Raw genomic sequence first — 288,358 nt, forward strand, 5'->3', positions numbered from 1 at the left:
AACTTTGTTTCCATTACAAAGTTTGCTTCTGAATTGAGCAGCTAGAGACTCCGATGAACATTGGTGCAGCTTTGTCAATGTCAAGGGAAGATCTAACCTTCTGCTTCAGTAGGCTGGAGAGTGGGACATGAGAAGATTCCTGACTGAAAAATGTGGCTTCACTAGAAGGCTGGTAAACAAAACCTGTTTGTTCAGATGTTATTATAGAACAGCACAGCCACATGAAAGATACAACACATCTTTGCTTCTGCATTGATCTGTCAGTTGAGAAAGGGTTCAGATGTGGCCAGGAGAAAGAGCACATTTGTGTTTTCTTTCAAAGTGCACTCTTGCTTTTGTTGTCCCAGTTCACTATTCTTAGAGCCACTGGGGGTCCAGCGCCTTTTCAAGTCACTTTTCTTATTTACTATCATTTGCCGATCATCCCAGCTTCTTCACTCTCATTCACTCTCAGGTACTCCCTGCTGCTGTTGCTATTGTTGTCAGCTATTGGCAAAAACAACAAAAAAAAGCAAATTGCCTGTCCTCCCAGACCTGTTATCCTCCATATTTCACATATAGAAGCTGCCTTTCACATCATTAAATTGCTTCACCCCCTGCTGTTAGTATGCCTGCAGAGCTTTTGGTAGGTCCCTGTCTCTCCTGTTGAATGAGGTACCCCTTTCCAAATAGTTGTGATTCTTACCTGGGACAATAACCCTTTGTCTCTTTCATCCCTGTCATCTCAAGGCTTTCAATAACAACCTTCCCAATAGTTATTTATTGCTGCTAACAACACACTAGTCACTAGTCAGGTTTATCCTGAAAATGCAGAAGGGCACATTTTGGGAGCAGCTATTAGGGTAGCAGTGCAATTTTTCTTCAGTTAATGTGAGTCATGGGGCTTAACTGTGTCTCACACACATGGATGCACCCCCCGCACTGGAATTTAAGAAGCATCAATCTCCAGAAGCATGGATCCTCTTCACAGTCACCTTACAGCTCAATTTTACTTTTTTTTTTATCTGACTAGTATTTTTGCAAACAACTAAGAAAGGTTTCATATTTTACAACTATCATGTAACATATCAATAGCTGAAATAATTACCTACACCTTCTCAAGCACAAAGAACTGTATCACTTTTCTTTAGTGTCCAGAATATTTCTTTAACATGTTTCTAACTTACCTGAGTAAATTAGTATTTTTCCTTGAAGGTAGGTGATTATAGACTGGACATGAGGACAAGGGGCCATGACAGAGTGAAACGTACTGGCTTGGAGCAATCCTGTCAGAATTAGCTGTCTGCAGGCAGGCTGAGAGTGGGCTACATGGATTCCTCTCCCTCCCTCATGTACTATTTCTTCACATTGTCTTTCTTTTTACCTTTTGTTGTAATAATGACTCACTGTGCTTAAAAGCTGTAATTCTGAATTCTGCAAAGGCTCCCAAATCAAAAAAATCGCTCCTTGATGGAAGGAGAGAGAGAATAAACAAAAGTAGATTAAAAACAGAGAGGTTTTAGAAATAGAAAGAAGTAGTGAATCAAGCATTTAATGGAGAGGCATGAACTTAAAACTACAAGAAAGGTGACATTTTCCAGAAATGTATCAGACAAGGGGAAAAAGTTCAAGTGACCATTATGTTTTCTGGGAAGACAACAGGAAAGAAAGATGGCCCTGAAGTGGGTATTTTTTTTATATATTGCTAAGAGACAGGCACTAGATTTTCATCTATTCAGGTTAGCATAGGGAAGTGCCGAAGTTGGAGCCACTGATCAGGCAGCACAAAAGATACTGAAGGGGTATATCACTTCTAGGATACAGAAAGTACTCTTGAAAGGTATCAGCTTTACAAAAGAAACTAATCAGAGGGAAAAAATTTCTGAGCCAGGCATAGCAGATTTGTAACTTCTCTTAACTCAGAATGCATCATATACTGTTATTATAATCACTGTGTCAGAACAAATTGTAATGGGCATCAGATACCAAAATCAAGGGGGAAAATCCAATCAACAGTCCTGATTTAACCTGTGAAAACACAGGGATTATTTAGCATTGGCAAAAGAGAACCAGATCTGATTGCAAGAGTTAGAAGGAACAAAAGATGGTATTACAGAACAGAGAGTAACCAAACCAGAAGTCAGTGGAGGTCAGAGGAAAATAAAAGAACTGGATTTCTGTAGGCCAAAGACTGAAAATCATAGTCACAGGCAATGTAACATGCAGCCCTCTGAAAGACCATGCAAGATTTGTGTGTTTTAAGCATCCAGACTTTGGCCAGAATTGTTATATTTGTAGGGGGAAATATTTTGTGAGAGCTTGCAGAGTGGGATTTAATGTACCTATTAGGAAACAAGGACTCATTCACAGTCTGTACAGTAAAATCATTTCTCTAAAGGGAATGATGTGAGCAGAACATCACTCTGTTTAAGTTTTTATCAGCTTGATACTGGCTTTTGAACTAATCTGAGATCTCAAAAAGAAAATCTCATACTGCTGAGTACAGGACATGCTGTGCACAGACAGAATGGCTGCCATAGTGGGTGTTCAAGAGCTCCATGTAAAAGGGCAATAACATCTTGAACATTCATTTTTAGGGTATAGACTACTGCATCTGTTCTAAGGGGGAAAACAGGTCAAATATGCTGGATCATTAAACGGTAAAAGGAAAGAGTCCATAAAGACAAAAAGTAAAAGCACAGGTAAAAAGAATGATGGATACAATAAGGTCTAGAAAGGGCAAACAAAAAGTTTAATTCTGAGCAAGCAGACAAAAGACAAAAATAAAGTAACAAAAAATACCACTACCATTAAAAATGTAAAGAAAAGAGTCTTGTGTTTTATGGACAGTGTTCAATATAGCATGAAACAAACTGATTATGTTAACTATATATATATATATATATATATATATATATATATATATAAAAAACACATCCGGATTATTATTCCCACTCTTTAGAAATAGCACTGTGACAATGCAAGATGTGTAATCTCATACTTCTCAATTGGCCTCCACATGGCAGATATGCTAATAAATAATACACTACCACATGATAACAATAATTTCTGATACTTTTCAAAATAGAATAAGCCACAGCCTAAAGCCTTTCTAGAAAACCATACTAAAATTGCCAGAAGGACACTTGAAAAGACTGGTGGGTAAAGCCCTACTGGCTTACAGGCAGACACTACCTCCTTGCCTAACAACCAGGCTTAAAAGCAGGGCACTAAAAATCCTTAAAATACGAGAAAACAACAGATCAAACAGAAAATGTACATCACAAAAGTGTTTGTCCTTGTCATCTTCATGGGAAGATGAATTTATATACAGGTTTAACAGCGAAGCTGTTTCTTACCCCAGCATGGTAATTGGAATGGGGGAAAGGGATAAAATCAGGCTCACTAGACATAAGCACCAATGTTTGAGGGATGGTGTGCTAGTGAGGTCCTTCAGTCTGCAGTCTCAGTGGAGGCAGAGGATAGAGATCCATGCAACAAAAAAGACCCACACATTAGAAGCCACAGAAGCGCCTGAGACTGGTCACATAGGAGTTAGGGCTTCTGCCTGCCAAAAAGTGGCCAGATCAATGCTATTACAGAAACATGGTAGGATGGCTCACACAACTGGAGGGCTGCAGTGGATGGCTGTAAACTTTTCCGATGGGACAGGCAAGAAAGGAGAGGCAGTGGAGAAACACTGTGTGTTAGGGAGTGTTTTAGTTTTCTGGAGCTTACTAATGGTGATGATAGGGTTGTTTATGATTTAGACTCAGGGGAAAGGCCAACAGGACAGATATCCTGCTACAGACCTCCCAACCAGGATGAAGACGCAGATGAAATATTCTATAAGCATCTGGGAGACATCTTACAATTGCTGGTACTTGTTCTCATGGGGGACTTCAACTTACCAGGTGTCTGCTGGAAATACAATACAGTGGAGAGGAGGTTCTAGTAGTCTAAGAGGTTCTTGGAGTGCGTGGAAGATAAACTCCTGACACGGTGAGTGAGCCAACTAGGAAAGGTTGGACCTGTTGTTGGTGAAAAGACAGGACTTGTGGGTGATGTGATGGTTGGAGACTGTCTTGGGCACAGTGATCATTAAATGTTAGAGTTTTCATTTCTCAGAGAAGTAAGGAGGGAGCCAGCAGAACTGCCACCTTGGACTTCTGGAGGGCAAACTTAGGTCTGTTTAGGAGCCTGGTTGACAGAGTCCAGGCAGTTCTGAAGAAAGGAGTCCAGGCAGGCTGGGCATTCCTCAAGGAAATCTTAAACGTACAGGAGCAGGCTTTAACAGTAAAGAGGAGTTGTTCTCCAGGTACTCAGCCCCACTGAGCTAGAAGACAGAGAATGGGAGAAGAATGAAGCCCCCATAATCCAAGGGGGGCTTCATTCTTCTCCCAAAGGTCAATGATACTATACCACTTAGATATGCACAAGTCTATGTGGCTGGATGGGATCCACCCAACGGGACTGAGGGAGATGGGACATTTTAGCCTGGAGAAAAGGAAAAGTAAAGTCATCATCCCTGAAGGTATTTCAAAGACATGTGGATGTGGCAGTTAGGGACATGGTTTAGCAGTGGACTTGGCAGTGCTGGGTTAATGGTTGTACTCATTGATCTTAAAGGACTTTTCCAATCTTAATGATTCCATGATTTTATGATTTCTGTATAACGAAAACTCTACAGCCAGAAAAGGGAACCAGATTAGTTCCTTTCAGAGATAAAGAAGGAAAAAGGTATGCCCAAATCACAGTCTCAAGCAGAAGGGCCAAGAAGTCAGTCAATAGGACAGGCAGAGAGTTACGACTGAGCAGAGCAGGGCAGGGAACAAAGGGAGCACGTCAGGAACCAGTGCCCACGAGATGCTCTGAAAACCCAAGACTTACTCAAAGACTGAGGAGGTTTAAGGTATTAGACATGATAGAGACATGCACATGCTGATTTTAAGCAGTTGTTCAGGTTGGTTATAAGCTTGACAAGTGGATGTTTCAGCCTGGATGTTGATCCTCTTCCACACTGAATTTGTGTAGTGTGTTTTGCAGAATTTCCACTGTTGAGCTTTCCCTAGTTCTGTGATAAATTGCTCAGAGGAACCTCCTTTCTATACCTTTTTCTCTCATTAAGATGTTTAAGTAGACTCATTAATATAACATTTAGACAATACCCAGGCAGTAGAGATGATCTCTTCTCTGTTAGCTGAACAGAATTGCTGATAGAATACAATTTTCTTTACACTTTTAAGTGTTTCAGGGGGTTGCTAAGAGGATTTCATGTCAGAAAATTGGGGATTGCAAAAAATTATGCAGCAAGTGAAGGCAAGTCAATAGTTTGCTCCAGTTTCTGAACAGTATATATATTTTATGCTCTCAAATTCTCCTGGTTCTCCTTTGACCTCTAGAAGTAAACAGTATTTACAATGTTACAAGTGATTAGGAATGACATGTGCAGGTCAGTCTTAGCCTGTATTCCTATGGATTTTTATCTACCTAGCATTTCACCACAGACACAGCTATTTCCTATTGCCTTTCTGTCTCAGCAACCTGAGATTCTGCTCTTATATTCCTGAAATCCTTGCTTTCTATTGCATCCACTAGGTACTAGCTAGAGAGTGAGAAACAGCAGGGTGCAGTGGCTCGTCCAGAGCCTGTTGGTGCTGGTAGGACAGCCAGTGTGTGCACCCAGGTTTAGCCAGCAGCAAGTCAATGACCAGCTGATGGTGCTGCCTTTTGTTCATGGTAACATTCATTTGGTGCTTTCTTCTCTATTCAAGCACAAATTTTCTGAAAAAAAAAATTAATTAGGAATACAATGTCCTTGAAACATTATTGTCTCTTTTTCCTGTGGCTGAAATTCACAACTGGGTTGAAAAGCCATTGAAGAGAGGGCACGGACAAGCATGAACTGTAAGCACAGTCACATACACGTCACTCCTTAGGAAGCCTCTAAGAGATGTAGGACTTCTAAATTTCTCATAGACAAGACCCCGAAAAATACGGGACTGATTTCCCCCTTTAGAGATAATCTGCAATATTTTCCTTCATTTGCTTCAATTGGGGCTTACAAGCCCTGGAGAATGATCAGTTTTGGAGAGTTTCTCAAGTGAAAGCTGTTACGCATCAGGGGATACAACCAGTCTACTCATGATGTGACAGCCTATGAACAGTGTGGAGGCCTTTATCAGTGTATCTCTAGGAATACTGTTTGCAGAGCCAAGTACAGTGTGGTATTTATAGCCAAAGAGGCTAGAGTGCGATTCACCTCAATTAAAATTCAATGTCTACAAAAGCTAAATGAACCACCCATTTCTCTCTCCTGATTCTCGGGGTAAGCTTGTATACCTGCCCCGGCTGCAAACATCTGCAGCATAAAAATCTAAGGATAGGTGAAAGGAATCTCACCTTAATATCCAGCCAACAAGTTCCCTTTTATTTTACTTTCATGTAGCAATATTCTCAAACAGAAAAATACAGGTAAATATAAAGCAACATGGCAAGATATTTCTGAAGTACAATCTTGCTATAAAATGCATGGGTGCCAAATAAATCTGTCCCCTTGGTGACAAAGTTGTCAGCATTATCTTGACAGGATGCTGTCATTCAGCTTGCAAATGCTGAAGATCTGGTGGAGCGAGTGGACTACACTTCGTCAAAATCCATTTCTCAGTACAACCACTGCCAACACCATGAGCTCTCACTGCAATTAAGAAAATGTAAAATGATCCCCCGCAGAGAAGAGTACAGTAGCAATGAAGGGAACAGAGTCAAGTCCAAGCCTAAGCCAGCAAATAATTTTCTTTTTACAGCTTCCCAGAAAGGACTTGGCAGAGGACATGAACAGACAACGGAGAACAGTAAATTGATGAAGGGTTTGTCATGATCCTACTTCTCTGTCATGCTGAAATGCATTTCACTGAACTGTACTCCAAAAAAAAAATAATCTTATATTTATATATGGATGTATGTACATATATATGAATAGGACTATGTATGAATGCATGTATTTCCCTCAAAAATTGTACTTTGTAACTAACTTGAAGCTTGCAGCAGTCACTGCTGTCAAGACTGACCACTTCTGCCTTTTTGCCTTGTAGAAGGAGCATGACCAGCTAGTCACTGACATCACTCGCTCTGAGAAGCTCTCAAATTCAGTTCCACAATGTGTTTTTCTGCTAGATTCTCATTATAACACATTCTGATCTGCCTGAGGCAGCTATTAAACCCCTTGTCAAGTCACAGCTTACATCTTGACTGTGAATCATATCTTCTTTTAGCTCAAATTACCTCTGTATTTCAATAGTCTGAAATAGATACTGTGCAATTAAAGCATTTTAAAAGCATTAATTGACACTTACAGCAATAACTCATTTTGTTGTTTTGTGTCAGAAAAGCTATTTGTCCGCAGATACTGTATTATTGTAATTGCTTTTAGTGTCCCCTTTAGTTTTATGTCCAATAAACAGCATCAATCCTTTGTGAAAACAATATAATGTTCTCAGTGGCAGAAGGGAACTCACATACAACGGCAAAGAAAAATTGTGTTTGCCATAGCCTTAAACCAAGTAAGACGAAGCACAGTGAAATGAGTCGCTGATTTCTTTCAGCTTTCAAAGGAACGATCTAGAGAGATGCAGCTTAGAAAACTTAAAGCAACATAGAAAAGAGAAATACACAATGTGGCTCATGGACACAAAGGGCCACGTATCAGTTGGTGTAAACCAGCAATGTAACTTTCCTGACACTACACTAATTCCCATCAAATGACTGTCTGGTCCACTTCAAGTGTCAGAAAAAAAGTCTGGGTAATATGGAAACCTTCTCCTTTTACCTCAGATATGCAAGATAAGCATTTGTAGTTTGGAACTAGCTTGTTTTCACTTTGCACTGTTGTTAAATCCCATGTTCCTACTCTTTAAACAGTTCTTGCTGTCATTTCATCCTTTGTTTTCTCAGCCAGTTTCTTGTCTGTCACAACATTAAGCCTCTTTCTAAGCTTCTGAGAACAAAATATGGTTCTCTCAGTCAGTCACCCTTCCCAGAGGTGATATTGGTAAAAAATGAGAAGGGTGAACTGTTCAAACAGGGATTATTTTAACTCCACCTAGATTCCCAGACTGAAAGCAATGAACCACTGCAAGAGTTCAGATTCATGGCAGTAGCTGGTTTCTTTTGAAGACCTACCTCTGTATCAGAAGGGGGTTGGAGGCTACCTACGTCTGAAGCCAAATCACTGGCAGAGTTGGAACTCAGATTGCTGGATTCTAGCAAAACTCTATTTCAGTGATTTTCAAAGGCTTCAGGGAAGTGACTGTGTAGGTGTTTCAGATGGACCCTAGAGAATTTTCTCAGCACAGAGTTAAGGTGAATCAGGGTTAACGTCCTGATGCACTGAACAAGCCAAACACTCCTTTGGAGGTATGCAGTACAAATGTAAGAAAAGGATGGTTCCCCATTCAGGTTCCTGCCACTTTTCTCCAAATTCCAAATCAAATGCACCAGCAATGAAAAGAGATGCCATGGCAAGTCAGAAGAAGTTTCCATCCTGTTGCTTATATTGGACAGAAACAGATTAATTCAGAACAAAAGATTACTCTGCCAGTGACAGATTGGGGTAAATTAATACAATGAAATCTCATTGAATGAGACTTCTTCTCAGGTCTGGGATTAATGAATCCTTCACCTCCTTCTCTTCCAGCAACATTACCTCCTTTTTTTTGCAGGACAGAAGACCCAGGAAATCTTTCCTCTAGATTTTACAACTATGTGTTAAGTGGCTGAAGACTGTTCCTTTCTGTCCCTCGCTCCCTGTGGCCACTCCCTGCTTCCTTGGCTTTTCAGGCTTCACTCAGTAGTGCTCCTTCCACAGCTTCTTTCAGCTGGTATCTCTCCAGCCTGCCCTGGGAGCTGGCTGTGTCTCCAGCCACTGACCCTGTTCTGCCGGGGCCGCAATCCTGCACAGCAGCTGCCTCAACGTGGGAGCCTCTGCCGGTCACTCACAGCTGGGGAGGCAACATGGCTTTTCATTCACCTTCTTCCACCCTACTTTCTATACCCACATCCCCAGTCTCAGGACTTCGAGACTACGCTAGCCAAGAGTCTCCTAGGAAAATAATGCATTTTTGACAGAAAATTGCATTTTCACATTATTACATTATTCAGAAAAATGTATCATCTAAAACCGGTTCAGAAGAAACACCCTCACTGTTTCCAACTTTGTTAAAGAAACTTGTTAAATTAAATAAATTAAAATTCTTTTAAATTAAAAAAGAAAAATATCACATGTACCACATATTCGAATTTTGAACTACTCTTAGAAAGGCTCTTTTAAAAGTCAGCTCTTCAAATTTGTATAAGTCAGCACAATGTCACTGAGATACAGCAGCACAGAATCTAGTCCCATGATCTGTGTATCCAAACCTACTGTGAACTGCAAACCCACCCAGCTGTGACATCTCAAAATGTAATCTCTTGAAAGCTTTTGTAAATTATCACATCCTGCCTGCAGACAGTCTCAAGAGGTATTTTTTACAGATAAAACCTCTTGGTAAATAGTATACCTAAAGAATAATAGCTATTTAGAGCTCAGAGTAGTCACATGGTAATTATTTCTCAGTTTCCCACAGAAGAGGAGCTGCAATGGGAAGTGACACTGGTTAGTGCTCTGAGGGCAGTTGCTATCATCATGAGACCCGTAATTCTCTACCTGTGGTTTCTCAGAGCAACATACTGAAATAATAGCTTGTCTGCAGCTGACTTTAAACATATCTAATTATCTCATTCAATAAGCACCTGTTACAGTCTCAGAAGTTCTAGTAAATAATGAATTTAACCCCTTCCTCCAATTTAAGGTTTCACTGCAGATCTCATAGCTTTGAAGCTACACATTCCTTGATAAAAAACCTCCATGCTTACAATCACCAAATCAAGCTTAATAACCTTTCTAAACCGGACGAAATACTAGGTAATCTTACTGGGGCTGTGAGTATTTTGAAGTAGAACAGTCTCAGGGATATAAGAAATACACACTGAAGAAAGATCGTAACTGGAGGGATGCTACGGGCCTGTAATGGGAATATAACTGAATCACAGAAAGGTTAAAGCCCCTTGAAAGGTAGAAATCTTAGTACTAGTACAAGACGCCTTGAAGGTTGAAGCACCATCTCTGAAGTGAAATACATGCACCCATCTTAAAGCAAAATGACCACCCTGACATGCCTTGGGAAAAAGAGCTTGTGACTGACTTCTTAACAAGCGCTCACAAAAAACACATCCCTGAGCAGATTCCCCTCAGACTGTTTCGCTCAGAAAACTTTTAGGCCAGTGTTAGCGACCAACAGTTTTACTGTTCCTCAGAATTGTTGGTCTGACATTCCTCCCACAATTGCCACAAAAGATTGCAGTAAGGAAGAAGAGGTCCCACCTTTAAAATATGTAGGCTCACCTGCATACCTCATATTTCTCTTTCATACATATTTTATTTTGTGTAATGAGATTTCATAACGCAGAATGAATTAGAAGACTGTACTGGAAAAGACGACATCAGAAAGATGGAAGACTGGACTAAATTATCTGCCAGAACTATTTACAGAGGGCACCCAAAACCCTAAATAGATTTAGTTCTGCTGCTTGAAACATTCATGCTCTCAAGATGGAATCAGATCAGTCTAAGGTGCTATTTCTTCCAAGAAGTTCTTGACAATTCTTTGGAACTAAACTACATTAAAACACTGGAGGAAGGTGTTAATTCTTTTAACATGAAGAACCGTGCAAATTGCAGGGACATAGTGTGCCCGGAGATGAAAACCAAGAGCAGATATATAAATGGTACCTCTCATCAGTGAAGCACGTCTCATGTGTCTTCTCAATACCAAGGGCTAAATAGCAAGCTTGTTCCAGTCACAAGCACAGCAACCATTCAGGCGTGACTGACTCAGAAAGACAGTCGGTGTTTCAAACACACTGAGTTCCTCAAACATATATCGTACATACTACTCTCAGCACATGGCTACAGCTACTCACTCTTCATCTAACACACAGTCTTGCTTCTGTTGTTCTCTGCTGACTTTCTGCTCTCTGCACAGTCTAACCCCGAATACTTTACAGACCACAGGAAGGGGATTGAGTTATCTCCAACTTAGTGATGTTTAACAGCTCAAGGATTCTAGCAAGTGTTCAAATGAGTTAGGGGAAGGAAATAAGAATTAACAACTACCTGACGTTATTTACAAGAGATCTCACGATTGTTCCCTCTTGGTCAGTATCCTGCACAGATCAGAAGGAAGCAGGACAAAAAGGGAATCATGTTTAAACACTGAATGTCTTCAGAAAAATATCCCGAAGTATAATGCTCACTTCAGACAAAAGGTGAAATCACTGTATCTTTCCCACAAATATCTGCGGTTAAGAGTTGAAGCTAATGATCAAAAAAGTGGACTACAAACTTGCCATAAACTCAAAGAACTCACATACCTGACAACCACAAAACTCCATTGACTTCATATTCAGTAGGCAATGGAGTCATTAGTTTTTAAGTAACTACAGAGGTGGAAAGAAACAAACAAGAAAACCACACAGCCCCATTCAAACATAACAGACTTATTTCAGGAGGCAAGCACATTCATAAAGAATATTAGCCTTGAATATTTTATCATCATCCTGCAATTTGTGGGAGAATAAAGTTATTCCTAAAGAATGCAGCCATTGCCCGGGTTTAGGAATATCATGATGAAGTGTATTTCCAGCTGTGGACTGTGGACTACTGCTGACTTGTAAAATAGCAAGGCCCTGAGATGACTGAGAAAGTCATCTAGACCATAGACTTATTTCCATGCAGCAAAAAAGTTGTGGGAAAATAATAATGTAAAAAGTAGCTTAATTTTGGTTTCATGGCAAAAGAAAAACATCATGGCAACACTGTCTAATATGGCTCTTAAGACAATCTTTCAATGTAAGAGGGGTAAGAAACGGACATACCATGCCCTGTTTTTTTTTTCCAACTCAAGTTGCACATGGCAGTGACACATTTCTACCAGGAACTACTTATGTCTATTGTTTTAAAAAAAGCCCAAAACTTCTGTATCAAGTATGAACACAGTGAAATTTATAACATAATAGACAATAGCAGACACTGCCTATGGATCAAACAGAGCTGAACATGAAGATATGAAATTTCAGATACTCTTTCCATTTAAGAAAAGTTAGTTTGTGCCTCTGCTTTCTTTCTGGTAACCCTAAGATATGATCATTTTAAAGATTCAATACCAGCATATTTAGTATCTGGGCATTGTTCTCTACATTTCCTACACCTTTTCAAGCACTGTATTATAGTAAGCACAGATAACAAAATAAATAAATAAATCTTCATACGATTTAAATTATCATTTCTCAAGTGTATGAAAATGTTCAAAAGTGTTTATATCTCATGAACTCTAAAACAAATTTTCTATTTAGGAACTTCGAGAGGAATTGTTTCCAGGGTCTTTTTTCTAGAGACAGGATTCTTTTGTTAAGAGTTGGCTGGATATAATGTAGAGATAGGAAGGTTAAATCAATTGAGCCCCAGAGATGATCACTGTAAAAGACTCCTTCTGGCAAGAATTACATTCTTTATTCTCAGTAAGACCACCTCACCTGGAATGAAAACAGGAGTAATATTAAATACTTGCTTTCAGTTGGCTGCAAGATCCACGGTTCTGGCTGTTTTGTTGCTGTTTTGTTGCTCTCAATCTTAATGGTCTTCCCAGACTTAATTTACACAATAGAACTTAGTTTGCTGTCTTCAGTACTGAAATTCACTTCTTTTCTTCATGAGTTGAAGGTCTATCCTGTTCTACTATGCAGCTTCATACATGGCAAATTAAGAGGCATGCAAATTTGACTACACACCCAGGATTCTCTTCGGAGCGCAGGAGGGTGCCTGGTGTGTGAAGCAGTACACATTTGAATCTTTTCTTACTCGTCATTTGCAATTTGCTCTACTGACTCTGGAACAGCCACTTAAGAGCAGGCAAAGTGCCATCTTATGAGAGTGGTATGAGGACAAACCCCCAAGAGACTACCTATGGAAATCAAAGTTGTTCAGTGACGGCAATATTGCAAGCTAGGAATGTCCAAGCAGCTGTGAGGGATGATCTACCCTGCCTATTTTTAATGGGATGTGTCACTGGGCCTGGATTAATTTCAGAAACAAAAGATACTTTTGCAGATATGTGAAGGGATTTTCTATGACTGCTGAATTCAAATCAGTATAATGCAATAGTGGTGTAATGCTGGAGATTTCCAGGCCTTTTGGTGTGTTCTGCAGGGGGAGCAGTGCTGGGCACACTGTAAAGCTGGGAAGAAGTGTGCCATCATGCATCATGCACAACAAGCACCTCCTTTCTCCCAGGTCATACTAACAGGGAGGCTACAGTTTACCCTTTTCCTTGCAAATCCAGATTTATACAGAACAGAACGCACGAATGCCTAAGTCCCATCATACTCCTGTTGAGATCAGTGGATACTCTTCCACTAGCTTCTATGGAAATTTGAATGGTTTAACCTTGGTAGAGGGCCAGGATAAGTAAATCCTGTTCTGCAAATTTAGATCAGAAGACCATTTCTGTGAGTTTCAGATTAGGAGATCTACGTCTCCATTAAAATACATCTGACTAACAGGATTTAGGCTTTGTACACAGTTAAGCTCCTTGGGGTTGATTCCTAATTCAAAAGAAGAAGGTGTGAATGCTTACATACTGCTTTATCATACTGTCATGGCAACAAAATCCTCATAGCTGCAATGTCATTGTTAGTCACATAGCAAAGGACAGCCAGAGGATGTTCACTGCCTCCACTCCCCTCAAAGGTTAATACCACAAAAAAGTCCTGTTCCAAATCACCGAAACATCTTCTACTGGAATATCTATTTCAGGACCAGTGTAAGGCAATTTTCTTCATACATGTTGACATTCTCTTTAATGCTCTGTGTTTTCCCCTCTTGTATGATAAACCAACATTACTACTCAAACCTACCTCTTTTTATGGAATATATTTTAAGAAAAATGGAAACGAAGGCTTTCTAATAGTAAATATGTTACAGGGGGCCTCAAGATTAATTTGTGAAATAATTCTAGATAAAAAAAGTATAGTATTTGCAAACAGAACCAGGCTGATGTATTATGCTGAATGCTGAATTACTTCTAGATGCTAAAAAAAAATAAATCAAATAGAACGTACTTTAGAACATCTTTTAATTGATGAATAGTTTCTACAGTGCTACAGTATTAACAATCTCTAAAACAAATATCTGAATCTATATCCCAAAAACCCTTATAATCTTTGCAAATAAATAAGTTATTAAAGTATCGTATTGTGTTGTTTTCCTGTCTCTGTAAACTGCTAGTGATAACACATTTCAGAAGAAATAACAGTAATAAGCAGCTGCAGTGCAATTACATTATTAAGAATCTTTAAGTACAATTCTATACATGATACACTTAGATAAATTTTTTTGTACTTACACTTTTACAAAGCCATCAACTGAAAGGACATTCAAATACATTCAAGACTGAACACAGAAGATAGAGAGGTATGAATAAAAAGACAACGTTTCAGGTGATACAACATGACACAGAAAGTATTGAACATTGCCAGCCACTACCAGTTGCAGGCCTGAACTTGACAGCAACTTCTTATGAGAGGGCTAGAGTTACCCAACATCCAGGTTCTCCACAGTTTGTCTTGGTACAGCCTTAAGTTCACTTGCCAGACTTACTTCTGTGACCTAAGAGTTCACAAGACAGGTCTTCTCCATTGAGGAAGTCATAAGGATGACTCCTTATGACTGTAAAGCCTTCAGTCCTACTGAAGGCACTCAGGACCCCTAGAATGGCACCAGTGGCATACAGTTTTACTCACTGAACCCACTGTGAAGGTGTGCCATCATGAAAGCAAGTTTAAGGAGCTATCCCTTGCAAATAGGAACCTGCCACTTTAGCAGCCTTGCAAAGCATTGTAGACAATAACCATACTGCAACTCACTTGAGCAAGAGAACACAGAGCTGTGCAGAAACATGAGGTGTTTGTTTTTTAAACAGCCACTGTAACAAACACAGAATGAAACATTTTAATGGCCTACAGTTAATCATCTATAAAAACTGTATGTTTGGCATGAATTTAAATTATAAACTGGTAATAAATAATACAGTATCTCTCAGCAGATTTTAAAATATACGTTATGATATAAATTTTAATTTTCAGAAAAGCTTTCAACCTTTTTGTTCAAAAACACATAACCAATCCTTTATGAACTGCGGCCAGTTTGCCTGCATGAAAATTTTGATTTATGAAGCCCTACTTCTCAGTGCAGAACACTTATTTGTATTAACTTTCCTTCATTTTTTTCTTTCTAAGGTAGATTAAGTAAGAACTGAATTCACAAAAAAGTGTTAATGTAGCAACTACCTTAAATTATAAATTATTATAATGTTTGTAACTTGTTTTCATTATAGTTTATTTATTAATCACATAAAAATCCAAATATCCACTGAAGTAAGCAGCTGTGAAGACTGCAAGTACCACAGTCAGAGCAGTAGCTAGACCTAGATTTAAAATATTTTATCTGAATAAGAAAGGTAGGTTCCATCTGGTCACAGAAAAAGTCTTCATACACCTACCTATTAACTAGTCATTGCAATCTATTCATTAACATGAAGCTGGCTAAATGTTATGCTCAATGGGAATTAGAAGCAGCATGCTGCACCATTTATCCAAGGCAGTTAATTTTGAACTAGATGATTGAGAGCAGTGTGGCACACCCACCTTGGCATACCAGTATATCTCAAGATATATAGGCTAATAGATAGTAATAAGATAGCTGAGTGGAGCAGGAAAGCCCTTTCTGCAACACACCCTTTATCACAGAGATCCTCCCAGTTGATCTCCTGAACTTCCTAGGCAAAAGGTATGAGAGCACACTGTGCTTCCTCTCTTCCCACACCCTGCGTGGTGAGAGAAATTACATCTATCAGCTACTGTTCACAATGGCCCCAGTGACCCCTTCGCAGCTAATGCAGGAGATGCAATATCTCAGCATCATATTCCTTTCTGCTGTCCTTGCCCTGAGGCCAGGATCTGGCTTCCAGACATTCTGGGCAGAGTTGTGATGACACAAGCCACCTCAATCTGTCTCAAAACAGCCTTTCACAATGGGAAGGCTGCGAGAGTGCTGGGGAGAACCTCAAGAAATCCAGCGGCTTTTAGCTGGATTTTATATGAAGGGTGGTGTGTTTCTGTTACTACCAATAGTAGGCAAGGTCACCTGATGAATAGGAATCTCCTTCCAAATGCATATTCCTGTGTAATGTCATTAGAAAAGCTTCATAAGGCCATGCTCTATATGAATTCATTTCAGAAAACATGTATAGCACAAGTAAGAAAACAATTTGTTGAAGACTACATGAAAACAGTAGAGATGCTTATGTTTGAATACATTTCTAATCTTACATAAGCAGGAGGATTTAAATGCTTTAGAAAACTAGGAATATTGCAGAGAATAAGACAAAAAAAAGATAGGTGTAAAAAAGAAGTTGGAAAGAGAGCACCATATGAAAATCATACTTAATTTTAATGTCTATTTAACAAGCTAATTAAACTTTTCATGATGTTATACTGAAATTTAAGTAAGCTACCTAGGAAGTCTGAAGTCAATAGCAAGAGGATTTGACTTGCAATTCTCACTATCTTTCAGAAGATATTTTAACAATATAGCAACTAACAACTGGAAAGGAGGAAAAGGCCTCAAGCTGCGCCAGGGGAGGTTCAGGTTGGACATCAGGAAGAATTTCTTCACTGAAAGGGTGGTCAGACTTTGGGTCTGGCTGTCCAGGGAGATGGTGGAGTCACCATCCCTGGAAGCATTCAAGAAGCAATTGGACATTGCACTTAGTGCTGTGGTCTAGTTGACATGGTGGTGTTTGGTCAAAGGTCGGACTTGATGATCTTGCAGGTCTTTTCCAATCTTAGTGATTCTATGAAAAGGTATACATGGAGGATTCAGCAAAAGGTTTCAGTCAAAAAAAAAGAGTAAGAAAAGATACATGTTGCTTACTTTTTTTTAAAGTACATGCCATGTCAAATAATCTACATGGTAATCTCTCTGGTCTATGAAACGCTGAATGTGATACTGTAAGTAATTTTTAGCTTTATTTGTACTCATTTATCATGACTATATTGTAGCTGTAAATCAGTTTTTAAATTGTATCATTACCTTGTACACTGTTGCTCTATGAAAGTGCAACTCAAGATTTTAGCAAACAGTGCTGTATTTTTTTCATGTCACATGTACAAAAGGATATAAAAATAGCTCCTTGATGGACATATAATATCCTTAGGACACAATGAAAAAAAATATAATACAGTATTATAGTGCAAGTATTCCTTTTATTGCAGGAATAGTATCTGTGGGATACACTCATCTGACCCAGGATTTCAAAATCACACCCTTAAAGTATCCAATGCATTTTCAATTAATTGATAGCTATGGTCTTCAGTGAGCTGCCCTGACAGTAAAAAAGGCACAGAACTTAATCTAATCTTAGTTAGTTATATTTAATCACACTATTCTGCTTGCTAACTGAGATATACTTCTGAAAAATGCCATGATGTTCCTCATGGATCAAAAAGCAAGTGGAGTTTATAAAACAGTACTCTAAGAACTTTGGACAAAAACAACTGCTAGTCTGAATATGTGTAACACAACTATTTTGTGATTCAGTGTTGTAATTACAGTTTATATCTCAAACCTTTAATAATTTTAGCTACATACAAAACACAGAAGTAGTAAGTTAAATTATAGCACCTTGTGTGAAATTTGTTTTAAAGAATACGAAGATTCCACCTTTTAAAACTGCAAAAAATACAACTCTTCTATCTCAAGTCCACTATGCACCTGTTGTTTAAAAGGAAACTCATTTACGTGTAATGAAGATAGGCATAAATATCACAGATGTAAGGCACAAAATGGAATTTGAAAGTTAGGGAAATAGCAAATCCTTGCTTTTTTTATCAAACTACCTGATACACCAGAAAAAGGTGCAGCTACAAATTTCAAAAAAGCTGTATTACCACAGAATCATTGAACCTAAAAATGGAAACTGCCTCTGCAAGTACATAGCTCAAACTCTTGTGAAATATAAATGAAAACCTTCCAAGAAATTGTATGCATTGATAAGCATACTGTGTCATTCCATAGCCTAACTGATCTCATTAGTAGGATCTTTCTCCTGACATTCATTGGCTATTCACCTTGTTTCAAATTCATATAATCAATTCCAGTTGCACCATTATACTTAGAAAGCCTCTTCCTTTACCTGTATTTCTCATAAAACAAAAAATTATACACAGTAATGACTCGATCTTTCCGACTTCTTTCTCACTTAAACTAATCATGGTTTTGTTCTGTGACTTTTCAAAAGATTGTCTCAATTCTTGAGGTACCCAAAAATATAAGACTGTACTCCAGATATCACCTCAGCAATCACAAATATTCTGATTTCTAGCTGCCTAATGCAGCTCGTCTGCATATATACTCTTCTTTTGACATTAGTGATGCCAGAAGCAATTTTGTTGCCTACATTATCAAAGCTGCTTACCACATTACTACATTTCAATCTTCTCTCTCTCTCTCTCACTAAGTATCCAAGTTTCCTCAAATGCATTACCTTTTCTCTGAATCCCTTAGGCAGTGTCTAATTTGTTGGACATCTCCCACTCAGGTATCATACAATGCAATATCATCTGTAACTTTCATTAATATACTGCAGATCCTTCTTGCAGATTATTGAAGACATTGAATAGAATTAGGTCAACACAGTATAAACAATTAATGGAAAGGAAGCAATTAAAATTGCACAATGGGATGATTCAAAGCACAATTTCTATTTTAAGACGTTATTTCAAATATATTTTATCCCACAGAGCTATTTATAAGAAGTCAAATATCTCACTATAGCTACAGTTTCTAAATGCAAAACTGAGATTTTTCTGCATACATAATTTAAGTGTAGAATAGCAAACACAATGCTAGTCAGACTTTCTCTGCAAATGAGTCCCATTCCAGCCACTGATCAGAGAAAGGTAGGCACATCAAGTCTACTCCTCAGCACAAACTTTTAAACACTTAATTTGATATCTGTTATTCTACTTATCTGTAAATTACAAATGAAAATACAGGGAGATCCAAATTTGCACTGACAATCAAGGACCTTGCTGCTATCCAAAGTCCTACTGTAATTCAAAGATTGTTCAACAACGTGCTACAGTACTTATAACAGGAAAGGTATTATTTAATAAAAAGCTTAAATAACATTCAAGCCACCTAGACTATGAAAAACACAATTACCCAATTTACACTCTGCTGTTTTCCAGAAGACTCACTTTCAGTACAACCTATCAACTCTCCTTCTGTTCTTGATGATGACTACAGGTTATAACACAACTTTCTGAACAGAGGGCACAGTAGCCAACTATTCCAATTCTTAAAGCTATTTGTGAAACCAAGAAAACTATTTGTGAAAATAAGAAAATAATTTGTTTGAAGAATTAGACAATTAAAAACCAAAGCGAAACCGAGGATGAAAAGATAGGTCTGAAAATATATCAGTTGTAAAAATAATAGAATCCATGCTATTTTATGCACAGTTGTTTATTCTTGTTCCATGTTTTAAAACTTGGACTCAGAAAAATCACAGGAAATATTGAGGTTTTACCCTCTTTTTTGTTTTCCACTAAAAGCACCATAGTTACACATCTTGATTCAATCGTCCTTTTCCACAATCACTTCTCCATGAAGCACCCTTCTTCTCTGCCGCAGCATGTGGAAGTAGAGTTGTGGAAATACTTGATAGAAGCATAAAAGAAAGCAAATTAGATGACAAAATTCAACAGATCATATAAAACACAATTTTGCAGAATGAGTAAAAATTATGGCACACAGTGCTGCAGTTGGTTAAGGTAAATAATAACAAGTCATTAACATTGCAGTGAATTACAAAACAATTACTCAAAAGTCAGACAAGGTCCCCTGAATATATACCCTGTGTTCAAGGAATTTTGCTTCAACACTTTCTTTCTAGAAACAGGACTTAATCACATTCTGGCAGTGCCTGAAGCCTTCAAATCTGTGCTAAGGTAAGCATGTTTGAATTAAGACTTTGAGGATACAAATTTAACCTACTTGTTCAAGTCTCAAGTGAGAAGATCCCTTTCTCCTGGCCCTCTGTCATCTATTATATTACTGTCCTGCTGACAGATTTGATTCTTATACTTAATGGTTAGAAAACTAGATTTATTCCTTAAACGTTAAGTTATATAAACAGCTGTAAAACCATTAATAAGTTATGACAGCTTAGGACATTTTTTACTGACATCAATCTCACTTGTTGGCCTTCATGATTTCCTGTGACAAAAAATTTCAGTGTATGTACATATTATGAAAGTCCATGCTTAAGGTCTCTTTCTCCCTTTATGAATGTAAATCACGGACCTTTTAACTTCAGTTTTCCTCTTTCTCTATTTCTCTCTCTAACCTGCTACCTTGTTTCCAACCTCAATGTACAGATTCTTCAAAATATTCTATTATATATTCTGTTAGTAATGTTATCTAAAATATTACATATCCCTAGTTTGATCTAGTCCCATTTGTGGCAGTGTATCTGAATCAGGTTGCTTTCTCCTCATCTTCACTGCTTAGGATACCTGTGGAAATAACACTGAAAGTGAAAGACAGATAGTCTCTCTACCCTTAGCTTAGTTCAGCCGATTGATCTGTGGCTTCTGGTATCCGTTAAGCACAAGGACAAACTGATTAAACCAGGGACTAAAGATGTTCTGAGAGGTCTGAAGGCAGGGAAGGAAGGGCTGATTTCTGTGAAAATGAAATCTTGGAGGATATCGTTTCAAGTTTTTCCCAAGCATGCTAGAATTGTGATTTTTCAGAGGTAAATGAGCATTAGTAGCAGTAACAACACAGCAAACCTCTGGCACAATTTGCAGAACCATTTTTAAGCCATTGCTTCAAAGTGGTCGAGGCACTAGGAAGTCTCAGTGACACAGTTACAGACATTTCTGCATGTAAGCAAAAAGTTTTTTTACTTTGTACAAGTCTTAGAAATGTTTTTAGCATTTTCACTAAAATTTATGACAGCTTATGTTCTGAGACAGATAACAGGACAGAAAATTTCAGTCTAACCAATTAAAGCACAGCAAAGCTTGGAACAAGAAAAAGCAGGCTTTTACAGTAGAAAATGTTCAGCTAATTTTACTACAGGCAGTGCTTCCAGCATTGCTGATGACTGATTATTATGTTAAAACGTTTCTGCAGTTAAATAATACTTACATGGCACATAGGAGAACATGACAATAATAAGGAAGTAATAGTAGTCAAAGGAGACATTATATTTGTTGGGAAGTCTCAGTGAAAACATTCCTGTTTTCTTCACATAGGGTAAAGCAGCATATATGGTTAGCAGTTCACCTGCAACTCCAGCAGGATACAAAATGATAAAAAAGTTGTATCTGCATTAAAAAGTAAAAAAAACTTAGTGAGAAACACTCCCCAAATTTAAAATTTTCTCTGGTTATTATTAGTGGCACAGCAATGTATTACAGTAGATCTTGCACCAAAATCAAAGATCACATCCTGACTTGGCACAGAACACCAGTTACATTTACTTTGGAGAGAGTTGCTTAGATTTATAGAGCATGCATTCCTCAGTGCTTTTATTTAAGAACAGTGAAGTATCAGAGTGTTTGTATGTCTTTATAATAAAACATTCCTCAAACTTGTAGTCTCCGATAATGATTTTTTTTTACATGTACTGATCTTGGCTCCTGTTGTTATTGACAGGATTCAGATCAGGACTGAATCCCAAATTCAGATGATCTTACATATTTTTATCACAGAGCATGCACACTTAGTCAACTGTATGTATTATAATTTATTTGAAGATAATGAAAACATTGAGAAACATCAGTCTGTTTTACTTGCTACCACATGGGAAATTCAAATAATACTACATTTACCACTAATGGAAATTGGAATAAAAAAATAAAAGAAAATGGCAGTGCCAGAAACTTATCAGATCGATTTTAAAGTGAGAAGAAGATGTTCAAATCAAAGACGAAGCATTCAGTTTAAAGAAAATGTGGTTTGAATGCCACAGGCCACATAGGCAGTGACAAAATGAAAAACTGTAATCAAAAGGCTTTGTGCTGTCCTTACACACAGTGCACCATGGATATGCAGGTTCTCCTAAGGAAAAATTCTCCAGTTCACGCAGGGAACAGCAATGACAGCTGTGGCACAGAGAGAAAGGCACAGTGTGCGCTCCCTGACCAAAAGAGACGAGATCCAAAACAGCAGCGACTAAACATGAAACCCTCCTAGAAGTAAATGGGCTTAGAGGACTTGCAGTCAGACTGCAGATTAGGGAAATCACAAAATCACAGAATGGGTCAAGTTAGAGGGGACCATAGCGGATCATCTGGTCCAACCTTCCTGCTCAAGCAGGATCATCCCAGAGCACGTGGCACAGGATTGTTTCCAGACAGTTCTTGCATATCTCCAGTGAGGGACACTCCACAACCTCTCTGGGCAACCTGTTGCAGTGCTCAGTCACCTTCACAGTAAAGAAGTTCCTCGGCATATTCAGGTGGAACTTCCTGTGCATCAGTTCCTGTCCATTGCCTCTTGCCCTATTGCTTGGCACCACTGGGAACACTATAGATTAGAGGAGGTATTAGAAGGAACTGAGGCAATGATTTACACACAGTGTGTCTCTACGCAGTTAAAAAAACCCCAACAATTCCGAACTAAAATTTGAAGCATACCAATTCCATTAACAACAGACAGGAGAATCTTTTACAGTTATAAGCTAAAGATCAGAAATTCCAGCTCTCTTGGAGTACTGAATTTATGTCCAGTTGTGCTGTTTGTTTATCCATAAATCTTGACGGGATATTTTGGACTCTATGAAAAGATAACATATTTTCAAGTGTTTTGTTTATAATATATTTCACCACATAACTCTGCTGTTAGAATGTCGATTTTCTCTATTGTCTATATTAAGGAAACAAAATCTTGTCATTCAAGACACACTGATGGCAAAAAGTATATCTGTCAATGGATGCACATTTCTTTCTGAAGCCTACATAAAAAGCTATTAATGACAGCCAACCTGATTATTTTTAAGTTTGCCATTTAATGCTTAAACGTAACCAAGTCTATCATCTTAGGTACTAGCAAAAATATAACATATTATAGGAATGGACATAAATATCAGACACACCAAAGAAGTATATTAGAAGCATCAAAATTGAATTATCTATAAAACAAAAATGAAGGAAAATAACAAACTCTTTTAAATAAGAGTCACCTGCACTGAACGTAGGTTAGATATTTTCCTTTTAACATCCTGTCTTACATGTATTTTTAAAATAATGAATACAGAGAATAGTCTTCCAGTCTTCTGATAAACAGGTAGTCTCCATAATATATGTGATCTAATGGCCAACCCTAAGTATGCTTCAAAATCCAAATAGTTTTGATATGGAATACACTTTTTATGTGGGCTAAACTAAGTCAATACTTAACTTCACTACATGGATATAATCTTACAAAAGCTCTGATAAAGCAGAACTTCATATAAAGTAACAATACGCACACAGACTGAGTGACAACAATGCCCATATTTTCAAAGAACTGACATCCACAAAGACTAGCACAGGTGCTTAATTTTGGGCACAGTATTCAAAAGCATCTTAAAGAGTCATATTTAAGTTAAAAGAGGTCTCCAAAGATAAAGAAAAAAATTTAAGAGTAAGTGAAAGCAGAGCTCAAACTGTGAGACACGGAAAGCAATGAATAAATCAGACCCCAAAAATCTCAGCTAAAATACTTTTAACATTTAAAACCAAGCAACAATGATGCCAAGTACAGAAAGCAACCAACTTGCACTTTGCTGACACATAGCGAAAGCTCAAAACTCTGCTCTCCTGAGTGTTAGCTCAGCATGCGAGAAACTACCATGCACAGAACCATGACAGACTGAAGTGCAAGACATCTCCACCTGGCCCATTTAATGAAGTATGGCAAATGGTTGAGCAGGTTGAATGTGTAGAAGGAATATCGAGTAATCTCTGTCACAGTCCATACCACCAGAAAAAGAATAACGCTCTCCTCATTCTGGATCTGCGGAAGTATAAAGAACCAACATTTTCTTCATCCTTAAGCCTCTTTTCTGTGCAAATGCAACAGACTTCTCTTTAAGATACATGGAACAGAACTAACATCTTATAAAGAAAGAAGATTTTGTCATAAAAGTGATATGTACAGTAAATACATCATATGTGTGTACTAACATACAGACATTTTGCAAACTGAGCAATCTTTATCCTTTAAGCAAATATCAAATATAAACCTCTATAATTATGCTTATTCCTTCCCTTTGTTCTCTACTTGCATTTTCACTATGCTAGTGGCCCCTCTCTTTTATTTGTGGTTGACTTACTTGTTTATTTTCTTACTCCTTAAAACGGCAAGAACAAAACAATGCTACAGAAGATATGTTCTTTCCATAATGAGTTTTTAACCATCCTGCATTTCACTACTCTGTCTCCTAGACTTTCTCTTATTTTTTATCTTGCTTCCTCCTCACTGTATAATGCACGTCTCCATGAAACTTTAGACAAAAGGAATTGCTTTGTATAATCTGCTAACTGGAACTTGGTCACAGAAGATCAAGTTTGGCAGACTTCAGGGAGCTCTAAGATAGTTAAGTAGGTGGAGCACAGATGGCTCATTAAATGAAGAGTAGTTGGTAGATCAGGAGCTTTGGGTAAACCCACTCAACAATCCTGTTTAAGACTTAAGTTCTGAGTCATTAAACTGCCTCATCAGTAGGTAGCACATCTCTGCTATTTCAAAACATCGGCTCTTTTTCACTCTTGAGTGAACAAATAAACAAAAGTCCCCAAATACAGAGAAGGCTCCCGGGGATCTATTACAAACACTACCTTCTGAGAAGAAGAATTACACACAAGTAATTTTCTTTTCTTTAAGAGGGAGGAATTTTGTAATATACTTCCATGCCTGAAGGCTGAAAAGCTCCAGGGATGTCTGTGAAATAACTCAAGTTTTGTTAAAATTACAAAAAAGGGAAACGATTTTTTTAAAAAAAAATGCAACACGGTGACAAGGCTTACTATTATCCCCAAGGTGCTGAAAATCCACAACTCTGTCAAAAGTCAAGAAGAATGGTAAGTGCTCATAAAATCACCCCCTCAACGTGTCAGTCAAAGAAGGTGCACTTTTAGTGGATCTCACCAACATCATAGAAAAAACTGGGATATAAAAATAACGAACAAAAAAAATCACAAACAAAACAGGAACAACTGAAATGCAAAGACATCCAAACTGAGAAGCAAAAGTAAAGACAGAATTAGGCTGTTCTTTGCCTCACGCAATTAGAGACAAACACTGATAACCCAAACTTGGATTCATGTCACAGTGCTAAATCCAAGCTGAAGAGCTTTTAAATAAGTATGCAGAGAATTTCTATCTATTGCCTTGCAAATCTCCAGTCAAGTGGAGAGATCTGGGTCTGGCTATTATCACTGACATGCCTCTCACCATCTAAAGTGACCCTGAACATTCATGCCTGCTAAGCAATAACAGCATGAAATACAATCAGACATACATTCACATGTATTTTTTCTTGGACACAGCTTGACCTACTGTACTGTAGATAAAGGAAATAAAAGAAATTACTGGATATGCTAAAGATTTAGTCCACTATAGATAATAAAAAATGGCAAAATGCAGTGGTAAGTCCAGCTTCTGTGTAAACATTCAATATAAAAAACCTTTTTAATCTTTGAGACATTTTCCCTTAAGGAAAAAATGAAAACAGCTTACCAAAAAAAAAAAAAACAAACCAACTATGAAAAGCCTATTCCATGTTAAGAAAAGCAACAGTAAATAAAAAGATGCATTGTAGAAAATGAGTCCTCTGTGAACTGAAACAAAGAGATTTGGTAACTGAGGCAGGTGCTAGGATAACCCATTTGCAGAAAGGCCTATGCCATCTGCTGGTGAGACAGTTCAATGGCTCAGCTTTTCAAGTTCTAAAGAAATTCAGGAGCACAAAATCCTTCACTTAATTCTTACATGCCTTTCGCAGAAAGCAGACCTCAGAAACTGACCCGAATGTCCGACCTAGGAGCTGTAAGCAGTCTCCTTCTTTCATTCTGCTAACAAATCACTAGCCTTACAGTAGCCACCTACAGCCAGGCAAACAAACTATAGTCATTTATATAGGACCACAAGTGCCACTGTGGCATGCTGGATGTGCATTTACGCATGTCATCAAATGTTAATACTACCATAACATTTAAATTCTCAGATAGTTCCTAAAATAAACTGCAAAATCACAACCATGTTTATCGAGGTAAATTCAATATGAGACATCAATTTAAATACACAAATTTACGTTTTATTTATATTAATTCAGCAAGTGCTAATTAAAGTTTTTGAAATGGAACTGGTAACACTGTGGTAGATTTGCTGCTAAATAACAGCAGTAGTCATTGATCTCGCCTAGGCAGACCACAGCCAGCACAGTGCCGAAGACACTGCTGATTCACAGGCAAGACCCAGACTCAGTTTCCTGGGAAGAAGCACATAAATTCCATTTTTTAACCCCCAACTTCCAAGATTGCACTCGAGTATGTAAGCATACTCATTAAGGAATATCATTAATTTTTAAATTGGTCTTCCTTGTGAAATGAGAACTGTATTAATAGCTTCTCCTTAAAAACAATCAAAACATAACTTGCTTACACACATACCTGTTTTATACTATGTGCAATGAACCACACCATGAAGATTCTTGAACTCACTTGGACCCCAGTCACAAGCACAGATGTGCGAACTATTCCTTAAAAAGAGAAACATGTTATCTCTGTTCCACAATTCATGTTTTAACTAGTTATAGGAGAAACTAAAACAAAGAACTCACCAACTGCACAGTGGACTACCTGTAAATAAAAATAAGTTAGAGGTTACAGATGTGCAGCATGTTACTAGCTACACTATAAGCATGGCCTTCTGATATTAATATAAACCTAGGCTTAATTCTGAAGGGAAGGGTCTTTTGTCTCCAACTAACAGAAAAGAAATTCACGGCAGAGCCCTGGCAACAACGGGCTCAGAATTTCAGCTGTGCAAGCACATGAAAGATATTTATTTTCAAAACTAATTGTATAAATTAGACATTTAGATATTTACAAAGCACTTTATTTTCAACTAGCAAATTTTCCTTCCATTACCTTATTCAAAGAAGAATTTTACAGGACAGAATTTTACTATATACAGCTGGCGACATGATTTTAATAGTTTGAACTAGAGACTTTGTGGCAGATTGATGAAAAAAGTTAACTCTTTGTTGTGCCTGGGAAAGAACTGCAAGTGCTCAATAAACCCAACAGCTTCCTTCCATAGATGTACATGAATCCGATCCGGAAACAAGCGAAGCAGGAAAGGCACAAAGGGTAGTAAGTCCAGTATAAGGAGTAATAGGTAAGCTATAATCTCTGGAGATGGTGGTGAAATACCTACAACACTAGAGGGTTGATCTGATGGCTGAAATGCATTTGAATTTTTGCCTTTTTCATTCAAGACTCTCAAATCGAAGCTGTTCCCAGGCACTGTCTGATTTAAAGAAATACTAGAATCAAGGTTGAAAAACATGTGCCCACTTGTTTCAAGTAATCACCTTGCCCCTCCTTCATTAAATAATAAAACTCCTTTATGAAATAATAAATTTAAAAGGACTTCTAGTACTAATATAATACTTTGATTTTAAATTCAGGATAATAATGTGTTTTGCCTATGATATGCAGTATTCAGTAAAGCAAACTAATGTTTAAAATTTACCTCAAGCAAAGCAAATGTCTGGAAAAATTTAAGCGTCTTTTGAACGCTTCTGAATAAGCCTCTATGTGTTCCTTTCTGTATATAAAACCGCACCATGGCAATACCTAATACCAGCCACCTACAAAAGAAAGAGAATGGATACATTTCAAATTAGAATTCTAAAAATATCCATCCATCCTAAATAATTTAGTAGAGTATTTTTCTTTACAGAATATCTTTGCTTCTTCACTTGTCAGTGTTCTTTGATTATCAAAAATATCTTTAGACATAAATATTATAATGTTATGTAAACATTACACTCTTATCTCTTTACTTGGAAAAGGATGGAGAATGACTTGCTACCTTGAGAGGATTGACTTGAATTGAGGGAACCCCCAAAGCCACCAATCTATCAGACTTTTCACTAGCAGGGACTCCATATTTTTACTATTAAATCCTCATGCATCTCTACCATTAATTACTGTTATTTGAAAACACACGATGAACTTGGCACTGAAGCCACTGTTTGGGTTGCAGGTTTGAATGAGTAAAGGAACAGAACCTATGCCCATCAGTTTTACACTTTTCACAGCCCCTCAACTCATTGATTTCAGGACTGACTAGTGATCTGAATGCTTCTGTTTGTGATTGTCCAACTGAAGTTACCATTAGTATTATGTTTTCAGTAGTGTTGAGAAGTGATCTTTAAAAATCAGGTGGCAAAGTGCTGAAAGATGGGTGTTCTATGCTCCTGGCTTCCAGAGGCAGGTATATTTAACTAGCACACTTGAGGATGTTAGATTACTTTTATTTTTTTGGGGGGGGGGAAGCTGAACAATTATACCAACTAATAACCCTTCCAATGTAAAAGAAAGAGAGTAACAGTATCTTTTAATCATACTAGAATTTGATACAAAATTTAAATTTAATGGAAATTGAGATTAAAGAAAAGTAAACTTCTAAACTGTGGTTGGTTGATCCCCACCGTCAGCCCAGACTCTGTACAATAATCCAAGGCATGCACAGTTCCTTCCACACAATAAATCCATATTTATATAATTAAGATTTTCAGAAGAGTGTACTATATGTTCCTTTATCACAGAATCGTAGAATGTTATGTTGGAAAGGACTTCAGAGATCATTTACTTCCAACTCTCCTGCCATGGGCAGGGACACCTTCCGCTAGACCAGGTTGCTCAGAGCTCCATCCAACCTGGCCTTGGATACTTCCAGGGATGGGGCAAATACAGGTTCTTTGGGCAACGTATGCAAGTGTCTCACCACCCTCACAGTAAAGAATTTCTTCCTAATATATAATATAAACCCGCCTTCTTCCAGTTTAAAGCCATTCCCCCTTGTCCTATCACTACAGATCCTTGTGAAAAGTCCCTCTCCAGCTTTCTTGTGGGCTCCCTTCAGGTACCAAAAGGTTGCAATAATGTCATCCTGGAGCCTTCTCCTCTCCATACTGGACAACCTCAACTCTCTCAACCTTTCAGAGCTATACCACATTTATAAAGACATCATACTAGCAAGATGATTCAAAACTTCAGGTTTCAATCCACAAAGACTAAGAAAGTACAAAAATTCTTGAGTATAGACACAGACATAACCAGAGCTATGGATGGCTATTTTGAGAGGTAAAAATAAAACCCCAAAACTATAACAATTTTAGTTTAACTTCTCATCTGATGATACCGGGAAAAAATACTGAGTTCTTTCATTCTCCATAGGCCATAGCAAGCACGCTGTACAGTGACACGAGTTCTGGCTAAGGAAGGGCCCAAGCAGCAAAGCAGAGGGGTCTGAGAAAGACTCAGAGGCAGATTCAGAGAGCGCATAAACATTCAGAGAAATATTTACACAGACATTTGGATAAATATTTAACTCATCTACTGTTCCTATACTCCTCCCTAGGCATAAGGTATTGGTTAATATTGGAAACAGGGTATCAGGAAATACTAATCTTTTGGTCAGATCCATTGTGCTGTAACAGCGTGAGTGTCGCACGGATCATGACAGGTCCCTGTTCACCTCGGATGGCACGTACTTCAGTATCAGCCCCTCAACAACTCTTACGCAAGGTGGCTACTGCTATGCAGTCACTTGGCATGGCCCATCCCAGCATTTCATGACAGCATTTCAAACTCACATAGTTAGTCAGACTTCCACACATGGTAGGAATGATTCCCCTTCTTGATCCCTTCTACTTTAAGCCCATGAATCCGATCTGCCAGAGTTCCAAAACTTTCCCCTGCAAGTGTCACTTAGATTTTATAATGGATTTTAAATATGAGTGGATTTATTTCAGGTGGTCTCCCACCATTGTGGAAATGCGGAATTACCGAAATATCACTTGTAGTTCTCCACAGTAAAGCTGCCCTGTTTTACAGGGATGTGTTTAACAAGAGGAGGGTGACAGTGAGTTTACATCCAGCTGGCAGCATGAATGGTGACAGCAACAGCTCTGTCCTAGCCCTAGACTGAGAAGTCATAATACATCTAATCTAACAAGACATTCTCTGTATCTTGTTCCATAACCAAAGCATTGCAGAGGGAAGTAATCTTGGACTACACTCAGAAGCGAAGACTGCAAATACATTTTTCTTAAATAAATTTTTATGTGGACATGAATTTCTGTAGCTGGATTTATTTAGTTGTCAGTGGCTTTGACTGAGTATTGCAAATCACAAGGAAATGGAAAACACTTCCTATAATAAAGGCAGCATTTCCAGTTGGGGCTTCAGTAAAACTGGGTATTCATCTGTCATTTTAGTCCCTTAAACCTGTGTTAGAAAGGAAGATAAGCTGCAAGTTTTCTTTATTATAATGGTTGTTAACATGCAGTTATGCATTAGTTTGTTAAAACTCTAGAAACACTTTGCTATATTGCACTGTCTGGATAACTGGACCAATATGCTGTTCTAGCTACTTATTTATCCTGTGTAGTTCCCCTGTTAAGTATTGCTCTATTTCATATGTTTATTTTTTCTCTTAAATTGTACCCAAAAAAGATTATAAGAATTTGTTCCTCTCTTTTTTTTTTCTCCATTTCCACATAAAATATCCAATTTTGCATGTCTTAATCCTTTTTGATAAGAATGGCAGATGGGAGAGAAGGAAGTGGGAGATACTGAAGCAGCACCTAAGGTCAAAACTAATATAGTTCGATAATCTTTTAGAGACATATAAAAGTCTGTGGCAAGAGTCAGTGTTCATTAGCAAATTCACACATGGAGCACAAGTCTGGGAGTTCAATGAGGTAACAGTAACCTGCCAGTTAGAAAAAAATTACTTTCAGTAAAAACACTTTTCAAAAGGTGTTGCAGCAATATATGAACAGACTTAAATACCTACTCATGATTCACGGATGATAGAGAGAAGAAAGCCATTAGGATCATATTCCTGGCTTTCTCCATCAGTACTTGAACTGCTTCAACTACAGCATGTCAGTTTTGCTTTATGGCATTCAAAGGACAGAGAATTCACTCACTGGTAACCACAGTAAAACTGTTCTCCTGATGAATATCACTCTGGAAGTTATAAAATGGTTAATTCCTAGCTTTCTTTTAAGCATGTGGAAATTAAAAGGTTGGAGGTATTTTCCCCCAATAATTAGTGAACAGGGCAAATTTTCATTAAGCGGAAATAGGTGCTTCAAGCACTAATAACATAAATCTGAGTGTTCTTATGATCTGTTCCACTATCCCTAGAGCAAAGCCTCACAGCACAGAGCACAAGCTCAAACGAACCCCCTAGGCTACCGCAACGCTTTCCCCTCCACCCGTCCCCGCTCATCACTAATGACAGCCGGTTCTGCGGGCCACGCTCTCCCCTCCGGGAGCTGGGGTGGGCTTTGCTTGCCCAGAGCCGGGGCCCACGGACCCGAACGCGCTGCCCCACACGGGACCCCGGGGCGTGAAGCTCCCGGCGGCACCGAGGGGCGCTTTCGCCTCCCCATCCGGAGGCGGGCGGCGGCGGCGGCTGTGCCGAGGGACGCGTCATCCCGCCCGGCATTCCGGTGCCGGCTATACTTAACCTCGGCGGCGGGCGCCGGCGGCCGGCAGCGCTGCACCGTATTAGGCAATGCCCGGCGGGCCAGGATAGCCCCGGTCCCGGCGGCTCCCCCGCATCCCGGCTCTCCCGCCCCGCAGCCCCCCGGGCCCGCCGCGCCCCCGCCGCGCTGCCCCGCGGAGCCGCCGAGCTTCCGCCCGCGCCCGCTCACCCCGCGGTCATGGCGACGTTGTAGAAGATGAGCCAGGCTGTGGCCAGGGCGCCCAGCTTCCGTTTCTTGCCCTTCTCCTCCACCGCGCCGTTACCACCTCCGTCCTCCTCGCTGGACGCCATGGTTGCCCCGGCCGGGAGCGCACGGCGGGAGGAGGGGCTCCCTCCGCGGCGAGGCTCGGCCGCTGACAGCCGGACCCGCGCTGTCTCTCACCCCATCTGTCTTCCCCGAGGCCGCTGCCGCCGCCAGCTGCTCACATGGCCCTGCGCGCTCCTCCCTCCGCCCCGTGGGGCTCCCCGGGCCAGACAGACCCGGCGGGGGCGGACGATCCTCCATCGGGAGGGAGCTCCTTGTGGGATGGTACCCGGCCTCGCCGCCCCCCGTCAGGCAGCAGCAGCGGGCATAGCCCACCCCAGCAAAAGTGACAGAAAATTGTGCAGTTCATGGAACCACAGAAACGTGTGTCTGTGGTTGAACATCTGGGAGTCTGCTCAGAGGCAGAGTGGTGGGAATATGCCCAAGGTCCCCATCTCAGAGGCCAAACAGGGTTACCTGCCACGGTGACCTCGGGGAGAGAACGTCTCCCAGTCTGGTAGATTTCCATAAATATCATCCTCGGAACATGAGGAACACTGAGGCCCACACCTGAGAAGGGGGAAATTTCTTCCAAGGGCCTGAAGAGCACCCAGCTGGCAGACTGAAGGATGACATTTGAATATGCATGTTGTCCTGTAACTCTGCTCTCTGTGCACACACACAGGGAAGCTAAGCCAGCACAGGGAGCCTTGCTGGGACTGTCTCTGGAAGGGGGACAGCCTCAGCCTGAGCTAAGCTGATGTGACATGACCCTTCAAAGGTGTGGGTTGCACCTGCTATCATGACACCTGTCTCAGTCTGTGCTAGCCTGGGGATGCCGTTCGCTACTTGAGGCAGTGTACATGTAGCCACAGGCTCCTCATTTCCACAGCTACTCATGGTGACCATGGCCAACTCAGCCCAAACACCACAAACACAGGCATATACACACAGAAGAATTCCAAAACTGGGTCAGGATATTTTTGAAATGCTACTTGATCAGTCCTAAAGAATTTCAAGAGTCTGAGTCTCTCTACTTTAGGACAGAGTAGGTTATCTCAATGTTGAAAACATCTAGATGGTCTCAGTTTGAGGGCCTTCAATAAAATATGGGCCATGCAAAAACTCTCTCCCTCTCCTCACCAAAGCACACAAGCAGATCTTCATCTTTCAGCCTCAAAATACATATCCACTGGCAACAGCAAATATATGTGTGTGCAAAATGAATAGTTGGCAAAACAGCACATTGTATATGAGAATAAGATTACAGTAGGTACCATTATTATAAATATACAGATGCTTTTCGTGTTCAAATTATAAATATAACCCAGTTTGAGAATCCTGTGGTTAAAAAAAAAGAGACAAAAGATTTTACACACACGATTGAATGACCTAACTCCCATTTTGCCAATATGGGATAATCCAAGCCTACATTTCATCGCAGTGTAACAGTTATAAGTTGGTTTAAACTGTAGTTTTCCAAAATATTTTCTATATTTACTATTTTTATTCTGGATATTCCTGCTATCTTATTTACACCTTTTCTCTGCTCAAATTTCACTTCTCTTTTCAAATCTTTCTAATTCTTAGCTTTGAGAACGTAGTGTTAAAATGGGCATAACAAATTAACCACGTACTATGAGCAAAGTGGTTTTTGTCTCATTTGATTCTGTCAATTTATGACTTCATTAACTGATGAAGCCTTTCTCATTTTAAATTATGATACATGGAGACAGGTGTGGCCTGATCCCAATTTTTAATATTAGTTTTTATTTCTTACTACTTTTAGATATCCTTTCCCTTTTTTTTTCCTCTTGAAAATTTTCCACAGCAGATTTGAGGGAACAAATCTGATTTGCCTTCTGAAGTAAACATTTTCCATTTTTAAATCCCTCCTTGGATGTTTTCCATGCTTTTGCACAGAATCTTTTGAAATTTGACAAGTAATGTTTGATACTTTCTCATTAGAATTCTGTATTCCTTTCCTTCCCCTATTTATTTGTTCAAATGTATTGATTTTTGGATGCACGCACTATCTATAAGGATGGCCAGGTTTGCCTAGAGTTGATTTAGTCAACTAAGAACTTACTGGTTAGGATAAGTATCTCAGTGTTTTTACTTTAATATTGTGGTTGCTATTTATGAGCTTACAATTTCTCTTGCTATCACACTACCCATTTACTCAACTGATGAGGACTTTCTGGATATCTCCATAATCCCTTTGGATTTGAATAAACTAAATATTTTGTGCCATTTGAAAGTTTTGCCATCCCGCATTTGCTTATGTTTCCTGACCGCTTATTAATGTATTAAGCACTAAACTTATTACAGAACTTTCATAAACATCTTACTGCTTCCATTTTGCTATAATAAACTTGCCCTTTTTCTTCTGTTTTCCATGTTGTGATCCATGGAGATATTTTGTTCCTTACTCTGTAACTACTTCCTATCCTTGGTAGTTCCTGTGTGATAATTTTTCAGCAGCATTTTCAAAATGTGTTTGTTGTGTTAATACTATTTTTTCAGATTTGTTTTTGTAATTACATGTTCCAGGAACAGCAATAAATAGTTGAAATGTAATTTCCTTTTCATAAGTTTCCTATTCTTGTTCTTTTAATTATGATTTCTGTCAATTATATTTATATATTTGTGGTTTACTAGTCTGTATTTTCTGAATCCCTTATTTAAATTTGATAAAGTGCCAGCTATTTTCAAAGCATATAGTGGCAAAATTATTTCATTAATAATTCAACTTCGGTTAGCACCTTTTGACCCCATAAAAAAATCTCAAAATTATTCATAAAACAGATTTTGTTTACATACAAAAATGTAATAAATGGAACTGAATAGGCTTGTACATTAATTGCATTATCTAAATCAGCTTTTAAAATCAATTTAGACTGACTTAACAATTGAGTTCAACTTTGCTCTTATTCCAGTACAGTGTGAAATCAACCTTCCCAATAAATTTTAAGATGGTCAGATCAAGGTCTTTTGTGCTGTAGGTGAGAGCATCATTGTGTTTCATATTCATTCTCCACCTTCCCAGGCAGTTTTTCCCAGCTATTCACTCAACATAGTTATACTGTTATTACAAAAATGAGTGTTTTTTCTGGTCTTCTTCACGAATGATATTGTCAATATATATTTATCTTCTAGATTTGTACTGCACATGTAGATATTCAGTACGTTATAAAGCTGGATGGGTTTTATTTCCCATCTATTTCCAGAAATACAAAGTGATGCTTTTATGAGATTATTTTCTCATGAAGTGCTTTACAATTTTTTTTTTTGTTACAAAACTTATCTATTCAATATGGGAACACTTCTATGAAATGAAAAAATTTAGTGCTCTGAAAATAATATAATGACTTTTCAGCTCCAGTATCACAGAGGAAGGTCATCTACTATGAAACACCACAAGAATTATTTGGTATGAGCCGTGCAGAATCATGAGATTACCTTTATACTTCAGAGTAGTTAAATGCCAGGCAATGAGTTAAAAACCTGAGGAAGGAGAATTTGTTAAAAAAAATAAACAACTTAAATTCTGCTTGTCCTTTTGCCCTGTATTCACTTAATGCTCCCAACACACTACAAGAATGTGTTTAGACAACAGACTTACATATGGTACTTGCACACTATTTTAGGTTTATGGTATGTAGTAATCAGTGAGGTATTCAAGAATAAATCAAATAAACAGAATTTAGCTATGTCGAACAACAGAATGTCTACATATCTTTTTGTGCATTCATCCAGATGTGTCTATCTATTATTTTATTTACTACTCTAGGAATTTGACAGAAGATGCCTTCAAAAGATGTGGTGTAGAATGTATTGCATAAATCTTGTGGGAAGAACTAGAAGCTGTGTTTGCATTTGGCACATCTGAAGCAGCTGGAGTTGTGCACTGCTACTGGAAAATAAATGATTCGTGTTAAGCCTCTGACTGTGCAGCTAAGTAGTCAGCAAAGGAAAACAAGTGTCATGAACACAGGTGGAAGTGGAAGTTTCTCTTTCTGCTATAAAAATACAAAAATTCTGGTTCAAAGGCTTTTTATGAAAACTATTGATTCTATATATCTGAAAACCATTGATATATTTAATGTTTTGAAAAGCATGAGTCTGAGATGCCCCTGTGTATTGTTCTATTTAATCCTCTTCAGGAACAAAACCATAACAGTTGAACATGTTCAACTGCAACATTGAAGAACAAACATCTGTTAAAGGAAGATGAGTATCCTGCTCATTTGAGTTTGGTTTATCTGAGTTTTCGGTTTATCTGAGTTTTCAGTTTATCCAAACTCAATGTACTTTTTGCTATAATAGACAAATTGAATTCTGTAAAACTATTAATTTCTTTATGGGATATTTTAGACTGTAGCACTGTTGAACTATCCTGATGTTTCATTGCATTGCTGGGCTTGGTAAGATTTATGTATAGGCCCATCCCACAGACTGTGATCTGTGCAGTTGGCACCTTTGCACACTGCAGACTGGCTGTATCAGGAGGCTAACTCCACTCTAATGTTCTAATTGTGTGTATATATAAAATGCTCAAAACTTAAGTTAGTACCATTCACTTCAGTGGTACTGTTCATGTGAGTTAAATAAAATACATGTTGAAAATTTACTGCTAGCATAAGCATATTCTTAAATTCCCTTCCCTATATTACACAATGAAAGTAATATTTTTCTTAAATAAAGAAGGTTTGCTACCTTGACAACAGATACCAGGCAAATTTTTTACAGGGTTTCACAAAACACACTTCAATAATTCTAAAAATACCTTCTGGTTTTCAGTATATTTCAATGGTGGCTTGCTTGCGTGAGCACTACAAACTCTACAGAGGAGACTGCTTCCTTTATTGGTTTCAGAGCACATACAATCTAAGCTTGTTATTTAGTTTTATTTCAAGGACTTGAGTTAAAAAGGGCTCTTTATCAAGTGAATAGTGTTCCAATCTAATGCCCATTATGGTCAATGGAAGTATTTCTATTTCCTTCTTCAAAGAGTGGTGGAGAACAAAAAGATTAATTTTAACCTCATCATTGGTTGAAAACTGGTCTGAGTTATCAGTAAGAAAAAGTGACCATATTGGGTGTAGTCAGTTTGGCCACACTGAGAACAGGTGTTTGTGCCAAAAAAAGCACTAGGACAAGTGGTTCCCTACGGCAGTGTCAGGAGGCTGGCACACAGTGATGCTCCAGCCAGGGAAGCCCAGACACCCAGAGATCCCAGCAGTCAGCAGCTTACAGATGATCTGCCTCTTACAGATTTATCACGGTACATCACTATAAGCTTACAAAAGCAAATGGTATGAACACATTTTGTGTTTGACTTCAGTGAGCTTGTTATCCAAAATCATTTAACAAAACTACAGTGTAAGCATATGAACTATTACTTCATATGAGTTGGTTTGCAAGTACTGCTTTGAATTCAGAGAGATTGAGGAATATATTAAAAAAAAATTAGGACGTACAATAAGATTATAGATAGGAAGTAAATCATTGTAGTCCAGTACTTAGACCATGTGCTCTGTGACTGGGATAAATTTTGTCTTAGTCATATCATTGTATTGTTATGCATTACAGCATCTTGCGTGCCATCCAAAACGTCTTGTACTTGCCCAGTCAAAGACAAAAGCTGTGATTAAATGGACTGCTGGCACTTTCTCTATTCTGTACCTTTCTCTTTTCCTTTGATTATCATTTCTTCACAGCTTGCAGTTCCAAAAGCAATGTACACAGTAGACTATAATGAAAATGCAGTTAAAATAAAGGTCACTGGTTGTCATGAGATAACTATTGTTCTTCATATCTGTCTTCTTGCTAAAAGTGTACTGGCCTGACTTTTTCCTGGCATTATACACCTTATCTTTACAATGCAGCAACTATAAAACTAGTATGTGCTAAAATAAATGGGTATGACAAGTAAAATACTGCTCCAATAAACTAGAACGGCAGTAGACCTCCACAGCCACAATGTTTTTGCCTTCCTCTTAAGAAAATGCTTATCTGATGCAGATGTATGTCAGTTGAGTGATTGTAAAATATGTTAGAACTTCCCTAGCAGATTGTAATTTACAAGCTGCTGTTTCTAAGTATCCTTTCCTACCAGAAGAATATAGGGAAATGAATCATTGTATATTATCAGAATCCAGAACTTATCTTTCTATGGATAAACTCTTGTCATAAGTTAAAAAAAAAGTAATAAATTATATAAACAAACAACAGAAATAAAACACTTATTAAAGCAAATTTAGAAGTATGTCACATCTTTAAAATCCAGGAAAAAAAAAGGAGTGTGCAAAGAAAGAAGAAATGTCCATACCAGTCATCTGAGACTGTTTACTTTGGACACAAGTAGCACATATTTTTAGAAAATACCCTACTTAAAACTTGCTATAAGACTTTCTAAAGGCAAGCCCTATGTCAGAGAACTGTTGGATAAATAACCTCCTTTGTGAAATCAATAGTCATTGTTGCAGAGGCCATTTTTTGGAATGAGGTCTGAAATAGAGTGGATGAATTATCCCCTGGACATGCCTGTTTTTCCTCACCCAGCCTGCTGAAGTACTGTCCCTAGCCGTGCCTTCCCACCTCTTCACTTGCCTGATCTAATTCCAAGGTGAGTCAGAGGCATGACATGATCCAACAGGGAATTTGCTGCAGTGAGGTAGTTTTTGTCTGGATCAGCTAATTGTGCAGCCACAAATGAAATGGATCAAATTCCAAATCTAATATGAGATATGTGGTGGCAGCACATAGTTGTGGGCACAGGGAGTGCAGTGTTGCTACATTCTCTATCAGCTGCGGATACCCTGAAATTAGATGCAATTTGAGACTGTACCTTTGAACTAGGATCCTTACTTTTAGATAGCTAACTTGGGCAGCAGTAGGAAATAATACAAACATTTTGAACTACATCCAATAAAGGAAGATTAACGCACCTGTTTTTAATAGCATGGTCATTATACTACTCACACATAAGGCAGAAAAGCTAGTTTCTGTAGCCATTTGTGCCTGAGAGGGCAAACCCCACACTTTGTGGAAAAGTGCTCTAACCACTACCCATTGCTGTGCCATGGAAAAATACTAAAGCCATGAGACAGAGAAAAGATAGAGATACAATATACTGTGGAGTTTTCAAAGGACTCTTGTACTTCACATTGTGTTCAACAGTAAAAAAAAATCATTACAGAATTAAAATATGAGCAAAGACCACAGAGCTTTTAGATGGTCCCTGAGTATAGATCACCTTTTTCAAAATGTTGAGTAGGGTGTTGGGAAGTAAAGTTGGGTTGGAATCCCTTCAAGCTGAAGACAGTCTAAAACCCCAGTTCCCCATGACTTGTGTTTGCTCTTCCTGCAGGACTACTGCATAAAAGCTCTGCTTGTTTTGAAAGAATTCTTACAATTCCTTTTGAAACCCATCAGAATGAAGAGAGGAAAAAGGAGGGGATAAAAAAGGCTCAGAGAACATCTACCATATGTCTTTCGTGAACATAATGAGGGATGTGAATGGTGAGGAGGCAAAGCATCCTCTGAGAATATCTAGCAGATGTCGTCAAATTGAGGCAGAATCCAAAGAAAACATGCTATTCCTTACAAGTAGTCAGTTCTAAGCTGTAGATCAATGCTGACCTGCATCACCTACTGAGAACAGTTGTTGTGGATAGGTAAAGAAGCAGAACTAGAGATCTCAGAAAAAAAATCCAGTAAAATAACAAAGGGCCTAGTGATTGTAAATCCCTTTGGGAAAAGGCTTGGTGTGCAGTTTTCATTTGATTTGTCAGAAGTCTGCCTAATGCAAGCAATCACATTATTGAGCATGGTTAGTGCTATTGATTGCAACTAGTGTTTCTGCTCTTCAAACAGTAGTAGTACCTTTTTCATTTCTTGTTTGCACTCTCGTGATGTGCCCTCATTGCTCTGTGTCTGACTCTTCCCGCAAGTGTGTAGATGAGCCCAGTTTTACTTAATTTGCAATGCAACTAGTTCATAGCAATCGAACAGTGCTAAAAGGCCTTAAGGATAATGACTTTTCTGTGACAGCAGGAATAGGCAGAACGTGTCTTATCCTATGAGTCACATTGTTAACGTGGGACACACCCTATAGAAGCCAGTAACCTAGTCTTACGAAGTGGAGCAGCAAGATAGGACTGTGCAACCACAGGATATTCCAGACCCTGTGACCACCTGACAGCTACTGATCTCCAAGGGATGTAACCGCGGAGAAGCGGTGAGAGTCCCATGCCATGCTGTGAAAGATGCTGTCAAAGCTGCGAGCCTGAACCTTTGCCGTCAGGATACCCACGTCGCAAGCATGATAGCATTAGCAACGAAAAGATTCAAGTCAGCCCAACATATAAGGAAGCTCCAAAAATTTTCTATAGGGAGCAGACGCGTCTGGACACAAACCCAACTGGCCTCCTAACTAGGGAGGCACGAAAGAGCTCCGCAGATCTAAATAATATAAAGCCCGTCTAGGGTCGCCGTGCCGGCCCTAAGATGCCAGGCCTGGGCTGGTGGGGCCGGTGTGGAGCCCGCTCGTCGCAGACCCCGCGGAACGCCGGGTGCCCGGTCCAGCCCCGCTTCCAGCCCCGCTTCCAGCCCCGCTTCCAGCCCCGCTTCCAGCCCCGCTTCCAGCCCCGCTTCCAGCCCCGCTTCCAGCCCCGCTTCCCGGCGTGCTGTGCGGGAGGCGGTGCCCCGGCGCTGGAGGAGGTGGTGGCGGAGGTGCCCGGGGCTGGAGGAGGAGCCGTCGCCGCCCGCTCCCTCTCTGTCCGCTGCCGCCGCGCTGCCGGGAGGGGCGGCCGCCCCGCGCCCCCGGCCCCGCGATGCCGCTCTTCGCCACCAACCCCTTCGACCAGGATGTGGGTAAGTGGCTCCCGCGGCGCCCCGGCCCGGCCTTCCACCAAGGGAACCCCGCGGGCGGCCGGCCCCGCTCCCCCGGCCCGCCGCCGCTGGGCTCGCTGGCGCCCCGCCGGGAGCCGGGAACCGGGATCGGCGGCGCCGGCCCGGCCGGGAACTGTCGGTCACGGTGCGGCCGGGCCGGGGCCGCCTCCCGGTGGGGCCGGCGGGGGCTGCGGCCTGGGCGGTGACAGCGCGGGGCTCCTGCGGGCCCTGCCGGCCTTGGGGCTGGGGGCGAGCGCGGGGTGCCCGTGGGGGACGGGCCGGCCGGCCCAGCACAGCAAAACAAGTAGTGAGAAAGGTCCGCGCTGGAGTGTTCCTGAAAGGATGAACAGTAGAAAGCACCGTCTACAGTTGCTTCACAGACAGGCATGAGAAAATCGTCAAAGCGTTTTGTATTTGGTGCTTTAAAGTGTATTCCTGTGGGAGCTTTCTTTTTTTCTTTCTAGTAGAACTTGACGATCTGTGATCAGGTGTCATGCCCAAATTGCTTCTTCCCAGACCAGACTAGATGGAGAAGAAATGTCTGGCTTTTACTTGACAAAAATTGTGCTTAATGCTGATGTGTCCAAACTGAAGGTAAAATGACGTATAGGCAGTTAAAAATTAGTTTTGTATGTCTGATCTGTGATTGTGTAATATGGTTTGTCTTCAACCTGCTGCTGACATCGGTTTCACTTTGAGTGATAAAAGTTTTGTCTGGGGAATCAGGTAATGTGTCTAAGTATCCCACTTCCCCCGCCCGCCTCCCCATTATTTTCTTACAACAGTGTAACAAACTCTATAGGTTTCTTGAAACCAATTTCTTTGTAACTTTCAACTACATCGATACATTGTTTCTTAAGATTTAGCCAACTTTAGAAGTCTTGGCTCAGATTTAATTCTTCCAGCTCTTAAAGAAAACAAACAAAACCCTCAAAACTGTCTGAAAAGTATGTGTCTTTTCAGGGGAAAGGATTAGTGCGTAAACAAATTACAGTGACATGAATTCTGTATGTATGTATGTATGTATGTATTTTCTCAGAAATTCTTTGTCTGTTGCATCTTAATAAGGCATAGCTTGCTCTTCTCATTTTGAACTGTTAAGAACACTTAACCTGCACTTCAATTAATGATTTTGTTGGTAGCAGAGTTGACTGAGTTATTTTGGAAAGCGGTAAATAATTCTTCCTAATTGTTCTGCTGTTCTAATGTAATTTGGCAGTTGAAAGTGAGGAAGAGATTGTACTGCTTGCCAGTTTTCCATGGACCATTAGAGGATTGAAACATTGGTGATAATGTCTGTGAGAACGATTTGAACTAATAAGATTAAAAAGTGATAGGCTCAGGTTCTGGCAGATGTTCACTTTTTTTACTTCCTAAGGCTGCTGGCTGGCAGGGAAGCTCAGGCTGCTTGAATGGACTTCTCTAGAGCTCTGTCCAGTGGATGTGCTTGTCAGCACTGTGAGTCTCACAATGCAGGGCAGTAGCACTCAGCGGCTACTTCAGTGGTTTATTTCCTGTTTTCTGTGTGCAGAGGGTGCCAACACCTTACCTACTGTGCTTGCCTAATACGACCACCAGTTAATATTTTTCAAAAAGGTTATTCTGTTAAGTGTATGAGCAGAGGGAAATAACCACTCAATCCCAAATTGTTCTTGGAAAAGCAGATAGTGGGCAATAGGCTAATTTGAACAGCAGGCTGTTCAGTTGGTGACAGCCTACTTTCAGGAGCCTGGTACCTTTATCCATCACTTAACGGGATTTGTGCCAGGGAGATGGGAATGCTGAATTTCCCAGAAAGTGTCCCTAGGCTCTTCTTCTCTGAGGGCCCTTGGGAATGTGCTATTATCTGGATGAATTTTTTGGCAGGCTTCACAAGATAACATCATCTGTAGAGTAAGCTCTCATGTTGTCAGGAAACTTCCAAAAGTTGTCAAGCCGTAGTGTTATTTTTCAATTCTTTTCTCAGAGTGAAAATTGAGTGCTCTACTTTTGTTCTTGTCCAGCAAGAAAGTTTTCTATTGAAAATCAGATTCCTGAAGCAGAAAAGCAGTCAGAAGCTATTCTTAATTTCATATGAATTCGGACATTGGTGTAGTTGATAGTACTGCTGTGATAGCTGTGCATTCTTGTCTACTGGACAGCTGCTCAGTATTGTAGAACAGTTGGATATTATTTTGGAACCATTTAGGATGATGGATTGCAGAGAACATATCTGGAACTAAGTTGTTTTCCATTGTTTTGAGGAGCATAAGTATCGCTTAAGTTCAGGAGAATTTTTTTCAGTTTGCCTGGCCAGTTAGCAGCATTTGGCTAGTCCTGTTAGCGTGTTGCTACTATGGAAGCTGGTCATCCAGCTTACTGTTTAGAGTCAACCTTGTACAGAGATTTTGAGGGGTGCACCTCTTTTTTTTTTTTTTTTTTAGGTGTGGTTGGCAAAAGAATGTTGTTTAAGGCTGCTATTAAATTAATAATATTAAAGAATGCTCTAAGCTGCCCACGTATTTGAGGAGGTAAGCTATTGTCATTGTCAAAGAGTGCAAATCTCTGGGTGAAGCCCAAATAGTTTTCCTTTTCTGAACCTTCTTTTTACCATATTTAGAAATATTTCAACAGGAAAGGATACTAATCAGTGGTGACACAAGTTGGTGTGGGTTTTCACAACGAAGTCAGGGAACCTTTGACAGTGTGTCCAAGTAAGGAACATAATATTGGCATTTAACAGAAGAAAAAATCTTCAAGACACTGGGCCTGCTGAGAGTATAATTAAGAAACTCTAATCCTCCATTTAAGGGGTTAGAATTAATGGTGTTCTTATTAGGTCCATGGGTCATCTGTTTCTGGTGTTCTTATTAGGTCCATGGGTCATCTGTTTCTGCCATATTTCAAAACCTTAATTATAAAGTTATTCCTGAGAAATGCAGATTTGTCTGTAAGTTTGATGCAGGCAGAATAATGGTGAAAAAGTGCTTTAAGAACCAAAAGACTCTCTACTAATCTGTCATGACAGGCTAATTAGTAATATAGCTAGTTACTAATATAGCTTAGGATAGTTTTGGTGAAGAACTTACTGCTAAAGTTGTTCTGAAGTATCATTTAGATCTTATCTCAAGAATAAAATCTGTAAGTCTGGACGTAATGTGGTGCATACTTTATTCTAACACGATGTCAAGCATTGTAAACCTAATTTACATAGTAAGAAGAGAACTGGAAGAACATTTACTCCCTGCTGTAAGCTTATTATTTCTGAAGTTTTATAAGCTGCAATAAATGCATGTTCTGGTGTGAGTTGTCGTAAAAATCATACATGATCTTAAGAGGAGGTGTTTAAAAAACATGTGTTTTTGTATGAATTTACACACAGTAAAGGATGAAAGTACTTGCATTTGCTTTGGATGTTAGTGTAGTTCTCAGTGTAATGGTTTGAGGTAGCACAGGAGTGGGAAGAAATTCAGGCTTACTATTTATAGTGATAGGAAATTAAGTGGGTAGTTTAGTAATGTAGTAGAACTGTCAAGCTGATGTGACTTGCAATCATTTTTCCCATGTTTTGTTAACTATAGCAGTTGTTGATAATGTTATGCTTACAAATCTTCAGATATTTTTAATATGCATGAATTACATGTGATCGTACATATGACCAGCCTATAGTTTGATGTTATTAGAATGTAAGAAATGGTTTGACCATGATTCCCATTGTGCAATTTCTTGAAATAAAATCCTCTTGCTATTTAAACTCATTATTCTTTAGATTTCTCCCCTTAGTTAGTCAACATCTTCAAAACAATCCAGTTACATGTCTCTCAGAGCTGGATTGTCTCTGTTAGGCCGGGTTTGCCAAAAGGAGGGAAAATTGTTGCAGATGAGTTTCTGGACCCCAGACAATTATGGAGACTGCAGACTGCGTTAAGGGCTGGCTGCAAGGGAAGGTGAATTCCAAGGATTGGTTCAGTTTGTCATGAGGCACATTTTTGCCTAAGTTGGCCCACTGCTTTTCTCAGCATTGTTTTAAGAAGGACATTAACTGTAAACTAACAGAGAGACTGAGTAGAAAATGTGTGGGAAAGGAGCTATAGCCACCCCCCTTTTCAGTTATTTATAAATGTTTATGAAAAACGAGAACTACTTACTAAAAGATACCTTTGGTATATGTTCTCAGTGAAAAGTGGCAATGCCACAAGATAAAACTGAGTGAAATACCCCTTCTGTGTATCAGCCAACAAAACATTCACTATCAATCACCAGACTGAGTTCAGCTGGGCACTTTGAAGCCAACACAGTATGTTTCATAGTCAAAACCAGTACTTTCCTGGTAATTCTCTTTCTTTCCTCCCGGGGAAGAGCTGTCACTTTAAGTGCTTCTCCTCATTTCAGCTGTGACAGTGTGCATTATAATATCAAAATTCAGAACAATCAAAGTAGATCTACAACATGTAAAATCTGTTCCTCTAACTGATTAAAATAACACTACTTACCTGATCTGGAAAGTTAACTCTCTTGCTGATCTTCTGAAATGCTCCTTCTATTTTTGGCTTGATTTGTGGGGCGTTGCAAAGAGATCCTGGCACTATTTATTAGTATAACATGCCTGTGATACACCTTGTTTACAGGCTAATCATCCTCCTCGTGTATCTCTAATGTGCTCACCTTCCTGCTGTTGTAATATTTCTAGGTGAAAGGTAGTTTGAGTTCTGTGGATTTGTTAGGGTTTGCATGAGATATCTAAACATCTAAATTATTTTTGCTCAGCTGGTCTTATTATTTCAACATTATCTTCCTAATCTTGAATCTTTTGTCTTCATTCTCCTCAGTTTACTGAGTTGAATGATGTTTATTTTGGATAGGCTGCCTCATGCACAGTGAGATCCTACATGGTCTTCTGAAGGAATGAGTTGAGGTGGCCTCATGTCAGCTCAGTCACCACTGCTTGCTTTGCTTTCATAGGACACCTTCTGCAATGGCTTCCATAAGGACTTCTTAGGAATACTGTAGATGAGGATACAGTTAAACTGCAGAAGTTGGTTAATAGCTTTGCCAAGTTAATGATTCATGGAATTCTAGTTTCTCTCTATGGTGGCATTGCCTTTTAGAGGTTATTTTCAATCTTGTCTAAATGGAATCTGGTTGGATGTATTCTTCTTGTGCAGTTCTGAGCATGTTAGTAAAATGCAGAGTGGTTAATATTCTATTGGTGGCTTTTGTAGAACAGGCCAACAAATGCATTTGTTCATTTTATTTGACAGACAAAAAGAACAGAATTTAATGGCATTTAACTTCAGTGATGTGGAATGGTATGTAATCCAAATTTCTCAACAAGTGCCTGCAAAAAAAAGAAAAATGTGCAGTCAGTTTCAGTCTTTAAGGACTATTTAAACTATACTGCTTCGGTATTTTAGTATTTGCAATTTTATAGAGAAGGAGAAATTATTTATTTAATCTTGGGAAGAAAACAAGACTTTCAGTGGAAATGGAGGAGAGAAGGCTGAGGGGAGTGTTGAATTTTTTATTAATTCTGTAGTGTTTACAGTGTTATAACAGATTTTTTAGGATTTTTTTATCATGTCAGAAACTAGTTGTAATATGAGTCTGTGAGTGTAAGACTTTGTTTAACTATTCTTTTGAAGACTTTCTGTAGCCATTTTTTTCTTTGTAACTTCAGTAACTGAGAACTTCAGTATTTCAGTTTAGAGATGTTCAACTATGAAAATAAGATTATGTCCATGAATAAAGTAAGAACAAACAATAAGTAGGATGGCTAAAAAACTTAGTAGAATTTTCTGACAGTTTTTACTTGTATTTGTGTGCTTCAAATCTCAAATCATGTACATTTCAAGTGTTGGATTTGGGGGTGTTTTGATCTGGAATTATGTCTTGAAGTTCTAGCTAGTTTTAGCATCTTTTAAACTTTGCAGCAGAAAAATAGCTCAGTTCTGACATTGGACTTTTTTCAAAATAAACATCAGTAAAATCTAAAGCTTGGAGAGCTCCATCCTGCCAAGAGTTCCCTCTGAAAATGATGTTAGCAATTGGTAGTTGCTAAGTTTTCTGCTTTAAGAAATGCATCATGTGTTCAGTGCAATATCTGAACATTGATGGGAGTCTTTACTCTTGCAAATTTCGAATAAGACAGTAAAATGCTATTGTTAAAATGCAGAACTAAGACAATCAAATGACTAGCACATGTCTGCATGGAAAATTTGCAGCAATATTTATATTCCTCTTACCAGCACCTAAAGGGTCAATCACTAAGCCTGGTCGTGGATTTTTTTCAGCAATGTACTACATTTCTTTTGTTTAATAGTGATGAAAAATTTCTTTTAGGACAGTTATGAATTTTAGAAAATTATTCCTTTTCCTTCTGAGTAAAGTTTTTTTCCTTCTGTCTTAAAATAATCATCTGTAGTTGTGTTTTTTGTATACCTGAAATAGAATCATGGTGCAAATATTTTTACTTTGCTTAAAATTTCTAGGTAATGCACAGAACCAGAGGAGGAAACAGGATTTTATTGATGCTCCCAGGCTTCAAGTTTGTGTACATTTTAGGGAAATTTGGCCTCAACAAAATTAATAAACTTTAAAATACAAGTAGTGCAGGTTTATTTAGGTATCCCAAGACAGCCCATGGAAGAGCCTGTGTACTTTTTACCACAACCAAAGTAATTCAACTCATATATTGATGTCATTCTGACCTGGCTTCTCATCAGTAGGTGTAACTCTGTCGTCTGGATTTTAGGTACCGTATTTCAGTGAGCATTGGTAAAGAGGAAGGGTGTTTTCTTTAGAAGGCAGATGATACTGTTTTGTGTAAATTTTATTCAGAGGTTTAGTTTAAAAAAAGAAAGAAGATAGAACCATATGTTTGGAAGAATGATTTCAGCATCTGGGTATTTTATTTGAAGGACATGATGTTCTTATTGAAAAACTTCAAAGATACAAAAACAGCCAAGATTTCCATCATAGACATGTTTTACTTCAGAATACTTCCTTAATTATTTGTTCTGTATGTGATTTATGACGGTGTTTGTGTGGTTGGAGCACCAGTTCTGACTCAGGAGTTACGAAGCTGCAAATTGTTGGTCACTGAAAGGTGTGTTGGTAGGGAAGTACAACCAATGCTTACCTTATTCTTTTTTTGTTTTCCTAGGCATCTGCTTTAGGTATAATATATGTATTAGAGACTGAATGTTGGGCAAGATGGAATTGGTCTGGCTCAGAATGGTTAGTGTTCTGAATAGAGAAGTATAAAGGGAGAGGCCTCCTGATCCCACACACTGTGCCTTGCAAAGTAGCTGAAAAATGTGATGCAGTTGTTTTTGTGTGTCTTGCTTTTGTTTTAGTGATTAAATGAATTGTTGAAGTTATTTAGAAAGGTATTCTTATATTGTTCAGGATTGTTGTTGTTGTGTTTGACCAAAGAACCCGTAGATCCAAGTATTGTTTTCCTCTGATATGATAGCACTTACCATTTTGTCTGTCTTTGTGGTATTGCTTGTAAGAAAATAATATTAAATAACTTCTAGAAAAGTAAAGGTAAGAAATGAAGGCATGTAATGAACAAAAAAAACCCAAGGAAAGAAGTCAGTTGAAAAAATGTAAAACTACTATTTCACTAACTAGTCTTAATAGTAATTAGTATTAATAATGACTATTAATTACTACAAATTAATATGACACAATGTAAGATTTTACAGTCTTGCACTGGTTAAAATTACTATGTTAATTTGTAGGCCTTGCTTGTGCTCAGAAAACAATGCCTTGAATTGGTACAGCTTCATGGTAGAGAGCTGTGTCACGTAGTCCTGTTGTCCTTTGTGTTTGACATAACATTAACAGGTTTTGAAGAATGCTGATTTCAGGAACTAGCACTGTCTTTTAAAGTTATTTTTGTAAAGTTTGAAACATTATCCGATCCTGTCTTGGCATTCACTAAGTTGAGTAAGATTTTGAAGCAAGGATGAGGTGGAGGGATAGAACCTGAACTAAATGTTAATATTGTTATGGTAGAGTTATTTTTGATCAGAGATGGAAGATGAAGATCATTTCTTCCTTAAGTTATCTTCTGTGTGCTGTGCTAACCTGTCCTAAGACTTTGAAAACAAATGTCTGTTTTTCCTTTCCTATCACAGTCCATTTCAGTACTAAGGTAGAGTCTGCCAGTGACATGTCAGCTGTACCTGAAGGCTGGGAGTGTGCCAGCTGTCAGACAGGGTAGGCAAATACTGAATGCACATAAACTTTTTTTTGCCTGTGAATGTGTGCCTCCCGTTAGAAGAGAGAGTATTCATGGATTTTAAGTGATAATAGTGTAAGTAATTTTACTTCAGTAGCTTTCCTACTTTTGTCTACAAAACACTGATGCATCATAGGAATTTTGTCAAAGCGTCTTTGTTGCTCCTGTTCCCAGAGTGGTGAAAGGCAATAGTCAGTTGCTAATGCTCTGACAGAGATAGTAGCCTTTTTTTGTGGACAGTCAGCATCACTGTAGCATCACTGTGCTGATAACATCCTCAGTATGCCATTAGCTTTCAATTGCCCTTGTTTGAGACAGAATTTCACTGAAATTCAAGGCAATTTTTTTTGGTCGTGTCTTACCATAAATTTTATTATCTAAGGGAATTAATGTATGATTGTTATTACAGAAGACAGAATGTATACAAAGAAACTGGGTTTCAGGCTGAAATCTAGTAAGAAACTATCCAGTGTTTGTTGGTGGAGGAAATACCCTGACTAACAATGGGGAAGGCATTGCAAGCAAATGGCAGTTTTCATACAGAACTAGCTTCAACTGCCAAGAAGGAATGTAGCCATGGCAGAAAACTTGTAATTATATTAATGGATAAATTTGCAAAATAATCTTATTGAGAATTAAAATAAGGCTGTAATCAGTGTGGTTGATACGGGTCAGGAATTTCATCTGTCTCCATCTTACTTGTAGTTTTAGCCAAAGTATTTAAATTATCATAAAATGCACAGTTTGCTGTTATCTTGAAACATTAAGCATGCATTAGTTTACTTCTTTGTTTGTAGAAGACATTACCATTTGCCATGACATTTCTCTCTGATAACACTGTGAGGAAAGAAAGATCAATTGTTGTCAAAAATACAGACAACTGTCTGTTATGTAGAATAATTGAAAAGGTTTCGGTTCCACTGGATTGCCCAGCTCTCTGCTGAAGGATGTGCTAACTGAAGTGCAGCATTAGGCAGAAGTGACCAGTGTGGTTTTGTGAGGCTCCATGTGTGAGCTCTGAGCCTGGCGGGAACTTCAGGCTGTCGAGAGCACTGTGCAGACACACTTTGACTGGAGCTGGTCCAGCTCCAGTAGAACTGGCAACGAACTGAATCAATTGAGTCCTGAAAGTAAACTGCATCTATGTGGTCTGTTTTGTGTGTTTATCAGCTGTTTTCAGTGTGGGGAGTGCATTCTAGCCAGCTCAGGCTCTGTGTCTCATAAAAGCAGTTCTGATGCTCCAGAGTTGATGCTGGCTGTGTGCATAGACTACGTACAGTACAGTTGCTGTATGCATAGACTAGGATTTCAGAAGACTGCCTTGGCCTGTGATGGTTCTACCAGGCATTCAGTTCAGGTGTCTTATCTGAACATCAAGAATTTCAGTGATTGCGATTGTTAGCTTTACTAATCATAAGCATGATTTGGAACAATAGCAGACTGACAGAAAAATTGTGATTGGTTGATCAGCTGGTCTGTCTTTGTGTTAGATGTTAGTATGGTGTCTACCTACAATTTTTCATATTTCTGTTGACTATGCTTTTTGAAATCAAATTAATCTTCTAGATGAGTTTAGAGAGAAGAGGCAGTGCTCTATTACTTTATCTGAGAGAACATACAGAATTGTAACTAACTTCCATTTAGGATTTCACTATACTGTTTTGCTGTTTTCCTTGCATCAGGCAGCACAACTGATGTGTTATCATTTCAGTTGCATATATGTCAGTGTTTAATTTTTGCTCGGAAATACTTTGAGAGCATGTAACCATGAAGTTTTACTTTTCTGTGTTTTTATTCAGAATTAAGAGACTAATTAACTATAACATACTTCAGTTTGTAGGACACAGGAACTCATTCATAAGAAATCCATTAACTTTGAGATTAATAATTCCTTGTAATTTTTAGAGATTAGTTGTTTTGCTTTGTCTTTCTCTTCTTTGCAAGCTTGCAAGTGCTAATATAAATAATGTCTTGTTCCTGACAGATGAGTTTTTATAGGGAATCTTTCCTTCCTTTTAAAAAGTTAAGTAGTCTGAGACATTCCCTGAAGGCATATTTTGTGCTCTGTAGATTAAGATGTGAACCTTAGATGAAGCAGGGATGGGAAGCAAAAGTTTGTGCACTATTCTATGCCCATTCACCTTCTGTTTGGTTACTAATGGAAAATTCTTGTGCATTCTCTTATGCTCTCCAGCCCTCATCTGATCTACCAGTATTTAGATAATCTTCTATTCAGCTGCAGTGTAAGCCTCAGTTTCCTTTAACATTTTTATTTGTTATTATCCTTGGTGTAACTAAGCTTTTCTGAGGGAGAAATAGGGAGAGAGTCTCTCTCTGTTTTTTTTCCTGACATGAAATCTATTTCTTCTCCACCTACTCTCTCTATTTCTTTCCTCTTCAGCAGCTTCTCTGAGATTAGTTTTGGTTTAGCAGTCCTTATAGCTGAAAAGAAACAGTGGAATATATCATCCAAAGCAGAGATGAGAATGGGGAGATAAAAGTTTAATGATTATTAGTGAATTGTTAAATCCTCCTTGTTGTGTTGTAATATGTAGAAAGGAAATGCGAGACATAACCATTTAGTGGCTGAGAAAGTGACAAATTCAGTTGTATCTGACTCTGCAGTGAACTAAGATTTTGGGTATTCATATCCTATTTAACTTTATAGTTTCAAATTGAAGAAAAAAATCGTTGGTAGCTAAACTACTTGTGTCATATTCTGGGTGTATCTTTATTATGTGCGAAAACAAACCCAAAATATATTTGCTCATTAGTTGAAACTCATGGCCACAAGTGAACATTCAAAAATTAAAAAGAATTAGGTATAATAGTGTTAATATATGGATTTTATTAAATATAGGGATTTGTCATATATTTAGCAGTATACACAGAGGTAATATTTCAACATATTTGTTGACAATAAGGGGTTTTTTGTTTGAATTTGTGTTTTGATTTGCTTATACTTTATTTGTCAGAGAAAGCAACCAGTGAGATGAACACTGCAGAAGACTGGGGCCTCATCTTAGACATCTGTGATAAAGTTGGACAGTCACGCACAGGGTAAGTAACTTAAGAATTTCCTCCTCAAACTTTTCTCACACTCAGGTGAGGAATGAAATTTTTGTTATCTTTTGTAGTCTTTTGCAACAGCTCAATTTAACTTAAATTTATTACAAGTAAAAGGAAAATATATGAGATTTCTGCAGAAATATTTTGCAGTTCTTCCTTTGGAGATACTAGGTGACCTGTTAAAATTAGGACTTGTGTACAGCAGCTTTTCACTGATGTAACAGAATAAATAAACTGATATGTTTTAGCAGTATCACCATAAACCCAGGAGACTTCATGAGGGATTTTTCTTACAGAATCATAATCTAGGTTGGAAGTGACCTCCAGAGGTCATCTAGTCCAACCTCCCAGCTTCAAACAGGTCTAATTAGATCAGGTTGCTCAGGGCCGTGTCGAGTCTTGAATGCCTCCAAGGTCAGAGGTTTCACAACTCCTTAAATACGTTTCAGTATTTAACTACTACTACTACTTACTAAGTAAGTAAATAAAAAAATAATTCTGCAATCTGATTACACTTTTCTTATATGTATTCTCTGATTAGTTAGTTGTAGAAAGCAGTCTACCTTTCCCAAAAACAAAACCAGCTCTTCCATCTCTCCTTGTATGTGACCTGCTCTGACCATCCTGGCAGCCATCCATTGGACTCATGGTAATGCATCAATAGCCTTCCTGCACTGGGGAGTCCCAAACTAGACAAAGTGCTCCAGATGCAGAATGGAGAAGAAAGATCATTTTTCCTGGCCCTGTTGGCTGTGCTGACCACAAGTTTGACCCAGGATGTGGTTGGTTTTTCTGCTGCTAGGCTACACTTGCTGACTCCTGTCACCCAATACGACCTGCAGATCCTTTCCTACTTTTCAGGTGGTCAGCTCCTTACCTTTGCTGGAGCAGACCACCCAAAATGCAACATCTTACTCTTGTTCTTGTTCAACTTCACGAAGTTCCAGTCTGTCCATTTCTCCAGCCTCTCGAGGCCCCTCTGCCCTGCCCTCCAGTGTATTGAATGTTCCTCTTCCTTTTGCTGTGGTCACTAAGTTGCTGAGAGCAGTGTTGGTCCCAGCAGAAATCCCTGAAGGATCCCACTAGGTACTGCCTGCTACCTGGAATTTGCACCACAGGTGACAACTCTTTGAGCTTAGGAGGCCAGTTTTCCGCTCACTTTATAATCATCATTTTATACACCCCATATTTCACCAATTGTGTGATAAGGAGACTATAAGGCCTTCAACTCTATGTCGAAACTTTGCTAAAACCAGGGTATAAAACATCTGCTGCCCTTCCATTGTCCTCACCACCAGACCACCAGTGTCTTTGTCACAGGAAAAAATGAAATTTTGTGTTTCTTCCCCTTATTTTCCGAAGCTATTCTCTGACATCAGGGCTTTGATAAATTTACATTTTGAAAATGTGATATTAAATTGAACACATCTTAATATGGGCCACTAATGTTTCCATTATTCATTGTTTACTGAGCTGTTTCATAAAATTTATACATGAACTTGCTTTTTGGACAAGGAAAGTTAAAGTATAATTTGAGCTAGCAGCTAAAAAATACAGTTTAAAGACATGATTTTGGTGTATCTATAGTGTTTGTAGTCACTGTAGTATTAGTCTTTGGAAAAGTTTTAAATACACCTTCTCGAAGCATTGCCTGTAACAATTCAGGTAAGGAACAGACTTAAAAAAAATGTCTTGCCATTGCTGCTGTTTAGTGAAAGGCTTCTCTGAGAAGAACCTGGATTGCTGTGTAAAACTGTGAGAAACAGTAGGGGATGCCAGACAGCAAATTCACACCTGAGACTTTTGTTCCAAAGAACAGGTTTGCAAATAAGCTTATTCCTTGGAATTAGAGATGGTCTTACAAATAGCATGGCATATTGAGACTTCTGTGCTGTTGTGTGTAACTGTAGTTAAGATAAGAGCTGGCAAGTTGTTAATGATGTTTCATGTTTGTATATGTAAAACTGCATTTCTCTTCCTTGTGCATGTTGACGCTGAGTCTGTAACAGTAACTATACTATTGGAGGCTTCAGTATTCTATTTAATCATGGAAAGCATTTCCACAGGCGAGCTTTAGTCTCACAGCAACACAGCCTGAACAGTGCTCAAATGTGAGTAGCTGCAAGAGACAGCAGTACAGACAAAGCTGGAGATCTTATGGTAAATCCCTGCAGCTCAATCCCTGTTACAGTTTGTGGGGTTTGTTTGTGTTGGGTTTGGTCTTTTCCTTTGTGTTTTTCTGTTTTGATTTTTTTTTTAAATAAAACTGTTTTTAAAATAAAAGTGGGACTTAACCTTTGTAATATTTACCCTGCTTAAAATAGGCTGCCAGCTGACTTGTTGCTTAAATTCAGATTCTGTTAAAACTTGCTGATAGTTGGTTTTCTTTGTTTTGATGGATTATGTCATGCCATAGCAAGGCAAAGCAAGACACTGTTCCCTATTAAGAAGTTGAAATGACTTGTGCTTAGCTGTTTGAAATTCTCCTGCAGTTTAAGTTCTTCTGACAAGGATGCTAGTCTTCTTAACTGGGATTGGCTTTAATCTTTTAACCAGTTCTGCTCCGGTACAAACTGTCTGTTACTGTTTTTTGGCAGAAGTTTAGATTACAAAATCTACTTTATGAGTTTTCCTTGTACCAGTCCTTAAGCTCCATTGCATGCCTGCAGCCTTCTAGATATGGATCGTCTTACACATGAAGCCAGGGCAGACTACAAGGACTGTTGTTCATTAAGTAGCACGTCCCCCAGTGCTGTATGGCACACTGTCTCATTTAGGTCTGCAGGCTTGTTTGTATCCAGATGAATTGTTGCAAACCAGTTACTCTGCAAAGGTGCTATATTTTCTCTTAAGATAAACTAGTTGCAGTTCAGTAACAGAAATGCTACTATTAATTTTTATGTTGTAATACTTTTCTTATGCAGCATTGCAAATAGCTGAAAATGTTAACTTGCTTCCTTTAATCCAACCAAGACAGGTTTTTGGCAAGTTAGAATTCCACTGAATCCCTCTCTTTGACTAATTTCTCTGTTTTTGGTGAATTTCGAAATCAGTTAAAGTCGATATCAGAATTTTCCTAGAAAACACAGGAAAGACAGAAAATGCAGTAATATTTTTAATAATAAGATTTGTTTACAATAGTGTATATAGAATATTACCATATGTAGTATAGAATTAACTTGATACTTTCTGCATGTTTCACATATCACTTAAGATGATCTAAAATTTATCTGACTATGAGAAAATCAACACAGTTTTTTAATCTCTGAATTGTTTTAGGAACTCATACAGCTCAGCAGTTGCATATCACATCATTTACATCCTGCTTTTTTGGCATTACTAGCTCAGTGAGCAAGTTGCTCTTTCAACATGGAAACATGATTAAAACAAAGCTTTTACCATTAAAGGCAATCTTTTCCCCCCTTGTTTTTGTTCAGCATTATTGAAAACTTGCTTATTTTAAAAAATTTAATCACATGGTGTGATTCTTGGGCCTGTCCTGTGCAGGGACAGGAGCTGGACTCTGATTATCTTTGTGGGTCCCTTCCAACTCAGGATATTCTATGATTCTATATTTGAGTGACATTTTAAATCTGACTACAGGAAAGGTATAGATTTTTGCATAATGTTACTTTTCTGCAATGAAAATGCTTACACAACTGAATCTATAGTTTATCACCTCAGAATAAAATAACATAGTAAAATTTGAATGTTTCATTAAACAGAATAAAAGGAAAAATTAAAGGCCACATATAGTGTATTTTAGCATAAGGTGTCCCCCCTTCCTCAGTCAGTTCAGTGCTAGCCAATTCCTAACTCTAATTGTGTTTGCATTTGACTTTGAGATTGTTGTACCATTTATATTTATTTCATGAGACATATCAGTCTACGTGTTTGAAACTATCACAACTTGAGTTTTTCTCCAGAAAAGTTACTTAATAAAAAAGAAAGGTGACTGAAAACAAATTAAATCAGTGGGAATACATCAGTGGTTAAAATAGAAATGTTCATTGCAGAACTCTCTTTTGAGGGTAGGTATTGAAAAATTGTCATTGAGAAATGGTTTGTATTGCTGCTTGCCTAACTTTGTCCTGATTCCTTAAGGATTAATCACTGCCTCAGTGAGCCAGTATTCTGGTTAGCTGTTTCTTCTTTGGTTGTTTTTGTGCCTGTTCATGCAAGAGAGAACAGCAAAATTGCTTACTTGATAGTTTTCCAAGGTACCTTCTATTTTTTTTCCCCCCTCAAATTACACAATCTCAGTAGCATTTTATGTAGTCATTGCAGTGCATCTTTCACAGGCTGACCAGGAGGCTTTTTAACTAGCTTGTTTCTGAAGGAGCAAGGAGGAAAATTGAGTCACCTGTGTAGTGCTGAGCACCACAGTCAGTTAACTTAGACTGTAAGCGAACAATAAATTCCTGAAAATACATGAAGTGTTTCTTGCAGAGTAATATTTTAGATTGCAATTACTGCTAATCTTGTCTTTGTTAAATAAAATATTAGCTTGATTTTTTTTTTAAACTTTCTAAAACTAAACCTGAAATTTATTGTGAATATTTTCTGGATATATTAGTATGTGATATCATATATGATACATAACTTCTATTGTATCTTGCCATATTTTTACCCTGCTGATTTGTTATTCCTACTCACTGTGGTGCCTCTGAAATTTTGGTTATAGAATTGTTGGAGCAGAACTGTGGCCCAATGTTTGTATGGTATGGTCTGGATAGGTGCTAATAAGTAGATCAAATTCTATACTCATAGAGTGCATGCTTTCCTCTGCTTTCTGCATAGTGCTTCTCATAATTTACACACTAAATTGTATGATGAGTTAATTAGAAGTAAAAATAAGGATTACAGTTCTGTCTAGAATAGGTTTTCTTACTCTGACTAAACATTGGTAAGCTTGGATTATTTTTTTTATGTAGGTGTAATCAAAAGTCTTCTTATTTTAAACATTTGAGCATGTTAAAACATTAACCACTCAAGTATTGATCATTTCTGTTAAATATATGAGCAAGTAGATTATATTTAACACATGTGAATAATCATTTGGCTTTGAGGCTTTGTTACTGTATTCCTTTTAATAAGACTTTGGATTCCTTAGTGAAAAAATCTTAGGCTGATGGTCCTGCTCCTGAACTGCTAAGCTCTTGATGCTGCACCCTACTTTTATAAAACCGGCTTTACGATGGAGACACACTTTTTTGAGCTTGTACTCATCACATCAATCCTACTCACAAATTAATGGTTACAAAAGCAGTTATTTCTGAAAATTTTAGCATGTATTCTTTCTCAGTTAAAGCAAACACATGAGAAATCTTGCATAATTAATAGATAAAAGGTAGTACTTGCCTTAGAGCCTTCATTCGTAATAATTGGTTATATGAAGGTATACACTGAATGATATGTACTCATGCTGCATGACAGCATTTTCTATAATTAGTACCACTAAATATGTGGTGGACCTTTCTGTAAAATGTAGACACTGCCAAATATAGTATAGCCAAGCAGTGGTGTAACTTATACCTAAGTTTCATGTTAGTTCTTGGATACCAGTTCAATAGGAAAATACTTCTGCTTCGAAAAAGACCCTTGATGTGTAAAACTGCTTAGTTTAGATTTTCCTTCTTTTTTCCTCTTTCCCTACTTACCCTCCTTCAGGTTTATCTTTTCAGGGCTATTCACCAAATAATGCTTGTATGCCCATGATAATTCCTAACCCAGCCTTGCTCAGCTTTCCACTACCTTTAAAAACAGAATAAAATAACAGAAAGTCACACAGATTTTAATACACTAAACTGTCTGAAACTCCCTTTCAAATTCTTTCTTGAAGTTACTTTCTATGTTATTTCTATCTACCACAATATAGGTAAGACTTGAATTCTGTATTAAATTGTTTAGAAACTTTGTAGAATGTCTGACAGGTTTTTTTAGAACTTGTTGGTTCATTGCATGTCTTTATTAATGCTATTCTTTAGATTAAAAGAGACTGAGGAACATAGTGGTGGTAATTCAAAATGAAAGTAGCAAAAGGGTGTTGGTAAATCGGTATGTAAGGAAATATTCTTACATATGTGTATGAAATATAAAGGAGAAGGTGCATGGACTGCAGAGAATTTCAGTTATCTAATTGTAAAGGATTTTATGCATTTCTGGAGTATTTACAGTAATTCTCTCTAAGTACAAAAGGTAACAAATTACTGAGAGGTTTTGATCACTAAGAAAGCTACAAATCCTACAGATAGAAATGGCTGCAACTGTTAATGGTGTTAGTTTATTTTTTTTATGTTACACTTGCAAGCTACTAAACTGACAATATTCAGGAGATCTTGCTGTCTGCTAAAGTCATCAGCGTTGTCATGTATGCAATAGGAAATGTTCATTCCATTACATTTTTTAAATGTCTTGTGTTTTTTAGACCTAAAGACTGTCTTCGCTCTATTATGAAGAGGGTGAACCATAAAGATCCTCATGTTGCTATGCAAGCCTTGACGGTAGGTTCTTTTTGATATAGTGATTTTTCTTCCTGGAAAGTTATATTGCACAAATCTGAGTTTTAATCTTTCTTTTGTTAGCTTCTAGGAGCATGTGTATCAAACTGTGGCAAAATCTTTCATTTAGAAGTCTGTTCAAGAGATTTTGCCAGTGAAGTAAGCAATGTGTTGAATAAGGTAATGTATTGCATTGATTTATACATTTCATCTCTAAGTGAAATCAGAGTTGGGTTAATCTGAAAGTGGAATGGGATCTACTTTTGGAAGACTGGAAAGGAGCTGGGAGAGGGGGGGTAAGCATAGATTACTGAGAAGACTGTGGCTATCAGAAAGAACTTCCTGAATGCCACTTCACAGTAGTTACCTAGGTATTCTGTTTGGGGGAGGTGTGGTGTGTTAATTTATAAATAAACTGATTCATTTTCACATTAAATGACAGCAGTGAAACATTAAATACAAACGTGAAATGGAGATAATACAGGACTTCAATGTAACCTTATTTTACTTTATTTTGGGCCTAGCACATATTGTACTAATACAATTATGATGCTGGTGTACTATTCTCCCTTTCTAATAAAGATATCTTTGAGTGCTAAACTTGACTGTGAAAGTAAGTGTCTATATGGTGTATATTGAACTAAGATGAAAGTACTTGAAATTAAGAACCAATTTCTACATTATTTAACTAGTTTCTACTGTCCATGCAGGGTCATCCAAAAGTTTGTGAAAAGCTGAAAGCCCTTATGGTGGAATGGACTGATGAATTCAAGAATGACCCACAACTTAGTTTAATATCTGCTATGATAAAAAATCTTAAGGAGCAAGGAGTTACTTTCCCAGCTATTGGTTCACAGGTACATTAGATTTTTGTGGTTGTTCTCAAAGGGTATCACAAATTCTTTTTATGCTCAGCTCTGTATTTTACAGTTTGTAGTCTTGGATTCTAGAATGTACTTGGCAAAAAAATGAAAACTCTCTTGTCTTAATAAAACTTCCTTGAGGAGTGAAATGCTCTCACTTACCTTAGATTTTTATATTGCAGATGAATACAAATCGAAGTGGTGAACTTAATGCATTGTCAGTTTTTTGTTGGATTCATTTTTACATCTTTCACTTTTGGCTAGGCTGCTGAACAGGCAAAAGCAAGTCCCGCTCTAGTTGCCAAAGATCCTGGTACAGTAGCCAACAAGAAGGAAGAGGAGGATTTAGCTAAAGGTAAGTACATTTACTTGCTGACATGAAGCATATATTGATAAATATCAAAAAAGCAAGAAAAAATGTTTTGCTTCCTTCCTCTGTGAATAGTGTATTTATGGATTGGGGTTATGATTTCTATTCCTTTCTTTTTGTACTCTTCTTGGAGAGTTAGAGATTGAAAGTATTCTGTGAGTAAAAAAAATATGAAAAATTTTCGATTTTTACTTTTTTTTCCCCTTACCAAAGTGAAACAAGTCTTCAAAAATCTCATATTAAGGACATGCCTCTACTGTGGAAATGTTTGATGCAATTGCTGTACTTGGATTTTCCCTCTTTCTGGGGCAAGTGAAGCACACTCATTTGCAATTTAGAGATTTGATGGAAGAATAAAATAAATATTATGATATAAGTTGTATGTGAAGTATTCTGGGTATACTACTTTTATTCCTTTGAATATTGTTTCTGTAGTATACCTTAAGCTTTGATTGCTGTAAACATAAATGACTGTTAAATGTCTCACATCAGTCCCCATAAACAAAACTAGGATGGTTTCTTCTGATTTACTGTTGTACTAAAGTATATTTAAAGGTCATTTAATGATCCTATACCAGATACATGTGAAGAGTCATTCTTAGAGTGGTTTGATAGTTATGGTTGAGAACTGGTTTTTGAGATCAAACTTCAGCAATGTAAAGGCATCAAATTTTATGTCTTGTACCTGGGATGGCTTTGGGCTTAAAGTTGTAACAATGGCTGTTTGCTAAATGAGTGAAATTCTTTTACTAGTAGTTGGTGCATGTTTGCAGTTTTTCATCTTAAACTTTTTTTTGTTTAGCTATTGTCTAATATAACATTGATTTGTTTAAATCACCATTAGCCAATCTGTATATGTTACTAATGGTTTCTTCAACAGTCAGTCCGTCAAAGTCTGTTTAAGTCTGTGTCTTAAAAGTTCATACTCTGCATGTTTCCTAATGTTTGTTTTCTTTGTTTTTGTGTCCATTCTGTCCCTTGTTAAAAATGATCAATTTTTTTTCCACAAACTTGGAGGGGTTTAATATGAGTGAAACCTTTCTGCTCAGTCAAGCTTTAATAAAAATGACCCAGAAATGTGAAATTATTCAAGGAATGATAGGGATAAAAAAAAAAGAAAGGATAAAATTTTGCTTGTCTAAGCAAAAATAATTTTGTTAATTATGAATTAAGGAGGCACTTCTTTACTGTGGGGGTGACCAAGCACTGGCACAGGTTTCCCAGGGATGTCATGGTCTCTGTCCTTGGAGATATTCACAAGTTGTCTGGACACAGTCCTGGGCAATCAGCTCTAGGTGACCCTGCTTGAACAAGGGATTGGACACAATGACCTCCAGAGGTGCCTTTCAACCTCAGCCAATCTGTATAATCCTCTCATTCTGTGGATCCAGGCTAAAGGCTCCCGTCTAGCAGAGAAAAACTGTGTACTGGAACAGCTGTATTCTTTTAATGTTTCAAGCAATCTGTAAAAGTTCAACATAGTGTAAGATGTAAAGTAAGTATGTAGATATTTTACATCAGTTCAAGGTTATAACAATAATATAATAATAAAAATGGATGACTTCACTGAGTTATTCCATTTGTGCTTAAGTGTTGTTTATTCATCCTGTCCCTGTTGAAAGCCTCAGTAAATCTACAGGCAGAATTGTGCTCTCTAGTTGTAAAACATCTTTTTGTTTTTTACTGTTATTTCTAAGGGAAAAGCAGAGGGTGATTAAAATGCAACAGGAATAGAATTATACTAAAAGTTTTCACAGAATTAAATCTTCATATCACTCAACCCATTTTTATAGGGAATTTTCATATGAGTAACTTCTTTTGCAGCTATTGAACTGTCACTAAAAGAACAAAGGCAACAGCAAACAACACTTTCCAGTTTGTATCCGAGCACCTCAAGCCTCTTAACAAACCACAAACATGAGGGCCGAAAGGTTCGTGCAATTTATGATTTTGAGGCTGCTGAAGACAACGAATTAACTTTTAAAGCTGGAGAACTTATAACTATCCTTGATGACAGGTAATTTATATAGAATGTCTTCTAGAAGTATATTAGGCTGTAAAAATGATTTGGGGATGATGATATCTTCTATGTAGAAGCATACCTTGGAATACCGTTGCATGGAAACATATTTACATATTAAATACTTTAGTTATCTCCTAGATTTTTTACAAATAAATGTAATTGCTTAAAATTTTTGTGTATACACAAGAATACATTCTCTGTGTATACAGAAGTTGTATTTTTGTATAAGTAATATAAAAGCCTTTTCTGTGCAATTCCTAGGAAAATTCCATGTGAGTGGGTTTTATAATGTATGGGGGGTTTGTTCTTTTTTTTTTTATCTTTAGTGATCCAAATTGGTGGAAAGGTGAAACTCACCAGGGTATAGGATTGTTTCCATCTAATTTTGTAACAGCTGATCTTTCTGCTGAGCCAGAAATGAGTAAGTAACATTGTATTTATGTATATATGTTAAATCCTGCCATTGCCTGAGGTATATTTCTGCAGTGATTTCCTTTCCCTTATGATGGAGTTCAGTTGCAAGTTAATGTGATAACTGAAGTAAAACTGAGGAGCTCTTGCTATGATCTCACAAACAACAGACATACCTTTGTGTCAGACCAAGGTTGCCCAAGCTGGCTTCTGTTGAAAAGTATGATGCATTCTGTTCTGGCTTTGTCAGTGGCTTCCTTGAGACTCATTAAATCACTCCATTGAGACCTGGATAAATGTAGGCATTAGTAGCTTTTTGGTTTAAAGTGCCTTTTTGCCTGTTTACAATGGTACATAACTAATCAAGGTAAAACTGAAGGCCCCTGGGGAGATGTGAGTCAGATTACCAGTGTTCAAATAGTTCAAGAAACCTACATACTGTAGCTGTGTATGTGTGCATACATACATGGAAAGAGGGGTTTTCTGTATACTAGTTATCTATTTGTATCTATTTATATCAGTCTAACCTACTCTAAATATTTAATAAAAATATTAAACATTAGAACCAATTCCTGTAAATCTCATGGGTTTGCAAGATTAATCTCCTGTGATCTCAATTCAAGGGTGCTAAAGGTAAGAGCAGGTCAGCAGAATTTCATGCTGTAGCAGTCATTTGTGATATGTTTAAACTATCTAGTAAGAGTAATATGATAAGAGTAGTATTTGGCTTTTTTGTTCTAGCTTCCACTACAGAGGAATGAGATGCTTTGCAGATATGATTTGATGGAGAAGGAATAGTGAAATTTGAGAACTTTTGATTCTGTATTTTGCTTTGGGGAAAAGAAGACTCAGTTTGTCATAGATGATTTTATCACTTTTCTCTTAAACCTGACTCATTAGCCCTATTTCTTCCAATCACTCTTTCTTAGTCTTTTTTTTCTGATAACTTACAAATAAGAATGTTATATGCAAGGAGACTATAATAAAGACATTTATTTGATAAAACATGTTTCAGTTGACCTTGCGTGAACTGTTGTATTTTTTTAATGCAATTTACAGATTTGTTTAAGAAAATTGTTTGTTTGTGGATTTCAAATGTCAACAAAATACTAATTTTTAAAATTTTCACAGTAGATGTTTCAAATGCAAAAATATGCTAGCTGTATTATATTTGTCATTGTTTGTTTATTTTTATTTTATAAAATTTAGTCTGCCTGTTTGTCTTGCAGTGAAAGTTGAGAAGAAGACAGTGCAGTTCAGTGATGAAATTCAAGTAGAGACAATAGAACCTGAGCCTGAACCAGTTTATATTGATGAAGTAAGCATGCTAAAAGTACTGATTTTCAACTGCTGGTACCTTTATATATGTGATATATAACCCTTTCATAGTGTACTTCAAAAACAAAAATCAAAAGAGAGTGGGAAGGGAAAGTCAATTTAATTAAAATAAAAAGAAATCTGCAGTATTCTCATTTCTTCAAGTCTTGAATCTCTTAGGAATTTCTGAAACTGAATTTGGAAACTGCATTCCATTTAGGGCCCTACTCCCAGATTGTACATCTATTTACCTCCAAACTAGAAGCTTGATGTTGAGTGACAAATTTGCTTTCAAATTTTACTTTAAGTACTTCAGGATACCTCAGAGATATCCATCTTGACTTCTGTCTTAGATTTATGTTGATCAATATGGCCAAGGCTGAGATGTTGTTTCAGGGAGTCCTTGTATCTCCTCTTCGGGGCTCCTCTCACGCGGCAGCCGGTGGCAAGTTCGCCATAGAGCAAGATCTTAGGGAGGCGGTGGTCCTTCATCCTGGAGACGTGTTCTGCCCAGCACAGCTGTGTTCTCATCAACATGGTTTCTATACTTGTGACTGCTGCCTGTTCTAGAACAGATGTACTGGTCATGTAATCTGACCAGTGGATGTTTAGGGTTGTACAGAGGCAGCATTGATGGAAGCACTCTAGGAGACGTAGGTGGTGGCGGTAGATGACCCATGATTCGGAACCATATGAAAGAGTAGACAGCACAATGGCTCTGTAAACACTGATCTTGGTATTTTTCTTCAAGTGTTTATTATGCCAAACTCTTTTATGGAGTTTTCCATATACGTGTGTGTATATATATATATATATATATATATATATAGGTAATGACATGGCTCATATATTGAATAGGCCCTATACACTTAAAAATGCAGGATAGATTTTCAGTGAATTTGAAGTACTCTCTCCATGTATTCTTTCAAAATATTTCCACTAATCCCACTAGGTGGTGTTATTGCATATGTAATAACTAGAATCGAAAAATAGAAGCTGCTCAAAAAATACTGTTTAGAAGGACTTCTAGGAATAAAGGAGTATTCTGCACATTCCACTTTTTACTACTATTGATTTTTGTCAATTGGCTTTTCCTTGTTAAAGCATCTTCATTTTATAAAGTAGCATGTATGATTTGTATTTTCTTAGTCTAGATGATTCTCAAGTGCCGAGAGATCAAAATGGCTGTTGTAAACAGCTGCTTTAGTTTACTGTCCTGAAAGTGCTAATTTCCCGCCTGCCGTATGTGCCCTAATTATACAACTTGTGTTCTAGGATAAAATGGACCAACTCTTACAGATGTTACAAAGTGCGGATCCATCTGATGACCAGCCAGACCTCCCAGAATTGCTTCATCTTGAGGGTAAGAAAGTACTGTTTTGTTGTTGTTGTTTTCCTCTCTAGTAATTACCTACATCAAACCAAACTGAAACTAAGTTGAAACTACTTCAGCTTCATGTGCATGCAAGAAGCATGCCTGAGAAAAGTGCCTGAGCCATAATTATCTTCTCACTTCCTTTTTTCCACATCTAAGAGACCAAAGTGCAAAATGTTAACTTAAAACAAGCCTACTCCTCTCTCAAGAAAACCATTTTCTATATTCTTTTCCTTTTCAAGACCCAGAAATATTTAATTCAATCATATTCATCCATTTTTTTTTCCTTCATAGAGTAGCACAGCATGAGTGGCAAAAGGAGTGTAAGGAAGATTCCATGAAAGGAAGCAGAAATACTACTAAGGTTTAGAATAGACCTGTGGGTGTCTCACATGCTTTTCACTTGCATGTGTATTTCTGTAGGAGTTGCATATTAACAAATACTTTATAGAATGCTACAAATTATGCTAGTCTTTTAGAGTCAAATTATTCAGACTACCTCTTCACAGAGGCATTATAGACCATTTTACCTGAGTTGATATGTGCACCAAAATTTTTGGGAGGGAACTTAGAGAAGGAAGAAAAGAAACTTACTGATTATGAAACAGAACATAGGCTTAGACTGACAATTCAGATAGGACCAGACTTTGTGAAGAAAATGGCAGGTTCTACATCTATCTAGAAGTTAATCATGGAAGTGTATAGGTTTATAAGCTTTTGGGTATGTCCCATCTTTCCACACCCATCTGGTTCATTATGCCTGTAAATGAATCCTGTTTTGGGAACTGCACATCAGTGAACTGTCTGCACATATTCTAGTTCCACTAAAGCTAAAGAGGGGTAAAAAGAAACATGACCAGTTTTATTCTTTCAAGTCCCAAATATAGCTATAGAGGCTGTTGTCTAAGAAGCAGATTGCCTGTATCTGGTCCAGGACAGAGGCAAAGAAATTAAAAGGTATGCTTGTCCACCAGCCTCCAGATATGGCTTAGATTAGGATTTCCTTGCATCGTGAGATCATTAAAACAATGCTGAATTTTATATTGAATTGTGGGACTGGTCCTAGAATCTGAAAGCAGTGGTAGGATCATATGATTGCTCCTCAGCTGCCTACAACAGCACTTGCTGTAGTCCTGCAATGCCAATACAAGATTACTTGCTCTACACTTAAGTAGGCCTTGGTGAGCTACTGTTTTGGCATAGGTTCTGGGAATTTTGTTACAGATACATTTTGAATCCTTGATTCCTACCAGTGGTGACAGGTGCTGATTAATATTTGACAGAAAACCCACTTAATTTTCTTCTGCCAGCCACATGTCCAGTCACAAATTCTTTAAATTGGAGAGCTCATTGTAACATGTTCGGGAGCCCAGGGTTTGTGGTTGGCAACAGTGCAGTCATCATGTTAGCATACAGACATCTGAGCAATCCTTGTCATGCCTTTTACCACACTTTATGCTGTACATAAAAATAGGCAGAACTTAGACCAGGTTTTACATCTTTTCCCAGCATTTCTGTCAATGTATTACTAATTTGAGGTTCAAAGAAGTGGATGGGTATCTCTCATACAACTCCTCATTCACCTGGCATTGCCTTTGAGGAACACAATAGTAGTGCCCTTTCATGCATCATGGCCCAGGCATTTTCAGGACCTTCTTTATTCCTAATATCCCAAACTTCCCTCTTATCTTCCTTGTCAGTTTATTTTACATTTGACAAATTCTGTCTTTCTGTTAATTAACTGTGGTTTGCTTGGCAGTCGGGTGAATCCCATGTCCTTGTGCTGAAAGGAAGCAGGGGGTGCATTTTTGTTTATTTTAATGCTTTTCTGTTCTGCTTCTGGTAAGCTTTTGTGTTGGTTTTTGCACCTCAGTGGTTTGAAAAAGCCCCCCTCCCCCAATTAGGGTTCTAGTGAGAGAGAAATGTGCTAATAGTGTCTTTGACGTGCAGGTGATTGAATCATTGCAACCAGTTTTCTTCTTCATTGTTTTCATAGATAGTCTTTTTGTAGTATTGTTAGTTGAACATGATTTGCAGTGGCAAATTTTCTTTCTTGAAGAAGAGATCACCTCTCAGATTTGCTTGAACCTTTTAATGCAAAATAGTTTCAGTTTTATGCTTCCTGGATGTTAAATGTGTTTTGCTTCACTTTATTTTAAAATGTACTTTTGAAATTTTACCAGTAGTGAAAACTTCAGCTGGATCTCATTCTTAAATTTTTCATGATGCTCCCTTGTTACTATAAATTTTTGGCATGCAGATTATAGTAATGAACTAAAAAAAAATGGACTAGCATCTACACGTTTCTGTCTTGTAAGTTTTTTAAATTGCTTTCTGACTTTGCAGTACGGAAATGTTTATTACGCTGTTATATTTTAATGTCTTTCTTTTCTAGCAATGTGCCACCAGATGGGACCTCTCATAGATGAAAAGTTGGAAGATATAGACAGGTAAAAAAAAAGTCATGTATTTTAACTCAAATTAAAATTCGTTTTTATAAATACCAGTCTTATTACTTAATGATATCTTAATAATTTTTATGAATATTGGCAAAGAAAATAGGTGTACTTATTAGTAGTTTCTACTTTGGAAAGAAGTCTGAAGGTTTTTTCCCTCTAGTCACATAATATTTTATAGTATTGCACCATTTGATGCTCTTGTCAGACATGACTTCACAGGAAGAATATGTTGCTTATCACACCTCATGAAATATCTCCGTATTGTCTGTTCTATACTGAAGTTATCTAAATTGTAGAATAAACTGTAAAATATATTTTCTAGGAAACATTCGGAACTTTCAGAGCTTAATGTTAAAGCAATGGAGGCTCTTTCTTTGTATAACAAATTGGTGAATGAGGACCCAATGTATTCCATGTACGCAAAACTCCAAAACCAACAGTATTACATGCAGTCATCTGGTGTTTCTGGCTCTCAGGTATGTATGTAACCTTGAATAGCCATTGACCTTAGCAAGTGCATACCTACTGAGCGGTGTTTTCTCTCAACACAACACGTAGACAAATAAAAATAAAAATGTTTTATTTCAGCTGCAAGCTTTGGATGTTCTCCTTTTGCAGATTCTAACGTCCTGGGCTTTGAGTTGTACATAAAATTAAAAATTCAAGCTGCCAGGGCTTTGCATAGTTGGTCAAAGAAAGTAAAGAACCGAGGGAGTACTATTGCTGGTTAAGATTATACCCTCCTCTATCTACTCAAAGATAGTCATCAACATGGAAATGCTACCATGAAAGAATTACCATTTTTAACTTCAGTAATTTAAATTAGAGGAAATTAAAGGGTTGAGAGGCTATCTTTAAGGTCTAGTGTCAGATATTAAATAGCAAATTTTCTTGTATTTTATTTCTAATATTCCTTTATTTAACTTCCTAGGTTTATCCGGGGCAAACTCAAAGTAACGCATACTTGGTAGCAGGGAGTGCACAGATGGGCCATATTCAAGGTTACAATCTTCCTCCTGAACAGCTCCCTTCTCTCAGCCAAGGCACAGTTACTCCATCTGCCAGCTCAGTACTGCCTGGTCAGCCTGCACAGACATCTTACACGAAGTAATTTTAAATATTTTCCTATTCAAGTTTAAATCAATTTAAACATAAAGGACTACAGATAATTTTTAAAGGAGACTTTTTTCCTTACAAAAGTATAACTATAAACACAACTGAAAGATACTTTAGTGCAATTATTTCCAGTGTACTTTTTACTGGTGTCATGTATTTGTTAAAAATTCTTGTCAAACTTCTCTATATTTCTTTTATATAAAAAAATAGAGAAAATTATATAGACATGCCTTAGTAGTAACTTTTAATATACATTTAATGATGAAGGTTATCTGCTGCTCTTGCTGGCTTAGCATGATTTCTGTATATTTTACAGTTCTTTTTTTTCAAATATTTTACCATAGAAGAATGGGGAGAATTCTGCTCATTTTGGAAAAGAAGTGAATGGGCTATGATTACTTATTAAAGCTTATGCAGCTTGCCCATATAAAGGATTTACAAGAGGGTTTCTACATTGGGTAGATGGCCGAAGATGCTAAGTTTTGGTTAAGCTACCTATATTGTGAAAAACTTTTGAATTGACTTTAGGAAAAGATTAGGGGATTTGGGTATTTTGGGGTTTTGGCTTGTTGGTTCTTTTTTTTTTTATTTATTATTTTACTGTCTGTGTAAAGTAATTTTATTCTAGAAAGTTGGGAGAGACATCAATCTTGAGTCATTAATATATTTGATAATTTCTGTCGCCCAAAGTTACTTATTTGGTATAGTAAGGCATACCTTGATAAAGTGAGTTTCTGCATACTTCACTTGACTTGTTTTGCTATTTTAAACAGTTGGTTGGGTTTATGAAATAGTTTGGTTGGGTTTTGTTTTTTTCTATGAACAAAATGGAAGACAGATGGCCTCATCTTTCACTTGGATTCCATGTTGCACCTTAAAATAAAACAAAAGTATAGATTCACAGTCTAATTTTAAATCCATGGGAGGTGTGTTTAAATCTGAGGAGTGTGTTTGAGTTTTAATGGGAATACTCATTGACTATAGTTTTAAATATGCAAGGTGTCCTGTGTTAAGAGATTTTTGTTTGCATATATAGAACAACTGAAGAAGCGGTAAAGTTTTGCTGTTCTGTTGGTAAATTGTTTGTAAATTTAATTTTATTTTTTTTTTCAGTGCAATGGTCGGTTCTGTTGCTGGAAGTACTTACTCTAACCAGGCTTCAGTGTATAGTCCACCACCTGCTACTGTTGATGTTGCTGCTTATCAGAATGCTGGAACTAATATGTCCCAGGTGCCAAACTATAACTTAGCGTCTACAGCTCTGCCACAGACAGCAGGCAGTCAGCAAGCACCTCCACAACAACCACAGCCTCCACCACCTCAGCAACCACAGCATAGTTACTCACAGAAGGCTCTACTATAGGATCCAGGACTTCTGATTCCTAATCTTCTTTAACCTCTGCTAAAGGCAGTTGGCGATTCTATGAGTTTCTTCCTTTAATCTCTTAAACTTTGTTTATCCTCAGCTTAATAAGAATCTCTCTTGGTGAACAAGTTCAATTTGCACTGACTTTTTAGGATTTTTTTTTTTAATTTTGCAGAGGAACTGATATATTTAGGAAATTTACTTCCTTTTAAAATGCCTAAAAATTGGTACAAGATTATTTATGTATGGTAAAATTGGCTAGTCTGTGAAAACTCAACATTTGCAAACTGTTGTGGCATATATGTTATGTACGTATAGTGTGTGATTGCAGTAGTGCCCATTTCGTATAGCTGTGGTGGTTGTGTGAATATATTTAACACAATGTTTAAAAATAATTTACTTTACTATTTTATTTTAATCATGAACTGACAACCATATTTCATAGTTTTGTGTAGTTTTAAGACAGATGTGATGTCATTTTCCAATGCAGGAATAGCAGTAATTCTGCATATCGTGGTTACAATTGCAAGCTGGGGTCTGTATATGAATTTACAAACTTATCTGAGTCTAGGTTTCACTACTTCTTGAATTGAACACAAGTGTATCATGACTATTAGATAGCTTATCTACCAAAGTAAACTCGTTAACTAGTAAGTGATTTGGGGGGATAACAGCAAATTATGATTCTGCTTCGGACATAATTAATAACTTAAAACTACTATTCAGAGGCTGCTAAACATATGGGACCATGCAACAGATCAGGATCTTGCATTTTGTCATGAGAAGCATGTAATTTATTTTTTCCAAGTTGTTTTTTACAATGAGAACTAGAACTATGTTCTCTGTGTGTTGGTAGAGATTACACCAAAGAAAGACAGAGGAATTGAATTGGAAGAGAAACAATGGAGTTTTAAACTGGAACACACAACATGAATTACACTATTTTATTTGAGTCTTCTTAATTAGAACATGGAGAATTATGGACATTTAAATCACTTTGCTGAACAAACCTTCAGGGCTTCGTTTTATCTCTTGTGGCCTTGCTTAGCAATTTGTTCTGTTTACTGTTCTAACACAAACACTTCTGCCTTAAATGTCTGTTTCAATTTTCAGTTGTACCATTTGAATTTATCAGCCCTTCTGTAGTATCAATAGTTTATGAAGCATCTCATTTTAATCGACATTCAGGTTACTTTGAATTCTCTTCTGCAGCAACATGTATTAGCCTGTTTTAAACCCTTGTGTTTCTCAGTAACTTAGTCAGCTGGCTCTTTAAGGCACTGGTTTTTTGTTTCTGTGGCTGAGGTGCTACAAAAGAAACATGGTAATTGAAGGCAGCATTTTAGGTGTGCTTGGTCTGAGTTTCTTTTACAAAGACTGTTGTTATTTTGCATTTGTATTCAATCTAGTAATGCATCCTGGTTTTGTCTTTTCCAGCTACTTTAATTCCTCTTAAAGCAATACTAGATGGCTTCAACATCAGATCTGTGTTTTTAGTGTTGTTACTGTGTATCAGAAATTGTTTGCTTATATGTATTATATTTTAGTGTGATACTTCTGGAATTAAATGTTGCCATTGTACATTATACTATAAAATGACCTCAGTTATCCCATACACTCCTGCATCTGTTCACAGCTACCTAACATGCCTTTGTTTCACTATTTTAATTGGCACTGGTGTTTTGCCAGATGCTTTCAGCTGACTACTTTGCATAACTTTTGACGAGAGTGGTTACGAAACATGCCCATAGCTGATCTGTTCCAGTTGGAGATGTTCTAGCCAGCTGATTGTTCTAATACTAGTATTTTCACATTTTTTTCTCTAGAATTCTTATGCACCCTCGCAAACTGTCATTAATTACTTCAGTACTTGGTAGCATCACAAAAGCCTGTGGAATTTGAAAAGAAATACTAAGGAAAAAAATAATAATCCAAGATATTGTGTCATAGATAATTTTTTAAGGGTTGAAGAAGAGGTGATCTCTTTAGAAAAGACATGTAGTATAATTTAGTGTTCTCTGTATGCATTCAGTACCTTATTCCAAAATCAGATATACAATGTGTATAGAAATGTATCATTTATACACAGAAGTGAAAATAACTTTTGATTCTATAGTTCTTAGTCCCTGATTCAAAGAGAAGCTTGAAACATCGAGATAGTGTGGCTGATATTGACTGTTTTATTCTTAGGTTTTCACATGTTGTGCCACATGTTCACTAACAGCCTGTGGAACTTCTGTACAGAAAAGACCCAGCAAACATACTTTTTTTTACTAATTTGTCATTGTTTTTAAAATTTTGAAGTCTTTTCTTGACATACAGAAATGCTTGTTCCTGGTTTCTCATTTGAATGCTGAAACCTTAGGTATATCTTCAGTTTTTCTCCTGTCCAACTTGCTTATTTTGGGCATTCAGCCATGTTTATGAAAATTAAAATCACCTTTCATTTATATTCATCATGACCGAAAAAACCACTTGCTAAATTCAATGCCCCTCTAAATTCAATAAAATGAAAGTTTTGAATAAAAGATGGACACTTTAGTAAAGTCACTGCTCTAAGCTATCCCCTGTAACAGACTGGGAATTTTAGTTGATTTTGGTTCAGATTTCATTGTTTACAGCTGGTGCAGTAGGTCGCTATTTTTAGGTTCAGAGTCTTAGTGTTTCTACTGCAACCTACATTTTCCATTTCACTTGCAATTTTCTGATTAAATTAAATTTGGAGCTGTGTTGCTTTGTGTTGATTTTTCTCATCAGAAAAGTTAATTTTGTCTTCTTGCTTGGTTGTGTCCTGTATGCTCAATACTCTAAAGTGATGCCTTCTCCTACCTTGCTAGATGCTGTCATTGCATGAATTCATTCAGTCATCCTCTTGTATTCTCTGTGATAACTTAGAAATTTTATATCAGTTCAGCTCCTCTCTGTGCGTTTGGTATCATGAATCTGGAGATGCCATTGCTGGTCCTTCTCTGCCGTGATTGATTCTCAGATTCGTCATTTATGCGTTGTTTTGACCAAGTTCATGTATGTTCCACCTTACTGTGGTATTGAACACAGAAATGTGGGTGAATGGAGGAAAGTACACATGCAGCTACTGTGTGGAAAAGCTTTTTAGCAATTAAATAAAATGTCAGAAAGTTAAACTATTTGAAAGTTAAGAATCCTTGGAAATGTTACTCATGTTCCAATAGAAGACCTAATTTTTGAATTCCTTGTTTCTTTACATGTAAATTGTTGATGTAAGGCTGAAATGTTTTCAAAATATTTTGTATAAGCGTTTGTCACTTACCCTTTCACTAAGGAATACAAAAATGCTAATTACCTTCAGAAGGGGTATTTCAGTACCTTGGTTAGCCTGAACTGGAGCAAATTCTGGAAAGTGCCTTCTGTGCATTTCACTTCTATAAGCAAAACTTGTTTACCCCATGTATCATCTCAATTTATATGGGCATAACAAAGGTGTTAAGATTTACTGTAAAACATCCCAGGAAAAAAACTGAGGCAGTGTGTTGAAATTTGCTGTATTGATGTCATGGCAGTGTGTTCCTGAGTGCTCAGCTCCAGGAACAGTCACAACATATTTGTCCACCTCTCTTTAGTAAATGGTACTAGTGTAGATGTGTATTTAATGTAATTGGCCAGAACACATATAGACAGCACTAAAACAACAGTAAAAAGGAGCAAAATGTAAGAATTACTGCAGGCTTCTCAACAGGTGTGCGGGAGCATGCTGCCCTCGTGGTACAGTTACCGTTCATGAACTTTGAGTTGGGAGAACTGAAATGAATTTGAACTTCAGAAAATTCTGCCAGATTGAAAATGATTAGATGTAACGAAGGTGATAAATTTGCTCTTAATACCATGTACCTATCTTGCTGATTAAATCTAGGCTGCTATTATAGTTCTCTGATTTCATCTAGATGGCAGGAACATCAGATTTACACTGGAGAACTGCTTAATACCTCATTCTCCAATTTTTTTAGTGTTTTCTCTAATCACTTTATTTTTCACTCACATTTCGAAGATATCTCTGCAGTCTTCACATACAAAGGTCTTACCTTATTCCTTCTCTGCTGGGTTTCACAGAATGAAAAAGGATATCTCTAATTACAGCAGCTACACTGGCACTTTGAATTACACAACTGCAGCTTCCTTTGAGGAAGACGCATGTATCTATTTTGAGGAACAAGGGAGCATAATTTTTCCAGTTAAAACCTTGGAGGAGATATTTTTAAAGAAAAAGGTAGAGTAAAAGTTACAGAAACCTCCATTACTAACAGCAGGCAGAATCATTTTTTTCTCTGTTACTCAATCTTAGTAAAGCTGACCGACTCCACACTACAACTACTCCTTTCTCATTTTTGGCTGCAATGAAAAATAGTGACCTTCATACATAGACTGTCTAAAACCGTAGGAAAACATGGAGAAGGCCTTGACATTTGAACTTTTTCCTTCAATATGTAAAAAACACTATCTACATTTTTGAAGCCTTGTTTCTTGAATTAGGATGGTTGTATTTAAAAACATTCCATTTGCTACTATGTAAAATTGCAGATCTGAAGATCCCTTTTTATGCTGCTGCCTTGGCAAAAAGGTGGTAGGGGCTTTTGTTCTTCTATCCTGCATGTCCTTCTGGAATCCAAATAATTTTTGTCTTTGTCATGAAAAAGAAACCTGCTGCAGTCTGCTTTGGTTTTAATAAAGTGTACACAGTAGCAAAGTGCATTTTTGTTTGGCTTTGTTTGTTTTGATGCTCCCTTTGATGTTGGCATATGTATATATTTAGATATACTACACTGTTGTACAAGAATTGTTTTAGTAAATAACACTATTTGTAAAAACTGTTAATTGTTTTTAGTATGAATGCAAAATATTAAAGTTGGAGTATTTAGTTCATTACGTTGCAAAGTCAGTTTATAAATTTAATGGAAGAATAATCTGAAAATTAATTCCTTTGCTGGATGGGTTTTTGGTTATCCTGGGTGGAGGGTTGTGGGTTTTTTTGGTATGATGCTTACTCACATATTACATTATTTTTGCTTTAAAATTTGTCATTAACTTCCTCCAGCGAAACCCAAGTAATATATTGTACATATTACTTCAAGTATGCTGCATATCCACTTTTGGTAAATAGAACATGAATATTAAAGGGATTGTAAAGTAGAAATGAAAACAACTGCATCTATACCGTCTAATGTATATATTTGATTACAGATCTATGTAGCAGATACTGTGGTACCCTAACAGTTAGTTTACACCGTCATTTGACAGTTAATTCCATTTCTCATGACAGTAACAAACAATAGTGTAGGACTTGGTGGTTTATCTATGTGAAATGAGTTGAGCATCAGGCTAAAAACTGATTTATGAATATTCAAATACTTAAAATGCTGACACAGTTGAAACTTAAGAGGCTTGACAGCTGTGTTCTTAAAGCAATGTTAAACGTAGATTTCTTGCTTAAACCAATGTAAACATCTGAGATCACTGTGGGACTTTGGCAGCAGTATCACTTTGGTCTGTTCTTAGGGTCTCTTCCTGAAAATGTGAGCTAAATACCTTAGAACAAGAGGTCATGTGGGCTGTGGATTAATTCAATATGATAATTTTTGTCTTTCAAGGAATATCTATTCTTTGAATCATAGAATCAACAGGTTGGAAAAGACCTCTGAGATCATCAAGTCTAACCCTTCATCCAGCACCGCATTTTTACCAGACCATGGCACTAAGTGCCACATCCAGTCTCATCTTAAAAACCTTCAGGGATGGTGAATGCACCACCTCCCTGGGCAGCCCATTCCACTATCTGATTACTCTCTCTGTAAAAAATTTCTTCCTAATATCCAAGCTATTCGGTTGGTAGAATTAGAAGTCCTACAGATTGTATAGAAATTAAGCATGTTTTGTTTTGGAACAGGGAGGGGTAATTAATGTTGAATTTACTGCCCCTTTTGGATGGAAAGCATTTCCGTTGAGATGCCTATGATGAAAATAGTTTGAGAGTTTGTTGTGTAGTATTTAAAGCTTGTTGTAAAATCTGCTGCCCTGAATCTGCGTAAGAGGTAAAGTAAGCATCAATCTATATTTAAGGCAATGAAACCAATTATCTTCACTTAAACTTCTAAAGAATTGGTTCATATATAATCTGTCTTCACAGCACTCACTTCATATCACATTATGAAGCTGGGGAACCTTAATGAATTGCCTTACTACTGTAACTGTTTTCTGAAATCTTATTTTACTCTGTTGCAGGATAGACTTTTATCTCTCTCAATACTTGTAAATTTAAATTATCTGGATTATTTTCAGTCAAGGCTGTTTTGGTTGATACTGTTTGGGATCTATGTTTTAAGTGAGAAATGAGAATTAAGCCATTATGAGAGAACTTGTGGAGGAACTTCCACTGATTAAGGCTGATTTGTACTTTTTAAAATTCACATCAACGTTGGGAGTATATATGGGCAACATGCAATAATGCAGATAATCATATGGAGTTAAAAAAGGCAAATAAGTATTTCAAGTTGTAAATTTAGAGCAGCTTTAGAGTACAGTCTCAATATATAATATAAGGAATGTAGCGATTGTAGTATCTCATGTTTTGCTTTGACTTTGCCTAACTCTTTTAAAGATTAGTTTTGAGTCCTTATGCATGCACCTTTGATCTCTAAAAAACAGTGCAGGTTGGTGCTTATGCCCCACGTTCCCAGGATTGGTGACATCTACTACCTTAGCAGTTGTACTTTGGACCCTCATAGAGGTGCAGAATCCAGCAGGAACATGTTGGGTGGTTGGTAGATTCTATCATGAGTGAGACACTGCTCAGTAGAACAAACTCATTGACTGGTCAGTGTCTCTATTTACCACTTTCTGGCTACAGGAAGCACACGTACCAAAAGAGGAAACTTTTCAGTGTACCCATACTTGGACCACTCAACTTTATACTATAACAGTTTTGTAAGATTGATGTACTAATAAGGAAACAAATCTTCCCTGCTACTGAAATCACAATAGAATCTATTTCTAGCCAGTTGTGATGGCTCACCCCTGTTGACTCATGCATCCTCAGGTATTTGTGGATTATGCAGAGGTGTTTTATTTCACAGTCTATGTGCCAGACTGTCCTGATTTACTGTGTTTCACAAAGGAGTGTGAACATTTAGATCACTTGGTTTAAAGGCTTTTAGACTTGCAAGATTTCCCCCCAGTTAGCCTTTTTCTTTCCCTGGTGACATGCTCTTATAGCTGATGTTGTTGCATTGTGGTGAAGTTAGGCAAACCCTGCAGCAAATGTCATGTGGCCGGAGTAATATAGGTAATATAATGATTTTCATAAAAATACGTTGGTTTATGTAAGAACAAATAAGTCTTGGCTCAGCCGAGGGCAGCAAAGTCGTGGTTCTCTGAACCTATGTATGAACACAGGGCCAGCACCAAGCACCTCACTGAAATGTGCTATTGAAACTTTTAAATAGATTGTTTGGGTTTTTTTTCCAGAGAAATCAAGACTGGTGAGACTCTTGTTGGGAGTGTGTTTATTCAGAGGGCTCTCCTTCCTCCTGGTGTGGTGAGGAAAAACAAATAGTGGAGAATTTTTTGCTTTAATGGAGTTCACAATCTCACTTTGTAATAAGTTTCTTGCAGCTTCTGTGGAATCAGGATTTACATTATCTGATTGTGTAGATAATGACAAGTAGGATATAGCATTCGTAATATTTAAAATTCCTCCTGCTCACTTAACTATAAAGTAGGGAATTTTAATTAAGCAGTTTATTTTAGTAAGCTTGTTCTCTCAAAACAGATGTGCTTTCTACTCTTGAGCACTTCTTATCTTCTGGATAATCAAGGTTTCCTGTAAATGGTGGCTGTTCCTTCCAAGGTTTCAGAGTCCCTCTGATCACTTCAGGGGGCAGCTATTTATCCTAGTTGCTTAAGTGAGTTCCTAACTACCTCTTCCAAGAACTAGAATCCCTTGAATTTATCCATCCATGGGACTCAAATTGACACCAGATTTGCTCCTCAGATTTCTTTATTCAGGACAGATGGTAGGTAGCAAGCAGTTAATTGTATATCTGTAAACAGTACTGACCTGAGCAGCATTCAGTGGGATCCTGTACTGCAGCAGCAATGCAAAGAGTACAAGTGCCAGCTCTCCTGTATATATATTCAGTCAGTTCCATGTAGTATATGTATTTCTTAATGGTTATCTCCTCTCATATGCTTTCTCATACTCGGTCCTTAGAGTAAGCTTGCCCACAAGTACTAATGGTTAGTTAATCATAAATCTAATTAATTTTCTATATCTGTCTGTCTATCTTTGGACATTCCCATTCTGCAGATTGTCCTTCCACAATTATACAGGTGTCTTATGGAGCCTTTTACCTTGTTTTCTGAAATGCAGAAACCAATTGGTAACCTCTGAAGTACTGTCTCCCTCATCTCTGGTTTGGTCACACAACTGCTATAATTGGGCTTTATATTTTTCATGTTTCTGCAGTGTCCCTTTGTCCTAGAGGGTATTCTTTACATAGCACCTTGCCATAACTTTGGATAATTGTTTTCTGATTCACTTTATTTTCTGTTCATCAGTGGTAAAATATCACAAGGAAATTGGTGAGGTATCAACCCAGGAAGGGAGCACCTCTTTTCTTGTGGAGCAAATTTTGGTTCCAAATGGTTCAATGATACATGCTGATAGCTGCATCCTACTTGCTAATTTTATTCATTGCAGGATTCAGATGCACAATTACTGTAGTATGTGTGGCAAGTCCATCATAAACTTTTATGTGTGGTTTGCTTTTAAAAATCATAGAATCATAGAATGGCCTGGATTGGAAGGGATTTTAAAGATCATCTACTTCCACACCCCTTGCCATAGGCAGGGACACCTTTCCCTATACCAGTTTGGTCAGAGAGCCATTCAGCCTGCCCTTGAACACTTCCAGGGATGGGGCATCCAGAACTTCCCTGTACAACGTGTCCCAGTGCCATACCACCCTCACAGTAAAAGAATTTCTTTCTAATATCCAGTCTAAACTTACTCTCTCTCAGTTTGAAGCCACTACGTGGCTGTCACTACGTGCTCTTGTAAATAGTCTCTCTCCATCTTTTTTGTAGACTTCCTTCAGGTGCTGGAAGGCTGCAATTAGGTCACCCCAAAGCCACCTCTTTTTCAGGTTGAACAATCCCAATTATCTCAGCCTTCCCTTGCAGAAAAGGTGCTCCATTCCTCTGATCAACTTGGTGGTTCTTCTCTGGACTTGATCCAACAGATCAGTGTCCTTCCTGTGCTGGGGACCCCAGAGGTGGGTGCAGTGCTCCAGGGGGGGTCTCACTAGGGCAGAGGAGAGGGGCAGAATCAACTTCCCTTGACTGTCTGCCCATGCTGCTTTTGATGCAGAATCTGATTATGTCTGTGCAATCCAAGAGATGATTCAGCTTTCATTCCAGCTAGACCATGCACTTGACAGCTTTTGTAGTCTTGTTTGTTTCTGCTAGAGGCTGCACATTCTTCAAACTCTGCTTTGTCACTGAGGACTTCATATGATGGATGGATGGATGCATGGACAGATGGATGGATGGATGGGATAGACTGGGGGAGAATGTGGGTGAAAGAGGATTGTTAATAGCGTAAGAGCAGTCTATTTCAACCCTGAATTTATCAAAGTCTGTCTAGGTTTTTCAGGTATTAATTTATATCTTTCAGAGTGAAAGCATGTCCTTCAAGAGCATAAGTCATTTCTGCAACTTCCTGAAAAGAAACTTTCTAAATCTGTGACAAATAGGGATGTACTTCCAGAACACCATAGACTGCTTTGAAAACAGTGTTTTCTTTATTCCACAGTAAATTACTGTGAGCACCCAAATTCCAAGTACTTAGAAATGATAACTTTTTAAGCATTACTGAAGGTCTACAATTTTTACAACACAGATAAATGAAGACTCTAAGGTCTTCCAACAATAAGTCAGTCAGTCATAGCTGCCAGGACTGTTCTCATCTTTGAAAATAAACTGCTGGAAAAAATATTCAGTTATGGAACTGATCTAGAGATTAACAACTAAAATCTCATAATCAGTTTTTTACTTCTTTCTCATACTTTACTGAGGAGGAGGCTATTCTAATTACTGTAATTGCACCATTTAAGTAGAGCAAATAGAATAGATTTAAGTGTTTAAAAGTAAATGCTTTCCTTTGGAAGTTGTCCTTTTAAAGTATTGTACTGTGTTGAACACAATATTCTGACGGAAATGTCTGTCTGCCTGATTAGCTGACCCTATTAAGAAGTGGAATTGGCAATAGACCTTGTAAGAGTTTCCACTTATGAAAAATCCAATGCTTCTCTGTTTTTATCATGGCATTTGTGTTATTAATCTGTTCCCTCCTCATAGTAATAGAAAAATATTTTGCATAATTGTAATGATAATTCTTTTTAATAGAGTTTATATTAGGGCAACTCCCAGCTAAAAGAGAATCACATTCATAAAATATGGAGTCAGCAATGGGTACAAGTGGAGCACATTTGTAATCATGTTGGGAGTGCCCATCCTGGTCTTCAAAATACACTATTTAACAAGCCTCTTGCACCATCCTATATTTTTTCTTTAGTACTGGGTGGGAAAAGTGAGTGTTTCCCCTCTCCCATATTTATTGTCTCTTTTTCAAATAAATCAATAACTATTGCACACAAAAGCACGGTGATCTTGGTGTTTTTCTTCTATTTTTCTGTCTTCCTACCTCCTAATCTTTCCTGTGGTTGCCTAAGAGGACTATCAAAACAGACATTTTCTAACCGTGCTTCAAGTGAATAAGAAGGAGTGAGATGTGAGGGAACACGATTCAGGATAGAACAGTTCCGGGCGTGGAGAGAAGCGTGCAGCGATTGGCAGGACTTTGTCGTGTGGACTTTGCTGTTATTATGTGGTTTCATTGTATTCACACTGCACAGTGCACAGCCTGGACAAGCCCAGGCTTGCCATGAGTTTGCCCCCACTCCTCCCCCTTTTGCCGGTGTCCCTGTGCTGGTTTGTCCCTCTGCTTGTTGGTCTCATGCTCCGCCCTATGTTCTGGCCCGTTCCGCTCCCGAGCGGATAAAAAGAGAGGGGGCACGCCTGAATAAGGAACTCTGCTTGCATCCTTCCTCGTGTCCCGTCCCCTCTTCGAACCGAGACAGTTGCCTTTTCCTTTTATTTCTATCCAGATAAACCTCAATTGACTGGTCTCAATTCCCAGCAAGTCTTTCAAGCTGCAGTCAGTTTTTGGAAACAATGGTTCTCTCAGTACTGGTTCTCAGTATTTGGAAATAACAGTTCATTATTAGAGGTTTGCTGAAAAATCCCCCTGTGATCTGTTAGGAGTCTTCTTGCTTTCATTGCATTTATGGTCACTTAATTTGTTTCTGGCTGGTTTTTTTACTGGGTTTAGTTTTTAAAATGCTTCAGAACTCTTATGGGTATTTTGCAGTTTCCCCTCCTCCAAGTTCCAAGTCTTGCTGAAACAGTGTGAGCATATGTGGAATCCGTGTGTTGTGACAGTGATAATGTCCCTGTTATATATTGAAATTTTGCATAATAATGTCAGTTGAACACCTTATACTCTTTTGTCTTGCCTATGTTATGGCAGTGCTGACTATATTAAGTTTATAATCTCCTTTTTTTCTGGAAGACACTTGAGTCAGAGTTTTAACCAAATAAGTAGCATCTCTGATCAAAACTATTTTCAGTTAATGTTTTTGTTTTTGGGGTTTTGTTTGTTTGTTTGTTTTTATGAAAAGCAGAATAAATGCCACGCATTCCCTAGATGTGTTCCAACAAATCCAAATACCTGTGTTCACAGGGTCATCCATATACTGGGCTACTGGTATGTGAAGGGATGACACCAGAGTGCTCTGGACTGAATGAAGCACTGCACACTTGCTCATCCTATTTGAGGGACTGGAAGGTCTTAGGTGCTGGCTAGTGAGTGCCTGCAGAGTTACTTTTCTGTGTCCTTACTCATAGCAGAACTGTTGTTATTAAGAACTATTGCTATTACAGTTGCATATGTAGTTTCAAATATAGGTAGCTGTCACATAAAAACAGTGTTGACCTCCTATATATGCAATTTTATTTTTTTTAATGTTCTACTCATATATTAAGGAATATGAGCTTCTGGTTCATTATTGCCAGACTGGTTTTTATCAGCAGCCCTACTGCATGTTCTAGAACAGTAAATCCAGTGGGCTTAAGAATCTTTCTTATCAACAAAGTCAGCAAAAACTCCCTTTCATGTTTCCCTCTTAAGCTCTGGAATCCTACACGACAGCTGTAGCATTGTCTACATATTCGTGGAGTATTTCAGCCTGCCTTGTGCACTGAGTTTACTGGAATATAAGGATTGTCTGGTTTTTTTCTATTTCCATTGGGGGCACACAGTTTTAGATTATCGCTTGGAAAACAAAGGACTTGATCCTTGAGGTACAATAGTCTTACATTAATTTCTATTAAGAATAAGTTCTGCATAAGATCAGTAACAGCAGTGCAAGCCTAAAGAGTTTGTGTTTCATTTGAGAAGGTTGGTAAGGAAGGATCTTTACCTTCTTTGATAGGAGGATGCTGTGTTCAGGCATTGATACAGATGTCATTTCTGGCATATACTTTGCACGAATAGTAATCTTTCCTTTTTTGATTCTTTGATCTTTCATTGACTGTGACTTCCAATGCAAAACTGTAAGGGATGTTGTGCCTTTAAATGGATCTTGTCTGCAGATCCAATCTGTCATAACTACTCAGAAATACTTTGTCTGAATTCCTCAGCTAGACCAGAGTTGTTATCTGTAGCTCACTACAGGTATTTGGCCTTTTTTATTTGTAATACCTATTTGTCTTGCAGAACTGAACAGAAGGGGCAGCTGTTGAAGGTATCTGTGGCAAAACATAGAATATAGTAGTCAATATTTCTGGGTAATGTTTTACTTTAGAATAGCAATGGCAAGCAAGAGACCATCATGAAATGTATTTAATCCCTTTTCTTAGTGCTTCACTGCCAAATATGTCAAATATGGCTCCACTCTGTTTGGGTATGCCATGTGGGGCAGAGTCTCAAGGAATTGAAAGTGAGATTGAAAGAAAAAAGCAAATGAGATCTTGAGGTCAGTGATGCAATTAGAAAAGACAAAGAAGGAAGAAGACTTTGTGCAAAAAAATGACTCTTTAATAATAAAGCTTCATTTCTGGAAGGACGCACATGCTTTTTGTAGAGAGGACTGAACCATAGAAACCTTCAGTGGTCCGTAAAACCAAGCAGTATTTTAAGTGTTAAAAGTAACCTCTTCATGTTATAAAAAATGTGAAATAAACCAGGGCTCTGAGTGAAATCAGAGTTATGGCATCTTCTGTAACTACAAGAGATTTACAGAAGTTTTCTGCTTTGGGTGCAGTAGTTAAATACCTCCCTCAGGAGAATTATTAAAACAGAAAAAAAATTAAGGATATATATAGGCAAGCCTTTTTGGGCAGTGTTGTGACTCCTATGGCACGCGATATCCTGAGCACTTTAATGTTGATTTTCAGTTGCTTACATTTGGACTGACCAGTTTGTAGGGAAAATCAGGTTTTAAGATTTATGAAGCACTTCAGCTTTCTTTACCCTCTATACCTACATTTGCTGCTTGCCACTTGGGTCTCAGCTTTAAGAGTGTAAAGGAAGCATGGGATGTATATATGGAGCATGGTTTGCTATATCCTGCTTCGCTGCCTGTGTGACATTTGCTGATTTGGTTTCCTGTGAAAACTGATAGATCAGCTCACTTCTGGTCATAGATAACAGGCAGGAAAAGCTACCAGGACTCCTAAGAAGAATAGACCATTAAAATCTTCCATGCAGCACGGAGCTGAAGTGAGTGTTTTTATTTTAGGAAGAAAAAGCAAATGTCATGTTTTGATACTGCAGAAGGAAGCTGTTCTCAGAAAATACAGATATTCCGAGTTGTTCATGGTTTCAAACCCATTACTCTACAGAAAACTTAGATAAGATGACAATGTCAGTATGAAATAAGGAGAGACAAAGTTGTCGTCTTGTTGCTGTCTGGACTGCTTGGCAGGCTGCCATAATGGGGCTGCCTGAGCAGCACACACTGCACTGGTGGGAATAGCAAATGGCACAGTTGCCGCTGTACCTTCTGAAACAGACCATGAGGATCTCTTGTACTGAATGCTGCAGACATCTAATTTCTGGGATTGCTTGTGGAGGTAACCTGATTTGGGTTTAAATGCAGATAACACTGCCAGATACTAGTAAATGAAAAATCAGTTAGTTTTATCTAAGGACTCTCATACTACTTGAAATGACAGAAGCGCTTTGAAATATTTAGAAGTTTCTTCTGTGAAACAGTGGAGATTGCAAATTGTAAAAAAGATATTGGTCTTGACAAAAAGAGTCTCAAAAAAAGGCAAAAACCTACCCTGTCACAAAACTATTTTTAACCTATCTGAGTAATTATTTCCATTCAATTCTTTTTTCCTGATTTAACTGCTGTTTAATCAGCTTTGAGACTTCACATTTAGGATTAAAAGAATGGCTAGGTTCTTACATCCTGCAAAATAGTCCTGTACCTCATCCCTGGTCAGGAGAGAAGGGGAGAGTTCTATGAGGCTACTCAGCCTTACAGTGCTGCCAATATCCACATGTGAGGACTGATACCTCACATGTTTTACTGTTGCAAAAAAGGATATAAGAATAACACAGAAAATAGTGCTGTACCCTGAATGGTTTTGCAGGACAGGACATTTTCAGCTAGGACCCTGGTGCTGCTGCTACCATTTGGGTCTTTTGCATGGTTTTCAAAAAGTTGTTGGCATGTGGGTCCCTACTGTTCTGAGGAAAGCTTTTGTGATTGTTCTTTATCCCTTGGTCTGCAAACAAGTTCTACCATGAGTAACATTACTATTTCGCTTATGAGTGGTCATCATCTTGCAAGTATGGATTGCAAGATGCAATCCATATATATAATATGCAAGTATTACTCAGTACTCTGTGTCAACATGCCTTACACTGGAGAAATGAGGCTCGTGGTGACTGTGCCACATACCACCAACACACTGAAAAACAGCATCTGAGTCCCTTACCTGAGATTGCTTCTGGCCTGACCCATTTCGCTACTGTTTCACCAAGCAGGTTTTCAGGTGGCAGGTTCTTTGGGGTGGTGTAGTGCTTTTCATGTATTTAACATGTTGCTACATTTGTAATTACCTTTGGACCTCTTGCCAAACTTCCTAACATTCAAGGCAAGGCTGTTGAATTTCCCAGAAATTATGATCTACAGGCTCAGACTCACTCCTTCTAAGCTATCAAAACTTCAGAAAAGGAAGAGAGTAATTTAAATTTCTCTTTATCTTTCTCCCACTAAGACCTTGTGCAGGAGACACTGCATTGAGAGCTGGTGGTGAGCTGTTTATCTCTTGGAGCTGCACTGACCTGAAGTTCAGCTACAGATGAGCAGATGAAGGAAAAAATGAAAAGGTTCATTACTGCAACTCCAGCAGGCTCCTGGGATCCAGGGAAGGATTAAGCCCCAAGGTATCCTTACACCAGTCCCAAATTCGTGTTTCAGCACATGCCTTCCCACAGCAGTACTCACAAACATCCCAGCCCCTCCTCACCTCCTAGCAGGTCTGCTCCCTCCCACACACCAGGCAGTACCAGCTTCCCTCCCTCTGTTCCTATCTCACAGGTCATCCTCCTTCACCTATACCTCTTCAGGCTACAACATATAAAATTGTTACATGGTTTTAATTTCACTGGAAATAGGCTGGAGGGTAGAATAGTTTTGAGACACTCTTAGCTACTTTTTGACTCACAAATTTCACTATATTCAATACTCAATATGCATATCATTCCATTTGCTCCTCTAGTAAGTTGAGGGAGGTAGCAATTATGTTATTTTAAGGGTAAGTGAAACATGGGATCAGCTACCTAGGTTAGCTACCTAGGCCTGGCTTTATGGACAACTGCGGGTGTTCATCAGGACTGGCGATATTCCTGGATGACAGAACACGTGCTGCAGATCCAAAATCCACTGTGGGAGGCATCTGTCACTGTACCTGTGCCCAGATCTGATGCAGCCTGCTGTGATCTAATGAGTCACCCCATCTTGTGAATCCAGCATGGCACACACTTTCTAAACAAATTTGGTGAACCACATCAGAATACACAAACAGTTTTGGACTAAACAAAATGACATTATTTGTTGACTAAACAATGTCAAATAAAAACATCATTGTCAGTCTTGGTCATTCTCAGGAGAGATAAACCCAACACATCTATGAGCAAAATGGAGGGTGAGCTGTAGTGGACAGGGGGCCATCCTGTGGTGCTGGTGCTGACCTAAGGGGAAGTCACTGAGAGGGATGCTCAGAACTGAGGTGCGGAAATTTTGTTCTGTTCTGAAGGAAATATTAGAATGAAATGTAAACATTTTCTGTGAAAAAAAATTCAATTTCCCCCTTCTATATTGAAACTGTAATAATATGTACTCAGTGACTGTTTAGTTTACATAATACTTCATAATATTTCAGTTTTACTGAGGCTTCTGAAGAAAAAGATTTTGTAATATTTTTTAAAAAATTTTTATATTCTGCAAAAATGATGGGAAAAAATGCAGACAGCACAGGCTTAAGGAATTTTTGAATAAGACAGAAGTTTTGAACATTAAATCATATACTGCAATTCTCAGTGCCTTTAGTGAAATCAGGTATAATTCCATTCAAAAATCTAATATTCTGCTGATGGATAAACCCTATACTATGGGTAACGCTTCATAAAATTGAGGCTAGGAGTAATCTGTAACAGTAATCTGACTGACATTAGGGATAGTATAATTTGTTTTAAAAATACGTGCTTCTTAAACTCCTATTATTGTTTAATTTCATAGTTCTTTGGAAGATTGCACTGAGATCTGTTTCTTTTCTTTAAATAAAATTTGTATGCCACATATATGTGGTATTTTGCTACTGTAGCCATCATGAATGAATAGTCATGACTTAGTGGCATACTGATCATTGATGCAGACTTATAATAAAGAGTATTGCAATGTTTCTCAACTACTGCTCAACAGAATAGTTGCCAAAAGAATGATTTAAAGATTTCCCAGATATCCTTTTAATACTTATAGAAGTGCCATAGTATTTCAATTCTAGTGAGACAGGATCAAATCTGTGATTAAGGAGTGTGGCCTATGATTTCATCCAAAATTTCATTATTTGAAGTAAATTTGAAACAAACTGGCAAGCAAACTCTTAAATAACCCTTTTCTCTCCAAACTCTGTACCTGATCAAACCCCTAACCTCCTCCTTGAAAGTTTCTTCTTAAGTGCTTTCTTCTACTGCATTATTTTTTTCATAAAGGATGATAGTTCTTGAAGGACCTCTGTGCTTATGTCATTGCTATATTTTGAGTTGATAAAGACAATGGATATGAAGACAGTTGTTTTTGAATTAAACTGATTTTTTTTGTGCTTGCATTGTGATATGCCAAATAGAAAATACAAACCAGTTCTGTATCATTTATACTTTTTCCTGTCATGTATCCACTTTTGCCTTTCATTTCTAAAAATAACTATTTCCTTGTAAGAAAATCTCTTTATCCTTCATTAAACAGTTTAATCTGTGAACTTCCATATTTCTCCTGCATCTCTTTTTAACCATGATAAATAACTGGGGATGATTGTACAGCTCAAATGTAGTAACTGTTATAAGTACGTCATGGCATTACATTAATTTCAAGTGTGCTCTGCTTGACTCCCACTGAGTTCCAAATTTTGCTGACCTTTGACTCTACAATAATATCCACACAGTTAATTGATTGTCCTGCTGTACTTGGCACTAGTGAGGCCTCACCTCAAATCCTGTGTCCGGTTCTGGGCCACTTGCTTCAGGAAAGGCATTGAGGTACTGGAGCGTGTCCAGAGAAAGGCAGTGAAACTGGTGAAGGTCTACAAAACACATCCTATGAGGAGAGGCTGAGGGAGATGGGGTGGTTTAGTCTGGAGAAGAGGAGGCTCAAGGAGGACCTCACTGTTCTTTACAACTACCTGAAAGGAAGTTGTAGCAAGGTGGGAGTTGGTCTCTTCTGCCTTGTCTCAAGTGAAAGAGCAAGAGGAAATGGCCTTAATTTTTTTTTTCCTGAAACAAGTTAGGCATTGGAATAAATTGGCCAAGAGGTGATCAAGTCACCATCTCTGGAAGTGCTCAAGAAACATCTGGATGTGGCACTTGGGGATATGATTTAGGGGTCATTATGCTGGTGCCAGGTTGATGGTTGGACTCAATGATCTTGAAGGTCTCTTCCAATCTTGATGATTCTGTGGGATTCTGTAGGATTATTATGCACGGAGAAGCTTAGAGATCATTGGTGTACTCGCAAAGTTATGAGGGGGATTAAAGGTGTGTATTCATTTTGTTAGTAGAGAAGTAGGCTTATCAAAAGACTTATGGCACCTAGATGAATGGGAAATGGTAGTCCAGAGCTGTGTAATTGTCTCTTGTGCAGATAACAGAGCTGTGGGTTCCACTGCTCTGGTTGTGTACAGCGCTTTGGCATGTAGAACACTGTAATTAAAGCAAAACTCCCACAGCTATTACTTAAGAGTGATTTATTCTTACAGAATGAGAGAGAAAATGGAATGGACTGTCAAGATCATCCAACGCTTCTAACGGTGACTTCCCCTTCCTACCTCCTGGCTGTAGGGCATTTGTAGCATGGATTTCATGTAATTAAAAGAGGGTTTTTTTAAAAAAGAAAAGAGGCATGTAGGGATTCACAATAAAGGCTTGGGATGCTGCCTTGAGGAAAAAAAAGTTATTTTGATTTAATATTTGTCCTATTGCTCTACTTAGCACAATGATATATATATCCTCTTCAGGAATGCAGGCCCAGGCACAAGTTAGGTAAGATCAAACATCTGAGCTGTTCCTGGAAGGGTATGAGATCCAGGGTCTAACTTAAGTCAGCTCTTTACAGTAATACAATCTTCTAGGAAGCTATGTCTCCGAAATCATGAAATAGTGTGAGAATGTTATTTAAATACTTTAGGATGACTAATGAAATGCTGTAATGTTCAAAGGCTTCCATTGCAGGTAATCCACTACAGCACCCATGCAAACATTAGAAATGTAGGGAAAACTAATGAAGAGAGAGACTACCTGAGAGATACAGGTTCCCAAATGAAACACCAAAAAAAACCATCTTGGGTGCAAATGTGAAAGTATGGATAATAATCCAGTTGTTTTTCTTCAACATAAACAAAATAGACATTCAGTTCTGAATATGACTTCATTTAGACTGAACTTTCCATCTTCCTGTTGACTATCAAATTCAAGGGCTACTGTGGCTTCAGGATTTCAAGGTATTTTGCGAGGAAGAGTCACCAGTTGCAAGTATTGGATGTGCCAGAAGAAGAGAGAGTCTGACCTGTCTCAGAGGAATTTAGGCCTTCCTGTTCCAAGCATAAATGGCAGCTGGCTTCCTACCCACGGGGAGAGATGAAAACATATGTCTATCTAGGACATGTACCCTGTCATTAGTTGTTTAGCAGATTGGGCTTCCGGTAACTATTTTCCTACAAATCACTATTGCCTGAGACTTTGCTGAATGCTTTTGTCTCAAAGGAGAGAAAATCTTTCCCTTTGACTATATCAGATCAGAATATATGATTCATGTATTTGCACGATGATTCCCAAAGAGGAAGCCAGATCCAGACATAATTATTGAGGAGTATGCTCCAGATGAGACACAGAACCTATGTGAATAAGCTCATCAAGACCAGTGCTGCTCTAGACAAAGGGCATGTGTATATGTATATTCACATACAGACACACATATATGTATCACATGTCTGTGTCAGAATGTCTTTGAACTGGCAGTGTTGCCAGCATTGCCAGTGAGAGCAGGGGACAATGAGAGAAAAGGCAGTTTTCAGATCATGAAGGGAGTCTGAAATATTTCGCTTGGAAGTTACTCTCCTGAAGTCTCATTTTGGTTGGAAGGGACCTTAGGAATTCATCTAGCATGACCTCCTCTCCAAAGCAGAGCTAACTTGATATTTAGGTCAGGTTGCTCAGGTCCTTGTCCGGTTCGGTTTTGAGAATCTCTGAGAATGGCCTAATACAGTTCCTTCAGTCACTTCAGAGTATCACTCATTCCAAGTACAGCCACTGATAACCTGATAGATATAACTATACATATATTTAATTCCATTTTTCTGCCTATTTGTGTGATACAAGTATGCGCTTCAGTTACGTGCAGCCCCCTTTGCTGCACATAGCCATAGGGCTTTAATGCAGAGATTTTTGTGGCAGTTTTACTTTCTGACTGAACTTCTCACAGCGTCTCAGAGATTAGGTTTCCCAGATGATTATTCATCAGCATAACAATACAGAACATTGCTGATTATGGCTGAAATGCTTCCCACCCCCTGTCCTCGGGCCAGGCTGTTCCTGACCTTTGCAGGGGTCTACAGCTGTCCAGAAAAATTATCAACCATGTCCTCTTCCCTCCCTTCATGTAGTTCAGTAGGGCCTAACATAGCTGAAGTGCCTGGCTGGAATCCTTTCCAATGCTTACAGGAGTTTCATTGACTTTAATGAGTTCAGTCTTCATCTCTGTTGTGTCTTCTTCTCTTATAATAGTGTCAAAGCACCTTTTCACTCTGCCCTACCTCTTTCCATACTAATCTCATATTGGTGTTTCCCTGGGTGTGCTGTACTTTACCACCCAGAACTTCCATCAGGGAGGCTTTTGTAGATTTTAAATACTTACCAGAGATTCCTGAGTGCACGACAGTACAGGGAGAGCCATTTCACAATATGCTTCATACACATGGTAGTTTGATGCTTTGCAAATTCAGAGAAACTTTAAGGTTGGAAAAAAACCTCTAAGATCATTGAGTCCAACCACTAACCTAGCACTGCCAAGCCCACCACTAAACCACATAAATACCATACCTACACATTTTTAAACACTTCCAGGGATGGTAATTTCACCACTTCACTGGGCAGTCTGTTACAGTGCTTGACTACCTTTCAGTGAAGACATTTTCTCCAATATCCAATCTAAACCTTCCCTAGTGTAGCTTAAAGCCATTTCCTCTTGTCCTGTGACTTGTTACCTAGGAGAAGAGACCAGCCTCCACCTCACTACAACCTCCTTTCAGGTAGTTTTAGAGAGCAATAAGGTGCCCCCTGAGCTTCATGTATGCCCTATCACAATACTCAGTAAGTCTCATATGTTACAAAAGCCTCTCTGTGTAAAACAACAGCAAGACTGATGTTTTCAATCCACTTGGGACCCTTCACACCATATATTGATAATGACCTCTAATGAATAACATGGTGCTCTCCACAAAAATGCACACAGGGAAGGTCTCCTACCCAGCACAGCAAGAAGCCATAAAAACCTCAAGGAAGATTGTGCTCTAAAGGAACCTTTTTGGAGAGATCATTTAATTCCATGCAGGTGCTTTAGCTTCTGAAAACCCAGCTAGCAGGCAAGGTTCTGTTTTTCTCACACTGATTCAGAAGCAAGATTTAAGTCCTGTTAACAGCAGATAGAGGCAGTAGAATAAATAAATAAACAAACAATCAAATTGGTTGAAGTTCATTTATTGGAGCTCAGAGAATGCCTCTTAGGGATTTTAAGCCCACGTGTCCCCCCCTGCTCCTCCTTGGCAGCCCAGACCCGGCTGTGCCCCGGCCGCCACCCGCTCTCTATTCCCATCGGAGCGACCTGCTCGCGCCTGGAGGAGGAGTGATGGGGACGGGGGTGCGGCCCAGATCTCGGGCTCCCAAAAGTAGGTCTCTGCTACTTCTGCAGTCCTCGCTCCCAGGAGCATACCCGGTCGTTCGAGCGGGGATTTTCTTTGAGATTTGGGTTCACCTCAGGAAGAAAGGGGAGAGATGTCCTCTTCCCTCGGCGCGGGATTGGCTCATTTTCTTGGGAAACAAACCATTGACCCGCGTTCAACGCTGACAGGGTCGCAAAGAGGATAAAAGAAAAAAAAAACCAACTCCAAACACAACGACAACAACAAAAAAAGCAGCCCTCCTTCTCAGCTATCACCGCTTTATCACCTGCATGTGCCTGGAAGGAGGCTCTTCCCTCCGCTAAGAGAAAAAAAAATCAGCTTAGGAAAGCAAAGTTTGAACAGCGAATTCCTGTTATTTCAGAACGCCCCATGTGACAGGATATTTCCTTATCATTTGGAGCCCAGAGCTTTCCCCGATCCACCATCCCTTCACAAGTGCGGCGGACCTGCCCGGCGGGAAGCCCTCCCGTCCCAGCTCGTCCCAGCGCCGCGGAGCCGCCGCGATGGCTCCCTCTCTGCTCCTGCTTCTCCTCGGACTTCTCCCCCGGGTTTTTCCGCTACTGGGTAAGTGCCCGCAGGGGCTATACGGGATGAGATGAGCCGAAAAACGAGGAGTCACTGCGGACACAAAGCCCAACTTGACCTGGACTGGTGGGGGGTTTAAAGGAGGGAGTATCCGCGCAGGTGAAGCCCATGACCATTTTAACCCCCTCGGTACTGCGGGCGATCGGTTGATGGAGGTGGTTGTCTCCCCTTGGGACCTTCCCCTCCTCCCTCGCATCCCGAGGAATCCGGTGGGCGAAACTGCCCTGTAGGGAGAACTTTTGGATGCCCATGACATTGTGGGTGTTGAACAGGGCTGTCACCGGCGGTGCCTCAGTTTCCCCCACCACTCTGATCAGTCCCTGGTTGAATTAATAACATCACCCAGCTTTCCCTCAGAGACCCCCTCACCGCCAAGGTCTGCAGAAGTGCCTGGTGGTGGGGCTTGGCTTGTCCTCCAGTCCTTTGTTCTTCAATGGACCCAGGGACGTGCTTTTGGTAGATGGATTTCGTGGAGGGGTGTTAAGGTAGCTGAGTTGCTGGTATGGATAGAGGTGTGAAAAGAGGGGAAAGCTGTGTTGCTTGGTGACACCTGAAATTTGCATCCACTTGATCTGAGATTTATTGCTGTTTCCAGTGCACAGTTATTTTTCAGTGAAATTTTTTCATCTGTCCTTCATGAAAACCTCTCAGCATTCTCTGCTCTCCAGATTGAGATCTGCTGAAGAAAAACTTTATTACACTGCCTTGTAACCTTTCTTGCCTTGTGTAATTAGCAGCAATCATTGTAGGCCATCTGGTAAGCAGGAGTCTTTGTAGAGAAGAGAGTTATCCAATCTACTCGCTGTCTCCTTGCTCCCCTCTCTCTTGCTTCTAGTATTTGGTGTGCTCTTCTGGTGCTCTCCACTAGTGTTTAGCACTGGTAGCACTTCAGTGGCTTCACAAGTTACTTCTTGATTTACATCTGCATAATCTGTGATATTTTGCAAATGCTGCAGTGTGTGAAACTAGTTTGGAAATTTCTGCTGTGGAAACGATACTGGCCTGTAGGATTTTACTGTACTCGGCACAATTCTTAAGATATGAAATGGGCCCAGAGACAGGCAAATAGTCACAGTGATCTGGGTGAAGAAAAAAATCAAAGCCTTCGAGAAAAACTCTATTAGGATCTACTCCAGAGATTTGAGGAAAAAGATGCTAGATCTCCCTGAATGACTTATAATGGTGAAGTAAATTGTCTCCTGTGCCTGGCATGTTCTTAAGCATTTTAAAGAACTTCCTTCTAGGAGTAATTTTCAACATATCAATTACCGTTAGAAATGGGTATAATCAGTTCAAAGTACCAATAGTTTGGTATTTGTGGTGCACCATGTGGTGTGCCAGCTACAGCTCATTTATAGTGAAGAATGGTACCTGTTATGGAGCTCTGTAATAAATGCTGCTACAGAACACTGAAACACAGCTAATGGTTATTATATGTGTAATTCTGCTCAGCCTATTTTACAGATACAATTCATCATGTTGACAGGAATGGAATCAAGTGTTTACAGAGAGGAGTTGGTAGGGCATAGAAAGTGCTGCACAAATACCTGTCCTGTTTCTTCTATACTATCTAATACTTGCATGGAAACTGTTGTATGGGAATCCCCTTTGGTGACCAAGCAGGCAGAACAGATACAGAAATAAAGCTGTAAACTAGAGCAATACAGGGCCATGTCAGAAATCTACTGCATGGTCATGGATGAGACAAGAATAACACGAAGGGAAAAGAAATCTTGCAGCTACAGCCTTAGCCATGGTTGCTCCTGTATCCTGCTATCTCGTTCTGTTCTCTTGTTTTGGTGTCAACTTATTTTCAATGCCTGTGTTGGTCTTTTAGCTGCTTACATATGTACTATTCCCTGCACTGGGAATGTGCACTGGTGCCCTTGTATAAGCAGATGTGTAACATTTACACACTGCTAATGCTTTGTAAAGATGCAGCCAGAACAGCCAAAATTTTGTCCCCCTCTCTGCCCCCACTGGTCAGACCTCTTTGTTTAGCTTTCTAACCTTGTTTCTGAAGTCAAAACTCTGTACCCTTTCATGCTTGTGTACAGCAATACAGACTTTTGATTTTGGAGTAACTTTTTTGTGTATGTAGCATTCTCTCTTCAACACCATAAGTAGCATAAAGTAAGGAATGCTATTATAGGCCAGAAATAAAATTTTAGCAGTTTGAAAAATCAGGCAGTGTTTTCCACACCTGAAAAGTGTCTGATATCTCTGTTATCCAGAAACTTTAAATATGATGTCAGGAAAAGGAGAGTTGCAAGCATTGCATATATCAGTTTACAATAACATTGTACCAAATGCTAGTAGAAAAGCTGAATAAAAAAAAAGTTGTCACCAGAAGTGATAATTGTACATTTCCTTGTATTGTCTGTGAGTAAAACAGATTGGCAAAAGACAACAACTTTTGTCTCCAGTACTCATCAGTTTTACATTACTTCCCAATGAGTTGGAAGCCAAAGGACAGGAGAAGGAAGCTGAACTATGGATGAGATAACTCTAGGTCAGCTCTTTCTCTGAAAGAGAGATTATTTGTTCCCGGGTTGTTCTTCTGCAGAAAAGTTTGATCATTTCCACACTGGAGCCTCAGCAAAGAGATAGGAAAATTTTTGGTGGTTAACCTCTTTTCCCCTTAAATATTTCTTCATTATAGAATTTGTTTAATTTGGTAATCATACAATAAAGAAATAATGTTTTAATTAGTTTCAGTCTTCAGAGTCACACAAATTAAAATTTCTCTTTCCTAGCTCATATCCCAGTTAAAATATAGCTTTAAGACCTTGTGCATCCTGTTACTCTATGAGTTCTAGAATCAGATCCTAGGGGGATCAGAGAGGCGAAATTCTCAGTCTTTGGGCAAGAACAGCTCAGAAATGTTACACTCCATAGCACACCCAAGTGTAACACATGAGAAGAACTTTTCAAGTGGCTACAATTTTGAAATAAACTTTGAATACATGATAATGCATGCTGTGAAGCACTATTTATGAAGAGGGGAAAATAACCTGGGCACCTACGAAGAGCTTTGTATATTTTCATAAATCATGAAGAGATGATGCCAAATCCCACTGTTGTTGGTATATCATTCATAATGGAGAGATGTAAGAAAGAAGTCATTGATGGCTGAAGTGGAGTGAAAAATAAATATGCTCTACAAGCAACTTTTATATAAAGCTTAAAAACACATCCTTCCCTTCAGTTAATACTTTAAGGATTTTAGCAGGGCTTTTGAGAACAGAGCTCCCCACCGTGAGGAAATGGAGCCTGAAGAACTTAGTGACTGTTGTCATCTCCTCATGCCTCGGAACCAGGATCAGGGAGGCAGTGCTGCTGAAGTGTTTAGAGTCAGGATCTGCAGTCTACAGTGTGTGTACTCTCTTGTTTCAGTAACTCCCGTGGGTGCAGCTTGGACTAATAATAGAGTGTGTTTTCTATCTTCAGTTTAATCCATGCTTTAAACCTACAGGAGACACTAGATCTTGCACCTCTGCTGCCTTGCGCTTTTGTATGTAAATGCTTTGACACAAAATGGTTGGAATGTCCTCACATCTGAACTAGTTGCATTGTACTGTCACTTTAACAGGTGTAGGACACAGGAATGCTGCATCTTCTTTTGCTGAACAGGTGATGAGATTTTAACACCAAGAGCAGTGTCCAGATTTGTATTCTGCTTAGGTAGTAGGTTAGATTACTTCAACCCAGATGATTCCACTGTTATTTGCCTTACAGATACCAGCATCTTCTTAATATATAATGAAGAACACAAGCGCTGTGTACTGGCTCAAAGTTCTAATTCAGTGACTGTTGCTCCTTGTGTTCAAGAAAATGAGTCGCAAAAATTCAGGTGGGTCTCAGATCACCAGCTTATGAGCATAGCATTCAAATTGTGCTTGGGAGTGCCTTCGAAGAAAGACTGGGTTCCGATCACTCTGTATCCTTGTGACAAGGCTAGTGAACTTCAGCGATGGGAATGCAGAAATGAGACTCTCTTTGCAATCCAAGGGGAAGATTTGTTTTTCAACTATGGAAACAGACAGGAAAGGAATATTATGCTGTACAAGGGATCTGGTTTATGGAGTAGGTGGAAAGTCTACGGAACCACAGATGATCTGTGTTCTCGAGGCTATGAAGGTAAAGTTCTGTAAATTAATTTCTGTATCTCAAACTTATTTTTATGTGTAGCTAATTAAAATATTTATAAGTATATGAGAATTTCCTTCCTCTCATTAATGATCAGTGAGTGTGACTTCTGGTGAAATCAGCAATACTTGAGTGTGTGGTTTTTGAGGAGTTCATTTTGCTTCTTTGTCAAACTTGTCAAAGTTCTGATAGATGATTAACCTTGCATGGTAGGGATTCATTTGGAGAGGAGAAAAAATTCTATGGTTGTTCAAAAAGTGTATATCTATTACACAACAGTTGATGATGGCTTTTACTATTTGCACATGCACAAAAAGGTGTAGTGTAAGTGTATAGTCTGCTGGTTATATTTTTTTTCTTTGGGAAGCAAATATTAAGTATGCTGTGAGGAATTATTTAACTCTTTAGCTCCAATATATTGAAGATGTCTTCCTAGTCTTTGAAGGGAGTCTCAAAGTTGGTGCTGAAATGTTAGACAAAGAAATAAGATATTTTATATAAATTTGGAAAAGTTATGTATAATGCACATATGCATATATTCATGATAAGTATCTGGGAACATGTTTAACTTCCCATTTAGTATTCTTTGATAAACAGAAATGGTCAAAAAGGGAGATATGGATGCAGTTTCTGTGGCTTACACCATGACTGGTTACAGTACTAGTCCCTGGCCTAAAGCCAGAATAGAAGAACACTAGCAAAGCAAATTATGTGAAAGGAGTCGGGAGGAGACAGAATGATGTCCTACTATTCCTTCCTCCTTTGTTTTCTAGCAGCTCTGGGAGGCAGTGACCTTGGTATGTCACCTCTCTAGCAGTCCCTTCAAGTACTATTCCTCTGTACGTCCTCCCATCAGTGTGTGTATATTATACGTGCACACACAGAAGGCTGCTTTAGTTACTTTGATAAGTTTCATTGAGTCAGATTTCTGATGAAATAAAAATTATCTTTAGATGCAAATGGAAATCTCATTTGGACACACTATAGTGGAGTCACTCCATAGCATGTATCCTTCAAGTTTATATGTACTTATCTCTATCTAAAATGATTGGCAATTGAGTGGGTTATTGACAAAAGAGTCTAAAGTTTGCATTTAAAAAGAAAATTGCCTAACTGTGTGGATTTTATACTTTTGATTGTTATGCATGTAAACTTTAGCATGTCTTGACTCAGTCAGTTGTGGTCTCCTTAAGCAACAAAAATTTGTCTCATTTCTAGTATAGTTTGTATACTAAGCTATCAAGCTATCCTTGCTATAATATTCTATAATAGGATCATAAAGATAAATTTATATATATCCCACGCTTATTAATGTTTATACATTTTTAAATTGTTGTGTCTCCTTAGATACCTACACAGTGAAAGGAAATGACAATGGAGCACCTTGTGTATTCCCTTTTAAGTATGGTGGTAAATGGTATGCTGACTGCACAGATGCTGGCAGATCAGATGGCTGGTTCTGGTGTGGAACCACTTCAGACTATGATGTCGACAAGAAGTATGGATTTTGCCCAATGAAATGTAAGCTTTTATGCTATCCTTTTAGGAACTACTTAAATATGCAAATATAGGGCCCAGAATAAAAAACATTGACCAATTACATCCAGGTGGAAGTGTCTTAATCATATGCTGGAATTCGTACATACATAATTTACTTCAACAGAAAGTTATTTAGATATAAAGATGTTACATTAGCATGTATAGTATATGCCAATGGCCATGTAGAAATTTGTGCAGTGGAATTGGAAGATAGAATACAGCATAATTGAAAATGAAAATTACTTTGTATGATGAGTTGTCTTTTAGATATGAAGGAGCTTACATGAACTTTTTACTACATCACAGTGTTTCCCAAAACTATTTGCTATGTTGTAGTTCTCTGTTTTAACTCAATTAGAAGTATTTATTAATCTAAATTCTCTGGTTTGAGTATATTTAGAGTTTAAAATGCAGTATTATGAATATACAGAACTTAGAAATGTTGATTATACTTTCAGTAAATTGGAGTAATTTATGCCTGCATCTATTTGAATCCTTTTAAATTTAAATGAAGTTTCTCTGAACTTCTGTAAAATACGTAATACGCATTTTACCTGCAAGCTACTTCTTCTGTCATGCTGAGAAGGGCAGTACTTCTCCCTTCCTTCTTCTTTATTATTGTGTTTTGCTGTAAAGCTCCAGCTACCTGAGTCGGAGCTAAAGAGAAAAATGTGCCTTTCCTTTCATGCGAAGAAGACAGTTTGGGTTGATCTTAAGTGGTTTGATGGTGAAGTATTAGTGTGCTTGCCTGATTTCCATGAATGTTGCAGTCAGTAACTCAGATAAATAAAGATTACACCTTTTTTCCTATGCCAGTATTATTTTCAAGATAATAAAAATACGTTGGGAATATCAATCCCATTAATAAAGCAAGATTGACTTAAGAATGCTACCTGTCTAGCATTATTTGAGTACAGCAAATAGGAGGCATCATTAAACTTTTGTTTAATTCTTTGACATAATTCAAGGAAATCCATTCTGAAGGCTGCGATTGTTTTTGGAAAAAGCTGCTTTATGCTGATTGCTTGCATGTTTCCTTCCTGATTCCTCAGTACTGACTATAAAATATTCAGGTTTGAGTCATATATTTTAATGAGAGACAGGCCATGGTAACAGAAGTTTGAGTTATCCCTATGAAAGAGGCATGAGTGAGATATGAGTAATAAGTTAATAACCTTCAACAATGTCTTTAGAAGTAGAATGCTTAACTCTGTGTATGTTAAATTTTATTTAATAAGACTAAATTGTTTGTTGTTTGGTAAACTGTCCAGGGGAGCAAAGGGGCCAATATGAAAACGTGATGCAAACCATTACAGCTGTTCATATTAGGGTCTGGACTTACAGAGATATTAGTGTGACTGAACAAGTCACTTTTCACTGTGAGCTAAACCAACTAAAGTGTTCTCCAAAATGAAGAGGGCATAAGACCATAGTTATAACATTATACTCAATAGAGGTGTAGAAATTTGATTGGTGGAAGTGACATAATAGTAAGTATGACCCACTATTTGAGGATTTAGATAAAGATGCTGATACAGTGGCAGTAGAAACTTAAATCCCAGAGAAAGGAACTGAGAAATGTTGTCACAGCAAACAATTTTTAGTACCCTAGGAAATGCCGCTTCTTTATAGGTTACACTATGTTTTTTTTGAGCTGTATGTTGCACTACAAAGTAGGTGTTGGGGAAGAAAACAGGTTGCACAGTGTAAGATCATCAGGAGCGTGAGTCAATGTGTGCCTATAGCTGTATTCCAGTGGACAAAAGTCCATTGAGGCCTCTTTCTTGACAGATTAGAGAGCAAGTATCTATTGAAGGATTTAGAAAGTCTGATGCATAAAACTTGCAGCTGACTAGGGCAGAAACAAAAAGTCCAGAGTAAAAATGCATGCTGAATTAATCTGTGTAGGGGTAGAGTTAGGCTTTTTTTTACTAATTTTCTGCTTATGTACTAAGGACAGGTGTGGTTTAACATTAATTTAACTTAGATGCTAAACTATATTATTTCAGAAAAGTGATTCATCTTTTGGTTTCTCTGGGGGTACTAAACTTTAAAAAATAGCATAAGGATTTTCCAAAATCCTGCTCTGCAAAGGCATTTGAAGTCTCAAAACTCAAATGGCTTAAAAATGAATTTTCCAAGGTTCAGAAATTAGTTTTATTTTTATGAAAGACAAAAGTTCTACAGGAGAGCACCATATGAAAATCAACTGTAAATTATGAGATTGGGCAAGTGAGTTGGAAAGTTGAATAAATGCCCAAGACTTGTTTATCTCTTCCTCTGTAATAATAGTACAGGATTTATAAAGCCCTTTCTATCAAGTCAGAGCCAGTTTTCTTTATTGATTTATAGATTTTACTATCTTTGCAGTATTCATTTTGTTCCAGGCTTGTGCTTGTGCACAGGGATTTATGGTCTTGTAGAATATAACGTGGCAAAGAAGTTCTGATTTTGGTAGTCATAAAATATTTTAGACTGGAGTTGGTTTGTGGATAGTGATAATGGGGTGAAAGTTTCCATTTTTAGTGAAATGTCATTACTACAGTAGGTTATATTTGATTTTTTTCTTAAGAAAGATAATTTGAAAAGAAGCACTTCATATTACCTATAGACTATCAGATTTAATACAGGAAAAAGTGGAACTGGTTACTGACCTGTTGACATTTAACATATATAATCCTTTGTCTTGAATTTTGTTTATTGTACTGTTTCCCTCTACTTGCACACTTAAGTTTTCTGAGCTCTCTGAATTTAGAAAAGGAAAAGATCTCTTTCTCTCAAATTTTTCACAGATTGCAACTTGAGAAACTGATAGAGGCTGCAGGAATTTCAGTTGTTTTCTTATTGTCGTCGGACATACAGTGACCTCTGCTGCTTTTGTCATGCAACATTACTCTTTATGTGATATTTAGCTCAGCGTTCAGGCCTCCTGTAGATTCCATTTTTGGCAGAGCAAGGTCATGCTCTTTTCTGTTGCTTGGTTGTGGAGATTCAATTGAGATGAGCCAAGGGAGACTGCAGCAGTGTAAGGAGTGTGGCACCTTCTGGGGTCAAGTCTAGTGTTGGGCCCTTCTGGATGACTTTCATCCAAAAGCTTTCACTGCTTTGGTGTTGCCTAATGTGCCAAGTGCAAGTATTCAGGGAGGTCACTGTCAGGCTATGTGGCAGGGAAGAAAGTCATGGTATGTCAGGTACATGCATAAGAAATCAGGAATTGCAGAGACGTGTGAAATGGATGCTGATAACGTCAACTTTACATTCAGTGCTTGGTCTGATCATCTCTATCACAGTAAGAAAATCCATAGCCACTCTACATAGTACCCAAATTAGTAAAAAAAAAAATGGGGTTTCTTTTCTCAGAAAAGTGGCCAGCTTGAAATACACTTTATCAAGCATCAGTCTTTTTCTCCACATTGACAAATCAATTATTTTAGCATGATGTTAGCCACTTGTTTACCTTAAGCAGCAACTTTGTTACAGCAGAGAAAATGGTGACCTTGTTTCATTCCCTGTGTACTGCCCAACATTGCTGTCATGGTTTAGCTCTGGGTCTGCTAACAGCTGAGAGAGCCTCAGGATTCCTTTCAAACCAGTTGTCTATGGTGCTGTTTATGTTTTGCGTATTTTTGCTATGCAATTTTTCCTATATTGTATCTGGCTTCATCTTCATGGTGAGTTACAGCATTTCTTTTTCTCCCTACAGTTAATAGCATGAGTCTGTGGAACACAGATTCTTTAACAAATGTCCAGTACCAGGTAAACTCTGACGCAGCTCTGACATGGCATCAGGCAAGAAAAAGCTGTCAACAACAGAAGGCAGAGTTATTAAGCATCACAGAATTACATGAACAAACATACTTGACAGGTAGGGTAATATTATCCAGCAGTTTTTTAAAGAACTGTATTATTGCAACTGTGACACATATAGTGTGTTCCATCTTGAAAATTTATGTTTGTTCAATTCTGGTAATTAGTAGATATAAATTGTTATTTTGAATGATTCAGCTGGGAATATAGGACAGATAATATTTATTTTGTCTTGATTAAATATTATCATAAACTTACAGTAACATAAAAAATACAATAATTAAGTAATGCAAGCAATAAAGAATGAATGTTGGAATGCAGAAAAATGCAAAATAGTTTGTAAACCAAAAATGCAGATACCAAGACTGTATCCTTTTTGCATTCTTTTTGTTGTGTGTACTAGTCAGCAGTTTTGGACTATCTCACTAAAGGCATTGCATCATCAGTATGTGCTAAAATATCAAAAGAAAGGAAAAAGAACTAATAAACACAAGGACTCACAAATAATCTCTTCTAGTTTCAATCTTCTTCAGTGTTTTTTGAAATAATTTCCAAACTTGTCCTGTGAGAAAATTCTGAATTTGTACTTGAATATATTTACATTTCACAATGTCTCCTCTTTATTACCTTCTTAGCCTCTGCACACACATAAAAGAGCCTACTAATTAATCTATTAAATAGATTATAAAATATTTTGAATAAATTACGTCAGTTGAAAAAACCCCCAACTATTCTATGCCATATTCTTCTCTGTAAATTTATGTCAGAGGATTAGAGAATGGTTTGGGTTTGAAGGACCAATTCAAGAACATCTAGTCTAGCATCCCTGCCATGGAATGGGACATCATGCGTTAGACTAGGCTGCTCAAAGCCCCCTCTAACCTGAGCTTGAACACTTCTAGTGATTGGGACCAACAGTTCCTCTGGGCAATCTCTTCCAGTGCCTCACCATCCTAATTGTAAAAAGTTTCTTCATTATGTCCAATCTAAATCTAATATTTCATTTTTAAACCATTGTCCCTTGTCCTGTCACTACAAGCCCTGATAAAAAGTCTTCCTCCAATTTTTTATAAGCTATTTTTATATATTGAAAGGCCTTGATAAGGTCTCCCCAGAGCCTTCTCCCAGCAGAACAGTCCAAATCCTCTCAGTCATTCTTCACAGGGATGTTCCAGCCCTCTGATGAATTTTCGTGCCTCCTTCTGGGCTGTGAGTGCACATTGCAGGCTCATGTTCAGCTTTTCATCCACCAGTAGTCCCAAGTCCTTCTCTGCAGGGCTGTTCTCCTTAGTTCATATTGATGTTGTGAATTTTCATGACCCAGGTAGGGGACCAGGTGCTTGGCCTTGTTGAAATTGAAGTTCACATGTGCCCACTCCTCAAGCCTGTTGGAGACACTCTGGTTGCCCCTTCCCGCAAGTGAATCAAATGCACCACTCAGCTTGGTGTCACCTGCAGACTTGCCAAGGGTGCACCCGATCCCACTGTCTATGTGACTGACAAAGATATTCAATAATACCTGTCCCCATACAGATCAGTTGTTACTATTTTCTATCTGGACATTTGGCCACTGAGAGTAACTTTTTGGATGCAAACATCCAGCCAATTCCATCAAGAAAATCCATATTTCTCCAATTTAGAGGAATGATAAATGTGCTTTTATTGCTATGAACAGTCTGTTCTGTCTAAACTTTTGTTTTCAATTTAAGGATTTGGTCAAAACATGGGTCTTTTTTTTTAACTGAGTGTGATGAAATTGTTGAAATTAACTCTCAAGGGAACAAACTGGCACTAACACAGGAGTGCGTTAATAGTAGGTGTGTTTTAAATGCAAACTAATAGATATGGCTGCCAAACATATGTGAAGATCAGTTTTTTGTTATGCAACTACCCTGGCAGTAGCAGGATTTCCTGTCATGCTCAGTTCTTGATTGTCTTAACTACAACTTATTTGTACAGAAGTACTAGAACATGTTAATGTGTTGGCACCAAACCAGGCTTTAGTATGACATTTCAGTGCTTTCTGGTACTTAACAACCTCTCCTTATAAGTTTGCCAGGCTTCAAGTGCTGCCCACAATCATAGTGTCAAAGACAACTAAGAATTGCAACATCTTGGCATGATGCCGCCATCAGTAGAAGCAGAAACAAATAATACATATTGCATAATTATTTTCTGTGAACTATGAAGAAACACATTTAATTTAAAAAAATCAGCAGTCCACCAGTTGGGCTTCCAAGTCTTATATGAAAGACAGAGATAGACAATTGAATAATAATGACTATAAATAATGCTAGAGAATTCAACAGGGCCATACATAACCATGATATTTCTATATGCTTTTCAAAACTACAGCAAAAAGTTTGAACTGGTTTTTGAAGCCTGATTTATTATTGGCTACAGAACTGAAATGAGATCAGTCTGAAAAGTGCACAAGATATGCTGTTAAAAAGATGATGTTTGCAATGATTGCATTTTAATGTTTTTTGATAAAATGAGAACAGGTTTTTTGCAGTATTTTGTACATTTGAAACTCACACTTGTTAATTTATGAGAGAGAAAATACACACTGGGAAACTTCACATTTGATTTTAAAAAACTCATTTTTGGTTTTGTGACCTTTTGTACAATGTTATCAGTTTGATATTCTATAATTCTGGAAAGAATTGTTTCATGTTTGTGATCATTAATTTTGAAAGGAACATGTAGAAGAGTAATTTTGTTTTCTGTCGTAATAAAATTCTCCAAACTTCAAAATGTGAAAACTCTAAAACAAAAGTGGCCCTTGTAAGCTGACATGTTTTACAGATTTAGCAAAGCCACCTTAACTAAAATGGTAAAAGTTGTTAAAACTTGTATTGGAGAAGAGTAGAAGCAGATGGTTTAACTAAAATTCAGCTCTCAAATACTGAGAAAGTGTTTACTCCTGCTGTGGACTTCCAGTATCTCTCTCTGTCTCTGTTACTTAGGTTTGACTCTCACACTGAGTTCAGCTCTCTGGTTTGGTCTTAACAGTTTGAATTTCAACAGTGGATGGCAATGGGTTGGTGGTGCTCCTTTTCGATACTTAAATTGGGTTCCAGGTAAGGTTAAGTATGTTGTTACTCAGTTTAAAAATTTGGTCATTTTGTACCATATTTCTTTTCTAGCACTCTATTCCCCTGTAATTATTGAGCTTGTTTTGATGTTGAAAGATCCTGACTGTGACTATAAACGCTATGAGTAATGGTCCTTATTCTAAGGATGTACACTGGGCTTAATTTGTTGTTCATAATGGAAATGGCATCCTCATAATCCAGAGAAAAATTTTAAAAGTCACCTATTGACACTTCATTTGTATATCTTCTTAATTTACTGTATTTCTATACAAATACTGAATAAATCTGATGCTAGAGATGTCTTCATTCATGAGACTAGACTGATCAGTGGTGGTTTTTGTTTGTTTGTTTGGTTTTCTTTAAAATCTTTTCCAATTTGTTTTGGTTATTTGCTTAAAGAATAGATTTTCACTTTCATTTGGGATTAACCTACCCCCAGCACTAACACATATCAAACCAAACATGTTAGATGAGTCTAATTTGAAGGAAGGCAAGGTACTTCAGCCCTGTAGCTGCAGTGCTGAATTCTGATGCCATTATTACTGAGTTCAGATGAGCTTTAGCATCTGCTCACACAATGAAGAAGAGCTGTATCTCTGGTTTGATGTTCAGAGTGTCTGTGTTAAGGTGTCTTTTCGGAGGACTCTTGCCATGTTCCTTTGCTCTGGCTATTCAGGAAGCTTTTGGAGACTGATTAAAAGCAGAAGTCTGAAATTATGCAGTGTAAATGCTCTTTATCTTCACCACATGTATTTAACTATCAGTAACGCTCCACTGTATCACCCGGTGCCTTCCTTGCGTAGGAAAGGCCAAAAGCACATTTTAGGTGGACAAATTTCCTGAGTAGGTAAGCTTTGAGGAGTGAATTCAACTACTTTATAAATAGCTCTCCACTGGAGTGAGCACACACGGCAAACAGATGGGCTGAACTGCAAGTTGCTGTGAAGGTATTTGTAGGTCTGTCATCCAAATGCACTGATAAGCATCTGTGTGTAATGAGGAGTGGGGGACAACTGACTGTGAGATGGAGCTGAAGCACCAAGGGGAGCTGTTTATGCCTGTTAAAACTGCAGACTCTCAGCTGTCCTGTAAAGAATCAGCTGGGTTTTGGTGTAGCAGAAATGGACTCAATTTGTCTTTAACTTTTTATACTCCCTAATTTCATTCTCAGATAATACTCTACTCTTATATTCATATATCCTATTTTATATTTCTGCTATCTCCTTCATGAATTTACATTGGTCTATATAACCTACCTCTGTCTCATCCTGTTATGCTGGATGTTCAAGAACTGGCTGTTTTTTCACTAGCATATTTTAATGTAATGTATGGAAACTTCATATTTTTGCATCTCGCTAGCCCTAAATAAATAGCAGAAAAAAACGGGAAATGTAATCAATGTTTAAATTAAAATTATTCTGCTTAGAAATCTGGGAGAGCTACCATGCCAACAGATGAACTTCTTTTGTGCATGAAAACAATTTAAATTTGTATTTTGGAAGTAAGCATATCTTTTTCTCCTATGGGAAGAAGGTATAACATGACTGCAAATATAAGACTAACTGTAATCTAAGGTAATGAAATTACAATGATATAACGAAATTTTCAGTGAACAATCTTCCACACTAAAAATATTGTTTTACTGTGTTTATTTCTGAGTCATTCTGATCTTTTTTTATGTAGTATAGCGGCAAGTGTTCAGAAATTAAAGAAAAAACATGTTACATTTAAAATATTAGGTCAGATCTTGAAAAGTTAATCTGATTTATTGCAGAAATTTATTCTGTTCTACAGGTTCTACTTTTCTCTGAGATGTTTGTGTTAGTACTAATGCTAATCTTCAACTGAAAATATCCAAATATCCTGCCATTGTCAAATTGTTTAGACAAGTGGACAAGAAGTTCACATTAGCAAAAAAAAATTACTTACTATTTTTCTTATACCAAGTGCATAATATGACTAGCTTACTGAACAGTTTTTTCACCTAAAGACTGTCCTCTGGAGTTTAGGCGTTCTCCATTTAGAAATGGAAAAAGACCCACAGAAAATAAATCCATGCACTGTAATACCTTCTATCAAGGCTTTGGACATGTGAAGAGGATGTTAAAATGTGAATTTGCAGCTTGTGGTTGCTCTGAAAAAATCTCTTAAGGGAATGAACTTCCACCTGCAGTCTAAAGGACTGTGGAGAATCACAATTGCCTGTATGTTAATGTATCTTTCACTTAAAGCATGGACCAGAATAAATGCGAGATTTGGGAGGGTAACTGTGTTTTCCTTATACTTTGTTGTTGTTATTGAGATTTGTGTTGGTTTTTTTTTTTAAGGCCATCCTTCTCTAGAACCTGGAAGGATCTGTGGTGCATTAAATCCTGGCAAAGGTGCTAAGTGGGAGAACTGGGAATGTGATAGGAAACTTGGCTATATTTGTAAACGAGGAAATGCTACTTTAGAGTCTTTCATTATTCCTAAAGGTAGGTTTGATAATAAACCATCAACAAATAATTAATGACCAGTGTTTTTCATCCGTAATCTGAATAGGTGTTATTGCATGTGGTAAACTAAGCAAAGGACTTTGTGGACTGTGGTTTGATCAAAATTTTCTGTAAAAGTGAACAGCCTGTACTTTCTTTTCACTGTGACCTCCCTATTTCCTGGGTAATAATCTTTCTTCAGAAGTCTTGAGTTCTAAACTGCAAAATTGTGGAATTCTCTTTTCCAAAATGAAGTAGAACTGTCAGGTTTTGTGTATACATAAAAAAAAATAATAGTTTTAAAAGCAGTGAAATTATCTGAAGCCAAATGTACACAATGAAACAAATCCATTTCTTCTTCCTCTAATTTTTACTATTTATGAAAGTGAGTAAGTTTGTCAGTGCAAGCCAGTAGTGGACTAGAGGAATTCTTTAAAATTCTTTTGAGAGTTAGATGTTTTTAATATACTTATGTATCTTATAAATAGAGATAGAGAGAAACATTTATATAGAAATATTTATTTACACAAATATAAATTTCTTAAAATTCTTTATGAAATTATTTAAATGGTTTATGTACAGACAGTTTTTCAGAAGAAATGTAATTCTGACACATGCCTAATGTACATAAGAAAGACAGAACAGGGATAAGATTTATTTATACCTGTTTCCTTATTTTCTCTTTGTGTACTATAGACACCTTGTAACTTATTTTTTGTTTCATCACTCCTTCTTTCTGCTCTTTATAAGTTTCTTTCTTTTTCTAGGACATACCTGTCTCTCTTAAATCCACTGATTATTTTGCATAGGTTTTGGAAGCAGAAAGCTAAACTGCTCTTAGATTTCCAGTTCATTTATTAATATACATAATTACTGGCAAAACAGATGTTTTGCAAAATCCATATTTGACATTTGGCTTAATAAAGAGTTAGGTTTTCTAAGATTTTTCCTGCTTTTGCCAATATAGAATCAGTCCAGTCAAAAACAATTAGGAAAGAAGATTTGGCCTAATTTGTTTTGCTTTATTGCTAAGAGAAAAACCAACAAGATTGAGCTAGTGTCTTGTTAATTAAATATTGAAATAACTATTTAATATTTAATTAAATTAATACTTCAGTATTGAAATTAAGCATATTTTTTTGCCTTAGCTGAGAAAGACTTCAATGCATATTTATTATTTTTGAAATTAATGTGTAAAGTTCAGTATAGTATTTGTATACAGGTGATACTCAAATAGTTCAATTTATACAGGTTGTATTAGGTCATTCAATTCACTACTGCTTGTCTTTTCAGGTTTCGTATATCACTGATGCCTATAAATATACTATCAATTCAATACTGGCTGTTATATTATTTAGATTTAAATTTAGTTTTGGAGGGGGTCTAATGGCCATTACTTTCTTTTACACTGGCTTTTGATTCTCCCCCCTGTCTCTGCCCTGCACTTTGCCAGTAATTTAGAGGAAGAGACAGAAATCTTCAGTTGAACAGAAATTGCTGAGTAAACATGGTGAGAGATTAACCACTGGCAGTTGTTCACTTCATAAAATATTTTCCAGAATGTCCCATGGGGGGAAGTCATAAAAGGAGTAAGCATGGGATCATGCAAGATGTTAAGTGCCCTTAGTTTCTAAAAGCATAAAGGAAAACCCATGTCAGATTATATTTTCCTGACTAGGGCTCCTGAGTCAGGAAATGAATTAATTGCAGATTCACACATGCTTAGTTATTCACTTGACAGTAAACACAGAAGCAATCCTTTAAAATTTTAACCCTAGAAGTTACAATTGAGTCTAACAGAAGTTACAATATGAGGTCTGTGGGACAGAGAAACACCTTACAACAGAATATAATTTTGCTTATGTTAAAAAAAAAGTCAAGAAAAATTTTTACAGAACATTTTTTTTCATTATAGAAGTATTTTCGCAAAGTGAACAGCTTCAGGGCTTTTTTTTTTCTTTGCAGCAAAAGTGGTTTTTTCCAGCAGGGGGCCACATCATTTTATACATCAAAGTGATATAGAGTCTTAGGGCTACAGAGCATTTGCCCTGTAACACTGCAAAATAGATTGATAGGAACTAATAATAGTATTAATAGTATTAAATGGTAATTTCAACTGCAAAATGTGCTTATTTTTAAACTTTATTTTCTAAGGAAAGGCTTTCTGTCTGTCTACTTCCATCAAGTGACTGCCAAAATAGATTTCATTCCAAGCCAACAAGGTGTACTGATCTTAAAATATTGTTTCCAAATGTCTAATTAAACATTCAATTAGTGGAAATAAATTCTCTTACTGTTACTTTTGTGACTCCTGTGTGAGCTCCCTCTTATCAGACCACAGAGGATGGGTCTGAGAAAGAAGTTTGAATGTTTGAATCATGAGACAAACTTCAGCTAGTGCTTTCACCCTTTTGGTCACTCAGGTCAATCACTGAGATTTTCAAACCTCAGAAAGTCGAGCCTGTAATTTACAAAAGTATTTACTCTCTGTTTGAGAGAGGTCCATGTTTGAGAGAGGTCCATTCTACACTTATGGACCAGTAAATTCATCAGCTTGACATTTGGAATAAAATTTTTTACACATTAATGTGATTTAATTTGTTACATCTTATTTGTTGTAGTTTGCATTCCTTCTTTTACTTAAGTCAAATGGGGTTCAGGAAATAATACTTGTTTGCATTAGGATGAAAAAGTAGACTGTATGACTTTGAGATGTCATGTATTTTCTTTAAAAGTAGAATAGGGAAGAACAAAGTTAATTTTTGCTGAGTAGTGGAAATGAAGAACTGAAGAGTTTCTCTTACTAAGAAATCCCCAGCAATGTAATTCAATAAGACTTACACCAAAGAAATGAGACCATCAACTGCTTCTCTTGTTTTGTGGCCTGCAACCAATTCCCTGACGTTACTGGGTCTACAAGAGAAAGCTTTTTCCTGCCCTTCCATAGCTGCTTTAGTGTTTACAGGAATACTCTTGGAGTCTCCACTGACTTGAAAAAGAGACACTCTGGAATCCCTGAGGAATAAATACCTCTGTGACTCTCTGTAGCCACGTCTGAAGCGCTGATTTTTGTTCTATCCAGCGTTTGCAGTTTGCAGAAGGGTGTGCTGAGTGTGTTGGAGGTGCATATTCTCTGACTTATAGCGAAGTGCTATAAAATGCTTATACTCAGAGCTGAGACCAGGCACAGGACAAATTAGGCAGCTAACCTAATTAGGTAGACTAACCTCTGCAACAGCATTTGCCACCTCTGTGCTCTCTTGTTTCTCCCAACATCACCATGTACATCCAGTTCTTTTTTCTGGGGTACCCTCGCTCTCTGTTCCAGTTCTTTCTCTCTTTTGGCAGAATTGAGGGCTCTGACTAGAGCTCTGAGCCCCTTGTCCTGGGGGACAAAAAGTTTGGTTTTACTTAAACTTTGTGAGAACATACTAGCATTTTTTTAGAGGTAGGTGTGAAACAGCAGACAGAGTTTCTATTAGAAATGTGTGTTGTGACACTAAGTATCTATTAATCATCATCATGTTCCAGTTGGAACAGGATATGTAAGTGTAACCTAGGCCTGACTGGTCATGACTTTGGATGCCTATTTAAATACTTCTACAGAATATACCCCCCCTATTATGCACAAACACATTACTTCTTCTGACATAAGTTTTTGGGCAGCAGAATTTTTGAAAATCTGCTGTCCTTGTTCTAATCTATATATTAGTGTTTGCTAAACCCATCTGCTGATTATAAAAAAAGAGATGCAAGATTCAGAATTTGTTTCTACAACAGCAGTACTCTGTTTATTATATATTCTGGTGGCACTCCTCCCAAGGCTGAATTGTTTGCTGAACAGCATGTGCTTCTTGGCAATACTCTAGTGCTGTTCTGCTGAACTTCTAAAAGCAAATTTTATGCATAAATAATTTACTTTGACAGTATAATTTTCTCAATGAAGCTTCTGTAAAGGATTTCTAAAAGTAGTATTCTTATTTGGGTTCTCTTGTGATTCTGTAGAATTAGTTATTTCTTGTTTCCTAGTCTAGCAAATGGGGCTAATCGTTAAAATGCATTAGTTTGGGGGAAAAAAAATTACCCTCAAAAATATGCATTGTAAACCCACGTTCTTAACAGATAACTTACAGCACAGAGGTTAAAGAGAGATGGTGACATGAGTGTAGAAAAATTATAAAGACCTGCTCTTCAGACCTTACATTTTAGTATGTATATATGCATGCATATAAAAGTCAAGACTGTTCTAATTATCTTTTTGCAAGTTACAAGCACTTGTTTGCAACTGTAGCATTCTTTAAAAACAATCTGGGAGTTTCAACTTTTAATTATTCATGCAGATTATTATCCCTGCACATATTTGTTGTCTCTGCTGTTGTTCATGAAGAAAATATATGACAATTTTTTTTTGTTAAATATTTCCTTACATGATGTTTAGTCTTGTGTTAAGAATAGAATTCTGAAATCCTTCATGGCAATTTTTCTTTTCAGAGACTAATGTGCCTATTAGGTGTCCTGATCAATGGATGTCATATGCTGGTAACTGTTACATAATTCATAGGGACCCCAAAATATGGAAAGATGCCTTAACATCTTGCAGGAAAGAGGATGGAGATCTGGCGAGCATCCATAATGTTGAAGAATACAGCTTTGTTATTTCTCAGCTTGGGTACCGTGAGTATTTTTTCATAATAACATACACACACACAAACACACACATAAATATATATATATATATTTATACTAAGTAAAGAAAGTGTTTTGAATATGTCTTACCTGTTATTAAAATTAAGTGACTGTTCAAAAAAAAAAAATTGTCCTGATCACAGGGTGCAGAAGGAGTTAAGTTTAAAAAAATCATTGTAAGAAAAAACAAACAATAAAAGCACAAAACTCAAACAGACTTCACCATCACAGAAAAGCTGTGGTCAATGATGTGAGCTGCATAATCCCCAAATGCCTATTTCTTAGTGCCTGGTTCTGCCTCTCTTTGTACAGATTAAAAAAAATTTCAACTTTTTCAGAAGCTGAAAGGATTTTTACCATTGATCTGCAAAAATAAATGAGGGGAAGAAAAGTCTCCTGGTCAAAGACAGTTTGGGAAGAAGAGGGTCCTATTACCAGCACTGCCACGTCCTTAGTTTTCAAGTCACACTGCTTGTGTTTCTTCTGAGAAAGGAAGCTGTGTGTCCCAGCACGTTTTCAGATGTGCCCCACATTAAATATAGCACTTAGGGGCTTGCTTTCTGAGCACACATTCGAGCTGTTGCAAGGCAAGTTAGACTGCAGATGCCATGTGCTCATTAGGGAAAATGCAACCATGCTGACACTGAGGCAGTTTAATGGTTGTTATTGCTTCACATGAACCTGCTTTTACATGTGGGGTCAGTTACTGCTTTTTGATGGGAGGAGCATGTTCACGCCTTTGTATACTTCTCTGCAATAACTGATCCTATGTATGCTTTTAGTGCCAGCTAAGAGTGACTTAGTTTATCCTTCAACTGCAATCTGCTTTGAGCTCCAGTGTGACAGCAGTCTTGGAGTGGCAATCATAAAATAGCTGATATGCTTTACCTTGGTATCCTAGCCAACTCCGTGGCAACTTGTGCTTATCTTTGTATTCCTGAAAGAGTGCTTTGTTGTTCTTTCATAAACAACATGAAACTTTCTTTCAAAAGAAATTATTAGGAAAGGTGAGGCCTCTTGATGAGACATTAGGACATTTGAAAGAAGTTAGTTGTATTTTCACATTACATCTTGGTAGTAGGTTTTTTCATAGTTTAATGCCTTCTACAGAGACCTTTCCTGAACTGACTATGCTGCACTGATTTTGTAGAAGTAAGTGTTTGTGAAAGGCAAATAGTCCTGAAGGAAACCAGGCTTCTGACATATGGCACACTAGCTGCAACAGACTATTTTGAAAGCATTCTTTTCAGAGGAGTAAAACTGGAACAACTAAAGAAGCCTTTTACAGTAGTTTATGACTGTATGAGATTACCCTTGTTCACCACTGAGAGGAGAACACCACATATTGCAGTGCCTGGAAAATCTTGTCTGCATCAGAACTCTGCCTCAATAAGTGCTGTACAGAAAGAACAGAAGTCTATCTTTGTGCCAAACAGTTCACAGTCCCATCATAAAACAAAGGAAGAACGGGTACAGTGAGATGAGTATTGTCATGGTAGCTGAGCTTTTGTTGTCATCACCCACAAAGGAGAACTTTAGAGAGGAACATGAAGAATAAAGAAGTGCATTCTGGATGTTTACACGGAAGTCCAGCATGTGATATGGCACAATGTGGCGAAGTGCATGACTGAGAATGGGAAGCAGCTTTACAAATGGCTGGAAAAAAAGAATCTTGGTGTTTAGTCAGCCAGCTGTAGAGACGATTGCAAAAAACCTGCAGTTCTTCTAGTGCTTTGTAGGAAAAGACACCACAGATTTGCATGACTTACTCAGATGACTTTGATGTATGTATTTTGTTAAAGAATGCTGTTTATTGTTTGTATTACCTGGTGTGAGCCCACCACAGTAGGAGTTCTGGGCATTGATGAGGCCTCTGCTGTGCTAAGTGCTCAATAAATACAGACAGAAAGATTTTAAGAGATAACTAAACAAAAAATAAATTAGAGAGCTTGGATGGCAGAAGCCAAGGAGGGACTGAGATCATGATGGACAGTGGAATTGGAACAATTTTCAATTGTGTTAGCAGAGGAGAGTTTAAAGGGGGGTACTAAAATGTAATTTTGGGGGACTTCTGAACATGAAGAGCAGTCTGGAAGAAGAGACAAAGGGACCTGTTTGAAAATGGAACCTGATGTCCTGTGAATCTGAGTGTTCCTTACTGCAGGATAGATGGTAAGAACATTATGGATGAGCTATGAGTGCTGATCATACTTAGATATAATAAAGACAGGAGAGGTAAGGGAGAGAAAGAGAAAGAGAGAGTTGACTCTGTCCTTAAAGTGACAAGGTGGGAGGGTGATCTTTGCAGCAGCTTGGTTCATCAATTTGGGAAGTCTTCATGTTCCAGAAGTAGCAGATGGGAGAAATCAAATGACAGTTTTAGGTTATGGAGGTATCTAGGGAAACCTCAATCTGAAATGTGTTAATCAGAAAGGATTGCCTTGGGGACAATGATTTTTACCTTTTTTACTGCCACTTCTGTTGCTAGGGACAACAGCAACAGAAAAGAAGTGGTTGCAGTTCCATTGAGAGACCTGCTCCTGCAACCAATGACTTTTGGATGGGCTTCTGTTTTTAATTTCCATGGCTGATTTCATTGTCAGGTTGACTGTGGTCAGTCTGGATAGGGTGCATTAGAGGAAGATGTATGCAAGAACTTTGATAACAAACTGAATAGGAAAAAACTCCAAGTGCTGTAGATGAGTTGTAGAAATGCAAGGTCATAAGCAAAGGAAAAAACTCTTAAGAAGTAGTCTCCATATCCTTTATGAAAAATACTTACAATACCAAGTAATTAATATTTTTCTTGGAAAGACTGCTATCTAAGGAAAGGACTGTGCATGTAGTTGCTCAGTGTGGTCTGAGTCATAGTACTGTGAACAAAAGGAAACAGCTGCTGCCTTAGTATAAGCTGGATAACAGACTACAAATAAATAATAAAATGATATTTTAAAAAGTACCAATTGCGCTGAATAAAATCTTTTCTAGAGAGGAATACCCTTTGATGATGATGGAGTTCAGACTAATTATAAATGTCCAATTTTTAATCCTCCTTATTCAAATAGTTTATTCAGAACAAAACTAGGCATGAACATTACAGTAGCAATGTGTTAGAGAGGAGGATTTTAAACACAAATAAACCTCTAAGAAACAGCTGCTGTGAAATAACATTCTTGATCAGTCCTGCACTTTCCTTTCAGACAAAAACCAGCAGCTAACTCCTTTAACTGTAAAGTGAAAAAAGTGCAACAACTACATGAATTTCATTTTGCTCTGAAATGAGATAAGATATAGGAACACGTAATGGGAATATTTGCAAGTACTCTGATTGTCAGCTCTAAAAGACAATGCTGGGTGTGTGAGCATTAGAAAATAGGACACTTCTTTCTCCACTACACTAGAAGCAGGAGGAAAAAGGGAGGTAAAATTTTATTTAGGTGTTTATTCGTATCTTGTTACAAGATTTCTGAGTTGGAAAAAAAAAATTAACCCAGCTGCAGTATAATTCAACAAAGAGAGTATTTTGGCTGTTTTATGCAAAGTTAAACATTGTTATTGTACTGCCACTCTGGAGAGTGGTCTTTGCTGGTGACTGGAGTAAGTATATGAGGAACAGTTTGACATCTTTATGAAACTAAGAGCCTTAAATTCCTGTGACTGCCTTTTAAACTTCCTGAGAACACACTATTTTCTCTTCCATGAAGGTGGAAGTTCATATCATAAAGAACTGTCATCAGCCTTGTTAATTGTATGTTTTAGAACCAGCTGATGAGCTGTGGATTGGGTTGAATGACCTCAAGGTTCAGATGTACTTTGAATGGAGTGATGGGACACCTGTCACCTACACCAAGTGGCTTCATGGAGAACCCACTCATGCAAACAAGAGGCAAGAGGACTGTGTCATTATGAAGGGAAAGGTAAAGTCATATAGTTATTTGCTTAATTGACTTATAGTTTCATTTATCATCTGGGCTTTTTCCTATGCAAGTGTACAAAAATAGGGATATTACTGCTTGAAGCAGCTATTTTAGAGTCTTTTAGGTGTTACTTTTTCAAAAAAGGATCCCATTTCAAGGTTGACAGAAAATTTCATTGCCTTCTGTGAGAAGCAGGCAGGTGGTGGCAAATTCCCCCAAGATCCCTATTTCTGGATTTCAGTGTGAGCACGTGGGCTTTTTAAAGAAACTTTTAATTACACTGTGAAGTACATGAACATGTAAATGATTTTCTTCAGGAAGCTACAAAGGCATTTTGCATATGTTTGGATTTTTTCTGCTTTGGCCGAATATGGGATTTACCTTAAAAAATGGCACTAACATTGTTGATACTAAAAAAACTGTCTTTAGAAGAACACAGAAACCCTTGTTTAATTTCTTTTTAGGCAAAGTTATAAATCTTGGATCTATGTGGTTTAGTTGTTATGCTTGTACCTGCACTGGATGTGAAGAACTGTGAGAAGAGTACTTAGCAGTGGCATTAGTGAAGGCCTTTCCTGAGTGACTGTATCTGTGAATGATTGATGACCTAGGGACATTACAGAAACTGAGATAATACATGGTATAAAAGTCAGTCTGTCTAATGTTACAAAATGGCATTTTTCCTTTTTGTGATAATTAAAAATATTGAACTTAACACCTCATTCAGGTTTACCTATTTTATCAGGAGGGAAAAATGTATATACCCATACCAAAGGTATTTTCTTATTTTGAAAAATTAAAACTTGACAACTGTTCTCTTGCTACACTTTTGGTGAGTGCACTTATAAATTTAAGACAAAAGGAAGTTGCAGGGGACATAGAAGAGGTAACAGGTACAGGACTAGAAGAAAAAGGGACCACACCATCAGTTCCAGAAAGGAATGAGGAAGAGAACTAGAACAGCAACCTTGGGAGGGCAAAACCGCAGTAGTATCCATGGAGGAAGCAAGCCTGTGTAGGGTAGAGCATATTAATCTCCCAAAATTGAGCAGAGCTATCTGTAATTGTGGAGGTGTTCTCTGACTGGGCCAAAGTTCAGATCTACAGTTTTATTACTATACGAATTTAGCAGGGAGAAGTAACTTCATGTGCACTCTGATGTCTCGAACTCTAGAATTTTATACATATTTTAGTAAAAAATTTTGTACTGGTCAGAAGCATGAATAAAATTAGAATCTATTAACAATTCTTCTCCATTGTATTAGTGGGAGTGCTCTGGCAAGAAGAGCATAAATGTATATTTTTTCCATGACAACTGGGCCATGGTGCACATGGTAATTGAACTAACAGTCTTTTAAGGGTGTGAGGATTTTTGTGCTCTGTTGTTTGTGCTATGCCAGTGGTGGCTGAGAATGTAGTAAATGTTTTGTCTAACAGAGTAGGGTCACACTATGGAAAGAAGCTGAGTGCTCAAATATGAGGGTCAGAGAACTAAGGTTGTAAATGGCAGTTGCTTCAAGGACTTTTATACTCATCAAGGCTGGAGAAATTGCTCAGACATGGGAGGTTTGTAAGGTAGCTGGCCTTGGTACATGTGGGCAGTGAGTACCTAGGAGTACCTACTTGAGGTTTTGTCTCATCTACCATCCTGTGCCCTTTAGCTACCTTCAACTGTTGGTGTGAACTTTAGAGTTTATGATATTATACATGAAAGTATTGGTACAGGAAGTATGAGAGAAAGAGGCATTAATTAATTAATACAATGACCAGGGTCTCAAAGTGTTAAAATTTGGGCTTACTGGTCATATCCCATGTGCCGTGCTAAAAGTGCAGCATTCAGTGCAGCTGGATAACCCAGGACCATTGCTCAGAAGCAGAGTTTCTGATGGCAGGCTGACATGCTTAGTATTATGATCAACAACCAGCTGAAAATACAGGTTCAGGGTGCTGGGCCTTGACTTTGGGAAGGGAGGACTCTATCCTCTGTTAGACCAAGCCTTCTCTTCCTTCACCTAACACAGTATCAGTCACTATTGAAGGATCTTGGGGTCCTGCAGCACTGAATGTATATTAAGACTTGTATCAAAACTTCAGAGGCCCTTTTAATTCCACCAGCAATAGATATATTTATGACTGTATCTATAAATAAAAGTAGCAGCCTGCTCTTCCATTCTGCTGCTTTAGAAGAGCTGCCATCCTTTCACTTGCATCAACACTCAAAAGAATACAGAAACCATGATGTAGGTTTTGGCTTAAGAAATTCCATGGAAGTTGTATTAGGTCATTATCTCTTGGAATCAACCATCGGCTGACCAAACAATGCATAACTATAAGTCGACCTTCCCTGTTTTTTGTTGAGGTTTGTCTACCTGAGTACATATGTTCCATTCCTGATATCTTTTGATTAATGACTCCTTGGCTGAAGCAATCTGAAATCATCACTTATTTTTATGGAACAAAGCCTGCCCCTGTCTATGACACCACCTTCTTTTTAAAGGAAGTATTTGGGTTTAGTTGATGAGGAAGTAAGGGAAGAGAGATACATTTGCAAAAGGCAGCTCATAAGACCTGGTAAGAAGTCTCTAGAAATTACCACATGAATTTCCCACTGAAGATGCAGTTATGGAAAGGCAGCAAAGGATATTGCTGCAATTAGAGACTCCAAACTTCAGAGTAGACTCTCCTCTGTTGAAGAGGCCTAAGGGTTTTGAAAGTTTTTCTGATTTCTCTCAGTCTGAGAAGGTCAGAGTTTTGGGAGGTTATTGAAGTGCCTACAACCTAATGAAACAGAAAGACATGGTAGGAGATGGTGAGATGACCACCAATGGACTTACCTTGCAGTCAGCACAGGACAGACACAAGCACCATCTAAACATCTAAGGCTTTGTTATTGTTGTTGTAGGCAGTAGTGTTGAGCTTTGGGAGAGTTTTTACCACAAGTGGGGTTTGTTGAGGCTCTTGAGCACTTAGCATATTGTGACACAAGTGTCTCTGTATTACCATGATGATTATGTTACATTTTTTGGGGGGGGATGGGTAAGAAATTGCCGCCAACTGCTATGATTTTTACCTTTACAAAAGTGGAGTCTTTAAGGAACAGGGGAGAGAGTCTTTTGCACACAGGTTTCTCTTCCTCTCCCAGTACCTTAGTTCCTCTGTTCAATCAAAATATATGTAAAACATATTAGGAACATGATGTGAGGTTTCTTGGTTTTTGTACAGCTCACACTGAATGTCATTTTTTTCTTCTGAGAGTTTCTACTATGAGGAGTAACAATGTTAATTCTAACTTTGACAAAAACTTTTTACATCTGCAATTTTATGTAAGTATTAGCTAAGGAATGTAGTCTTCTGGTTTGGGTTTTTTTTTTCTATTGCAGCTGTATTTCTATGGAGAAAGATGATCTCTCCCTTTCTTCCTGCATCCTTATTGAATCAGTAGTCTTTGTAAAGATGGTATATTGCTGTCACCTTCAAGGGATCACTTTTCAGAAGGGTAAATAATAAAAAAGGTGTAAGTCAGTGGTGAGTCATCTCCAGAAGTGAGATTGAAATGAGGTTGAAATTAAGAACTGAACTTAAATGAAGTTTTTGCTTTTTTTAAAGGTATCAAAATAATCAAATGCTTAAAAGCATAAAGCACCTTTTTTGAAAAGTAAATGCCACTTGACTGTGATGTTCTGTTCTTATGTACAGGATGGATTTTGGGCAGACTATTCTTGTGAAAAAAAAATTGGCTACATCTGTAAGAGGAAACCCATGTCAGCTGGTCCTTCAGAAGAGGAAATCATTGACATGGGCTGCCAGAGAGTAAGTGAAGAAAAAGCTGCCTGATTTGAATATGCTGCCAGGAATGATAAAGAGGAGAAACTGTCACCTAGGTGACAGATAAAACAGGAAAAATGGGTTCTGTGTCGTCATCATCCTAAGAGTTTGCCTTCTCATTTTTTTGGCAGATGGCTTAGGTGATACATATGACTAAACCTAGTCAATGACTGTCATTTGGCTCTTGATACTTCTTTTCGTTTTCCAGAACTTAAGCCAAATCTCCAACCTGTTGTCCCTGCACCAGACCATTTTTCCTCGCTTGGCATTCAAGCTTTCCTAAGGAGTTTTCCTGTACCAGCAGTTGCTCTTCAGCTCTGCCTACAATTTTCTATAAAATTATTCACAGCAGGAAGAGTGTCCTTGTCTAGATACTGTTCTCAGGGCTCTACTGTGGTCTCTGGCAGTGCTCTCTACTTCGGAGAATTTGTTAGCAGTTCCCAAGTAAAATGAATCTCTTGTGCTCCTTCTGAACTGCCAACAGATCTATTGTTTACTTGGCAATGCTCGCCTTCTGGTGACATAACACTCAGTATTTCTAAAAAAGCTACTGTAATTTGTTATGTAATAGGAAATATTACTGAGTTTTTGCCTTCCTTGAAGAAATTGCCTTTTCTCCCATATCTGCTTTATATAGTTGCAGAGGAAGTCTTTGAAGAATTATTACCAGTATTTGTAAAAGAGTACCTGGAATCCTTACAAATATTCAAATGCTGGAGAAGATAAAGGGTTCCTAATGCTTATGGATGTTATCCTTGCCTACAGAACTATGTCCATACTCTTAGAAAAAGTCTCTCATGAGTGAGAAGTTGAAAACCATCAGAAGAAAATTTGTGTGAATTGTGGCTGGTCACAGCAAATTCCTTTTCTGGAAGCATGTTCCTGAGTAAATGACATTTGAATGACAAAACATTAGGAGAGAGTGTTAATGTTAGTTAACAATAAACAAACTTGTTTGAGGTGTCATTCCCTTTCTGAAAAACCAAGCTGAAATTTGCTTTTCAAGACTATGCTTATGATTGCACAACGCCTGTGTGCTAGTTATAATCCTACACTGAGCACAAAAGGTGCACAACCACGCCTCTCATGCCTTTGTGAGTGGAATGTACTGATTCATTAGATGTGAAAACTTATTTGAAACAAAATTTTAAAAAGCTTTGATCCTGACTGTTTCCACTCTGAGTTTTTCAGTTCCATTTTTCCTTTGTCTAGTGGTTAGCTAACAGTGGTATGAATCAGTTTTTAACTTTGTTGGTTTCATTTCTTTGTTTCCTTTCCCCTTTCCTTTGCTTTCACTGCAGCATGCGTGATCACTTCACATTTATTTTGACAGGGCTGGAAAAGACATGGTTTTTATTGTTACTTCATTGGAAATACATCTGTATCATTTTCTCAAGCAAATCAAACCTGTGGAAGGCATCAGGCTTTTTTAGTAACTATTGAAGACAGGTATGTAAAAGACTATTTGTATGAGGGGATCACGTGAGAATTCAACATCGGGGATCACGTGAGAATTCAACATCTAGCATCACCTGCATATCAAAATAAAGACTGATCTGGACAAAAATCTAGCTTAAGAGGGCAGCTATCTGTAGATACAGAACTTCTCACAGTTTTTGCATGTATATTCAAATCCAGAAATCCAGTTTATAGTAAAAGTAGGTCATGGCTGTGAAATCAGCATTGATACAGATGGTTATGTCAAGGAAAAAATAGAATTATGTTTTCTACTTCCTTAATTGTAGTGACTTACTTGAGTAAGGGATACAGAATCCAATTTTGATTATTAAATGAAGAGACATGACTCTGAATTTCGCTCAAAAGGTATTTCAAATGAGCAAGAGGATATAATTTTTAACTATCTGATCTTCTCAAAGTTGAACTAACTTTAACAATTAAATGAGAAACCAAATTATGATAGAAGTGCCTGGTACTTGAAAATCCATCACAATTCAGCCAGGGCTCAGTATGTGCTGAATTTCTGAACCATTGGTGCATATTATTGAGTGTGGAATACTGGAAAAATGAAAGGGTTAAGAAAGAGCTTATTTTGCTTGCAGATGACTTGCATTCCCTTATTTGTTTCTATATAGTCTAAATAAGTATGTTCTAGTGTGAAAGCTCCAGCTGTCACGAATGACAGCTCTCTAAATGTAGGTAGCACTGCAGCTTCCATAAAAATGGTTTGACATTAATGTGGTCTTCAGGCTACACCTTGTTAAGGAGAGACTTTCATTTACTTCGATTTCTTAAGAGTTGTTTGTTTAAACACCAGGCTTTACCTCTGCATAGGTTTGTTGCCCAAATGTAACTTTTCTTGTGTGATTATTGGATCTAATTAACAGTGTTCCTTAGTTTGATAATTTAGTATCATAGTACTCTACTTTCTTCATTAATGCCAAGATTCCTTTTCCAGTTATGGATTTGTCTGAAGCAAGAAGTTATTAAAATACAAGGGTACTAGAAACTCAAAAAATACAGTGGTATAACACATAAGTCATGTCAGGTTTCTTCTTTCCCACCAATTTCATGTCAGTCCATTATTATACCACATTCTTCACTGGACATCCAAAGAGAAGGTAGAATATTGGTATTGAAGCTGACAAAATATCTACTGTGTAATGTTTTTGTTATAGGCTTTGCTCAAGTAAATCCATTCAAGCTATGCTTTCAAAAAGGTACAGAAGTAATTCCGAGAAAAAACAAGCCTTTCACAACTTCTAAAAATAAACTTAATTTTATTAATTTAACGATTGTTTTCTTTTTAACAGATATGAGCAAGCCTATCTGACTAGCCTGGTTGGGCTGAGAACAGAAAGATACTTTTGGATTGGACTTTCAGATGTAGAAGAAAAGGGAACATTCAAGTGGACTAATGGTGAATCTGTCTTATTTACACACTGGAATTCTGAAATGCCTGGTAGGTATGGCTCTCTACTGTTTAATGAGTCCTGTGCCCATAATACATTGCTCACTATTTGAATTTTTTTACTTAATTCTTAGCCCTCTTGCTGGCATAATGACTAATTGTTTTCAAATATGTCTGATTGCTTTCTCCAAGAATCCAATGTTGTTGCCAAGTTCCTGCTTAGTGCTGAAATGAGTTTTTAATATGAACTTGGGAAGAAACTTTTAATTGAAATCAGGTTTCTCATTTGCAACTGTTCTGGGAAAGTCTGTATCTGTACTACTCAGGAAAAACAAGCTCTGCATGCATATTGCACCCTGCTTACAAATCCTGCCTGTTCAGCCATATCTCATAGTACATTTGCTCACTGAATATTCTGAGGTGTGTGAGATAAAAGCATGCATGAAGCAACTCTGGTCCTAGAGAAAATGGGACTGTAGGGAAATATAAGAGGATTGAAATATAGGGATGGGAGGGCATTTAATCTCTGATGTGATCACATCAGAAGGGTGATGGTTGTTAGCATCCAAAGTTCTGCCATGTTGCATTTGCCTTTCAGGAGATCTGCTGATTCTGTTTAATTTCAGTGCCTAACTGCTAACTTGAATGTGTCTGTCTGAGTGGTAAAGCTTATATACGGCAAGTTCATTTTTGAAAATCATAAATCAAATCAGACAAATTTGAGAAACTAGCTCTAACCACATCTTCAGTTTTAGGGGAGAATTTGTTGGATCTAAGGTTATGGTGTTTCACAGGTTTCACAGAATATTCTGAGTTGGAAGGGGCCCACCAGGATTGTCAAGTCTGGCTCTTAAGTGAATGGCCCATACAGTGATCAAACCCACAAACTTTGTGTTATTAACACCATGCTCTAACCAACTGAGCTAATCTCAGGGGTTTCTAGAGTCAGCCCCTGGAAGTGATTTGATGAGAGGCACAATCCTGTGTCTCAGACATGGTTGAATTACATATGTTTTTGCCATTTTTTTTTCTTCATTAATTAGAGTCATAGAATGGTTTGTGTTGGAAGGAACATTTAAAGATCACCTAGTCCTCACTCCCTGTCAGGGACACCTTCCACTAGACCAGGTTGTTCAAAGCCTTGTTCAACCTGGCCTTGATACTTCCAGGGATGGGGCATCCACAGCTCTGGGCAAAATATTCCAGTGTCTCACCATATAGGTGAGACATAAGGTGTCTCACCATAATAAAATCTTCCTTCATTATGGCCAATCTAAACCTACCCTCTTTCATTTTAAAATCATTGCCCCTTGTTCTGTCCCTACAGGCTCTGGTAAAAAGTCTTTCTTCATCTCATAAACCCCCATTAGATATTGAGGAACCATGGTAATGTCTCCCTGGAGCCTTTTCTTCTCTAGGCTGAACAACCCCACTCCTTAAACCTCTCCTCATAGGAGAGGTGTTCTAGCCCTCTGATGATTTTTGTGACCCTCCTGTGGACCTGTTCTAACATCAAAAACATTTTTGACTCTGCACAAAGACTTTACTTCTTTCAGAATAGAATATGAAATTTTCTAAATTCTTATGACCGCCTAAATGTTAGTGTTGTGCATTCTTTTTTACAACCAGGAAGAAAACCAGGTTGCGTTGCTATGAGGACTGGAATCGCAGGTGGATTATGGGATGTAATAAAATGTGAAGAAAAGGCAAAGTTCCTATGTAAAGTGTGGGCAGAAGGAGTGACGCCACCCCCTGTTCCTACAACAACTCCTATTCCCCGATGTCCAGAAGGTTGGGACACAAGCAATCGTATTAGCTTTTGTTTCAAAGTAAGTATGTTGGTTACTTCTTCATTAAGGTAGTTTCTATTCGCTGCACATATGTGCAACAAAAATTGGTATAGATATGTGCTACTGTTTCGTAACCTTACTTACAGATTACATGTAGAAGCCTTCTTCCTTTCTACTGAAGTGCTCATGTTTTTGTTTATTCTGTTAAAGACCGAACTTCAGATTTGAACTTCTGTTCTTATTTTTCCATTCTTTTAAGATTAAAAGTACCTTTCTTCTAGTTGCTGTCTTGCAGCAGATATTCCTTTCAGCAATGCAGTTTGCTAACTTGGCTTAAAGACAGTCATTCTAAGCTTGTGTTTCACAAAGTTGAACACTCCTAAACCCTATATTCAAAGTTTCTGTAATCCCCACAGAACAAGGTAATTGAAACTTAATTCTTTTTGTGTAGCTGATATTGCTTGATCTTTTGATCTATATGATCTATTTTGTCTGACCGCAAAATGCTCTCTCTAGCCTTTTCTAAGAGCAGAGCAAAGAAAAACATGGCTTGAATCACAAGAGTTTTGTCGAGCTCTAGGAGGAGATCTGGCCACCATTAATGGTAAAGAAGAGCAGTTTGTGATACGGCTTTCTATTGTGTGAGTATCTGTAGTGTGATCATCTATTCACTTTAATTAGCCTTTCTGAAATATTTAATTTTAAGTATATGTTTTTACTTCAGTATAAGCCAGTCTGGATTCATTACCTGTATCTGTATCAAATGCATAGCAAAAAAGCAGAGCTGATGAAACACCGGGACTTGTATGACTAGTGACAATCACCTCAAAAGCTAATGCTGAAATGAGATTGAGAAGACATCTATTTGAGGCAAAATTTATCATCTGAAATAAAATTATTAATAAAACTGCAGAGTTGGGGATGTTATAAAATTAACACAGATGCCAGTTGTTTTCATGTAGATAAGTGTACAAATATGGTAGTAGTCATAATAAAAATATGGACAATATGTAGATTTTTGGTCATTTTTATGAACTAATCAGGAAGCAGAAGCAACTTCAAATTATTTTTTTCCTACATAGCGAATGTAAATAGGGTTAATAAGACCCTAAACTACAAAAAGCAGGTGTGAGATTTCTGAATGAGATGAAATCCTCCTAAAAAGCTAACACTTGCAGTATGATCTGAATAGACCAGGCTCAATGATCTTGTACATCCCTGACTAATGGAAGCAAGCCTGAAACGTGGTGGCCCTGCAAAATGCTGTGACCATTCCAGAATCCCAGCTTTGTACTTAGAGTAAGGAAGAAGTCTCAGACGTTTCATTATCGCAAATTGACTCAGTATATTCAGATAAATCTGTAAAGTGTGTCTGCTTGCAGACAAGAATTAGCTCTAGGTGCTATTTTTTAAATGTGATTCAGCTGCAACAAGTAACTTTGTGTTTGAAAACTCCTAAGTACCCTTACAGAGAAAATGGAGAGTTGATCAATGGAAATAAACCATTATGAAAAAGTATTAAGCCACCTTATTTACAGGAGTTGGATTGGATCTGGTAATTTTCTTGATCCATGTTTCAATCTGTCTGAGTAAATGTATAAAAATAACAGCTAGAAGTAGTTGCATTTTAATTTATTTCCACCCTGGTTGTTATTGTTTCTAACAGCCTTAAGGACTATTTTTAGAGAAGCTCTCTTAACTGTTGCAAATTATAGATTATTAAAAATACTGTAATGCCCTGATAAATATTGCATTTATGTTTAAACTTCTTAAAAATGAGACATTTATTACTATGATGTGTTTTTTTTAAGGAAAAATAATTATTACTACCAGAATTTCTGGATAGGTTTATATTACTTGAATCCTGATGATGGTTTTGCTTGGAGTGATGGATCCCCAGTGAGTAATTTAATTTTCCACAGCTGTTGTTTTGCATTCCCTAAGCTTCTCAGTTGTGTGTGGTATATGCATTTCTGTGTAATTTTATGCTTAATCATATCCCTCTACTGTATTGTGCTCTCTTTAGGAAAGCTACTGAATAGCAATTTCATGGCTTGATTTTTTTGGCTAAAATTTTTGATAAAATATGCATTGAATCAACAAGAAAACTAAATATGTGTAAACTAAAAGGATGTTCTTATAAATGCAAGGATTTTTTGAGTAAAATAGTCCATCTTTAGTATTTCTTTTCTTTGCTAATTATCTGAAATAACCTACAATCCATGAAGCTTAAGACAGTTTTTTAATGCCAGTGTGACTTATTGCACTTTAAACTAAGATACAAAACTGTTGAAACAAAAGTGATTTTGGAGATGTGGGTGTACTTCATGCAGTGCTGGTCAAGAGACATTAATGGAAATTTGCAATACAGAAAACTGGAATTGGATTTTACACAGGAAAATTAGAAGAACAGTAATACTCTTCTGAGAAAAATGCTAACATTTTTGTCGTGTCTGAATACTATCTTACTATTTTATTCTTAATACATATTTAGTTAATTTAATATTTACATATAGCGTGCCCCATCATTGTTATTAAATGAATTTTACAGAATTTGGGTCCCCAAAAAAAGTCAATATTCTTCCAAGTGTGAACAGAAACAACTGTTATCTAAGCTGCAGTCCAGTTGCAACCTCAAAAAAAGTTTGAAATGTTAGCATTTGCACAGGGAGACTCCGATTTCCTCTTACCTGTCTTTAAACTGACAGTAGGAACAAGCTGTAGGTCTGTGGTTTGATGCTGTCTCCTCTGTCTATTATTTTATTTCCATATAACATAATCTTCACACAACTTTTTCTGTCATAGGTGAGGTATGAAAACTGGGGCTTTGGAGAACCCAATAATTATCAGGGAATTGAACTTTGTACAGAGATCAGTGGTGGTTCCAGCATGCGTTGGAATGACAGGCACTGCGATTATCTGTATGGGTGGATTTGCCAGATAAGAAAAGGTACAGTTTACTTCTGTGTAATAAAAAGAGATTCTCAGTTGATTTTTTCCCCTAACTTTAAGAAACAAAAATCTTCAAAGAAATTTTCATAAGGTTCTCTTTTAAATTCTCCCTATAAGAATTCTCTTCTGCGGAATGTGAAATATCAAAGTGGTATAAGGATTTTCATGTCTTTGAGGCATTTAAAGATGGAGAGCCTTTGGTGCCTGTTGGGACTGCTCTGTGAACTTTCTCTATGAATTCAGAAAGAGTAACATGATACTCCAAAAATAAGGAATGTTACTTTCATATTTGATATTTCGTTTAGAGAAGTTCATGCCTTCTCCAACAAATCCTATTATGGAATTTTTTTTCTTAGTTGAGTTTCAAGTTTTTAGAAAATAGTTTGCAAATCACTTCACATACTTGATATTGTATGTGTGAAAACTCCTTCCTTTACTTGGCTCAAGTGCTGTTTTTTTCAGCTAAAAGTGTGTAGTTGCAGGATGGAGCCTGGTTTCAAGATACTTTATTTATTTACATGTATATATATATATATTTAATTGCTAAATTCTCTTGAGATGTGAGTTTGGATGCTTTTTATTTACTGAAGACATCAAGACAAAGTTTATAATTCAAGGAAATCTTGAGTTGCCCTAGCTGTGCATCTGCCTAAGTTTGAGCACTTTAGAAAGTGCACATTTAAACGTTTTACTGCATTCCTGTGTTGGGAAGGGGGGGCAAAATAAAGATGATGCATTAGATTATTGACAATAAGGCACCAGCTCTGCTTTATATTGGTGAAGGAATTTCTTAGGCAGATGTTTTCTTATTAAATGTCATTATCTGTGAGATTATATTTTAGCACAAAATAAATTGGTAAACCAAAACCCACAGAGATTTCCTGTATTACAAACTGTTTTCCTGAGATGCTAAAGTTACCATCCCGGAAGCTGTCTCCATGAAGCCACAGCAAGAACAAATAGTGGAACTCTTTGGCCTGAAACTGTCTTTTCAGAAAGGACCAGTTAATTTCTTGGGATCTTTTCCAGTGAGATATCACCTAGGGAAATTTTTAAGATCCAGGTAGAAGTTACTCTCGACAAGAGAAAAATGGAAAGAACCTCACTCCGTAGTAGCTAGGGCACCACATCAGATGATAACCCAACCTGCATTCCTGCTACCTCTGGTTTAAGCCACAATTCATTGGTGACCTTGGGAAAGGAGGGAGAGGGAGATACAAGAGTCAGGAGATACAACTGTCTTAAAGATGTTAAATGCATTGCTAACCATAAAAATCAATTAAATGTATTGAAACATGCCTATCTGTCATAGTAAGTATTTTCTCTTACAGTAGAAATTATACAATCATAATAAATATTTTTTTCTTATAGGGGCAAGCGTAAAGCCTGAACCAACAGAACCTCCTTCACCCAGTAGGTGTTACTGGTATTGCTATTTGTGTGTGTGTATGTTTAAAAGTACTTAAAAAATTTTACTAAGGAGTATGTCTTGTATCTCAGGAACAATATAGTTAGCTTGGCAATTATCTTACAGAATACCAGACTACTGAGGATGGATGGATTTTACATGAAGATAGACAATACTACTTCAGCATTGATATTGTTCCTATGGAAAAAGGTCGGGAGTTCTGCAAAAAGAGCTTTGGAGACCTTGCTGTCATCGAGACTGAAAGTGAAAGAAAGTTCCTCTGGCGATATGTAAGAAAAATCATTAATACTATGAAATAAGCCATCAAAAACAAGTGAGCATGGGGAGAAATCCTTTTCAGCATGGTGTTCTCCCTACAAGTTTTGATAGTGAAATTTCAGTAACACTAAACCAGATTAGTATGAAGAACAAACTCAAGTCAAATTTTTCATAGCTGAGATGAGGACAGTTTTGGTTTGGTTTTTTTGTATAGAAATGAGCACAGTAAGCATTAAATAAATCATAATCTACTTTCCGTATTCAGTGTAGTGATTACACCACCTTATATCTACTGCAGCTCTTAATGTGCTGAGGTAAACACTAATGCTTACTTTTAAGGGATCTGTGGCTTCATTTTAGCAAAAAGTATTGCTAAATTGGTGAGCTATGATTCTATAAGGTGGGTGAGTTAATTAGGGGTAAAGTTTATCAACAGATAAACACAAGATATTGTAAATACTGAATCAAACCAGCAACTGACTGACATTCAGCACTCAGAACATTGACTTTAGGTCTTGTCTGTGTGTCTGGGATATAGTCTATCCAGCAGCCTCTTTTTGGCCCTCAAGTTTGCTCCTTTGCCACCGCCTTCTTGTTTGGAGAATATAATTGTGTAGAAAGAACAAAATGAAGCATTGATTATGCTCTGAGAAAGAGCTTTGAAACTGTATTTCCTATATCTCTGGGGTTGGTTGCCTATTATACTGTCTTGAAGCTACCTTCTTTTTGATCAGAAATGTGCTTAAAAGTCATATTCGAGCTACATAGAACATTTCCTGAACTCACTGAAGAGTGACAGCGAGATGACACAAGGATCTATATCAATTCATATCCAAATTTAGGAAGGCTTATCCCTTGGAAGAAATTTGTCAGATGATTTCCATTGCAGAAACTTTGCAAGACGCGCTGATTTCAGTGGCTTTCAAGTAAAACTGTGAGAAGTGTTGATACAATGACCACACCTTTTGGCCAATGGGGAAGTTTGACTGTGGACTGTCAGCTGTGAGCTGCTTTAACTTAAATGTTGTAGCTAGAGAATATAGCAGTTTATATCCTTTGTAAGTTAGACGTATGTTACTAATTATTAACATAATAGATTTCTATGACAAAAGATGACATTTATACAATTTTAATCTTTGCATTCTAGCTATTGAGAAATGGCAGAAAAGATGCATATTTCATTGGTTTACAACTGAGTATTGACCAACGTACAAGGTAGGTATGATCTGAGTTTTGAATCTCAATTGAAAAATTATTGTATTCTCAAGAGGTTTAATTCCATGTTAATTTAGCTCTAGATTATCCAGGAGAAACACTGCATGTTTCCTAAACAGAGTTCACCCAAAGCTAGCAGAAAAATTACACAGCAGTTAATGTATTTTGAATTTTTATTCAGGAATTCTAGTTTCCTTTATTCTGTGATTTATATTGAAAATATAAATAGATGCCCCAACGGTAAATATATAAGACTTCTAGCAGCTAAAAATGTTCCTTTCACCTGTCCTTAACTGTTGACAACAGACTGTAATAAAGGAACAAATGCAAATTATATTCTTTTTCTAGAACAAAGATAGTTGTTGCACTGTGATGGCCAGCAGGTTTTCAGCAAGCCTTTCTGAATGTCAGTGTGCAGCACCACTTTGATTTTTACACGTGATGTTTATTCAGGCCTGGATTCAGTTCAGCCTGTGTTTTGAAATGCCTGGATAGATGCCTAGTAGTTTTTGGTTCTCCTTATAGTCCACAGTGACAATGAGGAACCTCCAGAGGATAATTAGGATGTTAGGTGAGCCAGGTGACCCTCTAAAAATGAGGAATCTCTGCCTTTCCATTGGTTTTGTAGGGGTCCTCGTGAATATTCTTTTAAGTAGCTTGTGTTTGTGCCTGAAAGATGAACCTGGGTACTTCTGTCACTTGCAGACCAATAGAAATATGTCTCCTAATAATTTACCTGGCTATGATTTTGTTCTTCATTGCTTAATCTGGACGGATGTACAGCTTTGTCAGTGTTTGTATTTTACCTTAAGGTGAGGACACCGTCACAAGAATTTCCCCACAGGTGGTTTGTAATGCCCTTTTGGCCTGCATGGGGGAATGGTCAAACATTTCACCGGTGTTACAAACAGTAACTTTTATCTCTGCAATAGGCGCAGGGAATGTATGCCTTGGGAGATATGGTGAGCATCTGGGCTTTCTCATGCTGAAATGGTATTGGCCCAGATGGTTATTTTGAGCATTGTCCTATCAGTTGTAACAGCATCAGCATATTGCTTAAATGCAGAGTGAGCAAAACACACACACCTATGTCTTTGTGCAGAGAGCGGGTTTCGTGCAATTAGCAAAGAGGCAAGTTGGTCAGAAAACCTTGTACACTTTAAACTGTGAACAGCTATATTAAGCATATTGCAAAATTAGTTTTTGTAACATGGGAGAAATTCTATTTGTATGTTAAAGAAGTGTTTTGTTGGATTTTTTTTCTTAAGCTGGATGGATGGCACTCCAGTGAATTATTTGGCATGGGCACCACACGAACCTAACTTTGCAAATAATGATGAAAACTGTGTAGTTATGTATAAGAACTTAGGTGAGTTTTATATGGTTTTTTATGAATTTCATTATTTGTGTGTTTGTGTCACAACATATTTTTTTCATTTGAGAGGCCCTCCTTCCCCCCACTTTTTTTTTGCTCTTCTGCAATAAGTTATAGCAGCACATCATAGTATTACTTTCAGGACTTATTAGTCTTGTGCTTGCCTTAAGCCTGGCAGGGAGAAGCTCAGATAGAGGTCTGCACTTGTGATTGCTTTTGTGATAATTTTTATTAAAAATATATTTTTATTAAAATTGACCTAATTTTTTATTAAAATTGACCTAATGGGCCACTATAAAGTTTATATTTCTAGTACCTGATTCTGCAAAGCTTTTCACATTCTGTAATTACAGTGGGTATAAAGTGACGTATTTTCCCTAGACACTAATATTGAATGATAATAAACTGAGAGATTCAGATTTGATCTTATCTTTCAACTAAAAGCACTTTGTGTGAGAATCAGTGAAATTGATTTCCATTTAAGCAGCTATGTGGTGTCATACAGTTCCCCATTTATCTTGCACTCAGGATATTGGAATGATATAAACTGTGGTTATCCACATCCCTACATATGTGAAAGGCATAACAGTTCCATTAATTCAACTGTTCCTCCAACAACATTTTCAACTCCAAGAGGATGTCATCCAACTTGGCTTTCCTTTCATAATAAGGTACCATAACAAATACAGTGCATGCTGGATGTTTGGCAAAACATTAAATAGAAAAGAAGGGAATTATTTAATGATATTGTTTCTTATTAGAGTAAAATATTATTAATATTTGCAGAGAACTGGTTGACACATGCTTTTCTTTCTTTGCCCACTGTTTTGATGCTTCTAATGAAGGATATTCAGTTGCAGTCAATAAAAGACATTCTCTAGTCAGCTCTTCAAATGTTTTGATGTGCATTTCCTAAAGAGTTTAGTTAGAACTCCTGACGTATTGATGCCTTGATCTTGATGTTTTTTAACCAAATGATAATGCTTTTTATTGACTACATTTTGTCTTCCTTACCTTTACTTACATGCTATGCTTTGTAGAGTCAAATTAGTAATCAGGCAGTCATGCATAACAGCACTATTAGCTGACTGTTTATAAAAAAGTCAAGTTTTAATTATTTTCTGGGGATTTCAGGTCAAATCTAGTGTGTGTCTTGTTGAGCAAAAGACTTTATTGAGACCTCTAATTTTATAAAGAACCAGGACCAGCACAAAAAGCTCATTTTAAGTTAAATATGTTTTTTCAGATAAATGGATTTCTTTACTGCTTTTTCTCCATCCTGCTTTGTTTAAAGCAGTGGTTTTCAATTGTGAGTGATATTGGAATAAAGATAATATATAAAGAATTTGTTCATATTTTAGTGTTACAAGATATTTGGATCTACAGAAGAGGAACGTGTCACTTGGCATGCTGCACGAACAGCTTGCATGAATTTAGGAGGAAACCTGGCCACTGTCCCTAATGAACAAGTGCAAGGTACCGTGTACAGTTTTGTAGCAACTAAATGAGATGATATTTAATCTTTACAGGTTGGCTGTTGTATTTGAGTGAATATGAACTGGTCTGAATAATGATTGCACACCTGACTTCTGTTCCAAAACATAATTCTTAGAAATTTGCAATGAAGTCTTCACCTGAATCTACCAAATTTTAATGTTGGCTTTTATATATATATATTTATATATATATGTATATATATATATACACACACATATATATACATACATATATATTCTACACACATACATATATGTGTGTATGTGTATTGTCCTGACAGTGAAAGTAGTGAGTTTTTTTCTGCTTACATGTGATGCTAACTAGACCTAGTAATTTCCATTGCAAACACTGTGGTTTCACTAGGTGGCATTAACTCCCTGTATGGCTTTCCTATTAAATCAAGCAGAACACCTTTAGATCAGGATTTGTCTCTGGGCACTTGGAACAGGTTTGACTGCTTATACACCTACCCAGAACTCAGGACATAGATGTGCCACTCTTTTCACTAGAGGAGCTAGTGTTGTGTGAGCAAGTCTGTGTTGTAATCTGAGCAATTAAACAGTTTAAATTTAAATGGCTGACATGAACTTAGTACTAGTTATGTTTTCCACTTGTGAAGATGGAAAGAATCAAACTTTCATTTTTCAAACATATTTAAATTGTTATCCAAAATAATTTCAGCAGTACAGATTTCAGGTGCTGAGTTCATGCACAGGACTTGAATTCTATGTAAAAGAGAAATAAGCAATAAAGATACTAGCACAAAACTATTGTCACTGTTGGAAGTGAAGGCATAAAGGCTTGAGTTCCTGTTACAGTTTCTGACAGAACAGCAATGGCAAAGAAATCTACAGACTTCATTCCTGGAAGAGTAAGTTGCATACATTTAAAAATACCGAGGGGAGGTGAACGATTAACAGAGCAGATAGAAATTCATCTATTCTTTGCAGAGGCAAAAAACCTCATAACAATGACTGTAGCAGTTGGCATAAGCCACAATATATTCACTTTATCAAAATGTTTGATGTGTTGTGGATTAGTGAGTTGCTGAATGCCAGCTGACCTAGCCTGCTCTATTTGTGAGCTAGCCATGTAAGCTAAGATACATAAGCACCCTTCTGGACTGTGCAAAGCTGTGGTAATTGATTTGCTTGTTTTGTTGGGACTCATCTGAAGCATGTCACTTGTGATTCGGTTCCCTGCTAAGGCAGTGCAGGCTATTGCCCAGGCATCAAGGGAAGGAGGAAACACCCTTGCTGTTCTAGAACAGCACTACTTGGGCAGATACACAAATGGAGGTGCTCAGTGGTGCTGTTTGGTGTCATTGCAGGGCAACCACTCAGATGGGACTGTAACAAATGTATGTGATCCCCATGACTGTATATTTCTAAGTCAGTTGTGTGAAAAGGATTCAAAAGTGCCTTGTAACATTATAAAAAACACTTCTGTCATGCTTTTGGGATTTGTCCCAGTGCCAGGTTAGGTACTTAGCTGAAGTATTTTGCCCAAAGCCACAGTTATATATCTGTTTTCCTGTTCATCAAACTCAAAAGTCACCTCCTTTTCATCTTACCTTCTTGTGTTGGGAACAATGGCATGTTGTGTATTTCAGAAAACGTTTTCAATATCACTGATGTCACTGAGGCCAAATATTTAAACTGTCCTTCATTAAAATTATTCTTCTTTTTCTTTGCCTTTTTTTTCTACTTTAGCTTTTCTCACCTTTCATATGAAAGACTTTGATACGGATACATGGATTGGATTAAATGATATAAATCATGAAATGAGGTTCCTCTGGACAGATGGAACAGGAGTTTACTTTACAGACTGGGCCAAAGGCTTCCCATCAGGACACAGCAATTCATACTCATATGACGGCCAGGTAAATAACAATTACAAATTGTTCACTGAAATTTGGTTTTACAGAATCATAGAATCACTTAGATTTGTAAAACTGCTAAGATCATTGAGTCCAGCTGTTAACCCAGCACCACCAAACCATGTCTTTAAGTGCCACATATACACATCTTTTAAATATCTCCAGAGATGGTGACTCAACCACTTTTCCCTGGGCAGCCTGTTCCAGTGCTTGACAACTGCTTTGATAATGAAATTTTTCCTAATATCCAATCTAGTTTTGCCAATCCCTTTGCACAATTTGACACCATTTTCTCTTGTCTTATCACTTGTTACTGGGGAGAAAAGACCAACATCCATCTTGCTTCAGATTACCGTTATGCATTTTTTGTGATTTCAAACATGTTCCTGCTTGTCTCACTACTTTCATACTTTTATACATGTCAGACATAAATCCAAGTAGAGTGAGAGGTTTTGAGCCCTTGTGAAGTTGCTGTATCCTCAGGTGGTGACAGGATCTGTGGAGTGCCTATACAAGACTTGTTTCAGTTTTCAGTTCTCTGTGTCCATGAAGGCTACAGTTGTGCCTGAACTTTGCAGGTTTATCAGCTGGCGTGTAATTTGCAAGGGGGCATTTACAGACTTTTCTCTCAAAGAGGGGGGTGTTAGAAGCAAATAGGCACATTCTGCCAGTCACATTTGCAGGAAGGGCACGAGTCTATAAAAAGACAGCCATTCAGTTGTTGCAAGAAAAAAAAAACAAACAAAACCAGTAAAAAGTCACTTCCCCTATTTCCCTGTCAAACAAACTGATCTGATAGGTCACAGTGTTCCTATCTCTGATCTTACATGTTTAGATAGTTCTCTACTCTGGAACTACAGCACATTATAGTACTAGCTCTATTTCTGTGGACCGCCATTTTCAGTGTAGAAATCTTATTTTGATGTATAATGTCCTTTTTCCTGTTTTCGAAAGTATCACCTGTGAACTTCTGATCTCTAAGGGAGGGAGAAAATCAGGGAGAATTTGGAGTTTAAAAGTATCTTTAAAATATCACTTCTGAAAAGAACAATGTATGTTTTTCTCTTTTTATGTAAAGCAGTAGGCTTTCTATGAAGTCTTACATGAAAACTTATTAAGTCTCTATTTTATAAATTTCAGATTTATTTTTAAGTTTGCTTGATCTTAGCACAAAATGTTATTATAGTTAACAAAATAGTATGCAACTGTTCAGTTTGAAAGATTTAAATCTCAATGCTTTTCACTTGCAAGTGAAGTATTTATCTGTGCATCTCCTCCTGGACAGAAAAAAGCAAACAAGTAAATAGAATAAAATAAATTTGTATGCTTCATTGCACAAAACCATATGTATGCTTCATTGTACCCATGCAGGCTTTGGCATTCACCAGTATTTGTTTAATACGTGCTAAGCTTGGTTCTGAGGTTCTGAAGCTGAAATATCCTTGTGAGGGTAGTACTGACAAATAAATGGCTGCCTTTGGGAAGGAGCCATTCTAACTGCTGAGTGTACTATTACAGCTAGCAACAACAAATTCAAAGAGGCTGATATGTCTGAAATGATGCATTGTTCATTGAGGGTCCAGGGTTTTTTCTGGGGCAAAGTTAACCAGTCTTTTCTATAATAACTGATCTCATTTTTCTTTAAATTATCTGTGACTCCTCTCCATGCTGTATGCCTGGAGATTGAGAATACTGCAGTTTCTCTGGTCTGCTTACTCATCCCAATGTTGTGCAAGAGAAAGCAACATTAAGCAATTTGTGAAGTGTAAGAGGAATAGAACTTCCACATCATAAAACTTATGTTCTTAAATGTTACAAAGATATGAAAGTAAAATTACAGTCTAATTTGTGTCTGAAGATGTAAAAAGGAGACAAAAGTTTTGTATTTGCTTTTTCTAGCTATTTGTAACTGATTTTATATCTTTTTGCTTCAAGGCTGATTGTGTTGTCATGAGAAACAATCCTATTAAGGAAGCAGGAAAGTGGGCTGATCTGAGTTGTGATAACAGCAGAGGATATATATGCCAAATTGATGCAGGTATTTGTCATTTTAGTTAAAACACAGTCATGCCTCATGCTTTTTTCAAGGAATTGCTTAGCTGTATGAATTTCAACATAATTTCACTTCCAATAAAGATAAATGCACAAATTGTTCTTCAGGCAGGAACACGAGGGTCATATGTGTCAGAGGTCCAGTTAGTCATTACTCTCACCTGACCCTTCCCAGTAACTGCTGTGTTGCTATCTTCCTGAGCTGGAATTTGTATCTGCATCTTTGTGTTTAGTATGACCCTTGGTATGACTTTTTGTTCCATGATTTTGTCATTTTCTGAATATACTGGCTTTCAAAACATGTTTTGGAAAATACTTGTTTGTACATGTAGCATGAACTGTCTGGAGTGACACTGTAACTCATCTGCACTGAAGTTGAGTGAAATCACCTCCAAAAAAAGAGACCATAAAGCACTGAAAACCTCTAAGTATATGACTGATTTTTAATAACTGGTCTATTGTGAAGTTTTTAATTTCTTGGGTATAAAAAAAAATATCTGGAAAACAACACAGTTTCTGCAAAAGCTTTCATTTGATGAAAAATACTTTTTAAAGAAATTATGAACTAATTGTGAATAATTTCAGCAATCCTGTTCTTGAGAACTGTACAGAATGCTCCTTTACTGCTTATAAGTGGTTGCTTTAAGCAGCTCTTTTCCTTTCTACAGCTTTGTAATTGATTTTTACTACTATTGGTGGCTTAAAGAACAGTGCATCTAACCCATGCTGATTATAAGTCAGGGAATATGAAATCAAGAAAGAAGGTCTTTGTTTAATTTTATTTGAAACCACTCGAAATCATAATCCCTTTTTGAACAAGTATATGGGTCTTTTTTTATCCTTTATTTTACAGATGCTGAGTTTCTGCCTTCTACAAGCTCATCTCCATCCAACCTTGTCCGTTATGGTAACAGCAGTTATATCTTCATCCATACCAAAATGACATGGGAGGATGCTCAAAAAAACTGCAAACATGATCAGTTTGACCTTTCTAGCATCTTAGACCCCTACAGTAATTCGTTTTTGTGGCTGAAGATATTAAAATATGGGGTGCCTATGTGGATTGGTCTAAACAGTAATGTGGTAAGAACATTAAACTAATTGTTTACATATTGGTCCTAAATACTTTTGTGTATTATAGATCAGAATTCATAGAATCATAGAATCAACCAGGTTGGAAGGGACCTCTGAGATCATCAAGTCCAACCCTTGATCCACTTCTGCCGTGATTACTAGACCATGGCACTAAGTGCCACATCCACTCTCATCTTAAACACCTCCAGGGACAGAGAATCCACCACTTCCCTGGGCAGCCCATTCCAATGCCTGATTACCCTCTCTGTAAAGAATTTCTTCCTAATATCTACCCTAAACCTCCCCTGGCACAGCTTAAGACCATGCCCTCTTGTCTTACTGATAGCTGCCTGGGAGAAGAGACCAACCCCCACCTGGCTACAACCTCCTTTCAGGGAGTTGTAGAGAGTGATGAGGTCTCCCCTGAGTCTCCTCTTCTCCAGGCTGAACAGCCCCAGCTCCCTCAGCCTCTCCTCATAAGACTTGTGCTTGAGTCCCTTCACCATCCTTGTTGCTCTTCTCTGGACCTGCTCCAGCACCTCAATATTCTTCCTGAACTGAGGGGTCCAGAACTGGACACAGTACTCCAGGTGTGGCCTCACCATTCTCTTCTATTAATATGATTAAATTGTATATATTACACATGCTTTCCACGCTATTTCTGTAATATTCCACTATGTGCACTTCCAAATAAAATATTGTAGGCTATCATCTTGAAATATCTCTTTGTATATATGGTCTATTTGATGTAAAATCCACATGTTTTAAGATGTACACAGGAAAACATTTATTCTAAATAAAATACCTAATTTTCAGAAATATAATAAGGTGCTCTTACTATGACTATTTAAACATTTTTGAGGATAGTTAGCAAAATAATTAATTGGTTTACTTAGTTCAATTTTATTTGTCTCCCCTCTCCCAGTTCTTTGATATTTTGATACTTCCTGCAAGTTAAAATACAACGCTTTTTCTTCTTGGCACAGAGACTTGTCCCACACTCACTCCATTTGGCTGATTACATGAAAAAAACAAATGATTGAGCATAACACACCACTTCCTAAAACCCAAAAGATTCCCCTAACTTTGATCAACAGGATGAATCACTGAGTTCCCCAGCTTTGGTGGAAAATGATTACAGTTTCAAATGCACTTCAAGTTAAAATAATCTATGTGTCTTGAAATTTGTGGGGAAACAGATAGTGCATAAACTAGTCATTTGTATTTCGCTCCTACAAATTATTTTAAATGAAATTCTTATTTGTTCCACATTAAAAGTTCAGAATCAACTCAATGTAACCTACTCTGCATTTCCTTTTGCTGAAAAGCGTTTATTGCACTGCTATGTTTCTCAATGAATAGCTGGTTGTCACAACAAAAGTTTCAAAGATGGAACCATTAGTATTTGTTCTTGATTTCTAAAAAAACCCCCAATCTTCTGGCACAAGGTATTACATAGACAGACATTTGACTGATGGAAGAATGGTTAATGCTTAGAGTTTAATCATTCCAGTTAATGTGTTTTGTTCTTAGACCAATGGGAGTTATGAGTGGATTGATAACTGGAGGATGAAGTATACCAAATGGGCTGAAGGGGAACCAAAGCAGAAAATAGGCTGTGTCTATCTAGACATTTCTGGTTCCTGGAAGACAGGATTCTGCAATGAGAGTTACTTCTCTGTTTGCAAAAAATCTGACGGTAAGAACTTCAATCTGACCTTTGCAATTGCAATCAGTATCTCTTCAAATATGCTGGGTTTTATTTCAAGAGTCAAACAGAAATCATTAAAATTTATTTAGATTGAATGGGGCAGGCTACCCTAAAATGAGGGTAAACACATACTAAGAAAGGGCTAGTGGGACTTGTGAATAGCTATCACTTGCCAACAATAATGTTAGATATAATTTTCAAAGATAATGTCCTTTCATTCTGCTATTGAGTAAACATGCCAATAAAAACCCTCAAAAATCAAGAGGCAATGAATTTTAGGGACTAGTCATATATTTTTTAAACTTTTTTTAAACAGTCCAAGCTCCCACCGAGCCCCCTCAACTTCCAGGAAAATGCCCTGAATCAGAAGGGCACAGGTCTTGGATCCCTTTCCGAGGTCATTGCTACTACATTGAATCTTCATCTACAAGAAACTGGGCCCAGGCATCTTTAGAATGTCTTCGACTAGGTGAGTATCTTCCTTAACCAGCACATCTTTCTGACTTGTTTTTCCTATCCGTGGGAAGCTGAACATGTGATATGTGGGTTTTGTGATTTCAAGGATGGTCCAAGTGTTGGAGAAGAAAGTTGCATCCAATTATTGCCTTAATTTGGGAGGTAATGGAAAATAGCCGTCTACCAAAGACACGCGTATGGGACCAGGCACGTGAGGAGCTTTGTGGCCTGGAGTGGAGATCATGAAAGTGGAAAATTTGTATTTTGACCCTGATAGGAGGTAGACAACCTCATTCACAGCAGTCACTACCGCTTATTTTAATGGAATTTTATATCTTTTTTATTCTTGATCTAATTTCCCCCTTGATTATTGCAGTTTTATGCCACTGTAATGAAAGCTATAGCTCTCTAGGCTGGATAATCTATTAGTGAACTAGGGTTACACAGTTTCATTCTCTCAACCTCTTTCTCTGGTAAAGGGATGCAAATTTCATTGTGCTGGGCTTCATATGTCTGTAGCATTGTTGCCGATAGCATTGGTGGTAATGTGACTTTGGTGTCTGACCTCCCATTAAATTATGCAAAGATCTTGTTCACTTTGCCAGTGGAACAGAATATAGATTTATCTTCACTGGAAGTATATTTGACATAAATCAGGTGAATTGCACCCTAGGCCTTCACTGATAATAAACCTACCAGTGAAACCCATGTCAAATATAGACACAGAGATCTGGATAAGAAGACTCTCCCTCTCTCTGCTGGTACTCAGGTTCATTCCTGGGTTCTCATGAGCTCATATATTGACAGGACAGTAAGAATCCTTTTCACTGTGAAACTGATATCTCTAAGAGGTTTTTCTTCCCCTGTGTCTCCCAGGTGCCTCTTTGGTCTCAGTTGAAGATTCAGCTGAAGCCAACTTTCTGACTTACAGCATTGAACCCCTTGAAGGGAAAACATCAACATTTTGGACAGGAATGTACAGAAATGTGGATGGTAATTTCTTTAATTTTGACATCTTTTTGTTTAGTGAATAATTGCCACAAGCTTTTTGACATAAGTGTTGAAAATTTCAGATTATATTTCTGTAATATTTAAATAGTGAAATTAGAAAAGGTAATATATTATCCTCACAGGAGAAACTGGTCAATATCAGTCAAGTGATAACCACTAATATATAACAGAAAGACCAGGCACAGAAACTTCATTTTAGAGGAAGAAAAGTAATTCATAACAAAGTAAGGCACAAAGGAGCATATAGCAGAGTACAGACAGGACCATATTGGGAGCTAAGCCATAGCTCCTCTCAAACATGAAGAGGCCCTGGATCCATGTGCTTTTCATTGAGATACTTCATTTTTTGAGCTACACCTCTAGTGTTTGGAATCACCATCCTGGAATGACTAGTCTCTCACTTTAGTTACAGCTGGCCCTCAGAACAGCTTCACTTCGAAGATGGAAATGTTCAGGTCTTTCGAATTGTGTATCACAAGTTTTTCTATTTTCTGCCTCTCTTTAGGGAGGGTAAAGCAAGACAGAATAGAAAACAGACTGCTTTAATTAAATCTTACATTTGCTGATTATTGCATTTTAATTAATACAATTAGTATTCAATTAAATAGATATTTCTGTCTTTATAGTAGACTTAAAAGTTGCTTCAGTCTTGTAATGTTCAGGCTAAAATTTCCAGTATAACTGTCAGAGGCAGGGCTGCAGAATAGTTCAGGTGACTTGAGGTGGGGTTTTCTTGAGTTTTGGAGGGGATTTTAACAACTGTCTACTCAAGCACTTCAATGACAAACTGCTTAGGGAGAAGACAAGTATTCAGTTACATTAAGTGAATCTTAACCAGGAAAAGTGAAAGTTTGCAGTAGAAGAAAGAATTTGAAAGTAGTGATTTATAGCATAACACACAAAGAAAAGCTGGGGTTTACTCACGTGATTAATTGACACAAAACAGGTTTTTTAAAGTGCTTCTAGAGCTGTGCGGAACAAAACAGTTCTTAGAGTAACCATAAACACAAGAGCTGCTTTAGCTCTTCATTATATCACTAGATAATGATTATAGTGATTTCAGCATAACTGCATAACTAAATTTCATATCTTCATGTATGTATCCGGATTGTATCTAGATGTCATATTATGACACAAAGAGTGGCAGGAATTTAAAAACAAACAAATAAACACAAAATATGTAGAATCTTGTGAGAAAACAGAATACAGCTTTCATGCTGAGTCTAAGAATTTGCTTGAGTACAACTTGGAGTCACAAGGGGCATATTTATTCTAAATAAATATCCCTATTAAAAGAAAGAAAGAAAAAAGGAACAGGAAGGAAGAGACACAAAGTCCCAGCATAGCTGATCACAAGATTTTTAAGCAGATCTATAAAAAGGAAAATTGTATGTGTAAAGCTTGTAGAAAGGAGCAGAAACTGAAAAGAAAATGGAATAAAATTGGGCTTAGAAAGATTTCAGTGTAGTCTTTGAAAAGAGTAACACAAGACCTCCCCACAAATTACTGAAATAAAGAGAATTCTGGTGAAGTTAAGTTATATTTTGATATCAGTTGTTTCTGTAAACTGAGTAAATAATTTACTTCACACCACTGCAATAAATTGTGGGAGATACTTCTTTAAACTGCTTTACCTTTGTAACATCATAAGCCAGATTAGTCTGCTATTTTCAAAAAATTTGCATAAAAACTTAGCGGCAACATGTGTCAGAACAAGAATGTAAATGGTCTAGTGGCTTGTCTCCAATAGTAGCAACAGGTAAATTTCTTAGGAAGGCAATAAATGTGGAGAATGTGAAGATGTCAATATGGATATTAATATTATCTTTTTTCCCCATATTTTTTAATTAGGAGAATGGCTGTGGCTAGACAACACTGTAGTGAATTTTGTCAACTGGAATGTAGGAGAACCTTCTCCTCAAGAAAACGAGCACTGTGTTGAAATGTACGCAGACTCTGGGTACTGGAATAATATCTATTGCTCTTCCTACAAAGGCTATGTTTGTAAAAAGCCAAAAAGTAAGTGTTGCATTTATGAATTTGTTTTATGTATGGAGTATGCTCCTTGTACATTAGTATTAACACATGGCCATTACACACAACGCATTTTAGATGGCTGGTTTGAGTTTTTTTAAATGCCAAATGATGCACATTTGCATGCCAACAAAAAGAGTAACTTTTGTCAGTAAGTTGAAGTTCTGACCAGTGCTCAAGTCCCTTTAGAATTACTTTTAAAGAAACGCATTTGTATTTTAACTGTACCTAGTGTATGCACTTAATGAGTTTGCATGTTCTTTATGGCTAATGGTTGAGTAATCACAGTGTAAGTACTGTGCCTTGCATACACAAATTTGTTTCATCTATATGAAAATACGTTCCTCAGGATATCTCCTCTGCTCCACTCAGGAAGTACATTGTGCTTATTTCCCTCTGGCATGCACTCTCATATGCATGCATTTTCTGAGTATGAAGTACTATTTCTGTGAATTGAATAATTATGAACTGTGAATTAATTAACAGTCTGGGGTCTTTTGTCTCTGCTTTTCATTCATTCATCTTTTCACAACAGGAGAACACAAAGCAAGCAACATAGTTTGAGTGCTAAACTGAAAATGTCCTGAAATAACTGAATGTGCAAATTTGACGGCTAGTGCATCTGTGTTCCTAAAAGGCATCATAATAATTTCTTTCAGCATATATTGCAATATCAGAATCTCTTACAATGTTTACTGGGAAGAGTGAAATGCATGTAGTAGCTGAAATACACCCACTTCCTCTACAGTACTGAAATTGAGAGAAATTCTGCTATCCTTTCTACAAATGTGCTAAATTTATTCTTACTTACTCAAATGCTTGTAATGATGACTGTATCTTCTACAGGAAATACTGCAAACTGTCTGATATAACCACCCATTCAGAGTCTACTTATCTGTCTTTTTGCACTGTGATTGACAAAAACCAGGCACTTTATTTTCATTCTCTATCCAGAATACTCATAGATGTAGGTAACCAGTGTTAAAATCAATGGCCACCATTCCTTTTTGACCATTTATCAGCTGTTTGTGCTGATACTGCCATTTACCAGTTTTGATACTGAGCCATTTCATGCTGAAGCAGATGAACGCTAGTTATTTTTTTCTAGAATTAGCTTCAACCAGTCTAGCTTACTATCTGGAACGCCAGTGTCACTGCAAGGACTATATAGTCATTCCCTCAAGAACAGGCCACAATCTAGTCCTACCTTGTCACATATATGCAGCTTTTCTTGGCACAGTTTTGCAGAACTGTGACAATGTTACCTTTGCAGAATTTAAACAAATTATTTAATAGCTATAGACTATGGGATGTTAGAAGCATGGTTTTACTGAGCTGCCCCTGCTGTGGCTGGTTATGTTTGCTGTTTTCTGAAGAGACTGAAGCACAAAATAAGGACTGAAGTATTCCCATTGAATAGATGCTATTTTCTGTTCCATGTCTTGAGATAATTTTTACCAGAGTAATTCAAAATTCTGTAGCAGGTTTATTCCATAAACTATCTATTTTTATTTGTAAGTGAGGAGTTATTCAGCCTGGAGAAGAGAAGGCTCTGGGGAGACCTTATAGCACTTTCCAGTACCCAAAGGGGGTCCACAAGAGAGCTGGAGAGGGACTTTTACAAGGGTCTGTATCGACAGGACAAGGGATAGTGACTTTACATCAGATATTAGGAAGAAATTCTTCACTTTGAGGGTGGTGAGACACTGGAACAGGCTGTCTAGATAAGTTGTGGATGCCCCATCCCTGGAAGCATTCAAGGCTGGTTTGGATGGGGCTTTGAGTAACCTTGCCTAATGGAAGGTGTCCCTGTCCATGGCAGGGGGTTTAGAACTAGGAGATCTCCAAGGTCCTTTCCAACCGAAACCATTCTATGATTCTTTGTTGTGTTCATGGTATCTCACTCTCATTTTTTGGGAATGGCAGATTCATATCCCTTAATATGCTGCTTGTTTAACACGTAGGTAAGTTTAGCAAGCAGTCATCTCATATCAAACTCAAGAGCAATATGCATACTGTACATTAGCAGTGCTGTACCAAACTTGGTCAATCAACAGTTCTTGATGAAGAACAAGGAAGAAGTGTCTATGTTATTATATTCCAAAAATTGTCCAATCAAATGAAGTAATGCAGCCAAAGTTTCCCTAACATCAGTTTTTCCCTCCTATTCCTTCTTGCATTTCTGAGACTGTTTTTACACTGTGCTCTTGGACATAAGGTATCTTCACAAAATCCCAGAACCACAAAACAGCTAAGGCTGGAAGGGACTTCTGGAGGTCGTCTGGTCCAACCCCCTTCTCAAAGAGGGACACCTACAGCCAGTGGCTCAGGACTATGTTCAGATGGGTTTTGGATATATCCAAGGATAGAAATTCACAGCCCCCCTGGGCAGTCTGTGCCAGTGTTCAGTCACCCTTGTTATGAAAAGGCATTTCCTGATGTTCAGAGGGAACATCCTGTGTTTCAGTTGATGCCCACTGCCTCTGTTCAGTCACTGGGCAGCACTGCAGAGAAGATTTCAGAATGAAACATGATGCATTGATTGAACATTTAGCTATAGACTAATTTTATGCCCACATGGGAAAATACATATCTTAATTTTAAACAGTGGTTCAGTTTTCCCAGCAAGCCAGATTTTTTTGGTCCAGAAAAAGAAATTTTAAATGAGCTGCAAACATTTTAGTTTGGATGTTTAGTTATCTGTTAGGACACTGAAGTTCATGAGTGATTTCAAATGTCTGGGTAGGTAAGCCATTAAGGTCTCTTGGCAAACCAAATTTATTACACTTGCTATGTTTAGGTCACAAATCTGCAAGAATTTGTAATTAGGTTGAGGATTACATTTGACCATGTTTATCCTGAAGATGCTGTATAGATTTTCTTGTGGTTTTACCCTGATGTCTGGATCAGTCTCCCTGGAGTTTTTGATGTTTCTTCTTTTCTGCTAGTTCACGTAAATAACTACATATGAGGCCAGAATACACTAGACCATTGTGCTAGGCCTTAGGTTTATATAACTTTGTGTGAACTAAACCAAAGTGTTTTAAGTATTTAGTGCCTTGTATTACCATATATTTATCTGAACATGATTTTTAGTATGTTCCAAATATAGAAAAAAATAATGTAGAAATAAATAACCTGATAATATCAAAAGATAATGCTTTTCCAATATTTTCAAGTGCCAGCAACTGAAATGCTGCCAGCAACTGAAATGTCACCAGCAGAAATACCTACAATGGGTAAGAATATTATCATTCAAGTAGACAAAAACTAGTCTCATGTAAAATCATAAACAGAACAAATCCTATCCTGTATTATGTCTTTTACATTTTCTGATATACTTGATTCCTAGGAGTATATTGTTTCCTAGTGGTATATACTACTATAAAATATATTCCATTTGGTGGGAAATGCAGATTTAAAAAATAGTAATTTGTGATAAAACATGAGATGTTGGCAACTTAAAATCAATTTATTTTATGCTGCTGTCTTTGTCTCTTTTTATTTTGAAATTAAATGCTGTTGCTTAAAATGTCATGCATTCTAAAGAAAGTGTTTCCAGTAATCAGACAAAGAGTATGTAGCATCCTCTTGATTTCTTTGTATTTGTTTTCAGCAATGACAATGGATAAGAAGGCTCTTACCCTGAACCATGGTAAAACAGGAGCTGTAGTTATTGCTGTTCTCCTCCTCCTAGCTGGAAGTGGCCTTGCAGGCTATCTCTTCTACAAAAGAAGAAAGAATTGCTTGCCAACAAATGACAGCTTTGAGAACAATTTGTATTTTAATAGTGATGGATTTCCTGGAACTGGTGACACAAAGGATCTTGTGACCAACATAGAACGAAATGAACATGCAACACTGTAATGTAATGTAATGTGTAATATAAAATGTAATGTAATAAAATGAAATGTGCCTTGTTTTACTTAAATTATGCAATTAGAATTAAGCCAAAGGTATTTCTCATGTGCAATTGCTGTAGTAGCCTGTTTCAGTGTGTGTATGATGCCATATAAGGAATTACTTTCTTTTAGATATTGTATAAAGCGTAAGATTTCATATCTCAGGATTTGATGATCACACTGGTGAGTGTGTGTCTTAAGAAAAGAGATAATATTGACTAATTATTAAATGGAACAATACAAATGGATGCAATAAAGGAAGTAAAACTTCCAGTTGAGGAATGCTGACAAGATTTGAAATTTTTGCATCAGATTTATTTCAAACCATGCTAATGAACAGATGCTCAGTGCTGTTCAACAAACATCTCTCTATTTCTCTAATTCTACCATCTTTCAGGTATTCCTAAGGATTTAACTACAGGCATAGTTACTAGATGGCAAGTCTGTATTTGGGCACATCCTCTTTGAACTGTGCGGGGAAAAAACCCTTTGTGATATTTCAGTTCCCACAATTTCACACAACACAGAGAACTACGTATGTAGTTCTTGTAGTTTATGTATTCTAGGATTTAATCAGGTAAAATCTGGGGACAGGCCTCTGGAATGGAAAAGTGTGGTTGATGTTAACTGCCTGAGTTTTGGCTGGCCATAAGTGGGTTTTGCTGGTGACAGGTGATGAAGGTCATGGCAAAAATTCCTTCTAATGAGCACAACAGTTACTGAGGAGGGGGAAGAATGTTGCCTATATGTGTTCTGAGGGTTTCTTGGAGCACTGGGTAGCTGTTGTGGTGATGGCATTTGGTACTGCTCTCCTATGTCTTCTCAAGCAGTGTAGGTTTGTGGGGTGTGTGCTGCAAGAACAAGTGAGTCAAGAACAATTTAGCTTTACTTATGTAATAGTTACTACTGATTTTATTTACTCAAAAATGGCTAGATCAGCTACTATTTACGGAAGTCTTGAGATTCCCCAGAGTGGAGTTTATATTCTTAATTTTTGTAAATCCTGTAAAATGTTAATCATGCATGATTCCCCACTTGCATACAAAGGTTTGCAAGGTTTGATTTTGTGGCTTCAGGTTTTGTTCTGTGAAATAAAAAGTAACTAGCTTTCATTTTTAAATAGTTTTTCATTTTATAGTTTTGTCTGTATAAGACACTGTAAGAGGATAAAGTGAAAAAGAAGATACCACTGTGGAGACATTCCACCAAAACTTGTGACCAAGTATTATATTAACCATATTTTCCTGAATCTTTCCCAGGATTATCTGCTTAAAACTAAAACAAAAATGTGATTGAGTGCTTAAGTAAAAAATCTCAAGTTACATACATGTGCAGGTAAGATGGGAAAATTTGTCCTGGAACTCCTTTTCTCTGGCTCCGCTCCCTTTCTCCTGGTTATTTCCTTGCTCTGTTCCTATTGCTGTTTCCATTTTCAATGCACAGTTTTTTAAGCATGTCTTCTCAAGGAGCAGTACCTCTCATGGTTCTTTACACTATCTGATGTGGCTTGTGTGCCAGAAAGCTCCTGACTGACTGATTAATAATGTTAAGGATAATGTTGTTTCAGTTATATGGGGAGGTATAGATAGAACCAGGTAGAATGATATGTGAAAGGGAGAATGAAAGGCTGAGAGACCCTGACTAGAATGCCAACCTCCCTGTGCTGGCTGTTGAGCAAAGAAATGCAGTCTCTACCCAAAAGAAGTTTAGTCCTGTTCTGGGACTGCACACCAAGTGATTCTTCCAGGTAACATTTCATCCCATGTATATATGCAAAGGTTTGGTTGGAAAGAAGATAAAAATTGAGGGGATGTCTCATTTCTGGTTCTTTGCCATACTTACCAGACACATTGCTAAAAAGTATCAGGGAGAGAATCCAGCTACTGGAGCCTGGATAATCCTGAGCTCATTCACCCCTTTATACTGCCTGAAATCCACCATCATCTTTGAGTTGAAGAAAATTAAAAATACCATGCTAGCTAGTTAACAGCTGGCAGTAGGTATAGCTGCTTCTGTGAAATGCTGTGTCAGTCCTGTTCTGCTGTCCAAATAGGTACAGAAAAAATAGAGGAGATTGCAAATAAAAAGCTCTACTGTGAAGATGGAGCTACTTAGGTTGCTCACTTTAGAAAGAGTGTGAGTGAAAAAGACCACAAAGATTTTCAGAAGAGGAGAAAATTTAAGCTGCATGGCTTACTGTCCCTCCTATTTCAATATAATGGAATTGAAGCAAATTTCCCACTAAAAAGATAAAGCATGGAAGCAGTGGCATTTACAGCACAGGAAATCATTACAGTTCCATGTAGTAAGCAGAAGATGAGCACTTTACACACAAACTGTAATAGAAATTTTTGAATGGAAGGTAGAGGAACAAACAAGCTTGAACACTTTAACCAACATCTAATTAATATAAGATTAAATGGAAGGCTTTTACCTGGTAGCTGAGATGGGGAAATTATGTCTCTCTGTTTGACCGAAAAAAAGAAATGTGTCTTATTGGATATGATTCATGGATGCAATATAATTTGATACTTTATATATTCTGGTCTTTCACCAACTCTTTCAACCATTTTCTGCTACTGACTGTTATTCCTAGTGGGATCAATCCATTGCCTTAGAACTGAGGTGTTTTTATTGTGATCTCTTATTTTGTCTCCTGAGTAGACACCACTACTTAGGGGAGTTTTCAGGCTCTATGTTGCATCCATATACATTGACAGAGGAACTGGGTTCTCACTTTTCTGAAATATTCTTGCTGTAAAAACAAGGAAAATAATTCCTTGATAAACAAGATAAAGTATAAGTGATTGATAGAAAAACAAATGAAATTTTTAACTGATCATTAATAATTCATATGCATAATCAGATGCTGCCAATATTTCTTATGTTTGATCAGGCAGTTTAGGTAAAGGAAAGCAAAAAAATGTTGATTATGTAGCATGAAAATATAATGTGAAAGTGGAAGGTGCTTTATATTTCTCTTTCAGTGTGTTTTGAGTCTGTCTAGAGAAATGGAAAGGTTACTCACTCTCTGAGGTTTTTTTTTAGGCTAGAATGTTTCTAATGAAGTTTAGAGTAGGTTTGTTTGGTTTTTCTTTTTAAATCTTTACATCATGTTGGAAACTGATTTTGCTACATGTGGGGATTTCAGATTGAAATCTTATATCAGGTTATAGCAGGCTAATTGATCACAAAATTACTTTCGGATTTTAATATAAGTGTTTTTGAAAATGAGTTATGAACCTGGATGGACTCAGCCATGCATTTCTGTGGCAGCTGAGGAATGACTTGATGGCAATATGCAGTAGTGTGTAAAATTTTGTCTCTTTGCACGCTGCTGTGTTTCTTGATATCCTTATGTTTAATTCTCGTTTCCCCTTTTCTCCAAAAAAGTTAGAACTTCAGAAGAAAGGTGGTGAATTTGCACACTGTGAATGTAACTTCCTGCCCGGGAGCAGAGACTGTCAAAGGAACAATGCTGACTCAACACAAAACCCAACAGCCTTTGTTCCTTGCCACTTCTAAAATGTCAGGCTGTGTCTTGCCAAGGGGTAGATCTTTGCAGTCCTCTGGTTTTCTTTTCCACTTTGTGTGCTGTGATGCAACCTGCAAACACTGAGATAAAGCTGCCTGTAGTACGTTTCAGTCTTTCTCAGCTTCTCTCAACAGATTGTCAATATTAGTGCTTCACCAAACACTGATCTTTCTTCAGAACACAAATAGTTTATTTTTCCCTGTTGTAATTGTACTTGTTGATGCCCAGTAGCTTTAGAGATCCTGAGACGCTGTATACAGCAGAATCACAAGACACATTTCTCCTGTCTAAATAATAAATCTGAGTATTTTTTTCCATCTGCACATCTGGACGTCCTGAGCAATGAAGCAAGGAAAGTTGGAAAATTGAGGTTGTAGAGCACTCCTATGTTGGGGAGTACCAGAATGCTTGACTTCAGACTCAGTGCAGCCATCCTTGCATATGCATTATAACTTACTGAGTAGCTGACCATCTGCTGCTTTCGAAGCAGCCCCCTCTTTTCTCCCACTTTCCTCAGGTCTCGGTATCCTTCTCAGATTCCCATTCTTTGAATGCCTTTTGCCTAGCTGTGCCTGCTGGCCTTCAGGTCCCACTATTCTCTCTCCCTGTTATAGTTTTGTTCTGCTGTAACTCCCTGTGTATCTTTTTAAACCCAGTGGGTCATTCATCTGCATCTGAGTTAAACAGAAGCAAGATCCCACATCTTCATGTGGGTATCAAGGGTTTTCCTTGCCTGCAACAGCAGCAATTTTGCTGCAAATACAATTTTGGGGAATGTATCACACACCAACCTCTCCTAAAGAGAGGAGAAATGAAATTCTTTGAAGTCCATAAGCAAAAATGGATGTAAAGCTTCCACAGAACTGCCTTTTCTCTTCCCTATACCCTGTTTTTCTAGCTCTTTTACCTACCATGGAGAGACCTTTTTCAAAGCAAACCTCAGAATTTTGTCAGAATGCCTGAAGGGTATGCAGTTTAGGAGGTGCAAACTTTCAGAGACCAGTAAGACAAAAATCTGGCAGTATTCCTTATCAGTTTAGTTTTCCTCAATAACAATAATTGAAAATCCAGTCTTTTCCAGTTTCAGGTTCTCTCCTTCCTAGAATTGTATGGTTTCTTTTCCAAATTTCTTCAATCATTGCTGTCAGTTGGGTGCATTGCTCCCGCACAGAGACAGAAATGGAGCCAAAGAAGGAACAGGTGCCTCCTGAAGAGCACAGATCCTATTTTCTACAGTTTTTCTCTTTTCTGTGGAATTATAGACACAGGAAATTCTGGTTCTCTTTGATTCCAAATGTCATAGTTACTTGATTTGCATGGTGTCCCAGCCAATTTTTCACAGTATTGCATTGCACTCCGGCTTTTTCTTTTTTCTTTTTTTTTTTTTAAATAGACAAATCTTTCTTTCCTTTTTTACTTCTTTCATTTATTTCTGGAAAAGAGATGTTAATATCACCTTTTTATAAAAATAATGATTCTGACTTATAAGGTATGTCTTAAAAAATCCACACTAAAATGTTACCTGTTAGATCTCATATTTCTGTGGCAAACTTTTATGCAGCAAAGAAACTAGATTAGAAAGAAAAGTTTATTCATTAATATATTATTTCAAAATTACTCGTGACATGACGCAGTTCCTTATTTGAAGCTCAGAACTTCCCTGTATCTGTTGGGTCTTAAAAAGGGGTTGTTAATCCACTTCAGTGCAGAGGGGTTTTCTTGCAAGGCACTGATTTGGTCTTCAACATCAATTCGAGGCGAAGGGCAGAAAAGATTGAAATATTTGGCCATGTCTGTCTACTTGACCCTGATTTTCCTTCTGTCCATTAGTACATCTCTTCAAACATCTGGTGAGTCTTGGTCTTTTGCTGAGAGTGGAGGTTTTCAAGTTCGTCTTTATGGGTTCTTAATATCCCTCTTGGTGGGCAGTGAATTTAAATCTAGTCACAGAATATAATTTGAAATAGTTTCCTTCAGCTCTGCAATTTGGTGTTATCTGCACAGGCATTCTTTTTCCTTAACCCAGCGTTCAAGGTGGTGTATGAGTGACAGGAATATGCCTACAGATGTGGACATAACCTAGGCAGTGATGATTCTTGAAAGTGAGCCAGCTGAATGCAGGCAAAAGCTGATCTTGGTTTACTCTGTTGGGGGCTAGAACAGCTCAGAAGTACAGGGCATGGACTCTCAGCATGCACAGAACTACTGGCTGATGCGTACTTTTAAGTTTCTCAGACATCTTGTATAACCACAGCATATCGATCACTGCATATTGAAATTTTGTTTCCAAGCTGACAGCTTTAGGAAGGACCTTAAAAGCTTTTGTCCATCAGATTTCACACACTCCTACTGCTGACAGGAAAACAGATGATGCTGTGTCTTTCCCCTTTCCCCTGGGAAGCTCCCAGCTAGAGAACTCTGGGAGTTCAATGCTATTGCTTGGATGGCAGCAGCTTGAATGCCAACCTAATCCACTACAGGACAATTTCTTCTGTGCATGCTTTTGGGTGAGACCAAGCTGGCTCTAACCCATCCTCTGCTAGCCTTCTGAAGAACCACTGCAGCAGGAGAGCTGTGCCAGGGGAAATGCCATCTAGCTTGTTCTGATCTGTAGACTTTCAGAGCAACAACACTCCCTGGCAGCTCCCAGACGGGAAGGATTATGAAGCCCCATTTAAGTATTCCATTAAGAAATCTTGGGTAAAGCTCAATGGCACTGCAAAGTGAGTTGGATGATGTTGCCTGTCACTTAGAAAGGAGTGAAGGGGTGCAAGGTGAGCTGCAAAAATAGTCAAGATTTGGAGGAGGCTGAAGTTGCGGCCCTTTTTTTGAAGCTGGTCTTAAGAAACAAAACCCTGCTGTGCAATGTGTCACATTTCTATTTACAAGTGTAGCTATTAATGGCACTTAGGATACTTACTTAGCTTAACTGTGCCCAGAACTGATGATGCTGCAAGTTGTGGGTTCCCTCCCGAGAAACTTACAAATAAAACTCTGTGAAGAAATGACTTTTTGCACAGCTGCCAAAAATTTCCAAGATAATTAACCAAAAATGAAAAATACCCCACTTTCTTGATAAGCTGAAAACCACTATGTCATTCTGACCCAAATATAAAAATGGTTTAATTTTGAGTTATGTAAACCATCTTTAATAACTTTAAAACAAAAAGTCCTCTTACTTAAAGAATTAAAGGCTGTTTAATGTGCTGTGGTGGAACTTTGAAGAAGTTATGAAATTTAATAAAGGCCATTTTTGATATGCATTTTGAGACCACTCTGCTTTAAGGAGGAATGTGAAGAAAAGTAATTTTTCTTCAAAGAGCTGTATTTTCAGCTTCAGTGTTGTTTTCATTTTAAGAATATTTTCATGAATATCGTTTCCACTGATGATTAACCTCCCTTGATTTCTTTGTGAAGTATATATATATATTTTTTTTGGTAGCAGAGTATCACAAAGATATTAACTAACTTTATCTCCTAAGAAAGCTCTCTTCAGATGTTTGCATTATCATTTTATTTTATAGGTAGCGGAATATTTTCAATCTATAATGAAGATAGCAAGCTCTGTGCCCAAGCCCAGAACTCTAGCTCAGTCATAACCACCACCTGTGATGAGCATGATGAGTTTCAGAAGTTCAAGTGGGTCTCTGCCAAACAGCTGCTGAGCATGGCACTCAAGCTGTGCCTGGGAGTGCTCACGAAGGACGATGAGGCTGCCATCACCTTGGAATCCTGTAACAGGACAAATGAACTCCAGTGGTGGGAATGTAGAAATGAGACGGTTGCAAGCTATGGCAAGGATTTGTTTCTCAACTATGGCAAAGGGAAGGGGAAGAAAATCAGGCTGTCCAAAGGATCAGGCAAAGGGAGCAGGTGGAAAATCTATGGAACTGCAGACAGCTTGTGCTCTCAGCGCTATGAGGGTGAGTACTGAAAATTCATCTCTATTTCGAGGTAACTTGACTGCCCCTATCTGCAGAGTGTTCTGCTGCCTGCTTGACAGCTCCATTTTCTTACAGTGATATCAGTAGACGTGATAGCTACAAACATGGTGTAGAAATGAAAGGCAAATACAACTGGATACCTTTTGGCAAACATAACTGCACATTTCCGCATAACTTGTTAAATGCAATTCTTTCAAATGATAGACTAAAATTACAAAGGCCTATGATGTAATCATAAGAAAGAATGGGAATTCTGTTTGTAAAGCAACAGCAAAAGGAAATCTATGACTGTTTCAAAATATGTCTGATCAATTTGTAGAAGAGATGATGTGTTGTATTACTTTTTATTGTTGCTATTACTAGATTTGATAATGTACTATATCTAAGAAGTTAATTTCTAGTTAACATAGATGTAATCCACCATTAACAATATTTACCTAGTGTTTCCTAGGCCCAGTAAAAAGAACAAGTAGGAAAAAGCAAAAGGAGAAACAGTGCCTAATAGTTTAGGATGCAACAATTCTTAACACTCTGACAAAGAACCACTGGAGAGTCAGATCTCCATTTCCTACATTTTTATGGATCTTGAGCTATATAGAGTGGACATCAAGGTTCAAGTGATCAAACTGCTTTTTTTTGTGACACTGGTAGGTTGGGAAGTTAAATAACAAGGGATTAAATTTTTATAGTACCCTATGACTGTTCCGTCAGGAATGAAGTTTGTCATAATTTTGTACAGATAACAGCAAATTAGATTGCATAGTGATGGCAGGGTCACTTCCTAGCAGAGTCACTTGCAAATTTAAGATATAACTCCCTCTCACAAAGACTAATAAAAATATTGTGATATCTTCTTTCAACGTCTTTTCCACCATACAAGGAGAAAGAAAAAAAAAGAATGTAGACATCATTCAAGGACAGAAGTATGTATGCAACGGGAGAAGCTGAGTCACAGGGACCTCTTACACAGTAGTCCAGAAAGCAGTGACATGAGAAAGTTAGACAGAAATTAGTTTGAGGCCCAATTAAAGGTTGTTTGAGAGTTTTAATTCCGAATACTTTGCCATAGTCATATCTGATTGGCACAACAGCCTTGTAAAGGTTTGGGGTAACAAAGTACTGATATATTGAGCTCTGCACAACTCAGCTGTGTCTGTGGAGAGCTGTCTATGGGTGTCACTCGGGTGAACATCTGATACCAACTCGAAATATTGATTATACTTTTCTCCATAGATATCTATACACTGGGAGGAAATGCCTTTGGTGCACCTTGTGTGTTCCCTTTTAAGCACAAGGGTAAATGGTATGCTGAGTGCATCCCTCACATTGATGATGCCAAGTCTCTCTGGTGTGCAACTTCTTCAGATTTTGATAAGGACCACTTGTTTGGAAATTGTCCACTAAAAGGTAATTTATGAAAATTTCGGAGAAGGTGTTAAGCAAAAGTTTCCTCCACTGACATGGTCAAAATCTTCTTGGGATGTGGAAGTAGCATTGGACAGCAAGCTGAATTTGGTCTAGCCTAGTTCACTGGTGAGGTATGCAATGATAAGTGAAGTATCTGCTCTTCAGTCTCACTGCCCTACAGTGCTCCTAAGACTGCTATATATGGGGAATATTCCGAGGGTGGTGACTGGGGCTGATGGAAAAAGGAAGAGGAAGTGCCTAGGAGTAGGTGAGAAGAAAGTCAGGACAAATGAAAGGCAGAAAGAAGTGCAGTGGATGAGGAAGGTGAGACACAGGGAAGCATGACACAGTAGTGCATCATAGGATGGAGGAGAGAACAGGAGAGCTGTAGTGAATGGAAGGGTGCAGGACACAGGCAGTGACTTTCACCTGCTTTCAGTGCTCCAGTGCTCCATATGCTTACAAATCATCCAACACAGCTTTCCAATAACCCTAGCACAAATTCTCTACCCCTTCATCCTCACTTCATGCCTGATTGTTTGGAAATGATCATTTCTGTCATGTTGGGAGTTCTGGGAGAGCATAAGAAGAGTCTGAAGGTAAGACTCTTGTTTGTAAGGTGACATAAGTCCTTATGTGATTAATATATTATTAATATTTAAGAAAAGCATATTTAAGTGAGGAAAAATGTATGTTAAAAATCATACGGTTATATAGTTTTATTCTGCAGCAAAGATTTTATTTTCTGAGTTAGCAAATATGATTATCTTGTCAAATTGCTGATATCATTTTTTATAGACACCACCCACAATAATCTTTGGAAAACAAATCCTGTGACAGCAACGCGCTATCAGATAAACTCGGAGTCACTTTTGACATGGCACCAAGCAAGAAAAAGCTGCCAGCAGCAGAATGCAGAATTATTAAGTATCACAGACCTTCGTGAAGAAATGTATTTATTAGGTAAATTAAAAAAAAAATTAAAAATAATGCTTTGTTTAAAATGTAGGTCAGCTCCAACAGCTTTAACGTGAATATTTATATTTACCTTGTGAAAATAGGTCTCAGTAACATTCTTAAAAGAGCTTGTCCCTTTCTCACAAAAAAGATATTAAAATAATGGAAATAATCTAATGTATTTTACAAAAAATAGATACTTCCTATGACACTTTTGCCCTCACGCTTTAAAATATTATTTTCAGTTTTCTTGAGTAGCTTACAAAATCTGAGGCACTGAGTAACTTGACTGATTGTTTCTTTTGGCCATTAGGGCTCACTAGTGACCTGGGCATCAATGCAAAGCTCTGGACTGGTCTTTACAGTGCCCTTGAGAGTGGCTGGCAGTGGACTGAGGGCAGTCCTTTCAGATACCTGAACTGGGCTCCAGGTAATTGCACTGTTATTAAATGATAAACAGCATCTGGACCAAAAATTTCTCTTTCCCTCCCCTCCTCTCTCCTTCCTCTTCCTTTTCCTCCCCTCCCCTCTGCTCACCTTCCCTCTCCTCCCCTCCCCTTCACCAAATTCTTGTTAGCTAATTTCTTTGGTTTCATAGAATTTTCACAGGTTACAGGGAATTATGGCAAAGGTAGGATATTACAGTAATAGGGGTCATACCAGAGATAGATTGTTATTAATTCTGAATTTCCCAGAAAAAGCATATAGCTTATCCAAGACAACAGTTGAAAATAAATATCTATACATCATTCTATTTTTTCCATCTACAATTTTCTCTTCAGGTATATTATTCAATTCAAATAAAAACACCTCATGACAAATGACATAAACAGAATGTAAAGAAGAGAGAAAATAAATAAAGAGAAACAGCATAAAATATTTTCTATTCTTCTCAGTTGATGTTTATGACATTTATTTGATGTACTTTATCTTAGTAAGTTTCCACTCTTTTCTTAGGACCTAAGTCACCATCCTGCATGTTGTCATGTTACGTGTTTTCATAATAGCACTTCTGACTACAAGGAAATCCAAAGGACGAGCACTCTTGTGGAATTAAATACACATTTCAAGTCCAGTATTCAACAGTAAAGGATCTTGAGTTGCTTGCAATACTATAATTCCATAAGGAATTCTGTCTTAGATGAACTTTTATAAAACTTTTTTTTCTATATGCTGCTGTTCTTCAAATACACTGAATTTCTTCTTCAGCAGTGCATAAGGAAAGAGGGGCAAATCTCACGTTTGAAGTGTCAACTGTCTTGGCCATCCCAGTGATGCTCCCTTGTCATCTCTCTTGGAAATTATTACTCTAAAGATTAATACTCCAGTGGCTTTGCAGCTGCAAAAGTCTTTTACATTCCTTCCTCTTAAGAGGTGAAAATTTTCAGTGTTAACAGAAGGATTCTTTGCCTCTTTTTTAAAGGAAACCCCTCTGTGGAATCTGGAAAAATATGCGGGACCTTCCAAGGTAGGAATGGCAAATGGGAAAACCAGGTGTGTGATCGGAAACTGGGATATGTCTGCCAAAAGAGAAACAACTCTTTGGATCCTTCCAGTCTTGCCCCAGGTATGTTGGTCAAAAACCAAGGCTATTTTTGCGGTCAGCGAGAAAACATTGGGAGGATGCTGTACGTGAAATGACAACATATTGTTAAAACAAAAGGATCACACTTGATGACCTCAGTCAAATACTGAGAAAACTAACTTTCTGGCTCGTTTTAAAGATGATGCCCAAATGTTGTTCATCATTTTGAAAAGATTCCAGAGTACTAAAGAAGGCAGGATTAGGTGTTTAGTCATGTTATCCAGACCATGGAATACTGATGAATATCCTGTGCTCTAAAAAATACTTCTAAGATATGTTCTGCTAGAGTTCATACTCCCCTTCTGTCTCTGATGCTTTTTGTTCTATTCAGGAAAAAATCAGGGGGATGCATGGCCCATATATATCCCGCACATTCTGGCCACACTTGGAATGATTTCTGATCCATTGTTAACCTCCAAACCAAGCCTGAATGTTGTTTAGGGGAATACAAGTTTGCCCAGCTCAAAACCATTTTCAGGGAGCATTGGACCAAGTGGTTGATCGCACATCAGTGTTGGGCACATATCCTCCCCTCTTCAGTTTCCTGTGTAGGTGCAGATCATGTGAACTTTCCAAGCAGTGGAAGGTGGCTGCCCATACTAAATTCACTCCAAGAAAGAAGTGCTGAACAAAGTGTGCAGTATTTCTGTGCAGCTGGGATTTCTGACATGTCTGGTATGGCATAAATGTGTCTGGACTAGCTTATATATGATTTGGGCTGTGCAGGAGCTCCTGACTCCCTGCTGTTTCCAGAGAAAAAAATATACAAAATCTACAAATTCAACAAGATCGAGTTCCTGAGTAGGAAAAGAGGCCACTTTGTGTAAAACATGGCTGTACCCAGAGCCTCACTGAGGGTGATTTAACACGGATTTGTGCCCTGCAAATTTGCATGCCAAATTACTCAGTACTTATTTAATCCTGTAAAGAAGGTTTTTTTGGTAGCTTCCAGCACAACTGTGAGAGAAAAATTTGTTTTGTAATCTTTGTAACCCTCAGACTTTGGCTTCTCTCCTCTGCCAGTATGTGCTTCAGTATTTCAAATTCATGTCAGTATAGGTAATTTTCTTTTTGATGAAAATAAAGCACTGAACAGGACTGCTCATTAATTGTTTGACATCAATTTTTTTTAGGTGACTTAAAACCTTTTAAGTGCCCCAGGGAATGGGTGCCCTATGCAGGTCATTGCTACAGAATTTATAGAAGACCAAAAATATGGAAAGAAGCTCAATCTTCCTGTAGAAAAGAAGAAGGAGATCTGGCGAGTATTCATAATATTGAAGAGTACAGTTTTACAGTGTCCCAGCTTGGGTACAGTGAGTATTCCTGCAGATCACTTTTTTCTTAATCTGAAATTATCTTGTTTGCTATTATTCATTTAATCATTATAACTGGGATCTTAATTTTTTTTTAATAAAAAAGTTCTTCAGTCAAAAAGGGGTGTGAGTTGTGATTGTTCTAAGACATCCCCATACCTACAATTAACTTTGTGTTCCCAGAGTCAGATGATGAGCTGTGGATTGGTCTAAACGACTTCAGAATTCAAATGTATTTTGAATGGAGTGATGGCACACCTGTGACTTATACCAAATGGCATCACGGAGAGCCAACTCACACATGGAATAAGGCAGACTGCATCCGGATGAAGGGAGAGGTAAAAATCCCTCCCCCACTCTTATGCTTTCTTCTGTCCTTTGAGCCCCCCAAAAGGAAAACATCCATGATTAAAAAGAAAAAAAAAAGGGTTATGCTTTTAAAAGTATTTATGAACTTGGTTTAATTCAAGATACCTTAGTGTGGAGGGAGACTGGAGACCAGATCCAGGAGGGTGTATGATGGAGCACCAGAAGCAGTTCACTGCATGGAGACTTGGTCTTCTCTACAACAGTTTCCATCTGAAATTGGTTGAAATAACTCATCATCCACATTTAACATAGCAGTATAGAGTCTTGAAGCAGGGAATTTTTCATTTTTCCTCTAAAAGCACTAAAATATATGCTTTTAGAGCTACTTTGTAGGCTCATATTTGTAGAGGCACAAAATCAGTTAAAAAAAATCTCTCTTCTTTTATACTCAGCATAAAAAGACATATAATGCAGTGGAAAAAGACTTTTTTTATATTTTATGTTTAGTTTATCCAGCATTTCCTTGCTATTGTCATCTGGTTATATGGACATAATAGATACTGTGCTGGTGAGAAGAGAGTGGAACAGCGTGTTTCCTTCCTGCTCTCATCAGCCATTGAACCTTTAATACATCCAACCCTCATTTTCACACCTCTGAGGAAATGTGACCCTCACTGTCTTTATTTGGGAATTTTGGAGAAAAAGTAAGGCAAGGAAGAGACCTGAAACAGTCTCACACACATGAAAAGAGAAGGGTTCTTTCTGAGAATGATGAATATTCTTGTTGGATCTGAATTCTCTTTAGCTTTCACTTCTCTCTGTTGTTTATTTTTACCATACTCAGGATGGATCCTGGGCTGACAGTGCCTGCGAAATGAAATTTGGCTACATCTGTAAAAGGAAACCCTTGGCTGAAGAATCAGGGGAAGTCGAGGTTACTTACCCGGGCTGCCAGAAAGTGAGTGCAAAACAAAAGCAACAGAAGGTGCTGCATATGACTTTCACTGCTATGATGATAATTAACATAGAAGTAAATTCTTTTGACTGTTCTTGGTGGAGACTTGAAAACTGTTAATTTCATATGTATTGATACTTCTTAGACTAAAACGGAATGTATTTCTTTATTTAACTGAAATGTAGATAGACCTTTTTATTTCTTTGCAAAGACTCATCTCTCTCCTACTGCAGAACTGGTCACTGCCTCTATAAAAGCAACTCTGCAAAACATGTCAGCCCTTTTTCAGGCTGTAACTCACTGGTCATGGATTGCACACAGCCTTCTCAGTTCAATCAATCTGCCACAGGAATAAGGAATATATGAGTCCATTGTTTTGTAGATTGCTTGTAACCTCTTGCAACAGCTATACTCATGCAGTGAGAAGCCAGAGCAAGCTTTACAGAGGGAGCTGCAAAGTGGCTGTGACTTTGGTTGCCAGCCCACAGGCACAACCATGGCTCACTGTTTGCAAAGCCCCTTTGTGTGTCCTTTTTCAAGAGTTATGGTTACAAAAACTGTGTTTGATTATCCTCTTGGTTTCTTCATGTGGTTCCTGAGAGCAATTTTGACTTTGGATGTGATAACTGGAGTTTGGGTGTGGCTTTTGGAAGTGCACAAAGCTGTGCAATCTGACAGCCCCTCTGTACATCTGTGCTGTTGACACTGGCAGGGCTGGATGAAGCACGGCTTTTACTGTTACTCCGTGGGGCAGCTACCAGCAACATTTTCAGATGCAAAAAAAATCTGTGAAGAAAACAAAGGTTACTTGGCTACTGTGAGAGACAGGTATGGAAACATAATTCTTGTCCTTTAATGCGTGTAACCAGGATGGAAGGGAAATTTCTTCTTACTCAGCAGTTATTCATAGTGTCTGTCTAGTGTGACACCACTCTTATTTGCAGGAAAATTTATGGTAGAACTGATGAAATATTGCACTATAGATCCAGGGCTTGTAGGGCATCAGAACATTCAGGTCAGTGCTACTACACACACTGTTGTTGCCTTTAGGAATTAAAAAACTGGATCACCTCCCCAACGACCCCAGACTCACAGATTGTTTTAAAACTTCTTGAACTAAAAATAAACAGATAAGCATGCAACTATTTCTTCTGGATTCTAGGGTTTTAGCCTTTTTTTGTTTGTTTGTTTTTTCAACAGGCAGATTTGGAACCTTACCCTTTTTAGAATAAAAGCATAGCAGCTTTTATAGTTATACAGAATGAGTAACATATATGCATTAACACAATATTGTGGGGTTTTTCTTGTTCATTGTGCAGTACAAAAGGGGAACAGAATCACTCTGAACTCCAGACATGATTCACAGTAACAAAAATTAAAATAAAAATTACTTTTTATGATAATTAGAACTATGAAAGTAAGATGATTACCCTTGTTTCATTTCATACATACTGAAAAATCACCTTATCTTTACCAGATTTGCTACAATGAACTGTTTGAAGAAATGTACAAGTTGTGATAAAATGCGATACATCATTTTGATGCTTACTCTTCACAGATATGAACAAGCTTTTTTGACCTCCATAACTGGATTCAATCCAGCAAAATACTTCTGGATTGGTCTTTCAGACATGGAGGAGCAGGGGACATTCAGTTGGGCCAATGGGGATCCAGTCACCTTCACTCACTGGAACGTGGGAATGCCTGGTATGTGCCATGGAGGCCACTGAGTTTCTGCTCTGAGGAACCAAAAAATGGGGATTTAAAAGCTAAAAAAAAACTCTTCTGGCATAAAGCAGCAGAAAGGACAATGCACCTTTCAATTTTTGCTAAGGGGATTAAATCAGGGGTTGTGGTAACCCCTTCCAGAAGGTCACCTGGGACTGCATATGTCTTTTGGTATCCTTTGCTCTTTGTTGTTTGGTAGTTTTGTTAAGTGATTCCTAGTAATGTCAAAGGAATTTGCTAGAATTTCTTTTTATGATTGAATAGAAATGCACATGAGCTATCATGAGCTATTGATATTTCAGAGTGGGAACAGGTTACTCATAAGTAAGCAGCATATACTTTGAAAAGGTGCAGTCATCAATAAAATTTAACAATTTTATGTTTCATGAAGGAGGGGAGTCAGGCTGCGTGGCCATGACAACAGGAACTTCAGCTGGATTGTGGGATATTGTGAACTGTGAAGAAACAAATATGTTTCTCTGCAAGCAGCTGGTGGAGGGAGTGACTCCCCCTCCTCCTCCTCCAACCATATCCCATCTTCTGCTGTGCCCAGAGGGATGGCAATCCATTCCTCAGAGCAGCTTCTGCTTCAAAGTAGGTGTTTAATTTCTGAATGTAAACCCTTGTCAATTAAAATAAGAATATGTTCTGTGTATCCATGGAAGGTTGATTTTACCCTGCCTACCTGATAGGCAGTCTGTGGTAACATGTCTCCAGCCATCCACAGGTGGTGTGGCTGGGAAGTGCTGGACAAAGCTGTATGTGTGTTGATCTAAAGTTTGCAGCCACAGGGGCTCTGAGGTGATAAGAAAAACAAAGTCACAATAATCAAATTTGATAGATGATTCCAGGCTTATGGTTGCACAATTAAATATTAAGGAATAAAACTAGACCAGAAGACTAGAACAAAGACAGAAGCCCTAATTTCTGCTTCTAGATATCTGTAATAATCTGCAAAGTATTTAGTTGACCACTTTTTATAGATTTTTCAGGGAGGAAGGGAGAAAATGAAAACATGGTTTGATGCAAAAGATTTTTGCAGAGCCATTGGAGGAGATCTGGCATGCATTCACAGTGAAGAAGAACAAAACCTGATAACTAGATTGTAAGTATCTGCACAGTCCATTATTCAAATATAAGAAAAAAAATTACAAATTACCTTTCTGAAAGACATAAACGATTCCTGGTGATCAATTTCTACTTCACAATGATGGTGTATATCCCTTCAAAGTGACAGAAGGAAATAAGTAAAAAGAAGTGAGAAAAGGTTTTCTTGACAGGTCTCTGGGAAGGTGGTGTCATGCATTGAATCAGCCTGAACATAAAAAAACCGAGAGAAGTATCATCAAAGTTGGTTTCAACTGAATTTACTTAATTTGTAGTTGATCAGTAGGTAAAATACTCATGATTAAAGGAATATTTCATGCTGGTTTCCTACCTTAATTAGGGGGAAAAACTGGGAGATTAAGAAAAACCTAACCTATTGATGTGCTTATATAAATGTTTAAATCAAACCTATGAGTGCAGAGGTGTCTGAATTTGGATGCCTAAGCTACTTGGTGGAACCAGGACCTTAGAATATATTTTCATTTAACTCAATATTTGTAAACTCATGACATCTGTTATCTTTTCCATGAAGTGCTGTGTTTCACTGCTTCCTGCCACATGCAGTGCCAGGGTGTTTTTCTCCACATGAAAATTGAACAATTACTTTATATGACTGTCTCAAATGATATTTCAAGTATTAAAACACTGAAAATAATGTAATGCTATACATTCTCCTTCTCTTTTTCATGCTGTGTCTGATTGTCCGTGATTATAATCATTCAGAGAGAGAGATTATATTCATTATTCCTACTGGATGGGTTTAAGTGCCTTGGACACTGACAGTGGATTTACATGGAGTGATGGCTCACCAGTGAGTAAATAATTTATTATTCCAGAGTTTTTTACTATTTTTTTCATGTATATCTTGGCAGGCAGCTCTCAGAACTCCTCCTCTACAAGCTGCAAGTGACCTTAAGTCTTTACAACCTGATTCTTGTCTAGAAATTAGTTTTAATCTTTTGGTAGTTCATAGCTATAGATGACAATATGGCATTTCAAGTAATGAATAACACCAAAAGTGATGGAATATTACACCCAATCTAAGCAAATCTGATTGTGCTAATCTCTATATTCCCATTTATCATTTGCTGTAAGAAATAATTTTTTACATCTATACAAACTAGGCTTTGCTGCTTTTGTTGCCTTAAGTAAATCAAGATTTGCAAGGTCCAAGTCCATATGGCAGCGCTGATGCATTGTCTTGGGCTGAAACATCTGAACAGGATAAACAACCCAGGGATCAGAGAACATCTTTCTAGAACTCGATAGGGGAACATTGTCTTTCCTGATAAAAAATAGGGCAAGAACTTCTTGGCTTACTAACATGGCTTATAAACACACAGATGAATCATTATGCTGTTCAGAGGTCATGAACTTCTTAAAAGGTCTGGTGTTAAAGAATAAGATGGACCATGAAATCAAATGGAAGTACATTCTTCTTTAATAGGATGATAAAAGACAATTGTTTCATTTTAAAAGCAAAATAGTTATAAAACTATGTTTCCACTCCAGGTAAATTTTGAAAAATGGTCACATGGAGAACCAAACAATTATGATGGGAATGAAAAATGTGGCGTGTTTACTGGCTACCTCAATATGAACTGGAATGATTTATTTTGTGAACACATGCTGGACTATATTTGCCAAATTAAAAAAGGTAAGATAACTTTTTTCCTTTAACAACTTTTAGAGTAGATTAGAACATCCTTTACAGGTCAGATCGCACGATCTGCATGTATTAGAGGCAGCTGGGCCACCAATCACAATGAAATATTTTATACATTTAAGTAAAAGCTGTTGAAAACTACTAATTAATCCGTGAGATACATAGGTAAACTTTGGACGTACGTACAGCATGTTGGGGAAGTGTAATGCAACAGCCTAAAGTTGGACATAGTTTCTGTAGCTTAATTTGTGATCAGCACTACCATGCTATTTTGCTGAGTGTAGCACTTTTTTTCAGATACTCTGAGAAATTCTGTAACAAAAATAAGCATACTGAATAACCCTTATCACTATTACTTGGAGTTAAAATGATAATTACTGTATGAGTGTATTTAATTGAGAGATGTCTGAGAAACATAATATATACAGATATTGATTTATATTGCAGGAGTGTCACTGAAACCAGAGCCCAATTCTACATTCGGTAAGTCTTGTATTTCCAATAAAAAAAATAAATTAACATATAATGATGTCAATTTCTACTATAGACTGCTTAATGTTTTAATTTGCAGATTATGAATATGTTGCTGGTGAAGATGGCTGGGTAAAATATAATCACAAGGAGTACTATTTCAGCAAAGAAGCAATGCCTATGCAAAAAGCCAGAGACTTTTGCAAGAAGAATGGTGGTGACCTTGCTGTCATTGAGAGTGAAAGTGAAAAAACTTTTCTTTGGAAATATGTAAGAAACATATTTGCTTCAAATATGCACAATTTTGTCTTGAAGTGATGCACCTTTTTTCAACTGGCTTGTGAAATATTAAAAAATGGTCCCCACCATAAAAGAAATCAGTGCCACCTTTTATCTTTTCATGGGTTTATCTAGTTAGATGCTTTATCATAATCATTATTTTGATAAATTGCTAAATGTAGAAAAATTTCCAGCTTCCTTTGAAGAATACTCTCAGGGTGCAGCTTTCAAAGACCTTGCTCTGTTTAGCTGAAAGCTGCAATTAATGATTATGTTTTACTTTCTAACTCATTCTTTTCACAGAATTCAATAAAAGATTTTTGTCAAAACAGATCTCATATTTTAAGTAAAAGGTTTAAGATACAATATTTTCTAATGGTGAGAGAATGACCTGATGATGATTTACTGTTTTGATAATAGTTTTATAGTGTTAAACCCAAATTTGATTCCATTCATTCCTCCTCCATGACTAAGGACTAAAACCCACCATTTACTTGTAGCCTTTCAGCAAATTCTCACTATGCCCCCCTAAAACTCTTAAAAAATTATTGTTATTAACCTGCTTAAGAGATTGTTCTTACCTTCTTAACATAGCTTTTTGCTCAATTTCTTTTTTAGCCCATTCTGCTTTTTTTAAAAAAAATATATACTTGAAATTGGAGGAAAATTTAAAATTTTGCATTTTGCAGTTCAGGTACATAATTTCAGTAATTTCCTGCACATTGTATACTATGCAATTGTACAAATGAAACTACAGCATTTTTTGAGAGTTTGCTTGTTTTATTTGAAATCTCTTTTATTATAGATAATTCAAATTGTGGGGTTTTTTTGTTTTGTTTTAGATTTTCTATAAAGACTGGGGAAATAGCTTCTATATTGGCTTAAGTGTGAGCCTTGACAAAACATTCCGGTAAGTAAAAACAAATTAATTTTGTCAGACTCATTATGTGAGTATTTGGCATGGTTGGCTTTAGGAGACTATTGAAATTCAATGACTGACACAACCTGTCTACAGCCATGTCCTTGGCTACTTTTTAAGAATAAATTTGTGAATCACCAAACTAGGAAATTATTGTTGCATAACCGAAAAAAAAAAACCACCCCAAGTAACTAATAGGTTTATAATATGAAAGATTTCTTTTGCTTAACAAAATGGTTTTTAGTGGTTCTCAGTACCTGGTTCAAGACTCTTTGTTACCCTACAAGATCTTATATTATTGCTTTTATATCCAGGAAATTGCTAAAATAGGCTCAGATGTCTGTTTCTGTGCTCCAGATAAAGCCAAGTCCAGTGCTAGACTGGTGCATTTCCTGCACACTATCAATGTTCAGAGACAAAGAAAGACTGGAACCATGAGTTAAGATGATTAGTTAGACCTAGACAGGTAGGCAGTTGATATAAAGATATTTTTTAATAATTCCAGTGAAAGGTCTTGGTTTTATTTTAGCAGAGAACAACATGTGTCTGTAAGCTAGGATACAGGAAACTTAAAATACAAAGCTCAAATACTTCCTTTGCAAAGAAATATTAACTAATTCAACTAAGAATTACTATTTCCTCAAATTACTTCTTTCAGGTGGATGGATGGAACCCCAGTGAACTATGTTGCCTGGTCTCCAAATGAACCCAATTTTGCAAATAATGATGAAAACTGTGTGGTCATGTATACCCACACAGGTGAGTATACTGCAGCAACATTCAATCTGCGGGGTGTGACATAGGCTTGGGAGGGCTGCACAGACAAGGCTGAATGAGTTATAATACTGAGCATGCTGATTTTGCCTAGAGTATTCAAAAAGCAAAGGAAAATAAATTGTATTCTCTTCTTTCATTTATGCACTTTAAAAAAAATTGAATTCTGTGTAGCTAACACATTGGATTACATCTGTGATTTGATTCCTAATTTTGTCAGAAAATTTCAATGTGAACAAATCAGTTAAGCATCAGGCCATTTGCAGACTCAGTATTGTTTTTCCTCAAAAGATACTCAGACAACTATAGGACTGTGAGAAGCTTGGGTAGTAAGGTAACAAGGACTGAGTGCCTTGTACCGGCAGGCTGATGATAGAGATCTTACAGATCTTAGAGAATTAAGCATTTAAACTAAAACTCTCCTTTGACAATGCTATGGTTTTGCAATATTGAAATATCTCTGGGTTTAGACAAATGATTCACATTCTAAATTTTGCTGGAAACCTGAGCATTTCTAAGAAAGAGACATAGGAATTATATATTATTATTTCTGGGGGAGAGAAATACAAATGCTGTAATCAGTTCTACTTCCCATAATAGATTTTCTCTAGGAAAGGACACTTCTTATCTCAGTCCCAGTTGCACACTTTTTATCTCAGTCTCAGTTGCATTTTGTCTTTTTTTTTTTAAATTCTAATTTGCTTTCAGGTACATGGAATGATCTCAACTGTGGCAGTGTTGAATTATTCATCTGTGAAAGGCTTAATGACACTGTTCGTCCAGCTGTTGCTCCCACTTCACCACCACCACCAAAGGGTGGGTGTCCAGAAGACTGGCTTCTCTTTGATAACAAGGTGCAGTATGAAATGTCAGTATATTGTATTTTAAAAGGAGCAGAATAAAAAGCAATCAGTTTTTCAGTTGTAGCAGGGTTTTCAGTTGTCACGAAGAATCTTCTGTTCGTGTGTATTTAGAGACTTTAAAATGCAAATCCTAAACCACAGATTACAGCCTCTATTGAGATCACAGCAGTTATTAGGGAGGTCATGAGACACACAAGAAGAAAGCTTCATCTTACATTTTTGCTAGTGTTTTGTGTTACCAAAGATGGCTGAACAACCTTCCCTGTATGGAGCTGTTGTATGTTCTTGTTTGCTCTGCTGAGGCTATCTGGCTCTCACATATTGCCTGGACACCTACTTATCCCTTGCCTACTATGCACTGGCTCTCCACTACGACATCTTCCCTTGAGCAAATTTATCTTTTTTTTTTTTCTATAACCAAACACCTGTTAAGCTTTTTAAGTAATGCAGTTATAAGATTCCTTTTTCCTTCCCTCCCTCAGTCCTGGGGAAAAGTCACAAATTCTGCATATTCAATTTCAAGGTTCTCTCTCAAGCTAAAATGTCTCTTCCTCACATCCTGGAAGAGGAGCTTCCAAAGGCTCCTCCCTTGACTCCTCCCAAAGTGTTTATACACTGCTTCTGGCCATCATGACTCTACCTTCCTTTTCTGCTCAGCTTTTCCCCAAATTTGCTGCTTAACTTTTCAGTTACATGCTTTAGTTAGCACATTTACGTTGCTTGACTTTTACAAAGCTGTCCGATGATGTCTGAGTTAAATCTCATAAGATCATATTACAAGAAATGGTAAATTCATAGTTTTCTTAATAATATCAAAATCATTATCTTTCTGTGATTATTCTGGGAGAACCAAACTTAATTGGACAAACAGGGCAACAAGAGCTGAGATACTTTGATTCAATAACATATTTTATCCTTGTCTTCTTCAGCATGTCTCTCAAAAATTTACACCTCAGAACTATGCTCAGAAGCTTAATGCAATTTTTGCTGAGATCAATAGACTGACATATTCTTTCTTCTAAGAGTATGCTAAAATATTGGGCTTTATGCTAATTTTCTAGTACAGATCTTCTCTGTCACTAAAACCTAAAGATAAGATAGAAAGTACTCTTAAATCAGCTAAACTCCCTTTTTACTTAAAATATTCAGCTTATCTTGTTTGTTACAAATAGAGGTGCTTTCACCAGAAATTAAAACACCATCCAGTTACAGAAGTGGCACACTTCTCTTTTTCAGTGTTTTAAAGTCTTTGGTCTTGATGAAAATGATACATTGACCTGGCACGCTGCACGGAACAATTGCATTGATTTTGGAGGAAATCTGGCTACTATATCAAAAAAAGAAGAGCAAGGTATAAAGTACCAATGTTTTGACACTGGATGAGACACCATGTAATTCCTGACAAAAAGAGTAAAACAGATGTTTTAGCTTCTGCAATATATGCTATTATTTATTCCATATTAATATATTGAATGAGAAATTAATTGAGTTTTTGGAAAAAAATTCTTGCATAGGTTTTAATGTCTTGATTAACTTTCAAAATCAGAGGGGTAAATATGGGAGGTATTGTTCAAATATTAAAATATTAAAATACTATATTAGAGGCTAGTAGTATAATAAAATGTCCACATTTTCTTTCATTTTAAGGAAGCAGATAATCTTTGAGATCCCTTCCAACCCAGACCATTCTATGATTCTATGTAAAAAAGCACACAAAGGGAGTAATATCCAAAACCAAATCACTATGCACCCAGCTGCTGAGCTAAATACTGTGGATGTCAGTGGTGGACACATCCTTAGGCAGCAGAAGATTCCAGTGCCAGAGTCCTAGCTTCCCCCTGATTCTCTTGCTCTGCTGGACTTCAACCTGCTGGTCTTGTTGTTCATCATCCTGCAGGCTTTTTATGAGGCCTCATGTTACTTCAGGATTTGCACTGCCTCAGGTCATGAGGGCCACACACAAATCATCTCCCAGCTCCCTCCATCAGTGATAGTGGTTTATACTTTTTTTTCTGTAGCAAAGGAAGGACATTATTTTAGTGGAAAGTCAGCTTAAGCAGGAGCTAAGAGAAACAGCATCTGGTATTCTGCAAAGCTGAGATCACAGTTCATACATACATGGTTATCGAGTTGTTTTATTTGTGTTATGCCTATTTAGAAATGAAATTATTAAGCCAGGTTAATAAAGAAGTTGCCAAAGAAGAAAAGGGAATGCAGACTTTGTAGACTCATTTTCTATGTGCCAAAGTTTATGTACGCATGTTAATTTCTGTAATACATTAAAACATTTTCCTCAGATGATGAACAACATGGAAGAGTGTACACATAAATTGCCATTTTATTAAAAATTTTCATATCATTGAGTTTGTAAAGACCTTTTCTGATTTTAATATCAGATGAATGATCATCTATTAGTTTTATTTTTATCATAAGACTACTGCCTTATTATAAAGAGAAAATGAAAACTCATCATCCTGATTCCAGGCATTCTAAAGTCTCCAGTGTTGGGGAAGGTTCAATTTCCTCTCTTACATAATATTTCTTTTTTTTTTCCTTCAGCTTTCCTTATGTCCCTCTTAAAAGAAGCTGCTACTGATGCTTGGATTGGACTGAATGACATAAATCAGGAGCACATGTACTTGTGGACAGAGGGAAGCCCAGTAGACTATACAAATTGGGCAAAAGGTTCACGAAGTTATTTTAGTATGGTAAACATCAATTTTATCACTTACACATTATAACTTTGGTAGATGGCTAAAATGTACAATGGTATTTTCTGTTTGTTTGTTTTTTTTTTCCTTTATGAAGACTTTTAGCAATCTCGTTGCTTTTTAAAAGCAGAGTGACTATGTGAGATATCTATCTACATACTTTTTTTTCAACTTCTGTGTTTTGTCATGGTTCTATATGAGTCCAGACAAAGGTTTGGAAGTCTTATGCAAAACACAGACTAGTAAGCCATTTCCCTCACTTTACTGTGACTCATGAAGAGATTCAAATAAATAATAGCATAAACTATATAATTTTGGGATGCAGTGAATTTTATTTAGATTTGATGAAAATACTCAGATAACTACTGCCATCAGGCTCAAGCTGGGTTTTAGGATCTCCAGGACTTCCCCATCTCACACATACAGAAGGCTGCAGAAGGCTGCATTACTGAATTTCTGCAGAAGGCTCTGACCATTCCCCTCCAGTAATTGTTCCACATACAACTTCTTTCACTTGCAGACAAGACCTGGGCTAGTGTGACCTGAGGGGGTTTGGAGATAGCATGAGGCTATACTGATGTGAGGTGGGAAAAGCTGCTGTCTCCTGCTGCAGAAAGCCAAGCAGCGGCTTCCCATGCTGTGAGTGGAAAATGAGGAAGGTCCACAGTACAGTGGAAAGGGTTTCAGGAGATGTCCCCTACAAAACGTTGTTTCTGACAAACCACCTCTACAGCACTGCTGTGACCACTTTGGTTCCCAGTGCTGAACTGGGGCAAGAAGAGAAATTCAGCTCTCTAGGCAAGCTTCAGTGCTGAGGAGAGATTCCCCATAACCTCCAGGAACACAACAGCAAATCTGTGGTCCACACCTGCACACATGCACACACATCCACAGTCATGCACAGAGGGTATGTAAGCACAGATAGTTCCAGACACTTCTTCCTGCCCCTGTGCTCTGCTTTGCAACTCCCTTCGTCATCCAAGTGCAAAATTTTCTAGGACTGAGTTGCAAATGCTTATTGTCATATTACTGTGCCTGACCATTGTTTGTATGAGTCCATATGTACATATATCTGACTTTCATATTATTCATCTCTATGCACCTGTGTATGATAGGTGAGTCTGTGAGTCCTGAATCTTTCCTACCTGTCCACATGGTTTTGTGGTTAATCTCATTTGTCTTGTAGGATGATTGTGTCTTTTTGATGAAGAACCCTATTGAACAGGCAGGGAAATGGAAGGATGAAGGATGTAAAACAAGCAAAAGTTACATATGCCAGAAAAATTCAGGTGAGTTTCCTTTCACCGCTTTCTAGTACAGCTGATTTATTGTGGTTATTTCAAACTCATGTTAAAAGTGACTTTCCTGTAATTCCACCCTGGCTTAACTGAAATGAATGACAGTATCACATGCACTATGGACCATTTTAACAAAATGGTCACACTCTTTTTTGAGAAAATCTCTTAACCTTTCCTATTTTAGGGACTAGACCTGTAAATTAAAAAAATCTATGGATCATCATGTATTTTACTACTTTTGGGAATCATATGAGCAAGTGCTTTGTCTTTATATGGGTAAATTATTCAAATCTGGAATTCTACTATTATACTTCAAAGCACTGCAACCTCTTTATTTTGTGAAACTGCCCTGCTTAATTTCCCTTACATTCTTTCTCAGGCAATTTCAGTGGCAGCAGTTATATCCCTCTGCTTGCTCACAGTGTACTTATCATACCCTGTTCCTTATCAGAAATACAACCAGTGAAGGAGTTGTTCCCATTAATGCCCTACATTGGTACAATATGCTTTGGGTAGGTCTGGTGCTTACAAGGTGTGTTCCTGGAGATGATACAGATATTCATGCTAAAAAGTCATTCTGACAAGTATTAGAAAATTTTGTCACAGTACATGAAAAGGTGGTATTCATCACTGCAGCAATACAAATATCTTGATTTGTTATTGCAATCTCTCTTAATTGCTTGACTACTCCAGTACACTAGATTTTTTCTCAGTGTTCTATGTCTGAGGCAATATAAAGTTTGACTTTTCTTTTGGTTTTTTTTTTGCTTGTTATAGACCCCAAAGTGCACAACTCCCAACCCACAGTTCCGATGATTGGCTTTAACAATTATGGTGATGACCGCTACGCAGTCGTCAAGGAAAAAATGAGCTGGGAAAAAGCAGAGAAGGAGTGCAGGGACCAGTCTGCAGAACTCGCCAGTGTCTTGGATCCTTATGCTGAATCTTACGTGTGGTTACAAATAGTAAAACATGGGCAACCTGTGTGGATTGGCCTTAACAGCAACACTGTGAGTCTACCAAATGCAAGTGACAGTCATACCACTGTCTTAGATGAGTTATCGGTCAGATCCAAAAATGTGTGGCAGAAGTCAAAACCTTTTGGGGGATACTGACTTCCCTTCACTTCAGGGCATTTACATGTTTAAGTGTTTGTCCATAGTGTAAGCGAGAACTGCCACAGCCCACGCTTAAAGGTCACCAAGGATGTAGCTGCAGCAGACAGTGGCTTCAGTGGTAAAATAGCTGTGGACTTCCCACTTCCTACGCTATGGTTTACCACATGCTCATATGGGGGTGTGTTATCATTTCTGAAGGCACATCGTTGAGCATACCACAGAAAAAAATGGGTTAAAAATAGTCTTTTCTTTCTGAATTTATTTTAAGTTTTTGTTTAAATTCACAGCCTAGCAGTACAAGAGCTTGTGCTGGGCAATAGGGAAAGAGCTGGGAGGAGCAGAGCTCTGGCAATAGGGAAACCTTAGGCTGGCTTCTGGAGCCGAAGTCAGTGCCATGTGTAAAGCTGCTGACAAACTCAGCTAAGAGTGGAAAGGTCTGAAATGGGAAGCAGCTAACAGAGGCATGTAAAAAAGGACATGGATAAATAGCTGGATATTTCTGTTGTGGGGAAAGTCGTGGGGAAATCAATAGGGAGAGGTAGAGAGTGGGACACAGTACTGAGAGAGGGCACAGGTGTTGAGGTGAGAGGAACCAGAGCCACACCTCAGTGAGAGCAGTCACTGTGAAACCAGGATTAGGGAGGAATCTGGAATGACAGATAGCCAACGGTTTCAAAGGAAAGGAGGTAGAAAAGGAAATGGCACAAAGGGCAGGATGGGAGCCTGCCTCCAAAGATCACAGGAGGATGGAGCTAGGTTGCACAGGATGGAGTGACAGAAGCCATGGATGTGACTAATGTCAGTCATCCTCTGCAAATAGTGGTGAAATTCACTGATAAAATAATGCTTGTCTCGTCTGAAGTAGCTGGTCCTTGCAAGACCCAGAAACATACTACAGGCCCTGTTAACATGGGTGGCAGAGTTCTGTGGTGCCTGTCCCATGGAAAGCCTCATCAGTTTTTGTCTGTCCAGTGAAACTTCTGCTTTTTCTATTTGCTTCCTAAATACATGGAGAAGCCTGTGTTAGAGGAACGCTGACAATAGTTTCTCCGCAATCTTTATTTGATTTGTGTGTAAATGTGGACTAATTTGATAAAACCTTCAGCTATATATTCACATTTGTTACCACGAGGCCCTTTGCCTATTTAGTGCATGAGACAGATGGTGTGAATTGAATAATGTAGGTTTGCATGCTAAATAAACATCTGTAGGACCACTGCCCTAACTGCTGTGGAGAGTGGAGTCTGGACCAGTTTGTTATGTATTCATGACAGAGGATGAATTAATTTTGTGCAGGAAACCATGATTTTTCCCAATTTATACATACATTCAAGTATAATCTTAATATTCTTTCCTTCTAATTCTTATATGTGACATAATCTTTATTCACATTTGCTTTTAGAATGGTGGCCAATACGTATGGTCAGATAGAAGGAGGAGCAGGTATCTTAACTGGGCCAGTGGAGAACCAAATAAGAACACAGCCTGTGTCTATTTAGATTTGGATGGGTTTTGGAAGACAGCATCTTGCAATGAAACATTTTCATCTCTCTGTAAACAATCCAATGGTAAGTTCTGAATAGCAGAAATGTGATTTGGGAGGCTGGACTTTAAATTAATGGCTTTATTTGAATTTAACTTTGCTACATATGCAAAGATTGTAATAGATAGTGTATGCCTTGTGAAAAACTATTACTTTTTAAAGGAAGAACTCTCAGATCCAGTCTGAGTGACTTTCAGGCATTTCATTTGACAGGCCGGTCAACATGTGCACATCATAAAGACAATTGCAATATTTCATGCCACATGCCATGGTTTTTTTATGTATCCATGTTTGTCAAGAACAGAATTGATCAACTTTAGCCTAACTATAAATATATTAATAATATACTTTTACGCTTAAAAGTATCTTTTGAAATAATATGAGTTGAGAAACTTCTGTCAGTGTAGCAGCTGAATCAATTAATTTGTTTGTTGCTGCTGCTCAAATACTTCACTCAAATATTGCATGTAATTTTCAAATATGTTTTAAATTATTTATTAAATTTATGATCTTTACATCATACTTTACAGCAAATTTTGTATTCATTTAGTCTCTGCTTTGGATTTAATCAGGTGATACAGGATATAAATTCTATAATCAGGTTATAAATTCTGCTTTTGCATTGTTTAGGATGTATGATGTACAAGGACAGGTACAGACAGCTTCTCTAAACGTCATTTCTACAAATTGTCTAGACACAAGCCACTGACTTGTGGTGATGGTGTTGAGATTCTTTATGTTTATGACTCATTCCTCATTCTGTTTCACAAATTTCAAGACAAAATTGTCTTGCTGAAGACAGTTGCAGTTCGACTGGTGTAGGCTTTCTTTAGCAGATTGGAGAACCAGCTCCAACCAGTATAGTTTATTACTAGTTTTCCATGTTCAGTTGAATTTTTTATCATTTGTTAAGTCTACAGAATATTACTTTTCCTGGAATTAATGTAAAATCATAGGGCTGGTGTGTGGTGTAGGAGTACATATTTCCCTTGGCTTTTAAGACTCCACTGAAACCTGTGGGTCTTCTTAATAGAGTTAATCCCTACTGAGCCACCACAGCTTCCTGGGAAGTGCCCTGAACCAAAGCATGGTAGATCTTGGATTCCCTTCCGTGGTCATTGTTACTATGTTCACACCACTTCTGAGGAAAGCTGGCCTGATGCTTCCATGATGTGTATTCAAATGGGTAAGTGCCCTTTTTTCTTAGGATAAATTACAGATTGTTTGTGTGTTTGACTTTTTAATCCAGCACCAAGTGATAATACATAGATGTGTGTATGAGCACATCAATTATAAGCTACACCTAATTTAAATTTATTATCAAGCATTTCTACTGTATGAAAATGCGGATCACTAAACATGTCATGATTGTTTACTGACATAATTATTTCATAACGAAAAATCTTGCTGAAATTATATGTAATATTTAATTGATATTTTTAGGTGCCTCTCTGGTTTCCATAGAAGATTCAGCTGAAATGAACTTTCTCTTACTTTATTTGTCTCCACTTGCAAGTGACGTCAGAAAGTTTTGGATAGGATTGTTCAAAAATATTGACGGTAATTATTTGACCATGCATACTGAGATGAAAATAAATACTAAACAAAAAGGATGAATACTAATTACCACTAACATACTATATAATAGTGCCAATATGATAAATATTAAGTAAATAATCAGATAAAAATCAACTAATAAATGTTTAATAGCTTTTCTGCTAAGATATCTAAAACATAAATCATAAAGAGGTCTACGCTTTCTGTATCTTTTCTGAAATTAGAGTATATTTCAGTCAGTAGAAGGTTCAAGCTTTTCACTGCACTAGTTGATTAAAATGTTTCCTATTCCTTTTTTAACTCAAAGTACTTGACATTTAACCACTGCAGTCTTTTAAGAAAATGTTGATCTTAGATACACACACAAAGAAAATCTCTTGGACCTTCTGTGTTCTTGCACTGCTGAGACTGGCTTACGTGGGTATTCTGCTTTCCTTGAGGCTCCCAGGCACAGTTCTGGGCCAGGCTTCAGCTAAAGGTCCTCAGGTAGCCTGAGCGTGTTTTCCTTACATCTCTGACAGCCGCGGCCCTGAAGGCTAACGGAGTTAACTTTTTGAACATTTATATTTGGTACATTCCCACCTGAAAAGCTCTGGCTGTTAAGAGAGTGAGAAATAAGCCCTCTGTGATGCCAGTTTAATCAACTAAAAAATTCTGTGACTGATGTCATTGTGCCCAGCAGACTTATTTATTCCCCACTTAATTCACTCACTGGGTAGTACTTTTCGTTTTAGGGGAATGGATATGGTTGGACAGAAGTGCGGTAGAATATGTCAACTGGGAGAAAGGAGAGCCTACAGCAGTTTTTGATGAACACTGTGTTGATATGGATGTCTCAAGCGGAACCTGGAGGACCTATTACTGCTCTGTTGACCAGAATTTTATTTGCAAAATCCCTAAAAGTAAGTTCTGTATTTCTGTGTGGTGGGTTATTTTAAAAGTAGTGGTTACTATACATCAAGGCAAACTGCTCATGCACTGGGTACACTTCATGCACTGATGCATGTGCATCTGAATCAAAGCCAAGAGTAACTTCTGATAGAAATGGTGAGAAATAATGTTAGAGAATAACCTGAATCACAGTTTCCTCCTCTCAGTTTAAAAGCATTGATTTCTTGACATTTGCTGTTTCCTGGGGGAGTGAAGAACCTATCACCTGTTGAGAGTGCACAAAACATTCATAGTCATTATGGTTAGAAGGCAAGGAGTGGTAGATGGTGCCTAAATGATTAGACTAGTGACTGCTGAGAAGAAAGGCAGACACTCTCCTGATAGCTAAGCTAAGGGGCAGCAGTGAGAAGTCACTGAGCTCCTGTAGAGACAGGTGAGGACAGTATCACCATGGTGAAGTGTGCCGGAATCTGCTGGATGAGCAAGCAGAAAGCATCAAGTGAGGGTGGGCAGCGGGGCTCAATTAATTTGTCTTCTGACAGAGGCACGGGGAGACGTGCTAAGACAACCAAACAGCGTGTTATGTTTCATTGGTAATGGTTACTTGTGACCCTGTAGTTTTTTGGATGTCAACCCGTGTAAAATCTGAAGGTGTCTCAGGCTGGGGTGAGTCCCGCTTGCGTGCACAGTAGTGTTACATAAAACATGAAGCATGTAAATCTACACACATGCAGCTACCATGAGTCACTGTGTGCACACAAATTCAGTTGTGTTTGCACACATCAACTGGAAGACAGTATGAAATAGGCCACATTTGCCATTGGCAAACAGATTTACCACACAAATATAATCAGTGCGGTGTAGAACCAATTGAGTTTCCTACTTGTGGATCTCCACATTGGCAGGTTGGCAATGGAGTCACCTGTGAAATTTGTAGGGCACAGCCAGTCAGTCCCACAACTAATTAACTGAGTCATACTTCCCAAGCAATGGAAGTGTTCAAAGCAATGAATAGTGAGACAACACTTAGTCTTGAGTTTGTTTTTTTTTACAAGTATTTGTAACAAGTGTATTTGATGGATTCAACCTCAATTGTCAGGGAAAATGTTTTCATATATTTTTCCTGTCCATGTACTGTGTTCAGCTCTGAGGCCTGCAGCATAAGAAAGACATGGACCTACTCAGCAGGGTCCAGAGGAGAGCTATGAAGGTGATCAGAGGGCTGGAGCACCGTCCTTAGGAGGACAGCCTTGTAGAGTTGGAATTGTTTAATTTGGAGAAGGCTCCAGTGAGACGTTATAGCACTTTCCACTAGCTAAAGGGGGCTCATGAGAGAGCTGGAGAGAGACTTCTTCCAAGGGCATGTAGTGATAAGACAAGGGGGAATGGCTTCAAAATGAAATTGAGTAGGTTTAGATTGGATATTAGGAAAAAAATTATTTACTGTGAGGGTGGTGAGACAGTGGAACAGGTTGTCTAGAGAAGCTGTAGATGCCCCATCTCTGGAATTGTTCAAGACTAGATTGTATGGGGCTTTGAGCAACCTGGTCTAGTGGAAGGTGTCCCTGGTCATGGCAGGGGGTTAGAAGCAGGTGATCTTTAAGGTCCCTTCCAACCCCAACCATTATATGATTCTATAATTATCTAAAATTTGATAGGAACATAAAGCAGAAATTATGTATGTAGTATTCATTTAATCTTTGAACAGTTGCTTTCAAACTGTATGATACATATACTTTTTAATTTTAAAGTTGCTGAAGCTGAGCCAACCGATGATTCACCTCTCAATAACGGTAAGTTGGTTTCTTACAAACCCACTAAACAGAAATTTCAGTAAGTTCATAAGCATTTATTACTTATAAGTAAAATTGCCTCCAGAAATGTTTCATTTAAGTAACCATCTGTTACAGATTATTTTATTTTAAATCTGTTTAAAATGAGAGCTCTTCCCTCAAACTGGATATCTTACTTTTTTAAATGAAAAATGGTATATGTAGCACAATATAACTATATAACAATATAACAATATAACTATATAACAATATAATGCTCCTTTTAAAGGGAACATAAAAGAGATTAAGCTCAGTTTTGCATTGCCCATCTGTAACATGCATTAATTTTAACTGCTGTTATGATTGTTCAGTACTTTTACTTTCACTTGGTTACTTAGGGAGATATTTGTTATATGCAATAACAGTCTCTGGGCATTTGTAGTAATTGTTCTGTTTTGTCTTTCACAGCATCAAAAAAAGATGCTGCTGCTTCATCAACAAATGGTTTAGGTGGGATAATTTTTATACTGATCTTCCTTCTGCTAGCTGGAACTGGCCTTACATTGTATTATTTCTATAAAAAAAGACGTGGTCAACAAATGTTTACAGCAAGTTTTGAAAATGCCATATACCGTGGTGACCCTGGAACTCTTGAATCAAATTGTCTTGTGACCAATATTGAAGAAAATGAGCGGGCAACAGTTTAATAGGCTGGATAATCTTGGGCCTGATTTTGAAAAGAATTAAAATGCTAGCATATGAGACTTCTTAAGGCAAAGCAATTCTCTCCTATGGAAATTCTAGCTAATTTTGCACAGGGTGCTTTCTGTACTAGCAGGAACAAGCAATCTTGCAAGGCAGATCCAGAGATCTGCTCACAAACTGTAGTACCTGGGAGGATTGTTGAGCTTACACATAGACCTGCAGCTGTGTTGTGTAAGTGAACACTCAGGCAGCTCCAGTCTCTGCATGAGTCCAGCATTATCTTTAGGCACAAGAACCATGCTCATCACAGACAATTTGAGAATATGCACCTTAGCATGCTCCAAAAAGTATATCCAGATATCCTGAAAAATGCCTTAATCTCCAGAGGAGACTGGCAGAATTGCACAGGTTGGACTAACCTCCAGGGTCAGCTGGGGCAGATCCCTGTTTGAAGCAGGCCCAGCTCCCTGGCTCAGCCAGGCAGCCTGCTCCAGCGCTGTGGATCCATGTCTTCTTTTTGCTAATGAGGTACCACAGAAACCCTTTGTCTTGCCCATAATATCTGAATTAACATAATTTGCTCCTCTGTATATGACTCATAGAAAGGCAAATGGAAATTGTATTTCTTCTGCTATAATTCTGTAATATACACAATGAAAGATCAACTATTATAAGAGGTTGGAATGTATTGTGAATAGTAATGCTTTATCATTTAAACAGTCAAATAGGGATCTCAAAGGATGTTGCAAAAGGATGGAAATAGGCAGGAGAAATTATACTTAATTCACACCTGAAAAACTACATAAAAATATATTCTTGATATCTCCAAAACCAGTGAGGTTTTCATTCCTTTTTAGGTCATTTTTTTCAAAATATAATGAAACTTACCATTAGAAAGTCTTTTCTAATTTCTGATCAGATTTTCCGTGTCCAAGTCTGTTTTAAATCTTTGAATATCATTCATGCCATCATGATGGAACTGATGGCATTACATGTCATACTTGTCTGCTGGTATATTCTCTGACTTCATAAACCCTTAAAAGAGGCTTACATAGAGGTTTGTTTTTTTTAACTTTCCCAGTGTATTTTATGGCAAATGTAAACAACCATATGACTCAAAACTCTTAGTCTAGGGTATGCCCTTATTTAATTTGATACTTTTTGATATTTTAATCTTTTGACAGATTTTAATTTTGTTTAAGTTAAAATATTTTTGTGTGTGTATGAAATACATGTAAATAAGTTTTTATTCTATGTTGGTTTGCTAAATGGGAATTAAAAGGCTGATTCTAAGTAAAAGTGTGTGTGTCTTCTTAAACAGAACAACTTATCATAACAGTAAAAACAGTAAGAAGGGATGGAATACTCAAATTTTCATACACAAATGAACATCCATTTTTCCTAGTCTAGTGTGTTCTAAAATGGTCTTTACCAGCCTGTGAAACTGTGTGTCTCACTGCCTCTTTATCTCTAACATTTGAAAGTTTACCCTAATAAATGTCTAATGAAAGTGTTGGAATTTAGGACTTACATGCCATTCTGCTTTAGGAGTTTCTGAGACAGATTCTTATATATTCTTATTGTCTTGTCTCCTCTCAATATTTGCTGCTAGCAACAGTAGTTCTTCCCTTTTCATTTCGTTGGCTACATCTTCTAGATCCTTAATCCTTTCTGCTGTTCTCTTCTAGACCCTGCACTGTTGTATATAGCTCCTTCTGACAGTACCAGTGCACCAGTAGATAAGGTGTTTCAGGTGATATCCTAACAACAATGAGCACATTAGAAAGATTTAATCCACCCTTGTAACACTTTCCATAAAGGAACCTTCTGTCTGAATTGTCTGAATTGGTTCTACAGGATGTATAGGTTTGGATAAATAAATGGCTGCCAGAAAACAATAGGCCTGAGACAGGAAACTTGCCTAATGAGAAGTTAGTTTGTGAAAGTTTCCAAGGACTGATGAGCTTTAGCAGTCCTGTTGCATCTGTGAGAACTGAGCCAAGAGTTTGCTTGGACTGTACAAGATTATTAGTGCCCACAAGCATCAGCAGAGGGTTGTGTAACTTAGACAACATCCAAGACAGCAGTGACTGATACCTGGTAATGGAGAATAAGACACCCTGAAGAACTCTCCAGACATGTCTTGAGAATTTGCTGGAGTGCCAATATAGCTCTCTGCAAGTGAGTGCACAGCTGGGATTGGTTTCTAAACATTGGTCCACCCGGGGAACTTGAGTGATTGTCTGTGAGTGAACTCTATGAGTGAAAACGTGAATGTACCATGTGAATATTTATTTCCTATTTATTATAATAACTTTTTTCTATTATAAATAACAGCTTATTAAATAAGCCCAACCCAAACCACCAAAGAGAACACCTTGTTTTAAGAAACTCTGCTTATGATCTGCATTTCATCCCTATCAGTGAAAAGGGAATTCACCAGAAACCTTCTTTTGTGCATCCTAGTATGATGGATTTTCTTCACAAAGTTTATGGTTACTTTCAGGCTTTTGGTTCCAAATTCCTTCCCTATAGCTAGATTTCTGCAGGAAAGCTGTGATTTCCACTGCCATCCCAGCTAATAGAACAGCTCCAAGAATGCTTGTCAGACAATACAGACCTAGTACCTAGTTTAAAGACACTATTGATGTGGAGGTAAGATACAAGTGCTCATCAAGGTGCTTGGAGACCTAGAATTTAGTGGCGAAATCAAGTTTTTTACCAGGACTAGGAATATTCAGGGTTAAGCTGCTGTAAGCAGAAGTGGGGGACCACAATTTGTCAATTGGGGGGGATGACGATTTGTCAATTTGTCCTACTTCCACATAGATTTTTTTTGATTTGGTCTTACATGCAATAAAATAGCATTTACAAAATGCCTTTCCACATAAGCAAGATGTGGAGACTTACTTTCTTGGTTACTTGCCTTTGTTTTCTTTACATTAGGGTAGCATTTTAGAGAGAATTTCCTGCCTTCCAAAAGAATACCAATTTACAGAGGAAGTATTTGCTAATATGAGTATCTTGATATTTTCAGTACTTTCAGATACTTTCAGAATCACTTGAAACAGATAAGAAAATATTAGCAAAACAGTAATATAAAAAGAAGTTTATGAACTGCAAGTCTTTATTTCTGTCATTTAAGTTTCTGAAATTAGGGGAGTGAAAAAGGAAGTCAAGAGTAACTTGGAGCAAAATGTAAGGAAGTTCTATAAATAAAAACAGAATAGATAGATAGCTGTGAAATGAAATTTTCAGGCCAGATTCCAATGGGCAAGAGCCAGATTTTCCGGGGTCAATAGGAAAGGTTTGAACTGCTCCATAAGCATAAAGTTGTCCTGATGTCACCTTATCTGGGCAGAGGAACAGTTAGTGTTCATTTTGTCTCTTCTCAGTTGTGTCCTTATCTGTCCATATCCAGATTTCTTCTGTCACATTCTGCAGAGCATGAGGTTTTACTATGTGCAACTATTTGTTATCTGTTAAATAAATTTTTAAGGATTTGGTTTGTGTTTTAAGGATGTGGTTAGTGCTTATGGTTCCTTTGAGGAAATATTTGCTCTCATTTCAGGAGAACACACACAGTACAGTCATTATACTGGCTTTTTAACCAGACCCTTGATCTAGACAGCTAAATGAAATTCATCACACCTACTTTTAGAACTGATTGACACAATTTTTCTTTATAGTAGATAATCAGGAATATATATGCACGACTCGCAGTTGTGCACTGGTCTACCAGAAGAGGGTAATGATGGCACAGAGGTTCTAGAGAGAGGAGGGAATAATATTCTGCAACTGGAGGAATAAGGGCTTGTGCAGTGACAAACACAAACTGAGGTTAGTAAGAGAATGGTACAAAAATGCAGTGCAAGATGTCCAAATAAAGGAAGTTGAAGGGAAAGGCCAAAGTAGAAATGAAGGAGTTTGAATTGGGCCAGAAGTGCTGATTGTCCCTTGGAGAGCCAGGCAAGGCTGGGCTTGGCAAGGCAGAGGTCTGGGAAATGCAGACACTGCTGGGAGAAGTGCAGGAGGATAGGACTCCCAGTTGTGGGGAAGCAACAGAGGGTTGAACATACTTTGCATATAAGAGAGTGAAGGAAAAAACCTATCTGAAGTGAACTGTTGGCCCAGGAATCCAGCTGCACCATTCAGATCAGGAAGGGGGGGGGGGGTGTGGGTGGCAAAGGGCTGGAAGGTGTAAGATATTGGTATGTTTGTTCCTATTTGCCAGGGTACCTCTTGTGTTCTTTGGAAAGACCACAGCTGTGGATCGGGGAAGAAGGCAGGCTGCGTCTCCACCTTGCCCTGGATCCTGATGCCTTTCACAGGGCAAAGCCACCTAGAAAGATGAGGAGATGGTTTCTTCCTTGAGAGTCGTGAGTGTGAACAGGGTGGGGGGGATGTTTCAGATCATCTTGTTGGAGTGCGTGCAGAGGATGGGAGGAAACCTGGGGTTTTCCTAAGAGGAACAGAAAGTGGACCTGTGGGGAAGCCTCTGGGGCAATGGAAAGGAAGAGGTTTCTCCTAGAGAGCTGCAGAGGAACTGTGTGGGCTGTTTTGCAATCCAAGAAGCCACTGAAAGAAAGCTTACAGGCAAGCACTTTCTCTGCAAAGATACTGTGGAAAGTGGAAATATTTGTTTTTAAACAACCTATTAGAGAACAAACCCCCCTCTGCTTGAAGAAAAGGGCCTGATAATTCAGCCTCCTGGATCTGGCCAGCTTGAGGTCCACTCTCAGTGGGTGGTGGGAAGCAAGAACAACAGGCAGAAGGAAAGGTATATTGGCCTGTGATTAGCGGCAGGAGAGAAAGGGATGAATCATCTGTCAAAAGGCAGGCGGAATAGTTGTAAGGCTTGGTTACACATCTCCCATTTCCCCAAAGATTTCTCCTACACCTCATGTTGCAAGAAAATGTTTTTCCATTCCTGGGCATTGGGAACAGCAGCCTTTTCTCCTGGTGATAGCACTTTTCATTTCAGAGTTAGCACATGAGATGGTAGCTCTGAAATGTTAGGCTCTTAGGTTGTTAGGTTGCTTTTTGAAAGTAAACTTCTGCCAAAGGCACAATTTGCTGTGTTCTTTGACTTAATGATGTATTTAAAAGCACACACAACTTAGGATCTATTTAGAGTTAAATCTGTTTACAAAAAGACTTCAACGGGAAATGGGAAATTAGAAATATGCAATCTCCACATGTTGCAAAGATAACGAAAGTCTGGGAAAGAAGAGACCATTTCTCTTCTTGGTTGTTTGTCAAGGTAGGTACATTTAGTGCACATAACAGTAAAACTGTTCATTCTTAGTTGGCTTACAAAGGAAATGGAATTGGTTATGCCAAAAAACTGGCTACATTTTATTTACTTTACTGAATATGTGATATTCCATGATATAGGAACAGCAAAGTGACACAAAATAGGGAAGGGATTTTAAATAAATGATGTTGTGGTTTGGACCTTGTGTTTCCCCTAGAGGCTAAGAAAAGTGGTAGACCCCAAGGGGTGGAAAACCCTTGGAAGTTTTGAAATTCTGCCCAATGGGTGCTCCTGCAAAAATGTCAACATTCCACAAGCTCACCGGAAGAGATGAGTTGTAGGTTGGGTTGTTGCAGGAGAAGTGGCCATGTTGTAGAGCCACGAGGAAGGGGCTCTGAGCCCCTTGGGCCCTCTGGGGCCTCCCAGCCCCTGGCTGGGGGGCTGCAGGGACCTGGAACAGCATAAAGCTGGGCTAGGTGCCTGTGGTTATGCCGGGAGATGTTTTCTCCATGGGCACAGAGCAGCAGCCGGGACTGACCAGAGAAACGGTGGCAGAGAGCCAGAGATAAGACCTGAACTAAGGAGCAGCAGAAACAACATGCAGCACTGCAGAGAAGACTCCTGGAAGACAGAACTAGGAGAAAGAGAGCCAGCAGCCTGAGAGACAGAGTTCTAAGGGTAAGACGGTACCAGATCCCCTAAAACTCCCTTGAGACCCCTCTTGGAGAAGAGGGACATGGACTCCTATTTTGGAGAGTAGTTTTGGACATGCAGCACCAGAGAGAGAGAGGAGCTAAGAAGCTCAAAAGACGTCCCGGAGCTGGACCGGGACGGCCAGATGGAATGCGGGGGGAGTTGACCTTGGCTCCCCCCCCTTGCACTGCTGCCACGGTGGCAGCCTGAGAGACAGGGCACAGAGGCCCTGCAAGGAGCTGAGTCTCCTGGAGATACCAGACCGTCATGAAGACCCCCCTGTGTCTTCACGATATGACGTGGTGATACGACCTTGTCTGGGGTTACAAAGCCCACGGAAGACCCCTCAGTTGGAGGCGATGGGGCCGAGAGAGGGTTGAATACCTCCCTCGTGAGTGCTGGCAGAAAGCCAGCTATCAGCTGCTGCATGCATGTGAAGAAGACAGACTGCTGCCTCAGAAGATGCTGCTGCTTAAGGACTGGAAGGGATCTGTCCTTCTTTCCCTCCTGGACTTTTATTTGGAGGGGAGAAGAGATCTGATCCACTGTAAATACTATATGTCATGGTAGAGATAGTTTGTGATCATGTGTATAATGTGATATGGTATTTATTTGTACAGTCATTGTAATATATTCCCTTTCCCCCACTTTGAGTCTGGTGTGTTTTGTCTGGAAAAACCCATCTCACATTAGGTTCAGATGTGGGAGGGGGAATGGAGCTAGGGAATTGGATTTTGGGGTTATCTCAAACCATGACAAATGAGGAAGCAAGAAATAAGATAAAAAAGAAGGAAATCCTTGAATTTTGTGTGAAAGCCATTTGCATTCACCTGGAGAATCACAAGAGAAAAGCACGTTCTATGAATTTTCTTCCTTTAAGAATTTTCCATTGCTTCTTGTGCACTTCTATAGTTTGATCAAAATTGCACTGAATGCCAGTATCATTTAAATTCCAGAAGTTTAATATTTTCTCATAGCTTCAAATATTCATAAGGTGTCTTTTTCCTCAGTTATTCATATGATGTTTGATAGTTCAGTGTCAGAGTGAATTTTGTAAATGGTTTCCACCTGCTCTCAGACTTAGTGTGTCAACATAGATACATTTTTCTGTGGAAATGTCAGTCTTGGTTGTGGAAATACTCAAAACCCATCTGGAAAAAGTCCCGAGCAACCTTTGAAAGATTATATACTTTTGAGGCCCTGCTTTGAGCAAGGCATTCAACCAAATGACCTCCAGAAGTCCCTTTCACAGTGAACTATTCTATAATTCTGCGGTCAGATACAGGACTAGGCACTTCTGATGAGCTAAAGCAGAAAATGTGGCAAAGGCAGGGAAGAGACATGGCCAATACCTCAGGAAGCAGCACTGCTTTCCTGACTGCATGAATCTTGGCTGTTTGATCAGTCCTAGCACTCATGTCAGGCTTAAGCTTTCCACTAATACGAGATCAAAGCACAGATACCACAAGCATCCTCTGTCAATGTTATTTTTGAGGTGTCTAGTCAGGTGCCAAGGCTTGAGAACTGTGGTTTAGTCTCTCCACTGTCCTTATCCCTATCCAAAATGGGACAAAATTACCCTGCATAGAGCAGTGGCAGCTACTGTGCCCAAAGCAGCAAGAAGACAACATGCTCCAGGACTACTCAGCCACAGCCATTGTGTCCCTGTAGCAGCACCCCATCCCATAAAATATTATAAAAGACAAAGGGATAGACTCTACCTTCTAGCTGTAAATGACCACAAAATAGGCTCTTGGATCCAAGAAAATCAGAGAGGGTGTTAGGGCCTCCTCTCGGTAGGCATTTAACAAGGGACACAAGACCTGGGCCAGAGGAGTTCCTAGTGGGGTAAGAGAGGCCAGCAAACCAGCTACTTGGGAGAGAGAGTCATAGCCTACTGCAAATAATAGTAGGGAATGTATGATAATTATCTCAGGCTGCTCAAAACATTATTGGGAATGGCAAATGCCAGCAACAAGTTCAGTCTTGTGTCCTGCCCTTTGAGGATAATGGCTTCTGCCTTGGGTTTGTGAAACTAGCTAAGCTGATTAGGTGGCTTTGGCTAACCAAGACCCTTAAATTTTACCTTAGGAGTCAGTTGTAATGCCTAAAGCAAATGGAAGAAGTCAGTTATTACAAAAAATTTCATATTTTTAATTTCTGCCTGAATACTATTTCTAAGTAGTATCTGTCAAAATCCTCTAAAGACAGTATAAAGTCAGTAATCAGAGAAGGTAGGGGATAATTGTTGTTTTGAAAACAATATAGACTAAAATTAGTTTTAATGCTGCCTATTTTTATACAGTTTAAAGTCAGGTATAGAGTCCAATTTATTGTCAAAACCCAGCAGTTCTATCCAATATCTTTTTTAAACTCATTTGTAAAAATCCTAATATCCTGAACAGATTTCTAAATTTTATCAAAGTTGTCTTGAAATGGTCTACAGACTGGCATCTGTAGAGTGTCCTGAAGTGACGAAGAACAGCAGAAAGGGCTGATGGAAAGTGTGCTTTCTTGTCTTTACTTGTCTTCTGTGAAAGGTTTTCTCCAGCTGTGGCAGCATGGATCCCTGTAGAGCCCTATCAAGCCTACACAATGGAATTCACAGGGACGTCTACTTGAATTAAGCCAATAAATTTGTTTTTTTTTCACACCTTAGAAACAGTTCTACTAGGTCATATCAAAGGTTAATTTAATCTCGAGTCCTATTCCTGAGGGTGTCTAAAAGCAAGCGCTTAATGAAGAGCACAAGAGTTGGCAAACATCAAGTGGTAGCTCTTCATTTACCACTCTTGGCCTCAGCATTTGCAGCTCCAGGATTTCCTGAGCCAGATGTAGTGGTTCTGAATTCATCTGTATATAGAAATTGGCATGCAATTAACCTTGGGTTTGAATTTTACACTCCTCTAGCAACTCCAGAGGAAGTCCTCAAATAAATCAATTTTAATTTGTGATAAAAGTGAGGTGATTTACTCTGATTTGCATGGAATAGGGAAAAAAATCCACATAGAGACATGTCAACAGGCTGCACTCAATGTATAATGCTACAAAATTTTCCTATAGCTAGATTTCTGAGGAAATCAAGACATAAACCTCCAGAAAGTCAGCAGTTAAAAAATATATTATTTTTATATTTCTTGGAAAAAGTAAAGTATTTCTTCAGCGGGCTTATTTAATTTTTCTTCATATTGAATCCCTTTGGATGTTCTGATACTTCACATGTAACAAGACAATTTCTGACAGCAGTCCTCTTCACTGTGTTTTTTTTTTACCATTTCAAAATTTTAATTTCTTTTCTGACAAGGTCATCCTATTAAATGCCCCACAGAGCGAACAGCTTGGGACAGTGTAGTGTAATTTACAAAGTCTGAAAATATGAAAAGATTTTTTAGTGATCTGTACATCAGAGGGCACAGATCTGGTGTCCATGAAGAGACTTTTGGGTTTTCTTCCTCAGAGTTAAAGACATTCTATAATCCTACTTAATTCTTTTTCTCATGTCAACACAGCTTGATTCACGTTTTTTTCAACTGATAACTTCTAATAGAAACATCTTTGAAGAAGAATACACTTTTTGTAAGTAGCCCAGGAGTAGACTATTCTGGTTTATTTCAGGGAACTTAGATGTAGATTCACACCATTCCACTAATAACAGTGGTAGCTTTGTGTGTGAATTATCCTTTACTATTACTTTCATTAAAAGAAACTCTCTCTGATCAGTCTTTCCTTGCATCAGAATCTTCAATTTTGCATTTGATTGCACAATCCAGTTACTGTATGTTCTTTGTGAAGTTCATTCCACATTTTAGTTTATGTATATTTCCTGCTGCCCCTCTGTGCCCCAGTACTTGGACTTCGTTACAAAATGTACATGCCTAGAAAGCGCAGGAGTGGACCTCTTGTAAATATTCGTGAAAACAGTCCACATACATTTTCATATAAAAATACCTGAAATGAAACAGCCACATTCATGCTAACATGAGTAATAAGTACAGATATTGATAAAAACCAAGAATGGAAGAAATCTGGAACCCTCTCTAGAAGAGACAAGCTCTTTTGTCAATTGGTCTGTAGATAACATCTTGGTCTTGCAACCAGGTCTTGCATCACTGGTAATGCTTTAGGAAAAGTTCTGTGATTGCTGAAATAGGGCCAGAAATAGTAGTGAAAGAAAGTAATTCCTTACCCTATGCTTTAAAATATTCTCATGATTTTTACTCTGTTCAGGGAAATCTGTCTGTCCAGTCTATTCTTCATTAGTGAGTAAATGACTGCTGTAGCTCTGAGATGCCAACAAGACCAGGCACAGACATTCCCAGCCCGTTCAGAGGTAGAGTAGGTGTGAGGATGGCTCAAAGGATCTCTGGCACCTTTCTTGCTCTTTAAAGCAGGTCAGCCTGGGCACAAGGCTTTGGTTGCAGATAGGACTGAGGTGATCCCAGAACAGCTTGAATCGATGACCTTGACATGTGGACCACAAGTGGCTTCCCTGACATGCTACTGCTGCACTTTAGAGTTGCAGCATCTTTTATTTACCACTGAGTGGAGTCCTTAACAAGACTGCAGATGTGCAAGTCTTGATTCTCCAATCTGCTCTCTAACATTTTGCGCAGAGCAGCTTGGCAGTGAAGCTGTGCCTGGCATCGCAGCTGGACAATTCAGGACATAAGTGAGTGCCGGGCTCAGATACCAGGAATAGGGGGTTGCCTTTCGGGCACCATTGTCAAATACAGTTTCTCACAATTATTTAATACAGACTTTTTTTTTTAATTTAACAACTGAGAGTAACACTTAGAAAACAAAATAATTTCAAAATATGTGTATCTTTGCTCATTATATTTTACTAGACCTTTCTTTGGACAATGTCCCATATCAGATACTCTCCTTGGATCTCTTCCTGTGGCTATGATTACTACATTAACCCACTTGGAAAGCTGGGTTGATGCTCCCATATATTAAACTCCTAAGGCCAAGTAAATGAGTGCTTCCAGTAGGTTGTAAAAGTTGCAGCTGGTATTCTAAATCAAGGTCCAAACCAGATGTGAGCTTTCAAGCAATCGGTCTCCCAAATCCTCAGGAAACTAATTATATTGTAAGCATAAATAAAACCACAGCAACCAAACATACCAACGAAACAAAGAAATCAATTGTGAAAAGAAAATAAGGAGACGGGAGCTAAAAGTAATTATTTTCTTCCTCTTCATAATTCTGAGTATCTGTGGGTACCTGTTTGTCATCCTGAGGTCACTTATATTCTGAGTATCAGATTCTCTTCCAAGACTTCTATCTACCTCTCAGTCCTCTGCTTCTTGTTAGTGCCTTAATCCCTGCACATTTCTTGCAAATTGCCCATTTTCCTCAATTTCTTCAGGAGGAGACTGATGTGCAGGGAGCCTCAGTGAGTGCCCACTAATGGCTGGTCTCTGCAAAAGTAAATTGCCATGGAGGAGTACACATGGATCCAGTCTCTTACTTTCAAAGAATCATAGAATCATAGAATCAGCTGGGTTGGAAGGGACCTCCAAGATCATCAAGTCCAACCCTTGATCCACTACCACCATGATTACTAGACCATGGCACTAAGTGCCACATCCACTCTCATCTTAAAAACCTCCAGGGACGGAGAATCCACCACTTCCCTGGGCAGCCCATTCCAATGCCTGATTACCCTCTCTGTAAAGAATTTCTTCCTAATATCTAACCTAAACCTCCCCTGGCACAGCTTAAGACCATGCCCTCTTGTCTTACTGATAGCTGTCTGGGAAAAGAGACCAACCCCCACCTGGCTACAACCTCCTTTCACGTAGTTGAAGAGAGTGATGAGGTCTCCCTGAGCCTCCTCTTCTCCAGGCTGAACAACCCCAGCTCCCTCAGCCTCTCCTCATAGGACTTGTGCTGGAGTCCCTTCACCATCCTTGTTGCTCTTCTCTGGACCTACTCCAGCACCTCAATATTCTTCCTGAACTGAGGGGTCCAGAACTGAACATAGTACTCCAGGTGTGGCCTCACCAGTGCTGAGTACAGGGGAAGAATCACTTCCCTGGACCTGTTGGCCACACCGTTCCTGATACAGGCCAGGATGCCATTGCATCATTCCTATCTGTGTGAAGAGACAGAGGCAACAGAGGAGAGAAAAACACAGAGGGTGCTTCACCTGGTCTGTGGGGAAGAGTCTGCAAAGATGCTGCACAGGGGATGGAGTAGTTATTTAGCCATTCTTATCTGCACACAGAAGTGTCATCCCTTAGAGATACTCAAAATGTGAAGTTCAGCAAGGCAATTGCAAAGATAAGAATTATAATTGCTAACACACAGCATTGTGCAAATCTATCGTGTTGCTGGCAATGTTAAGTTCTTAGCTAATACAATTGCATTTTGCTTCAGTCTTATAAAAATAAACAGTATATAAAGCTTCAGTACACAGGCACACTATTTTCTGAGACTACTGACTGGGAGGTGTCACTTTCATGTCCCACTAGCTGTATTGTGACACAATATATCATGTCAGATTTAATGTAATCTTCAATAATATCTTATTTTGAGTTTAGGAGGGATTTCAAACCTGCTTGAATAAAAGTGTTCTCTATTGTCCTGCATGCCACTGAAAGAAAGGTGCAAATGGAATTTCGTTCTTCAAATGATAAAGTTAGCAATAGAAGACATGATGTAATTTAATGGTTAAAGACCTTTGAATGTTCTATGTCCTGTGAATAGAAACCTATAGTTAAATACGTAATAGAAACAGGGATGCTGTCCACTCTCTTATATGGTTCCGAATCATGGGTCATCTACCACCACCACTTGCATCTCCTAGAACACTTCCATCAACGCTGCTTCCATACAATCTTAAACATCCACTGGTCAGATTTTGTGACCAATACATCTGTTCTAGAGCAAGCAGCAGTCACAGGTATAGAGGCCATGTTGCTGAGAACACAGCTGCGTTGGGCAGGGCACGCCTCCAGGATGAAGGACCACCGCCTCCCTAAGATCCTGCTTTATGGTGAACTTGCCACCGGCTGCCGCATGAGAGGAGCCCCAAAGAGGAGATACAAGGACTCCCTGAAACAACATCTCAGCCTTGGTCATATTGATCAACATAACTGGTCTACTCTGGCCTCCAATCGGGAGGTCTGGAGACACACCATCTATAACACAGTTGTCTCCTTTGAGAACACACGCAGGATCACCCTTGAGGAGGAAAGGCAACGCAGAAAGAACTGTCTTGCAGAATATACCATCTAAGGAGTCTTTCTGCTGTACCTTTTGCAATTGGACATGTCTGTCTCGTATTGGCCTTATTAGCCACCAGCGTGCCTGTAGCAAATGTGGATAGAGCCTTCCCAAATCTTCGTTCGCGAAGCCCAGCCATGATGATGATGATAGAAATAGGGAACTGAAAAGGTCCTGCCCAAAGGCAGTGTAAACTAAAACTAAGCAGCCGCTGAAGGATACTCCATCTCTTCCAAAGTTTCCAACAGCAATGATGACTTCACCCTTCCCATGGGCAACCTCCCCAAAGTTTCTGTAGTAATAATGTTGGTGTGCTTTGCAATGTCACTGGCTCCTCAGGACAGCTGGCTAGAGTGGCCAACATCTAGTAATAAGCCAGTAATAAGCTCTTGGTTGCTCCAGAATAGGCTGGCTGTGGCTGGGTTCAAATGCTTGCTGGGAATGGTCCCTGGAATGCTGGACATGCCAAACTGGACCTAGAAATCCCTTTTGGGAAGCACTCACTGCCATGGGTGAAGGACACATGCCTACATTCATTTACAGAATAGACATTTCTGCAATATTGTCTTTTCCTGAGCACTGTTTAATTTAAATTAATTAATGGTTCTTAGTTGCCAGCTGGGTTTAAACAATGACATCAAGTTTAAATAATTTGTTAAGTACATTTTTCCGTTATTTGAGCTGTTAACATACAGAATAGCACTAAATCTTCCCATAAAACCCTTGTAAGTATACCTTCCAGTTCAACATAAGCTGCTAATTACTTCTATTTTCTTAGGGATTGACTATGATTCCTTACTATCTAGTCATCCTCTCATGATTAACAAATAGTATTGTTTTTCTTCTACTTTTCCAGAAATTCAAGGTAGTCTACCTGGCTTATAATTCCTTGGTGTTCTGATATGCTCAAATCTTGTCTAGCTCTCCTCAGGGTTTACTGAGAATTGCAAATTTCTCCAAGTGCTTCAACGTGTCGCTAAGTATTAAGAATAATCAAATTCATCTTCTTGAAATAAAAAAAAAAGAAAAAATATGAAAATAAGAATTTATGGGGTTTTCCTGCAGCCAAAACATCACATTTGGTTTTTATCTTTGATCTGTACTGTTGTTTTATACAGTGTTGGACAGATGTTCACAGTATAGGAAATGATCTTGCAATTGTTTCCTTATCTTCCATTGTTTACATGCCTCCTAATGAAGCATCTGACAAAATGTTGTGGAAATGAAGAGCAGACTTTAAACAGCGCTCTCTATGTTTTGGTATGAAAAATTAAGCTCATGAGTGCAAAAACACTGCCTCATAAAAAATGAGAAGAAAGATGTATTCTGCACTGAAGCTTTCCAGAACAGACTTAAATTTGATAGAGTATGATGCTGCCAAGAAAGAGTGAGATTACTGAAAATGTGGGCAGGAGCCCAAAGTCATTTTAAATGCACACTGGCTTCATAAATATGGAAAATCAGCTAAATTAAGAGTGCTCTGTACATGCAGTGATAGGAACAGCCTCCAAAAAAGTATACTTTGATGGATGATATTCCTACTTAGATTAATATTTAGAGATAACTGTTAACTGAAAAAAGCATGACATTGGCTGCAGAGAATGTAGCCTTGGATAGTCCTTTCATTGGGAGTTTCAGGTGCTTCAGGAGTATCAGGCGCTTCTCCCTCTCTCAACATTTTCCTTGGGATATATAACCCCATAAAACATCTTGGTACATCCATGCTAGCTGTTTACCACTTTCCTGAGAAGGCAAGGTTCAACAAGAAGCATTTTGTGCTCTGGTGTGCTGAAGTCTTTTCAAAGATAGTTACATGGTGCTAATAGTGGCTGCAGATTACTGACACTTGATTGCAACAGTCAAGTGGGTAAAGGAAGCTGAATCTAAACCCTTCAAAGTTCCCTAAATGTGGTGCCTGATTGACCTCAGGTGATATCAGTCTACACCCCTCTTTTTTGTGTCCATGCAGCAAGGAATGGGTGAGTCAGAAACAGAAGAGTCAAGGGAGGCTGGTCTCACTGCGTGCCTGTGCCTGATGGCTGGGCTACAACAGACACGGAGCCCTTGCCTCGGCTCCCTGCAGCACGTATGGTTTGCGCTGTTGGCACTAACTTGGCAAACAAAACGTGTCCTGCAAATGAGATATGAATCCCAGCCATCACCATCACCCTTCTAGCTCTTTTCAAGCTCAGATGATTGTCTGCCTAAAAAGGGATTGCTTTAGGCAAGGAATAGGTGCTCTTCTGTCCAAATCAGGCAATTCTGCGCAAATGCCGTGACCTACGTAGTGTGCCCAGGGCATGTTCGGGAAGGTGATAGCTTCAGCCTTAGACAGTCCTGAGGAACAGGTAAGCTGAACTGATGACTGAGCTTTAGGCAAATCACCTTCTGCTCCCACAGAGTTATAAATTCAAACCACAAAAAAAAAAAAAAAAAAATAAAAAAAGAAGAAACTACACTGCAGTGTTACTACCATACTCAGACTATACCTGAAAGAGCTGTGATAGATTTAGATGCCCTTTACAACAAAGAAATCTGGAAACTATTTCAGATTAAATCCAGATTAAATAACTCTCCATCCTGAGAGTTATTTGCAGAACTGCTTTTGGTGTTTTATTTGAACTACTGATTGCAACTTACCAGGAAAAAAAAAAAGAAGTTAAGAGACTCCTTTGGTAACAGTCCATGTGAATGTCTGCTCTATCTCCTATTGTGTTAATTATGAAATTTCCGTCCTCTTTCAGAAAATAGTGTGATATAATTGTAATTGGAAGGTATGTGAGGAGGGGAAGAATTCCAGTGTCTTCCTTGCCAGTTGATGTAAAAGAACGTCAGTTACTACATACCTCCTACCTCCAGAGAGACTGATGGTTAGGTCGCATCATGAATTGCACTGGGGAGCTGGAATTTTCAGAAATGGCATTTTTCATGCACCTTGTTACCCATATTAAAAATCATGTTCTGGACCTCAGCAGCCAACAGGTAATGGGGTAAGAAAATGTCTTAAACACATTTTTTCTGCCAGCTTTTCTGCTTCAACATTTTTCTCTTAAATATTCAAGTCAAATGTGGCATTTAGGGAATTTTACAGAAAGAAAAGGATTTAAAAGATGTAAAAAATTAGCACAGAATCATGGAGTATCTTCAGTTGGAATGAACCCATAAGGAGCATCAAGACCAACTCCTCGTTCATCACAGGACATCCTAACACTAAAACATATGACTAAGAGCATTGTCCACATGCTCCTTGAAGTATTTGCCCATGGGAAATATTTTGAAGCATTTCTTTCTGGAAAGTGGTATATACTCTTTTTAATAAGGAAGGAAACAGTGATAAAGCAAAGGAAGAAAACAATGACTCATCACAGAGATAATATAAAGAACAGGCATTTTCCCAGTTATTTTTATAACTATATACTGTAATCCAGGAAGTATGGCTAAACTAATTTTTTTTCCTTACATAATCCATTATTCAAACAATAGTCCGAAAATGCATGTTGATTATTTCCAGTGATTACTGAGGCTCAGTTAATGAGAAGCAGCCAAGGGCAGTCAGTACAAAAGGTTGATGAGTGTATCTGTAAATCAGCTGTCAAGGTGCATGTGTTGGCCTGCTGTACCTCAGCCAAAATATTGAGGTTCAGGTGCCCTTGGGTCATCTGGCAGAACTATGCAACCTCTCCAGCTGTGACATTCACCCTTTGATGCAGTCTCCTTGATGGAGGGGTCTACTGCCCCTTGAATGTGGCACCTGTGGCTCCATCACAGGAAACAATGGTCGAGACCTTCTGGTGCTCCCTCAGATATCTATTACTGTGGTGATGATCTTGGCTATGTAGTTTACTCCATGGTTTTAACATGCTATTCTCATTTTAACTCCCCATTCTATTATTGTGGAAAATAAGAGTAATTTTCAAGCAGTCACCTGCTGCTTCTCTCCAAGAAAAGCTTGGTTAAGTCTAATCATCCCTTGTGAGTCTAAGGCTGATGTTGCACGATGGACTTAGAGATTTGTCCTTCACACCAGAGCTTTTCAGATCTCACTCCCACCCTCTCTGGCTCTAGTTCAACCTTCTTATGAACTGTTCCAGCACATAAAGATAAAAAAAGGACTGTATCTGTGCTGAAATGGCTCTGTATAGAAGGTGGCAGACCCAATGCCAGTTCCAGGGTGAGGGTGCCTCTTCCCAATTGGGCCCAGAACACAGAGGGGCCACTGCAGACTGTGGGAGAACTGACTCAGGTTGTCAGTGGAGCTCAGCCTGAAATCACATATCCTTCACCCTTCACTTTTCATAGAATCATAGAATAGATTAGGTTGGAAAAGACCTCCAAGATCATTAAGTCCAACCCCTTGATCCAACTCCAATTACTATATCATGGCACTAAGGGCCACGTCCAATCTCTTTTTAAAAACCTCCAGGGATGGTGAATCCACCACCTCTCTGGGTAGGCTGTTCCAATGCCTGATTACCCTCTATGTAAAGAATTTCTTCCTAATATCTAACCTAAACCTCCCCTGGCAGAGCTTAAGCCCATGTCCCCTTGTCCTATTGTTGGTTGTCTGGGAGAAGAGACCAACCCCCACCTGGCTATAACCTCCCTTCACGTAGTTGAAGAGAGTGATGAGGTCGCCTCTAAACCTTCTCTTCTCCAGACTGAATAACCCCAGCTCCCTCAGTCTCTCCTCATAGGACTTGTGCTCAAGTCCCTTCACCAACCTTGTTGCTCTTCTCTGGACCCGCTCCAGCACCTCAATATCCTTCCTGAACTGAGGGGCCCAGAGCTGAACACAATACTCAAGGTGTGGCCTCACCAATGCAGAGTACAGGGGAAGGATCACTTCCTTGCTCCTGTTGGCCACACTGTTCCTGATGCAGGCCAGGATGCCATTGGCCTTCTTGGCCACCTGGGCACACTGCTGGCTCCTGTTCAGCCTCCTGTCGATCAACACCCCCAGGTCCCTTTTGTCTTGGTCTTATTGCAAAGGGTGATTGTTATTTTTTACCAATTTTTCTTGCTTTTAAATTGAACCTGTGTCCCTATGGCTATACCATTGGACTGAGGAACTACAGGCTGTTCCCCTCCACCCTCAAACTAGAGCAGCATTAGTGCCTCATGGGTTGGTAAAGCAGCTGAGAAGCCATGGAAGGAGATGCACCACCTGTAACAGCTTCCTTGCAGCAGTCACCCAGCCCTTGTCATGCCCTTTGCCAGTGTCCCAGGGGTGCCCAAGACTTATTTGCCCTGAACTGCATCAGCTTGGAAGTTAAGACTGAAGATTGCAAATCAAGGTCATAATTATACTTCTTTTCATGAGTGTATCTGAATATTGAACAGAAACCTGAAAAATAATTCTTAATTTCTAGAGATAGAAAGGTAAAGTGGAAAACATTAAAGACTACTCTTGGTGAAGGAAATAAAAGTTACTGATTTCTAACAACTACTTTCTTAATGTAATTTTTTAAAAGTCTCTCACTAAATAATCTGCCCAAGTATTTAATTATACCATTAAGAATTTTTTTTTCCAGATGCCTAATTCTCCCTTGTTAAATGGATTCCTTTTTTTCTGTGGTTTTTTTTGTCCTTTTCTGAGTGGATATATGGGATAATTTATGACCTTGCTTCATATAACAACATTTTACATTTTTGGAGACTGTTATCATTTCTGCAGTTTTCCTTCCTGTGCACTGAGTTCTTCCAGTATCTCCTCAGAGGTCATCTAATTCCCGTGCATCTTTCTGGGATTATTGTACTCCTTTTAAGGAGAAAAATTAGCAGACACAGAAGACCACATATGTCTTTATGGATGGAATAATAAAGTGGCAATGTAATGAATTGGGGTGCTATTTTAGAGTATGCTTAGGTGCAGCTGTCCCTAAACATTGTTTATGTAATGAGACTGGGTTGATACTAAACACTTCAAGAAGTGGGGGTCTGAGAGTGATCCAGTGGCTTCCTGTGTCAAATGTACATCTCATTTAACAGAATAGGCTACTCAAGTGTATTTTGGGGTATATCACAGAGTTCAAAAGGGCAAATTATAAATTAGATGGTCGTAGATAGATAAAGATATTTTTTTTGTTCTGAAACATATTTCCTCCATTTCTGCTTGAGATGAGATCACTGATATTGGTTAATTGCACCTGCCAAATCTCAGAGTTAGATGAAAGATAAGAAGTTTGTCAGGATTTTTACTTTCATAAAAACACTTGAGTAAGTGTTACATCTATGTCTTGTTCTCGCTCTGCAAACATACAGTGCATAATAAGTGTAATAACCCTCCTGGCTGAAGGGGAACAAATGTTTACTTTACTGCCAGGCTGCAGCTGGCTCTGGTGTGGCTTGAGGAGCAGGAGAGTGAAGAAACTGGACCTTCCCTTTTTGGTTTTTTGTTATTGCAAAATGTCCAACTGAGAAGAAAAGGAATTCCTCTTGTCCTCATGTCATATGAGCTTTAGAATAGAACAAGGCTTTTAAAATTCCTGACAAAATGACTACGTACATTTTATATAAATAGGCCACATGTTATAAGGAAACAAAGTCTAAGGCAAGTCAATTCAGGCCAAAGAAAACTTGCTCTTTCTAGGGAAGCTCTTTAGCAGGAGATTCAAAGGCTTATGTTTTTTTAAAAAAATTATTTTCCAGAAAAAGCTGTTGACTTTATCCTTATTGTTAGTATATTTTGTCATCACTTGAAAAAGAAAATTCAGTTAACTTTGCCCGAACATCTGTACCATACATGTCCTTGTAATTTCTAATTTCACAGTTCAATTTCTTCTTATTATTTTAATCCTGTAGACTTTCTCAGGGACCATTGTCTTTCCGCTGAGCAGAAAAGCAGGATCAAATCCTGTACTTGGGAAATGCAGTCATCTTGGCAACACACAGGAGATGAAGCCCAATTTTCTTGATATCACATTTTTGCTACAGGTGCTGATCAAATATGTTACTACAGTTCAAATTATATTTTCACATGACAGATTGGTTTTTTGATTTAGAAGCTTTTCTAAACAAAACAAAATATTTCCATGGTAAAAATCTACTGTGATAAAGTTAGGCCTTTACATAGTTATAGGGACAGTCTGTAGTGGTCAGGAGAGGAGTGCTGTTTCTCTCAGATTTCCACTTACATGACTTGAAACCAAACTGATGAGTGCTTACTCTGTGACCTGGTTAAGAAGCAATAAGTGGCATTTCCTGAAATTGTGGCTGACTCTTCTTATGACTATCATGCTACTTCACAAGAACTGACCTGTTTCAACAGACCTTCAAGAAAAAACAGGCATTGTTTTTACGAGGAGCCATTTTTCAATTAGTTTTGGGTGCTGGTCTCCTAGTTGCATTTATGTAGCAATGAAGGTCAGTGTATCAATGGCAAACTCCTGTAGAAGGGCAGAAATTTTTATAATGTCCTACAGAGCGAATTTCACTTAAATCCTCTAAAATTCAGTTCTGTCTCATCTCACACATGAAAATATGAGATTGATATGTTCTCCTGATGGTATTTTTTTCTCTGTGTAGTTAAGGTGTAAGATTTAAAAGCTAGAGCACAATTTCTGTCTTTAGTATCTCACCGTTGATTTGATCCCGTGAGCTCCCCAGCTGTCTCTTACGGAGAGACAGTAGGAAAGCAGTGAGATACAATCTTCTGCGTCCCACCTGCTTTCCTAAGGAAGCACTGGTTGCCCTCAGTGAGAAGCCATTCTTCTTGGAGGGCAAAATTTGTGCTGTGTGGTCTTGTTTTGAAATGTGGCATGTGACACAATGTTTCCTTATTTAGCACTCGGAGCTTTCTATCATCCAGCCTGCAAAGCTGGGGAGGATAAACACTGTCCTTGCTCTCATCATCCAGATTTTGGTGAAGGGAAGAAAAGAAAACAGCATTTGCAATTATGTTCTCCAGGTTCTTGCTTGTTCTTTCTCTTGTTCACAATGGTTTGCAGCTCCCTGGTAAGTGCCCCCTGCTTACTTCCTGTGAAGGTGCCCATGAAAGTGCTTCCAGTCCTCTGGCATTTCTGGGTATCATGGTTCTGGTGCATTGTCTATATGTACATTATTAGTTTGGGGATGGGGAACCTCTTAATGTCAGGCAAAGCGGGCAGGCAAGAGGCAATGGAAGAACCTAATAGAAAAAAAGAAATGGCTAGAGAAGGAGGAAGCAGAGACTCAATTCTTTATGGCTTTATTCATATATAGAGGCACTATCATTTCAATATCTTCAGAAGATCAGATATAAGAAAGTAATTAAATATATTTAAATGTCTATTTTTTATTATTTATTTATTTAATTCTTCACTTCTGTGTTCTGATTTTTGAGCTGTTGGTGTCTGGGTAATGGTTAGCAAAATCAGGCAAAAAACCTTCAGGAGCGGTGAAATGCGAAATTATTTGTAGGACATTTAGATGTTCACAGATGATGGCTGTGCAATCCAGAGAGACTTAATGCTTACAAAGAGGATTATTTTCATTCAGTGTTTTGAACAGACTCACTGAATTCACTGTCATTGCTAAAGTGGATGGAATAAATTTTTTGTGAATTAAAATTGGATTAAATTTAGCAAAGTTATTGTGGAATTGCAGTCGTAACACCACTGCTATCCCTTTAGCTGAAATTCCCTTGTAGGTGTAAACAGATGTCTTCTGCAGAATTGAATGTTTAAGGTTAAATTCTTTTACCTTCTAAGTTCTGAGTAAAACTGTTACAGGTTGTGTCATAGTACATGGTATTTTTTTTAATCACATGCAGTATCACTGCAGACTAGAATAAGTATTTTCAGTGTACTCTATATTATCAATTAAATTGATTTCAATTTTTTACTGGCTTTTTACTAAAATGTCTTTAACTTTTAAAATACATTTTAGTTCAATATGATGCCTAGTGATCACAAAATGTACCAGGGACCAAAACTGGTTATGAATCCCACAAGCATTTGAAGCTTTACCTTAAAGCCGACACTGTAATCATGATCAGAGAAACTAACTGGAGAGCTAGGGACCCCATTTCTGGTACAGGTGTACCATCTACCTTCCACCAGCCTTTCCACATTGGCAAGCAGTGCCAATCCACTACTCCCCGGTCCTTACTACTTTCTCAGATTGTTACAGGTTTCCCAATGTCATTCCTGGTTTTATATTCAAGGCCCTCTGGCCTTCTCAGGGATTCCTGTGGGCTCCTTGGTCTTGTATGGTGGAAAGGAAAGGAAAGCTGGATTTGGGAGTGGGGAGACAAATGTCTCAGCAAAGATGGCTGTGTCCCCTCTAGGACACCTGTGAGATCTGGCAGGGTGAGGAAAGTTTGTATAGGTCAGAGGTCTACAAAGCCATGCATCTGAGGACAGGTGGGAACAGGTTAATGGTAATAGCAGCGTGGTTGAGGGAGTTCTCATGACTGAGAAAAATCAATTCAACAAGCTGTGCTTCTGCTGCTGCTGCTGCTGCCCACCACTGACCCACAGTACGGTGACATACAATCATGACACACGTATTCTATTGTCTACTTTATTAGTTTTCAATCAGCAGAATTGATGTTGCACTGGACTCTTGAAAAACATCATGTTTTTATCTAATGAATGCAGTGACTTCCTGTTCATGTGAATGGGAAACAGAATCATATGACATATCCACTATATGTATATTCTACACTAACCATTTACTATGTATTGTTTTGTTTTACAGACACTAGAACATTTTTAATATATAATAAAGTCAACAAGCTCTGTCTTCAGGCATCTGTTACACGTTCAGTTAGAACTGCCACTTGCCATCAAGGCAATGAATCACAAAAGTTCAGGTGGATCACAGATCATCAGCTTATGAGTGTGAAACTGAAATTTTGCCTGGGGGTGCCATTGAAGAAAGATCAGGCTATGGTCACTCTGTATCCATGTAATCAAACAAGTGAGCTCCAGCGGTGGGAATGCAGAAATGAAAGCCTCCTTGCAATCCAAGGAGAAGATTTGTTTTTCAGTCCTGGCAATGAAGAATATGATAACATTTTGTTAAAGAAGGGGCTGAGTGCAAAGAGTCAGTGGAAAATCTATGGGGCCATGGATATTTTATGTTCCCAGGGATATGAAGGTACAGAAAATTGATTCTTTCATGCTTTGCATTAATTCCTTTCTGAGCGTTAGAGTGTTTCAGATCTTTTTCTCTGACTATTCTGATTCCTTCGGTGACCACCAGAGTTTTAGAAAATCAGTGTACTGAAGGACTTAGCCTTGAATTTAATGTCATATTTATGTCCAAGTGTGTATTATATACACACATTACTTTAGTCTGTGTATTATAGTACATTAGTATTTCAAGTATTTTAAGTATTAATGCCTAAAATCAACTCTAAAAGAAAACCCTTAAGACTCAAACTGTGAGTTTTAGAAGGCAGCATTCCTTTTTATTATGATGTTGGATGGACGAGAATCTAATTTCTTCAAAAGTGTGCATGCCTGAGTAACTAAATGAAAACTCCTTGCTTTTATTTAGTTACCTAATTAACAATTCAAAGCATTACATAATACTGTTACAACCACTTTCAAAACTGTCCCTTCCTCAGTACCACCCTCTCCACATCTCTGACACATGTCTTGAATTTGAGGTGGAGGTCTCAAAAAGACCATCTCTTCATCTTTTCTACATCTTCCTCATCTCCTTTGACACGGTATCATGCCATCTGGAATGGTTTCAAGGCTTCTGAATACTTTGACTGGCTATCAGGTGTTATGTCTCTTTGTCAGTATATTTTCACATCTAAAAAACCCTTTACCTCATTCTGTTGAGACCTTAAAAAAGAATGATAAACAACATTTAGGAATTTTGTTCAAATTTTGTACAATTTTGTACAAGATATACTAGAAACTTATATAATATAGGTTTTATGGCTACAGTATTATATATACTCTCCATATATTCTATAAATATATATTATATATTAGTATTTATGTATATGCATACTTATACTGTGTATAAGTATTCTCTGAAGTCACTATTGCTCACCATACTGTGTCATTACATTATTAACAGAGTCTATAAACACTGATAAGTTTCTTATATAGCTACATGGATGTGAAATTACATCCTCGTGAAAGAAGCACAATATGGGTGAGCTGAGAAAGGTCTGGAAGTACCGATGGAGGTGGAGAAGGTGTTGGTTTTGTGACTCAGCAGATGAGGATGCTCATGGAATAATTATAAGCATCAATACAATTACCCTTCGTAATCAGCTGAAGTCTGATTGTTCTGTATGGCTTTCCCACATCCAGAATGAATGTTTGAAAAACCACGCCACAGGATATTTGAAATCTGAACTCTGAACCTTGCATGTGGGAGCTGCTTCACTGTATGTGAGATACCTAAATAGTCACTGGAATAAAACCAAAGATAGATATTGTAACCTGTGTTTACTTTTTTCCATGAATCAGGACTTATAAATATTAGTTCCTTTTCTTGCACATGTAATATAAATCTTAACATTGTTTGAAGTAGAATTATTTTAAAGTGGACCTCTGGAGCCTTATTAAGATCGCAAAAGCATCTTGGACCTCATATATTACTTTACATCAGAATAACACTGCTCTAAAACATATGTCATCAGCTTAAGTCTGGAAAAGTGTTGAAATGAATTTTTTTATAGTTATGGGAAAGGAATCATGGAAAGAACTTAGAGATGCAATTCAACCATTAGCTTAGGCTTTACTTTATTTACTCTTCACATTTATTTGCTGTTTTTCATTTAAAGTTATAATTTTGTTTTCTCAGAGACCTTTACACTGCTGGGAAATGCTTTTGGGGCGCCCTGTGTGTTCCCTTTCATGTACAAGGAGCAGTGGTATGCGGAGTGCACGGCCGCCGGCCGGACAGACGGCTGGCTCTGGTGTGCAACCACTGCTGACTATGACACGGACCAGCGATATGGATTCTGCCCATCAAAAGGTAAGTTACCTCTTCCCACACGGTTCCCCTCTGTGTTGGCAAACCAGCACTAGCAGAATACGGCTACCTTTATAATAACTTACAACTTACAAAGATTTTTTTTTTTAATATTGATGTATTGCTGCACCCTGCAGTTCTCTATGTAAGGAAATATCATTTTGCATAAAGATGTGGGAAAAAATGTGATTGCAGAGTAAAAGAGCATGCACTTCCCACTAATTGTGGGGGTGTTGCTGAGCAACACAATAATTTTGAGACCCTCACTGTGTCCCAGCCGGGATGTGTGCTGTCACCATTGTACAACCCTTCTCTGAGGGACTCCCATTGTGATGGATGTGGGCACAAAAATGAGCACTGTAGAAAAATTAATGATGAAGTTAATGTTTTGATCTGCATGACTTTCATGTGAATATTTTTTTTTACTAAAGTGGAATGTGTCCTTTTATCCATGCTGTTAAGCCCTATTCATATTGCCTGAGAAGTAGTCTTTCCACCCTTTTTGACATCTGCCTGGCGTTTCTTTGCAACTTCAATCACTTTCTTCCAGTTCTATGATCACTTCCCTCTCCATCTCCCTTTATGGCCTTATTCTTGGCAGGGGAGCTTTGCATTCACAATGATGAAGTCTCCACCTGACACATCTCTTATTTCCCCTGTATTCCTCCCCATTACTCCTGTTACATGTTATGTCTTTTATTATTAGAATGGTCCTTTACTCCAGTTGATACAAAATGGTCTTCTGGTGTGGTACAAATCCCTAGTCAAATATGTTTTCCAGGTTGCTGCAAGGACACCATTGCTGTGTGACAGACATACCCAGAAACTCTTCACAAGGGGATGGGATTTATCTAAGAACTGTTTTGATGCTAAATTTAGGTCTAGAGCTGGTTCTTATGGCTCTCAGTGGGAACTGCTGTCCAGAGAGAGAAGAAGAGGTTGCACATCTTTTTAGAGTTTTCATGTAGGATTTCTGCCACAGCACTACCTACAATATATTTTCCTATGCAATCACTTCCCTTGTGGTAATTCCTGAATTATGTATCTTCATGGAACAGGAGGCAGTATAGGCCAGCTTTACCTGTCAGTTTACTGACCTTAATTTTGTCCTTCCCGATCTGCTTGTAATGTTTTCAGTGCTCTTGGAAGAACTGACCAGGTCACGCTTAGGGAGAATGCCATGCAGAATGAGAACCTGCAACTCATTTTTCTGTTGCCAAGTTACTACAACACCCAGTGTAATTATTTTCTCCACAGATAAAGACAGCACCTGGACTACAGACCCTTTGACAAATGTCCACTACCAAATAAACTCTGACTCGGCTCTCACGTGGCACCAAGCCAGGAGGAGCTGTCAGCAGCAAAATGCAGAACTATTGAGTATCACAGACATTCATGAACAAACATACCTTAAGGGTAAGGCAGCAAAGAAAGCCCTGAGTTAGATTCAGGATCTGTTCAGTCCATCATAACAGCTAAGCATTATTTAGTATGATTTTGACCGTTGTCTTTGGACCTAAATATGTCTGGGCAAAAAACCAAAATCTTTTAGAATTTGCAAGTTCACATCAAAATTGCTGCTAAGTGTATAAAGAATTCAAAGTATTCCGGCATCCTTCAAGTGTAACAGTTTGACTTCTTGTTTAAAAATGTTATCTTATATTAAAACTTCACTAAAATTTTTTTTGATCGGGGAAAGGAATCTAAAAAGTAAATTAAAATTTCACTTTTTGTCAAAAAGAAAGTTTTAAAAAAATTGAAAATAAAAAAGATATATCTTTATGACAAAAGAAATATGGTTTTTTGTATAAAATGCAGTTTAACTTTTGTTTTTTTAACTGACTTGGCAAAGAAAAATATCAATTATTCATAGATCCTAAATTGCAGCTTTACCTACCCGTATATTGCTGAAGGAATAGTATGGAAAAAACTATCTGTTGTTATTTTTAAGGATGAATTTAACTTCTAAGACATTTATTATTATTTTTTATATTTACACGGTACCAATATTTCTACTTAAATAAATGTTGTACTTAAATAAATGTGTAGCATTTAGCCTATTCTACAGAAATAATTTCATTTTGGATATTCTCTGTGCATATCATCTGGTCTCATTTTACATTAGTGAGAGAATAAGAGAAGGGGATTCTCTTTGTTTATTTTTTACAGTACTCAAAGCTTTGGCATTTTTCAATTTATCAAGAACTTCAGTATCTGCAAATATTTGTAGTTAGATATTTAATAACTGCAAGTCTTCCGAGAGACATTATTAGTGACTGTTAATAATATGAAAGTGTTTTACAAATTAATGTATCTTTGTTTTGTTACTTAGAATTAACTGAAGGTACAGATTCTGCACTGTGGATTGGACTCAACAGACTGGACTTGAGTAGTGGATGGGAGTGGATTGGAAGCAGCCCTTTCCAATACTTAAACTGGGCTCCAGGTATATATGACTTTGTTTGATTTTGTACTTCCAAAGAGAAAATATATGTATCTCAAATACTGCTGTAAATTTTATTCTCAGATAGATATGCCATGAGATAAGGATTTTAACTTGCTTTAGCTTTAGAAAAATCTCCTTTTCTATAGCAGTATAAGCCAGAAACTATTGCAAAAAATATTTTAGCTGTGAAAGCCACATTGCCTGTCCCTAAAATATTTGGTTTTCTATTGCTTGACTCCAACCACAAAACTATGAGGAGTTTACATGTTCATATCCACTTACATAACTTACATACTACATTTCATACAGACATGCCCATTACCAGAGGCCTACCTCAACTCTTATCAAAGTTGGGAAAGACATGACCTTTGGAGCTCTGACTTCATCCAGGAGTTATTTGTCCGTGCATTTTACAGCTTAGAGTTCTATTTACCTTTCAGAAAAGTTCACTTTTTCTTTTTCCTATACTTTTCCCAAAGGAAGCCCCTCTCCAGAATCTGGAAAAATTTGTGCGGTTTTGAATCCTGAAACAAAAGCTAAATGGCAAAATTTGGAATGTGATCAGAAACTTGGTTACATTTGTAAGAAAAAGAACTTTACCTTGGTTCCTTCAGGTATGTTGGTGTATGTTGATAATTAGAGTAGAAGCTGTTACCTGAATCACTTGGCATTCATATTGTAATGATGAGCAGGAGAATTTTATTAGAAATAGAAACTATTTCTTGTTTATCTGGTTTACTTTTTACAACCATTGTACCCTTTGTAGTCTGATCTCCAGTCCCATAGCACACAGAATGAAACAGATAAAAGTGAAGAATGTCCAGCTAGTCCCTTCTGTCTATGTTTCAATGTTCAGGTCTCCCCCTTGAATACATACATTGCTGACCATCAAAGGGGAGAACAAACCAAAAATTATTTTTCAGAAGAGGGACAATAGTAAAAATCAGCAAAAGGAAGAAAGATGGAGAACTTACAGTGTGGCTCTAAGTCCTTCTCCACAACTTGTCAACCAGCTTAGCAAGCTCACAGGTCTCTGCAGAAGTGATGGAAGATCCACACCAATGAAGATCGATACATTGAAATGAGAAAAGATATTTTAAGTGTATAAAGATTTCCCTGTTGGTGTGATCCCGTGTGTGCACCTGGCTATAAATCTGTCTCGATGACTCTTACTCTATCAATATACTTAATCCTTTAAAAATTCATAAGCCTTCTATGTTAAGCACAGATAATGTCTGATTTGTCTGACAAATACTAAGTAATACAGAAGGCGGTGAAACTAATAGATTAGTGTATTTGTTATAGACATTTGACTGACCTTAGAAATTGTATTAAATACTATTTGTATTAAAAATCTTTCATTTTCCAAGTTAAAATTGCCATATTCATAATCACATTTATGTTTACTATGTTTTGTGTCCATCATTTCCTTATAATGAGAATTTAAAAAAAAAATTCTTAGTTTAGAACTTTTGCACAGATTAAGTGAAAACATTTTCAGTGTCATGTCCCTTGCATGGCAATTGAACTCCTCTAAAGCCCTGATATTTGTTCCTAGGTGATGTTGGGCCTGTTACTTGCCCAGGTGGGTGGGTGCCATATGTAGATCACTGTTACAAGATCTTCAGGGAGAGCAAAGGATGGGAAGCAGCTTTGACCTCTTGTCAGAAGCAAGGGAGTCACCTGGCCAGCATCCGAAACCTTGAGGAGCACAGCTTTGTGGTATCTCGGCTTGGGTACAGTGAGTGTTTCCAGGGTGTCTTTTGCCTTTTTCTGCATGTATGGAGCACCAGACAGTATTTTAAAATCTGACCAGTGCAACAGAACCTAAAAAGTAACTACTATTCACTAGTAGTACTATCATACCACTATGGTGTATTAACATTAGGCTGGTAATTTACTCCCACTGCTATGAGGAAGAGGAGCCAGATTTTTTCATCTAGTGCAGGGATTTCTTTACAGCCTAATTTTCCAAAGCATACTGTCTTAATTTTAATATCCATGTCAAAATATTAGTTTATAAAATGATCATAAAACACACTAAATAATTGTCTGCTTCATAAATTTACAAAAGGAATTATATGTCCAAAGCTTAATGGCACTGTGCAGTGGCATAAGAGGTCTTATTTAGTTCTCTTTCCAAAGTCTTATCTAGTTCTCTGTTTCCACTGTTTAGAGCCAACAGACAAGCTATGGATTGGGCTGAACGACCGTAAGGTTCAAATGTATTTTGAATGGACTGATGGTACCCCAGTGACATACACAAAATGGCACCTGGGAGAGCCATCCACCACAAACAACAGGCCAGAAGATTGTGTACTGGTCAAAGGCCAGGTGACATTACCCAATACATATTTTACCTCCACGTTTAAACTAAAATCTTAATAAAAGACTAAAGTGCTCTACTATTTCAGAAAAGAGCTAAGGCTGAAAAAAGGGATGTAGGGGGAAAAGGATGAGATTAAATATGACCTTTCAAAAAAAACCAAAAAAAGAATTTTTGCGACATTGGTGAAATTTTCTCTTTAAGTACATCTGAAAGTCAAAAGTTAAATGATTAGGGCTATAAAACAGGTCTCTGAAGGTAATTTGAGCACATTCTTTCATTTTCCTCTGGTGATAATGGTGGCATGTGGGGATCCATGGTTCCTGCTGGCTCCTCTGTGCCTGCTCACTTGCTATCTCATGGCGCAACTGTTTGTGCAGGGCCCTGAAGAAGAGGGACAAATTTTATGCACCCTCCTCCCTTCCTATCAACATGAGCTGTGGCTGTACTGCTATAGCCCAGTCTATATTTTTCTGAATATGAACAGATTTGGTTTTGTTATCATCTAGGGAAATTGGATAAGGAAAAAAACCACTTCTGTTTACAAAATGAGAAGAGAAAGAAAATTAATAGTTTCAATTATAAAGAAACACATTATTCATCTTCTTTAAATTATTCATCTTTATCTCCTTATTGCAAACTTTTTCGTGCCACAGGATGGCTATTGGGCAGACTCCGTCTGTGAGAAGAGAGCTGGCTACATTTGTAAAAGAAAGGCAATAGCTAATGAAAAGGAAATTACTGATGCAGGTTGCAAAAACGTAAGTATATGAGAATGGAACATCAGTTTCTCAGATAAAATAAGTACCTTATCTTGAATCACCTAGAATTGTTTGAATTGTGTATATTATTTATGTAGAACAGATTTTTTTGTTTTAATTTGTTATGAAGTTTCTCCTTCTTTCAGTTATATTGAACTTTAGATAGCAGTTTACAAAAGCTGCTTAGAAGGAATCTGCGATTTCACTGCAAAAAGTATCTAAGTCATAATATTCATGATTATTGGGCTTAATTCATTTTAAATAATGATACACAATAATACACAATATCACAATTATCTAAAATTTGAATGGAAATCCTAAAATCTTGTTACAGGGCTGGAGCAGGTATGGGACCTACTGCTATTTTATTGGACATGTTCCAGCAACATTTTCAGAAGCAAACACCACTTGTGAAGGAGAAGAAGGTTATTTGGCCACAGTTGAAAGTAGGTATGATAATGACTTTTCCTTGACTTTTAAATAGGTAAAGGTTGTATCATATGAAATATTCAAAAGCTAACACAACGTCAAACAGCAGATTATCTAAGTAAGAGATGAGGTCTCTCGTTGAACAACAAAAAAGTCTTGCTTTTCTTGTTGTTTGTATGGAATCAGAATCCTACCATAAGATCTTCTCCCGCAGTCTGAAGCAAGGAAAAGGAGAAAAGAATTCATCATCATGTTAGGCAAGTAGGATTTGGATAAATGTTTTCACTTGTGTCTTTATGATCCCTTTTACAGGTATGAGCAAGCCTATCTGACTAGCCTTGTTGGGCTGAGGCCTGAGAAATATTTCTGGCTTGGCCTCTCTGATGTCGAGAGCCAAGGCACTTTCAGGTGGGCCGATGGTGAAGCGGCCTCCTTCACGCACTGGGATGCAGGAATGCCTGGTAGGTGCTGGGATGGTGGATGGTAGCTGCTCTCTGAGGTCATGGTCCCTATTTGGGTTTGCGTTGGTGATGTCCTCTGAATTTTATGCTTTAAACTTTCAGTATCTTTTACAATATCTGGCAGTTCTCAAATTCCATCTTTTAATTTCAAAGGGAAAAAATTGAACTGCAGTTTTATATTAGGACATCTGATGTATTTACCCATAAGATTAATCTTTTGGCCTATCTTCACAGGGATATAACAGGAGTTAAAAACAGGTCCTGAGACTATTCTACTCTCATTCCTCTAGTAGAAAAGTTAGCCTGGGAGAAGAATCAGAAAAAGAGCAGCTGTGATAAGGAATTTAAGTTGAGAATTACAAATTCATAGTATCAGAAATCATCGTACCATCGTTATTTTTATTTGTGATACTAAGAAAACTATATTCATGGGTTCATACTGTGCAGAAACACAGAAAACAAGATTTCACAATGCCATAGGGGAATTTGCTCTCAGTGATCCTTTGTCTGAAAACTTTCTTGAAAACCTTCAGTGAGGTTACAAAATATAAAATAAAAATAATAAAAAATTACAAAATACATAGACTAATAAAACTTCAGTACTAAACACGGCTGCAAAAGCATCCAGCAGCTGTTAAGATTATGTTAAATGAACTGTTCATTTTAATGTGTTAAAACTGCCTTGTTAAAGCTGAGGGTTGTAAAAAGACAAATTTGGTGCAAAAAGACAAATCAACGTTTAAAACGGTTCCAGAACATATGAGGAAATACAGACCAGTGAGTCATTAGTAAATTAGCTGAATCTGTAATAAAGAAGATATAGTGGGAAAGATACATAAAATTGCTTCTGTAAAGGAAGTCATGCTCACAGATCTCCTGGAGCTTCCCACAGGAGCCAAAAGCATATGAATAAGGGAAATTTAGTCAGAGTGGTCTCTCTGAATTACCAAAAACCTTTCAGATAATTTGACCTAACACAGAGAAGCTCTTACATAAATAAATATTTTGATTAAAAGGCACTGAGTTGAAGGTGGATTTTTTTATAAGGTCTATTTTTTATTGGAAAGAGTGCTCATTAATGACCTGTGTAATGTAAGTAGAAATGAGGTTGTCACTCAAAACCACAGGATTTTACTGTAACACCCCCCCCTTACTTTCTACCCATAGAATTAATTATGCAGGACATTCAAAATAAAAAAAAAGAAAGGCAGGATCTTGAAAGGATCATGGCCTCCTCAAAAAAAATACTAGTCTGCCTGTGTGAAAAATACCTAAAATATAACTTCGCTTTTCAAATGCTATTATGTGGCAAGAAGTGAATGACTGCTGCTCAAAGATTTTAGCAAAGAATTAAACAATTCACACTTTATAAAATATCCAACATTTGTTTTGGTTTGTTTTTTTTTTTTTTCTCATAAAGGAAGTAGTCCAGGATGTGTAGCCATGAGAACTGGAACTGCGGCTGGATTATGGGATGTTCTGGACTGTGAGACAAAGCAAAAATATATCTGCAAGCAGTGGGCAAAGGGTGCAACAATTCCACCTATTACAACTACTGCTCTGGTGCCCACATGCCCTGAAGGTTGGATATCAAACAACCATAGAAGTTCCTGTTTTAAAGTAAGTGCCTATGTATTTATAAGAAAAAGGACTTTGAACTCCTTAGTTTGGAGGAAAAAATAAATAAGAAAGAAAAATTAACTGACATCTTTTTTTTGCAATATCTGAAGTTGGAATATAACAAATCCCAAATCCCCAAAGATTCTTCTCAGGGAAGTATCCATAAGATGAGAGAAACTTATGAAGAAAGATGAAATTGAAGGGACTGGACACAAGGGAAGGGAGAAGGGCACAGGAAAGAAAATGAGGAAGTTTGTGCCCCAGGGGTCAAATGAATTTGAGCAGGAAATGGAAGAAAAGGAATATAAATATCAAGGCTCCAGAAAGACATAAAGAAAAGAACAAAAAGAAAAACAAGGGACATTTTCAGATTAAAATTATTGAAAAAACAATGTTGAAATTCTGTATTAAATAGCAGAATCAGCAAAACTTGTCTGTTGGCATTGCTCTTCATATCTGTTGTGGTCACTAGGTTGTACAAAGATCCAGTATTTGTCTGAGATCTGTGAGAGTTTGGGGAATGAAGCAGAGAAACAGTGAGGTATATTCTGCAGCAGCACAATGCCTAAGGCTGGACCTTGCTAAAATAAGCACATTACCCCCCGAAATAAACTATAAGAAGTCACACGAAAGGTTAATTAAACCTGTGTTTATGAAGGGCATTTATTTGAGAGTTTGTGATGCAAAGCTACCGATAACTTGGTTTTGAAGTACACTCAGTTGCGTCTGAGCAGGCATAAAAAAAGAGTTTGAACAAGAAATGAGGGTAATTTGCAAACACTGATTTGGGATCATGCAGAGTTGAAATGTGCTAACTTAGTGTGAGATGTTAATATTTCTTATCATTTTATTGAATTAATGAGTTCTTCTCCTTTTGTTATTTTTTTCATTTTTTTTTTCAAACTTAGTTGAAATGCTATTTAGTTTTGCTCCTTTATCCTCAAATCATAATTTTAACTTTGGTCAAAGTCATGCTTTTTCTCTCTTAAACTAATTAGACATCATACTGCAAATGTAAAGTGAGAGATGCAAACCACCATGAGGTAATTCTTTTACCTATATCTTCAGACTCCTCTCAGGCCATCTCCATCACAACCCTTTCCATTCATCTATAAGATAAAACAAATTAAAGGGAATTGTATTCAATTCTAGCAATTCCTTCCCTTTTTTTTTTTTGGTCAGCACTACGCTAACTAGGTAGGCAACTCTAGTGCAAAAATTTTATGAACAGAGTAGGTAATGACAGTTCTCTTATGGACTTTCACTTGGCTTGCGTGAAATCTCATTTATGGGTGAGCAAGACTATGAGTCTTTATTTTATTATTATAGCACATGTATGATACATTTTAAAGTAATTTCTCCACAGTGTTTTTGCAGTAATTTCTCCATAGTGTTTTCACAGATCACATACTAATAAGAAATCATGGTTTGAAGCTCGAGATTTTTGCAGACAAATAGGAGGAGATCTGGTCAGCATTAACAGTAAAGAGGAGATACCGTTACTAATAAAAGCAATATAGTGAGTATTTGCTGTATATTTATCTTACCAGATTTAAAAGACTTCTCATATAAACTACTATGAATGATCTTAGATGATTTCTGAAACATATGGATTCCTCAAAAGCCAAAAAACCTCAGATACTTTGAAATGTATCTACTCTTCAGTGTTTTTATCGTTTCCATGAAAAAAAAAAGTTGTTTGTGTCTAGAAAAATTTAAAACATCCACCAGTATCATGATTACTAGATAGAATTTAGAAACACATGAAATTGTTGGTATTTTTAGTATGGTTGAAAACATGACCAGTATATCTAGTGTTGACCTACCTTGAAGTAGTCAATGCTGAGACCATGTTCTAAATCTGTGAAGGCCTTCCCTAAGTAAACAGAACATTAGAGAAATACAGGATCAATACTAATATTAAGTCTGATAACTGAGCCATTGCCACTGAACCATTGAAGTGTTACATATTTCTATGAAGAACATATGTATGCCCTTCACCAAAGGTAATAGGGTAATTATTGCAACTTTACTGCTTTTACAATGTGCTCTAGAAAGTTCAGTTATGTATTTCTGTTTGGGTTTTTTGTGTTGATGCTTGTACACTACTCTGCCCTGTAATTTCTCTTAGTGCCTCTCACTGTAGTTTTGAAACTGTTTGGCTCGGTATATTTTCTTTGAATCCAGATGAAGGATTTGCCTGGAGTGATGGCTCTCCAGTGAGTATTTTAATTTTCCATCATATTTGTTTGCTTAAGATATTTTTGGATTTGTACATGTACTTGTTGGGCTTTTGCTGTTGTCCTCATCAAAGAAAACACCAGTCCTGCAAACATTCACATGGCTGTTAGCCTATATTGCTATGACTAATATTGCAGCAAAACATTTTAATATGTGGTAATTATCTGTATCTCATCAGAATCTGTGGCTTTCTGTGCAGCACTCCAACATATTTTCTCTTCTGAGAAGATAATATGAACACAAAATGTCAGAACATACAAATTCATTATGCTGGATCTTGTATCCTGTCTCTGGCAGTGGCCATAAACATCTTAAGAACTAATCAAACAGCAAGTGTGTTTTCCAGTATTATCCAGCATCGTCCAGTAAGCGATAGCTCAGGGTCTTTCAGAACTCGTGCTCAGATCTGTAATCTTAATATATTTATTTCCTTTAATTTATCCAGGCATCTCTTAAGCCCATGCAGATATCCACAGCTGTGGGAAATATTCCTGCAGTAGTTCACTCTTTATTATGTTCTCTCTATTCCTACTCTCTATTTGCTTATTTTATTTTTAACAAAAGTAAGGACTTTCCTCTTATCCTGTTCACATTATTTTCCATAAAAGTTTCAAGAAGCAACCTTATCACAAACTTCTTGAAAATGCCACATAGGTTGTACCAAATGAGTCTCCCTTCCCATTTGGATGTTAATTTCTTCAGAGGTAATTCCACCAGGTTTGTAGGACCTGACTTCCCTCCCAGAAGTCACACTCCCATCTTCATTAACCACAGGAAAGGGAAGAAGTGAATGTTGAATTGATGATGCATGATGTGGTCACTGTCACCAGACAGCTGCTGGACAATGTGTTTTTCAACCAGGTCACAAATGATGAAGTGAAAACTACTCATGCTACGATTAGCATGAGTGTCATGGGGGTAAAGTTCATACTATATGAAATTCAGTAGAAACAGTCCATTTGCTTGTTTCTATTCTCTCTGTGTCTAGGGTTCAAGGCACAAACAAGAGAAAAAGCCCACCATGCCAAGACAGCCTGATCTTCTGATTACTGATATTATTGCCCCACTGTAAAATTCTTATACCTATTGCTTTCCCCACATTTCCACCTCTAGCTAAAACCATAATCTTTCAGATAAACCCAGTTTGTTTCTGTTTGCCAATGAAGAATACAACTACTGAAACAAATGGAAAGAGTAACAAAGCTGATTTCTTCTATAGGTTAGGTACACAAACTGGGATGACAGCTCAAGAAATTCAGGAGGACACAAGTTCTGTGGCTCACTTCGTTTTTCGTCTTCTAAGCAATGGTCTCTTTCGGTCTGTGAAGTACAGCTTGACTGGTTTTGTCAAATAAAACAAGGTAGATTTCTTCTTCTCTTTAGGCAAGAAGCTTAAAAAACTTAAATAAGCAATTATTTCTAAGTTGCTGGAGCAAGACACAAAATTTTGAAGAATTGTTTTATGCAAATGGGGAGCATTGAGTAACATATTATAGGTTGTGATTTTTCAATGATAGATGATAAGAATAAATAGATTTATTTTTTGACATAAATTAGGGTGTATAAATGATCCATATGTTTGCAAGGGTTTAATAGATGCAAAGTTTTTTAATATTACGAAGCATTTGCTTTTATTTTTGTAATGTAGGAGGTAAGGAGTTGTAAAGAGTTATACTGTATTCCTTACAACACTGCTTTTTATACTAACACCAGTAAAGCTAAAAACCAAATACAATATCTTTGTACACCAAGATTTAGTGGTGCTCCAATGTCTTTTCGCATTCTTGAGGATTCAGTTGCTTTTGGAAATACAACAGCACAAAACAGTGTCATTTCTTTTTCTATCACAACCAGAAATAACTCACAGTACGTACACACACACACACACACCCATCCATATATACATATATAAACAAATAAACATATGTATAGAGAGAGTCATATTTCCTTTTGCTTATGAATATTTGGCACTGGAGAATTTTTTGATAGAGCTAAAGTAAATCTAGTGGAAATTATCTCCTTCTTAATAAAAATACCCCTCTGGTGAATTATGGAATGTCTACTGATTGATCAGTAAAGGAGCTGTACCCTAAAGTTTAAAGTGTTTCAGATAGATCTACTCTTACTTACAGACTGGAAGAGCAATTTTTCCTTGCCTTGCTCTGCTAGGGAGTGTGATTTAGTCAAGGCTATGACTTTATTGATGTGAAGCACAGTTTATGATACAAAGTTAAAAGTAGATGACCATGCATATTGCATAATGTGTGGCTAAGCCTGCTTTCCAGTCAGTGGTAAAGGAGTGGAGAATCCTACTCTGTTCCTCACTCTTCTCCTTGAAGTCAGTAACAAGATGCATCATAAAACACGCTACAGAGATGTGCCACACCTTCTATTCTCTTCTTTTTGCAGGAGTGCCATTAAAATCTGAACCAATTGACACATACGGTAGGTCTTTGTGTACATTTATCTTATTATTAATTTTTTTTCCCTAAAATTGTTATTCTAAACTAAGCTTTTGTGTTCTACAGATACAGAATTTAAAGGTACGTTATTTATCTTCCAGCATACAAAACCACTGCAGATGGATGGGTCATATATGAAGATAAGCTCTACTATATCAGCAAAGAACAGGTCTCCATGGAAAAAGCCCGAGAGTTTTGCAGGATGAATTCTGCAGACCTAGCTGTTGTTAATAGTAACAGTGAGAGAAGGTTCTTAAAGAGAGCGCTACAAGAAAATGTAAGACTCATTATAAACAGACAGTCTGTTTATAGAAATGCTTGTGACAATCTGCATGTAAAACTTGTCTCAGAAGTAGAGCCATCAGCATTTTCACTAGTGAAATCTCCCAAAATGCACCCTTTGATCCCATGGGATTTGGTCCCTCCTGCTCTGTGCTGTCTGTGCTGAGGCAGTGAGGCAGGCTGTTGGGAAGAGCAATGTGGGAAGGTACCATGTGCTGTCTTGGGAAGCAGCTGGTGTGAGGTCAATTTTAGACAGTGCTGCAGCCTTGGAGAGAGAATGAAAGCAGAATACCAGTTTCTGACTCAAGATCTGCTTCTTTCCTACCCTATCCTAAGGGCCCTCATTGCTGCAGGACTCAGCTCTGATGCCCCAGATAAAAACCTGACTTCTGTGTCTGAGCATATAAATACACTGCTGTGCTGAACTGCAAGCATGTGCTTTATTGCTGTCAACTTCAGTGACTGCTCTGTGAGCCCAATCAAGGGTGTATCCATTTCTGCTTGTTTTACTTCAAAGATTTTTTTTTTAAATTATAATAGTATCTTTCTGCTTTAGGAGCCATACTGGAGAAAGTCAAGTGCATACTTCATTGGTCTAAAAGTAAGCCTTGATAAAAAGTTTAGGTAAGTTAAGATGATCAGTGCAGCTTTTAACATGTAGAAAGAAATACAATATTTTATGTAGCTGGAGGTACTGAATATGCTATTTTCCAGGTCTGAAGGCAGTTCCACATACTTTGTACAAAACAAAATGGAATAGTCCTAGGATATTCTGAAGTCCAATAGTTTTCACCAAAAATAAATAGGAAAAGAACCTTTTTTTCTTGAGTAAGCACTTACCCAAAGAAAGGCTTGGCAGCTCTACTCTCCATACATTCTTAATTTTCTTTCAAAGATTTGTCCCATAAATTGGACTGATACTTCACTATGCTGAATTTTATACCTCTAAACATACACACTTAAAACATTCTCTCTGTCATAGGGCCTAGCTTCCTTATGCTTTTTATCTATATGTCATAGCTTCAGAGAGGTCCTTCAGAGTTAGGAAAATGTGGACAATGAGTACAAAAGCCGCTTCTGACAGAGATTGCTAAGGTAGTCTCTGCAAAATCCTGTTCCAGGAGAAAAGTCAGCAGAAGTTTACACCACAGAAACATTATCAAGTATTCTGAAAAAACCTGCACACAAATAAACTCAAAACTAAAGTAAAAGGTACTGAAGAGCAGGACACACTGCTTATCTTCCCATCTGCTAGTTAGGACACATATGGGAGGTGAAAAAACATGCTTCTGATGTTGACCTGAAACAGATTAGAGGAGATCTGAATTTAACCTTTCTATTTTAATGCCACTGTTGAATGTCTGTAAATCACTAACAGAGTGTTAGCATGTAAAAGAGGAGTGGGGAGAGATAAGTTGATAGTGACTGGGTCAGTACATGATTCTAACCTGATTTAGTAGACAAATTAGGGAGATGTGGCGTTCCTTGGGTTCAGTGAGCATCTCCTTTATTTAGATCAAGTGTATCAGCAGCAGCAAGAGGTAGATGAAGATGAAGAGCTGAATTTGTTTCCCACTTCAGGCTTACTGACCTAAATTCTGAAATATCGATTAAAATGCAATGCCAACCTCTCCTTCCTTCAGTAGGAATATATTAAAGTACAAAGCATGTAAACATAAAGAAAAAATGTCAATTTTGGTACTTCAGAAATGGTGGTTTTAAAGCTAACAGAATGTCCACAAGACTCAATAGAAAAATACCTATAAAGGTATTTTTCTTTGGGGTAAAATCCACAGAAAAGTTTTTTCATCCTTGTTTGCATCTATGAAAACATCAGGAATGCTGAGACTGGGAAGAATAATATTAATTAGGGATACAATGAAATAAGTTAAATAAAATTTTAATATTTTTATCTGTATTATGTATTTTGACTAACTGAAAATGGTTTCTCTTATTAAATGATGTCATATCAATCCTGCCCATTAACAAAAATGTGCTTGGTGTATTATTTTTCCTATTTTGCACCCAGAAATATTTTGCAGAAATTGCTTCAAATTAGAAGAATCAGATAAAGAGAGGAAAATCTTTAACAGTCCTTCCAGTTTTAGCCAGTTCCCATTAATGCTCATGGATATTCTTATTTTTGAGATGTTAATTAGGAGTATCATCTCACAATTGAAGTGTATTATTAAATAACTATTTGCATTTATTTTCTTTAAGCTGGATAGATGGGACTCCAGTAACCTATGTGGCCTGGGCTCCTAATGAACCTAACTTTGCAAATAATGAGGAAAACTGTGTGGTAATGTTGTTAGGGCATGGTAAGTAACAAAGCAAAACTATTAGATTTTACTTGTCTCTGCTTCGATTATAACTGATGCTGCCAAACTTCTGCTGTCAACTGTCACACAGTCTTTGATAGCTGTTTTCTGTAATTGCTTTCCAGTCACAAATCAACACAATGCAGTAACTGTTTGCAGTCATGGGGACCACCAGTAGTGGAAGAGTCTATGTCCTTAGCATGGGGAGATTTCTGTATCATGTGTAATTTAATGCAGATGTCTCTCTCTGGATTTATAAGATTGATATTGCACCTTTTTACAGGGCTTTTCACTAATTCTTTCAGTAGAAAGTTGAGTGGCCTGTCTTCTTTCCTCTGAACTTAAGAAAATACTTATAACAGCTACAGGAAATAAGGGAGTTGAAAATAGTCAACTTAAAGGAGTGTTTACAAGTACACTGAAATGTAAATTTCTTGCGAAGTGTAGGGCTAAGTTTTCCTCTTGGCTCTATTTCTGCAATGTAACTGAGGCTAATTGGAATTTAGTATCTAAATATTGATCTCTCAATTTATGTTTTATAAAGAGTTCATTCAGCAATCCCACCTGCAATTCTGCCTTTTTATGAAGACAGAAAGAACAAGATTCACTTTTCTAAACATAGACATATGATCTGATTGAGATGCATCTTTCCTTTAGTTGTTGATTGAGAAAGGGACAGCTATCCCACCTTCCCCTCCATATCTACCAGTTCCACAGAGATGGTTCAGCATTCCTGGGCTTGTCTCAGACGATGCTGGAAAGTTACATGTGAAGAACTGAACTGGATGACAAGGGAAGCACTAAGATTGAGTTGGCAGTGTCTGAAGTCTCCCTATGGTCAAGTGGAGATCTCACCTCCACAGTCAGCACTGCCTGAGGAGCAGTTCAGTTTACTCAGGTGTAGTATTCAGGTACCTGTGTGTGGGTGATTGTAGCCACCTGCTGCGTTCTAGTTAGCCCATCTAACCGTGTGTTTCCCACAGAAACAGTGCCATATCTGTCAGCTCTCTAAAGGAACTTTGCTTAGCCTCTCAAACAGTGCTAAGCACCTCTGTTTAGACAAACGAATCCTGCCCTATCTCTCTATTGGCCATTACAGTAGCTTAGAAATCTTGACAATTGAAGTATTTTAATCTGCAAACCGAATCCCTAGCTAACATTCTATTAACTTGACATGTTGCTCCCCCCAGGAGAAGGCACATATTTCATAATGTATGTTTGAATACCATACTATGCCCTTAGATTGATCTGGTATTTCCTAAATCATCCATTTCTGATACATTTTCTTTTTAAAGCTGCTTGCTGGTATATTTCCTCTGCTGCATGCAATGTGATGATGCCATAGCTCAAACAAATTATACATATATATACACCCATAAATAGGTATAGGCACTGTGGAGAGCCCTGAAAGAGTAGCAGAAGGGTCAGGAAGTTCAAATTAAGTACAAAGAGTGCTATATTACAGCTTGAGCTGTCTCATTTGAAGCTGCCATAGTTACTTTGTCTTCAGATCAAGCTGCAGCCTGAAATATAAAATAGAGAAATTTTGTTCTTCTTCTTCTAAAAATAAAAAAAAAAAAGCTAAAAAAAGAGAGAAATTTTTGTTACAAATACTGTAACATTTTTACTTGTTTATTCAATTTCTTTATTTCAGGCTTGTGGAATGACATAAACTGCGGCTCCTCCAATAAATTTATATGTGAAAAACATAACAGTTCTATTAATTCAACGTTTACTTCACCACTGCCTCCTGGAGGATGTCCTGAAAGTTGGGTTTTCTTTGGCAACAAGGTGTGTCAACATGTATCTTCAGTAAATTGTGTAAAGGAATGTAACCGAAAAAAAAAATCTTGAAAAAACCCACATTTTTTTATGATTATAAAATAAATCTAGAGAGTAATTATCTAGTCAGAACGTGTGACCTGAATGGCTAGGCTTTTTTTGGAGCTGACTATATACTTTTAATTTTGTGGAGAAATACAGTAAAAATAGATGTATGCTAAATAGATTCCAGAGAGCATAGTTTGTGGTGGCTTAAAATACACTGTTACTGCTTTAGAAAACCTCTTCTCTCTTCTTTTATATATTTGTGATAGAAATGGAAATTTGTAATGGTCAATGAGAGTTTCAGGTGGAAAGGTTTGGAGAGAATGTACTTGAGCAATCCCTTTGGCTTGTACAGGGTTGACAAAGCTCTGAGTTCAGAAATATGATGCCAAACTACAATTGTTTTGAGTACAGCTTTTCATTCAGACATGGTCCAGAAGTCCTCATTGCTGTAACTGAAGAATTTGTACCAATTTGAGTTGAAGCTCTGTCTACAAAAGGTTGTTTTGTCTACTTTATGTAGATGTTATTGCATCCTCAAAATGTTAGGTCAATATGCCAAAGGATATTTCATAGCTTTGGCAGGATGAACAGTCGTAGCTACAGTCATTGGAAGCAGAACAAGGCACAGTAGAGATCATTCCCTGCAGCTGTGTCACTCAAAGCCAAATTTTCTTGATTTCAAATGATCCCTCTGTTATTGCAGGAAGAAGGCAGATGAAAATGTGAAAAGGGATTATATACTTGACCTCACTACAATAAGTTCAAATGATGTAGACTCCTGCATTACACCTTGTGCAGAGTGGGGTTGCCTGGGTAGACATACCGACTTTCTACTCTTGAGCTCTGTTACTTATCTTAGCCCTGATTTCTTTTAGGAGAAATGTACATCTCATATGTAATTGGTATTAGTCACATACTACAGTTCAATCTTTGCTAGTTTGAAAGATGTGCTTGCTTTTTTTTCTAGTGTTTCAAAGTATTTTCTTCCAATACAACAAGAAAGCTCATGTGGCATGATGCACGAGATGCTTGTATCAGTCTGGGAGGAAACCTGGCTACCATACCAAATGAACATGTACAAGGTATATGGGCTCTACTGAAAGAAAAATATATTAAGTTCTAGCTAAAGGATCTGCTATACTGTCCACTACAGAATATGGGATTAACTGCTGAAAATTGCTTATCAGCCATGTCAATTTATGGTTTGTTTTAAGTCCAAAGTGCAAAAGAATAGCTAAATTATTACATATAAGAAATAAAGTGTGTTTCTAGATCTTTCAATTGCTCAGTTTTCATGAAACTTCCTATGTGTTTTGAATGTGGTTGCACAGGTCTCTCAAACTAATAGAAATCTGTATTTTCTGTCTCTCTCACTGGCAATATGATTTGCTGAAACACTACTTGTGTATACATGGTGGGGAAGGGATGCTTATCTAAATATTTAATTAAAAGGCAGATGGGCTCTTTAGTAGAAAATGTTATCCTTTTAATACAGGCCCAGTTCTGGGCATTTGCACATTTTCCTGGTTTTGGGGAAAGTAAGTCATGATGAGCTTTCCTTAATAAAAAAATCTTTGCTTCCCTTCAGCTTTCCTCTTCTATCATTTGAAGGATGCCATAACTGATGTTTGGATTGGGTTGAACGACATCAATAAGCAGTCCACATTTCTTTGGACGGATGGAAGCACTGTTTCCTACACCAACTGGGTTAATGGTGCCCCAGAACAGAAACAAAGCTACTTTGACTATTATGACTTTGAAAGTTTGACAGATGTCACTGTGGAGGTACAGGAAATTTAAGTAACCTGTATATCTTAGGCAGCTAGATGATTTTCTAAAAGAGAAGTTACAGCAGCAATAACAAGATGCTGAAACAAGTTTTTTTGTAAGCAAAATGGGGCTTAGCAAATCGTCTGATAAAGATTCCAAATACACCCAAAATATTTGGCAAAGGTTCTGAAGAAAAGGGGCTTCATGCCTTCCATCTGACCTGTTACAAAAGAGCAGTTCTGTAAAAGAAGCTGGGAGAGGTTTACATTACATCAGTTCCCCCACAAGCTGCATTATCACAAATTTTAAAGTTGCAACACCAAACACAGAAAAGTTATGATAAACCAAAATTAAGATTGTTCATTCAACAATAATTTGTCTGTGTATATGTCCCATTCCTGGCTAATGTGTTCTCACACTGCTTTACTAGTTTCTGATGCTACAAATTGATATATTCAATGAACTTACTATTTCTCTGCTGAAATTCAATCTCTTTTCCAAAGGAGAGAGTTTCTGAGGAAATGATTGGCAGCTAGACACCCAAGACTTTTAACATCTACCATCAGTCAACTTTCTGATGACTAAAACATATTTAAATCAGCATAAGGGAGAAACTTGGATTAAATGCTGAAAGACTGCCATAGCCAGACTTGAAATCAGGGGAGTAATAAAGGAAATATTGAAGCATTTAAACATAATGAAGTAAAGGAAATATTTGGTTGTTGCTAAAGATGTCTGATAGTCATAACTTGATAATGACTACAAAGCACCAGCAAAGAGTATCTGCTTTCTACAAGAGAGTCTGCTTCGATTAAATCCAGACTAGTACTTTTAATAATAGTTCTTATTTTGTTTTTCTCCAAGCACATCTACATAATTGTAAATCAGAACTAAGAAGTTATATTATAGGTACCCTAGTCTTTTCTAAGTCATTAAAGGATTCTTAATAAAACTGGTAAGGTAGTTTTTAATTGACTTCTTTCAGACCTTGACTGGCACTGGTAAATGCCTGGTTCAAATTTAAGGGGTCACTAATAAATATCAGTTCAAGCTGTTTGGCAAAAACCTAGGAATTTTGAACTAATTACATAGGTGTTCAATGAGCTTCTCTCCTCTCTGCTATTAGGCTTGCAGCAGCAGTATAAGAGCTTCAGCTCACCACCTCCTCATTGCCCTTTTAAATGCCTGTGTATCTTTCCCTCTCCTTCAGACAGATTGTGTGTTTGTCATGAAGTCAGATGGGAAATGGAGGGATGATAGCTGTGACAACGACAGAGGCTATATATGCCAGATGAATTCACGTGAGTTCTGTTCAACCCAGTCTCCTAACCAGAAAGAGTATCTTAGTTAGATAAGCTGAATAAACCAATGCGATTTCTTCCAGCTTTGTCTCATTCTTTCAGAACTCTACCACTCTTAAGGCAGTACTATGTTTAGAGTATAATTTGTTCCACAGAAAGTGCTGAAGAGGAATCACTGTCTTAACAGGGGTTTTGTACCTAATTATGAATAATACTAGATAATAATAATAAATGAAAATGAATTTCTTCTCTTTGAAATATGACGGTTATAGGCATCCTGTTTAAATGCATGTGCAAATCTGTGTTCTTACAGTGATCTTCCCATTCTCCTGGCTGTCTCTGAGCAGAGCACTTAATCCTCTCTTAACATTTCTACTGAATGCCATATGATGTCAATTAAAATGTACAGCTTCTTGAATGTGTCTTTATTGTAGAAGAATATTGTTATTTTTCTTACAACAAATGAGTAATGAATGTTGACTTTCCTCCTCTAGAAATGTAATTATAAAAATCCCAGTTGTCCAATCATATAATGGGAGTAGAGAAGGCAAAGCACAGATAGCAGAACAGTTTTGCCAAACATTCTTGCCTCAAATTTATTACAGCTTCAGAAAAAATTATTCCCTGACCCCTCACTTCAGTTAACTCCCGCAGCCTGTTCACTCTCAGCACAGATAACTTGCTTGTGAGAGGACCCCTTCCCTGCACAGCAAATGTATAGTTTTATGGAGGCATTTTTAATTTGCTTAATCTCAGTTACAGCTCTTCTGAATATACTTACGATCTCAAGGGTGGAAATACACATTGCCTGACTCAAACATGCAGGCAACATTCTGGTGCTCCTTACAGACAGGCCAACAACTCGGAGTCAGTAACGAGTGGCGATCAATTAACATCAGGCATCAGCGTCTCAGGTGGAGACTGCAGAGTACAACAGATAGTGACTTAAATGCCTTACCCTAAGTCCTCTCCACCAGTGATCTGAAATAGGTGTATACTCAGGCATCCAGATTTAGTCAAATATCTGAAAGCACAGAAGCTCAAATATCCAATTTAGGAGACAGTCTGGGCCAGTCAAATCATTAGCAAGCATACTCTCTACTTCATTTCATCTAGGATTTCACTCAGCTTATTACATTAATCAGTTTGATCCATGTTTTAAAAGTTTGGTTTGGATTGTTTTGTTAGTTTGTTTTGTTTTGTTTTGTTTTGTTTTGCTTTTTAATTTAGGTGTTTTGTTTTGTTTTATTCATGAGTTTAAATAAAGATTTTGACTTACTGACTAGACCTTTTAACCAATTTTTTTTTTTTAGCTTCCATGATAGACAACAATATATTGTAAATTCATGCATTTAGTTTTTCTTCTGTAGTTCCCACAGAGCCTGAAGTACCAACAACAAACCCACCCTCTGGCTTTGCCCATTATGGTGGCAGTAGCTATTCAATCATTTCATCTGAAATGCAATGGGAAGAGGCCAGAAAAAATTGTCAAGACAAATCTGCAGAACTTGCCAGAATTTCAGATGCCTACATCCATTCATTCCTGTGGATCCAGATGTTGAAATATGGAAAACCCGTATGGATTGGTCTTCATAGCAATATGGTAAGTGCTAGATAGATGGGAGATGCGGGTGCTTGGTGAGCTCTCCTGCTCTTTATAGTCCTCTGGATGACCAGTCTATAACAGTGATGAAACAACTGTATCCTGCATGGCTTTACTGTGCAAATGCATAAAAATCTAGTGGTGCTGTTAGAGTTAGTCAAGGACTTTCACCCACCAAATGGGTTGAAGAATCACAGAAAAGGTTACACAAGAAGCAAAGGATGAAAGTAGAAAGTTCTAGAAACAATAAAAGAAATCAAGGCACAGACTGAGTCACAAACCAGAATGTGCAGCTGTCATAAAGTGCCTATTAGCTGTTCTGAAAGTCAAACTCCCTGCTATACAGAGGGCAACTTATAGCTATTATTATATTAATAAAAGTTATTATGAGTATTAGAGAGATATTTTAAAATTTAAGCTGGCTGTTTAATGTCAAGTAATCTTTATTCACCAAATAGCTCCCAGTTTTATTTTAAATAAAGCAGGGCAGAGGGGATGAATTCTCTGTAATTGCTTCTCTTGATATGAGATTTACTAAATGATCTAAGTTGGCCTCATCTGACTTTCTTGCCATGTTGTAAAAGTTTGTGTTACTGCAGAAAAACCCTCTCAAAAGCAATGCAGTGTTGAACACTGTTCATATGTAGTTCTCGTATAACTCGGAGGGACCAGTGACATTGCTTAGAACAGTGATTCTGATTTAAAAAAACAGCATTTTTTGCTGAAAAAATCAAATGAACATAGGATTTTATTTACACTATAACTATGTGTCAGAGCTTTTTATGTTAAAAAAATAAATATCTTACCAGAACTTCTTTGTTTTCAGACTGGTGGCTATTACAAATGGACCAATAACTGGAAAATCAGATACACGAAATGGGCAGCAGGGGAACCAAAGGAGAAAAATGCTTGTGTCTACCTGGATCTTGATGGTACTTGGAAAACAGCATCTTGCAATGAAAGCTACTCTTCAGTTTGCATGATATCAGATGGTAAGCAAAGGCATGTAACAATTTTAGAAACACACTCCTAATTCCACTCGTCTGCCTAATCCTAGAGACTTCACTCTAGCTCAAGCTAACCCTGCAGAGGAGTATGCTTCAGGGTAGCACCTACCTCCCTGCAGAATATGAATGTTTGTTGTTGGATGATGAATGAATTAAGGCACAAGAAAGGCTCTGGTGCAATGGATATGGCTGCACTGCTTTCATGTAGTCATAACTGTTTCCATAAGATGAAGTTCTATTTTATTATAGAATTGTAGAATATGCTGAGTTGAAAGGGACCCATCAGGATCATTGAGTCCAAATCCTAGATCTGCACAGGACAACCCAAGAATCACACCATGTGCCTGAGAGTGTTGTCCAAACCCTTCTTGAACTCTGTCAGGCTTTGTGCCCTTTCCAGTGCCCAACCACCCTCTGGGTGAAAAACCTTTTCCTGGTATCTAACCTAAACATCCCCTGACTCAGCTTCATGATGTTTCTTCAAATCCTGTCACTAGTCACAAGAGTGAAGACATCAGTGCCTGCCCCTCTGCTTCCCCTCGTGAGGATGGTGAAGACCCCAGTGAGGTCTCCCCTCAGTCTCCTCTTCTCCAGGCTGAACAAACCAAGTGACCTCAGCTGTTCCTCATAAGGTTTCCTCTCCAGACCCTTCACCATCCTTGTGTCCCTCCTTTAGATGCTCTCTAATAGCTTAATTTTTTTTTTGCTCCTTCTGAGATGTGACCATAAATCACACAAGTCTGTGTGTGATATAAGTAAGTGCTGGGAATGTGCACTGACTATGTGGACTGCAAGAACTGGGAAAGTTCACACACAAGTGTCACTGAGCCAAAATACAGGCAAGAGTTTCGCTTCCATTCACCAGTGCAGTGCTGATACAGGTGTAAGAGACTTGGGAATGTGAATGATATTTCAACTCTTTGCAGATGTATGCAGAGGCATGTTTGTTTCTAGATTTTGTAGAATTGTGTCATTTTCCCTCTAGGTTTTAAGGCTACATAATATAGTCTCTTGCTGATGTGAGATTCATAATAGATTTTGCTACTTGAAAGTGACTTCTGAATTAAACTTTCTACCCATACATTTCGTTTGCATATGCCATGCAAGAACCACAGATCCATCAAAATGGGGTTGCACCCATGATCAGAAACAGTCTAATTTGGCAGAGGCATGCTCCACTGATAGCTTTTTTTTGTATAAAGTGACAACATGCAGAGACCAGGCAGCCAAACACCATGAGACTGTGGCATTAATGATTCATTAGCCTATAGCAGCTTTCTATGTTGTGATAACACAAATTTGAGATCTACATCATCCCTCAGGGTTTGTGTTCCTCACAGTGTTGCCAAGGCAGTTAGTTAGATATTGCAGGATGCAATTTGATTCCTTGTCCTAAGAAATGTGATTGGAGAAATAAGATATTTCGCATTTTTACTGCTTGGCTCTCCCCATTGTCTGAACTAGGGGAATGTAGGAAGAGACAAGAGTATAGGTCCAGATAGCTAAAGCTGGGTGAGAGAAATCCCACTGTATTTACACGCTTATCATGGAATCATAGATGATTCATAATGCAATACTAATTTCATACCATATGACTTCTTTAGAGATGGCTCCTACTGATCCTGCTCAGCTGCCTGGAGACTGCTCTGAAGGAGATGAACTCCAGGCTTGGATCCCTTTCCGTGGTCACTGCTACTACTTTGAAGCATCAGCTGAGAGAAGCTGGGCGCTGGCCTCCCTTGAGTGTGCTCGGTTAGGTGAGAGCCTTCATTATCAAATAATAAGATTTGTACAAAAGTTCACACAAAACTCATGTAAAAATATAAAAACATTGATTTAAAAAAATACATTTGAAATAATTTATTTATCTACTAAGCTATTGTAAATCTGGCACAATGAAAATAAACTGACACAAGTGACTTTGTGTGGCCTTCTGTCCTCTCAGGGGCTGCAGCTTTCCCGGGTGTAGACTTCCCCATCAGCCCCTGGCTTCTGGGCATCCTGGAGGCAGCTGTGAGGTGCTACAGACACTGAGCACCTCCAGGTCACTGCCCTCTGAAAGGAGCAATGGAGAGACCAACAGTCTAGCATGCATAACACTGTTGAAAGCTACTGTTTGTGCAGACTTGAAAGCGAAGGTCAGTCCAGTAGTTGCTCATGTAGGTTATGGTTATTTACCTGCTAATGCCTTTCAGATGCTACCTTGGTTTCAGTAGAAAACATGGATGAATCCGACTTTCTGATCCATGCAATTCAGCCACTTGGAAATAAAGAAGGAGGCTTCTGGATAGGACTTTACCAAAATGTGGATGGTAATGTCTAACTTTCAATATTTAGTGGACATGTGCTTTGCTAATATGAGAAAATTGAGGATTACTGTACTACAAAAAATGATATGGCTTTCTGCTGAAAAATGTCCTGCTATAGATCTTTGAGTCAATTGCTGAGCTGAGGAGTTAAAATATTAATGAGATAAATTGTAAGTTTTTGGGTTTTCTACTTCCTATGTTTCTCTGTAGATCAGTGGTTGTGGCTAGATAATGCTGCACTGGACTTTGTTAACTGGGAGGAGAAAGAATTTGATGTGGAGCATCGGTGCGTTGAAATAACTGCACCATCTGGTTATTGGGACAACAGTGATTGCTCTTCTGAGAAAGGATTTATCTGCAAAAAACCCAAAGGTAAGTCCTCAGTGAGTCAGCCCTTAGTGACAGAGCAGATCTGTTTACTAGTAACTGTTACAGCCCTCCACCACGTGTCTGGAAGTAAATTCTGGAAGCTTTGTTTGGCGTATCCCACTTCTCTAACCATTTGTAGTTGCCTGTTTTTGCAGACTGCAAGCTCTTCATGTCACTGTCTGCATTCATATGGGAATAGGGTAACACCCTGTATGTACTCTAAGTTGAGAATGAGACTTTCAGAAACTAATAAAGGCATTGATATGGCATCACTCAAACACCTGTGCAAGGGTATGACTCTTGCAAGAACTATGTGTTGTAGCAGTTGTTATACTCTTGCAGGGAGGAATTACTGTGAATAAACAATTTTCCTCTCCCAGCTTGTTATTCTCAAAAGTGATATTACTATCCAATGTCACAAACTGGCTTCATGTTGGCCCTGGCTCAGCAACCTATAAGTAAAGTTAAATAAGTAGTAATGCCTCAGGGATACTGAAAGGTCATCTGTATTGCAATAATTCCCTTCTAAATGAAAACTTCAAGTCAATACAGAAGCTGTCTTACCAACATTTCTGGAAAATTTCATGCAATACTGTATATGACAGTCTAATATTCCAGAGGTAAAACACTACATGTTATATTCCCAAGTGGAGATACAAAGGAAGTAATTGTCTGAAAGAAAGCACTATCATTCCATTCTCTTCAGTTAGGTATTAAAAATCAATCTGTCTTACCTAAAAAATGGTAGGTTTAAATCTTTAAACCTTTCTACTTTCTTTTGTAGTAGCTGTGAGATCAGGTTTAATTCTCCAACTTTTGCATTTTGTATTGTCCCCATTAAATCGTGAGGAACATCTCTGTCCTATGCCAAAATCACATTTCCTGTGTAAAGGCCATTTTAAGATTCCTTTATTCAGATGGAAAGTTGAAAGGACCTGATTTCAATACTAAAGACATCTCAAGACACAGTGGTTCATGGAAAAATAACTGAAAATTTTGTGTTAGTGTTTACTCATTTTTCAGTGCAGTTTTTAATTAGAAAAACAAACTGAAATGTCACCAAGAAACTGTCATATCCCATGCATTGTTAATTTCTGTGCTTAAATCAGCACATGCCCATGGCAGTCAATTCGTTAATCCCTAGTAAAGATTTACTAAAAACATCCAAATTATATTCCATCATATTCCATTCTAGATAGTACTAAAATAATAAAGCAGCTTTAAAATCCATCCATTGAATCATAAGGTGCAGAATCCTGGTAGACATGCAGATATTCCTAAAATATGCTATGTAAAATTAATCTCCGGAGTGGTACATCATGTTCCTAGTACATTAAAGTTAATGTTTCAGGAAAAATATGAGAAGGTATTTTTGAATGAACATAGAAAAGAGTCAGTATTTGAATGTTGGTAGATATAAAAACAATATAAAGTTTTAAAAGAATGAATATTAATAGTTTGGTAATGTTAAGTAGGAAGGTAAAAACCTTAGAAATGTATTTTTTGCCTCATTTATGTTGTCTTTTATAGAAACAATATATGTTATTAATGCAATGGTGTACTTCAGGGGGTTTTGTTCCTGTACTATTTTAGCAAAACAGTCAAACTTACGAATTCTAATAAAGTTTCATATAATTTCTCTCTGATATTCATTGAAGTCGAGCCAAGCAGGAGTCCTATACAGCAAAAAGGTAAGAGCTTTCATAAGAAAATTAACAGAAATCTAAATACAAGAAGAGCTTGAGTTTTCCCAAATCACAGTCTTTTGGACAATAAGTCCTACTGAGAGGGATGCATGATTAGCAGTCATGCAGGGTAATTCCATGATGCCTTTTACATTCACAAGAGCTCTCAGATGTTCCTGGTCAACTGTAATGCTGCAGGCTGACCCTGAGCTGAGAACCTCAGCAGTGACCCAGCTTGTGACTGAGAACAGCTACAGAGTGCTTTAACTAACCTGTTAAAAACTATGTAGATGTACATGCAAATTTCTTCCATAGGTATTATTGTAAATAATGTAACAGAAATATATTGTAAAACTAATTTCCAAATAATTAGCATCCTATATCCAACAAAAGCATACATTTTCATTAAATTCTTACAAGCATCCACTGCATGCATTGTATGTCACTGTAATCCAGATCTACTAAAACCATCTTAGCTTTAGGAACAGAGACCTGGCTACTGATCAGTGACAATTCAGGGCTCAGATTTACAGCCTTCAAGTTCAGACAGGAGAGCCGATCTTCTCCATGTTTTTCATGTTGTATGTAGAACAAAAATTACTATGGTCTCTCACAGTTATATGGATTCATTTCAGGCAAGGAAGAGAATGAAGAGACTCACCCACCTGTTCATGTCTCTGTTTGGTTGCTCATTTTCTTGGCTATTTTAACTCTCCTTGGAGCTGGCATGTCAGCCTATTTCTACAAAAGAAAAAGACAAAACCACCTATCAACAGATCCTGGCAATGAGACGTTATAAAAATGATGTGTCAGTGACTGAAGAATTGGTGAGAATGGGTCCTGTGGCATGTACCAATTCAGAGAAGCGAGTTACTTGCTGAAACTAAAGGATATATCTGTTAAAAGTCTCTAGTGAGACCCTTAAATGAGATCTACTGTAATCTTAAACTAAATCCCTTTTCTCTTTTTGCACTAGCTGATTCTTTTGTATCATGCATATTTTACAAAATCAGAATTATGTATTGATGTTGTAATTTTTGAACAGTCAAATTCTCAAGTGCCTTCTTAAAGACACTAATGCAAAAAAACTTGTAAAAAACAAATACATGAAAAAAGACTATAAAAGTCAACTAGAGAGAATGAAAGTCCAGTCTGAATGCTATTTAGAACTGTATTCCCATGATTTTGTGGACACTGGCAAGAACTCAAAAATTGAATTCATTTTGCCCCACAAAATTCACTACATCAGACCAACCCTTTTATTGTTCCTTATGGCTGCATCCTATTACACTTACAAAACAGTACTTCATATACTTATCTCAAATATCTTTGGGATAGAAAACCTTGTCATTTTCATTTTCTGAAAATACAGTGGAAAATACAGTACATGGTAGCAAAGGATATTAAGCTCAGGTGTAGGCTTTAACCTTTTTTTCAATCCAATAATATGATTGTTTTTATAATGTTCACTAATATGAATTAAAATACTCTCACCCTTGTTCTTGCTTCTTTTTGTTAATTCTTTGAAATAAATAAATAAAATTTTTATTAGTATAATTTTCAGCTTCAGCATTCCCTGTGAATCAAGTGAGGGGAAAGGGGAAGGGAGGTGCTCCTGTTAGCGCAGTAACTCTTTTGTCAGTAACAAGGAGGGCTTCTCTCCCCACCACTTTGAATTCAGCTTGAATAAGCATCAAGTGGCCATTTTTAAATGTGAGAAAAAGGAACTGAAAACTAAGGAATGAAACAGATGATTCTGTACTAGGAATCTGCAAGACGACTAAGTTTAAGATGTCAGAAAAACAGTGGAAAGCAGTACAAAGTAGCTTTTAAGTGAGCTGCAAATACAATTCAGACACTAAACACTTTATGGGAAAGAGTAATTAACACATAGCCCCAAGAAACTTCTTGCCTTCCCCAGGCAGCACAGGGTCTACTGAGCAAGTTGAAAAGTTAAAAACCAAACAAACAAAAAAAAGAAAGAAAGAAAGAAAGAAAAAGTAATGAAGATGCTTTTTTTAGGCACTGAAATCCTGTTTTCTTGGTGTAAATGCAGACAAGAATGTAGCACATTGGTGAGAACAGGTTACTGCACAAGAGTTATGCAGCACACAGGACACTGATCCCGAAAGGTTTGTAATCAGCATCAACCTGGTCGGTCATGTGAAAGGAACAGTTCTGGATTCCTCTTGTAGCCTTCCCCAGTGTCTGCACTAAACTCCCCCATCACTGTAGCCCTGGGGGGAATTGTCACAAGCACCCGTTTAAAGGAGAAGGGGGAAAAACCAGGACCATATTGAGGCTGGTACTTTGCTTTTCAGGTATTTTCCTTGGGATCCCCTTTGTCAGAGCTATTTCATTTTGTTATTTCAAATGTATCTGAAATATGGCTACTCTTGCAAGCCTTCCTCACACTAAGCCCTCCCTGGCTGTCACCTGCAAATAGAATAGTTATTATTAAACAATTTATTCAATTCCTACTTTTCCTGTAATCTAGACTTTTTTTTTCCCAGAAATTGTTTTTCTCTCTCACTACTTTCTACAGCCAAGTCAACAAATTTATCCAGTTCTTGCAACAATTTTCCCCAACACCTTAAAAATAAAGCCAAAGATAGTTGCTGCTCCTATGACATCTACTCTTCAGCTTCTATATATATATCTCCCTACTGACTATTTCACTTCTCGATTTTATTTCATTATCACAACTTCTTTTAATTTCACTTATATAAATAAACAGAAGGAACAGCAGGACTTATCTGCATGTGAACTTTCGCCAGTGTGGCTTTGCAACATAGTTGTACAAGAATTGCCATGCCAATATGAGTCTTCAGATAAGCACTTTGCTCACAGATTAAAAGGAGTTTTCCCAATATAGCTTGTGTTTGTCTTTGAACAGCCTCATTAGGAATTTCTCAGATAGATAAACACATCCTTTGGCTTGATAAAAGTATTAAAGTGTTCCAGGTAAAAGTTTCCCTTCTGTTATAGGGAGGCTTACCACCATCCTACAGCTTGAAGATAATTTCTTTCAGGTCTTTGACAAGCAGTTATGAACAGCCCAGCCCCAAACTGGGATCAAAGCAATCAGTGTGACAGTGAAAAAATAGCAAATTTAGCCTCAAAGTGAGCAAGAAGTCATAAAGCACTAAATACTGCAGATCCTATAAAATTTGCCCTTTATTCTAGATATGTAGAGCTGTGACATTATAGCAACATACTGAATTACCAGGGTTTCATCTCCCTTTGTTTCTGAGATGTAAGGGTTAAATCAGAGACTGAGGTTTTTAATCAATGATATTTCACTGCAGGTTTCTTGTCATCAATTCTCAAGTTGCTTTTCCAGGTCTGTCCTGTGTAGCACCTCAGCAACCTACCCGTATATAATACTAGCAATGTCATGGAAGAAGACAAATGTCACCACCTCCAGTTACAAGGACAGAGCCTTCAGTTTTGGAAGGAACTCTCTCTTCAAAAAGAAGTGTTTACAATGTGCCCTAGAGTTATTTCAAAATACCATGTGACAGGACATTTCCTTATTTAGAGTACAGAGCTTTATCCATCAACCCTTTGGCACAGAGAAGGACCCGTTTCTATCCTCATTGAGAAGGATTTTTATTTATTGACAATTTTATAGTCCAACTTTTAGATGAATGAGAAGCAAACTATCTTTGCAATGAGTTTCTCCAGGTTTCTAGTTTTTCTTTCCCTCATGCATGGTTCATTACAGTTATCAGGTAAGTTTCCTGTTGTTTTTGAGCTAAATAGATATGAAAATGATTTTTCTTGGGAAGCTTGACAGTTTTAATGCATAGATTTTTCATTTTGTACTTGTTATAAGATTTGATACATAATATAAATAGTATATTGGGTATTATCCTGGCAGTTCTTGATTCACAGAATAAGAGGGGAGGAGTAGGGATGTTGGAGAAAATGGAGGTAGTAAGAGCAAGATCTTTAAACTGGAATTTCTTTCTGTAGAAATATTCAATCAGATGGCACTATGTGGGATGGCAAGGAGAGATGAGGAAGCAGGGAGCTTTTTCTGTTTACCCTCTCATCACACCTCTCATTGGTGCAGTAAACAATCAAGGTGTTTTAGAGCCATGTTTTCATGATAGCTGTGTAAGTTTCTCTTTCTGCCCCACGACATGAGGTATGAGAAGGAAGATCTGGCTCCTCCCCTCTACTCTGACCAAATTAGAAGAATAGCTCTAGTCTGAAGATGTATAACACCCTTCGGTTGTAGCTATAGAGAGACATGGTAAAGCACTAATGTATGTAGAACTGAGTGAAGGAATGAGATTTTGTGAATTTGAGACTGAGAGCATATATCAGAAATTTCAGGATAAAAGAACAATCCCATGATACTCTGATAGTTTAAAAATATGAAGCACTGTTAACCTTAAAGAATCTGAGTTCAGGGTGAATATGCAAGACCTCTCAAGTGCAGAAATGTTACAACTGAAATTTTTACTGTGTAAATATGCTCATGACTACCTGATCTGTATTCTCTCTGATCAGCTATCCTTTTTCTTTAAACAGTTAATGAATAGATGTGGTAATAGATTGAGCCATGCAGAAAACAACAATGCAGTTCACTTGTTGTCTCAGTTCTACTTGAAGTTTTTCTGTCTTCAGGAACAACAACGTATCTGCAACTTACCACAGAATTTGACTTGCCTACAAGGTGTATATATCAAGTTCTAAACACAGTATATAAACACCTGATTTTACTAAAAGATTTTATTTATAATCTGTAGCTACATCAGGGAGGAAATTATAATAAAAATTAATTAAAAAAATGTGTGACCTCTCAGTTTAGATAGACAGATATACTGATAGATAGATCCATAACCAGGAAGTCAGATTTATGATTTTATTGTTATTTTCATAGCCCTATTATTATTTTCTTGACCTTTTCTTCCCACTAGATATGTTTACATTAAAAGGAAATGCCAATGGAAAGCCCTGTGTATTCCCTTTCAAATACAAAGGCAAACAGTACAATGAGTGCACAGATGCTGGTAGGACAGATGGCTGGCTATGGTGTGCAACAACTGCAGATTTTGATGCTGATAAACTTTATGGATTTTGCCCACTAATAAGTAAGTCCTGCATACCATGTTAGAGTAATCTATGGTTCATCTACACACTTTCCTCCTATGACTTCACCCTGGAATCTCATTTTCCAATCAACAGATACATCTGGTTTACCTAGTTTTGCATTTTAAGTATGAAAAAATTAAAAAACAAATCTTGGAAAAAAATTCACTCCTGTATAAAAACCTAGAAATTTAAAATAATGTTTTAAATTTCAAAAGCATTACACATTTTTAAAAATTGATGCCTAGACTAATTTCATTTTTTTCTGATGCTTACAGTTAACAGTGTGCATCTTTAGATATTTTGCATCATTACACACTTAATTTTCTTTCAGTTGGTGCGATGTGAATCTACTAGAATAGTGCTCTATGTCACTTCTTCTTCCAGATGACACAGAAAGATTTTGGATGGAGGATGTTTCAACTGGCATTCACTATCAGATAAATTCAGAATCAGCTCTAACATGGCACCAGGCAAGGAAAAGCTGTCAGCAGCAAAATGCAGAACTACTAAGCATCACAGAGATTCAGGAGCAAGCATATATAAGAGGTAAAAAGATAGAGAACAAGACCTTAAAATGCTGTGATAAAGTTGACTACTTGGTCATCTGTCTCAGCAAAGACAGGGTGTCAGGAGTTCTTCAGCAGCCACCAGAAGCGGGATGGTCTGAACCGCCCTTCCACCAGGTGGTGGGTTTTTTATGAAAGGTTGGTCACAAACCTCTGTGCGGGGGAAGAGGCCCCATCCCAGCTTTGTGCTCCAGATGGGAGCTCCTGCACCTTCTGCAGTCTGTCCTAGGGGAGGGTTTCTTCTGCTCACCTCTGTGCAAGGGCACTCATTCCTCAGCAGGGCTATGGAGGAGCCTCAAATGTCCTCAAATTACCTTTTTCTTCCATGTTTCAAGGATTATTAATCTTTTCAGAAGATCATATGATGATAGTTAGATTGGTCCTAGTATGGGTACATTTCCATCCTTAAATTCCAAATAATTTCAGTGGATTTCAAATACAGGTATCTATTTGGTTATAAACAGTGTAAAGGAGGCTTTGAAACCACTCACATAGAAAAAAGTCTGGAAGCAATGGATTGACACACTGTTGTCATCTTTTATTCCATGAATATAGTACAATTTAGTACAGTTCCCTGATGAAAATCAGGTATTTTCAGCATCTCTTATGTTGTAATGAAACCAAGTGAAAGAAATAAACTCTTATTTAAGTAGTGAAATAAGATGTTAATTTGCCCTTTTAACTACTGAGACCTTCACTAAATCAATACAGATTCATTTACATATTTTACTTTTTGGAATCTGTGCATCTCAGTAATGCAGAAAGTACTGCTTTGGGGCTGGTTTCAACTAAGAAATATGAATTTCTTACTTTTGACTTAACTTCCTTTAGATGACCTTACTAAGAATGAGAATAGGGAGATAAAACTGAGGGATATTTTTTTTTTCTAATTTAGAGCTAACTAAAGAATTTGAGTTTGCATTCTGGATTGGATTGAACATTTTTGATTTTGACAGTGGATGGCAATGGGCTGGGGGCAGCCCTTTCAGATATTTAAACTGGGCTCCAGGTAAGAACTGTGCCTATTTTTTAATCTTTGAATGGATTCTGATAAGACACTAAAAAATAAAAACTACCTTAACTACCTTTATTTCAGGAAAACCCATTCTGATTTAGAACAGCTACTTTAAGAATTGCACTTTCAAATTCAAAGTTCACAGTGGACATCAGCTATAGCATATTATTCTATTTCCTAACCTAAACAGAGAGCTTGTTTTGAAAGCAGAATATCCTTTAGAGTGATATACAATCCTACACATCAAAGATCAGAATTTTCCATAACATGTTGCCCAAGAGTATGCATGTAAATCAAATCTTCCAAAGGTAACAAAATATTTAGAAAATAAGGGCACTATGTTGTCCGGAGAGATTCTTGATATTATTGAGAGGCTTATGGAGCCAGCTCATAATTCCTCAACAGTGCATGCAAAATTGCACTGGGCCACGTTGAGGAAGGGAGACAGAATGAGTTTGTGGTGCTCCTCATAGCTAGGGAGTTCTCTTTGCTTGTTGGCTTTTTTGGTTCTGTGTTTCCTTTGTGCCATGAGTATTCCAAGCCATCTCTTAGTTTGGAAAAGTTACGATGTAGTAAAGGAGTAATTAAACTCTCCTGTAAGTTTTCAAATATTCTGTATCAGGAAATTCACTTTGCTGATTACAGAGGTTTGTACACACTGCAACAGAAGTAAGAAAAGCTATTACCTAGGAACTTAGAACTGTGAAACTCTTGAGATATACTGAAAGGACAATATAACTTAAAACTCAATATTTCTAAAGTTTGGAAGTTTTTGACAAAGGCTGAAGGTCTAGTTTCAGCTCTTCTTCCTGTGAGCACCAGGATGTCAGGAAAAGAATTAGAAATTTCCCAGTGCTATCCTGACAAAAAGTCAATGGAGGGTCATTATTTCATTTTCAATGCATAGACTAAAAATAGCATCCTATAAACTACGAGGTAGTTACCCTATAGGGAAGGGTTTCATCATAATAATGATTCAAGGTTTCAGGAAAAGCTGATATTTCTACTGGTAATATTATGTTTTCTGTTATTTTTTTTTTTACTTTTTTTTTGCTGTGAGATTCTATTTTCTCTCTTACTCAAAGGAAGTCCTTTCCTTCTTCCTGGGAAAATCTGTGGGGTGCTAAACCCCAGAGAGAATGCTAAATGGGAAAACCAAGCCTGCAACCAGAGACTAGGCTACATTTGTGAAAAGGGTATCTTCAGTTCAAAGCCTGACATTATATCCAAAGGTAGGTTGGTAAAACAAAAAGAAAGGTTTTTCTCCAACTCCTAGAAAGAGCAACTTGTAAAGATCAGCAAATGGTAAAAGGTATGCAACATTATTTTTCAACCAAGATATTAGAAACCTTTAGAAAATACAACTATACATGACACACAGACTTTTATATACTGCCTTTGTCCTCCCTTTGTGTATTAAACATTCATAGGAGAATGTTATTGTTTTGTTCCATCACTCCATCATTCATTCTTGCAAGAGAGCTGGAAGCTGCCCTGTCATGGTAACCAATGCCAAAAGGCAAATTTGCATAAATACAGTAGAAGTGTTATTCTCATTTGCTCCAATTAAGTAATTGCAGTTACTCATATATTCATAAGAAAAATATTTATCATCTAATGTCAACATTATGCAATGCATTGGGTTCATACAAGCAGAGCAGGAGCAGCAACAACATTGATATAGACCTTTTTGCATTCATGGGCCACCCCAACACAACAGCATGGTAATGAACATGTCCCGTGCAGGAGGGATCCACTGGCAACTGTTGTCTGGGAATGGTATTAAAGCTACTTTTAAAGAACAAGTTTTATTAAAGAAAGTAGAGAAACCATTTCAGAAAATCTTTATTGCAGTATTAACCTTAAAAAGAAATGCAGGGTTCTATTTTTAAAGTAAGCTTAAGGTAAGTTTTTAGGAATCTAAGTAATAAAAAAGCCACTAAATTAATATGCAAAGTACCAGATCTCTGCTTATTTGTAAGGTTTAGTGACCTGCAGTTACCAAAGAATTACTTCATGCTCTTCCATATCTGACAAATATGTGTGTTTGCAAGAAATCATTGAGCAGCAGGCACAGCACAATGTCAGCCACCACAGGCAGCACAGAAACCACGACACACTGACCAAATGTCTCCAAGGGACTAAGAGGGGAGATGCTGATGTTTGCCTTGGTCTCTCTTTCTTCCCAGAGCATTATTTCAAATTGCATTACCCACATGATGTGAGCATTTTTCGATGGTTCTCTGTTTAAGGAGACATCATTCTATTTGCATATTTAGCATACTCTGCCTTAATGATATTTGGTTGCCATTTGAATATATTTTGCATTGCCAACTACAGCTTTATATTTATTCATTTAGTCCCAATTTTGTAAAGAGTACTTGAGAGACCTCTTTCTAGTGTTTTCTATTTTTCTCTTGTTCTGAAAAATTGTTCTTGGATTTTAGGGGAATCGAGACCTGTTAAATGCACAGACGGTTGGTGGCCATACGCAGGTCACTGCTACAGCATTCAGTGGCACCCCAAAACATGGAAAGATGCTCTGACTTCATGTAAGAAGCAAGATGGAGATTTGGCAAGTGTCCACAACATTGCTGAATACAGCTTTCTAGTGTCACAGCTTGGTTACAGTGAGTATATATGTAGGTCTGTACTGGGATTGCCCCATCCCTAACATAAAAGTGGAACTTCACATTAAATATTAATGCTTCCTTTGAAATATCATAAGTGGAAGGCTGAATCTGATTGTGCTCATTTATGTTGTTGCTGTTGCATAAACCTAGAAACATTTTTATGTTTATCAAGAAATAATCTATGTTGTAAAACATTATAAAGGAGGAGAAGAAAACAAAAAAAAAAAGGTATTCCTCCCAGAGACACATGAAGACCTCTAAAGATTGCATTTTTGGCACCTACATTCTATGTTCAATGGCTTCAGAACTGAGCTCCAAACCTAGAAGATAAACTTCTTGCTGAGATTAAAACCTCTTTCTGAGGCTAACCTCTTGCTATATATCCTTCTAAGAAAACAATATCTTTTCACTTCCGATATTCCTTGGGTCTGTAGTAACCAGTCCTGACACTTGCTGCAGATGCTGGCCTTGGTGAACACACCTGATGGGCCAATACAAATCCTCCAATGCTTCCCTAATAAGGAGATGTACTGACAGATGTCTTCATGGCTTGGACTTAGTATGATCTCATGAGAGGTGGGACACTTACAGCCACTCACTATCTCCATGCTCAAGACCATTTTGTTCTGAATCACAGAAAGTTTGCAAAAATCTTCTGCCAACTGTAAAGAACCTTATGTTTATTAAACTCAGCATTTCTGAATGGCATCTGATGCCATCTTATACAGACCTCAGAGGGAAACAGCGTTTTTATTAAAGCACAAAGACTACCTCTTGTGTACCACATCCCACATTTATCAGTCCCTGCTTGTTCAGCATATGAAAACATTCACTGCACAGTGGACAGTAAGCAAACCTATTTCTTGTCATGCTTCAGAGCCAACAGAAGAGCTATGGCTGGGTCTGAATGACCTGAAGACTCACTTCTATTTCGAGTGGAGTGACGGGACTCCTGTGACGTTCACCAAATGGCAACGCAGGCATCCCACCTACAGGAATGGTCTGGAGGACTGTGTTGTTATGAAGGGGCAGGTATATGCATGCACTCATTTTTTAGTAATGTAAGTTAATAACTATATCAGCCTGAAATCACTTACATGATATGCTTGCGTATGTATAATTCTTTATCTTAACTTTAAATAGTTTTCCTCCAAAATTTGGCATTAACCAGAAGAGAAGTTCAGAGGTCAGGAGAGATCAGAAAGAAAGAGGCAACATTTTCCTAGTGCTGTCTTCTGAGATTCCTTATCTGGTGAAAAGTTTGATCCAGAAATTTTATGTTATATTCTTTCCCTTGGCTGCAGCAAAGAAAAAATTTAAAGCTCTGGGAGAGGAATGGGGATGAACTAGTTAATACCTTATGTGAGTACCTTATATGCTATTTGCATGCTTCATGTTCCAATCCAATAGACCATTATGTCCCTCAATGTCCCATCACTGAGGCATGGTATTGAGGCAGGGAGACCTGGCACTAGGGCATGTTTCTTCAGCTGTCACCTCCCTGTCAACTAATGTAAAATTCTATAGTATTTCTGAGTGCTTGACTCAGAAACTTTATTTTCTTGCTAAACATGGTTGCTTGATACATCTACATGCATGTGCATGCACACAAAGAAGTGTAATGAATTTTGAAAGAAACAAATTGAAAATGCTACTATGAAAGACATGCTATTATTGAAAGAACCATTATATCACAAAATAATGCTAATGCTTGACAGGATTAGGCATCAATAGAATTGATCCTAAACCAGATTTCATGGAGACAAATAGCTCCTATTTCAATTTTATTTTTTACATAATCTATTCTTTTAAAAGTCATCAGTCATATTCAGAGTATTTGATGGACAAAATAGATTTACTGCAACCCTATCAGATGTGCGTGATTTCAGTTTAACTGATCTTTTTTCTAGAGGTGTAGTGAAATAATCCTACTTTAAAAGCAGATCCCTTAGCCCCAGATGAGATGGATCGTTACGAACCCTCTCATTAAATAGTTATGATAGGAAGAAATGCTGAGATTTAACAAAGTTATTTATTTCCTTCTTTCACCTGAAAACAGCATTAAAAGGATTTTAAATCAATACTCACAGATAGATGTGGTTTATTTTTAATAACTCTCCAATTACCCTGTGAAGAAAGAGGAAAAACACTAGTTATATTTATGAATACCATGTTTTTACATTTGTTTCTTCTCCCTACTATTCTAGGATGGATACTGGGCAACTAATGTTTGTGATAAGCAACTTGGTTACATCTGTAAAAGGAAGCCTTCATCACAATCCTTTGAAAAAGCAACAATTGAGGACCCAGGCTGCCAGAAAGTAAATGCTGTCTCATAAATAATAATGTTTGGAAAAATGTGCAGAAGTTAATTTACGGGTTCTTGTTTCTTTTGGACACTGTGTTTGTATCTTCTAGAAAATCTACTCTTGAGGAAATCTAATTTTTTCCTCCTAGCAACTTACTAATATATGTGCATTTTTCATTTTTATTCTGAAAATTCTCAAGAAAGTCGGATTCATTTACATGTACATGAATACTGCCTTTCCCTCCATTTCCAGATAAGCCACCCTGTGATTCAGAAAACCATTGTATCTGTTTTGGTCAGCACAGTTCTCTCTAAGAGCAGGAAGAAATAGGAATGTTTTACTGATATTCCTCCTTTCCACCCTCCCTACAAACAAGCGCTATCTGGATTCCTCGTGGCTCAGAAAATCTCACCCTTTGCACTTGGGGGTGGCAGGGGCAGCTTTGGGAGGCTGTGCTTGTATGTGAATTCATTTCCATATTGCAATAATTTTGTATTTCATTATATCTTATCCTGCAGCTCTGGAAAGCTGGAGCTGCAGGTCACCCTGAATGAATCATGGGCTCCTCACAGACTCAGTTTGTGTAATCCTATCCTTACAGAACACCGCAAAGCAATAGCAAATATCACAGTCACAATTTTCTTTGAAAATTCTTGTACACGTAAAAGAGATGAAAACTAAGATGTTAATGTCATCCCTTAAACAAAAAAAGCCTCCTGTAGGAGTGAACAGCACCACAAATAGCTTTTATTTATTAACAGATTGGCCCAGTCTCATCTTGGTTTTAAGCTCAGCTGCATTGAATATTTATACACAGAAGAGTAGAACAACTTCTACACTGAAGTCTCTTTCCACAGCACATTAAAAGCCTTATGTTTGTCACAGGGTTGGAAAAGATATGGTTTTCACTGTTACTTGGTGGGTTCTGCACTTTTGACGTTCTCAGAAGCAAATAAGACATGTGAACAGAGCAAAGCTTATCTAGCTACGGTGGAAAGCAGGTGGGAAAATAATTTTTTAAAAAAAAATCAGTGCTTTTAATGGAGAAACTTGCAAAATGTGTCCATTTTTTGAATCCTTTAAAGAGTTTTATCAGCACTTCTCAAAAAAATTTATAGTAGTAAGCCACATAAAGATTATCCATGCAGGAAAAAAACCCTAACCAAACACCCTAATGTTTTAGGGCTTTCTACTTTATTATAGCAGTTTTCATATTCGAGGGGGTTTTTGAGTTAAAGAGTTTTCTGTTATCTTTCAATTAATAATTAAAGCAACTTCTGGTTTTGGGGGGAGGGGGTTTGGTTGTTTTGGGGATGGTTTTTTTGGTTTTAGTTTTTTCTGTTGTCTGGTTTTTTTCATCTACTTGTTGACTGGTTTTCTGGCATTATGAAAAGAAAGCTTTAAAAAAATATTTTCCTAAACTACATTCTAAGCCAAATTCTGAACAAATGTGGGAAATCTTCCCCAGGACCTGCCTCCTCCTGCAGCCAGAATGTATAATCTCTAACCTACCCACATCTCAGCCAGGTTTTGCAGGCTTCATGGCCTCTGAGGAACAGAGGTGATGGCTAGCAAAGCTGACAGCTTGGTCCTGTCTTGGTGGTCTGTTTGAGGCACCTCAAAGATTTGGCAAGACAATGAAAATAGTAGAATACAACAAGAAGCCCATATAAGCAGTTGTTTGTGACCTTTCAGATGCCTTTAGCCGAAAAGAGAAAGTTGTTCCTCATGAAATTCTTTCGACTGCAGTTTAAAGCCTACTGAGGTTTTGCCTGAACTTCATTGAGGAGCTGTTGCTTTGGGATCACATTAGCATAACTCTGTTTATATCATTTAGATCAATATTGCAAGGTAATAGGCTGTGAATTAACCCTGTTTTCTGCTGCAGAAATGAGCAAACCTTTCTGGTTAGTCTGGTGGGGCTGAGGTCTGAAGAGTATTTCTGGATTGGTCTCTCTGACACAGAAGAACGAGGGAGTTTCAGGTGGACCAATGGTGAAACTCCTCACTTCACTCACTGGAACACAGCAATGCCAGGTAAATTCTGCATGGGCTCAAACCCTGTGACAGGAGTGCAGCTGCAACTCACATGGGTTTCTACTTTCAATCCCCTGGAGTTAGAAATTAGAGTGGGCACTGTGTTTTCTGTCTGTAGCTCTCAGTGGCTCACACCTGTGTTTAACATCAGCGCAACAAGCACTGTCACAGCTGCGTGTCAGGTGTTGGTGTAAGTCAAAGTTGTACAGAAATGGATTTTTAATAGGTTAGACTGAAGGCAATATTGTGCAGGAGTTAACAACGTCAATGGTCTCATTTTTTTCAAGTTTTTTCAACACCAGTTAATAACAACTCATCAGATTTAGAAGAAATATTCTGGGCAGTTTTTTGACCCACGAGGTGCATATGGGATAAATGAGCAGCAGCCATCCAGCTGTTTTGCATTTCAGTGATACAGATTACCATCTATGTGGGAGCTCTGACCTTCACACCAGCTAATTATGCCTTAAAACAAACCTGTTGTACTTTGTATCAGTCTTCTTAAAATTGAATTACAAGGATAGTACTCCAAAGTAGTTGTCAGATCATCTATTACATATGTAAATATAACCAAGAGCCATTTGCCCTGTGATTTCCCTGCAGTGGCAAGATAAGGAAGATTTGTTTTCTAAAGCTACAAAACTCTGATTCTGGCAAAGCTGTGTCTGTGAGATTCATTGGCCCATATCTGGCCTCTGGCAGGAGGTATAAGAATAGTTTTATATCCAGGACATTTTTTTAATCTGCATAATCTGCATCTTTGAATAAAAGCATAGGTCTCATTCCTTAGAAATCTTTTAAGGCTTGGTTTTACTCATTTTGTTTCCATATTACAAAGGAAAAGAGCAAGGGTGTGTTGCCCTGGGAACTGCAGCTGGATTATGGGATGTTGTTAGCTGTGAGAAGACATCAAATTATCTTTGCAAACAGTGGGCAGCGGGAGTGCCACCTACTGCTCCTCCAGGACAGGTCCCTGTGGCCACCTGTGCCGAAAGTTGGGATGGATCCCCCCAGGCAGACTCGTGCTTCAGAGTAAGTGTGTGTCTCCCTGCACTGCGAGCCTGAGCGTGGGTTTCTGTGATGCTGGGGCACTTTTTGGGAATGATCTTCTCTTTGGTATTCAAGGACAAGAAAAAAAGAGAAAAAAATCCATCAAATATAACAAAAGTCAACAGCAGGAAACGATGAACACAGAATACTAGAAATATGCTTTCTTTTGTCTAAATGCCAGATGAGAACCTCACCTAATTTATTTGCTTCCAGGAGTTTCAAACTTCAGCAAAAACATAGTATTGCATCTCAAGAACTGGCAGTGTCACTTGCAAAAGATAATGTTTCTAAGAAAAAACATGCCCCTCTGCCAACCTTTTCTCACACAGCATGCAATACTTTTAGTGACACTTTTAGATCCAGGTTTAGTTGGTGACTCTTCAGCAAATAAAGCTTTTGAGCATTCTCTTGATTTAACTTAAATGCCTTTACAAAGAAAAAAAATTCAGAGAAAGAAAAGGCAAAATAGATCAAAGAAAAGTAAATACACAGCATTGCTCTTCCAGTTCTTTATTTAAGTATCTTCTTACTTTCTTGAGACTTTCTGCCTGTTGGGAGGCCAGAGTTGATTTTAGTTCTGTATTTACAAGGGTCTCAGCTTCTGTGTCACGCCTAATTATCATTGTAGTGGTTCCACCAGTTACCAAATTGTTGATTATCCTTTCAATAAAATGTCAAGCATTTTGTTCCGTAAGTATGTCCTTAGTTCAAGAATGCATGCACTTCATAGCAAAAAGTGCAGCTATTTGTGTGCTTGCACCACCATGCAAAAACCTCTCCCCCAGCCACGGCCCACATTCTCACAAATACCTTTCTCCATCCATACTATCTTTTCTATTCCAAATTATTGCCTTTCCCTTCACCTTCAATTTCTCAAAAATCTCCTGCTTTCTACTGTGAAGTGTCATGGCTAAAGCTTTTCTTCTTTCTTTGAACCTTTCAGTGGTCAAAGTTCCAATTAGACTATAGATTATTTTTTTCTCCTCTGTACATTCTGATAGCTTTTGTTCTCCTCAGATGCCTATACTACTCTTGGCTTATTTTAAAATAGATGATGCTAAGAAAAAAAACTTACACTTTACATTTCTAATGTTTAATATTAAAGGTTTTGGCAGATGTTATGTTGTCTCACTCGAATAAAGGGGTGCTAAAGTGACGCTGATTTTAATTACACGTATTTTATATCCTTTGCACATTTAGAAATTTATTTTTATCTTTTGTTCTCAACAGTTTTTTGTGAGAGAGGGAAACCAAAAGAAGTCTTGGTTTGAGGCTGAAGAATTCTGTAGAGAAATAGGTGGAGATCTAGTCACAATCAATACAAGAGAAGATCAAGTTTTATTATGGCAGTTAGCATCGTGAGTACTTGCATAACAGCTCTTTTTCATGTTCCTGCTATGTTAAATACAAAATTCCTTAAAATATATCTGGAGCTGAGCAAGAAGCTGAGCAAAGCAAAGAGGCTTTGATATTTTTGAAATTTTCATCACAGGTTTTTATCAAGGCTGTTGTCCAGATCTGATCAACTTTTAACAAGTTAGTCCCTCTACCAAAAGGGAGAAAATAAAATGTTCAGCTCTGTGATATTTTGTAACTGGCTGTAATTCATACTTTAACCAACTCATTTAAAAAAACCCCTTCAGCTACTCTGTAATGTAAACCAAAATGCAAGGACTTAATATGAAATTTTTCTGACTCTAAACTGAAGACTCCTGAAATCAGTAATTAATTTTAATTTTTATAGCACTGTAGATGCCATGTCTTGCTCATGATAAGCTATGACATTATTTTCCCCCAAATTAGATTACTATTATGATTGTATTCCATAATACCAAGACATCTCAATGACATCTAATATACAACTAGTTAACCAAAAGTGTTTAATATAGTGATGAATCTAGGTTTACTTTCTCAAATAGATTAAAAACTGTCATATTGGGAAGTTTTTGTGATCTCACCTTTCTTCATTTTAATATATTTCAGTATTGTGGGAAGTTGAATGTGGTTTTGTCTGTTAAGTCTCTTTGCTTTAGAGTATGAAATCTTTGTAGAGGGAAACCTTCGTGTTATGCAGTGAATGAAATCGGACTCTATTTTATTTGGTTCATAGGTATGACAAGATAAATAGCATGAACTGTTAAATAAACTACTTAGAAATTGCCAAGAAGCAAATCAAAGCAGTTGAAAAGCATTTTCCACTATTTTTATAAGTTAAATTGTATTATAACTCTACTGATGTTTTACTTTTGCTAAAGCTTCTGTCTTTGAACTCATACTACAGCCAAGAGCTTTGTTGCAGCCACAGGCACGGGAGCCTGAGCTGACTCTGTGTCACATCACTTGTCCTTTACCTAATCTTCAAAGATGGTAAGACTTGTCCCAGTACAGAGCACTATAAAACTCCCTGACAGAGTGCAAGGGATGAGCCTGGCTATGGACCACAGCTTCCAGTTCAGGTGTGATAGAAAGCAGCATGTCTATGCTTTCCAGCATTTATGTCATGGCCTCTCTTTCTACACTCATTAATCTATATCGTATGAATTATTTTAGGGACAAAGGACTGAACACTCAGGCTTTCTGGATTGGTTTGTTTCTTTTAAATCCTGATGAAGGATTTGCTTGGATTGATGGTTCCCCTGTGAGTATTCATTTGCTGTATATTAATCGACTTATATAAAGATCTTCATCTTTTTATGCCATCTTTTGCAATCTCTTTAAATCTTCATCAGGTGCATGGCAACCCTTAATTCAGCAGCCGAATAGTTCCAGTGCACGGTCCTAACACACTAATGGAAGTACAAAATTGCCTCTGTTTCATTCCCAGCACCATGTTATATCTTCAACAATCCATGCTCTTAGACCTTCACAGCATCCCAAAACAGACAGTGCTGTACAGCAATACAGGAAGTCAGGTTGCCAATATTCACAAAGTGAGATAAACATGACTCCCTCCACCCACAAGTTTTTCTTTCATCAGCTTTTCTGTACCATGTGATCTTTGCACCTTCTTCAGGGAACGATTGGGAAACTCAGTTGATTAGCATGACTTTCACAGCCCTCTCAGACCTATTTGAACTCCTGTTGATCCCATAACCAAGGCCTTTGAGATGATAAGATACTGAAATTGTGTTATACTGGCAATCTCAATTACTTCTACTCAGCTCAAATCACCTGGTAATTGATATGTATTTCCAACACAGGTAATTTATGAGAACTGGGATGAAGATGAACCCAACAACCGTGAAGAACTTGAACATTGTGTTATGTTTAATAGATCACCCAAAATGCGCTGGAACGACTTGCGCTGTGAACATTTGCTTAATTGGATTTGTGAAACAAAAAAAGGTATATTACTTCCTCATTTAACTGGAGCAATAAACCCAAGTTTCAAAAGCAAATTTTATGGATTCAAACAAATTGAAAGGAAGAAAAATACTGGGAATTGTTCATTTTAAAGCCAGTTATAGTGAAGGCAACACATAAAGCAAGAGAAATGTATTGAGATATTTCAATTGTAGTCAGATGCAGGAAGTTAAAAATGTCCCTATTACTTTATCTCTGGCTTTATCTCCTTCTGTCATGGATTGAATAAATTTGCAAAGCAAAGGTACTTATCTCCTCTCCTTTTATCTCCTCCCTGTATTTCTATCTGCTTCAGGCATATCCAGGATAGCCAAAGATGCAGGACACTAGAGTTCTCAGTACAACAGAGACAAAAGCTTTGCTTCCCACTGTGAAACAAATAATGGGAACTAAAGAGAGTGATCAGTTGCTATAGGAACTGGAAACTCCGAAAAACTGATCAAAAATAGAGTCTGGTGCAACCCCGATGGACTCCTGCATCCACCAGCTTTGCCTGGAAAGCAAGGCCCCAACACCAAAACTCCCAAAACTGGCACCAGGGTCATAAAACGGACCTGACTGATGTATGTTGGGGTGCCTGTCAGTGGAAAATGGGGTCTGCATGGGCTGAAGACCACAAGTGACAAGTGATAATGAAAGAATTTGTTTTGTTTACTCAGTCCTATTTCTACATCCCTGTTGTAAACTGAGTATTTGTGTGCATCTCTATAGAGAAGGAGATTCTTACAAACTTCTTGAAATGAAAAGAAAATTGGATGCACACAGGGAACTAGTAGGAGGCACAGTAGGGAGGGGAAGGGATAAGCAGTTATATAAAAAACACTGAGTATGTCTAATACTTGATGACTGCCAACAAACCATTACCCTCAAAGGGTGAATAAGGCACCATGGTAACATTGAAAAATTGCTTAATCAAGAAGGAAGAATCACTGTTCCCTTGTGGGTAGATTAGTCACACAAATGTATCATCCAAACACTGATTTCTGCACACCAGCTTGAAGCAGCACATCCTGTGCAGCCTTATCTGGTGTGCTGAACTTGCTGCTTTATACAGATGTGGTTCTTTGCTCTTGGTGAGATTACTCACAAGTACTTCAGAAACCATAACACAAAAACTCTGATCAATTTATCTTGATCCTAGATGACCTTTCAAAAGCAAGAAAAATTAAGGAAATTGATCTTGTTATTGCAAGTCTAGATTATATGATGATTAACATGAGAGAAGACAGGTTTAGATATTAATCCCTCATATTCACTTAAGACACATATTTACATGAGATACTTCATTTTTCAGAAAACCAATGAATGCTGTAGCTATGTTAGGATTAAACAATAAAATCAAAATGACAAGAAGTCTGTAAAGTAATAATTAAGATATTTAAATAATTTTAGCTTTGTTCTTCATTAATTACTTAAGAATAAATTGTTTGAAAGACTCCAAAAGAATTTTACTCGATTTTTCATTTTTTTTCCCCACTTATTTCTCATCAATGTGTTCCTGTCATTTCTATACTAATGTGTTCCTGTCATTTCTATACCACAGAAGAAATGGAGAAATCTAGGAGAATTAGTAGTCCAGAAGTACAAAATAACAGGCATCCAAATGAAAGCAGAGCTACTTTTGAGAGTCTATAGCTGGCTCTGGAATAGTAACAGCTTAATTGCTTCCTCCTGGTCCATTCTGTAATTAGAAACTTGGGTTTCATATCTATTGGCTCTACAGAACTCTTAAAAACAGACATCAGGAAAGGAGGAATTCATTGAGACACTGGAAATTATGTGTAGTATTAACAATATACAAGAACTAAGCTTTCAGTACTTGCAAATAGTTTACTATGATGTAGATAAACTTTAGAAATTACTGTATTGGCTGGATTATGTGTTTTGGCTCTAGTCCTAAGAATATAAAAAAAGTTAATCGTAGCATGTCAAGAAAAATGCTAAAATACTTTTTCATAGTAAAGTCAGTTTACCAAGAGTTTACTGTGCATTCTGGATTATTTAAGTCAGTGCTTTTGGTGATATATATATATATACTGCAAAATACATGTTTTTCACTAGATAAATATTTCTAAATTATACACATAATTTAATATGGTGATATGTGCTCTAAATTCTTGAAAATGCATTAGCATAATTCATTGTTTGTTGAAATTTCTTTCCCTCTATTATACAGAGCATGTTAAACTACATAAAGCAAACCCCTCTGCTTTTTTGTATTTGGAATGTTGCTCATGATGATCTTTTATTTTACAGGTACACTGCTAAAACCTGTACCAGACTACAAACTTGGTAGGATCTTTTCCTCTTTCAAAAAGTTGATTATGGTATAGTTTTCAGACTTTGTACAGACCAGATTATGAATGTATTATATATGATTCCTTATCTTTCAGAATATCAATCCACTAGTGATGGATGGATTATATATGAAGATAAGCAGTACTATTTCAGCAGAGAACATGTCCACATGGAAGAAGCACGGAGAATTTGTCAGAAGAACTTTGCAGATCTTGTTGTCATCGACAATGAAAGCAAAAGACAATTTCTATGGAAATATGTAAGCACTGAGCCTATTAACTAAAATTGAATTTTGAAGCAGAGCAGATGATAAAAGGAACAGCCTAACTATTCGGCAAGGCTGGAGTCCCGAGCTATTGTCCCACATTATTTATTTATAGAACAATAGACTTGCTCAGGACCTGCAAAGAAATTACTGCTGTTTTTAATAGGTAGAGAAAAATGGCATGCAAACATTAAAGGTGTAGCAAAGGATAGTTCATGCCTAGGTTGCTTATCTCTTCTAATATATGTAGTATTCAGCACACTGATTATTGCTTTCTTGTCCAGTGAGTTCCTTACTCTAGGATGTTCCACATATCCCTGTTGCCTGCTTGAAATCTGGGTCTAAACCTACATTATTCTTACCTGAGGCTCAAATCCTGCGGGAAAAAAAAAAAAGGAAATAGGAAAAAATAATCATAGGCATGGTTAATTGGCTTCCAGGTTTTTGCTTGAGTTGAGGAAGAGTTAGTGCTTAACTTTTAATTATTTTCGTTTTAGAGTTACACAAAACACAAACGGGAATCATATTTCATTGGCTTAGTTGTCAGCTTTGATAAGAGATTCAGGTGAGTAAAGGAAAACTGGTAATGGACAACAAATGATGGTAATTTCATCTTGCTTTTAGGGATCATTTGTGTGTGCTTTTGTTTTACAACATAGTAACTCTTGTGCAACTGACCTCTGGATTGTTTTCACAAGATGTCTTACATCAGAAGTGTAACACTTCTGTATTTAAGCAATGTCTTTTTTTTCCCAGATTTAGGAGAGCAAACCCAATAGAAGTTCAGGCTGAGACTCATTTTACTTAATGTCTTACACTGAAAGAACTGAGTTAAACACCCAAGCAAATCTGCATAGTTAGTGAGGAGAGGCAGCTCGTTTTAGGATGTTATTCACCCGATTCATTTTAGACATCGACCTAAGGATGAGATTTACTCTGACCAGATCTCCAATGTCTGAGAAAGCCTGAGAAAGTCTAAGAAGTTTTGATAAAAAGTATATAGAAATGTTTAATCAGATTAATCTCAGTAGTTGAAGTTATGTGCGCTGGAAGCAAGAAGCATAAGCAACATCTCATCCAATAGGCTTTCTGAAATTTCTGGTAGAGAACCTCTTTTAACAATGTTTGTAGAAGACTTTCAGGAGGACACCTTTCTGGAATGCAAAGGAAGTCCATGGACTGCTGATGGGCCTTGAATGTGACAGTACTAGACAGATGAGAAGCAGCAGTAATGCTGGGGCTATGTCCTCTCTGGGATATGTAGAGCCTTCACCCACTGGTCACTGCTGATACCTTGCTTAGCCCTCTGTCTAAGCAGACCTTGTGACTGACTGCTGGAGATGTCTGTCTGGCAGCCACTCTCCCCTTGTTTCTTCCAGATGGCTGGATGAGACCCCCGTGAACTATGTTGCCTGGGCTCCAAACGAACCCAATTTTGTAAATAATGATGAAAACTGTGTAATAATGTCACAAGATTTTGGTGAGTAAAATGGCAACAAGAAATATTTGGGTAAAAACTTAGCATCAAAATCTGAAATGTTTGGAATGTATTTAAATTTGAGGCTACCCCAAAAAGAGGTAGTTCAAAATACTGACACTTTTTCATAACAAACATGCTGAGGTTTGAAACCGTGCCAACACTATTAGGAGACAAACATATGGCAGAGGAAGGAGGAGTGTATTTGGGTCAATGTGTTTCATCTGTGCTTTATGAATGCTGTCTCAGGTAGTGTTGTAGTGGTGGTACCAGAGTTTCTCTGTAATCTGTACAATAATTATCTGTATTCCATTTCTTTACAGGCTTTTGGAAAGATATAAGCTGTGCTGTGAAAAATGCCTTTATCTGTGAAAGGCATAATTCAACTTACTCAGGATTTGCTCCTACTGTACTTCCACCTCTCGGAGGATGCCCTGAAACTTGGCTTTTGTTTAACAATAAGGTACACTAATAAATCTCAGCCATATTTAGCAGATTTTCTATAGATGAAGAAACCAACTATCCCTTTTATCTCACCATATAAATTCTCTATCTTCATATACCAATTTATTAAGAGGCATCTAGTTAGCAGTGTAGTAAATTTCCAGGTTGGTAAATTTGTAACTAAATCTCAAAAAAAAGATGATTTGAATGTTTGAAGTTACAATTTTTGTAGATGTCCATATACCTTTGGCCATACTTACTTTTCCAGTCTTTGGAATTTTCTGGCTATTTCAGCACACTTACTGCATGGAAATCTTGTTTCATTATCCTTACCTGTAAATGTAAGACCCTTTTTCTGAGTAACACTGAGATGAAAATATGAAAGGTCACACTTTTCCATATGTAACTGGCTACCACAGAACTCATCTTAAGCTGAGTAACAAACATCAATAAATGTCAAATCAAATACAGAAAACAAGCAAGCATTGCTTTCTGCTAAGTTAAGCAAAAAACCTGAACATATGAACTTAAAAAAACCCCAACAAACAAACAACAAATTAAACCCACACATCAATCCCACAATGCAATCAATAGGAAAAGCTTTTTACGCAGTCAAAGGGCATAAAAAGGGAGGAGCCCTCACCTTTCAGTAATGTCCCTGAAATTACCTGTGCACTCTGGATACCTACTTAATTCCTCAAAAGCTTTTGTAGGTTTTCTGCTCTAAGTGCACACATTGCTGTGATTAGCTGTGTTATCTTCTTACTGGCCAACAGGATTCATGTTTAGCAAATCCCCTACCTGCTGCTCTTTGCATGCAGGGACTAGCACTGAATTGATCCAAATCAAGGGGTTTGATGCCTGAAATTCTTTCTAATCCTTTACTCTCTCTGCAGTGTTATAAAATATTTGGATCCAGAGAAGAAGAGAGACTAACTTGGCACTCAGCAAGAAGAATTTGTATAGAATTAGGGGGAAATTTAGCCTCCATACACAATGATCAAGTGCAAGGTATGACACCTGAGCCTTACAGCTCTATGTTTGAAGCCAGCACATTTTAAAATCTAATGATGAGGCTGAAATGTTCTCCAGATCTAGACAGTATAACCTTTAAAGGAAGACCCAGAACTGCTTGATCCAGAGAGAAAACTGGAGTGAGATACAAAAGCATCATGCAGAAGGAAAAGAATAATCTGTTCCCCATGGACTTGGAAGATGAGATAAATTGTAATAGTTTATAGCTAGGAAATGCTCACAGATATTCAAGTTAGACAGTAAACAAACATCCATCAGAAATTACTTATGTGCAGTGGATGCTACATTGTGGAAGACTGAATAATCCTTTCAAGTCCCTCCTAGCCCCCATTTCTATAATACTTCCAGGAAGCCTAAATAATTTTTATCAAAAAAATGTTTCTTTTTTTCCTCTGAAATCAAACTACTTCAGTTCAACTACCCATTGTTATTTTTATCTTTTACCATTAGCTCATAGTCTAGCAATACTGAACTTGATATTTCCAATATTTTTAAAAGATGATTGGTTGTTTTATTTGTGCTTTCATTTACATGGAATTTGAAGAAAGGACACTCCTTAGCTACTTTTTATTTTATTTTTTTTTTTAATCTATTTTTTTTATTAGCCTTCCTCACCTTCCAGCTAAAGGATATTGCCAGTGGAACATGGATTGGACTGAATGACATTATCTCTGAGGGTACATATCTTTGGACAGATGGAAGCATATTTGACTATTCTAAGTGGGCACAAGGATTCCCATTTAGAGATGAATACGTATGGCCTGACAGGAAGTATATAGAGGTAAACAGAAAAAATAATACAAGTAAACAGAAAAAAATCAGAAAATGCGCAGCTTAGATAACATACTCAAGATCCAAGTAACCAGCCTCACTTCTATTTCAGTTAAGATCTTGCTTTCAATAGCTTAAAGCAGAAGGCAACTGAATATTTTGAAGACCAAATTTTTAAAACTGTACTCAGAGATTAATAGGCATGTTTAGAGTCCACGCTTATTATCATTCCTTTCTGGAAGTCTAGAACTGCAGAAAACGAATGCTGTATTATATTTACTGCTAGAATTAATTATATTTATTAGTATTATTATATTTACTGAAAATATTCCATATTAATAGCTGTGATTTTTACTCTGGTTTACTGTTTTACCTTGTATGGCATGAGTCCAAATGAAACCCCAACAAATTCAGTACAGATTAACATAAACTACATAGTAAAAACAACGTCAATACATTCCCAGGAATTTTAATAAACTGACAAAAGTTCTTGCATTAGTCTACCAATGAAAGTACATTTGCTTAAGATATATAATATAATACATTTAATTTCCAAGAAACAATAAATGGAAATAAGAGCCAGAAAATTAGAAAAGAAAGCTATTACATTTTTCTCCTCACATCTATTTCTATTATTTTTCTGGGCATTTTGCACTCTATCAGCAACAATTTGGGGTTTTGTTTGGTTTTTTTTCCTAGACTGACTGTATTGCAATGACGAAAGGATCTGTAGATAAAGAAGGATTTTGGGAAAATACTAACTGCAAGCATAAAAAAAGCTATATTTGCCAGATGAACAGCAGTAAGTTTTAATTTTCAGGGGTATTTTTTGTTGCAAGACATTTACTGAACAATTTGAGCATTTAAGTCCTCAGTTGCAACTGCACAGCTGTGAGTGTAGCAGGCGGGGTGAGAGAAGCAGGGCTACTTCCCCAGCTAAGGAATTCCAGTCATGAAAGTCACTTTGGAATAAGGACTATAGAAAAGTTTGTGCTTTATGACCTCTACCCTATCAGCACACCTATCAACACTCAGAGAGGCTGACTATAGATATCCACACTTAAATCAGTTGCCTGCATGTGGCAAGCAGATACTTTGAAGGAAGGATTCACCTGCCTCATCATGAGAAAGATGCCCAAACCAGCTTCCTAGAAGAGCTGTGCCTTCAAAATACCTGTTCTCTACTGACAGAAAGGTTTAACCATCTGTGCTTTACCCGGCTGTCACAGATATAGGCGTCTGAATCCAATTATTTTGCAAGTACAGTACAGAAAGACAAATCCAACAGTGACCTCCAACTGAGGGGTTAAGTGAGGCCAGTTAAGCTGGTTAGTTTGCTTGTTGGTCCCTGGCAACGCCTTTATGTCATAAGAACAGCAATACTCAGAAGGGCAAAAGTTCTAATTTTCTTTGTGTAGCCTCAGGGTGGGAGACATATCCGGAGCACAGCTACACTGCAGAGTTTGCAGGAATAAAACCAGGGAACTGCTGAGCAACAAGTAAAAATACAGGAAGAAGCCACAGCTGGGCCAGATGTTTCACAGTCTCTGTCCCATGCAAGTGTAGAAAGATGCACAAGGATGACACTAGCAAAAACAATTGCCAGGGCATCCTCAGCAGTAGCTGAACACGAAGACACTTTTTGTCCCTTTTTCTGTCCCCATCACTGGCTCTAGGGCCTTTGCCTTCTGTTTCCACATATATAATTTAAGGCACAACTGCAATTTCCTTTTTCACTTCATCCTACATGTAGCAGTTGGGTCACAAACTTTGCTTAGAATGAAATTCACCCCTATTTTGAGACTGAAGTGATGTGGAGACCCTGTCCTGTGCTTGTACCTGGGAGGAACTTCACCTGCACTGAGGGTGGGGGATGTGGAAAACTCTGGGCAGAGGATCTTGGTGGGACCAGTATTTACATAATTTCATCTGGTCAGTGTATGTCTATAGATACACACAGCTCATTTTCTACCTCCCCCTAATTCCTGAATACATTATTTACACTATAGTTTAAAATAATTCCAAATTACCATTAAAGTAAGTCTCCTGGGTTTCAAATAAGAAATGCTTTTACTTGATGCATTATATTCATATGTTACTCAAAAGTGATGCTGCTATCTCACAGCTAGTAATTTTCCCCTTCCTCTCAAATTTGTACCTCTTTCCAACAGAGCCCGAACTGTTTTATTCCACAAGTGCTCCAGATTCTGATTTCATCCATTATGGTAACAGCAGCTATTTAATCATTCCTTCTAAAATGAATTGGGAAGAAGCAAGAAAAGCCTGCAAGGAGAAATCTTCAGAGCTTGCCAGCATTTTTGATTATTACAGTAATATATTCTTGCTGCTGCAGGCAGTGCAATATGGAGAGCCTTTATGGATTGGGCTCAACAGTAATGTGGTAAGATTAATAAATTTGTAGTTAGTGCAGTTAAATGCTATGATTGGGTTACTATCAGCAAAAAAGGGGAGAAAGTAATACTAAACATAGACTCAAGAATTTCTGCTCCTGCATATTTATCTTTTCTTCCTTACAAAGTAATAATTTTCTCAGGTTTTTCATAGTGATAGCTGCAGTTTACTCCTGAATGTTTCTCCTCAAAACTCCACTGGAGCTTAACGTGCTTGTTTGACAACCAGCCCTGAGACCTTTTTCCACCTGAGCTTTCCATGGATTTCATGTTTCCCAGCATGGGAGGCATACTGCTGTGTCTTGTTTTTATGTTGCCGAATCCTGATTCAGTATTTTAAACCAGTATTTTAACAGTACTAGGACAGATATACAAACTGAGGTGTATATATCACTTTGAAAATGTGCTTTTGTGTAACTCCATTTACCTGAAACAGCAGATGAAGAGTGTAGAAAAATTATGTTAAATGTCTGTTTCAATTTTAGAATCCTGGCTATTATAGATGGACCGATAAAGAGAAAATAAGCTTTTCTAAGTGGGACTATGGAGAACCAAAACAGAAAGTAGCCTGTGTCTATCTGAAGCTCTCTGGGGCCTGGAAAACAGCATCTTGTAATGAAAAGCATCTTCCTCTCTGCAAAAAATTTGAGGGTAAGCTATGGTGATTTTTGGTTTTATGGCAGAAACCTTACTTTATCTGCTTTGACTGAAATATAAAATTCTAAGTACATATAAAGGAATAATAAGCCTGAGTATGCAATGTCATTACCTTTATTTTGCAAGAACAATACTTTATTTTGATGGTGTTGTCATTCACCAGCCAAGATATTGCCATTTTACTGGACTGGAGTGATAGCTGCCTTGGGAGCAGGCAGACAGCTCATAGAGATTGTGGGAGCATTAAGCATTTCACATGAAGTCTAGAATGTAAAATGTTTCGCTGACAGGGGGTTTGTGGGAAGGCCTCTAATAAATGAAGTCCATTCAGTATAAAATAAATTTGGTTTCTTCAACATATATGCATCATTCATACACTGATTATTACATCATTTCTATAAGATTCTAAAAACTGGGTAAAGGAGGGAGAGTTGTATCTAATAAAAAAAGAGTCTGGTATTGGTCCAAACAAAAGTTCATACTTCCTAGGGATTCTATGGGTACCGCTGAGAAATACTACACAGTTAAAGCTATAGGCAAACCTCAGGATGGGACTGAACCTTTTTGCTTTCTCATTTCTAATACAGTAACACATTTTAGCTCTAGTGACGCAGACTTAATGGAAATTCAGAGTTTATTTTGATATGATTTTGTGTTTGGTTTTTTTTTTTAATTTCTTTTCCAGGCCATACTTTGAACTTCATATCTGTTAATTTGCAACTTTTGCTTTAAAAACACATGTACTAACTGACAATGTTGCTGTTTCTTTCCATAATATCATTGCTTGCAGGAAAATGAGGAGCTACTACATAAACGTTCAGTGAGCCTCAAATTATTCTATGCATTGTCAGAGTGAAAGAAATTTTATGTAAGGATTGTTATCTTGAGGAAAATATTAAATGGGAAATTTCCACAGTAAACTAGTGTTTAGATGACATTTCATTTAAAAACAAACTTATTTGAACATCTTGAGGGTTTGGGAGTTATCTGGTTTGGGGGTTGGGGTTTTTTTTCTGCTTTTTACTGTTTCTTTTATTTATACAAATTTTTTGATTATAACAACATAAACTAGAACCAAAATCTCTGAACACTCAAATATCCTTGAGACAGTTCAAGTCTGATTCAGTTAGTAACACAGAAGAGTCCAGGTTCACATTGAGTCATCCACTTGCTGCTGAGTATTCCTGTTCCTCATAGTCAGTCTTGACTTAGTCACTGATAATTCTAGCACTATGTGCCAAAGAATATTTTAAGTATTTTAAGAAAAGGTGTTTTTAATACTTGATTTCATATTTGAAGAACTGCAATCCCTACTGAAAGAAAGTATCCATAATATCTCATTTCTTCTAGGCGTACTTCCTTCTGATCCCCCACAGGATATTGGAAAATGTCCCGAATCTGATCACATATCTTGGATTCCTTTCCGAAGCCACTGCTATTACTTCAATGCCAATGAAATGAGCTGGGCTCAGTCTGTGACTCAGTGCATTCAATCAGGTAATTATTCTTTTTACCCAAAGATAGGATTTCAATCTTGACATAAAAAAGAAGACTTTAAAAAAAGTCTTGAAAAGTAATACTGCAAAATCTACAAATACTAAAAAAAAAGGAAAATAAATGTCTCATTTATTTCCCACCATTCTGTGCTTTTCAGCTATGTTGAACTTAAGGTGATCAGATTTCCTTGTTTTATTTTTCAGCTGTGCTTGTTTCTCGTTATATTTCTTCCTTCACAAAGTTTCTCTTTATAGTAATATTTAAAATTTTATGTAATTAAAAAAAAAATCAAAACAAAACAAAGCAAAACACCTGTTTCTGGCCTTATCCCTTCTTTTCCATATTTTGCCCTACACAATAGTCAAAGTAAATATCATAATAACAATCACTCCTTTCTAACACATATCACCTTTTTGTGATGTGAAAGGGGTTGCATGTGCTGCCTGGAAGCCCTCGATTGACCAGCAAGGCTCCCTGGCAGACTACAGAGCCAGAGGAAGGCAAACATTTCCCTCCCCCTCCTTGGGGACATCTGGTCCTGGCCAAGGCCAGGAGCTGCACCTTGGCACTCTTTCACCTATGCTGCTGAGTCATCACCTACCTCATCCCTATCTCAGGAGGCTGTGAAAGAGAAAAGGAAGCACTATACTGCCCAAAAGAAATGGATCCTTTGTTTAATATCTTTTTAGCTCCTCTTGGCCCTCTTACTTTACCACCATTGCCAGTTTGTGGTTTGACAGGATGACATGTAGCAATTCAAAGAGCAAATGAATAATCATCCATAATTCCTATTAAAAAATATCATCCAATCACTTGAAAATATAGTGCATTTTGCCTGGTGTTTAAAAATCATCATCTTCACTGTGCTTTCATGTCTTTCAGTTCTGATGACATCAGTCACTGTCTGTGCTGTTCCTCTACAGCTGGACATGATTCTCTGGTTTCTATTCAAACACTTGTTTACTCCCTGCCTGCAGGAGAGGTTTTATTATTAACTTTACCCTATCTCAAAAGCTGTAACTATGTTGGAGATACCTCCAATCATCTTCTATTGTTTTGTTAATAGGTGGTATGTTGACTTCTGTAGAAGATCCAACTGAATCCAACTTTTTAGTAGAACATGCAGACTTATACACAAGCAAGACAAGTGGCTTTTGGATAGGAATCTACAGAAATGTAAAGGGTAACTATTCTAAGTACTATAAATAAACATAAATAGACTTTATTAAATGGGCAAAAATATTAATAAGACACATTGTTTTTAAGCAACTAATTGAAGTACAGTAGAAGTTCTGACCTCAGCCCTCCCTGAGGACACCTCCTATTCCTGGTCTGCGAGAAAGCCTTTCCCAGTGGGGTTCATGTTCTGTCTGAGGAGTACCCATGTAGGAGCTGGGGGTGTCCAGCTGGAACCCACAGCATTAAGCTTCTCTCTGTCTCTGTATGGAGAAATTTAGGCTGCTGGCTAAAGAGTGCAGTGGAAAACACACATCTGGAAAAAAACATTGGTATCAATCCACAGACAGTCAGAAAGGATTTTATTTTAGATTATTTTCAGCTCATTGAAACATCAAAAATTTCTTTCAGAGTTTATACAAAAAAGAAAAGTTTTAATTTTAACTAAACATATGTTTAAGTATTGCAATAAAAGTTGCTTGATTTTCACTGGATGCTGCTGAAATAATGATTTAGAAATTAGAATAAAAAAGCATAGATTTAGCTTTTTTCAGTTTGAAACTTTAGTATCCTAGACAAAAATATGGAGCAATATAAATTAAAACTAAGTTATGACTGAAAAATCTGCAAATCATAATGTGGAAAAGCAATTACACCCTTTTTGAGAAGAGAATTAATTACAATCAAATCAAATGCATTAGAAAACAACTGCAGATGGAATTTTTGAAGAAAGTATTATTGCTTTATTAGGCTGAATAAAGTAATATTGCCTTAATATTCACTAAGGTGAAGACCTTTCATGTGGACCTACTAGTATTGATAGTAACATTTGCAACATTAGGGCAACTGCTTTGGCAAGACAACAGTGCCTTAGACTTTGTCAACTGGAGTGAAGGAACCCCCTCAGAGGACCAGCTTGATTATTGCGTGGAGTTGTCTGCGTCCACGGGTTACTGGAGTATCCTTCCTTGCTCTTCCCAAAAGGGTTTTATTTGTAAGAAGCCAAAGAGTAAGTGAATTTTTTAATATTTGTTCTTGATGTTTAAGGGTTTTTTTAGTAGTACTAGCACAATATGATCATTACAAAAGATCAACATAAAACAGTCCTGCTTATCACCTGTTACAGTGTTCAGACAAAAATATTTTTATATTGACTTATCCTTTTTTTGTTTGCCCTATTCATGATTCCTTGCTTCATAACCTCAGATTTGCTTACATTCTGTGATGAATATTCAATTAATAATTAAAAATTATCAATATTTTCTGAAAAAAAATTTAAACTCTGTTGTTTTGTTCCTCTCCAACATAAACACATCTTTTCCTACTAACCCCATCTTTTCCTACAAACATTCCTATTGTCTTTCTGTGGAACAAGGGCTGCATCAATAATTTGCTATTCTTCCTCTTGCTGTACTGTGATACATGTTGTTCCAGTAGGAGATGGATGAAGCAATTCTATTTAAATAACAACAGAACGGAAGCATGATCCAGAGAGCATATAGTGACCTTTGAAAAGAGTAGAAGTGTTTTGGTTAGCATTTTTTTTTTTTTAATATTGTGTTTCTGTGCAACTGAGCACCATCTGCTTTGGTCAGGAAGTAGAAATATCAGAATATTTTGAGCCAAGTAGCCATGTGGTTATTTTGAAGTTTAACTGTTAATTCTGAAAAAAAGCCTGATTTCCTGCCCTGTTTCACAACACTGAGGTTCAGGATGTTTCTGAGGTTCAATCCTTCGCCCCAAAGCAAAGCTGCAGCTGAGGCGGGAAGCAGCAGTCACAGCAGCGTTCGGCAGTGTTCAGGGCATGTTCTGAAAAGGAAAATCCTGCTTTTAGGAAAACTCCTAGTTTTCTTTTGGTAGTCAGGCAATGGACACTACTGAATGCTAATTCTTTCTTACCAGATGTGTCATTAAGTATAAACTCACTGTCAACACACACTTTGTTTGACGGGTTTGACTGCGAGTGGCCCCGACATGCAAGCTAAAGTACAGAGGATATTCCCTGACACGGGGTTCTCCGGCAGAACAGTGTTTCAGCACAACTAAATACTCATTCCATTACAGCCAGCTCTGCATACTTTCACAGAACAAATTCAACTCTTGCTTTTCCTTCGTGCTCACAAACACAGGAAAGCTCAATGCATTGCTTTGCTGCTGCCGCAGCAGCCCAGCTCTTGCTGTATCCCACTCTGCCTGGGGGTCCCACTGCCCATGGGGAAGATCCACCCTTGCCGTGGCCTCCACCCAACTCCCACCAGCTCACATCCAGCGCACAGGAAAAACCTTGCAGATGGCGCCCTCTGTGCACAGCCGGGAAAAGCCGCACAAGAAAACTTGCGCTTACAAATTTAAATACAGATGCAAATGAATTTTGGTAAACTAAGGCCTGCTGGGTCTCAAAGCAATTGTGTGCAGTACGGGAACACTCACTGTTGATCAAGTCGTTCCCAGTCTCTGCAGGAATCAGACCCATGATTAACATGGTTTGTTAATCAGGGGAGAAAAGGCAGTCCATCTAAAGCAGTCAGAAACTACCAGTGCTTAGACACTTTTTGGTTTTAAAAAAAGAAGCAAGAAGAGGGCTTTAATATGCAAAACAATGCATTTTTATTAAAGGAAATATCTGTCACACATTTTCATCTCTGTTAATTTAGCAGTTGTGTTTCCAGGAGAAATTATGATGTGCAGATTACCAGACCTTTTGCTAACATGAAACTGTCAGGAAAAAATGTGACCTTTTTAGATTTTGACTAAACATTTGTCTTTATCTTTGACAGCTATTCTTAAAGCAACTGCAAATGTGGAAGGTAGGATTTTTTTTCCTTCCAAATTGTTTCAAAGATACATGAAAATAAAAACTTTGGGGTTTTAATTAACTTAATATTATTTATTTGGTTTATATATATTTATTTATATGGATTAATTTACTTAGTTGACATTGAATTCTTTCCCAGCATAATATAGCAGTACCTACAGGACAGAGGGCATCCCAGGATAAGCAAATGCTTTGGTAAATTGATCATCCCCTCCTTGCTCCTTCTTCTGCATGCTAAAATCAATGAGGAGGACTGACCCAGAGACAATATGATAGATTTTAACCCTTGTAATTAAAAAAGGGGGAAAATATAGTTTTCATACTTATTTATGGCTACAGTAAATCAATTTCTATTTGCTTTGTATTTATTTACAGATGCCAAAAGGGACAAAGCCAATGGTCACCTGAATATGTGGATACTACTCACTCTGGTCCTCATAATTTTATTAGGGATGGGCTTCATGATTTATTTTGCATTCAAGATCAAAACTCGAAGTGGCACTGCAAGAAAGGAGAGGTGGTGCAGCAGACAGATAGAATGCAGCCATGCCCTACCTGGAGGGGACAATGAAATTGATTCTGCCAGCAACAAAGAAAAAAATGAACACAGTGTTGTCTGATGGGATAAACCAGCCAAACTAAATGGTTAAGCTTAAAAAAATATAGCTGAAACAAAGTAAATCTTAGTCTTTATTAGGTGCATGTAACTTCTACTATGAAGTAAAACTGGCAGTTATTCCTTTGGTAAGGATGAAGAACTATTGCTCTGTGCACTTCAATAAATATTCTCAGGTATTGATTAAGTTGGTACTGCACAAAATGGCTAATTAGGCAAACATGAAAAACAACAGAACTAGTGGGAATTTAGATTTAAATGTTATGAGTTAATACCATAGTGTTGTTTTTATTTAGAGATTTGTGGCAGCAGTGCATACAGAGTCAAGACTAATATTGAGCACTCTTTTTGCTGAGTACTCAGCCCTAATGCCAGCACCTTGAACATATCTAACCATACTGTACTGAAGCATGCACACTGTTACTCAAGTAAAGTGGTGTTTGGAACAAACAGAGATTTACATGAACTGTCTGTCCCCATTGTTGTCCCTGTCTTCACTCTTTACACAAATATATATCTTGCTTGTGATAATATTACAAGTGAAATGCAAATACTTGTCCTTCATGGCTTCAACTTGGATTTTGCAAAACAAGTAAATCTTGGCAAACAGTCTTATTCTATGGCTTTGAATTTTTTTTATCAATTATGAACATGGAGGCATATCAATAAATGATCTATATATTACATAATAATACTTTGGTGTTTTTAATTTAGCATGCAGAGATGTTACACAGTTCAGTGACCAAATGAGTCATCTACCTTAAAAGAGAGGCTAACAGGAGGAAACACAGAAACATGAACAAGGCACATGACTAAAAAAGGCATAAATAAACTATAAAATAAAGTAGATGCCAAATAAAGCTGGGAGAATCCATTTCTGGTTTTATTTCACTTGACTGCTCATTTTAGGATGTCTTTGCTTAATATCCTCCACCTCTCTGATAAATAAACTGACAATTGGGCACTATGTCCATGCTACAGGCCAGTAAAGCAGTGGGGCACACCATAGTGCCTTGGTGTGAAACGTTTCAGAGGTTTACTGTGGTGTTTAAGCCTTCTATGAATTCTCTGTTGTCTATGACATACTGAAGGAAAAAAGATCTCAGGGATCTCTGGGAAAAACAAACCTTTAGAAAGTGCATAAGAACAATAGAGGGGATGTCAAATGGCACTGGATTGATAGTTTATAGATATGGCAATTAAACAAAACATATTGCAAAAGATAAGGAATAAAAGACATCTTGTACTCAAACTACTTTTACTGATAGTCTTCTTGATCTTACACCTTCTTTTTTCCCTTCATATAAGTTATAATATATACACATGTTTTAGGGTTTTTTGTAAATACTGAGACTGAATTGGATTCAGTGCTGTTTGATGGCTAATAATAAAGGCAAAGTAAATGAAAAGAGTTAACAGATGAAAAAAATTCCAAAATGATATCATCATTTAAAATCTTGATATTGATAACACAGCTCTGAAGACCCTGTACTTCTCTCACACTAAGTGATGCTTTGCCCTTGCAGAAAGTATTGTGAGATTTGTCTACATAATAAAGCCAAGAAAAATTTGAAAGGCAATTTCAGCTGAATATTTTTCCTTCTTTTTCTTCAAAATAAATAGGGCATTTTGCATCATAGCTGAAGTTCATTTTCACTTAATAAAGGACGGAAGCTCATTTGTAAAGTTTGAAAAAAGACCTCTTTCCTTGTCTCATTTTACACTTGGTATAAAGGAAAAATTAGATATTAAAATTCATTTGTACTTTATGGATTGAATAATTTTGAAAGAGTTTTTCTGCCAAAATCACTGGTTAACAGAAGGATTTGTAAAGATTTGGCTAATTTGTATTGGTTCTTCTAAGATAAATTCACATGAAATAACAGCAGAGTAGCTTTACTAGTTGATAAATCAGAGTAGATAAAAGCCAGGTATATACATAGTGCCCAGTTTGTCAAGTCACCAAGCAAAATTAAATTGTCCTGTCTGGGTTAATTTTTCACTGAAATAGTTAAAATTGCTCACTCCATCAAATGAAACATCATTTGTAGCAGTGAAGACTTATCTGCCTGAGAAATTTGCATATATTTTTCTCTGAGTTTCCTAGGTATTTATTTAAAATACTTCCACTTAAGTGCACTCCCTACTTTGTCTTTGAGGGTCAGAATGTTACAATTTCAAGCAGAACCAAGAATGTTAAAAATAATTCATCGGAACGATGTTGAACTGTTAAAACTTTGCCACTTGCATTTGAATGGATGGAAATTTCACTTTCAGATGCAAAGTCTGAATTTTGTAATTATTTATAGATTTCAAAATACCACATGTGACAGGATATTTCCTTATTTAGAGCCAGAGTTTTCTCTTTCAACTAAAAATCTCCAAAACTGAGAAGGAACCAGCACCAACTGATTCCTTAAGGACCTCCACTGCAGCAACCAATTTCAGCTCATCTCTTTGCAAATAAGAAGACAGAATGAAACACTTGACCTTTTCTACAGTCTTAGTTTTTCTCTCATTTGTTTGTACTGCTTTTCAGACACTTGGTGAGTCTATTTTTTCCTATCCTCTGAAAAAGTGGATGTGAAAGTGGGCATCTTTGTTGTCTTGCTGGTTTCTCAGGTTCTTTAAGATTTTTACACAGCTTGACTACATTTCATATTTGTCCTAACAGGAGTGATCCACAGGAACTTATAAAAGATAGATACAAATGATGTTCTTTTTCCTTTAAAAGAGTTGGGAAGAGTAAAAAAGGGGTAAAGCTGGGAATCAGTGCATAAAGATTGACTTTTGGGTAAAAATTAGTTATTGATTATGTCTGCTCTGTGAAGTAGATGGACTTCACAGGGTGCTCCATAGTCCTTGTCTGTATATGTGACTGAATTAGAAAAAATCAAAAAGAAAAAGGAATTAAATAGGGTGTTTTATGTGTAGCCTTAGCATGAGATTGTGTGGGATGAGATGGAACTTGTGGATTGATATAAGATGTAACACTGTGGCTACACAGATGCCAGTGGAAAAAAAAATTAGAAATATATGGGAGTCAAGAATAGCCCTGGAATAACCATTACAGCTTTCAGAGTAAGGAGGAGAGGCATAGTTAAGGTTCTGAAGTTGACTAAAGACAGATCACAGCTCCCTTTTGATGTAAGGATGATGACAATGTTCAAGGACATTTTTTCTTTATCCTTCACTTCATTAGATTTGTGAAAGCAGATGCTGTGCCATGTGAGCTGCAAAAGCAGATGCTGTGCCATGTGAGCTGCGCCAGCACTGCCCTGTGCAAAAAGGGGGTCTCCTACCTGGTCTGTGAGCTGGGAACCAAACCCACAAGTAGGAACCTCACAGTTTCCAGCAAGAACTTGTATTATTGGTCCCAAAAATACTATGAGGGACAATAGCTGAAACTTAGGGGACTACACTAAGCACCTATTTATTTAGCAGTAAGAAATTAAAGATTTAATAATATTTAAAACATTTTGGCAAAATGGACAAGAAAAGAAGAAACTAGGTCTCAGCCTCAAATTTAGATTTGCAGAAGTGGCACTTCCATGTTTTACTGAGCTGATCTAAGTAATACAGGGACTTTCTGTGAGGGCTCAAGAACTATTCTTTCTGTTACAGCATCCCAGAATTTTACAGACACTTTCTCCTCTGTTCACTACTTAACAGTGGCTTGCCCTAACATCCTTCAGTTCTAGAAATTTACTTTAGTGTTTGGAGGGGTAGCTCACTGTCCCTTATGTCTTATTCTATCAGATGGATATGGGAACAACGCTGTATTTCTGTTTCCAGGTAGTGATTTGAGGTCCAGAGAACTGAAGGGTAAAGCTTAGCCCTTCTGTTCCATAGGTCCTAGAATATTCCTTGTAGTCCAAATTCCAATCCCTCATGACCCAAAACCATACCCAGGAAGCTGTATGCTTCCTGGAATTTTGAAAAGCATGCAGCTGTGTGCTCAGGCTGACCTACCTTGCATGTCGATAGTACAGCTGCAGTTCTGGACAGTCCTTACCAGCAGGGGATACTTGTTTCAAAGGATTACTAAATTAGGCTGCCTGCAACTCTTTGAGAGTGTTAAGCATGTTATTCAACACTCACATTGCACTATCACAGTGGCCCACACCTGTAGCATCTGTACATCCATATGCTGCCCAGTTCTTGTGAGAATGTTTGTGATTTGATTGTGTGAATTGTGTTGACTTCTTATGATGGACATACTAATGAAAGGATACTGGAATAAGGCAAGATAATGAGTCACCATTACTCAGGTTTTTAATTCTAAAAAAAACCCCCAAACCATAACAGAACATGCCAATTCCAGAAGGAGCAAGAGTCACAGAAGGTGCACTTATTTAACTGTTTTAAGCACAAATGCCACCCCATGGAAGTGTATGGGACATGAGCTAAATCTATAATGCATGAAGTGATGGCAAACTTACAAATTTTCAGTAAGGTCTCTTTTGGAAATCTTGAATGAAATGTGCATTTCGGGAGAAAATTAAATTCCATTATAATGATGACATTTTTGAAGTTGCCATAATGTGTTTTATGTATTCTTAATTCTCTGTATTGTATTTACATGTGGTTACATGAACTGCACTTATTTTCCCTCCCAGAATGAAATAAGTCTTGAAAATACCATTTGATCCTTTCAAATGTGACTCATATTTGCAGTCTCCTGACATGACTCAGATCAGCATAGAATCAACAGCTCATCTTTCTCTGCACAAGCTCCTTCACCATGTGCTCACCATAAATACAGTAATCCTGACTGTTTTGTTTTACAGACGGTGAAATATTTTTAATATACAATGAGGATATTAAGCTCTGTTTAAGTGCTCAGAGTTCTGAGGCAGTCACTACAGCCACGTGCAGGAAAAACACTGACTTACAAAAATTCAGGTGGGTCTCTGATCATCAACTGATGAGCGTGGCATTTGCACAATGTTTGGGAGTGCCCTACAAGCAAAACCATGCTAAAATTTCTCTGTACCCATGCAACAAGAAAAGTGAATTCCAGAAATGGGAATGCAGACATGAGACCTTGACAATCCAAGGGGAAGATTTCTTTCTCAGTGCTGGCAAAAAAGGAGAAAACATTGTGCTGAAAACAGGATCAGAGACAATGAATAAATGGAAGATCTATGGAACTATGGATGATTTGTGTTCTCGAGGCCATGAAGGTAAAGTTTAAAGGTTAACCTTGATGGTTTATTGAATGCGTTTGTTTGCCATCACAGATATGGTTCTATGACTTCTGCTCCCCTTAGTCTAACATCACCTGTTCCCCCTGAGGCAATGGTGGACTAGAGGATGATTAGTTCACATATTCAGGCTTGTATCCTTGTATCTCCATCCTGGAGAAACACAGCTGCTTAGGTTCAGACAGCATGCAGTATATGCAAAAAATGTGCTTTATTTTTTCTTTACTTTTAAAGCAAAGGTGGAGGTTATTTTTAATTGTTAGCACTTTTCTCAGTGATGCTTAGCAATAATACAAGAGGCAGTGGAAAAAAACTGATGCACAGAAAATTCCACCTGAATATGAGGACGAACTTCTTTACTGTGCAAATGACCAACTACTGGAACAGATTGCCCAGAGAGGTTGTGGAGTATCCCTCACTGGAGACATTCAATATCTGTCTGGACACAACCCTATGCCATATGGCCTAGGATGGCCCTGCTTAAGCAGGGAGGTTGGGCCAGATCATCCACTGTGGTCCCTCCCAACCTGACCCATTTTGTCATTCTATGACTATAATCAAAGCACTTGATTTAACTGTATACTCTTACTACTGAGACTGCATTAGTATTGTTGGAAGAAAGGTAAAAATCTCTAAGTAATAGACCAGTATTAAATGTAAGGAAATAATTCCATGCATGCTACCTTCAGTTGCTCTACAAGATTTCAGATGCCAAGAATTGCGCAACATTTAACAATTAAATCAATGGCTTACTTTTAATGAATGATAGGAAATTAAGTTACATAATAAAACAATTTCTACTTTTAGAAAATTATATTTAAATATATAAGACAAAAATCTCTACAGTTCTTTCATAGTTGGCTACAGTATGAAACTGCTCTATTTCCAGCTGTTACAGCTGATGATGTACCCCAAAAGGAAACAGTAAATTGCAAGCCCTACCAAGAACTTTCACGAAAGACACTGCTGGTGACAGCAGTTTCCCTGTTACACTGGAGTAACACTTGCCATGCTTTCTCCATGCAGTCTTATGGAGTGTACAGATATGTAGATTCATGTACATGTAATAAAATTTATCTTTGCCCCCTCAGATCTGTTTACACTGTTAGGAAATTCCAACGGAGCTCCGTGTACCTTCCCCTTCCAGCTGAGTGGTAGATGGTATGTCGAGTGCACTGCTGCTGGCAGGTCAGATGGCTTGCTCTGGTGTGCAACAACACCCGACTTCAACGTGGACCATTTGTATGGGTTCTGTCCAACTGCCAGTAAGTCCCACATGCTGACATAAATATTATAACACAACATTGCTCGGTAACTAGATCAATACTGAGATGCTGTCAATAATATGGAAAGGAAAAACCTTATAATGACCTAATTTTGCTCAAAAATGTCTCTCTCACAACATAATATTCCTAACAGAAAAATTAATCTGTTTGCTATTAGTCTGTAGTCAGGCTGAAAGTTGTCTGGGTGTGTCCATCAGTAGTCAACACACAGGAAAAGAGCAGTGTGCTTTAATATGACTGTCTTCAGCATAGAATCACCTGAAAATTGAGACTCTATTCACAGACTAATACTCATTGATACTTGGGGTAGCAGTAGTATAACCTTTTCTACCCAAACAAAGCCCTGTTCTGTATAACAAGATTAGTCTACAGTACATGGGAGTATGCATTTTGTCTTCTGAAAGACATAAAATAAGAAGACTGGCTCAAAGATCTTACTGAAATAGTAGCACTGTCAGCATTTCCCTTGTAACGTTTCAGAATACATTACAAGATAAAGCTACATGAACAGATAAAAGTATGTGCACTGGGGTGCAGGATGAAGAACACCAAAATACGATGTTAATGAAGATATTAAAAATGCTGCCTCAAAGCTAATTTTTCAGTGTGATACCACAGAATCAGCATTTGTCATTTTGATAGGAGCATTGCACTGGGAAATCAGGTTCATCTCACTCACAACCGCCAACTACCACCATCATTTTGACTGATTTGGTGAAAATTATTCCCTGGTGCAATATTGCAAGCAGTAGCTTGAAAAATCCCATAACATCCTCTCTATATAAACTAGAAAACATGAAGTATTTGGCATTATAAAATTGATGGGACATTATCACTAACGTTTGGGTCTACAGTTAAAAAAGAATGTTAAAAATCTGTGAATCAGCAAAAAATAAACACAATAAGAAATAGAAAACATTTCCTCTAATAAACATTCAAGAAATTTAATATCTTTTTCTCAACAAAAGCAAAATTTAGGACAAGTTGTAATCACAGCTTATTTCAGTACTTGCCCAGGGAAGAGTTTTGCTAACAGTGAGCTCTCAGAAGACAATTTCTAAACTCCAGAACACATGCCAGACAACAAATACAATTCCAGCTCCTCATCTACTCCTCACTGGACCCTTCCCCAACTCTCTTGCCCTTCTCAATGTCTTTCTTTGGGCAAGGAGCCCAAAACTGAACCCAATATTTGAGGTGAGGTGTCACCAGTGTCCCCCAAGTACAGGGGGACAATCACTGTCCTGGTCCTGCTGGCCCCACTATTCCTGATACAAACCAGGATGCCACTGGTCTTCTTGGCCACCTGGGCACACTGCTGGCTCATGTTCAGCTGGTTATCAAACAACACCTCCAAGTTCTTTTCCACTGGAAAGCTTTCCAGCTGTTCTCTTCCAAGCCTGTAGAATCGTAAATGTAATTAGTGATGGCATAATTTCAAAAGCAAAGTTTCCATTACTGGAAATGTTTGTACTTCAGTTGTGTTTCAGCCAAGAATAAACTTGGACATAATCTGTGATCTGCTGAACAGGATTTCAGAGTAGACAACGACCAAGATACAGTTTTGCTTTATTGATATCTTTACAATTTTTTTTTTATCTGGAGATTATAAAATTTGAAGAGGAAAGTAAAAAATAAAGAATGAAGGTCCATCTCTGCTACTTTAAATTGCAAACCCTCTTTTACTTAACAAAGATCAAGCTAACTTGCTTGCTCCAGAGTGTCATTTCACAAGTAAACTTGCAGTAGAATTTTGCCATAACATTTTGTGTAAAATGTTTATTACAAACTGAGATACTAAATCTCCTTTGTCTCACACAGACGATGACAGATTTTGGAGTACAGATCCTCTGACAGGAACCTACTACCAGATAAACTACCAGTCAGCTCTCACATGGCACCAAGCAAGGAAGAGCTGTCAGCAACAGAACGCAGAATTACTCAGTGTTACAGAGATACATGAACATATGTATCTAAGAGGTGAACTAATAATCAAGATTCAATAAAAAATGTGTCAGAGAGGTTTTTTGTAACTGATTTCAAAGGTTTCAGGGTTTCAAGCACTTTACAATGAATAACTGATGTAAAAAACCACATGTATATTATACATATATACTAATCAGAAATAGCAAAATTACTGTAAGTTAAACTTTTTATAGGTGGAACTTCTGTAAGTTGTGGAATTGCCATTTGAAATTATTTATACTATTATTTAAGAATTTCCAGATAATTAAGCAAAAGTTAGCTCAAGCTCAGAAAACACCAGAAAGGCTCTAGAAATGGACCTTAGAAGAAGAAACAACATTTTAGGAGGCAGTCATTATATGACTTACATGTTAATGAATCAGTATTCTTCATGTATATCTTCATGTATATCTAATAAAATAGTTTTTTGGAAATACCATGCAAATTTTATACAGAAGACTCCTAAAAATTTAAAGACTTTCTGGATGTATGCACATTCTGTAGGATGAAAGTTCAATGTCAATTGCATCACAATCAAGAAAAGTTGTAACAGTATTAATAATAGCAATTCAGTCTTTCCATTTAGAAACTTATTGTTTACATATAACTGTAGAATAGCACTAAATTCAGATAAACTACTTTGTAAAATAGTCTTTTGCAATTCTCTACCCTTTATTTACAGAAAAACCCCTTTGAGTTTATTACCAGTAAACATGGATTCTGTACTGAACTTAGAAATCACTAAGCAGACTTTTAATATCTTCTTCTAACCTTTGAAAATACAGAACATTTCCTAACAAATCTTATCGGAATTCCATTCTTTTGGTTGCCTAGATTTGATTGACAGCAAGAGATCCTCTCTCTGGATTGGGCTTAACAGCCTGAATCTCAACAGTGGCTGGCAGTGGAGTGGTGGCATTCCCTTCAGATACTTTAACTGGGCACCAGGTAATAATCTTTTTTAACAGTTTTAGGAATTAATATTTCTCATCAGTATGATGAATGCATATTAATTGAAGTCCTGTAGTATTCCCCATGAACATGAGGAAATGGAGCCGAAAGGTATGGGAGATGTGAGATGGAAAATCTGAGAATTATGCTTTCCTTCACTAGATGTACCTTATGGAATTTCAAGAAGAAGAACTAAATAGTCTCATCTCCTACCAGAAGCAGATAAAGTAAAAAGCACTAGATGAGCTGTAGCAAACTGGGAATGCCTCCAAGTCATTAAATCCTCTGTGTCTTTACAACTGTCACAAGGGTTATCAGATCCTGCAACCTGCAAGGACTCAGCTGTCAGTGAGCATCACTCTTGGAAAGTCTTCCTCTTATGCTTTTCTACTCTTCTATCCTCTTCAACATTCAAGAGAGCCTGTATCTTTGAAGCCCTCTTAATGATTGCCATGGCAACAATCAATTGCAGCAAATGCTGAATAAATCCAAGCATAGTCCATCTTTTGGCCTTTCTAAGTCTCAGAGATGTCACCTGCTTTTATCTGGCACAAAGGATGAAGGAAAAACCCAGAGCTGCTGAGTCTGGTACAGGATTTTGTACCTTCTGCTGAGCTGGTCAAATTCCTTAAGCCTTGCAGAGAAGAGGAGTTGGCTCTCAGGTCAACTGAGAGCTCCTGTATCCCCACAGGATGACTGTGATCATGAGTTCATATACACATTTCTAGTTAACTGCAAAATTGTTTTAAGTTGTAACTTTTGGGGGAGGGAGAATAAAAAAAGTAATTCATCACACTGTGGACCTCTCTGAGAAGAGGAAAACACTGACCATTCCCCAGATAGGGATCGTGGTCCTGGAGAAACTCCTGGAGGGTTCATTGAAGAGGTAAGCAGAGGAGAGACACTCAGCAATTGTGAGGAGGCTCTGCTTGCAGCAAGGCACAAATCTGCATCCAAGTTGCCAAAGGGCATGCAGAAATGACCTTTTCAAAGGGCCATTTAATGCAGCCTTTCCACCAGCACATAGTACAGTCTCTCTTCTGAGCAACCCAACAATTTTCACAAAACTTACAAGATTGTCTTATTTTTGAGACCATTATGCTGCCATCAAATGTGGTAGAAAGTGTGAATTATGAAATAAGCATTTAAAGAAATGTTTTGATGGGTACTTCTAAATTACATTTTCTTATCTCTGGTAGAAAAATAATTGTAGCAGTGAAGTCACGACCCTACAATTGACACATTAGAAGGCTGGATGTAAGTTGTTCTTTTAGTCGCTGACATAAAACCTGTGCTACATAAAAATAATTTGGTTTTTATTCCATGAAGGAAGCCCTGAGCCTGAGTCTGAGAAACTCTGTGCAGTACTAAATCCCAGAAGAGATGCTAAATGGGAAAACAAGCCATGTGATCTGAAACTCGGCTATATCTGTAAAAAGGAAAACTCTACAATGGATCCTTTCATTCTTTCATCAGGTATGTCAAGTAAATAAAAAAAACATTTTGATAAAGACAGAATTTGTGTCACTAAAATTATATTTAATGGCTATTTGAATTTTTTTTAAAAAGTAGGCATTGTAATTTGTTCTTCTGCTATGATGAGGGGTACAGAAAAAAGTATACTGTAATTTCTTTAGCCAAATATATTTAAAAACTGAAAATGTTCCTGGTACCCAGTAACCACAGAAGCATTTTTACTGGGATAAGCCGTACACTATCATGAAAGTGTCATGGTCTGCATGGACATGAAAATATAGTTAGAGATGCCTCATCCTTCCTGCAGTGCATTCTAATGAAAACACTGAAGTTTATCACTGAAGGCTTGACAAAGTGGCACTGGTAGGCTCAAAGCAACATCTTGGTGGTGTTGCCTGCAACCTAGAAAGATGGCAAAAAAGAGTAAGTTCCTTCAGAACACTTTTCTATTACGCTTCTCTCTGATTTATTTAATGAGACTCAGTATGGGAAGCCACGTGTGCAGAGAATTACTTGCACTACAGTAATAATGCCTTTATGAAATATGCAGAACATAACTGGGTAGGATATATTGTGTGGAAACACTATATATGAAATTCCAAAATATTACCCTGTCCAACAGTGAATACTTCACAGTAGTGAAGCCCAGTAACCACTGGCTCCAGTATTTTCCTCTTTTGTTAAAACGTGGTAGGTTTTTTGTAAAAGTACAGTGAGCAAAATCACACAGACTAAAATATATGTGTGAGGAATGAATAGAAGTACTGCTTATTTGTAATAACTTTAATTCTAATTAGTTAATTAACTGATTTTCAATGTAACAGCAATTATTTTAGACTTCTGTTTGCACTTTAAAAATTTGAAATATCTTTTGATTTTGAGGGAATGCAGAGCCTGTTAAATGCCCAGAAGGATGGTTACCCTATGGAGGTCACTGTTTCATGGTTCACAGAGACCCCAAAGAATGGAGAGAAGCCCTAATTTCCTGCAATGAGAGCAATGGCAATCTGGCCAGTATCCACAACCCTGAGGAGCATAGCTTCATACTGTCTCAGCTTGGCTACCGTGAGTGTTTCTACAGGGCAGTGTTTGGTACAAATGCAGAACTGTATTATTAGAAATCTTACAGGGTTTAAATAAAATAATTCTTACTCGTTTATTACAAACATTTATAGGGAAGGTCACAGATACATGGGTTAGAAAAACCTCAAACACCAACAAACCACAAGAGGAATCATTATGCTTTCTTCATTTTTGTTTTCATTCTTTTCAATTTGATTTTCATTTGTTTTTCACTGCATGAAATCACTTGAAGGAAATAACAGCTCTAGTTACTGCAGCATTTGGACTGATTATCTGCCTCAGACACCTTGTAGCTGTAGATACAGTAATGGACTTTACTGATAAAGCCAAGGAATCTTATTTCCCACTGGTATCTCATTTTTAACTTCTTGAAAGAAGAATGTGAATTAGGATTTAAAATAAACTCCTCTGTCTTTCAATATAGAAGAATTTGCATTGTAACATTGCAATTTCAGCTCATTTCCACAAAATCTTGTTTCAATGGACTGTTTCAACTTGGGTAATAACACAGATGAATCTCTGTTCTAGAAGCTGTGGATGAGCTGTGGATTGGCCTGAATGACCTCAAAACTCAAATGTACTTTGAGTGGAGTGATGGGACTCCTGTTACATATACCAAATGGTTGCCTGGAGAACCAACCCATGAAGTCAATGGGCAAGAAAATTGTGTCATTATGGCAGGAAAGGTGAATCATTCTTCATTTGTGTAGCACTGTACTATTTGAGTTTTGGTTATATTTCTAGGGGGTTCTTTTAATTCAACTTAGCAACAAATCAGAGAGTGGTATCTTCATTCAGACATATGATTGTCCTAAATGAAATTTAAAATGAAATTATATATAACTAGATGAACATTCATATCTGATCGTGAGTGCACACTATATGCCAAGCAAACTTTAACAGCCTGCCAGTGCCACTTAGAATAATATTAACCTCTTCATTAATTCACCTCTTCAGAATTCACTAAAAAGTACAGATCTTCATTGTCCCATTGAAACAATATTTAAAAGAAATAATAATGTTTCTAAAGGAAACAGGTTCTGCCTCACTGCTTTTCACCTCTTCCCAAATTGCAACTAGGATGGATACTGGGCAGACAATGCCTGTGACAGAAAGTTAGGTTACATCTGCAGAAGGGGCCCACTACAAGGAGTTTCTGAAACAGCAAAGACTGATCCTGCCTGCCTGAAGGTAAGAAGAAAGTATATCCAAGAATCTGGTTACCAAAAACCATTGTTTTCGTAAACTCCACTTGTCACTGAAACTATTTTTTTCTGTCTTCCCTAACAAGTGTGATTCTACAAAAAATTCAGGGTGATAATTTTCACTACAATCCCTTATTTAAAATAAAGTTATTTTGAATTTATTTTTAGAGAATGTGAGTCAGGTCTATTATCTCAGAACTCTCTGTGAAAGGGGCTAAAGCCATTACTGTGGTTTTCTGCATATTTTTTTATATTGTTCTACAACCAAGTGTGGTTATTGAAGCTGTAGTAGGGACTGCTAACAATTTCAGGACTATGTGACATGATGCAAGACGATGACAAATCTCACTATTCAAGACAAATCAAAACAATAAAATCACTTTTGAGTGAATTTGTTTTGAACCAATTATTGTATCTTACTCAGGGTTTTTTCCTTCTCTTTTCCCTCTTTTTACTTTTCTATTTACTACTGTTCTATATTTAGTAACCTTTCCCACAAGGCCCATATAAGGAGCAGAGTTGAGAGTCATTGTGCTCAATGGAACTAGGCAGCAGCCAAATACTGAACACAGATTTTATTTACCTTTCTTTGGTGCAGCAAGCAATCTATAGCTGCCATAAAAGGGAAAATGACTTAGAATTCACCCATAATTTTGAGGATTTTGCTTTTCAATTGTATTCATGTTACCTCTTCAGTCAGACTTTTAGGTGAGCTGATGAATTAAAGCAATTAATTAGTCTAGTTATTGTACGTTTAGCCTTGAAACATTAGGAAACTTGAGTCAGCATTTCTACTATAACACAGACTACTCTTTTTGATTCTGAGCAAGGAAATATTTTATTCACCTGATTCTAAATGCAGTCTCTGTTCTTAGAAGAGTCCTAAGTCCCTCTGACATTTTTAGCAGTAAAAATGTATCCATTATTAGTTGTCAAAAAGTGAGATTTATACGCATGAAATATCTTCTTTCTGCACTTAATGTTTGCTAAGTTTAATTTCCATTAGTCCACTGGAATTCAAATGAATACATTAACACATTAGGTTATATTAAAAATATGTTGATTTAAGAGTATTCACTGAAGTTCAGGTACTATAACATATACCTTTTTTTACTGCAACTACATTTCACATGTTCTTGACAGGGCTGGAAAAGACATGGTTTTTACTGCTACCTAGTTGGACATACCTCTGTAACATTTTCAGAAGCGAAGAAAACTTGTGAAAGGAGCAATGGTTATTTAACAAGTATAGGAGACAGGTATGAAAAAAAGCTTAAAAGTTGTATATCTGGTGCAACAATATTGGAATTTTAAAAAATAGTTGAGAACTTTTGGGGAAAAAAAAAGAAAAACAGATAACCACAGAATATCCCTTTTCTGAAATAAAAATAATTGATAAGCACAGTATGGATTTCCTAACTAAAAATAATTTACACATTGATGTTTTACAGTACTTTGAAAGGACAGACAAAAGCAATTTCTGCTCTGTAAACAGCAGCTTTTCAGTATAGCACAACTTCACTTGCTATTGAAGCTAGCATCTGAAACCCAGTTAAACAACATATTTCCATGTAAGAAAAAGGCTAACGGAGACCCCATTCATTCTAATCTTGTGAATTTTGGGATGCTGAAGAATGGAAAATTAAGGAAAAGCTAGGCTTAATGCCATCTGACTCCTGTCATTTCAGATATGAGCAAGCCTACCTAACCAGCCTTACTGGTCTGAGCTCTGAGAAGTATTTTTGGATTGGTCTCTCAGACAAAGAAGAGCAAGGGAGTTTCAAGTGGGTGACTGGTGAAGGTGTTCTGTACACAAACTGGAACGCAGCAATGCCTGGTACTCTGCCATTGGACTAAATTTATACTACTGAGGAACTTCCTGTGTTCTAATTCTAAACTGTTTTCCAACTTTGATAAAACACATCCATGATGACCCACAAACATTCTGCCTTTGAAACTGGAGCGTCTTTGATACATGTACTTGGCACTGCTGAGGTTGCAGCTTGAATTCCTAGTTCAGTTTTGGGCCCCTCACTACCAGAAAAACATTGGGCTGCTAGAATGGGTCCAGAGAAGGGCAATGAAGCTGGTGAAGGATTTGGAGCACAAGTCTGATGAGGAGTGTCTGAGGGAGCTAGGGTTGTTTAACCTGAAGAAAAGAACACACAGGGGGGACCTCATCACTCTCTACAACTACCTGAAAAGAGGTTGTAGCCACGTGGGGGCTGGGCCCTTCTCCCAAGTTACAAGAAACAGGGCAAGAGGAAATGGCCTCAAGTTGTGCCAGAAGACTTTTAGATTGGATATTAGGAAAGATTTCTTCACTGAAAGGGTGGTCAGGCCTTGTAATAGGCTGCCCAGGGAAGTGGCTGAGTCACCATTCCTGGAGGTGTTTACAAGATGTGTAGATGTGGCACTGAGGGACATGGTTTAGTGGTGGGCCTGACAGTGCTGGGTTAATGGTCTTAAAGATCTTTTCCAACCTAAATTATTCTATGATTTTTCTATGTTGCCATGAAAATATTTCTTTTCCGACTCCTCGTTGTTTACAAGAGCAAAATCAAACTGAGAAGAAAGGGTGAAATCCCTTCCATCCTTGGTGACAGGCTGCCAAATCCTTGCCATGAGTGGTATAGGAAAGAGGCAGGCAAGGGGCTGTTCATGCAGTCAAAGGGGAGGGCAGATGATGAATGACTTGACTTGCTGGTTTCCTCTTTTTACAAAGCTCTTCTTCTAAGTGGACACTACACTTAATATTTCAAATAATCTTTTGTAAATTAATCACATGAGTTGTAAAAATGTCAAGGGAACCACTGGAAAACACATTTCTTTTTTTTTTTTTTATATCTCACAAAGGGAGTGAAGCTGGTTGTGTTGCCCTAAGGACTGGAAATGCAGCTGGACTATGGGATGTTCAGAACTGTGAAGTAAAGGCAAAATTTCTCTGCAAAAAATTAGCTGAAAAAGTCACTGTTCCTCTTATTCCTGAAACTGTTCCTGATTCCAAATGTCCCTTGGGTTGGGATACAAGCAATAGCACTAATGCATGCTTCAGAGTAAGTACTGGTTTTTGCAACACTCCTACTCATTAAACAGAAGAGCACCAAATAGATCGGGAATCTAAACCTCACAGAAGGGCACGTTATAGCACAAATGTAATAAGTTTTTACACAAGTGTTCAAATATCACTGCAGTTTTCACTCTATCAATGATATGTAAGGTTATCCAATTAGCATACTTTTTAATCCATATTATACATGACAATTGTAATGGAAAGTTTTCCTGGTTTGCGTATACAAGGCATACGTTTAACACATTGTAAATACGGTGTTCTAACCTGCATCTACAGGATTTTGTGAGAGAAGGAAACCAAAAGAAAACATGGTTTGAAGCCCGAGATTTCTGCAGAGAAATAGGAGGAGACCTGGCTGCCATTAGAAGTGAAAAAGAGCAAACAGTGATAGAAAACTTAATAAAGTAAGCAAATGAGCTCCGTAATAATTGATAATTTGGTGTAACAACACATTATATAGTAATAAATTGTATTATTCTTGTGTTGCTCCTGAAATAATTTGTTGGAAATCTATCTGTTTTTCATCATCATAATAAGAAAAATAACTGAGAAAATGGCTCAGATGGGTAATGTTTTCAAAGAAATTTTTTGAATTCCCAAAGTTTTTCATAATCTGTAAACATTTTAAATTCAGAAAAAAATAACCCAACAAGAAAATTTGTTGAATGCTTCTCCTTCAGACCCTTTTCTAAGTTTGTTTATTGAACTATTTTGAAACTAAATTGTGTCTTCCAGCAGCCCTGAACACTTTATTTCTCAAAGAACACTTTAATCACAACATCAATGAAAGAAAACAATGTGCTCTGTTTTCAATACAACCATTTGCAAAGTAGGAAATTTTAAGGTGTGAACTTCACTTACTTGCCAATGGGAGTTTGCTAACCAACAGTACTTTTTGTTTTTAAAATTTCTGCTGTATTTGAAGTCTTCAATAAGTGTTATCGTCTCACATACCTTGTAAAATTGAGCAGCACTAACCATATATATCCTCTTTTTCCCCCACACACTTTTTTCACACTCTAGAAAAAAATCGCCATCATCTCAGCCTTTCTGGATAGGTTTGCAGTGTTTGGATCCTGACGGTGGGCTTTTCTGGAGTGACGGATCACCGGTGAGTGTTTCACTTCGCTAGTTTCTTTCTCTTCTGACTTTTTTGCTGCTGGAGCTGTTTCCATGACCAGTGTACTTAAGTTGCATAAGAATTTCAAAAAATGTCTACCTTGCAACTGGGTAACTCTAAATCATTATTCTTCACACTGGATTGGAAAAAAACCCACAAACAAAAAAAACAAGAAAAGGTCAATAAACCCTGAGGTTATACCATCACAACACTGATGATTACAACAGAGGACTAAGTTTGGCTACGGAGATGATTATCCAAGTCACAAATACATGAGAAAGGTCTCTCCTAACTTTTATTAGTCACTGGTGATATACTGCCATGTTCCTTTCCCCTGCTTTTTATTTATAATCTCATTTGATTCCAGTTTTCATGAGGCTGCTACAGTCTGTTAAATGCTGCATAAATTCAGAGCACTTCTTTTCTCTTGTGTAGTGTCTATAATTGCTTTAATAGCCCACATTGGCTGCACAGACAGAAGAGGAAAGAAAGAAGTGGTTTGAAACTTTGGCACCACTTCTCATTCCTTACAGAGTACAACTTTTTTCTCCTGTACGATAAGAATAAAAACTAAAGTTGTGTTTCCTCTGTAGGTGAATTATAAAGCAAAGGATTATTTTTACAATACTGCATTTGAATATTGTGGAACAATCACAGAAGACCCTTCATGGATTATGGAGCACTGTGAATACAGTCATAACTGGATTTGTGAAATAAAGAAAGGTAGGTTACTTTTTACCCTAAATTCACTTTAGGAAGAAGTTTAAGCTAAATTAAAACAGGAAACTCTGCAAATTACATACTGGTAAAAAAATTGGTTGATTTCGCAGGAATTTTGCATGTAGAAAAATAGATCAAGATATAGAAATACTTTCAGAATACAACATTTCATCTGTTAGTGATAAAATTTTTTGTTTTAGTTTGAAAAAATCCATGATACACTTTACTGAAATTATACTTCTTTAATTATGTAAACATAGAAAATAAGTTGAAAGAAGATCTTACCTTGTAAAATCCACTGCTCTGCACAAAAGCAGATTTTTGTCAAAACATAAGTTCTAACTGATATGAAACTGCATGTTTTTTGGAACTTTTACCTGTAGGGGATATCCAAGTTGGGGGTATAAGGGGACAAAGAGGGAGAAAGAGAAGATAACAATTTGAAAAAAATGAAACACTAGTTTAAATTTCCATATCCTTTGTGAAATGAAACTTCACTCCTCTGCTCAAATGTCGCTAGGATGCTACACAACAACACATTAGTCACCTACTCTAATTTAAGCAAGATTACAGCATCATAGAATCTTTTTTGTAAGATGACACCTAAAGACACTCCTGTAACAGGCTTGCTGTAATAAAAAAAAAAGGTAATGAAAGCTTAAAAATTCATATACTTGAAGACAGTAGACAGATTCACATCTTCCTCTAAGTAGTGACATCTTCTCCGTTTATACTTCTGTAGTATTTTTCCCAAATTAAACTACTGTTGGGAAAAATATTCAGTGAAATAGAGAGGAATAAATCATAACTATGTGTTTAGCTACATATTTTAGTTCCCAGACTAACAGCAGTGTTGCTTTGGTGGCTCCCTGGGCTCCTTGACAAAAGCAGGTTCATGTTTCAAGTGATACTTTTCCAAATAACATCATTTCTGTGCTGGTGAATTATTCAAAACAATCTTATTCGAACCAAGGCACATAGTCTCTGCTTCTCATACTTAAAAAGTAATAGTCATAGACCTCTATCTCAAAGAGATGTCGGAAAGATACTTTTCCTGGTAAGTTCCTTTGTAAGTTTTCACCTGCATGATCATCATAACTAAAAATCATTAGCTTAAGTGTCAATCATAGCTGTATACTGTTAGTTATTATTAGTGTATGAATGGGAAAAATTATAGCTTGATGAAATTACCATCATTAGTCAGCAGTGCATAATGACATGCTGAAAGATGCTGAAATAAACATAATGCTTCATACTTCCAGAACAGAAATATTGGGGTTTTTGTTTTAAATACTGTCACCGATCACACAAGAGATTATTTTTAAAAGTTGACTTAACTTTCTTTTTCACCTAAGCACGTGTGTAACACACTTAATTTAATGTAATTACCCAGCAATACAAATATTATGATGAATTCGGTGGGGGGGAAGAAACATAGAATCACAGAATGGTTTGAGTTGTAAGGGACCTTAAAGATCATCTAGTTCCAACCCTCTACCTATGACCAGGTTGTTTAAAGTTTCATTCGATCTGGTCTTGAGATTATAAAGGTGACATTAGCTTTACATTTTTATAGCTCTTGGCCTTGCATGTTTAAAGAAACATTGCTCCAATATCATACTCCATGCAAGTGGAAATTTTTCCTTTGTTTTATTTTTCAAAAGCTGGTGGATTTTCAGCCAAGTATGAATCTTCTCAAAGCAGCTACACAGAAAAAAAGTTTCACAAACAAATAAATAGTATTAAAATGTAAAATAGTTTGAAGCAAAACTTTGTTTAGTATTGGAATTTCTTGTTTAAATACAAGGCAATGTCCATAAAGAATTGTTCAAATTATACCAACATTGAAGTATTTTCACTATTTAATTTTCTTTCAGAAACAAGTATTGTTTTAGACTAATTTCAGTCATCTAATTTAGGCAACATTCAGGATGTACAAGATGCACTTACCAAAAATCTACCAAGACAGAGATGTAGGCCTGTAATGCATCTTTTATTCCCTGAATATCCACTATTTTCTCTGCACCAAATATATTATATAAATATATTCTGCATTGAATATGTAAAACACGAAAAAATAAGAGACACTAAGATAATTTCCATTGGTTGAAAACTTAAATTGGCTCAATGATTAGCAAATGTTTTACATCTTCATTTTTTTTCCCCCATTTCATTACAGGGACACCCTTGAAACCAGAACCTCTGGGCCCTTCTGCCAGTAAGTTTCTGTTTTTTTCACTTATCTAAAGGGTAGTATCATGTAATACCAGCAGCTTTGCTTAAGAACTATGAAGAATAATACAGACATTCCTCTTCTGTGTTGCAGCATATGAAGTCACAGAAGATGGCTGGATTATAAAAGGAGACAAACAATATTTTTTCAGCCCAGAAAAGATTTCTATGGAGAAAGCCAGAACATTCTGCAAAAACAATTATGGAGATCTTGCTACTATTGGAAATAATAATGAAAGAAAATTTTTGTGGAAATATGTAAGAGGAAATTTGGCTATCTTATATACTATATAGCCTATATGCCCTCTGCTTGTGAAGTACAGTGCTTGTTCCATAATATTACTACATTTTATTAGGAATAGATTTAAATATTCTATGAAAAAATATTTATCCTACAAAATGGATCTTCACTTTAACAAAAAACATACAAAAGAATGTTTACCATTTACTAGGGTTGGTATATTCTTGTACATTCTAATCTGAATGGAGTTGTACTCGTGACCAAAATATAAGGAGCAATGAACAGGCAGATTAGATGTATACTCAGAAAACTCCCTTCGACAGGGAGGTTACCTCTCATCTGAATATCGTCTTCCAGAATACAGTGTTGTATGTAAATGTGAGGCAACTGCCAGTCTAGCTTTGATGGTCATATTAGCTCTCCAAAACAACTTTTAGAAGAAAGATTTAACCTGGTCCAGGTTAGACTGATGAACTAGGGCCTTCATGAATTAGTTTTCCACAACATGGCCAAAGCACAGCAGGGGTATGCTAACAGCTGAATAGCCTGGATGGTGTCTCAAACCTCTGCCATAATCCTGTTTGGTTTGCTAATACCAAAGCAGCCACACAGACTCCTGTCTGTTTCACAGCTTACTTTTATTATGTGAGAAAAGATATAAAAGGAGGTGAGGACAGACAGCTTGAGACACAAGAATTACATAGCTGCTTAAGTATAGGAAAGTACCAAAAATTTTATACTAATTTTTTTTCCTCAAGTCTTCTGTGACATTTCCTTTTTAAATTGAGAACAGAACTTTGAAAGCTTTGGTCATACCAGTAATGCAGCCAAAATTGGGAAAGCATCAATAAAAATAATAAAGCAAAAGTATGTGCTG

General features: G+C 37.6%; 7 protein-coding genes and 2 long non-coding RNA genes across 13 annotated transcripts in view; 6 read left to right on the forward strand and 3 right to left on the reverse strand.

The window, feature by feature from the left end:
- Positions 1 to 14,190: 14,190 nt before the first annotated feature.
- Positions 14,191 to 32,395, reverse strand: HACD1 (3-hydroxyacyl-CoA dehydratase 1). 2 transcript variants are annotated; one of them, XM_051802524.1, is made up of 7 exons: positions 32,154 to 32,395; positions 27,950 to 28,067; positions 27,033 to 27,051; positions 26,863 to 26,945; positions 24,084 to 24,205; positions 21,353 to 21,531; positions 14,191 to 19,854 (listed from the first exon to the last, which is right to left on the reverse strand). In XM_051802524.1, exons 1-7 carry the CDS (start codon positions 32,273 to 32,275, stop codon positions 19,772 to 19,774), a joined length of 726 nt encoding a protein of 241 aa, XP_051658484.1. In that variant the 5' UTR covers positions 32,276 to 32,395; the 3' UTR covers positions 14,191 to 19,771. The 2 variants fall into 2 exon arrangements, with proteins under 2 accessions (XP_051658484.1, XP_051658483.1); XM_051802523.1 differs by having other exon boundaries at positions 26,863 to 26,951; positions 32,154 to 32,393.
- An 8,552-nt stretch (positions 32,396 to 40,947) lies between these two features.
- STAM (signal transducing adaptor molecule) lies at positions 40,948 to 75,118 on the forward strand. Of its 2 annotated transcripts, XM_051802441.1 has the most exons (15): positions 40,970 to 41,108; positions 43,550 to 43,636; positions 52,329 to 52,413; positions 58,850 to 58,925; positions 59,007 to 59,102; positions 59,633 to 59,779; positions 60,050 to 60,140; positions 61,980 to 62,172; positions 62,505 to 62,599; positions 63,819 to 63,907; positions 65,182 to 65,269; positions 67,677 to 67,731; positions 68,063 to 68,216; positions 68,672 to 68,847; positions 69,970 to 75,118. In XM_051802441.1, the coding sequence occupies exons 3-15, from the start codon at positions 52,346 to 52,348 to the stop codon at positions 70,217 to 70,219; spliced, it is 1,578 nt and encodes a 525-aa protein (XP_051658401.1). In that variant the 5' UTR covers positions 40,970 to 41,108; positions 43,550 to 43,636; positions 52,329 to 52,345; the 3' UTR covers positions 70,220 to 75,118. The 2 variants fall into 2 exon arrangements, with proteins under 2 accessions (XP_051658400.1, XP_051658401.1); XM_051802440.1 differs by lacking the exon at positions 43,550 to 43,636 and having other exon boundaries at positions 40,948 to 41,108.
- LOC127477727 (uncharacterized) lies at positions 44,713 to 57,774 on the reverse strand. Its single transcript, XR_007907009.1, has 2 exons — positions 56,627 to 57,774; positions 44,713 to 46,443 (listed from the first exon to the last, which is right to left on the reverse strand). It is a non-coding gene; the product is annotated as an uncharacterized LOC127477727 (long non-coding RNA).
- A 16,885-nt stretch (positions 75,119 to 92,003) lies between the features above and the next one.
- On the forward strand, positions 92,004 to 149,394 carry LOC127477660 (macrophage mannose receptor 1-like). Of its 2 annotated transcripts, none has more exons than XM_051802305.1 (30): positions 92,004 to 92,620; positions 96,380 to 96,494; positions 98,138 to 98,311; positions 102,033 to 102,194; positions 105,106 to 105,219; positions 107,562 to 107,708; positions 112,200 to 112,382; positions 116,154 to 116,311; positions 120,008 to 120,121; positions 121,470 to 121,585; positions 122,908 to 123,056; positions 124,635 to 124,834; positions 125,312 to 125,436; positions 126,607 to 126,694; positions 127,601 to 127,745; positions 129,119 to 129,160; positions 129,282 to 129,445; positions 130,582 to 130,649; positions 131,918 to 132,018; positions 132,553 to 132,695; positions 133,386 to 133,500; positions 135,234 to 135,403; positions 137,336 to 137,438; positions 138,306 to 138,535; positions 140,060 to 140,225; positions 140,554 to 140,706; positions 141,570 to 141,686; positions 143,556 to 143,723; positions 146,918 to 146,977; positions 147,355 to 149,390. In XM_051802305.1, exons 2-30 carry the CDS (start codon positions 96,476 to 96,478, stop codon positions 147,603 to 147,605), a joined length of 3,945 nt encoding a protein of 1,314 aa, XP_051658265.1. In that variant the 5' UTR covers positions 92,004 to 92,620; positions 96,380 to 96,475; the 3' UTR covers positions 147,606 to 149,390. The 2 variants fall into 2 exon arrangements, with proteins under 2 accessions (XP_051658265.1, XP_051658266.1); XM_051802306.1 differs by having other exon boundaries at positions 92,451 to 92,620; positions 96,380 to 96,781; positions 147,355 to 149,394.
- Positions 149,395 to 152,853: 3,459 nt separating this feature from the next.
- LOC127477654 (macrophage mannose receptor 1-like) lies at positions 152,854 to 182,343 on the forward strand. Its single transcript, XM_051802277.1, has 30 exons — positions 152,854 to 153,025; positions 154,700 to 155,098; positions 156,353 to 156,526; positions 157,325 to 157,489; positions 157,797 to 157,913; positions 158,907 to 159,050; positions 160,202 to 160,384; positions 160,568 to 160,722; positions 161,538 to 161,651; positions 162,361 to 162,476; positions 163,207 to 163,355; positions 163,768 to 163,970; positions 164,360 to 164,481; positions 165,207 to 165,294; positions 165,996 to 166,140; positions 166,597 to 166,632; positions 166,721 to 166,890; positions 167,742 to 167,809; positions 168,477 to 168,577; positions 169,301 to 169,446; positions 170,692 to 170,806; positions 172,015 to 172,163; positions 173,353 to 173,455; positions 174,242 to 174,474; positions 175,985 to 176,150; positions 177,159 to 177,311; positions 177,569 to 177,685; positions 178,417 to 178,584; positions 180,325 to 180,366; positions 180,814 to 182,343. The coding sequence occupies exons 1-30, from the start codon at positions 152,965 to 152,967 to the stop codon at positions 181,050 to 181,052; spliced, it is 4,341 nt and encodes a 1,446-aa protein (XP_051658237.1). The 5' UTR covers positions 152,854 to 152,964; the 3' UTR covers positions 181,053 to 182,343.
- Positions 182,344 to 202,073: 19,730 nt separating this feature from the next.
- LOC127477656 (macrophage mannose receptor 1-like) lies at positions 202,074 to 234,870 on the forward strand. The gene is made up of 30 exons (XM_051802281.1): positions 202,074 to 202,186; positions 203,912 to 204,313; positions 205,988 to 206,161; positions 207,416 to 207,574; positions 208,491 to 208,604; positions 209,084 to 209,218; positions 210,163 to 210,345; positions 210,781 to 210,938; positions 211,587 to 211,691; positions 212,026 to 212,141; positions 212,433 to 212,581; positions 214,002 to 214,201; positions 215,593 to 215,720; positions 216,333 to 216,420; positions 217,662 to 217,803; positions 218,852 to 218,887; positions 219,006 to 219,181; positions 219,743 to 219,810; positions 221,407 to 221,507; positions 223,162 to 223,298; positions 224,305 to 224,419; positions 224,926 to 225,122; positions 226,318 to 226,408; positions 227,779 to 228,011; positions 228,838 to 229,003; positions 230,623 to 230,775; positions 231,214 to 231,330; positions 231,538 to 231,699; positions 233,355 to 233,387; positions 234,017 to 234,870. Exons 1-30 carry the CDS (start codon positions 202,129 to 202,131, stop codon positions 234,178 to 234,180), a joined length of 4,260 nt encoding a protein of 1,419 aa, XP_051658241.1. The 5' UTR covers positions 202,074 to 202,128; the 3' UTR covers positions 234,181 to 234,870.
- A 2,040-nt stretch (positions 234,871 to 236,910) lies between these two features.
- LOC127477659 (macrophage mannose receptor 1-like) lies at positions 236,911 to 267,607 on the forward strand. The gene is made up of 29 exons (XM_051802304.1): positions 236,911 to 237,115; positions 238,313 to 238,486; positions 238,872 to 239,033; positions 239,949 to 240,062; positions 241,154 to 241,300; positions 242,516 to 242,698; positions 243,579 to 243,733; positions 244,909 to 245,022; positions 245,896 to 246,011; positions 246,899 to 247,047; positions 247,886 to 248,079; positions 249,328 to 249,455; positions 250,648 to 250,735; positions 251,298 to 251,442; positions 253,717 to 253,752; positions 253,854 to 254,017; positions 254,521 to 254,588; positions 255,403 to 255,503; positions 255,824 to 255,963; positions 256,841 to 256,955; positions 257,585 to 257,760; positions 258,450 to 258,552; positions 259,922 to 260,151; positions 260,647 to 260,812; positions 262,169 to 262,315; positions 263,382 to 263,498; positions 264,333 to 264,500; positions 266,269 to 266,298; positions 266,682 to 267,607. The coding sequence occupies exons 1-29, from the start codon at positions 237,028 to 237,030 to the stop codon at positions 266,924 to 266,926; spliced, it is 3,963 nt and encodes a 1,320-aa protein (XP_051658264.1). The 5' UTR covers positions 236,911 to 237,027; the 3' UTR covers positions 266,927 to 267,607.
- LOC127477737 (uncharacterized) lies at positions 248,084 to 259,036 on the reverse strand. The gene is made up of 3 exons (XR_007907021.1): positions 258,925 to 259,036; positions 256,205 to 256,277; positions 248,084 to 248,158 (listed from the first exon to the last, which is right to left on the reverse strand). It is a non-coding gene; the product is annotated as an uncharacterized LOC127477737 (long non-coding RNA).
- A 1,678-nt stretch (positions 267,608 to 269,285) lies between the features above and the next one.
- The window catches only part of LOC127477655 (macrophage mannose receptor 1-like), a 32,178-nt gene continuing 13,105 nt past the window's right edge, over positions 269,286 to 288,358 (forward strand). The window contains exons 1-17 of one of the 2 annotated variants that reach the window (XM_051802278.1): positions 269,286 to 269,468; positions 271,713 to 272,108; positions 273,221 to 273,394; positions 275,237 to 275,395; positions 276,215 to 276,328; positions 277,661 to 277,807; positions 278,690 to 278,872; positions 279,419 to 279,576; positions 279,971 to 280,081; positions 281,239 to 281,354; positions 281,784 to 281,932; positions 282,952 to 283,151; positions 283,445 to 283,572; positions 284,192 to 284,279; positions 284,882 to 285,011; positions 287,188 to 287,226; positions 287,335 to 287,498. In XM_051802278.1, the coding sequence (XP_051658238.1) occupies positions 269,399 to 269,468; positions 271,713 to 272,108; positions 273,221 to 273,394; positions 275,237 to 275,395; positions 276,215 to 276,328; positions 277,661 to 277,807; positions 278,690 to 278,872; positions 279,419 to 279,576; positions 279,971 to 280,081; positions 281,239 to 281,354; positions 281,784 to 281,932; positions 282,952 to 283,151; positions 283,445 to 283,572; positions 284,192 to 284,279; positions 284,882 to 285,011; positions 287,188 to 287,226; positions 287,335 to 287,498 (2,526 nt within the window). In that variant the 5' untranslated portion in view covers positions 269,286 to 269,398. The remainder of the gene's footprint in view (positions 269,469 to 271,712; positions 272,109 to 273,220; positions 273,395 to 275,236; positions 275,396 to 276,214; positions 276,329 to 277,660; positions 277,808 to 278,689; positions 278,873 to 279,418; positions 279,577 to 279,970; positions 280,082 to 281,238; positions 281,355 to 281,783; positions 281,933 to 282,951; positions 283,152 to 283,444; positions 283,573 to 284,191; positions 284,280 to 284,881; positions 285,012 to 287,187; positions 287,227 to 287,334; positions 287,499 to 288,358) is intronic. The other variant, XM_051802279.1, reaches the window with a different exon arrangement.

Source organism: Manacus candei, unplaced genomic scaffold (assembly GCF_025592945.1).
Source record: "Manacus candei isolate 608988 ecotype Guabito, Panama unplaced genomic scaffold, ASM2559294v1 h1tg000056l, whole genome shotgun sequence".
NCBI lineage: Eukaryota > Metazoa > Chordata > Aves > Passeriformes > Pipridae > Manacus > Manacus candei.

Excerpts from the sequence above, each read along its gene's own strand:
- HACD1 (XM_051802523.1), bottom strand. The coding sequence starts at position 32,275 with ATGGCGTCCAGCGAGGAGGACGGAGGTGGTAACGGCGCGGTGGAGGAG. Across the intron at positions 24,206-26,862 it reads TTGCACATAGTATAAAACAG|ATCCAGAATGAGGAGAGCGT; the intron begins GTATGTGTGTAA and ends ATACTTCCGCAG. Across the intron at positions 19,855-21,352 it reads CATGTTCTCCTATGTGCCAT|TATTTCCACAACTCTACTTC; the intron begins GTAAGTATTATT and ends GCTTCTATCAAG.
- STAM (XM_051802440.1), top strand. The coding sequence starts at position 41,069 with ATGCCGCTCTTCGCCACCAACCCCTTCGACCAGGATGTGG. Across the intron at positions 62,173-62,504 it reads ATAACTATCCTTGATGACAG|TGATCCAAATTGGTGGAAAG; the intron begins GTAATTTATATA and ends TTTTATCTTTAG. Across the intron at positions 68,848-69,969 it reads GCACAGACATCTTACACGAA|TGCAATGGTCGGTTCTGTTG; the intron begins GTAATTTTAAAT and ends TTTTTTTTTCAG.
- LOC127477660 (XM_051802306.1), top strand. The coding sequence starts at position 92,560 with ATGGCTCCCTCTCTGCTCCTGCTTCTCCTCGGACTTCTCCCCCGGGTT. Across the intron at positions 123,057-124,634 it reads CTGGAATTCTGAAATGCCTG|GAAGAAAACCAGGTTGCGTT; the intron begins GTAGGTATGGCT and ends TTTTACAACCAG. Across the intron at positions 137,439-138,305 it reads TATATGCCAAATTGATGCAG|ATGCTGAGTTTCTGCCTTCT; the intron begins GTATTTGTCATT and ends TTTATTTTACAG.
- LOC127477654 (XM_051802277.1), top strand. The coding sequence starts at position 152,965 with ATGTCTGTCTACTTGACCCTGATTTTCCTTCTGTCCATTAGTACATCT. Across the intron at positions 159,051-160,201 it reads TCCTTCCAGTCTTGCCCCAG|GTGACTTAAAACCTTTTAAG; the intron begins GTATGTTGGTCA and ends AATTTTTTTTAG. Across the intron at positions 166,141-166,596 it reads TATTTGCCAAATTAAAAAAG|GAGTGTCACTGAAACCAGAG; the intron begins GTAAGATAACTT and ends TTTATATTGCAG.
- LOC127477656 (XM_051802281.1), top strand. The coding sequence starts at position 202,129 with ATGTTCTCCAGGTTCTTGCTTGTTCTTTCTCTTGTTCACAATGGTTTG. Across the intron at positions 229,004-230,622 it reads AGTTTGCATGATATCAGATG|AGATGGCTCCTACTGATCCT; the intron begins GTAAGCAAAGGC and ends TGACTTCTTTAG. Across the intron at positions 231,700-233,354 it reads TATCTGCAAAAAACCCAAAG|TCGAGCCAAGCAGGAGTCCT; the intron begins GTAAGTCCTCAG and ends TATTCATTGAAG.
- LOC127477659 (XM_051802304.1), top strand. The coding sequence starts at position 237,028 with ATGAATGAGAAGCAAACTATCTTTGCAATGAGTTTCTCCAGGTTTCTA. Across the intron at positions 245,023-245,895 it reads AGGACCCAGGCTGCCAGAAA|GGTTGGAAAAGATATGGTTT; the intron begins GTAAATGCTGTC and ends TGTTTGTCACAG. Across the intron at positions 264,501-266,268 it reads TATTTGTAAGAAGCCAAAGA|CTATTCTTAAAGCAACTGCA; the intron begins GTAAGTGAATTT and ends TATCTTTGACAG.